We start from the raw sequence: 231,427 nt of genomic DNA, 5'->3' as shown, positions 1-231,427 counted from the left end.
CCCGGGACTTTTAATATTATGTTTACGTATTACCTATTTCTACCATTGAATATGGTGGACAAGTAGAAATTAAACAATATTTCTATTATCATGCTGATTTGTACTATGTGCCCTGGCTGTGCCTGGACTGAAGTGGATTGTGCTTGCTAAATTTTTTATATACATTTTAAAAGAAAGTGAAGCATAACATGAACACATGAAAAAACAGTTAACACATTTTTCAATTATGGGTGATTTTTCAAAATGTAATTCAGTGGTGCAATATGGAGAGAAGTGACGGTTCTGCTTTAAGAATCAAGACTTGGTGAGGTAACTGCTGCTCGTGAAGCTGATCTCAATTATATTTGGTTCTGCAATTTCTTACTTCTTACTCTGCATCTTTCAAATTTTAGGATATATTTTAGATCCTGATATGCAACTCCAAAAATGTTTCTGTATTTTGAGGCTAGTGAAGGTTCCTTTGATCTTGCTGGCATCTTTTTACAAATAACAGGATGCGTGCCAAGACAACCCTCCTCCATCTTTATGTCCACATGGAGGTTACCTGCTACATCTATGTTTTGTTCAGGATCTGCTGCACAAGTGATGCGAGATCCTCAACAGACTAATCTAAAACCTGTGATTTCTCCTTCAAACCCACAAAGGTCACTCAGTTACTCTAAACAATCAAAGACTCTGTAGACTTCAAACTGTAGTCTACCCTCCTGCTTCCATTTCAATAGGTACCATCAGTTAAATCCATGCTAACAGAAACTACATGAGTCTCCCTGACCACTGATGATGACAGTGTTTATCTGTGGAGGTCCACTTACAAATCTGTGGGTCTTTGCAAAGCACACCCAACCTACAAAAGACTCTAAAATCTAGGTGAACACATATCGTGTCCTCTTGTATATTATTTTTCAGCTGCTACTGACCTTTTTAGACAGCCACACCATTTCACATCTCCACACACTTCTAGCTCACTATGATTTTATCTGGGATGCTTGATTTAGTTGACTCCTGATTCTCAGGAGCTGCGCTCACACTTCAAACAGCACTCATGACAAGATACTGATTTGAATGTTTATTAAGTCAAGACAGGCTAGAAGATAGAATGTTACCCATGAGATCAAGACCACCCTCCATGTATATGACAATCAAGGAAGATATATCCTCTGTAGTGGAGACTTGTGCAAGAGCTGAAAATATGTTTAGAGTTCATGGAGTTCTAGAACCATCTGCTGAGATAGGGATGAATGTAGTATGCATATTGTCCAGGGTAGCTTATGATTTTTTCAGGAGGACGGACAACTGTAAAATCTCATATTTGACTTTCTATGTGTTTGGGGAATGGGGAAGATCCATATTTAAATCAGGGAGATCAGTCCTGCACATCTAGTGTGTGCCATAAATAAACTCAATGTGAGTAAAGTCTAAGGATGGGAATAGCACAATCTTATGACAACAGATTAAGCCTAACAAGTCTGGAAAACAATATGTAATATGCTAAGAGATATAGTAATGATCCTTAGGGTGGCCAGGCACAACATAAAGAAACTCTAGTGTGGCAAGGTAAAAGTAAACAAAATAATATAGTTAAAAGTAGTCAAGAGGATCTCAGAAAATCTGGGACCATAAATCAAGACCAAGGATCAAGATAACAGAAATGGTTTGGGCTAACTGGATCAAAAACACAACAAAACACTGAACACAGTGTTAATGCTGTGACGGACCACCTGGCACCCCGGAGAGAGGGCGATATGCTCCTCTCCCTGTAACACATACTGCCGCTGGGGAGTAAGACCGACCGTCTCCGATATGGGTATTCAGAAGAATATAGGATATAAGAGTGTGTGTCTGTGAGGCCCAGTGTATTAGCTATTCCAACCCAGCCCAACATTTGGGGGGAGGTTGGAGAGATGCCACTTACACGGTAAGATTTTCTCTGTTGGATATTTGCAGCATTTTAGAGTTAAGTGCCAAATAAATGATTCCACAAGATTCAGTGCAAAATTAACTCATGTGGGTGGGTTTGCTTACACAGTAAGAATCATGTTTGCAGTTTGTGAATGTATGTAGTGTGTGTGAAGCATAAATAGTAAAAGTTGGTTTTATATATTCTGCAATACAACCAAGATTGAAACACTCCATAGAACACACAAAATTACATATTTAACTACAATTAGTGAAACTGTTACATATTTTGAAATGTACATCATACACATTAGCATGCATAAAATGCAAAGAAATACAGTAAAGCAAAAGTTCCATGGTCAATCTGAGTGGTTGTTGGTAGGGCTGGTGCAAGGAATTATGCCACCCCCTCATGAGATAGTTCCATCGTGTCACAAATTTATTTTCAACAATTCACAGATTTCTTTCAACAATTTAGCAGATATAACCCCAATCAGAGGCTTCTTATTACTGTTTTCTGCAAGCCCTCCAATCAGAGGCTTCTTATTACTGTTTTGGAGTTAAAGTTGTGCACATGCACACTCAATCACAGCTTTCCTATGTTTCCCATTGAGCTCTAGTACAGCTCATGAAGCAGGTGCATGCTACTACTGCCTCTTCTGTTAGTTCTGTGTAGCTAAAGGAAGTGGAAGAAAACCTTCTTAGCTGTATGACAGTCAAGGAGGTGTTTTTAACACCAATTATAAAAGTGCCAATTTCTATTAAAATCAGCCCTTTTATACCTTTTATATCAGCAAGCTGAGATACTGTATATACTCGAGTATAAGCTGAGTTTTTCAGCACATGTTTTGTGTTGAAAAACCCCACTCGGCTTATACTCGAGTCACTGTCTGTATTATGGCAATTTACATTGCCATAATACAGACTGGGGGCTGTGTGCGGTTACTTACCTCTCCTGCAGCTCCTGTCAGCTCCCTCCTCCTCCGCGGCGGTCCGTTCAGCACCTCTGTCAGCTCCCAGTGTAAGTCTCGCGAGAGCCACGGGGTCATAGTGCGGCTCTCGCGAGACTTACAGTGTGAGCTGACAGAAGAGCTGCACGGACCGGCGCGGAGGAGGAGGGAGCTGACAGGAGCTGCAGGAGAGGTAAGTGCTCTCTGCCAGCCCCCATCTCCCCCCCACTGAACTGCCAATGCCACTGGACCACCAGGGAAGGAGAGCCCCCCTCCCTGCCATGTATCAAGCAGGGAGGGGGGACGAAAAATAAATAAATTAATAATAATAATATAATAATAAAAATAATAATACAATTAAATAAATAATAATATAACAAAAAAAAATTAAAATAATAATAAAAAAAATATTAAAAATGCCCACCACCCACCAAGGCTCTGCATCCCACTCTGCATCACACACACACACTGCCAGGGGAGGGCTGGCAGCCTTAGGCCTGGGGGGCAAAACCAGTCAAGTGGCCCATTGCGCCACCAAATCAGTTCACCATCCATGCCCACCTTTTCCTGGTTTTATAACGGATATTGATGTTATGCTAATCAGTAGCTCTTTGCCATACCCACTCCTTCACGGCTCTGACTTTCAATGTTGTCAGAGCACAGGCTGAGAATCTCTGAGCCTGTGCTCTGACTCACTAACTGAGCGCTGGAACCACGAGGGAGAGGATATGATCTGACTGCACCTGCTGCTGGTGCGCACCAGTGGACCACCAGCGAATTGTTTAAATTAAATATGCTGGTGTACCCAACTTGTGAGCTGTGTTGGCCGCCGGGTGCCTCTGTTGTCATGGCACCCTGCGTGACCGCACAGCTTGCCCACCCCAACGGCTGGCCCTGCTGACACACACTGACGTTACTACTTAGACATCCCTTAATATTAATACAGACATCAGAGTAAACACCAATAAACTGTGGAAACAGAGCTGATTTATAAAAATTTATAAAGGTTTGCTTAGAGGATTTATTGTAAGATTAAATCATGCCTCCTCCTCTCTCTCCCCCATGCGCTGCTCTGTAGGCTGGGAGGAAGTGAAGAGTAATCACAGTCTCCCAGCACAACGCCACCTGTGGCTGCATGGGGAACAGCTGTTTAATGTAATGCTTGCAGGACGGCCAGCTTCCGCAGAACCTCTTTGTTTCCGTCTCTGCAAAGGGCTCCAGGCACTGCTTGTTGTGAGTGTGAGCCACTGTAAATTAGGGGCAGAGGGCAGAGGGCACTTGCACTGCGGTCAAGACGGGTCTGGGCAGGAGGAGAGTGCAGTGCAATCAGTGAACTCCCCTCCTGTGGGTCACCAGTAGACTGGTGCACCTGCCCAGGATCAGAGCCGGTGCAAGGATTTTTGCCGCCCTAGACAAAATATAAATTTGCCGCCCCCCCATGTGACATCACAATGCCCCACCCATATGATCTGCCATATGAACTAACGCCAGTGCTGCACACAGTGTGTGTTTACATTAAAAAGCCTGCAGGGACCGGCTATAGACACCACAACCACTTCATTGAGCTATAGTGTCCCTTTAATGTAAGGTAAATTATAGATTAGTGTCACTAATAATATACTAGATTGCCTACTTACAATTAGATGAGGATGATGATGAGCTGCAGTTTGGCTCCACTGGTCTGGTGTAGAACAGGATCTCTGGAGGCTGTTTGCAACTGTGGTCACAAAATTCAATGTTCTGGGAGAATTAGAAGCAGCTCCATTTTTGGGGGGCCTCTTACACAGCTCAAGGTCTGGGCCCCAGGGCCTGACGGTGGGTATGCCCATAAGGCCCACTCATAAGTCCACTTATATGTTCCACCCACCCATGAGTTCGCTCACAGGGAGTGGAGTGTGTAGGGGATGTGTTATGAGTTATTGTAGAGGATCTAATATGTGTGCTTATGGTATGTAGTTTATAGGGATACCAGTTTGTGCAGGTGATGCAGTGTGTTTGTGTGTAGTGGAAGCAGTGTGTATTTGTGTATAAGGGATGTATTATGTGTTTCTGGTTGTGTGTAAGGGATGCATTGTGTGAATCTGTGTTTGTATGCATAAGGGATGCAAGGTGTGTGTCTGTTTGTGTGTGCATTGAGTGTAAGAGATGCATTGTGTTTCTGTGTGTATGTAAGATAAGCAGTGTGTGTGTGTTTGCATTGTCTGTTTCTGTGTATGTGTGCAAAGGATGCATTGTCTTTGTGTGGGGGTTGCATTGTGTGTGTGTGTAATGGATGCATTGTGTGTTTCTCTGTGTGTAAGGGAAGCATGTTGTGTTTCTGTGTATGTATAGGGATGCATTGTGTGTTTCTGTGTATGTATAGGGATGCATTGTGTGTGTGTGTGTGTGCGCATAGTGTGAAAGAGCTCCCTGTCTTGCCCCCTGTCCTATAGAGCTGTCCCTTCTGTCCCTTAGAGCTTCTTAACCCTCCTACTTCTTCTTACACCCCCCCTTCTTCTTACCCCCTTCTTCTTCTTCTTACTCCCCCTTCTTCTTCTTACTCCCCCTTCTTCTTCTTACTTCCCCCTCTCCTTCTTACTCCCCACTCTTCTTCTTACTCCCCCTTCTTCTTATCTCCCCTCCTTCTTACTCCCCCTCTCCCTCTTCTTACTCCCCCTCCCTTTCTCCCCTCTTTTTCTTATCTCCCCTCCTTCTTATCGCCCCTCCTTCTTACTCCCCCCTCTTCTTCTTACTCCCCCTTCTTCTTCTTACTCCCCACTCTTCTTACTCCCCCCTATTTTTCTTACTCCCCCTTCTTCTTCTTACCCCCTTCTTTTTCTTATCTCCCCTCCTTCTTATTCCCCCTCTCCCTCTTTTTACTCCCCCTCCCCTTCCCCCCTCTTTTTCTTATCTCCCCTCCTTCTTACTCCCCCCTCTTCTTACTCCCCTTCCCCCTCTTCTTCTTACTCCCCCTCCCCCTCTTCTTCTTACTTCCCCTTCTTCTTACTCACCCCCTTCTTTTTCTTATCTCCCCTCCTTCTTATTCCCCCTCCCCCTCTTCTTCCCCCTTTTTCTTATCTCCCCTCCTTCTTACTGCCCCCTCTTCTTACTCCCCCCTCGCCCTCTCCCTCTTCTTACTCCCCCTCCCTCTCTTCTTACTCCCCCTCCCTCTCTTCTTCTTACTCCCCTCTTACTCCCCCCTCCCTCTCTTCTTACCCCCCTCTCCTCTTACTCCCCCCTCCCCTCTAACTCCCCCCTCCCCTCTAACTCCCCCCTCCCCTCTTACTCCCCCCTCCCCTCTTACTCTCCCCCTCCCCTCTTCTTACTCCCCACCCCATCTTCTTACTCCCCCCTCCCCTCTTCTTACTCCCCCCTCCTTACTCCCCCTCCCTCTTACTCCCCCCTCACTCTCCCCCTCTTCTTACTCTCCCCCTCCTCTCCTCTTACTCTCCCCCCTCCCATCCTCTTACTCCCCCTCACTCTCCCCCTCTTCTTACTCCCCCCTCTTCTTATTCCCCCCTCCCCTCTTCTTATTCCCCCACCTCCCCTCTTACTCCCCCCTCCCCTCTTCTTACTCCCCCTCCCCTCTTCTTACTCCCCACCTCCCTCTCCACCTCCCCTCTAACTCCCCCCTCCCCTCTTACTCTCCCCCTCCGCTCTTCTTACTCCCCACCCCTTCTTCTTACTCCCCCTCCCCTCTTCTTACTCCCCCTCCCTCTCCTCTTCTTACTCCCCCTCCCTCTCCTTACTCCCCCTCCCTCTCCCCCTCCCCTCCTCTTACTCTCCCCCCTCCCCTCCTCTTACTCCCCCCTCACTCTCCCCCTCTTCTTACTCTCCCCCTCCCCTCTTCTTACTCCCCCCTCTTCTTATTCCCCCCTCCCCTCTTCTTATTCCCCCACCTCCCCTCTTACTCCCCCACCTCCCCTCTTACTCCCCCACCTCCCCTCTTACTCCCCCCTCCCTTCTTCTTATTCCCCCCCTCCCCTCTTCTTATTCCCCCCCTCCCTCTTCTTATTCCCCCCTCCCCTCTTCTTATTCCCCCCACCTCCCCTCTTACTCCCCCCTCCCCTCTTCTTATTCCCCCCCCCCTCTTCTTATTCCCCCCCACCCTCTTCTTACCCCCCTCCCTTCTTCTTACCCCCTCCCCTGTAGCGTGGCCGAGCTGCTTTCCGGTATGCGGTGCCCGGCCGGAGTGATAGGAAGGTGCACGCTCAGTGTGCACTTCCTGTCAGTCCGGCCGGTTACAGGAAACAGAAACTCCGCGCGGAACAGGAGTTTCTGTTTCCTGTAACCGGCCGGACTGACAGGAAGTGCACACTCAGGGTGCACCTTCCCATCACTCCGGCCAGGACCGCGGACCAGAGACCAGCTCGGCCACGCTACAGGGGAGGGGAGGGAGGAAAAAGCTGCTGCAGCCGTCTGAGCGCTCTTTACAGAGCGCTCAGGCGGCTGCAGCATTAAAAGGGCCGGCCCGCCGCGGCCGGTCCTAAAAGAATTTCGGGCGGCCTGGGGGGCAATTGCCTCCCTGCCCCCCGGCCCAGCCCGCCCCTGCACACTGCACTCATACACACACACACACTGCACTCATACACACACACACTGCATTCATACACACACACTGCACTCATACACACACACACTGCACTCATACATACACACACTGCACTCATACACACTGCACTCATACACACACTGCACTCATACACACACACTGCAGTCATACACACACACACTGCACTCATACATACACACACTGCACTCATACACACTGCACTCATACACACACTGCACTCATACACACACACTGCAGTCATACACACACACACACTGCACTCATACATACACACACTGCACTCATACACACTGCACTCATACACACACTGCACTCATACACACACACTGCAGTCATACACACTGCACTCATACACACACTGCATTCATACACACACACTGCACTCATACACACTGCATTTAAACACACACTGCACTCATACACACACACTGCACTCATACACACACACTGCACTCATACATACACACTGCACTCATACAAACACACTGCATTCATACACACACACTGCACTCATACACACACACTGCACTCATACACACACACTGCACTCATATACACACACACTGCATTCATATACACACACAATGTACATTGAAAGATATGATTATTACACACATGTAATACATGCACCAACAGACAAACTGTCTCCTCCTCGCACACTGCATAACACTCACACACTGCGTAATACACGCACACACGCACACACACACACACACACACACAAACTGCTTTATAGATAAATCTACATGTCCAAGGGACTAAAGTGGACCCATACACTTTGACCCATACAGAAACACTCTGCACACTGACACTCACTAACACTGACCCATACACACACACACTGACACTAACACTGACCCCCACACATACACTGCACACTAACACTGTCCCATACACAAACACACTGCATACTGGCACACACTGACCCATACATACACACAAATTACACATCCTCTGAAACTCACACTCAGTACAGATTACCTGCAGCAACTTTGCCCTTTATAGCGTGTTGGCTGCCGGGTATGGCGTCACACTGAACCCCAGCTGCCATGAGTCTAGAGCGCTGTGAGGAGCAGTTGGATGCTTCCGCTCTTTACACCTGCCAGTGAGCTGCAGCTAGGCCCAGTTAGAGCATCCCGGTATGCCATGCCGGAGGTACACTCCCTGCTTGGCATCAACACCCCAGAAGCAGCCCTAAAAGAAAAATCTTCCTGTCCAACGACTGGAACTGCATGTCCCAAGCATTGGGCGATATATTCCACATCCCTGATACAAACTGCGTGCTTAATACATAATTGCAATATATGATGATTACATACATGTAATACATACATACATACATGAACTTCTTACTACATACACAAACTGTCCAGTAGAGGCACACACTGCCTAATACACACACACACACAGAGTCTAACAGACATACAGACACTGCCTAATACACACACACACACACACACACAGGTACTGCCTAATACACACACAGACACTGCCTAATACACACACACACACACACACACAAACTGCCTAATACACACAGACACAGTCCAAAAGACTTACAGACACTGCCTAATACACAGACACATAGTCTTATAGAGAGAAAGGCACTGCCTAATAAACACACACACACAGCCCAATACACATACACACACAGGTATTGCCTAATACACACACAGACACTGCCTAATACACAGACACACACTGCCTAATACACACACAAACACACACACACACACACACTGCCTAATACACAAACACACAGCAAGCTGCCCTCATTCTTCTCTCACATGCTCAGGTAGGGGCTGGGGGAACTGGAAGCAGCACAGTCAGTCAGTGTTACCTGCTCTGTTGTAATGCTTCCAGTCTTCCCATGGTCACTCCTAGCAGGTACAGGACAGGAGGCAGCAGCACATGGAAGCTGCGCCCTCCCACTGCTCTCCTCTTCAAAATACTTAGTTTCTAGAGGTAGGACTTGGGAGGAGGAGGCTGAGGCAGGCTGGGGGTGGAGTTAAAATGTTTGAAGCAGGGAAAAGAGGGGTTACGTATGGGAGGGGCGACGTTAAGGATTTGTGGGCGAGCAATAATTGTATCTAGCCTAATTACAACAAGGAGGGCTGAGGCAGTGAGGGGAGGGCGCCGGTGGTTGTATCAAAGGGGAGGCGGAGTCTCCATGACTGAACACGGCCAGCATATTCTGACAGGTGATTCAGACTGCATTACAGCCCCTGCGGGCTCCCCTTCTCACAGAGCACCCTAGGCCACTGCCTAACTGGCCTAATGGAAGCGCCGGCACTGGTTGTTGGTGAAGTTTTAAGATGGTGAGATACCAGACTCATGCCCCAGAATTTGTTTCTGTCGCTACATCTTCTGACCTGTGACATCTGTCCACTGAAGGGGACATTATAGTCACCAGAACAACTACAGCTTAATGTATTTGTACTGGTGAGTATAATCATTCCCTGCAGGACATTTATTTCCTATAGGGGTGGGTCACCTTAACGGACACGGACTCCATCCACACCGGAGCTAGGTCTAATAACTGTCATACATTGAACAAAATTATAAACACAACACTTTTGTTTTGCCCCCATTTTTCATGAGCTGAACTCAAAGATCTAAGACTTTTTCTATGTACACAAAAGGCCTGTTTCTATCAAATCTTTTTCACAAATCTGTCTAAATCATTGTTAGTGAGCACTTCTCGTTTGCTGAGATAATCCATCCACCTCACAGGTGTGGCATATCAAGATGCTGATTAGACAGCATGATTATTGCACAGGTGTGCCTTAGGCTGGCCACAATAAAAGACCACTCTAAAATGTGCAGTAGTGATGTAGTGTGTGTATGGTGAATACAGTGTGTTTGTGTAGTAGATGTAGTGGATGTAGTGTGTGTGATGAATGCAGACTGCATGTTTGTGAAGTGGATGTAGTGTGTGTAGTGGATGTTTGGTGAATACATGAAAAAAAAGGAGCAGGTTAGTGCTAACTAATCAAAATGAAGGCAGTAAACCAAAAGAAGAGGATCCCTCTACCCTTCAGGAGATCAGCAAGAACAACAAAGAAAAAAGGGCTGTGCCACAAAAGTACAGGAGTGGACTCCCCCCACCGTGACAACTGGAAGGGGGGTGGGGACATGACTGCTGCCACAGGGGTTAGCATGGTAACCAAAAAGGTTACTATGTAGAAAACCTAACCTGGACCAAAGGATTCTGGGAAATGTACTGACAGACGACGTCTGGAAACTATTGAGGGAGCCTGACAGTTTCTGTTCTGTTTCTTCCCTGAATAAGTAAAATAAATATTAATATATATAAAATTATCCAGCTGCTGGATATATAGCTGCACCATTTACCTGTTTGAATATGGCTGCCAGCGATTCTAGGGAGGCCTTACTAGCGTTAAAGGAGGCCTTTCAGGAAGCACAAGGGCAGGATGCGTTGACTTCCCTGATGCAGGGCATCCAGTCTGGCTCAAAGACTGGTTCGAAGGATAGGAGGGCCCATTCTGCATTGTCCGGGCAGAGGGCCAGAGGATCCAGGCTTCCTTCTCAGCTTTTGTCGAGCCCGGTGGGGAGATCCAGTGGCGGTTCAAGACGTGCCAGTCCAGGACCAAGTGCTGATGGCTAGAGCCAAACCTGGAAGATGGAGTGCCAGGAATGAAGGTTCAGCCCCGAAGGGTCAACCAAGATGGCGGTTCAGGGTCGCAAGATGGCCAGGGCTCGGTGAGATCTTGCAGCTCTCCTTCTTTTCTGGCAAGACAGGAAGTCACGAGGCCACGTCAGGACAGCCGGGCGTTGAACCATTGCTCCGCCCCTGTGTCATCATCGCGGGGTGTGTACGTGACATCTAGGCACTCAGATGTGCTAGCGTCATAGGTCCCGAACCCAGAAGTTCGCATTGAATCTCTCAAACTTGGAGGGAGAGCAGGATTTTAACAGTGGCTTTGGGTGGAGATTGGTGCTGGTTCGAGAGAGGAAGGTGAAAGACGCCAATTGCCGCAATTCGACTACTGAACGAGTGGTGAAGCTGGTGTCGGGGAAGAGAGACAGCAGGTTTTAGAAGACCCGGGTTCTGGGCTCAGAACCCTTCTGCAAAACCGTGAGTATTCATGTGCATGTGCTAGTGCGCGGCAAGCAGTTAGTGCGCCCCCCGCGCAGATAGGCGAAAGTCAGGGCGATGTAATGCACTTGCAGCATGCTGTGTTAGAGCACTTGCCTCCTCTGTTGTCAGTTGGGTTCCCATCAGGGTCTGGGGTTTTAGCGATTGGATCCAGTGCAGGTATGGCTCCCTCCGTGGCTACGTTTCCAATGGGCCCAGCTTGTTAGGTCTCTTTGGACCTGATGCCGATCCGTTTTCAAGGAAGTGCCGCATTTGCGTTTCAGTGACGTCATTTGCGTTTCACAGACCCGGAAGTGAGCCGCGGACAGAAGATAGTGGCTCTAAGATATTGTTTTTTCGCTTATTTTGATGTTTTTCTTTTCTTTTCTCTTCTCTTCTACTCCTGGGCACTTATGGGTAAGTTACCTGGGGAGACATCTGGGTACAATTATCTACCTTCGATGTTGCCATGGGTTTTCTCTATTTATACCTCATACTATCCCTAGCTATTTATACAATTTATACAATGACATATTGATGTATGTTGTATTTGATATAATGAATTTTTCTCTGTGTTTGCTTTATAACATTTTTCTGATATATGTTTTTTAAAAATAGATTTGATTGGCACTTATGTATTATTTAATTCTGCGTAACATACCATTGGTGGTATAGTGCATGCAGGATGGGGCTATGCCCCAACACTCAGAATTAAGTCAAAGTGATAATCGTATCACAAGGCCTTAGAATGGTTCAATTTACAGTGGAAAGAATAGTCAGAAACAAGCCAAAGTCAGGGACACAGACAGGAGCATAAACAAGAAGACAAAGCCAAAGGGTCAGGGAAATCCAGATAGTCTGAACAAGCCAAGATCAAAAACCAGGATAACAATATACCAAGCGCGCTCTCGGATAACCAAAGTAGTGGAAACCACGACAGGGCACTGAAAACTAGCAGATTTGGGTTTACAGTGCCTTGCAAAAGTATTCACCACCCCCCTTGACTTTTTACCTATTGTGTTACATTACATCCTTAAGTTCAATGTTTTATTAATCTGAATTTTATGTGATGGATCAGAACAATAGTCTAAGTTGGTGAAGTGAAATGAGAAACATATATATATATAAAACTATTTTTTTAGAAAAATAAAACCCCCTTTGTTATGAAGCCCATAAAAAGCTGTGGTGCAACCAATTACCTTCAGAAGTCACATAATTAGTGAAATGATGTCCACCTGTGTGCAATCTAAGTGTCACATAATCTGTAATTACATATACACACCTTTTTTGAAAGGCCCCAGAGGCTGCAACACGTAAGCAAGAGGCACCACTAACCAAACACTGCCATGAAGACCAAGGAACTCTCCAAACAAGTAAGGGACAATGTTGTTGAGAAGTACAAGTCAGGGTTAGGTTATAAAAAAATATCCAAATCTTTGATGATCCCCAGGAGCACCATCAAATCTATCATAAACAAATGGAAAGAACATGGCACAACAGCAAACCTGCCAAGAGACGTCCGCCCACCAAAATTCACAGACCGGGAAAGGAGGGAATTAATCAGAGAGGCAGCACAGAGACCTAATGTACCCCTGGAGGAGCTGCAGAGTTCCACAGCAGAGTTAGATCCTGTAGTAAAGGGGTATGGACGGAAGTGAAGGGGGATAGGGGCTGTAGTGGGGTGGGGCAGATGCTGCAGTGTTAGGGGATTGAGTCAGGGGATTAGGGGATGGAGTCAGGGGATAAAGGGTACAGTGAAGGTGTTAGAGGTTGTATTGGGGGATATAGGGAGTGCAGGGAAAAAAAGTTATTTAAAAAACTAAAGTATATTTCCACCTTCTTAAAGTTTACAATAGACCAGGGAGGGGAAAATCCTAATCTGTATCCCCTAACCCCCTTTCCTCCCCACTACAATCCATTTATCCCCCCTGCAGCCACTATCCCCCTATCACTGCCAGTGCAGCCCCTATCCCTCCTCATTACAAACTATTTTTACTACAGCCTCTAACAACCCACTGCAGCTCCTAACCCACTCTTGCTCCACAATACCACCCCACACATATGACACAAAAACACATACAACAAGGGGTGGCGTGGCCAACTACGGAGCCGCATTGATGTGTTCTGCTGAGCTCCCTGATCTTGAATGCAGAATCTCGCTATAAACAAGGCTAAAGGCAGCGACATGGGTAGCCCCAAAAAAAGGTCTGGGTGGCCACCATGCATCAGGGAACATCCCTTACGCAAAAGGGGGATCGCTCACCAAATATTTCCGAGATTCCTTGGACCTTCATTATGATGCAGGTGATTCCAAAATGGCGCCGGAACACCCTCCAGCCCAGCAGACTTTGAGAGCTTACTATCGCAGCAAGAGCCTGACATTAGAGAGCTCTTGAAATGTTATCCAAGCTGGAATCCTCTTTCCAAAAGAAGATGTATGGACTGGGGTCAGATATCCGCCATGTTGGCGAGAGTTCCTTGGAGGACGACAGGGACGTGTTTTTCACCCAGGTGCAACAGCTACAATCAGCCATAGAAGCACAAAATATGTCCCTATTCTTCTACCAGAGTTTCCTAGATAATCTAGATAATAGGGGAAGGAGAAATATCCTGGGAATTAAGGGGTTACCAGAACAGGACAAAGAAGACCTGCATGGAATTCTCAGAGAACTATTCAACTTACTACTGGACAAGCCAGCAGACACTCCTGTGTTTTTGGACCGTCGCACCACTCTCTACGGCCCAGAAACGCATCTGCAGATGTGCCAGGAGATGTAATCTGACGCCTTCACTACTTCTCCCACAAGGAAGAGGTGATTAGACATATTCGCCAATCCACCCCACCGCTCCTATTCCATGGCAGTCCTGTGCAAATGTATCCTGACTTGTCTTGGATGACTCTTCAAGCCAGCAGAGTGCTAAAGCCCATCAATGACCAGCTGCGAGCCCGCAATATATGCTACCGCTGGGGCTTCCCCTTCACTCTTATTGTCTCGACGCCCACAAGATGTGCAACTCTTCATGCGAGCTCTGGACGTGCACATTCCTGAATGGTACTCGCCAGTTCTGCCTTCCACCGCCCAGCACCTCCCTCAGCGGCAACACTGGCAATCTGCAGCAAAGAAGAGGGGAACGGAACAACAGGAACGCTGTCCCACACCAACCTCCCTAATAGTTCCAACATCCTAAAAGCCCTCGCTGTAATAGGGGGAAGGCCACAAAGGGTCACTTTCCTATGGTCTTTCGTGACTACTATTTATTGATATTTGGACTGTGTCACCACATTTCTTTCACTTTGGATTACAACTGATAACACTCACTGGCATAATTGCAACCTTCCTGGACTGCCAATTCCCCTAGCCTAAGGATTACAATTCTGGACGACCGTGCCCTTCTACATGGTATGCACCCATATTTTCTGCTTAGAGAGGTTTGGACATACTAGGACTTCTCGCTTCCTAGACCACGCCGCCTGACTAGTCTCACGCACCATCACCCACCTCAGCAATGGGTAAATCAAAAACTGGACTCTCCACCAAGATCACAAACACAGCACTGGAAGTCCTCGATTGCTGCAGAATCGGTTTCGGACTCTCACACGATGTGTGATCATACCCGGGTTCAGGTCGTTTGTATTGTTGGCTTTCCTTAATCTCCAGATTCCATAGTTCTAGCGCCCTATGTAACCTATTGCCCGGCTGAGGGGTCTGCACACAAAACCAAAGTAACACCCCTGTAGTCTTAACCACATTCAAGCACTTAGTGAGGCTGATTTTAGGAATGCTAATGACATATATCTTCACCTAACTCACTGGGGGAACACGGGCCTTATTGGTACCCACAGTAAACCAACCCCACTGCCCCGCAAGGCGTATGATGAACAGCTACTCCCCGCATCCCTTCTTTCTTCCTATTGGGAGACCGTGATAGGGGTTATCTGGTTATACACTAGGAAGGGGAAGACACAAATCAATAACTGACTAACCATGAACTAAACAAACAAAATAAAAAATTAAACAAACTATATTTATATTTATAGTTGTTTACCTGAGCTTCTGGTTAAGGGGATGCTAACCCCTTCCCAGCTACGATGGGGTGGGCGGGCTATGCATGTTTATGTTCTGGGTGGAGAGGGAGGGGGTGCAATACAGGTTCCTGTTATGAGAGGGGACAAAAAGCAACAACAACAAAAAACTAGAAAAAGAAAAAGAAATAATAATTCACAAAACAAAAAAACTAAAAACAAAAACAAATGGGCAAGTCGTTAAGCATGGGATGTTCCAATATTCTGCACCTAACTGTCCAACTCTAAGCAAAATGCCAGTTGTGTTTATGTTATTACCATTGTTTGGTTATATTACACTGTCCATTTGTAATATGGACATGTGTTCCCATTCACAGTTTTGACCGACTAGATTCTCTTTCCCATATGTCAGGATCACATGTCACACTTCTGGTTCCCTAGGCACGAAGGGATCAAACAGGCGACTGTATAGTACATACCAAGCCATCCATGCCATCCCTATTTAGCCCACTACTATTGACGTCATCATTCCGAGATAGAGATTCTTACCGTTGAATCCTCATCTGGCTACACTATCTGATACACCCCCTTCTTTAGTACCCACGTATTGATTATTAGAATAACCAGAGCAGTATCATACCTGTGTCCCTGGTGGCATTTCATCCAATCTGGGATTGACACCAAAGCTCTCTGTGCAGAACCCACATGCTCTATACGTTCTCTACTGATAAGCATTTAATCCTTGCTTACTGATACTCACCTCCATTACCTTGTCCTCTGGTTTTCCCCTCTTCCTCTCTTTCTGGCACTCTACTATCAGGGAAGTGGAACCCACAGACCCCATATACTACACGACCCTCAATGGCAACCATTCAAGTGGTTTTCCTCAACGTTCGGGGAATGAATTCCCCTGAAAAAAAGGTCTGGCGCTGTCAGAGGTTCACAGGTTACAGGCAGAAGTGGCTTTCTTCCAAGAAACCCACTTTCGGGAAGGGGCAGCCTCAACACTACGAAACCACAGATTCCCAGAGGGATTCTTTAATAACTACACCGAATCCAAATCCAGAGGTGTTGCCATACTGCTTGCAGCACACCTACCATTCACCTTTAACCCCTTAAGGACCAAACTTCTGGAATAAAAGGGAATCATGACATGTCACACATGTCATGTGTCCTTAAGGGGTTAAAGTGCATGAATTGGATGACACGAGCTGATATATTATGGTTAAGGGTCAAGTGGGAAGGACAATGGTTACAATGGTTAACCTATATTTACCAAATAGAAAACAAGGCAAGTCCTTACGCAAATATCTCATTCGAGTGGATGAATTTGCCGAAGGGATACGAATACTAGGGGGCAACTTAAATACCACACTGGACACTGCTCTCGACTCGACCTCTACAACACATTCCTACCAATCCTCCACACGAAAGCGATTCAAAGAGATACTTGATAAGGTGCAAATTTACGATAGTTGGCGCATGCTGCACCAGTCCAAGCAAGATTATTCTTTGTATTCCCCGGCAGCAAACTCATGTATCGATATGCTATTTATGCCTCACAGATTTCTCATTTGATACAATCGAGCTCATATGGACCAATTATGTGGTCTGATCATGCACCCTGCTGTTCTCATTCCATCCCTCCCGACTAGATTGATTCAGTGGAAGCTGAATGAAACGCTCCTCAATGCCCCAGATGTCCTGAGCTCACTCAGAGACACTAGTCACCACTACTTCACAGACAACTCTACTTCCTCCACCGATCGTCTGGGGTTGCTGTGTCTCTCGTGCAGAAGGAAATTGCTGGCATTTCGGATCTGGACTGCCCGTATGGGTGGGACCAGTCTGATATGTTTCAGAGAAGTTCTCTCTGTAATGACACAGGATGAGCAAAAAACGGCTTGAGAACTGAGCGGGGACCAACCGAAGGGCAGGCTATTTCAGATGCTGCCCATTCTCAGTATTCTCTTGCGACCCATTTTTTACTCTCCACAAGCTTAAAGGGATAATCCAGACGTGGACCCCTTGCTCACGGTGCCTAGGGAGATATCAGCTATGCCTCACTGATGATTCCTAACAAGGCTGAAACGATCGTCTGGGGTTGCTGTGTCTCTCGTGCAGAGGGAACTTGCTGGCATTTCGGATCTGGACTGCCTGTATGGGTAGGACCAGTCTGATATGTTTCAGAGAAGTTCTCTCTGTAATGGCACAAGATGAGCAAAAAACAGCTTGAGAACTGAACGGGGACCAACTGAAGGGCAGGCTATTTCAGCTGCTGCCCGTTCTTAGTATTCTCTTGCGACCCATTTTTTACTCTCCACAAGTTTAAAGGGATAATCCAGATGTGGACCCCTTGCTCACGGTGCCTAGGGAGATATCAGCTATGCCTCACTGATGATGCCTAACAAGGCTGAAACGATCGTCTGGGGTTGCTGTGTCTCTCGTGCAGAGGGAACTTGCTGGCATTTCGGATCTGGACTGCCCGTATGGGTGGGACCAGTCTGATATGTTTCAGAGAAGTTCTCTCTGTAATGCCCGTTCTCAGTATTCTCTTGCGACACATTTTTTACTCTCCACAAGTTTAAAGGGATAATCCAGATGTGGACCCCTTGCTCACGGTGCCGAGGGAGATATCAACTATGCCTCACTGATGATGCCTAATAAGCTGAAACGATCGTCTGGGGTTGCTGTGTCTCTCGTGCAGAGGGAACTTGCTGGCATTTCGGATCTGGACTACCCGTATGGGTGGGACCAGTCTAATATGTTTCAGAGAAGTTCTCTCTGTAATGGCACAAGATGAGCAAAAAACTGCTTGCGAACTGAGCGGAGACCAACCGAAGGGCAGGCTATTTCAGCTGCTGCCCGTTCTCAGTATTCTCTTGCGACCCATTTTTTACTCTCCACAAGTTTAAAGGGATAATCCAGATGTGGACCCCTTGCTCACGGTGCCTAGGGAGATATCAGCTATGCCTCACTGATGATGCCTAACAAGGCTGAAACGATCGTCTGGGGTTGCTGTGTCTCTCGTGCAGAGGGAACTTGCTGGCATTTCGGATCTGGACTGCCCGTATGGGTGGGACCAGTCTGATATGTTTCAGAGAAGTTCTCTCTGTAATGGCACAAGATGAGCAAAAAACAGCTTGAGAACTGAACGGGGACCAACCGAAGGGCAGGCTATTTCAGCTGCTGCCCGTTCTCAGTATTCTCTTGCGACCCATTTTTTACTCTCCACAAGTTTAAAGGGATAATCCAGATGTGGACCCCTTGCTCACGGTGCCGAGGGAGATATCAACTATGCCTCACTGATGATGCCTAATAAGCTGAAACGATCGTCTGGGGTTGCTGTGTCTCTCGTGCAGAGGGAACTTGCTGGCATTTCGGATCTGGACTACCCGTATGGGTGGGACCAGTCTGATATGTTTCAGAGAAGTTCTCTCTGTAATGGCACAAGATGAGCAAAAAACTGCTTGAGAACTGAGCGGGGACCAACCGAAGGGCAGGCTATTTCAGTTGCTGCCCGTTCTCAGTATTCTCTTGCGACCCATTTTTTTACTCTCCACAAGTTTAAAGGGCTAATCCAGACGTGGACCCCTTGCTCACGGTGCCTAGGGAGATATCAGTTATGCCTCACTGATGATGCCTAACAAGGCTGAAATGATCGTCTGGGGTTGCTGTGTCTCTCGTGCAGAGGGAACTTGCTGGTATTTCGGATCTGGACTGCCCGTATGGGTGGGACCAGTCGGATATGTTTCAGAGAAGTTCTCTCTGTAATGGCACAAGATGAGCAAAAAACAGCTTGAGAACTGAGCGGGGACCAACCGAAGGGCAGGCTATTTCAGCTGCTGCCCGTTCTCAGTATTCTCTTGTGACCCATTTTTTACTCTTCACAAGTTTAAAGGGATAATCCAGACGTGGACCCCTTGCTCACGGTGTCTAGGGAGATATCAGCTATGCCTCGCTGATGATGCCTAACAAGGCTGAAACGATCGTCTGGGGTTGCTGTGTCTCTCGTGCAGAGGGAACTTGCTGGCATTTCGGATCTGTACTTCCCGTATGGGTGGGACCAGTCTGATATGTTTCAGAGAAGTTCTCTCTGTAATGGCACAAGATGAGCAAAAAAACAGCTTGAGAACTGAGCGGGGATCAACCGAAGGGCAGGCTATTTGAGCTGCTGCCCGTTCTCAGTATTCTCTTGCGACCCATTTTTTACTTTCCACAAGTTTAAAGGGATAATCAAGACGTGGACCCCTTGCTCACGGTGCCTAGGGAGATATCAGCTATGCCTCACTGATGATGCCTAACAAGGCTGAAACGATTGTCTGGGGTTGCTGTGTCTCTCGTGCAGAGGGAACTTGCTGGCATTTCGGATCTGGACTGCCCGTATGGGTGGGACCAGTCTGATATGTTTCAGAGAAGTTCTCTCTGTAATGGCACAAGATGAGCAAAAAACAGTTTGAGAACTGAGCGGGCACCAACCGAAGGGCAGGCTATTTCAGCTGCTGCCCGTTCTCAGTATTCTCTTGGGACCCATTTTTTACTCTCCACAAGTTTAAAGGGATAATCCAGACGTGGACCCCTTGCTCATGGTGCCTAGGGAGATATCAGCTATGCCTCACTGATGATGCCTATCAAGGCTGAAACGATCGTCTGGGGTTGCTGTGTCTCTCGTGCAGAGGAAACTTGCTGGCTTTTCGGATCTGGACTCCCTGTATGGGTGGGACCAGTCTGATATGCTTCAGAGAAGTTCTCTCTGTAATGGCACAAGATGAGCAAAAAACAGCTTGAGAACTGAGCGGGGACCAACTGAAGGACAGGCTATTTCAGCTGCTGCCGTTCTCAGTATTTTCTTGCGACCCATTTTTTACTTCCTCCACCACTCCCACCATGACCTGGGAAGTACATAAAAGAATTGTGTGGGGAGTCCTGATAGCACTAGCATCCAAGAAGAAAAAACTGAGAGAAGCTGAAGTAAAACAGCTTGTCTTGGACATCAGGGAACTAGAAAATAAACATCAAGCTACACTATCCCTTAGTGACTATAACCGTTTAATTAATGTGCGTTTCAAACTTCAAATCTTATTAAATATGCAAACTAAACAGAGAGACTACTGCTTACCAAATATAAATACTACTCCTAGGGAGGTAAATGTGTAAAACTCCTGGCTAGGGCTCTCCAACAACAGCAAAGATCAAAACTTATAGAAAAAATCAAAACGGGTTCTGGCAACCCTTCGTACTTGATCCCCGACATCATGAAAGCATTTCACGCTTTCTACACATCCCTATACAATCTGAGAGACACACCTCCTCCCTAGGAGCGCATGATTCAATATCTAGAATCTAGTATCAAGCACACAATTCCCTACAATGCTCTACAAACATTTGATGAACCACTCCATCCTAATGAACTGCACATGGCAATTAAACACCTTCCACCTGGCAAAAGTCCAGGCCGAGATGGATTTATAGCCAAGTACTATAAACTCTTCTTTTAGTTGGCTATGCTGGGTTAATATTTCTCCCGCTAAATCTCTCTGAATCATTCTTCACAGAGGCTAGAAAACTGTTCACGTCATTTATTTGGGCCTTTAAACACCTGGGACTTTCTAACCTGGAAAGCTACCAAAAGGCAGTCTTTCTTACCTGGGTTTACGAGTGGTCTGATCTTACTTAACAATGGGTGAAACTGGAGGAGTCTATGTTCCAGGAACCAATATATACCATCCCTTGCCACAAGTCGGGCACGGCTTTCGTACTCCCGCAACATATCACTCACCCAACTATTATTCCCACTCTGTGGAGCTGGTTGGGTGTGAGACACCTTCCATCGATTTCCCCCCACCCATCTCCTCTTTACTCATTAACCCAAAACCCTCAATTTCTCCCCCACTGCCTACGAGGCGTTTCATGACTCCAAATACCTAACCTTGGGTACAATGCAACGATCTACTGGGACAATTCCACTCCAGTAGCTGATACCTGAGGGTAACCCAACAACCCTGCAACCATTTAGATATACTAAATTGACACATTTCATCTCCTCCATGCCTGATCTCCAGGCTTCTCATCGAGACACTTCCCATTTTGAAACACATTGTATGTCACATAAGATCACAAACAAACACCTATCTGTCTTTACTGCACTTATTAGCCAAGAACTCCACCACGCACTCTCAATCTTAGGCCAAGGACCTAACAATAGATGTTTTCAGGGAGGAGTGGACAAAACTACTCATCCAAGTGCCCAAGACCTCTATAAACTCTAACTTTCAGGAGGCAAACTATAAAAGAATCACGAGATGGCACTACTCACCAGCTCATCTACATACCCTCTTCCCAACAACGACCGACAATTGTTGACGCTGCGATTAGACTGGGGGCACCTTAGCCCATATATGGTGGACGTGTCCGACCATTAAAAAATTCTGGGAACACATCACGAAACTGAACCACACCATCACTGCAGTCCGCATCCCACTTGACCCAATTCCACAATACCTATTCCACATACTGCCACCTAAGCACACATCAATGTTGCTTGTGCACCTCCTGATAGCAGCCAACCTTCTGATTCCACTAAACTGGAAAAAAATCTGCAGCGCCCACTGTCTGGAAATGGATTCACAAAGTAGATTCCATCCGAGTCATGGAAGAACTAGGATTCTCCACCTCTCACAAATACTCCCTATACAGGAAGATTTGGGACCCGTGGCTAGAATTCTTGCAGAGAGGAGCCAGGTCCTAATGCCCCTCTCCCCTCTCCCCCATTCCCCACCCCACTCACCCCCCTTTTTTCTTCTCACCTTGCTCCACTCCTAAGTACCCCTCACTCGTACTCAGCCTTAACCCCACATATCCTGATCCCCCATAACCTTGGAGGATAACAGAGGGCGGCCAGAGAAATGTCATGTCCCATGGGAGATGGGCTGGGGATTAAATGGAAGCAGTAGGAAGTATCGCCTTCCTGTTGAAGACTTGACGGAGGGGCACGTGTAGAGCCTTGTTATTAAGATTCTGTTATATTCCCTAGAGGTTTTAGTACATTTTACTTTTATATTTCATTACACCCTCATTTGAGACAAGCGAAAGAGCTAACTCGCATATGATTTAAAAATATTCTCAGGTGCCCACCCTAATGACCTAATGACAGAGATTCTCATACAGTACGATGAGCTGAATATAATGCAGAGATACTCATACAATAAACAAATATACCTATACATACACAATACAAATATACCTATAACATACACAGAGTTAGGTAAAATACAGAGACATGCCTCCTAACCGTCCCATTTCTGGTGGGACAGTCCACATTTTGGGTTCTGTCCCGCAATCTCGATTTATTTCCCTGGTATCCTGCTTTTGGTGGGAACCAGTGAACTGTCCCCAACAAGTATAGCGCAAGCACATAATTAGACACAGTCGCGCTATGCTCACTGAAACACTGTTCTCTGCATTTCTTGCCCCACTCAGTGGGCTGACCTAACATGATACGCAGGAAGCTTGGCATGTATTATGAAAAGAGGCATGTCTGCCCCTTTTGGGGCATCACTGGCCTGCCCCTCTGTCCCCTTCCACCAAATAACCATACCACAGACAGAGTTGAGAAAAAGTAGATATACAATACACAGAGCAGGAAACAACACATAGATACCTATAAAATACATAGAGCTGGATAGACTACAGAGATACCCATACAACAGGTCGAGGTGAATAAAATACAGAGATACCACACACAGAGTTGGGCACAACAAGTAGATAACATAACTATCCCACACAACCAAGGACAATGTTAAGGATTACACAGAGCTGCAAAATAGAGATCCCCACACAGTACAATGCCTATGAAAAATGCTCAAGGTCTCTAACTCTAGCATTGTAGCTGTCTATTAGCAGGGCCATGGCCTGGGGTTGTAAAAGAAGTAGTGGAGTGCACCCCTGGAACTCTATATCTTTGGTGGTACATCAGGAGTGCTTGAGTGAGAAGGAGAATAGCTCTTTACCCTTCTTGTCTGGCATCTATGGCAACAGGTCCTCTCCCCCACACAGACAGGCAAAGGAAATGCAGGAGAGCGCACAGGAGATGACATTAGTTCCATAACCATGCGTGTACCTTCTGTACCTCTGGCTGCATGGGAGAAAATAAATTAAGAGTTGCTTAAGCAGGGGGACAGAGGAGCGAAACAGGTATTTTATGAGTAATGAAGAAGGGAACAGGTGAGGGATTGGGAGAAAAAGAGAGGAATAGGTGAGAGAATGAGAGAATGAGAAAAAGAGGAGGAGAACAAGTGAGGAAAGAGGGAACAAGAAGAGGGGGACACATGGAGAAAGGGAGGGTTATGGGAAGAGGGCATAAATAAAGAAACACTGTGAGGGAGAGATAAAAAACAATAGGGGGGGGTAGAGAGATAAAAAGCTGCAGATGCCTACGCATACACAACAAATACCTATACACCAACACAAAAACTCCACTTAAATGTTCCACTATATTCAAACAATAGCACTCTACACAAATACACCCGACATTCACTCATTAACAATCCACACAAATATGCTCCTACATACACATTGCCATTCAGTCACTCAACCAACCATATACTTCGAACCGATCACATTGCCCTATCCACCAGGTCAAACAAGAAATAACCATCCAATCACATACACCAAGCTTCATATATATGATGGGCTGGAACAATTTGAGGAAACCGGCCTCGAGGCAGGAGAGAAGGTAAATCCGGCCTCTCTATTAGCTCTCCCTTACCTGATGTTAACTTCAGTAGTGCTCCTTCTCTTTATGACAACTTTAGCTTTCTAGTAATTGTTGTTATGACATGCCACCTGCTACTGACTCACTTTTAGCTCTCAGCATACAGTGTGCAGATGTTTAAAGCAGCAGAATACTTATTGACTCCTTATTACCTTTGCAGCTGGCAATATAATTAAGCCCTGAACGACAAAGGCTATTTTGAGATGCAACATGTTTGTGACCAAGGTCTTTTCGCAACTTGCTTTCATTTTACCACAATCTCACTCTTTCTGTTTTAGTGCATCCATACATATTATATATCATTTTTAAAGGAGAAAAATGGCTTTCTTTTGATATTCTATATGTATACATAACACACTATTAAATAATATTTTAAACCATTTAAAAATTGGACGCCGAAGTGAATGGAGGCATAACCTTCTAGCTTTGCTCCAAGCACCCAGCAAACTGCACCAACCACCCATTCTCATGTCACGAACCAGAGCACACTGAGGTAGAGACAGTGTAGGCGGAAGCCATGAGCACCAAAACCCCACAGAAGCACATGCAAAAGGTGAATGAGGGTTCTGTGGCCTCTGTTGAAGCATGGGAAACCCCTCAGACCCCTGGAAAAGAGGCGGACCTGGAGCACATTTTACACCAGATGTGAAGAGTTTCCTCTTCTGGGAAATTGCATGTGGTTCACAGGAAGTAAAGGAGGAAATTTGGGTCTGGGCCTGTGGATTGCCAAGTTTCAGACAAGAGTGGAACGTGAAGTGGTGGCACACAACCAAATAATGAATCACTCCACAGCCCTGAAGCTTCATTTGAATGAGGTAGAAACTACTTTAGAGGACATCTCAAACCTCTCCAGATGCAACAACCTGTGAATTAGGGGCCTACTAGAAAGAGTTCAGGAGAGGCAGCTACAATACATGATATTGGAGATTTTTTGGCCCATGGTGTCAGACATCCAGTCCAGCGTGCTACGTGCCTGCAGGTCAGAGGGAGAACAGCCTAGGAGCATTATAGTCCGCTTGAATTACTATCTTACTAAAGCAGCTTTCCTAAAGATGAGCAGAGATACACACATTCTATCCAAGGAAACCACATTTCGAGCATTCCAGGACTTATGCCCAGCTTTTCTACAGAGATGCTGTCTTCATAGAAGACCATCTAGAAGCCTCAACATCAGATTTACATAGGGACATCTCTTTAAACTGCTGGCATTCTGTAGAAGAAAAAACATCACTCTGCAGTTGTCTTCAGATGTTCAAGAGTTCCTTAGAGCACTGGATATCAACCCACTTGAGGAATTTGCCTCAGTGGCTCCCAAGATGCATCACCTTCCAAGGGAGTAGATGGAGGTTGTTAAGCACTACTAGACAAGGATCATTTTCACACAAAAAGTTATACTAGAGGCTGGAAATAATCCCCTCTGGCCACTTGGTCATGGTGTTGGGCTATGGAATCCTGGAAAGCCGGACACTGCCCAGGTGGCAGAAGATGCCTGATATGCCGCCCTGGGAGTGCATAGGCCAGACTCTAGATATGCTTATCCCTCACACTGTATGTCTATACCTTTTTTCTGACCTCCCTTCCACTTATCCCTGTGTTGATTTCCTGCCTATGTCAGTATACATGAACCACAGACCTGGAAACTCAGAAGCGCCAAGTCCTTTCCCTTTCAGGGGTAGCCAGAAGATCCAGGTAATAAGTGCCTGGTTGATGCTTGAGGACATTGCCTTGGGAGGCTCTCGGCCCTAGATGGTGGGTTACAGCTTAAGTGAGCACAGTAGTGTTGCCCCTCGGCACAATGCTCCTCCGAACAACCATCTTATGCTGAGGCCAAAGCCAGTACACGATCCTGCAGTTTAAGCCAGAAGGTTCTGAAGATTTCTTCCAACTCTAGCACATCATGGTATGCTCCACAGAGCTGCCACAAAGTAGGCAAGTCGGGCCCAGGGATCAGAAATGTATTTTGGAGCTAGACATGCCATTTAATGTATGTGGCCATCTAACATATGTTAATGTTTCATAAATGTTCCTCTTTAAATGTATATATTTTAATATAACATGCAACCACTAGAGGTCACTGCTTCCTTCTGTCTCTGAAAAATCAGTAATTCTGTTGAACAATCAACAGAGCAAATTCCTGTTATATGAACAGATGCAGCATTTAGTAAACCTGTTACTATATTCAATAATATATTCTCCACTAGGCCAACGAGGCATGGATCTACAGTTGCAAATGAAGAGTGCAGCAAGTGCTGGTGTTTTCTTTTATTAATACTATTTTTATCTTCAGAAAGCCATCTTTCCCTAAATAATTGGGTGAGTGGTGTCTCTGAAGCCCCAAGTGCATTGATAGCCCTACCCTACACCATTCCTTTCGCCTCCCTAGCTGTTTACACAAGTACCTGTCAGCCATGCATTGTCCAGTTCCTGACACTGGCAATTACTTGCGACTATTTCCTATCCAGTAGAAGAACCATGTCTTCTGAGGAAAGCAAATAGCTTGCTTAATGTGAGGGAGCTATCTTTTATTCTACAAAAGGACCTTTTTGCCCCCTTGTGGTCAGATGCTGTATAGGGACTAAGAAAGCTAGTTCCTATATCAATGAAAAAAATGAAGGGATGCAATTCCTGGCAGTAAAGGAATTGCAGTAAAGAAGACTTGTGGAAGGTTAAGGGAGGATATATGGCACTGGTATTAGATACAACACCCATCTTCATGCCATTGTTTTTAAATACAATTCACAGAAACACACGGAAACTTGTTAATGTTAAAAGTTTTTTTTTCTCTTTAACCAGTATCATTTTATACCTATAATTATTGTTTAGTTTATGGGTACTGGTCTCGTTTGTGTGTATCTGTGTACACTTCCATCACTCCAGGACTCATAGAGGCTAATTTTATGCTTTACAGATTAAATATGATTTTAAATTAAAAACAAACTCCTTTTCCAATTGTTCACTGTTTAAGCGGGGGTAGGCCATTTGTCCCTTATTTTGCTGTAGTGGCTTGTTGTCAGTTGGCTGTAGTTACTTGTGTTTTTTTTTTATGGTCATTTTAATACACCTGAATTAGGACGTGTTAAATGAAAACTATTTAGAATATTGTGAGAAATAATGAAAACTGGCTTATGTCATTTGACACCTTGTAACTGTGGCACTGTGATTAGATACAACTCCAACTGCTTGCCACTGTTTCAAAGGTAAGAAAAATCACAGAAACATATTTTGTTTTCTCTTACTCAGTTTCACAATATACATATGATGAATTTTTAGCTCTTGGGTACTAAAGTGGCCTTTAAATGACTCCAAAATTCTTCAGGGTTTTCATGGACTCACAGTGGCCTCTCCCTTTAAACTGTGTGGTCTGTAAATATCTGAGAAGGGGGAAAATTCAGCCGTTTTTGGATATTCTGCCTTGTTTGTAGGGCATTTAAATACACAGCTGTGGACTTGTTAACTACACAATACTCTGGTGGCAACATCTTATGCCCGGACTCCTATTTCACAAACCACAACTGCTACTATGAGGACTTAAGCTATTAGTTTAATCTACCCATGTGACTAAAAGGTTGTTGTTTAGTTGTAGCTAAGTGAGACAGACATGGTTTCCCACAGAAGAAGAAACCAGTATAAGCATTTAGTTAAACAAAACAAAACAGATTTTAATTTCAATTTCAAATTTATTAAAAGTGAACATGAATATGTTAAAAGAACACTCTAGGGTCAGGAACTCAAACATGTATTCCTGACCCTATAGAGTTAAAAAAAACAAAAAACATTTAGGTAGCTTGCTCACCCTTACTCCTTTACAAAGGGTTAAAAAGTAACTTATTTCCAGCTCTCCAAGGGTCTGCAGTTGCTGCTCCCTCAATCTGCCTATTTGGCTGACATCATCAGAAGTGATAATCTCGGCCAATTACCCTGTGGGAAAGCATTGGATTGGCTGAGATCACCAAGGAAGTGGGGCGGTGACTGGGCCAAATGTCGCCTTGGCCAATTAGCATCTCATCATAGAGATGCATTGAATCAATCAGTAGCGTACACACAACCCATGGGGCCCCGGTGCGAAAACTGATCCGTGGCCCCCCCCCCCGCACGCGCTTACTCTGCGCAGGCTGGGGCCACAACACATGGCGGCAGGCACCTGGTCGCAGGGCTGCGACCCCTGCGACCGCGGTATGTACGCCAGTGCATGCAGATACACATACACTTAAAGAACCACTACAGACACCCAGATCACATCAGCTCAATGAAGTGGTCTGGGTGCCAGGTCCCTCTAGTTTTAACCCTGCAGCTGAAAACATAGCAGTTTCAGAGAAACTGCTATGTTACACTGAGGGTTAATCCAGCCTCTAGTGGCTGTCTCATTGACAGCCGCTAGAGGAGCTTCCGCAATTCTCACTGTGAAAATCATAGTGAGAAGACGCTGGACGTCCATAGGAAAGCATTGAGTAATGCTTTCCTATGGGCGGTTTGAATGCGCGCGTGGCTCTTGCCACGCATGCGCATTCGGAGCTGAGAGGCGAATTGGGGCGGAGAGATCCCCAGCGCCAAGGGAGTCCAGCGCTGGAGAAAGGTAAGTGCTTAAGATACACACACACACTCTCACGAACAGACGCATACACACTAGCTAACAGACACACACTCTCACGAACAGACGCATACACACTAGCTAACAGGCACACACATTTACTGACAGACACACACTCAGTGACAGACATACATACACACTCACTGACAGACAGACACATACACACTCACTTACAAAACACACACTCAGTAACAGACACACACAGTAACACACACACTCTAACACTAATACACACACACTAACACACACACACACACACTCTAACACTAACACACACACTCTAACACTAACACACACACACTAACACACACACACTCTAACACACACTCTAACACACACTCTAACACACACTCTAACACACACACTCTAACACACACACTAACACACACACACACAAACAAACACACAAACACACTAACACTAACACACACACACACTCTAACACACACACACTAGCACACACACACTCTAACACACACACACACTAACACACTCTAACACACACACGTTTTTTTAAAAATTTAATCCCCCCAGCCTCCTTACCTGTGGGAGAGCTAAGGGGATTCCCTGGGGTCCAGTGGTGTCACCCGGCAGGCAGGCGGGCGCGCGAGGGAGCACTCTCCCCTGTGTGCTCCCTCTTCAGCTCCCTCGCGCGCGTGTGTGTGTGTGTTAGTGTGTGTGTGTGTTAGAGTGTGTGTGTGTTAGTGTGTGTGTATTAAGCATCCAGATAGGTTTTATCTCGTGTTGGGGTCATATGTATATCGTAAGGGTTATACCCCCCACTGATCCCTGGTGTAGCGGGTGTATGTGTCTAATTGTTGAGGCCTGGTGGGTATAGTTGCATGAGGTAAGCCTACACTCTGCTGTAGGTCTGCGGGGATATGTGTGGTGGACCTGTAAGAACGTGTGTAGTATGCATCCGTGAAGGAGGCAGCGGTCCCAGAGTTCTTGTGGCTGCCCCTTTATCGAGTCCGTCAGCCGATACCCTGCGGGGTCTTGTGGGCGTCTTGTGCTGGTGCGCACTTCTATGCCTGTGGTCTGGTATTGTGGGAGAGGAGTGTCTCTGTGCGGCTGCAGCTGTAACAGTGTAGTCGGTCTGCTGCTGTCGCCATTTTGGGCCTCGTGGGGCGCCTCATTCTTGTTCAGTTGTGTTGGCCTTTGCTCTCTTGTGCTGGGACGCTGCTGGTAAGCGAGGTGGTTTTTGGCGCTGCATTGTGGGAATCTCGTTGGTTTTCATCGCCTTTGTCTGGTTGCATCTGCTGCTAGCGTGGCTCCGGGCATCTGTTGCCAGGGTGGCCCTTCTCAGGTGCTTGCTTAGCCTGGGGTGGGAGTCTGAGTGTGCCGTGTCTCTCTTTTGGGCTTCCCGTGGCGGGCCTTGTGGTGTGCCATCAGCCAGGTTCTTTGATTCCGGGGGCCATGTGAGCATCTCCAGCTTCTCCCAGAAGGAGCAGAATATGCCGTTTAGTCGGAGCTCTGTGTCCCTCCAGGCTTTGCTTAGGACTGCGGTGTGTGTGCCGTTTGCCATTTTGTAGGCCTCACCAGCGACCTCCATACTGCCTGTTCGGTTTGTCGGATTTCCTCTTGTCAGGGGGATTGGGTGGGGTTGGTATGGATTAACCCCCGCCGGTCCAGAGGGGGGGAACGAGGGCTCTGTGGCAAATTTCCAGCCGTTCCCGGCGGTAGGAGAGCGGCCGTCTCTCCCACGCCCACCAGCTGGGAGGCCTCGCCAGGGTATTGGGTGTATGCGGGAGCAATAGCTTGGAGGGTATCTTTGTGTGAGTCCCGGTATCCCCTTTCGCCTGGTAGCCTTTATTTGCCATTTGGTTGCCGTTTTAGTCATGTAGTGCCACTTTTTCTGCCGCCTTTGGCCGGAGCTGTTGAGGCTAACATCCTCTCAGCTCCACGGTCAGGCCCCGCCCCCCGCATTAACCTCTTTTACCCAGTTTCACACTGCACTTATATATATCCCTCAGTTTTACATTTCATTTATCTATACTCTCCACTATGTTTCTTTTTTTGTTATAGCTTCTCATTCTCTGCCCCTAGTTTTCCCTTTTTCACATTATTTCTCTTCCAGCCTCTCTATCCTTAGCCCTACTTTTTTTACCCTAACTTTTGACCTCCACTTCAACAATTTCTATTTAGCCATCCTTAGCATTTTTCCAGTCTCCTCTCCAATCATCTACTACTATGTGTGATCATCATTGTATTTGCATGTACCTGAATGTGTCAATTGGTAGATGTATATTAATGTGTGATGGCATGGGAGCTGTGTGTAGTTGTGAGGGATTTGTGTGTGTTGGGAGTTGTGTATAAGTGTCTTGAATTTCCATGTGTGACGAGAGTTATGTTTAGGGCTTGCTGCACGAGTGTGATGAGAAGTGAGTGACTGCATGTCTGTGATGAAAGTTTGTTGTCAGTGTGAATAAATGTGAGCTGGGAGTTGTTTTTGTTAGTGTGTAGAGGTTGCATATGTAATGTGAGACATGTTTATCACTACAGTGTGTGATGGGAGGTGTGTTAGAGCTTCCATCTGTACACAGCATTACTAAGAGCAAATTAACATTCAATATCAATGCAGAAACAAAATGACAACAGATAAATGTTAATATTAATTGCTTAAGGCTACTCACAGAAATCTGGAGAAGATAACGATGAACAATTTGTTCCAGTAGTGATGCAAAACATTATAAGTGCAATTAATTAGTGTAGCAGACAACGAAAATTAAGCACCTAGATATCGAATGAGCACATCTACAGGAAAAAGCCATTGTGATTTATGGAAAAAACAAGGAATCATGCGTGTAAACGCAAAAGATCATGACAGGGTCCTAAAAACAAGGAATGAAACGATGAATCGAGTGTTTTCTTAAAAAGCTTTTTCATGGAATAAAGCAGACCTATGCCTATATTCCAAAACTTAATGTGACAAATGGACAAACATTCTGATTTATGATGACAACTCATCATCTGTTTTCAGCATGTTGGGTTCTGTGAATGAGATGAATCAGATTATTAATAAGCTTGGTACCCAAATGGAGAAGGTGATGGAATGATCTACAGATGAAGGAAAACATTTTTTCAAAACAACCACAAGCATGAGTTTTCTTAAAGGCGATGGAACAAAGGACGCATTACCTAGCTATGTTCAATAGCAATTAGAAATACTATACATACCTTCTATTTTAGAACACATATTGCCATTACAGGAATTTTGCATGGAAAGGATGCAGTGTCCTACGAACATGACTGGAATGCTGTAAAATGGTAATGAAGTATTTAGAAGGGATAATCCAAATTATGTTATTATTGTTAGAAACCTCAAATCCTTAGTTAACTGGATCTGTCAATGTTAATTCAACCTGTGATACCATAGGTTGCAACCATTAGCTTATAGTTGAAAGCAAGTCGCTGTTACACTTTCTTCACTTGAACTGAAATACACCGCAGCAACGCAATATTGTCAGATGGCAATTTGGATACATCAGCTCCTTGTAGATATGAGAGTGCACATCAAATCCAATTTTTTTAATTATTGAAGACATTCAAGGATTTGTAATTTTTGCACAGACTAAGAGGCTCAATCTCAGAAAACATGGTGATCTGAAGTATTATCTCCTTAGACATCTGCAAGAGCATGGATTTACTGACATTCAATATTCAAAGATGTAGTGTGTGTGTGTGTGTAGAGTGGATGCAGCATGCTTGTGTGGTGGATGCATTGGATGTGTTTGTGTAGCGGATGCAGTGTGTGTAGTGGATGGAGAGTGTGTGCCCAGGGGATGCAGAGTGTTTGGATGCAGTGTGGGTGTTTGTGTAGTGGATGCAGAGTATGTGAGTATATATGTAGGGTAGGTTAAAGGCTGCATTCTGTGGGGAAAAAAGTTGTTTTTTTATTTAATATTTTTTAATCATTCATTTATTAACTTTATTCCCCCCTCCATACCTTTTAAATTTGGCCAGGGAGAGGGGACATTATACTCCCTGGTGGTCCAGTGACATTGTGCAGGCTGACAGGTGCAGTGTAGTGAAGAGGGGGCCAAGCCAACATGTTCTTCAGCTTCTGGTAGCTCCTCTTTCCAACTCTTGTGAGTCCGATCTGCATGTCGTGTGGAGCATTGCCATGGAAACCTGTGTATATGTGTTTGTGTGAATGTTGGTGTTTGAATGCAGGCATGCATTTTTGTGTAGTGTTAACACACTGATACGCATACACACTGATACATAGACAAACAAACCTACATACATGAAAGTAGACAGACACACAGTTACACACATAGACACACAGATATACACTGATACATACACACACTGACACACAGGAGTCTCCCCACTCACCGAGACACCTATGAGTGATTTATCTCATGATGGATGTCTCGGATAGAAAGGGAAAAGCTTCGATTTTATTTTTCTGCTTGATTTTATGTGTCATTTAGTATCTTTCTTCACAATAATAGGTTGGAAGCATTAATACAGCACTAGAGATGTCCGGACCGGATGTGTAGCCATATTGGAGGTGGCATTTCACATCCGGTTCGGACCATATAAGGAAATGGGTGTGATTTTTTGCTACATGTGTAACAAATGAGATAATTAAGTATCCATGTTAAAACATATATAAATGGTACTAGGCTCATTGTAATGCTGAACATCACCTGAGGAAGACCATATGTAAATGGTTGAAAGGCGTTGTGCATTTTTAATTTTATTTTATATGTAATAAACCTTTGTTAATATATCTTCAACTCCTGACTCCTGACTCCAACTTTCCACTAAATGGTTACTGTAATAATTGGATCCATTTGAAAGGAGGAAGAGTTTTTCAATGTCCTTGAAAGTGACATAAAGGCGCTATAAGTTCTCAGCCAACTTCCAAACGGCTCAAAAAAGTGTGAGTGGTTTCAGCTCAAAAAATGTTCATATTATTGTGGATTATATACAGATTACACTATGTTCTGTTGTATGTTTATATTTTTTGTATAGGAAAACTGTACCATGTATTATTGAACATATTCTTCGTACAAAAGGAAGGAAAATCTACTATCAGTTACCAGTTATTATATCAAATTACAGGTAACTAATTTTCCACCTTTTGGTGTGCGCTTTTACCTTTTTGGAATTTCTTTCATTGTATCCTTTCACTGAGCGCCAGAGCCGCAAGGGATAGCTCACTAATGAGTGAAACAGCAAGCTCCAACCAACAGGAAGGACCTGGGAAGCAACCACAGTGCAATACACTGCTGTCAGGGGCTAATAAGCTTGTGTCAGTGAACTGAGCTTGTGTGTAGTGACCTTGTGTCTATGTGTGTCAGTGAGCTTCTGTGTAGTGGCATTGTGTGCATGGGTGTCAGTGAGCTTGTATGTAGTAACCTTGCACCTGTGTGCATGTGTGTCAGTGAGCATGTATGTATTGAGCTTGTGTGGAAGTGTGTCAGTGAGCTTGTGTGTAGTGACTTTGTGTTTCTGTGTGCATGTGTGTCAATGAACTTGTGTGTAGTAACCTTGTGTTTGTGTGTATGTGTGTCAATACTCCTGTGAGTAGTGATTTTGTGGGCATGTGTGTCAGTGAGCTTGTGTGTAGTGGTCTTGTGTTTGCCTGCATGTTTGTAGTGACCTTGTATCTGTGTGTGTATGTGAGTCAGTGAGCCTGTGCATAGTGACCTTGTGTGTATGTGTGTCAGTCAAGTTGTATGTAGTGATCTGTTCAAAATACCCATTATGCCGTATAATACCCAACTTGTCATAATACCCACCCAACAACATGGAGGGGAGGATTTAATTAATGCTTTTATTTTTTAATAATTATTACATTAATACAATTCATATACATACAATGTATCCCCTATACAAATACTGTACCCCTGTACACACATGCATTATCCCATTACACACACTATACCCCTATACACATAGTGCACTCCCTATAAACATACACTATACTCCCTAAATGCACACTGTACCCCTACACTACACCATCTACAAATACCCACACTACTACCACTCTACAAACTATACCTTATAGTAAACAAAAAATGTAGTGAAATTAAGTAAATGAATTAAATACAAAAGTAAGAAGAGCAAGCAAGAATCTATGCATGCATGGTTCCCACAGTTACACTAGATGATAGACACTCGAGCTACGTGCCCAATGCACCCAAAAGAAATCCAGACATGTTTCCAAGAAGAAGACAAGTATGATGGCAACATCATTATATGTGATGTATGACTGGTGGGTTTATTTATTGTTGGCAACACAAGGCATATGGCAATGAAATAGAGCACAGAGTGACTACTAAGGCATTTGAGTCTTTCATCCCAACTAACGAGCTGGCAGGTTTACCTGGATAGATATCTAACACACGGATTAATGCAAAAAGCAAGGAACTTCTTACTACAGTATTTATCCTCCATAAATAAAATATGAAAGGCTTTCATACTACAATTCATATACACACATGCACTCAGTACACCAACACACAAACACTACAACCCTTATAAACAAACACACTGCAGCTCTGAATAAAAGAAAACCCTCTATGCAACCACTGTACATATATACACACAGACTGGAGCCCCTGAAGTTGGAGGTTTCATATAGTGGGTGGTATTGGACGAGGGGAAGTGGTCAGGGTGTGGTGTGGCCAATCTGTGAAGATTTATAGCACAGTGTGTCTAAAGGCCTAAGGCCGGCCCTGGATATAAGTCCTGTTGTTTGTACCACTTTCACAAACGACCCTAATTATTATACATACTTTTCAAATGTTCATACTATATTTAATAAGAAACAAATAATTAGCCGTTTATATTTGACCATGTGGTAATCACCTCTTAAAACTAAGATGAAATAAGTCTTTTGTTATAAAAATTTTCATAGCACCTAGCATGAAAAACTTTGTTATTCCTCAGGAAGTGCTATGTGAGGAGAAACAGACTTGATAGAAATCATCAAACAAAATAATCCACGTGAGGAAGTTCTCAGTATGTTATAATGAACTCCGCTTTCTCAAAATTGTATTCATCACCCCAAGTGATAAGGCTTTGAAGTGTAAATTAAAAGAGAATTATGCAAACATTAGAAACATTCAATTGAATCTTAATAAGGTGTCCCAATTAGCGTAAATATAAAACAATGGGAATATGTATCCAAAATACAAATAAGGGAAACGGCAAAGTTTGAGAATCAATACAATTAATTCAAATAGAAAATGAAATATCAGTTGGTTTTTTTTCTTCATCAATAATTTCCCTTTATAATTTACCTGATTGCTTAAAAGAATTAGGACACTAGCTTTCAATGAAAGCCTTTCATATTTTATTTATGGAGGATAAATACTGTAGTAAGAAGTTCCTTGCTTTTTGCATTAATCCGTGTGTTAGATATCTATCCAGGTAAACCTGCCAGCTCGTTAGTTGGGATGAAAGACTCAAATGCCTTAGTAGTCACTCTGTGCTCTATTTCATTGCCATATGCCTTGTGTTGCCAACAATAAATAAATCCACCAGTCATACATCACATATAATGATGTTGCCATCATACTTGTCTTCTTCTTGGAAACATGTCTGGATTTCCTTTGGGTGCATTGGGCACATAGCTCGAGTGTCTATCAGCTAGTGTAACTGTGGGAACCATGCATGCATAGATTCTTGCTTGCTCTTCTTACTTTTGTATTTAATTCATTTACTGAATTTCACTAAATTTTTTGTTTACTATAAGCCGATTAATTACACATTTTTGAGCCGTTTAATAACATCAAAATTTAAGATATTAATTGGAATCTTGCAAAATCTAGCTCTCAGGGTTAAATATTACTGTTAATAGAGGCTATTAGAGATGTTTTACCAGCTACTGCTAAAATATTTTCTCATCGCCCTCCTTCCCCTCTTCTTATCCCCTTATCTTTCCCTCCCTTCATTTAGTTTTGGAGATGTTGGTTTAATATGGAGTTCTGTTAATAGCTCAACTCAACATCACAATAATTACATTGGACATTCCCTAATCTTTATGTCATATATTGTAATGTTGTCACCGTGCACTTAAGTTAGCGATGTGTTAAATAGCGAGATAGTGAGTTGATCATAACTGCTATACTCCTGTAAACATTTTAGAACTACATATTGTCAATCAATCAGTTTGAGGTCACTACATTTGGCCCACTGTGATGAGGGGAGTCAAAGGTTTCAAATAATTGCATTTCAGTGTTTGGAAGGCATTAAATGGGCAGTGTAAACACTATAACCAATTCAGCCCCTTATGATATTGGGTAGTCAAAGGTTTTAAATAATTACATTATGGTACTTGGAAGGGATGAAATTGGCACTGTCAGCACTATAACCACTACAGCTCATTGTAGGGGTTATAATGCAAAGAGTTTTTGGGTGTTGTGCTGACTTTATGTCAAACGGTTTTTGAGTAATTTAACAAAATATTCATCTTTGAGCATCTAAAGCCTGGCTCATCTGCTGCAGCACAGCTAATGTGGAAATTAAGTTCTGGATCAGAAAATTTTAGGCTAAATATTGGAGCTGTTAATGATAACATCCAATTTTTGTAATTCTCTTGTCATTTCTGCACATGTACTTTGAAATGAAAATTTGCAATTGTGTCCATATTTTTAAACAAACTTTTCCAACTTTCATCTAGTGATCCATGTACAGTACACATACTGTGATAATGATAACATCGCAAATCTTTTTTTATCTCAGTATAATGGTTGTGTTGTTATTTGTATCTGGGTATAACACCATAGGCGTGCGCAGCCTATTGCATTAGGGTGTGCACCCTAAAGCACAAACACACGCCGCATGTATATGTATGTGTGTATATATATATATATATATATATTTATTTATTTATACACACACACACACTGCTGTGTGTGTGTGTGTGTGCGTGTAAGGGCGCTGTGTGTGTGTGTGCTGTATGTGTGTGTGTGTGTGTGCTGTATGTGGGTGTGGGTGCTGTGTGTGTGCTGTGTGTGTGGGGGTGCTATATGTGTGTGTAGGTGCTGTGTGTGTGCTGTGTGTGTGTGCTGTGTGTGTGTGCTGTGTGTGTGTAGGTGCTGTGTGTGGGTGCTGTATGTGTGTGTGCGCGCTGTGTGTGGGTGCTGTATGTTTGTAGGTGCTGTGTGTGTGGGTGCTGTATGTGTGTGTTTGCGCTGTGTGTGGGTGCTGTATGTGTGTGGGTGCTGTATGTGTGTGTGGGTGCTGTATGTGTATAGGTGCTGTGTGTGTGTGTGCTGTATGTGTGTGGGTGCTGTATGTGGGTGTGGGTGCTGTGTGTGTGCTGTGTGTGTGGGGGTGCTATATGTGTGTGTAGGTGCTGTGTGTGTGCTGTGTGTGTGTGTGCTGTATGTTTGTAGGTACTGTGTGTGTGGGTGCTGTATGTGTGTGTTTGCGCTGTGTGTGGGTGCTGTATGTGTGTGGGTGCTGTATGTGTGTGTGGGTGCTGTATGTGTATAGGTGCTGTGTGTGTGGGTGCTGTATGTGTGTAGGTCCTTGTTTGCTGTGTGTGTGTAGGTGCTGTGTGTGTGGGTGCTGTATGTGTGTGCTGTGTGTGTAGGTGCTGTGTGTGTGGGTGCTGTATGTGTGTGCTGTATGTGTGTGTGTGCTGTGTGAGGGTGCTGTATGTGTGTGTGTGCTGTATGTGTGTGGTGATTGTGGGGGGTGGAGGTGGGGGTACATGACTCAATATCCCCCCTCCCTTCTTACCTTATGTAGGGAGGGGGGATTCTTGTTCCTGCTGCCTTCCCTGGTGGTCCAGTGGAGGTGAGGTGAGGTGCCGTTTAGTTAATATCCCCCCTCCCTTGTTACCTATAACTTTTGAGCGTTGCTGCGGCAACGCTCAAATCTCGCGAGAGGAACCCGGCGGAGCTGCTGGCAAGAGCTCCGCCGGTCCTCTCCTGCCTCCCTCCCTGCCTGTGGGTCGGTGGGGAGGGAGGCTGAGAGCAGAGCCGGCGCTCGGATAGCGCCGGCTCTGCATGAGCCGACAGCGGAGATCCTGAGATCTCCCCTGCCGGTCTCAATACATAGGCGTGCTGTGGGGATTAGGGTGTGCCCAGGCACACCCGGCACACCCCGTGCGCACGCCTATGTATAACACAGTGGTTCCCAAACCTTTTAGGTTAAAGACACCCCTAATATTTCATTATTTTTCCAGGGCACCCCAAGCCAAAATGTCTAGGTTGTATATCTGTACAGCGCTGCAGCATTTACTGGCGCTGTAGTGTAATGTACTATGTTGGTGTTTGAAGAGGTGCTTATATATAGTTTTAGTGTTTTAATATAGGGGTGTGTTTGTATGTAATGTTTGTGTTTGATTGCAGGGGTGTATTTTAAATTCTTTATTTTATTGTGCTGAAGGTAACAAAGATAACAATCAACTTTGCTTCGCCACGACAGCTGAAGCGAGCATTTCAATAACAAACATTTTTCATGGCAGATCCAAACAGCAAATTTTTTGTTATAAAGTGAACACGTGAAAAAAGACAGTAGTTTATATCGCAACACCTTCTATGATCGTTAAGTTATGACGTATGGCGCTACGGCTAAGAAGGTCTTAGACAGATTAATAAGATTGGTATGTAACGGTTGGAGACAGGAGTAAACTCCTAGTAATGCCCCAGGCCGGTGACCATTAGAGCTTGGGACAGTAATGCTATGCTATACAGGCTTCAGCAGAGGGGGTAACTTTGAAAGAACAGGCAGCATGTCTAAAGATACATTTACTGAGCAGCTTTATGGTAGCCTTAAGGGAACAGTTGAGTAAGCCACCCTCTCCTCTGCCTGAAACCGCACAGCAGCGTTATCCTGTATATTGGCTAAAGCATGCATGTTGACAATGAGCTGTAAATATACGTTTTTGTTAAAATTCCGATATACATGAAATATTTTAGGCACAGAGAACTGAGCATTGTATACAATATAAGGTGAGAACAGACTATGTCTACTCAATGTCGGCTATTGTTCGAGCTAAATGTCCACCTCGCTCCAGTTCCCTGCACAATAACAGCTAGGAAAAAGAGAAACAAACAGGAAATAAAAAAGAAAAAACAAGGAACCAGGAGCACAGAAGCATGGTATATAAAATAAAGTTAGTATAAATCAGAGCCAGTGATGGCTATTTAGAACTTGTTCAGTAAATCACCAGTCATCCGATTCCCATGTTTTGGAAGAGCCAGGAGCGTGTTGGTGGGTAGTGTAGCGGGTTGTCTGCTCTGGGGGTCCTGAGTCTACCTCTTTGCGTGCATGGACGCCTCCAGCCCCAAAGTCCAGTGTGCATTTTCACTTTGTCCACCGGCAAATAGTGGAGATGATCATCTGGGCTGTGGCTTTTGAGCCTTCTCAGCACTTGTGAGCCGTGCTGCCCGGTGAGACTCTCTCGGTAGGGCTGTGTGCAGGTGAATCTTCGTGCCCCTCCGAGGTACTGCACGGCAAAGCGTCGGCTGTGCGGTAAGGCGGGTTTGCGGCGATGTGGTGCCGCTTTACGTCTGGGTGTTCGGAGTGACAGCTGGTAAGTCGGGTGGCGGGGTGGGCGCTTCTCCTTGCTTGGCCCCTTCCTTATGTCGTTTCGGGGAACTGTCGTTTCTGCTTCAAGTGGCAGTGTGGCGGGTGGGTGACTCGCTTTGGGTCTGCACTCTAGTCGCCTCCAAAAGTCTTCACAGACTCTATTGAACCTGGCCTCAAAGCCTTCTCTCCAGGCCTGCAGGCTCTCCTGGGGTTGTGGCTCGGCGGCCATCTTGGTTACGGCATGCAAGCTTTGTTCCGGCCGGGTACTCCCCTGCTGCAGATCTGAGGGTTTCTCCAACTGGGACCGGGATGACCCCCACCGGTCCAGAGGGGGGGGATGCAGGGTGTTGGCAAGGTTGCTGCTCGGCTCGGGTCCCGTGTCGGGAGATCGGCGGTTTCTCCCAGCCATCAGGCCGTCTGTCATGCTAGGCCTTAGGTGTGGACAGTGGCGTACATACCGGGGTCGCAGGGGTCGCGGCTGCGACCGGGCCCGGCCCACCAGGGGGCCCGGCCGCCCTGCGACCCAGGTATGTAGGTCACTGGGCCAGCCTCTTCTGCTGGGGGGCCCAGGAGCCGGCCACCTCCGGGCCCCCCCGAGGCTGGCCCTGCTGTCACCCGGCTGGCTGGCGGGCGCGCGAGGGAGCACTGTCCCCTGGGTGCTCCCTCTTCAGCTCCCTCGCGCACCGCACTGAAACCGGAGCCGGAAGATGACGTCATCTTCCGGCTCCGGCATCAGTACGCGGCGCGCGAGGGAGCTGAAGAGGGAGCACCCAGGGGACAGTGCTCCCTCGCGCGCCCGCCAGCCAGCCGGGTGACAGCAGGGCCAGCAGCACCACTGGACCCCAGGGAATCCCCTCAGCTCTCCCACAGGTAAGGAGGCTGGGGGGATTAAAAAAAAAAAAAACTTTGAGTGTGTTAGTGTTAGTGAGTGTGTGTTAGTGAGTGTGTGTGTGTGTGTTAGTGAGTGTGTTAGTGTTAGTGAGTGTGTGTGTGTTAGTGAGTGTGTTAGTGTTAGTGAGTGTGTGTGTTAGTGAGTGTGTGTGTTAGTGTTAGTGTTAGTGTGTGTGTGTGTTAGTGAGTGTGTTAGTGTTAGTGAGTGTGTTAGTGTTAGTGTGTGTTAGTGTTAGTGAGTGTGTGTGTTAGTGAGTGTGTGTGTTAGTGTTAGAGTGTGTTAGTGTTAGTGAGTGTGTGTGTTAGTGTTAGTGAGTGAGTGTGTTAGTGTTAGTGAGTGAGTGTGTTAGTGTTAGAGTGTGTGTGTGTGTGTGTGTTAGTGTGTGTGTCTGTTACTGAGTATGTTTGTGTGCGTCTGTCACTGAGTGTGTGTCTGTCAGTAAATGTGTGCGTCTGTTCATGAGAGTGTTTGTGTGTGTGTGTCTTAAGCACTTACCTTTCTCCAGCGCCGGACTCCCTTAACGCTGGGGATCTCTCCGTCCCCATCCGCATCTCAGCTCCGAATGCACATGCGTGGCAAGAGCCACGCGCGCATTCAAACCGCCCATAGGAAAGCATTACTCAATGCTTTCCTATGGACGTTCAGCGTCTTCTCACTGTGATTTTCACAGTGAGAATCGCAGAAAATCCTCTAGCGGCTGTCAATGAGACAGCCACTAGAGGCTGGATTAACCCTCAGTGAAACATAGCAGTTTCTCTGAAACTGCTATGTTTTCAGCTGCAGGGTTAAAACTAGAGAGACCTGGCACCCAGACCACTTCATTGAGCTGATGTGATCTGGGTGTCTGTAGTGGTCCTTTAAGTGTATGTGTTTATGCATGCACTGGCATACATACCGCGGTCGCACGGGTCGCAGCCCTGCGACCAGGTGCCCGCCGCCATGTGTTGCGGCCCCAGCCTGCGCAGAGTAAGCGCTCGCGCGGGGGGAGGGGGGGGGGCCCGGATCAGTTTTCGCACCGGGGCCCCATGGGTTGTGTGTACGCCACTGGGTGTGGAGTGTGGTTGATCTCGATAGAAAGGCACTTTTTGGGTATCCACGAGCTCCCACTCGATGCAGCAATGAGCTTCAGTTATATTGGTCTATAAAAACCACGTTTATGGCGAGTTTTCGTTGCTTTTAAGCTTAGCTGTGCCAGAGCTCTCTCCAAGCACGTCTGGCCAGCTCGGCTGTCAGGCCCCGCCCCCCAGGGGTGTGTTTTAATGTTATGTTCACTTTTAAATGCGGGTGTACATTTGTGTGAAGTATTTTTGTTTGAGTGAAGGGGTGTTTTTGTATATCCTTTTGGAGTTTGAATGCAGGGGTGTGTTTGTATGTAATATTTGTGTTAGATTGCAGGAGTGTGTTTGTATGTCGTGCTGATGTATGACTGCTTGGATGTATGCACATACACTATCACATACATACATACTTACACAGATATACATACACACAAATTCATATAGACACCGACACGTACACATATTGACACATACACCCACAATGGGTATCTTTGCGGCCCAGGGCCGGACTGGCCTACCAGGATACTGGGAAATCCCTATTAGGCTGCCTGCCCTGGCCTTCATGCTGTGGTCCCGCGGGCGATCACGTGCTCTATCGTATATAGTCATATCTGCCAGCTGCGCGGCGGCAATATAGTGTGCAGAGTGGCTGGCTGCGTGCAGAGCAGAGAAGATCATGCAGGGCCTGGACTGGAAGACGGCTTAAGGTAGGAGGAAAAAGGGCTTAGGGGAACCTTCCTTTAGTGTAGTGTATTAAATTTGGGGGGCATGGTGTGGAGGCAATGTATTAAATTGGGGGGACAGTTTATTAATTTGGGGGTATGAGGTGGGGGCAGTGTATTAGAATGGTGGGAGTGGGGCAGTGTGTTAAATTCGGGGAAGGGAGGGCTGTGTATTAAATTAGAGTGGGGGCAGTGTATTAGAGTGGAGTGAGAAAGGACAGTGTAGTAGATTGGGGGGGCTGCGGGAGGCTGTGTATTAGATTGGGGGGCAAAAGTAAGTAACTTGAAGTTAAACTTTTGAGTAAATCATATATATGTACCCAGGATTACATATTATTTGTATGAGAATGATACAAGTAATTTTAGTTTGTGTTGGTCTAGGTAGAACTCTTTATTTTTTTTATATCTTTTTTGCGGCCCACATAAACTTAAATCTTGTTTATTTGGCCCGTGTTAGCCTTTGAGTTTGACACAAACAACAAGGGTAGTAGGCGCTCACTATAGCTTAAAGGGACACTATAGTCACCTGAACAACTTCAGCTTAATGAGGATGTTCAGGTGAGAACTATAGCTTCCTGCAGCCTTTCTCATGTAAACACTGTATTTTCTGAGAAAATACAGTGTTTACATTGAAAGCTAGGAACACCTCCAGTTGCAGTCACTCAGAGGGACTTCAGAGTTGATGGAGGCATAATATGCCTCCATCCACTCAGATCTGCTGTCAGCAGAGCACAGGGCAGCACTGTGCACAGCATCCTGTGATTCTGTGTCTCCTCCCTCTGCATGCAGACACTGAACTTTCCTCATAGAGATTCATTGATTCACTTCATCTCTATGAGGGGATGCTGATTGGCCAGGGCTGTGTTTGAATCATGCTGGCTCTGACCCTGATCTGCCTCTTTGTCAATCTCAGCCAATCCTATGAGGAAGAACTGTGATTGGATCAGACTACCACATGTCAGCAGACTGCTTGTTTTTCTGAGTCTAACAGCATGCAGATTTACAGCTTCAGGCTTGAACACAGTAAGATTTTTACTATATTTATGGAGGCATGAGGGGCCCAGAGAGGCTTGATGGTGGTGTTAACACTATAGGGTCAGGAATGCATGTTTGTGTTCGTGACCCTATAGTGATCCTTTAATAAGTGTGTTTGTGTGGGCTGCAGTTCACAGTACAAGGATTCCCAAACCTTGTGAATGAACAAATGGTAGAATAAATGGGGCATACCGCAACCAGAATTTAAATGTGCCACAAATATACGTACATAAATATTCAAATGGTATAATACTGTATACCTCAGAATAACAAAAAAGAATACAGTAATAGTGCAAAACAGTGTAGTAAAATACAAATTAAGATAATGGCACTATATGAGATCCACTCACATTTAATTGAGCTATCTTAGAGCTCTGCTGTGTTGCGCATGGTCGGTATAATCCCTGTCTAAGGATATGTGGTGATGTTGGCAATACAGGTACTCCAAATGCAATGCAACGTGCGTGATATATATAGAGACAAATATAGAAAGGAAAAAACTCCAATGGTGAAGTAAGTACTTGTAAGCAGAAACGAAATAAGGTAATGTACTTACATTGACTAGAGCAGGACTTTCTCTAGTTTAAACAGCATGGGCGGTATAATCCCCACCAATGGATATGTTGGTACAAGGTAGCAAAGAAAAATAAAAGGTAAATAGCTATAAAAAGCAAACTTTTGGGGGGGCGGAGCTAGCAGCCATACTGAGAGGATGCACATGCACTGAGCTCCCAAATAAGGCGAAATACAGTGGAAAAAGCCGATCTGAGAGCACTCCTGGACACAGCAAAGCCTTCTGAGAGTATGGGGCGACGCAACATAAAATCCAAGCCGGATAGACCCCCGGCTACCGCAGATATCGGTAATCTCCTGCGGAGGCCCCAAACCGCGCAGAGGCCTACAGTGGCGCTGCAGATGGAAGACAGGTACAACTTGTCTAGCGAGGCATCTGGGTCGGAGGAGGATGACTATGGCGCCCGGGCACTGACCAAATTGACCCACTTACCTGCAAAGCCACCGATTAAGGAGGAGACGCTGAGGGACATGCTTGGTGAGCTGCGCCACAATATTGCAGCTGACATCGGCACGTTCCACGAGGAAATAAGTGGAGTGTCGGCCCGACTACAAAATACAGAGCTAAACACGGCCGCACATAAAACAAGACTAGTGACAGCAAGTGCTAACCCTGCAAAAGGCCCACCAGCAACAGCAAGATCAGCTAGCAGCGCCAGAAGACAAACGGCGTTGGAAGAATGTCAAAGTCCGCGGCCTGCCTGACGCGGTGGAGACCACAGAACTACCGCACCTATTCCGCAGGCTGTTTAGCACTCTCTTCACAGCTAAGCAGGCCAAATCTATGCCACTGGATAGCTGGCATCAGATCTCCAGACCAACGACAAGCACCCCAGAGGGTGGAAAAGACATGATCATCCGCTTCAAACAAGGCAGAGATTGCCTCGCCCTCATGGCAGCCACACACAACAAATCCCCCCCTCCACTTTGAGGGCTATTCCCTGACCTTCTACCCTGATCTCACCAAAGCCACCATGGACTGGAGACGGTCCCTGCACCCCTAACCAAACAGCTCTTATCTCACAACATACCATACCGTTGGGGCATGCCCAAAAGCCTGATAATACCCAGGGACACTGGCGCCATCAAGGTACAAGAAGAAGCAGAGATTCCAGCCCCGCTGCAGAAACTGGATTGGATAAACAACTACCAGAGCAAGCCGAACCAATGACACCAACATCCTCTGTAGCCTGGAATCCAGCGACGGTGCGCCCATTCATACCGGCAGCACAACGGAAAGAAGCAGCATCCACTTTGGTGCCCTGAACTGTTGTCAAGTTGTCTCTCATGTTTATTTAAAGCTTACCATTATAATTCTCTTTGTACTGCTCATCACATGTGATAATAGTATTGAACCTTTCACTATCTCCCTCTACACACTACTCCAGTTACCCCCCCCCCCCCTTTTTTCTCACTGTAGAACTACTAACACTAAGTAAGGGGGATCCGGCCTCTCTAACATGTACCCAGTACACCAGTCTTGATATAGCTCTATGGTATTTGAGGCATCTAAAGCACCCTGCCCTGCACAAATACATAGATATTTTACATCCCCACGGCAGGAGCTGTATATTCATTAGCTACCGGTTTCACTCGTTACTTATAATAGTCATGTACTATATTAAAAATGTGCTACACTAGCAATGCCACTAACTGTTAAACTATGTTGAATGGCCGACTTGCACATGCTGTTGTGGCAATGCAAGCTCTTCTGTATTGATTATGCACTGCCAAAATAAAGATTAAAAAAAGCAAACTTTTATTTTAACCAAAATAATAAAAAACATAAAAAGGTCTAAAAATAAAATAAGGAGTCCCACTTGACGTGTTTCGCCTTTCCACAGCTTTGTCAAAAGTGTGAATCAGTCCTTACAGTGTTCCGTTTATATATGAAGATCTATATTGCAGATGGCTTTCTGGTGAGTCCAATTTCCGGTGTCGTTAAGGTGCACGCGTCATACCAGAAGTGACGCATCGGTGTTCTTACGTTGATAGTGTTGATGGGCTAATTTCTGGATTTCTGTTCTCTCATTGAAATGCACCCATCACACCAGAAGTGACGCGGCGGTGTCCCATCGTTGGTATCTCGGATAAGCTAATTGCGCATCTGATTGGAACACACGTATTGTCACAATGGCATACTTTGCATTCCAAACGCTGGTGGTGTGAGTCTCTATTGAGTCCAAAGAAAACTATGAAATCAAATGAAAGCCCCACCTCTTACAAGGATGATCATTGTATTTAGAACTTTTATTCATCTCATATATCTGTAAAGTAGTAATGGCTCGGCTATATTTCAAAAAGGTAAGAGTTTAAATATGCTCATTAAAATTATAAAGATTCTGGTCTTACTGTGTGAAAGAATCACATAATTTATTATGTTATAAATAGCGTATAAATTACTGATACTGGGGAAAAAACTATATATTCATGGGGTAGTTACATGTATATTTGCATATGTAAATTTATTTTATATATATATCTATATATTATCTACATTATTATAATATTAATTTGATATGTATTAAAGTAATGATGACGTCATTTTGGCGGGAAACTTTGAATTCTAACACAATTAAGGTATCCTATATAAAGCAATGTAAGTCAGGTTTATGTTTTTACTATACTCTACTTGAAGAAGCCTATTTTTGGCGAAACGCGTCTAGAGATTGTTTTAAATATTTTAAATCATTGTTATAATAAAGGAATTTTGGCCCTAAATATTTTAGTTGCCACTTTCCTTTTATTTAGCTACTATTATTTCTATTTTAACTTCAACCTGACTCCTTTGATTTTACCATCTGAAGAAACGCCAAAAAGAATCCTTAGGTGGGGATTATACCACCCAAACGCTATACACCGAGCAGTATAAGCCTGCTCAACATATTGTGAGTACATTTGAAACTTCCTTTTAATTTTTACTCCAGTTAAAGCAGAGAGCACTATATATTTTATCTTTTTATTTTCGGCCGGAACCAACGTTGAACCACCGTACTTCAAGCTGATACTCCATATATACTTGAGTGGGGATCATTCCACTTCACGCATTTCATACCAGAGCTGGATTTTAGCTCTGGATATTGTGAGTAATATTTATATATTCTTACATTTTTATTTATACCTACATACTGTACCATTGGATTTCCTTTCTCTCTGTTCTTCTTCCCATATGGCACCCTGAAAAATACTATCTACATTTGAGACGAATCATCGTTGTCCTACAAGAAGTTCCCATATTATGGACTATTATTCTGGACTTTATCTGTAATTATTTTTGCTTATTATTTATACATAAACCTTCTGTATTAAAGGTGCACCCTTTCTTCTTGTTTTTGCTGTTCTAGTTACAAATGGGATGATAAATATCTGATGTGTATATGAATGACCGACGACTAAATATGAGCACAAATGGCCATTTAGCATGCTATGGGTATTCTTTTTTTTTTTTTTTTTTTAATTCTTTATTTTTGCACACGACAGGTAAGGCAAGAGGAATACAACTGTGTGGCTTGCGCAGAAGCCGAAGTACAAAGAATAATAGTGCAACCATAACGATTAACATCAGCACACCTGACAAGCCACTCTATACTTCCTACATTACTTGCCTCCTATCGAGGATTTTTTAATTTTTAATTCTTCATTTTTACCCAAGATATGAGCAGCAAGATTTCAGTAATGTTTAGGCTAGCGCAGAAGCCCTTTTTGAATAGAATCTTACAGTGATATAGTGCACAAGAGTACATATAAATAAGCCTCTCTTTGGTTTCTTCGTTCTTCGCCACCTATCTAGGGTTTTATAATTATTCCAGGCTATGTAGCTGAATATGGAGCTCTAACTCTATGCGCCAGGTCTACCTTTAAGCATCCTCGTTTCTCCGTTTGTTGAAACATGCCCGGGAGACAGATAAAATAATATACAAAAAAGGAAAAATACTAAGAGGAATGAGACCTAAGAAGGAGATATACCCCTATATACTGATGGGCCGAAGCCCATATAGGCCAGATCAAGGCCTGAAATAGGACTGAATTAGGAGAAAATAGAAAAGACTAGGAGAAGAAGAATAGAGAGAGAAGGAAAAAGAGAAAAAGCAGGTGTAGCCAGGGAAAGAAAAAGGGGGGGGGGGGGGGCCTGGGGAGGGCCGGTCAAGGTAAACAGAGTCTAGGACACCGTCAGTATCCCGCGGCCCTGGCACCTAGTTATTCACTCGTTCGTATCCCTTCAGTCGCTACTGGAGCCCACCAGACTGTTATCCCATGGTTCCCAGGTCCTCTGGAAAGATATAGCCATCCCCTTCAATCTAGCGGTCAGGTCATCCATGACTCTGCTTTCCCGTATCCTGGATATAACCCCTCGGAACTCTGGTCCCTCGGGTGAGAGCCATGCCGTGGCTATCGCTCTGCGCGCACTTAGAGTGATCGTGTGTACCAGTTTCTGTTCTCTCTTCGTCCAACCCTCGATGGACCTGTTGAGTAGGTATATCCACGGGTTCATGTCCAAAGGCTTACCGAACGTTTGTTTCAGCAGACCTTCTACTGATTTCCAAAAGCCTTGTATTTTGGGGCATTCCCACCACATGTGGATGTAAGTGCCTCTTAATCCGCATCCCCTCCAACAGTCGTCTGTATCTACTTTCCGCATATTGTGTAGGGTCACCGGTGTAGAATACCATCTGAACATGGTCTTCCATGCCTGTTCTTGCATCGTAACACAGATGGAGACGTTTCTGTTTGCTTCCCATATCTCCTGCCACTCTATGCCTTCCAATGCCTCCCCTAAGTCTGCTTCCCATTTATCAATGTATTTCAATCTGCCCCATTCCTTAGTTTCAGTGCTAAGGTGAGCGTATAGGATCGTGACCATGCCCTTGGGTGTGGTGCCCTCTAGACATAATCTTTCGTAGAAAGATAGCTTACACTGGGCTGCTGCTTTAATGCAAGGTCTCCTAGCGAAGTCTCGTATCTGGATATAGCGAAAAAAGTCCGCTGGGGTCAAGTGGTTACCTTGCTGAAGTTCTTCGAATTGTATAAGTTCCCCGTTTTTATATAGTTGGTGGATACGTTGTAATCCAGCCTTTTCAATGTTTCGGAAGTTTCTAGGGGACATCCCAGGAGGGAAGTCTCTGTTCCTGAGTATCGGAGCCATAGGGGAGGGGGATGAAGTAAGCCCATATTTGACGCTGTTAGCATCCCATAGGTAAAGGGAATTAAGTATGGCCGGGCATGTTACCCTTATCATCGGCCTTTTGTCCTTCGAGACCCATAAGGTAAACTGGGGGACATCTAGACCCACCATCATGGATTCTATCTCCACCCACCTTCTTTCCCCCATTGGGGAGTGCCACATGGCCACCTGGGTTAGCTGGGCTGCCAGGTAGTAGAAGTACAGGTTCGGCAACCCTAGTCCCCCTCTATCCTTTTTCCTATATAAGACTTGTCTAGCTATCCTATGTCTCTTATTTTGCCAGACAAAATCGCCTATCGCCCTCTGTAACGGCACCAGTTGAGATTTCGTGATTCGTACTGGCAGAGCCTGAAACAGGAATAGGAGGCGGGGTAGAATGTTCATTTTCACGGAGTTAATACGCCCTATCCAGGAAATAGGGTTATCCGTCCACTTGTCTAGGTCCCCTATCAATGTCCGTAACATGGGTTCATAGTTTTCTGCGTATAGCTTTCCGGGGTCTGCCGTTAGGTTAACGCCTAGATATTTTAAGGAGTTCGATTCCATCCGGATTTGATACTTTTCCTTTATCAGGGAGATATCAGCTTCCGGTAACCCTATTGACATTGCACTGGATTTCTGGATATTCGCCCTGTACCCGGATAGTTCCCCATAGACCCGTATCTCTTCCTGTAATGCTAACAAGGACTCGATCGGGTTTGTGACTGTCAGAAGGACGTCATCGGCATAGGCGGAGACTGTGAACTCCTTATCCCCTACTCTGACCCCTCTAATATTCGGACGTTTACGTATTGCCTGTAGTAAGGGTTCTAGTGCCAGCACGAATAGTAGGGGAGAGAGAGGGCACCCCTGCCTGGTTCCGTTGTGCAGCTGAAACGGGTGTAGTGGGGCTCCCGTAATCTGTATCTGTGCCCGTACGTTGTGATACATCGCTTTGGTGACTTGTATGTATTCTTCTGGGAAGCCAAGATGTTTCAATACTGAGAACAAGAATCGCCATCTGACCCTATCAAAGGCCTTCTCAGCGTCGATGGAGACCACTAGAGAAGGAACTCCGGTGGCCACTTGTTTCCAAATAAGGTCGACGTTCCGCCTGGTGTTCTCGAACAATTGCCGTCCTGGAATGAATCCGACTTGGTCCGCATGTATAAGAGAGTTCAGAAGCGGATTCAACCTTTCCGCTTGTATCTTTGCCAATATTTTCAGGTCATGGTTTATTAACGATATGGGTCTGTAGTTTTCAGGTTGGAGCGGGTCCCTCTCAGGTTTGGGCAGTAATACAATAGTGGCTAGTGCCATCTCAGAGCCTAGATGTTCACCCTGTCTTAAGCGATTGAATAGTGCAGTCAAGTGAGGGACAAGCTCCTCTCTGAAGGTCTTGTAGTATGACCCGTCGAAGCCATCCGGTCCCGGCGCTTTGTTACCCTTCAGGCTCGAGATAGCGCTATCAACTTCTTTCTCGCTGATCTCCACCGCTAGGTTAGCTGCTGCCTCTCCGGTCAGTTTGGTCAGACCGAGGTCTTCCAGATAGCGCAAGATGTCGCCCTCCCCCTGCTCCCCCCGGGTGTTGTCATCTGGAGTATGATTGTATAGGTGTTCGTAGAATGTCTCGAAAACCTGCGCGATTTCCGCCGGATTAGTTTTAGTCGTGCCGTCCGGGTGTCTAATGGCCGTGATGTGGGGCCGGGTTTGTCTAGGCCGTAGCGTTCTAGCCAGCAGGGTGTCCATTTTGTTGGCTTTGTCGAAGAACGTGCGTTTCGACCACGCCATAGATCTGGCCGTATCGTCCAGTAGTAGGGTGCGTATGTTCCTCCTAACCGCCCCCAGCTGTTCGTATGTCGTAACATCCGGCGAGGATTGGTGTTTCTGCTCTAGATTCCTCAGTTGTTTCAGTAGAGTGTCGAGTTGATGGTGCTTCAGTTTCTTCTTCCTTGTGGCCAATTTAATGAGGTTCCCCCGAATCACTGCCTTATGCGCCGCCCATACTGTACTAACGCTCACGTCTGGGGTGGTATTTGTGACAAAGTATTCTATAATGTCCTTCCGAATCTGTTCCATTATCCCAGTGTCCCTCAATAGAGAAGCGTTTAGTCTCCAGGTCCAAGGGCTCGCTATACATAGGTTTCCAAGTATAATGGAGACATCCGCGTGGTCCGACCATGATATATTACCAACTTCCGATCGAGCTATCCTGGGCAACCCCGTTGCATTGACCAGGAACAAGTCTATCCTGGAATAGGTGCCATGGGGGGCCGAGTAGAACGTGTAATCCCGATCCATTGGGTGTTGTGCCCTCCAGACGTCTACTAATCCTGTACCTGCAATAAATTTTTTCAGTATCCGGTCTTGCCCTCCCATCCCCTGCGACCTCGGGCCTCCGTCTCTCGAGCTCCTGTCCGCAGCCGGGCATGGGGTGGCATTAAAATCCCCTCCCATGAGAATCAGTCCATGAGGCAGTGCGGCAATCTTGCCTCTAATCCCATCCCAAAAGGCGGCGTCCGGCTGGTTCGGTGCGTATATATTAATTAGATGTACGCAGTGTGAGTGCAAAGTGCCAGAAACAAAAAGATAGCGTCCCTCCGGGTCGGCATCTTGAGTTGACATCTGAAAGGGGCAAGTACGTTTAATGACGATGGCCACTCCATTACGTTTACGTCGTGATCTAGCTTCAAATGAACCCGAGAATGTATGGTCCCGAAGTCTAAAGGCGGCCTGTTTAGGGAGGTGTGTCTCTTGTAAGTAGGCTATTTCCGAGTTCATCCTCCTTAACTCCTGAAAGAGGAGGCGCCGCTTCTTGGGGGCGTTCAAGCCCTTAACATTCAACGTGGTGACCTTAAGCTCCATCATGGAGTATGTTTAGTACTACAATGCTACTGATTCTCTGCAGACGTCTGGTGAGCTGCAGCCGCGCCCCAGGGCTCTCACAAGGTACCAACCCCCCGAACGCCACCCCCGAGAGAAGGAGAATGGGAGAAAAGGAGAGAGAAAAAGATAGGGAAGGAGGAGAAGATAAAAAAGATAATGGCATCTGGACTGAGCCGGATGCAACAGTGATTCTGGACTCACTAATCGCCAGAATGTAGTGGGTAGCGCTTGCCCACGTCTCCGCCACGCTCAACGCAAGGAGGAAACTGAGGATCCCCAAAGCTCCTACTCCTACGCGCGCATCGCATACGGTTTTGACCTCTAGGCTTCAAGGAGCAAATCCCCATCCCCTCTGACGTGACTACTCTCTATTGCGACAGTTGCTTAGTAAATTCCGGGGATCCTAAGCTCATAAGCCCTACTCCCCATAGGGGGAAAGTAGGGGGATATGGAGGTGAGGCGGCTTTCCAGGCTCCACCTCCACTCCCGCGCCTCTATACTCGGTCCCACCTCACACCTATGGGGGCCCCTAGAACTCACACTAGGCAGGTGGTCTAGGGTCCTAATCTTGTGCTTCATCAGGTATAAACAGTAACAGTGACCATATGCGTGGCTTGAGTATATTCAAAACAATCCTCTGTCATTAATACAAAAATGGAAGGTATAACATAACCCGATAATCTCGGTGAAACATATATTAAAATGATTTATCACAAGGCCCCCTTTTCGTTAGAACACATATTACCCAATTCGGGGCAGTGTCCCTATACCATTTTGAGGCAGCCAAGATCAGTGCCATCTACCTTAATAGGGGTCCCAACAAATAGGATGTGCTCCAGGTTCCCAGTCCCGCTATGCTTGACCTCTGCAAGGGCTGTCGTGAGTGCGCAGGTGTCCCGCCTCCCAGTGGCCTCCCTTGGCAACCACCCCACTCGTCTGAGGGCATCCCATATCTCCCTTAATAAACCAAAGGTGCTCCCGTTCAGGGCCGGGCAATAGGGCCTCTAGCATCAGACGTTGGGATTAGGGGTATCTCGGAATCCAACTTGGAAATAATGGGTAGTGACATAAGGTTAACGCCTATATTGGGTGATATATTGTAGGTTTCAACTCCCCTTTGATCCTGTAAGTGCTACGGCTATGTGTATTTTGGAGCATGGGCAGTTCAGGGTTCTAATGCTTGGCCTATCTGGGATGTGGTGAATTGTAGTGTCAACTAGATTCGCACATGCCCGTATATCCACAATTCCGGAACAGTCGTGTGTTATCCCCCCGCCAACGTAAGGTGTTACCTGTGGGCGCCCCTCCCTCCCCCCCCTGCCAACAAAGCAACAGTATAACGTAGTGTTTGGTGTTCATATAAACAGCTTATGAAGTATAGCAGGATTGCTCCTCCCTTCCCTGTCTGCTGTACCTCTGGCAACAGTCGTAATAGCGCTGTAAATCATGTTTATTGACATTATACATCTTTTATATTTTTATGTTATTTTTATATATTTTTATGCTTTTAGAGTTTCGTAGACCGCTTTATTCGTTGATACGTATGTTTTTTTTGTTTTTTTTTTTTTTTTTTGTTTTTTTTTAACTGTTTTTGTATTATGATTGTTTTCTCCCCCCCTCACATGTTCCGTTTTTATGTGTGTTTTAAGGGTCGCCCTACAATGTCAACAAAGCTGAAAATCCCTGCGGGTATGCTAGGGTCCCAATCCACTCGGCCGTACTATTAACTAATAACTATAAGCTCCCAATCAAGGTGGGCAAAAGGTCACGTAAAGGCCATGGCTAACATACGGACCGCATCCCATGGGGGTCCCATATACAAACCCGTGTATAAGCAAAGGAAAAACACATAACAAAAAACTACATAACAATGTCAATGGTAGGCGAAAGTCCCACTTGGGGGGTCAGTCAACATGTAACCCCATGGCTCGTGTTAGAGTGTCGGTACCCAGACTGGGCGAACCAAAACTCGGGCAGTTTGAGCGGTATCCCCCCTGTCCCCCCCCCCAAATGAACACCACTCCAACGGTGCCACTGCGGCCTGAGCAAGACCCCGAATAAAGGCAGAATATTACCTTAGTCACACTGCAACCCATGAGTATAAGGAGCGGAGGCGTCCACCCAGGCCTTCATGGCCAGTAGCCCCTGTATTCGGATTGTACAAGGAGCGTTACTGAGTATAATCGAGTCGTGTAAAAGTTATGGCCCGGGGCTGGATCAGGAGCACCCCTCAACATATCCCCCTCCCCATAGGACATAGCCATCCCCCGGACACCCCTGGGCGTGATACCCCCTGGAGAGAGTGGCATCCTGGGGCCCTATAATACGATACCCTCCGCAATTAGTTGTGTCCTCTCGGTCCTGACTCGCGCCACTCCGTCTGCAGCTGGGGAAGGCCCTCCGGATACATCGCTACGTTGGGGAGGTCGGGTGGCGGCTGGACGCCTAAACCACGGAGCAGTCGATGCGGATCACCTCCCGGGGCCAGGATGTGCGCCCTGTCCCCACAGAACACCATCAATTTGAAGGGAAAGCCCCAAGCGTATTTGATGCCGGCTCCTCTCAAGGCGTCAGTGATGGGGCGCCAGTCTCTCCTTCGTTGCAGTGTGGAGGGCGCCAGATCGTGGTAAAGGGATATCACTCCCCCCGCATGTCGTATGGGTCCATCACGGCATTTCTTCATTAGGGCCTCTTTGGTCCTGTAATGCAGGAATCGGAGAATTACGTCTCTCGGGGCAGTTGTATCGTTCCTTTGGCTTCTCAGGGCCCTGTGTGCCCTTTCAATGTGCCAATGTTCCTCTGGTATATTCGGAAGTAACGGTTTGAGGATGGTGAGTACAAGCCCTTGCAGGTCGTCATCTGGGCCCTCAGGTAAGCCTCGTAGGCGGAGGTTATTTCTCCGAGAGCGGTTCGCCATGTCCTCGATGGCTAGGTCCGTCTCGACCAGGTGTGCTGTTACCCGGTTTAACCGCTCAATCACGGCATTGTGGGCCAGTGTGGTTGTCTCCATGCGGTCTTCGAGTCTGGCGGTGCGGTCACCTAATGCCCCGATCTCGGCCTGGAGAACCGCGGTGGACTTAGCGATTTCACCGGCCAGAAAGGCCTTCACCTCTGCTAGTTTCGCCAGGATGGTATCCTGGCCCCTTGGGGATTCTTCTCTGCCCGCACGAGGCGAAGACTGCGGTGACTGGTCGACGCCATCTTGGGTCCCTTGTCGGCCTAGCCTTTGCGCCGACATTAGATCGAGGACTGTCCCCCCAGATTCAGTGCCCCTCTTTGGTTGCTTCTTGGAGGGTCTCTTCTCCATGGCAGGGATTATCTTGGGGAGTTTTGCGGACAAAAAAGGTCGCTTTTGTAAGCTTTTTATGCGCGGTTAAGCGGAGCTCTAGTGAGACACGTCTAGTCTCATCGACGGTCAGACCACGCCCCGCTATGGGTATTCTATAGAAATATATGACTATAGGGAAAAAAAACAGCTCTGATAGTTAATATAATAGAGGTGTATTGGTTAGAAACCAATAATCATAGTATTGTATAACTGTATTTGTGGCATAAATTTAAGTAATATTTAGGATTATTACTCCTTCAAGCAAATGCTGGTATCAGCATCATTTGATTCCCAGACCGAGTTTTACTCTCTCTGAAAGAGGAAGCACCTCTAGTGGCCTTAGGGAGACAGCATAGTCCTAATATCCATATCTGCTTCTTGTACTTCATAGTAAACAGCTCTCCCTTTCTATTTCCACACACAGTGGCATATGTACCGGGGTGCCCTGCGACCCAGGATGCACTCCAGTGTGGTCAGCCTCAGGACCCCCCGAGGCTGGCGCTGGTGTCACTGGGCGGCCAGTCCTGCGGGTGCGCGAGGGAGCACTCTCCCCTGAGTGCTCTCTGCCCAGCTCCCTCGCGCGCCGCTTACTGATGCCGGAGAAGGAATATGACGTCATATTCCGGCTCTGGCATCAGTACGTGGTGCGCGAGGGAGCTGGGCAGAGAGTGCTCAGGGGAGAGTGCTCCCTCGCACGCCAGATAGCCAGCCGCCCGGTGACCGGCCGTCCAGCAGCACCACTGGACCCTAGGGAATCCCCTCAGCTCTCCCAAAGGTAAGGAGGCTGGGGGATTAAATTTAAAAAAAAAAACATGTGTATGTGTGTTAGTGTGTGTGTGTGTGTGTTAGTTTGTGTGTCAGTGTGTGTGTCAGTGAGTGTGTTATTGTGTGTGTCTGTTACTGAGTGTGCTTGTGTGTGTCTGTTAGTGAGTGTGTGTTTGTCAGTGAGAGTGTATGTTTTGTAAGTGAGTGTGTATGTGTGTCTGTCTGTCAGTGAGTATGTATGCATGTCGCTGAGTGTGTCTCTGTCAGTAAATGTGTGTGTCTGTTAGCTAATGTGTATGCGTCTGTTTGTAAGAGTGTGTGTGTTTAAAACCCCTTCAGAACTTACCTTTCTCCAGCACCGGACTCCCTTGGCACTGGGGATCCCTCCGCCCCGATCCGCCTCTCAGCTCCGAATGCGCATGAGCGGCTAGAGTCGCGCGCACGCGCGCTTTCAAACCACCCATAGGAAAGATTTACTCAATGCTTTCCTATGGACGTCCAGCGTCTTCTCACTGTGATTTTCACAGTGAGAATTGCGGAAGCTCCTCTAGCGGCTGTCAGTGAGACAGCCACTAGAAGCTGGATTAACCCTCAGTGAAACATAGCATTTTCTCTGACACTGCTATGTTTTCAGCTGCAGGGTTAAAACTAGAGGGACCTGGCACCCAGACCACTTCATTGAGCTGATGTGATCTGGGTGTCTGTAGTGGTTCTTTAAGTGTGTGTGTATCTGCATGCACTGGCGTACATACAGCAGTCGCAAGGGTCGCAGCCCTGCGCCCCCTGCGACCAGGTGCCAGCCGCCATGTGTTGCGGCCCTGGCCCGGGCAGAGTAAGTGCGGGGCGAATATTCTTTCTCCATATCTGATACGAGCACCTACCTATTTCCTCTTTTTCTCCCTTTCCCACTTCCTAACGTAATTTAAATATTCTATCAAGCTCATATCAGTGCCCTCTGTCTCATTGCCTCTGCATTAAAAAAAAAGCTTCTAGTCATCTCCTTATTGCAAATCAGTTTCCACCTGCACCATCAGTTTAAACTGCCTTCCTCCCCATCTCTCCAGATCTTATTTACCACATAAGGTTCTCTCTTCCTCTCTGTTGCTGGCTTCCACAACTATAAGGTAATTGATCTTTAATGATATCCTGTTTATTCGTAACCTGATACCAAGAAACGTGTTTCTCAACATCCAGCACTTAATGGGCCCTTCAGGATTAAGCGTTAATCTGTAGGGATACACTACAAGTCATAGATTTACCATCAGACTTCCTACACAATTCTTATAACCCATTGTTATAGGTTTTAGGTTTCTGTGTAACTTGGAAACTATTGACAATATTTTATTTTAAATTTAGATTCACATCTCCAGTGCAATTGAAAGCGGTTGAAATAAATACTAGGCCTTTGTTAGCTCTATGAAATGTATTTGAATATGGCTTTCCATATGTTACATGTATTATGTCTTTTTTTTCCTAATTCTTTATTTATTTTGCATACAAAATATGCCACATAACATCGCAGATTAGGTTACAATAACAATTTATGTGCTTATGAGTTACTGTCCGGCTGTACCCTGAAAATCCAATTTTATAACTAAACAATAAGGAGGGTACCCTTGGTTCTCACTAAGGTTGGGTGATCTAATGGGGTTCACTCGTGACAGCTAACCTCTCAAATCTCACTTTATAACATATGGTCCTTATTGCAATTGAAAGGGCGCATAGGAGACGGAGCCGGGGTCCCACTGTTCCTTCCGACGTTGATTGTGGCTGGGAAGTGGGCTCATGCTCCCCACACTATTCTGGCGGGCGGTAAGTCCAGAATCCTTTGGCAATGGACTCTGTCCAGATGCCACTGCTCTTCTATTTTTATTTCTCTTCTTGCCCACTTTTCTTTTTATACTTCTTTCTCCCTTCTTTTACCTTCTCCTTTACCTTACTCTGAGGGGCTCGGGGGGATGGGATCGGGGTCCCACCGAGATTACGGGCGTGCAGAGGATAGGATACCAGATGCAACTATTATTGACGCGAGCAACTACTATCTTTCGCGATGGAGATCAAGATAGTGTCTCTGAATGGGCTCAATGCCCCTAAGAAGCGCCGTCTCATGTTTAAAGAATTTAAAAGAATGAAAGCGGACATAGCGTTCATACAGGAGACCCATCTACCCAAACAGGCACGGTTTAAATTGCACGGTTTAAATTGAGAGACCAAACGTACGTTGGAACATATGAAGCTAGGGCTCACTGCAAATGTAATGGGGTGGCTGTTCTTGTCAGGCGCAGTTGCCCCTTTCAAGTGACATCCCATGAAGTCGACCCAGAGGGCCGCTATGTTACGGTTTCAGGCACCCTACACTCCCATACCGTGCACTTTTTGAACATATATGCTCCGAACAGACCTGATGCCGAGTTCTGGACAGTACTACGGGAAAAGATAACGGGACTACCGCATGGTATGGTGTTCATGGGGGGCGAATTCAACGCAGCCCCATGCCCAGCTGCAGACAGGAGCTCAAGAGACGGAGGGCCACGGTCACAGGGACGGGGCAGTCAAGACCGCCTTCTCAAAAAATTAATGGATGATACTGGTTTGATAGACGTATGGCGAGACCACCACCCGGATGATAAGGATTACTCTTTCTACTCCGCTTCTCATGGAACTTACTCCCGGATAGATTTCTTTCTGTCCAATGGGAATGGAATGGCATGCGTTGTAAAGTCGATGGTAGGCTATATCTCGTGGTCTGACCATGCCGATGTATCCATAGTCCTAGGGAACCTATGCGTAGCTTCGCCGTGGACGTGGAAACTAAACGCGTCCCTGCTACGAGACCCTCAAATCACAGAGCAGGTACGCAGGGAGATAACGGAATACTTTGCCACGAATAACACCCCAGATATGGGCCCAGGCACGGTGTGGGTGGCGCATAAGGCAGTGATAAGAGGAACCCTAATTAAACTGGCCACAAGGAAGAAAAAGCTGAAACACCAACAATTGGAAAACCTATTGGGCCAACTACGAACCCTGGAACAAAAACACCAAGCTGCACCTGGGAGAGACACATTTGAACAGCTAAGCACAGTGAGAAGGTCTATTCGTACGCTATTGCTAGACGACACGGCTAAGTCTATGACCTGGACCAGACGCACGTACTTTGAAAACGCAAACAAAATGGACACATTCCTGGCCAGAACATTACGATCTAGGCAAAACAGGCCACATATCACGGCAATTAAACACCCGGATGGCACGACCACATCCAAATTGAGCGAGATCGCCAGGGTCTTCGAGGACTTTTACAAGCGACTCTACAACCACACACCAGAAAATTATGTGAACGAGTTAGCTGAGGAACAGAACGTCCTCGCTTACCTCAATGGTCTAGAGATGAACGGACTAAATGGGGAGGCCGCATCTAGCCTAGCCGCAGACATCACGGAAGAAGAAGTGGACAAGGCCATCTCCAGCTTGAAAGGCAACAAGGCGCCGGAACCAGATGGCTTTGATGGATGGTTCCTACTACAAATCCTTTAGAGAGGAGCTAACTCCACAATTAGTACGACTCTTCGCGGACCTAAGGAAGGGAGGACACCTAAATCCTGACATGACCTTGGCCACCATATATTTATTGCTCAAGCCGAACAAGGACCCCCTAAATCCGGAGAATTTTAGGCCCATATCACTGATCAATCACGACCTGAAAATACTGGTGAGGATACAAGCAGATAGGTTAAATCCACTCATGAACTCACTTATACATGCAGACCAGGTCGGCTTCATACAGGGCAGGCAATTGTTCGAGAACACCAGGAGGAATATCGACTTGATATGGAAACAAACTACTGTCGCTGCCCCAACATTAGTGGTCTCTATTGACGCGGAAAAGGCCTTCGACAGGGTCCGGTGGCAATTCCTATTTACGGTCATGAAACACTTGGGATTCCCAGGCGATGTACCACAATGTGAGAGCCCAAATACAGATAATGGGAGCCCCACTGTCTCCTTTCAGACTCTTTAATGGGACTAGACAAGGGTGCCCTCTTTCCCCCCTACTCTTTACTTTAGCATTGGAACCTCTTCTACAAGCTATACGCCGCCACCCCGGGATCTGCGGAGTTAAAGTGGGCAATAAAGAATTTACCGTCTCGGCTTACGCGGATGATATCCTCCTGACACTTACGAACCCGGAAGACTCAATAACAGCCTTGCGGAACGTGATAACGGAATACTGGAAATCCTCAGGCTACAAAGCCAATATGCAGAAATCTAGCGCCTTACCGATAGGTCTTACGGAAGAGGAGACGAGTAGGATAAGGGAGACCCACAAGATCCGGATTGAAACAGATACCTTGACCTACTTGGGGATCCATCTGACGGCGGACCCGAGACGCCTTTACGCTGCCAATTACGCCCCCATGATACGATCTTTGATCAGCGACCTGGAAAATTGGACCGACAAACCTATATCCTGGATAGGTCGGAAAAATTCGGTAAAAATGAACATCCTCCCGCGTATACTGTTCTTGTTTCAGGCCCTACCAATCCACATCGCTAAATTTCAACTAGTTCCGTTGCAAAAATCAATAGGAGACTTCATCTGGCACAACAAGAGACATAGAATATCCAGGCAGGTGCTTTACCGACGTAAAGACAGAGGCGGACTAGGACTACCGAGCTTGTACTTCTACTACCTGTCTGCCCAACTGACACCGGTAGCGATGTGGCACTCCCCGCCCACTGAGAGGAGGTGGGTAGACATCGAGTCCATGATGGTAGGCTCAGACGTACCTCAATTCACCATGTGGGCCTCAAAAGAAAGTAGACCGATAATAAGGGCGACGTGTCCAGCCATACTTAACTCCATACAAATTTGGGACCATTGCAGAACCAGATACGGACTCGCTTCATCGCCATCCCCTCTCACCCCAATACCACGAAACCGTGACTTTCCCCCGGGAATGGCGCCTAGAGAATTTCGGCAAATCGAAAGAACCGGATTACAACGGATCCACCAGCTATACCCGAATGGAAGTATAATCCAATTCACAGATCTCCAACAAGGCACCCACTTGACCCCGGCGGATTTCTTTCAATACCTTCAAATCCGGGATTTCGCCAGACAATCACACATCAAAGAAGCAGCTCTAAAACAGATGACTTTTTTTGAGTCTATGTGCATGCACGGAGTAACCCCCAAGGGATTAATAACGCTTTTATATGCCCACCTAAGCGCGGAGAACAAAGAATGGGGAAACCTACCATACACGGATAAATGGGAATCTGACTTGGGTGAGGTGCTAGAAGGAATCGAATGGCAGGAGATATGGGAAGCGAACACCAAAGCTTCCATTTGTACCACATATCAAGAACAGTCATGGAAAACCATGCTACGTTGGTATACTACGGCCATACAACTTTACCATATGCACAAAACAGATACTGACGGTTGCTGGAGGGGTTGTGGTACGCGCGGCACTTATCTACATATGTGGTGGGAATGCCCGAAAGTACAGGTCTTTTGGACATCGGTCAAAGACATACTAACACAGATCTTCGGCAGGCCCCTACCTCTGGATCCTTGGATATATCTACTTAATAGGTCTGTAGATGGATGGACCAAAAGAGAACAGTCATTAATACACAAGGTGACCCTATGTGCTCGCAGAGCAATTGCTACCGCATGGCTATCGCCAGAGGGCCCTGATGTACAAGTTGTCGTACCCAAAATAAGGGACTGCAGAATAATGGACGACTTGACGGCAAGGGTGAAAGGCTCAGTAGAGAAGTTCCTGAAACTGTGGGAACCTTGGGACAACTGTGTCCTAGGATCGAATAGAGACGGAGGAAGATAGGCCGGTGGCCTATGACCCGGTGTGACTGAGATGGAAGCTGAGACCTTGATCAATAATCGGTAGGCCCCCCTCCTCCCTCCTCCTCCCCCCTCCACTCCTTTTTTCTTCTTCTCTGCTAACTGCGGCATCTCCCTATTCTCTCTATACTCCTCTCTTCTCTTATACCTCTGGGGGTGACCCCCCCTCTCTTTGTCCTAATTCTCTTTTCTTGTTTTTTTTTTTATTTTATTGTTCTTTCCCCTCTTCTACCTAGCCTGATTAAAGGGTTTGAAGGAACAGCAGAGCCTTTTGGCTAACCCACTAGGATGTCATAGATCACTGGCAAACCTGATATTAGGCTCATAAAGTTAAAAAATGTCCTCGATAGGGGGCAAACCATAAGAGGCCCGGGACCGGGCTAGAGTCGTGAATTCCGTTCTGTATTACTCCGAATACGTATGATTGTCTCATGATTCTGTACAACGAGGTGGCCTAACAGTTAAAGTATACTTTACGAGTACAAATAAAGAATAAAAAAAAAAAAAGAGGAGTCAGTGGGGTAGTGGTAAAGGGTCAATACATAGGGTGCCAGACTCCTGGTACAACTGGGGGTCGCCCAGATTAGTGAATCGTTTATAAATAGAGACTTGGAGTGTATGGCTCTGGTGTCTTAATAGGGCCACCTGTACTGAGCAGTCTGGTATGTGTCAGTGGTAGTGCTGAGTTTGGGTTCACCACAGTTGTACACCAGAGCTGTATGCACGGATCGTTAGTAATCAGTGGTAATACTTATGTTGAGAGGTGTAAGCCCACGTGCATGTGATTGGGGTTCACCCCAGGTGGCGTGCCGTGGTAACCCAGAGGCCACCCACCTTATATTTAATGGTCTGTGATTGACCTAGCATGCCTGTCTGGGGGTTCACCCCAGGTGGTGTGCCATGAAAAAATACCCAGAGGACACCCACATTAATTTTGTACATTCAGGTACAGTAATATAGTATGACCCTGTGCAGGGTACAACAGTGCACTCAGTCACCTTTAATGCTTGCATGCTTTATACCTCCATCATGATATGGAAAAAACAGTGAGTATACAGGAGAGTGGCAGTGCAGAGTAATATTCCAGTCTAACCAAATGGGTCTGTTTAAGCCATGTGGCGTGTCATAAATAAACAATCATCTGAAGTTTCAGGCGTCCCAGCACCTGGGAGAAACTCTTTGTTTGGGGCTCTGACACTGTAGAACGTGCCGATCGGGTGAATCCCGATCCGCAGAGCGAGCAGGGAAGGCGGCTGTCGTGTATCTCGCGAGACGTGAGATCCAAGATGGCCGCCGCTCGCGTCTGAAAGTGCGCGACGGACTCGCGGTCACGGGTCCATAGCGGGGAGAGAGACAAAAAACACTGACCAGGCCTCCCTCCACCCGTCCCCACACAGTTCCCGCAAGTATATGAGGTGGGTCCGCGTAGCGAGCGCGGCACGGGAAGCCGTGACGCCCACGGACCGCAACAGTAATCAGTCAAATATCAAGAGACTGTGAGAAGGTAAAACAAGTATAGGAAGGGAGGGAAGGGGACAGGTATAAGAGGGCCAGGATGAAATAGAGTTAAAATAAAGACAAAATAATTATCATGTAATCAATGTAAAATCTAGGTTATACCAGAGAGGCAAAATACTCTGACCTTTGTAGGCTGGAGCAGCAAAGAAAGAGGAAGTGATGTCATAGACAGGGCCTTTTATGGGCATCATAACTTTTTCTGATTGGTTGTTATGTTTCTATGCTGCTGGAGTTTTCAGTAAAGAAAGTTATGCAAATATGAAGCCTCCTGTCATGTGGTAAAATCATGAATAAGACCTTTTGACCAAAGGACTATAATTTGTGCCTACGAATGGCTCCCAACTGTTCAAGTAGGAAATTGAACAGTTGAAGATTGGCACCATACAACTCTATCTTTACAAGACCTGCGTCGAAAGGAGGAGGCATAGTGATTATGGATTATAATTATTATCGTGAGGAATTACTGATACAACTGAGTGACGTTAAAATATATCAAATCCTCCCTAAAGATCCTTATCAAGGCTTTAGTAACATCATAAAGGAGCTGAATAGGTTGCAATAGCTATATCACCTGATCTAGCCAATTTTTTATTTAAAGAATTTCCAAGCTGCCCATTATATATACGATTCCTAAAATTCACAAGAGTACCAGCTACAGACAACCTTTTGGAGCCAATTGCATAATGACCGTATTACATCTTCAAAAACCCAGTGCAAGTATTACCAACTTATGAAAGATAGACCAGGCATAATAGCTAAGATACAAAAAGTTAAGGAAAGAGACCTATTATACACAGTTAGGCACTGGGGGGGTGAATAATACACGTAGAATGCAGTGGTTGGGGGAAGAATGAGACACATGGAGGAGCTGAGGGAGGGGTGTGAGACACATGTAGGAGCTAGACGGAATGAAACACATGGCGGAGCTGAGGGGAAGAATATGACACATGGAGGGTTTGGGGGAAATTAGACATATGGAGGTGGTGGGGCAAAAATGAAACACATGAAAGTGTTGGGGGTGGAGACACACAGAGGGGCTATAGGGGATGAGACACATGGAAGAACTGGGGGGAATGAAACACATGGCAAGGCTGTGGAAATGAAATACACAGAGGAGCTGGGGAGAGAGAATGAGACACATGGAGGGGCTGGGGGGAGAATGAGAAACATAAAGGGGCAGGGGAGAATGAGACACAGAGGTGGCCCCAGGACAGTTTTCACACCGGGCCCGATGGTTTATCTCTGCTCATGGGCATTGGCAATGCCCCTCCACTTAGGAAAGGTGAGAATCATGGCAAAGAACTCCTTAAGCGTGAGATGTTTCAGATACACATCCTACAAACTTTAGCCCCAAAAGGACTTAATGACTAGAAACATCATCATTGCTACTTGGAGAAGAGACAATAAGCAGTTTAGTTATCTACCCTTATTATTTTCTGTTATTATATACCTCTTGATTGTAAGTTGACGATGTCACATATAAGATACTTCTAAGAGGTATATGGTGCACGTTAGGTACATCTTTTGATGAGGAAGTTAATTTATTTGATCTGGTATTTAGTGCATGATTAGTTCTGACTGAACAGATAGTATCTATTTTTTGTGCCTTCTTTGCATGCAAGTATCATTCCGGTTTTGGTAAGTATAACCGATATATTTACATTTATATGCTTTACTTTTTTTTATATGAGGCGAAGCACCCACAACACCTCTACACACACACATACTGCACCGCACCCCACACACTCACCACACCCCTCACACACTTGATTCACTGTAGACATTATATCCCTTATCAGTAGAAGGGGAGCAGCAACTTAGTTTTAATGTATTATATCCCATTGTACATCGCTACGGAATTTGCTGGCACTATATAAATAATAATAAAATAAATTAGAAAAGGGAAAACAAGGAATCTGTTCCCACTGCCTTTATTGGGTAACTAAAGAGCAAGAAAAGTAACAAAAACTTTGTTAATCGATAGGGGACACCTATCCAAGGTAAGCCCCAGCAATGGTTGCCTAACTAGATTAAAGTCACTAGCGGCAATCCAATGTTAAATTAAAGAGAGCAGTGTAAATCAATCAAGAAAAATAACAAATACTTTATTAATCGATAGGGGACAACTATGCAAGGTAAGCCCCAGCAATGGTTGCCTAACTAGATAAAAGTCACTAGCGGCAATCCAATGTTAAATTGAAAAAGAACGGTAAATCGGTAAATTCCCGATATTCGCGCCCCGACGCGCGTTTCACCTAGCTTCAAGGTTCATCAGGGGGAACCTTGAAGCTGATGAACCTTGAAGCTAGGTGAAACGCGCGTCGGGGCACGAATATCGGGAATTTACCGATATAATTAGGTTCTACTCGTGTGTCCTCGGACACCCCCTTGCCCTCTTGTATACTTTACCACGGGCTGGGAACTTAGGCGGCGATCTTCCACCGGTGAGACCTTCTATCTCGATCATCTCGATCAGGACATTAACTTACAATTGCTTTGTTTGACGAAAAGACCTTTATTACTTAACCCTCTAGTTAGGGATTTACTAGCATCTGCATTATTCTTCTATTTTCTTTCTACCTATCCTATATTTGAGTGCCCATGAAGGCACCCTTCCTACTTCTCCTGTATTAAGGGTTTCTACACCCTTCTGACGAATGAACAATAGGACTAGTTGTAGGTGTTAACTTTATGTCTGACGATAGTGTGAGTCTTATTTCAGCATCAGTCACAGCTCACTATCCTTTTGATATTATTTGCCCATGTTTGTACAGAAAGATTTAAGACATCGCTTTTTTGACGATACTATTTAACATGGCATGGGATTAGCTGCAATTACTTCTTACCACTATTAGACTGATGCAGTATTATATGAGACTAACATACTATGCCGATGTGATTCAAATGTAATGAGATATGGTCAAACTGATACTTTTTATCGCTATTGTTACAATAGATTGAACTTGCATTTTTGACTATACGGAAATATATTGTTAATCACCACATTGTGGCTGTCTATTACATGTCTCCTTCTGACACACTGTTACTAGTATTTCTAATGACAGTGAGCAGACTTGCCCTGTGGGATTTTTCACACTGTATCTTATTATTTTTTTGATACATATGTGTATCACGAAGAGTGTCAAACTCATCTATTGATTTATAAAGTATTTGTTATTTTTCTTGATTGATTTACACTGCTCTCTTTAATTTAACATTGGATTGCCGCTAGTGACTTTAATCTAGTTAGGCAACCATTGCTGGGGCTTACCTTGGATAGGTGTCCCCTATAGATTAACAAAGTTTTTGTTACTTTTCTTGCTCTTTAGTTACCCAATAAAGGCAGTGGGAACATATTCCTTGTTTTCCCTTTTCTAATTTGTCACTAAATCTCTGAGGGTTACCCCCTCCCTATCTGTTCCTCTAAAACCCAAGACATCTATTCAGAGGCTAATTTCTTCTTTAATAATAAAATAATAATAATATTTATATCCCTTATACACACATTGCACTACCTACACACACACACACTAGATCTCCTATGCACACACTAAATTCCCTGTAAGCAAACATACACTCTCTACAGCCTACACACACTCCGCCATCAATACGTACATACACTACAACCCCTATGCACACACTCAATGCATCCCATGGCCCGTTTGTCCTCTGGTATCCTGCTTTTGAAAACACCAGAGCAGACATCCCTAGTCTCCCGGTAGTCCCGTATTTTGAATAATGCTCCCTGACACCCGCAAGTGATAAAGAATATCCCGGAAATCACACACTCAATGTATGTAAGATTGTGTGTGATTACTGGGATATATTATATGATAAATGTTCCCCTACAGATTATCCACCTGTTAGATATTATCGATAAACAGGGTCCCGATCAGGTGCCGCAGCCTTTTAAGAGCCTGACCAGGCCCCTGTGATATCAGCCGGTTGGGAGGAAGTGACAGCTCCCTCCCTGCTTCACAGAGTATCGCACAGGAGGGAGGAGGAGCAGGAAGAGGCTGGAGGCAGCACCACCCCATGTAGCATGGAGGCAGAGGAGAGGCTGGAGTGAGCTCCTACATGCTCATTCCCATCAGCCTCAAAAGGACCCTAAGCAAGCCACCCTCCAGGACACAAAAGGTAAGCTAACAGGAGGGTGGCTGTAAATCAAGTTAATATAACGTGTCTGTGTATGTCAGTGTGTGTATCTGAGTGTATGTGTCAGTGTGTGTCTGTCTGAGTGTGTGTATGTGGGTATCTGTCTGTGTGTGTGCCAGTGTTGGTATCTGTGTGTGTATGTGTGGGTATCTGAGTGTGTGTGTATGTGCCAGTGTGAGTATCTGTGTGTGTATGTGTCTGTGGGTATCTATCTGTGTATGTGCCAGTGTGAGTATATATGTGTGTATGCAGTGGTGTATCCTGGTTTTGTGCTGCCCTAGGCAGGACAAAACTCAGGCGCCCCCCTCTCCCCCCGCGCTACCCCCACCCAACCTTTCCCCCCGCCCCGCATTCTAAATACACACACACACACTCGCTAACAGAAACACACACACACTAACAGACACACTCACACTCACTAACAGACAAACACACTCACTAACAGACACACACTCACTCACTAGCAGACACAAACTAGCAGACACACACTCACTGACATACACACACACTCACAGGCAAACACACACTAACAGACACACACAGTCACACACTAACAGACACACACACACTAACAGACACAGACACACACACACACTAACAGACACAGACACACGCACACACACTAACAGACACACACACACAAACACACTAACAGACACACACACACAAACACACTAACAGACACACACTGACACACACACACTAACAGACACAGACACAAACACTAACAGACACACACACTGACACACACTAACAGACACACACACACTAACAGACACACACACACTAACAGACACACACACACACAGACACACACTAACAGACACAAACACTGACACACACACACACACACTAACAGACACAGACACACACTAACAGACACACACACTAACAGACACAGACACACACTCACCCACCCACATTAACACATTTTTTAAATGTATTTTTAACACATTTTTTTTTATTTTTTTAACACATTTTTTTTAATTTTTTTTTAACACATTTTTTTTAAACACGTTTTTTTTTATTTATTTTTCACACATTTTTTTTAATTTATTTTTCACACATTTTTTTTTTAATTTATTTTTCACACATTTTTTTAACATTTATTTTTCACACATTTTTTTTTTATTTAACACCCCCCCCCCCCCCCCAGCCTCCTTACCTTTGGGAATGCTGGGGAGGGGGGTGTCTCTTCCTCCCTGGTGGTCCAGTGGCTGCTGGGCGATCGGGCGGCACTGCCTGGCGGGCGGCCGGCCGGCGAGGGAGCACTTCCCCTGAGCTGTCTGCTCAGCTCCCTCGCGCGCCTCAGAGTGAGGCTGGGAGCCGGAATATGACGTCATATTCCGGCTCCGCCTCCCAGCCTCACTCTGCGGCTGGCGAGGGAGCTGAGCAGACAGCTCAGGGGAAGTGCTCCCTCGCCGGCCGGCCGGCCGCCCGCCCGCCAGGCAGTGCCGCCTGATCGCCCAGCAGCCCGCCGGCATGTCTGTTAGCCGCAAGGCTAACAAGGCATTTGCCCTGGGCATTTGGGGGCGGCTTTTTTTGCCGCCCCCTGGAAAATGCCGCCCAAGGCAAATGCCTTGTTTGCCTCGCGGCTAATACACCCCTGTGTGTATGTGTCTGTGTATATCTCTGTGTAAATTTGCCAGTGTGGGTATCTGAGTGTGTGTCTGGGCAAGTGGGTGTATCTGTGTGTATGGTTTAGTGTGGGTATCTGTGTGTATCTGCCAGTGTGTGTATCTGTGTTTGTATGTATCAATTTGGGCATCTGTGTGTGTCTGTGCCTGTGTGGGTATCCGTGTGTCAAGGTGTGTATATGTCAGTGCATGTGTGTGTCAGTGTGTATGTCAGGATCCTATCCTGACAACCCAGATTATGTTTATTTTATTCTGTTTCATTACAAGTTCCAGTTTTCCACCACTAGTGGCCTCCCTAACCACTAGGACTGATCTTTCCTTCTCTCTACCACACCTGCCTGGACTGATTACTTATCCTACAAAAGGCCACACCCAGCTCAATACTGGGCCTTTACATTGAAGTTGACGGTCTTCCTGAAAGAACTTCTGATTGTGGCTCCTATCTACTTTATCTTTCCAAGCTGCTTGATACCAACCTGATTGATGCTACTAATCTACTTTACCTTACCAAACTGCTTTATACCTACCTGCTCTATGATATCAACCGTTGTTACTGATGGAGAATTAATTATTTTACCTATGCAATGCTTAGTGAATATTCCCTTAGACAAACAGAGCTATAAATATATGCATTAACCTATAGATGTATTGCATACTGAGATGTGGATTTAATAACATGTATTATCATGTATCTACAAATATCTGGACAGGTCTTCCTCGATGGTTTGTTGGTGGGAGGGGGAGAAGGCGAGAGAATAGAGGTAAAGAGCTAATGAAAGGCCCACAGGTGTAATTAGTACATTCGGAGATACCTCTCACCTACAGTACCAGAGAAAAGGGGACTTGTCATAGATACAGGTAAATAAAGGGTTAAAAAGCCTTTTTGTCTTAGTTAAGCCTTTCCACGTCTGTAGGGGTTAAAAGCAAGAATTATATTCCCTGTCTGCTATCTTGCAAGCACAACCGCCCTTTTCTCTGTCTCTCAGGTCAAGATTACCTTTGCGTAGTTTAGAGAAGACGTGCTAGACATGCGCAGTAGATTTCCTGTAATACGTAATGTTATATACATAATTATACTTTTTGCACTGCACGTCTATGATTGGTTGATTTTGTCTTTTGTTGCATACACCCTAAAAAAATACAATGCACATGCATTAACGAGTTCCTTCTTTCTTAAACTTCATCATGACTGGTCTGCATTAATTGTACACAAATATTAAGGAAAGCAGGATGTGTTAACTGCATAAGTAAGGGTTACAGACCCTGTAAAATTCTTAGAGCCTAACTGTTACTAACCTGCTTTATTACCAACTTGCTTCACACCAACTTGAACTACACACTCAACCTGCATCATACCAACCTGGACTACACTACTAACCATTATTGCATGGTGTTATTTACCTGAATTATCTGTGCTCCTTCCAAACAGGGGGCTGATTCCATACAAGTCTATGTTACTTGCAATTCTGAAACCTTACTGTTCTGTTCTGCTTTACTTATCTCTCTAATTATCCTTTACTTTCAATCTATAAGATTTCTTACTCCAATTATATCCTTATTATTATCCAATTATATCCTGTTAATAACCTGTCAAGGACATATTGCCTAAACCTCTATTTCTACTATGTCACCTTCTACCTATTGCCTATAATTTCGTTTATAGGTTTTCCTTCTACCTATTGCCTATAATTTCGTTTATAGGTTTTCCTTCTACCATTGCCTATAATTTTGTTTATAGGTTTTCCTTCTACCTATTGCCTATAATTTCGTTTATAGGTTTTCCTTCTACCATTGCCTATAATTTCGTTTATAGGTTTTCCTTCTACCATTGCCTATAATTTCGTTTATAGGTTTTCCACGTGTAGCGGCGGAATAGCACCGGCTGTTCCGTATGTCTGTCTGTATGTATTTCTCAATGCTTTCCTATGGACGTTCTGCACGCTGAATACGATTTTCACATCCAGCGTCGCAGAAGCGCCTCTAGCGGCTGTAAGGAAGACAGCCACTAGACTCTGGATTAACCCTGCAATGTAAACATAGCAGTATCCCAGAAACTGCTATGTTTACATCTGAAGGGTTAAAACCTGGGGGACCTGGCACCCAGACCACTTCATTGAGCTGACGTGGTCTGGGTGATTATAGGGTCCCTTTAATTTAATACTGTGTTCCGCAGCTTCTCAACTGTACGCACATGATGTATAATTTGACATTTCAGTATGCTAAATTATGTTTTATGTCCATGACGTATGATGGAACAGGCATATAAAGCTGGTTTATGGACGCATATGTATAAAAATGGCCTTTATCTCCCTGAATCACCTCACCTCAAGCCATCAAGCTTTGCCACAGGAATATACAAGAAAAAGGTCATAATGAAATCACACACACAAAAAAAAGAATCCTTTATATTTTGGATGTATCTGTACTTGAAGTGTGAATGCAATACCAGCGCAGGTCATTTCACATAGTTCCAGATGTATGCATGCAATGAGCCTGCAATACCACCTGTGACCATGCATAAATTATCATTTTGGTGCTCAAACAAGATCTTTGGTAGTCTTCAGGTGAATTGCATTGTCCATAAAGACCCTTTAATTTGACTCTGATACTTTAGCCCTGTGTCTGAGTGCCTAGCTTCATCTAGTTCAGGGATAGGCAACCTTCGGCACTCCAGGTGTTGTGGACTACATTCCCCATAAGGCTTTTACATCCATAATGCTGGCAAAGCAAACTGGGAGGTGTAGTCCAAAACATCTGGAGTGCCGAAGGTTGCCTATGCCTCCTGAAAGGTCCCTTGTTAATTGTGCTCCTGTTTCTATTTCCTGACTGGGACCTGTTGTTGGATTTTCTTCTTCGCTTATTCACTGCTTTAAATTTTTGACTATTCTGTATTTTTGACCTTGATCTGTTTCCGTTCACGGTCTTGATTTAATTCATTTGAATCAGCATCAACAATTATTCCAATATTTTCAAATGATTTATCTACAAACATTCCCATAGACTCGAATGGTGACTTCTGTGGATAAATCATTTGAAAAGGTTTTTTTCTCCAACAGACTGGAATCATTTCTAATGCTAAATTAAACGGAGGCCTATACTAGAGTGTTATATATTGCCAGGTATAAGTCCCCACTGTCTAGGAGTTAGCAGTCTAATATCTTGCAACTTCCTTTCTATCCCTTTCTTTCATTTTAGCTTCCCTGCCGATTGGAGTCACTTAGCCCCTTGCAGTATTGTTACGGCACTGCCTGCAGCACCTACTTGCAGTACTTACAATCTTTAACACCATACAATATTTTTAAACCAGGCTGATGTTTGATTGTAAGCATGTTTTTGTGTAGAGTATTTGTGTGCATGTAGGGATGTATGTAGTTGCCATTGGAATGCGGTGGTGTACTTGTGTGTAGTAATCATGTTTAAATGCAGGGATGTGTCTGTATGTAGTGTATGTAGACTTACACTTACAGATGGGAAAACATTGCTATGTTGAAAACCACTGTGCCTATTCTACTGTTGGTATTTGTGTAGGGAGAGTATATTGCTGTGTGTTATTTTTCTTAACCTATTAGCAAAGGGTGTGGCTGAAACAGTAAAATCCACTAATTAGAAGGATTTATTTTGATCTTTGCAGCATCCTTGAACTTTTTTCCTTTTTTTTTGCTAAATGTCTCTACCATTAAAATCAAGATGTTATCAGATAATTACTTTTTATTCATTACTGCTCACATAAAATTCATTGTACAATCAAGAAGACACCTGCTTGTTTTCTCTGATGTTCACCAATATCCAAAGGGTATTCAATGTCACATATACACTGATCAGCCACAACATTAAAACCACTTCAGGTGGAATGAATAATATTGATTACATTGTTACAATGGCACCTGTCAAGGGTGGTTTATGTAAGGGAGCAAGTGAACATTTAGTTCTTGAATTTGACATTTGGAAGCAGGAAAATGGGCAAGCAAAAAGAGCTGAATGATATTGACAAGGGCTGGTGACTGGGTAAGAGCATCTCCAAAACAGCAAGTCTTGTGAGGTGTTCCTGGTATGCAGTGGTTAGTACCTACCAAAACTGGTGCCAGCAAGGACAACCGATGAACCGGCGTCAGGGTCATGGGCGCCCAAGACCAGAGCTGTATTTACTGTGAGTAGTGATGTCGCGAACATAAAATTTTCCGTTTGCGAACACGAACTTCCGCAAATGTTCGCGAACCGGGTGAACCGCCATAGGCGAATTTTAAAACCCACAGGGACTCTTTCTGGCCACAATAGTGATGGAAAAGTTGTTTCAAGGGGACTAACACCTGGACTGTGGCATGCCGGAGGGGGATCCATGGCAAATCTCCCATGGAAAATTACATAGTTGATGCAGAGTCTGGTTTTAATCCATAAAGGGCATAAATCACCTAACATTACTAAATTGTTTGGAATAACGTGCTTTAAAACATCAAGTATGATGTTGTATCGATCAGGTAGTGTAAGGGTTTCGCCCGCTTCACAGTGACAGACCAAACTCCCCGTTTAACGCACCGCAAACAACCGCAAACAGTCCATTTGCACAACCGCAAACTCCCCATTTGCACAAGGTTGGATACCGATCGATGGTTCGATATTCTGAGCCCTCTCTGATTTACTGTACACGACTTCGATATTCCCACAAATTTTATATAGCATTTTATGTTTGTTTGAGACCACCTTAAAAATATTGGATATCGCTAAAAATCATGATCACTATATACTTTCTCTACAAACCTCTAAAACGAACCAAACTACTCATCCATCCGCTATACCACTTTATCCCACCTAGAACTAGTGCCCAGTTAAAATACTTGACTCTTACTTACCCACACTCAGTCATGCCACACACATTTCACCACTACTCTCACTGAATCCCTCTGACTACGGCTAAATTCATCTTCTACATCAGAACACTACTCCTAAGATTGGGTTGTATCCATGTCTCGGGTCTTTCATTTAGAATAGGGGCAGCTTTGGTCTCCTTCAACACTGACACTCCAGTGCATATTATTAAAAGATTGGGCAGATGGAAATCCTCAGTCTACAACCGATATATTCCTCATCCCGAGAAATAAATGAGGAAAGCTTTTAAAAGTTTGGCTTTGTAAATTTGATGCAATAAGTGTGTTTATCTTTAATACCTTTTCACCCTCTTTGCATGAACCCGATTTACATATATTACTAATATGTTTCTGAACATATTGCTGCCTACGATAAATGACTATGGGGGATAATGTATAATAAACACAGGTTACTGGCTATGGGGGGGATAATGTATAATAAACACAGGTTACTGGCTATGGGAGGATAATGTATAATAAGCACAGGTTACTGGCTATGGGGGGATAATGTATAATAAACACAGGTTACTGGCTATGGGAGGGATGATGTATAATAAACACAGGTTACTGGCTATGGGAGGATAATGTATAATAAGCACAGGTTACTGGCTATGGGGGGGATAATGTATAATAAACAGAGGTTACTGGCTATGGGGGGGATAATGTATAATAAACACAGGTTACTGGCTATGGGAGGATAATGTATAATAAACACAGGTTACTGGCTATGGGAGGATAATGTATAATAAACACAGGTTACTGGCTATGGGGGGGATAATGTATAATAAGCACAGGTTACTGGCTATGGGAGGGATAATGTATAATAAACACAGGTTACTGGCTATGGGAGGGATAATGTATAATAAGCACAGGTTACTGGCTATGGGAGGATAATGTATAATAAACACAGGTTACTGGCTATGGGGGGGATAATGTATAATAAACACAGGTTACTGGCTATGAGGGAGATAATGTATAATAAGCACAGGTTACTGGCTATGGGGGGATAATGTATAATAAACACAGGTTACTGGCTATGAGGGAGATAATGTATAATAAACACAGGTTACTGGCTATGGAGGATAATGTATAATAAACACAAACACACACAAAAAAAATGATTGCAGCTTCAGAATTAATCTAAATTGTATGCTGTCTAGGAGGTGGGAGGGTCTGGGAGGGAGAGTCTGCTGCTGATTGGCTGGAATGTGTCTGCTGACTGTGAGGTACAGGGTCAAAGTTTACTCAATGATGACGAATAGGGGGTGGACCGAACATCGCACATGTTCGCCATCCGTGGCGAACGCGAACACGCTATGTTCGCCAGGAACTATTTGCCAGCGAACCGTTCGGGACATCACTAACCGTGAGGCTAACAAGGCTAAACACCGCCCCCAGACGCCCCGGCAACTTTTGAAGATGTCTTGTTAGCCTTGTGTCATTAGGAAACACCGACATCAAGAGCTGACCGGCGGCCCATTTAGGGACCCCTGAGGCGGGTGGCTGTGCGTATTGTAGGTGGTCATTGAGAGAGCGCTGATCTCTGTTAACAGAGCAAAAAGGTGAGAGCAACCCTGCACTGTACCCCAGGGAAAAGATCCCCAATGGACCCCAGGACAGGATCCAAACAGGACCCCAGGGAAATGATCTATTTAATCTCTCCCAAAGGTAGGGAGGCTGGGTGGACTTAAATAAAAAAAAAACACTGTGTGAGTGTGTTTCAGTATCAGTATGTATGTGTCTGTCAGCGAATGTATGTATGTCTGTTAGAGTGCGTCAAATAAGGGAGGATATGTGTGTGTGTGTTCTTGTGCGTCAAATCAGTGAGTGTGTGTGACTGGCCAGCAGCGGTTGATCTAGACCATTGCTTTGCTTTCCAAACTTTCCAAGTTGGTGACACACTTTTTAGACAAGCATCATTTCGTGACACAGTAAACCAGGTTTACTAGCAAACCGGAAGCCTGTTCTAAAGAAGTATATTATGGCACTAGAAAAAGTGCAGAGGTGGGCTATAAAATTAATAAAAGGAATGGAACATATTAGCTATGAAGAAAGGTTAACAAATTGAAACCTCTTTAGTTTAGAAAAACATCGCCTCAAAGGGGATATGATAACATTATACAAATATATCCGGGGCCAATACAAACCAGTGTGGAAATCTATTCACAAACCAGAGTTTACATAGGACACGAGGTCATGCGTTTAGACTGGAAGAAAGAAGATTTTGTCTAAGGCGAAGAAAAGGTTTTTTTACTGTAAGAACAATATGGATGTGGAATTCTCCGCCTGAAGAAGTGGTTTTATCAGAGTCCATACAGATGTTCAAACAGCTACTAGATGCATACTTGCATAAACAGAATATTCAAGGATATACTTTTTCAATGTAGGGTAATAACTGCTTGATCCAAGGATAAATCTGACTGCCATTCTGGGGTCAAGAAGGATTTTTTTGTTGCAAAATTGGAAGTGCTTCAAACTGTTTTTTTGGTTTGCCTTCTTTTGAATCAACAGCAAAAAACAAATGTGAAGAAGGCTGAACTTGATGGACGCAATCTTTTCAGCCATGTAACTATGTAAGTTAGACTACTACTAACCCCTTATAAGAGATACAGACAAATAACAATAATAATAACAACAAAGTATTTAACCAGGAAAGGTACACTCAGATTACTCTGGTTTCCAAGTACATCCTGGGAATGTTACTTTTGCCCAACATCCAAGGGATGGTACTATTACACAATTTAATGGTACTCATACATAAATTGTAAAAACACATAATTTGTAATAACAAAATATATGGGGACACAAATTATATCTGGAAAACCTTTCATGTATTTTTAAAAATATACAATTTGCAAGATAACATACATAGAATGTGGTCATTTATGAGTACAATATGTAAAAATGTACAAGAATTAGGAAAAAATAATGTAATAATCTAATAACTACTTACCATTTTAATGACATGTATGAGGTTGATAGGATCACACTTACAACACTTCAAAATCTAGCAAGGCTGTTCAGCATACTGCGCGCTTTCTCATCTTCTCTCCCCACCCTGTTGTCTGGACAGAGTGCACCATGCGTCTGTGACCACGTCATGACGCCCCACTTCCACTGTCTGATGCACAGTATGATCTCTCGACCGTGGTGCATACTAATTGGCATCGAATAGTGCATTGCAAGCGCGATGGGTTCATGCAGGTTCCAATTAGTATGCACTGTATAAAACGCTCGTGTGACACACCTACATACTCCCGCCGACACACTAACGTGTTGCAACACACAGTTTAGAAAGCACTGCTCTAGACAATGTTCTGCTGGGAAACCTTGAGTCCTGGCATTCATGTAGATGTTACTCTAACACGTACCACCTACCTAGAGATTGATGGCAGTGGCCTCTTTCAGCTTTCACTGTGAAAATTGTTCAGAAATGATTTGAGGAACATGATTAAGAGTTAAAGGTGTTGTCTTGGCCTCCAAATTCATGCTGCGCTGAACATGTATTCCTACCAACCTTGGGTATTCTTGACCCAGGACTAGAGCTGGGTAGGTTAGAAATATGGACCCGAGCCTGCCACTAAGGGACCTTTCTGATGCAGTCCTGCAATCTTTGTAGGACCTACATTGGATATCTTGTGCATTAAGCATCTCTATGAGGAGATGTGCACTGATGATGATTGCTGCGCATGCACACTAACTTCCTTCAATGATTCCCTAAGGTAAAGCATTGGATTGGCTGAGATCACCTGTAATGGCGATACATCCCTCCGTTATTATGCATATATGTATGCTGAAGTGTTCATTAAAAACTGCTCTTAATGTAGATGTTGTCACTAATCACATTATCTCAAAGTTGATATGCTGACATTAAGAGGTTTATAAAACACAAAATGGCGAGGTTACCAATAGAAAAGTCACCAAGTCAATAACTTGGCACCATGTGCATCGTGGGCACTGAGGATTCTACTGTAACCCCCACACTATATATGTAAGTAGTGTTTGCTTACAATATGTAATTTTACCATTGTTGCCATTGTAAAAGGGTTACACCAGGCATCATGAGCACTTTAGTGATTATAAGTGGTCATTGCTCTGAAATGCTGCACATATAAAGATTAATCCATCTGGGGCCAAAGGTGCTCCTGGCTGTCAATTCTGTGCAAATTGTGATGCACAGATGCGTATTGATTGGCTGAGAGCAGTCAGCTGACACAAATGCCAGAAGTCGTAAATCTACCTTCAACGAAGAGTAGGAGCGCAGCTGAACCCAGGTAAGTTGGCAACCGTTCCAAAATATTTTGCGCCATTATCAGGACACCTCACCTCATAACCGCTATTGGAGGCTGCAGTGGTACTGGTTATGATGTTTGGAGTATCCCTTTACGTTTGATAATATTTGGTGTATTCCTTAGTTTGTTAAAATGTGTTGTTAATTATTTACTGAGTTCGTTTGGCTTGAAATTAAAATGTAAAAAAATGGTTAATCAGCTGAAATATATTACCCAGAGTAACTGTGATCCCTTATTGACAAATTGGCAAATGGAAAAATCATTCCATTAAAAGTTCCCTCTGTAATCCAATCGCTGCCATGTTGAAGGAAACTGAAGACATTTGTATAGGTAGTGTGGTGTCCTGGTGCTATGGAGAGCTCCTGTTTTTTTTTGTAAACCTTCTCTTAAATATTTAGGTAAATCAGGGAATTGATCTCTGAGGTAATTTGGCAACATAACCACTACACCAAGTTGTAATGGTTACCAGTGTTCTTTTAATAAAGAAACATTGTAAGATTAAAAATAAATATTAGTTTTAATTGCTCATTTTAATTTTTAAATGGGATTGTGTCATATTTGAGAAAAGAAAACGTACAAAAAGGAAAGCACTGCTTATATAAATTTTTTAAGAAATCTATACATTAGTTTAAAGACTGTATAATTCAGCCCACAGCCATATGCACAGATGTTGCTGTCTTAAAAAAACAACAAAAAAACAGATGTATCACTGCTGGTATAGCCTGTAATGCATTTATATTCACTGGTTCTAAAAAGGAAATAATTCCAGATTAGGATTGCTAGTCTGGTTTACTTGAGAAGAAAAACAATATTTCACTCATTTTAGAGCAGACAATGTAATGATCTGTGTATAATAAAAATAATAATAATAATAAATACATAAGAATATAAATACAGATTTTCATTCTAGTGATAGGATTACAGTAAAATAATTTCTCAGAATGGTAAATTGTGTATCAAAATATCTCTTTTTAATGAATAACCCCCCTGTTGAAGAAGAAGGCTAATTGTGAGTGCAGTGTGTCATTAGTATGTGCAGTAATTCTGCAGTTTGGTTTTCCCCTGTAAACCTGCCCACTAATCTGTAATCTGAATTACACCCACACCCTTCATGTTAAACTGCTAAACAGACACAGCCTTCCTTTAAAAGAAACACACAGTTATGTGTGTAATAGACACATGTTAATCTGCAATCTCTGAGCGTTGCTTTTTTTTTCATATCTTCAACCTCTAGCCTAGATTCTGTGAAACCCTCGCCAACCTTTCTAATGCTATAAATTAGCCTGTGGAAAAAAAAAATCCAGTTCCACCTATCCCCTTTCTTCTTTCTATCTTCTGTCTTTTTTTCCTCTTTCCTCCTTGAAGCTGGTTTGTTAATCCTGTATGTAAATTACAGCCAATGGATGCTGTTGTTGAGCAGGGCTGGGATTAGAGACAGGACGAATGGCTTTCAATCTTACTGGGATTATAGAACAAAGGGACTCTGCAATACACACACAAAAAGAGAGATTTTATTTTGGGAGGGGGTGGGAACATTTCTTTCCCCCTGTATCACCCCCTCTCCTCCACACAACCCTCTCTGCAGACAGCAGCCAAAGGGGCACTCATAGAAGACAGATATATACTGTATATATATATATTTACACTGCGGATCGGGGGACGATCGCTGCTCATCTGGGAAGAAATTACAACTCCCCCTTTACCCTGTACAGCAAGCCCCCTCCCCTCTATTTTCATTTTCTACGTTAATTAAAGGAAGAAGCCTCAGATCGGGGCTAAGGAGGTTGGTTTGGAGAGAAGCTCAAGCAGAAGTACTAGGACCTTTTTGGTAAGAGAAACTTTGTGTCTTGTTTAATGTTTTTTTTTTGTGTGTGTGTTTTTATGTCTTCCCAAAGTGGCCATGGAGTGTGCTGTCTACACGTGACTGAGCAGGTTCTACACACTGAATGTGTTCTTACTTGAGATTCGAATTTAAAGGGACCTGATGATGGGCCGTTCTTCTTGCCCATCTCACTGCGCTTCGGCCCCGCTTTGCTTTATTTATAAAGGCGAGAGGTGGGACAGAATTGGTATATGCGATGATATTAAGATTGAATTCCCTGCAGCCTGGGATGAGGTCAGGTTTTGGGGGTGTGTGTAGATATACGTCTGTGTGTTGGGATTTGTGTTATTAGGAAAGTAGGGTTTACTATGGACTCTTGGTGACTCCTCCCTCAGATGACAGGCACATCCCTAGGTCACTCTCTGTATCCTTGGCTTGCTGATCATGGCTTTGCTTTTGTTGTGCACAGACAGTGCATGTTTGTTGTGATGTTGATTAATGCGTTATTGTCTCTTATTTAATTAAGTATGTTGCTCCATCAACAAATAAAACACTTTATTTTATAATAAAACCTGTTGTTGCAGTTTGTCCATCTAAATCCCTGTTTAAATGAAAATGGACATGTTTACATAGTGGTGGAAACCTCACTGAGCATAGATAAGAAGGTTTCATTGACAGGAGTGGATTTGCATAGATCTTGCTCTAGGTGGAGAGGCTACAGGATGCAGTGTTCATTAGTAAAATGCATTATAATATAGGGAACAATTTAAATCTGCCCCAGGCTCTTCAAGCCAGATTAGCACTGATAACATTCTCATATCTTAATTTAGACTATAGATCTTCCCAGAAAACGTGCCCACAGCATGCAAGGGTTACTCATATCTAAAGCAGACATAGATCAAGAATAATTCTATAAGTTTTGCTTTTGGTTGTGTGTATTTGTGTGTGTTTGTTTTATAACTTTATTAAATGTGGTTTTCAGCTCATCTACAGGAATCCATTGGGGTTTTTTAATGCAAAGAATGGATAAAGACCCAGGCTTTAAAATTAATTTAAACTGCAACAGATTTGCTTTGCTTAGATTTAGTATTTTGGCTGTAAGGTATCGGAATTCGGAAAGGGGATTTTTTTGTCTCCTATTCCAGGGAGCTTAAACTCATGCATTTTTGGGTTCTAGATACCTTTTTAATATAAGAGACCTGTTCTGTTGAGTGGATTTTTAACATGAAGGAGTGGTTTCTAGGTTAATTTCCTGAATGGTAGTTTGCGAATCACACAGTCAGTCCACTGTGCTTTGCATGGTAATATTGAGTTAGATTAAATCAAATACTTCTGCATCTCAAACAACCAATGCACACTTAGAGTATACTGTCTGGTTTTACTGTACATGGAGACATTGGAATAGTCTATACATCAACTGAATGTGTTGTAATTCATATTTTGTGGACTAGAACAAAACAGACGTGTGGCATTTACATTATATGACATTGTATTATTCGACTATTCTGGAGCTTGCAATATACAAAATTAACTCAAAATTAAGTCTCAATTTGCAGACTCGGTAGTCCCCCCAAATTAGGATAACAGGGGTTCACAATGAGTGCACATTTATATCACCATTGTCCTCATGCTACAAACCTTTTATTCCACAACACTCTATATGAAATTCTTGACATTTCCATTCTGAACAAAATCCAAGTATATAAATATGTGTGTACGGTATGATACCAGTATTGCACTCAGCACTTTACAATAAACTTTGTCAAGGGAGTTTACTAACGTGACAATTCAAGGTGAATTTCAAATGTAATGGCACAGTAGCCGACTTATAAAACGTTTCCAGTTCACCTTGAATTTGCAATTCACTTTGAATTCACCTTGATTTCTCATTTTTGTAAATAACCCTGTGTGTGATGCAATATGTTTCTAGACACTAGTAGAAGGGCCAAAATGTTTAAATATCTTAAAAGAAACCAGTCATCACATAACTTTAGCTTTATGCATTGTGTATGCAGTTTTGCTAGCAAATATTTAGATTTGGATTAAAAAAACAAACCAAAAACTAGAAGAGATCCCTGCTTTGCACTTATGGCAGCGCTGGCTAGGAGTATAGAAATGTAATACCCAGCGCAGATCCAGCTAAGCAGTACAGATTCCATTTAATACTAATTTTTCCTATACGATAATATAGTAGTGTATTTAACCTGGAATGTCCTGGGTTTAGATGTTATTGCACAATTAATGGTACTTACAGAAAGAAAAGTAATATAAATATTAACTATAGCTTATTACATAGGTCCCCAACGCTGTAGAATTAGTCGCAGATTTGATTCTAGGACATATTTGGAAACTAGAAAAAAGGTAATTATATTTAATAGAAAGCTCTTATCAAAGAAGTAAAAAAAAGATCAAATTAAAGGCAAAAATTCTAGTTTAATTTGTTAGATATATGTTTCTGTAAATTGTAAAAGTGAATCAATTTTTACATATGTATTCTTTTTTCCCCCCAGCAAGCTATATCCTGCAATGTAAGAGAGCTGGGCGTGAAGCGCAATTAGCAAAATTGGTCCGCCCTCCTTCCTGACTGAAAGCAACACATGCAAATTCACATATCTGGAGCCGTGTCAAGGTATGGAGACATTTGCCCATTGATTTGTAAATGCTGTAAAATACTCTCTGTGTTCTTAGTAGCACTTTAAGGTTTTGTTACATTTGTAGTGAGCATGGTACCCTTTAATGACCAATGGCACACTTTGTATAGTCTGTCATAAAGGATTTTATCTAATGCTTTCTTATTTAGGTGGTCTGGCTGCAGTGGACCTTTAATTTTAGCCCTTCAACCTTAAACATTGCTGTTTAGTAGATGCACCATGTTTTCATTGAAGAGTTACTGTCTTCTTGACAGCCACTATAGGCTCTTGTGCTGCAATGACCGAGATTCACTTGGTCATGTGATGTTCAACATCCATAGGGACATTGAACGTCCTCAAATGCAGCTCATTAGATTCCGTGCCTCCCTATAATAACCATATGATTGGACGTGCCGTCGCCTCGCACACACATCATTGTGGAAGCAATGCCTCCAGGAAGGCGCTGCGGGATGCAGTAACAAGTGAGTCTGGCGCTGGGAAAAAGGTAAGTATAACCTTTTTCTCATTTTTTTTTGCATGGGAAGGTCTGAATCTAAATACGGGCAAGGACGCTATAGCATTAATAATACATGGTTTTATCTTTAACGCTATCCTTTAACACTGAATGTATGGACAGAGGACTCCAGGTACTATAGCCTATACAATGAAATGCCTACAGTGTCCCTGTGATAATAGCTCCCGTGTTGGTAATTCCTTCTCTTTTTATTGTAACACGTACATAATGGCTTCAGAAGATACTCATCCTTGTGCTCATGCTCTTCCGGATGGCAAGTCTCGTAAAAATGGTGCATTTTTTGTTATTACATTTAGACATAATCTGTGGGAAAATAAGTATGATTAGATTACTTTTCCATTTTGCTGCAGCTGGTGTACATGAGTGTATTTTTAGTGGTAATTATATATATATATAGGCATAGACACAAACACTTATTGTGATGTAATTGCACTTTTCCCATGGGAAAAAAACACTTTTATACAATAGCACTTATGTGTCAAAATATACCATCTGCCATTGGATTACAAATAATGGGACCCACTACGTTAATTTTTTTAAAGGAACTCTCTAACTACAGTGTGCTCTAGTGCTTATGGTGCCAGGAGTTTGAAAACCTACTTGCTTGGGCACCCATGCTGCATCTGATTTTCTCCTATAGGAAAAGAGATGTTGGAACATGTTGGTTGGTTGAGAGCGATCAGCTGATGCTCTCAGTAACTGAGCATAGTCCTGCTTGGCTAAGTTCTGTCGAGTTAGCCTGATTGTCCTGCAGGTGAACACTTTATGCAGGTGCTGTGGATGCAGTTGTCTGGCAGGAGCACAGTACTAAAAGGGTTTGAATACTTACTGTGGGATGGCACCTGGGCTCTTGTCTCCATAACCACTATAGAGGGTTGTAGTGGTTATTGTGTTTGGAGTTTCCTTTCATGTATGCCCTTGTGCTCCCTTTTAGAAATGGATATATTAGATCAATCAAATAGTAATGTATCTTAGTGCTTATATGATGCAGTGCGAGGGTACTAGAATAAAGAAATGCACTGTCTCATCAGGTCTATACATGGTATTGTAATCTTGCTTAGATGACTGATTTTATGTGGCAACCGGATTTTATGTTATTTCTTTTACTTTTGAAAGGTCATGTCTAAAATATATATGCATTCATGTATAGGAGGCAATGCAGAATCAGTAAACCATAAGAACATTTATGTTTACCTAAAGTTTACCACAACAATGATCATTAGATGTACATACCTGGGTTGGTAGTTAGTAGGAAAGTGGAAACAATGATACCATGTGGATTGAGTATCACCCGCTAGTGTGATACTGGTCAATAAAAAAAAAATAGAGTGATTTATCCCCATTGAACCCTCAGGTATAGGAAGCTCTACATTTCAATCTATGCCTGCTACTAGCCTTACACTCATTATAAGAAGGCAAAGATAATGCCAAACATGCTGTATTTCAACTCTATGCAATAAAAGCAGCTGCACAATATATTGTGCCGGGTAAAACTAATAGACCTCTAATGCATGCATCCTAACATTCAAAGCAGTTCAGCAAATATGCTTTATCCCTTGCAAATGCTGGAAGAAAACAACTGTTGCACAAAATACTTGCCTACAGAAAGAGGGGACATTATACATAAAGCACATGTACACACATCTTATGGGGCACATACAACATATAATGGATACATACATTCATTTGAAACAGTGCTACAACACAATAAACAAAACACTGTACCTACACACATACAAAATGTGTTTTTTTTGTTGCATTTAGCAGATAATTACAACACACACTCCACAACCTGCTCTATCTTTAAAACACACACACTCATAAGCTACTATTGTCTATGTGGTACTACTTCATGGTTACTGACAGGCTGATTAGACCAGTTCACAAAGCCAGTCCCCGTGAAGCAAGGTAAACTACACACATTACAGGCAGACGTCTACTACCTGTTCCTGATATTACACTATACTGTATCTATATGCTAAACCTGAATATGATCCTTGCACAATTATAGCTCAGGGGAAGGTAACACAGACTTATAATGTTTTAGGGAAGTCTTGGTTAAGGCAGCTCACTGAAAAGATTTATAAACAGATAGGCAAACTTGCATCAGAGAGATAGGGCTTATGTATGATATTTGCCTTTTTTGCTTTATTTTGTTGCTCCAGTTTTGTGTACATGAATCATTTTTAAGGTGTAAAACAGTTATTCCACCCTCTATACATTGGTGTTTTTATTGCCCTGAGTTTAATTCATTGTAGTGAACCAGCATGAACGGGCACATTTTATTACTCATAGATATTTGTTGTTTTGTTTCTGATGATTTTACTATTGATTACAATCAGAAAATAACAATATTACTAGGAAAAGGGCACTTTGGCAGCTTAATGTTTATAGTTCTGCATATACACTGGCCAGGCTGCAAACTGTGTTAATAAATATGACAGTGTTTTTTTTCCTGACTTCCAAATGTAACTGATTTGATGAGATATGCTGTTTTATTCTGGTAACTAGTAAATCGGCTATTATAGAGGTGTGATGGGACCAGGTGATAGCACCTGAGATTACACATAAGTATACATATGTTTCACTGACTGCATTGTATCAAAATGCTACCACTTTACCACTATCATTAATTCACACTTCCTATGAGTATTTGCAAAGCGGGTTTGCGTTTTAGCCCCTTATCCATACGTTGTTCTAATTTCAACAATGATTTAAATAAGGAATTAGATAATCCATGGAATACTCTGTGGTAAGGATTGTTATATAAATCTGTGTAGGTCAGAAAACGGTAATATATTTATTTTGATCCAGAGACAATAGAGCTGGCTTGACCACCTGCTCATTTTGGCCGCACACTTTTACTCTATCTTGTTCCAGTGTCTTGCTGTAGTTGTCTGCAGTGATCACTGTTCTGTTTCTTTCCTTTGCGCTCAGCTAGATTTATTAACCACTTAAGGACAGAGGCATTTGTCCAGCTACTTAATCAAAATAAAATCTAGATTTTCCAACTGTGGAATTCATAATACTTTTAGCTTTTACTGCAATAAAACACGTGTTTTGTTATATTTGTATGCCGTCCCACAAGTACAGCAATGCCCCCCATGTACAGGCTTCTTGGTGTTACATAAAGTTGCCGGGTGAAATAGGGCTTGTTCATTTCAGTTTTTACACATTGAAGTGTTCCTGATTAGTTTGCTGGGCCTATGTTGCATTTGAAACTGTGGAATGAAAATTACCCATATCATAGCACACCATTTGCAAAAATAGGGTATTTTGAAATGGGTATGTCCAGTCTTTTTTAGTAGCCACTTAGTCGCAAATACTGGCCAAAGTTAGTGTTTATTTGTGTTTTTTGCATTTCTTTCTGAAAAACTTATCTTTTACAGATAATATTGTCATTATACGTTTTACTGCTCTAAAACACTCATATTTTTGTTCAGCAATGTCTCATGAGTGTAAAGGTGCCCCCGATCCACAGGTTCTATAGTGTTTTAGAACATTAGTGTCAAATATAGGGCTTGCAGATTGCATTCTCTGGACTTTCTACCTATATAATAAATAAATAAAAATCTATAAAAATATACTTATATATCACATGACGTGAATTGGATGTAGGGGGACTGCTTGGGTTTTCAGACAGGTCCCCCGATCGCGGTTGCCAGGGAGGGTAAGTATGCTGGGCCAATCATTAGGGTCTGCTATGCCGCCCTAACGACTTTAAAGCCCTCCTTTTGTAGGACGACGTAGTACTCCCTAATGTTGGGAAAGTGTTAAAGGAACACGCTAATGACAATAAATAAATGTAATAATAAAATATACATATGTATATTTGTATAACATTATAGCATTTTTATTATTGTTTGATCTACTGCCCTCTCCTTTTCATGCCAATACTTTTTATAGAGAAGCACTGAAGACCTATGTTGGATATGCGGCAGTTGCCTCACTCTGTCAATCGGATGCTTCATCACCATGCTGGGTGTGATGACACAGAGTGTAAATACTACATTTTTAAATCTTTAGTTTTGCGTTGACAGAAAGTAAGACAGAGGTATACTCCAAGGCTTGCGCAGAAGCCAATGTTCATATGTGCATCATACATGGCATTGTACAAACTTGAAAAGATCTTTGAGTAGTTATGCATTGTAATACCAGTTGGAGTGCCGTACAGTCACAGTCTGTCAGTTTTTTAAAGTTAATATAAACAATAAAGTAATTTAGAACAAAACGGAAAAGTACAATAATGGCTCTGCGATTCTAGAGGGCTTTCGTTACGTTCTCTTAGTGGAGATATCAGGCCCTAATGCGAGTGGAGGTGCGTGTGTGTTTGGGCATCTCTCATGCGTCTAGTGCTGAATCATCGTATTGTTCCCACAGCTCTCATACCTTGGTGAAGGTGGAGACTGTGTTCCGGACCTGTGCAGTTAATTTGTCCATGAGATAGTTGGTAAATACTTCATTTTTGAGGGTCTTCATGATAAAGAACTTCATGAGACTGTCCGTCTGATGGCCTATACAGGTCTGCTCTCTTACAAATGTAAACATTTCATAGATCTCACAATGTTTTACATTGCCAGAGATAGGGTACATGGTCTGTGCACCAACAGTTCATTAAGATTAAGTGGTTTTGGTGCTTGGAGTGTATTTTTAATAAATCATCTAATACAGTAATTTGCATTGTAAAAGGAGAGAGTTAGTGTTATTGTATAATGTCTCATAGTTACATAGTAATCTAGGTTGAAAAATACTAAAGTCCATCAAGTCCAACCTTTGACACCCATTCCTTTAACCCTTAAAGGACACAGGACATGTGTGACATGTCATGATTCCCTTTTATTCCAGAAGTTTGGTCCTTAAGGGGTTAAAGGGACACTGTAGGCACCCAGACCACTTAAGCTCATTGAAGTGGTCTATGTTATTTGTCCATTTTGCACTTAATGCTGCAATGTTAAATATTGCAGTTCCAGAGAAACTAGAGGGCTTCCTGAATTGAAATGTACCTTTGGTCTGGTATCTGACGCTGGACGTCCTGCCACTCTGCATGAGGACCTCCAGCATCAGATTTTTCCCCATAGTAAAGCATTGACTCAATGCTTTCCTTGGAGAGGTCTCATGCGCATTAGAGCCCGCTCGGAGGGGGCAGAACTTCGACCCAGCGCCGAGGGACATTGGTGCTGGGATCAGGTAAGTAAATAAAGGGCAGGAGAAGAGAGTGCCAGGAATACAGCTTTGTATTCCTGGACTATAGTATCCATTTAAGCTGCTAATCTAACAGAAGGCAACCTCCCCCCATTGTAGCCCTTTACAAGAAGTGGAAAAAAATCCTTTTCGACTCCATGGCAATGGCAATCCAGTTTGTTTTTTGACAACCAACCTGTTCACATACGTATTCATTATTTTCTTGAATATATATATATATATGTTTTTTTTGCAAAACAGGCTTTTTAAAATTATCTATGTAATCTGATAAGACAACCTCTTTAGGTAGAGAATGCATCACTGTTATTGTTGTCATTAGTCTCAGTAGGTGACCTCTTATCGTATATTCTTGCTAATGAACAGGTTAGCACATAGCAGTTTGTAATGACCCTGTATATCTTTGTATAGTGCTATCATATCTCCTCTGAGGTGCCCTTTTTTTTCCTAAATAAAACAAATCCTTTTTTTTAGCATTTCTTTATAACTAATGTTTTCCATCTCCCTTACCTCTGCACTTATATAGTTCTGCAATATCCTTCTTTAAAATTGGTTACACCATCTATTCAAGATGGGATCTTACCATTGATTTAAAAAGAGGAAAAATTATATTGTGATCTGACACTGCTATACCCTATCAGTGCTATAGAGAGGAAACTCCATACACCAATCACAATAATATTATCCCAAATGCCTACATCCAAGTTGTATAAAATAATTATTATGTATAATAATATTTTTTTCAGATCAGTCAGTAATCAAGGCACCAGGGTCAGTATCTTTGCAGAAGCTATTGGCTTAAATGTGTACAGGTATTTGTCACTGTATGCATATTTGTAAATGTGTGCGTCTGTTTGTGTGTACATATGTGTCTACCTTTTAGAATTTAGGTAGGGCATTTTTCTAGATTCAACACAATCTATGCAAATAAAAAGCACATGGGCACTATTATATAGATAGCTTGTCTCAAAACGAAGCTCTGCATTTACTGCCGGGTCTCCAATTTTACGTGGAGCGGGTCTCCCTGTCTGGTTAAGTGGCTGGCTTGGAAAAAAATATTCATTAACAAGAAAGGCATGCAGCCACTAGTCTACTGTATGGAGATTGGACGTTTCAGTTCTGTTGTTGTTAAGGAATAATTTCCTCGGCAGAGAATAATGACATACCACGTAAAACATCCCAATATCATCTGTGATTCCCATAGAAATACCAGGCAGTAGCAAAGTATGCCTTGTCTGTTATGGCTAATTTGAGGACCAGTATTGTCAATATGTAAAACTATCTGAATGGGCTTTATGAGAGGATGGAAGAAGACCAGCAGTAGGTTAGTTAGGTGATCCATCTTCCTGGAGAACATCCACACTTATCATAAACTGAGTGAGGATCCTTGGAGCTGTAGTTCAGGTACAGCTGTTGAGTGTGCTTACACCGCATCTCCAATATCTCGTCACTAAGCAGAACATACTATGACTCAACATACAGTCTCCATAAATTACTGTTTAAATATTTACTTTAATTTTCTTAAACCCTCTTACTGTTTACCTACACAGTAGCTTTTGCAGAGATGAACGTAGCCTGGTGTCCTCCTGTCTGCTTTTTAGAAAAAATCCCTGGGGTTATCCACACAACATGATAGCTTGGCACCATTACTGGTTCAGATTAGCCAGTGCCTTGAAGCACAGTTTGCGGGTATATACTGAGAAAGGAATTTGCTATTCTAGGCAGCCTGGACGCAGAGTTTGGTGCTTTGATCATTGTAAACCTATCCTTGAGTATAAATAATATGAGGGTTCCTCCATCTGGTGGGAATTAAAGGCAATTAGGCATGTCCTGATCTGCACAGAACAAACCATAACCTTCCAGTTAATTCTTTCAGTACTTGTAATGACTACAATTCATTGCATTCTAGTTAAGTAGGGGTTAAAATGCATAAATTTTCTAACAAGAAAGAAAAATCCTCTTTGATTCCATTATGTGAATTTTGAAATAAACTGGTGTACAATGAATGCCAGTAATAATTGTAGTAATATAATAACAAAGTTATTCAGTAATATAATTATGAAGATGATAATAAACACACACTTCTTATTTAAATAAATGGGTGGAAAAAGGGTCTACGAAAACAATGTAAGGCAAACACAACTCTGTTAAATGCTGCCTTACGTTTATATAATCCATAGTGAACCGACTTAAATGTTGGTGGCGAGATTTACCGTGTAACTGGCGACAGGTAATGGAAAATCCGGTTACACTGAAATCCGTGTTGCCAGAATCAGGCAATTCTATATCTGTGAGATCGGTCCGATACAGGATGCATATGCTTTTTGCAGGATGCTTATTGCACATCTGTGAATATAATGCTCTATCGCAGTATGTAGTATTCATAAGAAGGAATAAAAACAAATGATTCGTTACAGTAGGAAATCTTAGTAAAATAACACAATTATATAGATTTTTCTCTTGCAAGGTGAAAATGCATGGCAATCTTGCAACACTACCTAAAAATTGTATTGAAAAAGCTAAAAGAAAATCCTCATAGCATTTACACTAATAATGATTACAATACATGCGCTGTTTCATTTAGGCAAACAACTGCTAATTAATGCAACAAGAGTATTTGTCCCCATTCACTGGACACAATCTACACACTCAATATCCAGGGAGTGACTGGCTTTGAAAAGTCTATGAAATCTGCACTCTTGGGGAACTGGGTTACACTGCCAATAATAACAACATGTTAGAGTGCTAGAGACCTTTCATGTAACCCGTGATTATCAATCCCGCGTTGATTTATCTTCTTTTGCTTTTACCAGAAATCACAAAATAAAAGTGAAATAGCAGTTATAGGAAAAATTCAACAGGAAGCTGGAAATTAGTTAAAGTGTTACTCCAAGCACCATGACCACTTCAGTGATTTGAAATGATCATGATGCTTGGAGTCTGTATGTACAGTGTTTCAATATGAATCAGATATTTAGGTGTAACTCCACCCCTGGCAGCGTCGTTAGCATGTCAGTTCTAGTCAGTTCTGAGCAAATTCTGTGCACATTGTGAGTGTCATTCAGTAGCTGGGAGTGCTCAGCTGACGGAATGAATGAAAGCCAGGATCAGCATTTGGCTACTGCAGCTCTGCAGAAGCCTGATGTGCTTCCGAGGGAGGGGACCAGGTACCTATCTGGTCCCAGGTAGGAGGGCTAACCGTTTACTCCATTATCTGGGAACAGCACCAGGTACTCCTGACATCATAACCACTACTCCAGGCTGTAGTGATATTAAGGCTTGGAGAAATAAATCTCTAACTTGTGGCTTTCTATGTTAGTGCAGTTATAGTGAAACCTTGACTTCTATTCATATCACTTAATATGCAAATGCTATTAAAATATATTTGCAAAAGGACAATTGGATAAACTGCAAGATTTGCCTGTAACATTGCACCAGTCATTTATATATTGGGCAGTGGTTATGGTCTGTTTACTCATGTCCTACTACATTACCTTGTGAAATACAAAGCTTGTTCTGAGCAGAATGCAAGGAGATTCATTTTACAAATCAAGTAATATGCTCATATCTCAAGACACTTGGAAGCAGAATAATATTATTTAACCGTAATGTGCTGATATATCCTGCAGGGATAGCAGTGGGGTGTAACGCAGTAACAATAAACATGAACATTAAGATACACTGCTACAGCAAGTATTAGGGCATTGCTCTGTGGAGATTGCAGTCCAAGGAAGACATTAAACTCTTCTATTACAGATAATCGTAATATTAAAAAATTAAATTGTAAATCAAAACTAATACAATATTTAATAACAATAGCAACAGTGTTTTGCGCCACCCCCAGCCCGTTCTAAATGCTGGCCTGTTTTATTAAACCTCCCTAGAGCTTGCTTGTCCTCAGGTCTCTTTGAGTGTTTTATAGTCGCACCATGATTAGTCCATAATTCAGATTTATGAGTCTAACTGCTCACATATACAGAGCAGGTAGGCAGAGCGTTGTTAAAATCACCATCAATGCATCACAATCATCCAAATTAGACATGCAGACAGACACACAGGAGCAGTGGCGTACACACAATCCATGGGGCCCCAGGGCAAAACTGATCCGTGGACCCCCTCCACCTTCCTCCTTCCCCCAACAGAGACACACATACAGACAGATACATACAGACACATACACACATACATTCATACATACAGACAGACACACAGACCGACACACACAGACACATACATATAGACCGACACACATGCAAACAAAGACACATACAGACAGACAGGCATACATACATACATACAAAGACACATACATACAAACAGACAGGCACACATACATACAGACAGACACACACACACACAAGACACACATACATGCAGACAGGCACACATACACACAAAGACACATACATACAAACAGACAGGCACGCACAAACACATACAGACAGGCACACATACATACAAAGACACATACATAAGACACACATACATACAAAGACACATACACACATACAGACAGACACACAGGACACATGCATACAGACAGACATGCACACATACATACAAAGACACTTACACACATACATACAGACACACGACACACATACAAACACACACAATATTTAAGTCACCCTCTTGCTTCTTACCTTTTAGGTGCAGGAGGGTGACTGGGGTCCAGTGGTGGCTCAGGTGGATGGGAGTCAAAGTTCCCACTCTGACTCCCTGTTCTTCCTCCCACGCGGCTCTCCGTGTTAGCTGGGAGGAGTGACGTGCAGTCACTTCCTCTCAGCTTGTGATGTCATCACAGGGGGCCCGGTCGCGCTGTTAAAGCGCCCAGCGCTGACTGGGCCCCCTTACAATCCATATCCATCGGGTGGCCCTGACAGCATGGGCCACCCGATGGACCCCTTGGAGGATGGCCCATGCGGTTTGCTTTGCAGGCCGGGGTCGCAAAAGATGGCGGCAGGTACCCGGTCGCGGGTGTCCGCAGGGCGGCCGGGCCCCCTGGAGTGACGGGCCCGGTCGCAGCTGCGACCCCTGCGACCGCGGTATGTACGCCGCTGCCGGTCGGGGGGACTGCCCGAGACTCCAGCAGCTCCAGCCACCTCGGCCCTTCAGGCAATAGGAGTCTATGGAGCTGCCAGCAGGGGGACTGTCTGAGTTGTCAGGTAGTCCCCCAGGCTGCTAAAAAGTAAAAATATATATATATATATATATGTATGATATATTATAAAATCATGAAAGCATTTTATAATATATGATACATATGTAACGCATATATACGATTTCATTATAAGTGTGTACTTTGATATATATACCGATATATCTTAAAATACACTTATAATAAAATCATATATATGCTTTATATATGTATAATATATTATTAAATGCTTTAATTATTTTATAATATATTATACATAAGTAAATAAAAGTGTGTGTGTGTGTGTATATATATATATATATATATACACACACACGTATAAAAAAATATATATATCTATATATGTAATATAAATTTAAAAAAATAATTTCTAATTTTTTTTTTTTTGCCACTGGCGCCCTGTGCTCTTCACAAATGAAAGCAGGTTCACACTGAGCACATGTGACAGACGTGACAGAGTCTGGAGACGCCGTGGAGAACGTTCTGCTGCGTGCAACATCCTCCAGCATGACCGGTTTGGCAGTGGGCGAATTTGCCAATCTTAGTGTTCTCTGGCAAATGCCAAACGTCCTGCACGGTGTTGGGCTGTAAGCACAAACCCCACCTGTGGATGTCGGGCCCTCATACCACCCTCATGGAGTCTGTTTCTGACCGTTTGAGCAGACACATGCACATTTGTGGCCTGCTGGAGGTCATTTTGCAGGACTCTGGCAGTGCTCCTCCTGTTCCTCCTTGCACAAAGGCGGAGGTAGCGGTCCTGCTGCTGTGTTGTTGCCCTCCTACGGCCTCCTCCTCGTCTCCTGATGTACTGGCCTGTTTCCTGGTAGCGCCTCCATGCTCTGGATACTACACTGACAGACACAGCAAACCTTCTTGCCACAGCTCGCATTGATGTGCCATCCTGGATGAGCTGCACTACCTGAGCCACTTGTGTGGGTTGTAGACTCCGTCTCATGATACCACTAGAGTGAAAGCACCGCCAGCATTCAAAAGTGACCAAAACATCAGCCAGGAAGCATAGGAACTGAGAAGTGATCTGTGGTCACCACTTGCAGAACCACTCCTTTATTGGGGGTGTCTTGCTAATTGCCTGTAATTTCCACCTGTTGTCTATCCCATTTGCACAACAACATGTGAAATTGATTGTCACTCAGTGTTGCTTCCTAAGTGGACAGTTTGATTTTACAGACGTGTGATTGACTTGGAGTTACATTGTGTTGTTTAAGTGTTCCCTTTATTTTTTTGAGCAGTGTATATATATATATATATATATATATTAATCCAATCCCTGCTGGGTCTTTGTCAAGATCAATGTATATACAAAAAACGAAGTTTAGGGAGCACTCCAGGTCTCAAAAACATGAAAAAATTGTATTTGTTGTGTTTCAATCCAATTAGCTGTGCATATTATCAAATCGTTTATTTGTAATATATATATATATATATATATATATATATATATATATATATATACACACACATTCTACACATATATTTAACTATTAACTACATAATTATTAGATTTTATTAATTATAATTTGAGGGACCTGCCTGACTACCCTGGCAGACAGTCCAGAGAATTTAATTGGCAAGCCCTATATTTAACAGCAGTACAATGTAATATACTGATAATATCCTTGATGAAATGGCAGTTTAAGTGTGAAAAATGCAAAACAACAAATTTAAACACTAATTTTGGCCAGGGCTTGTGACTAAGTGGCTACTATAAAAAGACTAGACATACACCATTTAAAATACCATGGGTTGTCTACTTTTACAAATGGTATGCCATGATGGGATTAATTTTTATTCCTGTGCTGCTATACGGTCTCAAAGGCAACATAGTGCAAGCAGACCAATCTGGCAAATTTCAATGTGCAAACATGGAAAAGGGGAAAGCCCTACATTTGACCCCTGTAAGTTTGCAAAAAAACATAAAACCTTTACATTGGGGGCACTGTTGTACTGAGGAGATGTAGATGAACACATTTTGGGGTGTTTTGTCAGTAACACAGTAACAGGAACTGAGAATCCATGCCTAAAGTACAATTTGGGAGAAAAATAACAGAAAAAAATGACTACCCAAAAGTTTGACAAAGACTGGTGGTAGAATTAGTGCATGGAAAGTGTTAAAATTCCACCATTTGAAATACTCTAGGGTGTCTACTTTTAAAAAAATATATGGGTTGATGGGGGTAAATTACATTGTCCAGCTTCAAAAAAGTCCCAAATAGGATATGGGTGCATGATGACCAGCTGTGAAAATTTCAAGTTGGAAAACTGGAATGCGCACCCTCCAAATCTCTTGGCCCCTAGAGAACCCGACACACCTATACAGGGGTGTTATCACTGTACTCGGGAGATGTTGCTGAACACATATTGAGGTGTTCTTTGGCAGTAACTCTTTTCAGTTTTCAGTACATGTATTCTTAAATTTCTATGTGTGTCAAAATCACCAATTATTATTATTATTATTTTTTTAATTTGGCATAGATTGGTGGTAAAATGGTTGCATGAAAAGAGTCACAAGTTTAATACCTTAGGTTTTCTTCTTTTAAAAAAAATATATACATGTGAAGGGTTATTCAGGGATTCCTGACCGATATCAGTGTCAAAATGTAACTTTTGTTAAATTTGAATAAAAAATGGTTTGGAAATAGCAAAGTGCTGCTTGTACATATTGCCCTATAACTTGCAAAAAAGCTAATAACATGTTAACATTAAGTTTTCTAAACTCAGGACAAAGTTTAGCAACTATTTAGTACGTTTTGTTTTTTGGGGCGGTTGGAGATGCATAACAGATGTTACTGGTCAAAGTAAGAAAAAGTGTGTGGTTTTTGTTCATATTTTTTCATCATATTTTATAATTTTTTTTATAGTAAATGGTATCTTTAGAAAGACCTTTTAATGGCGAGAAGACGGTATATAATATGTGTGGGTACAGTAAATGAGTAAGAGGAACATTACAGCTAAACACAAACAACGCAGAAATGTAAAAACAGCCCTAGTCCTTAATGGTAAGAACATTTTAAAATGGTCTGGTCACTAAGGGGTAATATTTGATAGCAAAAGTGCTTTTTGTTCTTAAAGTGCCTGTTATCTGTTAATTTACTCTCTACTCAATGGAATGTGACATAAATAGGTAAGCGACACATTAATAACCATTTTATCGGTCTTTAGTGAATTGCCCTGTACATGTTTAAATTAGAACTTGTTTTAATAAATAGCTCCTAGGGAGCTTAACTGGATTATCTATTTTTTAAGTCTCTGTTTATTATGACAAAATAATTGTAGCTGTATTCACATGAATATATTTGTGCTCTGGGATTCAATAAAACTTGTTCGGTGACATAAGAGCGTGTTCCTGAGCAGCAAATACAGAAGGAAGAGAGATAAATGCTGTGATGGTGTGTATAAAAATGTCAAGAACAGTATTTCACAGCTTCTGCAGCACAGAAAAAGTAATTACATAGACCAATGCTAAGAATTAAAGGAACTCTCCAGCAATTAAAATGGATAATTTTATTTTATCTATTTATTTATTTTGGATGATGCCATTATATATAATTTTTAAAAGAAGAAAGGGAAAAAAAATACAAGCATCTTCAACAAGGAACGAAAACTTCCTGAAACTCTCATGTCCATATTTAATTACATAGTTTTGCACATCATCAGTCTTATATGAAAGTAAAATAAACAGCATGAACGATAATGTTTCCCTAATTATCTCTATGTTATCAGGCTTTTGAAGTGAATCCCTATTTCTTTGTTAGCACCCTATAGGTTTCTTTTATACCTAGCCTGCAGTGTTCAGCCAAGCTTTTTCAAGCATCATTTGTGAAAGTCCCCAGTTCAATACAGCAAAACATGATTGCTTTCTTTTACACTTCCAGTAGGAAATTCTGATACAGCTGTTTGTTTTCCTTAAATCTCTTCATCACGCAGGATTATGGGATATTTACAGCTCTCACATCTTTCTGCTGAAAACTGTGTCTTTCCTGTGGTTTTATATAATGCATTAATTAAACTATTGTGAAAGTTAATAAAAGATACCTGTAAATCATAATAATCTGTGTAATTTCATTATCCCCCCCCCATTAATGAAACCACAACCACCAGGTCTGAGTAAATCATGCTCAGCTTTGCTAAGAGAGCTTCATATCCAATATAATTCCACAGGCAACCCATGTGAAGACCAGGATTGGGTGAAAGTTATTACCCATCTCCTGATTACTGGATGCAAAAAATCCTAGTGATTTGCAGTGCTTAAATGTTTACTACAAGCACCATGACCTCATCAGTGGTGCACATACAGAGTGTAACCCCTCTGCTTCCAGCAGTATTACTTAAAGGATTTTTTTAGGGTCAGGAACACAACATGTATTCCTGACCCTCTAGTGTTAAAAACACCATCTTGCCCCCTAAATATAGTAAAATCGTATCTTTAAATTTTATAGTAAAAGTAAAGTATAGTATAGTAACATCTTTCCAGTCTGCTACTGCTGGTTCTGCCCCTGATCTGCCTCATTGACTGACATCATCAGAAGTGGTGATCTCAGCCAATCACAATGCTTTCCCATAGGAAAGCATTGGATTGGCTGAGATTGTCAAGGAGACAGATCGGGACAGAGCCAGCACAAGCCAAACACAGCCCTGGCCAATCAGCATCTCCTCATCTAGGTGCATTGAATCAATGCATCTCTATAAGGAAAGTTCAGTGTCTCCATGCAGAGGGTGGAGACACTAAATGTGCAGCACTGCCCCATGAAGCACCTCTAGTAGCCATCTGAGGAGTGGCCACTGGAGGTGTCCCTAGCCTGTAATGTAAACACTGCCTTTTCTCTGAAAAGACTGTTTCCTGCAAAAAGCCTGAGGGACTGATTACTCACCAGAACAAATACAACGAGCTGTAGTTTTTTCTGGTGACTATAGTGTCCCTTTAACATCCAACTGGGTCCTTGAGGAATCATTAGCCAGCCCGTAACGCAAGATTTACTGGTGGATAATGTGAATTTGGTGCATATTTGACAGCTGGCATTATCACATAAAGCATGCGGTGGCAGACAGCCAATGGAGGCATGTCTACCACCTCCTCTGTGCCACCCATGTCACCCTACCTGACCTACCTCTCCTTTTGGCGAGATTGTGTGATGTCAGTCATGGAAGATCGTGTGGTGCAGATCGTTGTAACTGCTCCCATCTGGTCCGTCGCAAAGGGAATGACTTAGCATTACCATGGTATCCCTGCAGGAGTGCCGGGCCTGAGATGGAGCTGACACAAAAGGAGCAGACCACATGCTCCCTATGTACAGTAATCAGATACAGGGTCACAGAGTGAGATAATTTGACTGCTGTTAAAGAGGAAGGATTCCACCTCTGCTACTCCTTGCCCATGGCCCCGTGGGGTACGCATGCCACGAGTTGAGAAACAGGAGTGTTGGCATTTTAGAGGATCAGTGTGTTATCTATTTATATAACTAAACATAATAAATGCATATATAATGCAAAAATAGCAAACTGGGTCATAAAAGTCATCTCATTTGCTTTTTCATTATCTAATGGTTTTCATAGTAAACAACTAAAATAATTTATATTTTTATATTTTTCTTCTTTTACAAAAATAGTTTAGGCATTTTAGAATAGGTTTTCTCTACTGCAATCTTTTGAGGTTAGGAAAAATGTCTAACTCCTTTTATAGATACATAAAAATAAATGTCCATTTTACACTCTATGCAATGATTCTCTTAAATTAATCTTCAACCTTCACTGCATGTTTCTTGTTTTGTTGTTTGATATATGTATTTTTTTTCCCTGTCTTCTGCTGTTCAGAAAGCAGATCCCAAGAAAGAGTTTCAGTGTCTGGAAGATTAAATGTCCCCTTTTAACATTGTTCAAATACCACGAGATTAGTTTCCATGGAGACCAGACGGTTGCCATAGGCACTAGAGGCCCAGGAATTAGGATTGCGATCTTTTTTTTTTCCTTTTTTTTTTTTCTTAATCCAGTCACGCACACAATAGCTAAACTGTGCTAGGGCTCTGTGTTTGAATAATATTCATGCGTGTTGATACATGCAAATCAGTCATTATACCATCAATTAATACATCATTTATTGATCAGAAAATATGCATGTAGGGCATAAATTGCTGTTGTGTTAATTACAATTTATTAATATGTTTTTTTGTAATTCTCATTTTTGTTCAGGTGAGTGCACAAAATACAAGGTATGCAATACATAAACAAGTGTCAAGCAAATGGTCATAATGAAAGTGTATAAAATTGATTAAGGCACTTTTTTGTTAAGAAATAATCAGACAAATCTAAAAAGGGCATGCAACATAAAACAAAATAGACTATAATCAAAATTCACACTTGTGTCAACAAAAAGAAAAGAAAATGATCTTGAAGAGCACTGAGTGAATAGTAGTCTTAGTGGTTACGTAGATATAAGACTAAATGTAACCAATTTACCAGTAAACCCTTTTATCAGTGTTGAACTAACGGTGCTTAGTAATGAGTATTGCAAAAATGGGATAATTCATTCATTCACAATTCATAATGCAATATATAAAATTAATAGAACAGCATAAAAAGCATAAAGGAATGAAAAGCATCAGAAAAAAAGGATCACCCGTTGCCCCATTTGCCCATTATTCAAATCTCCTAGCTAACACCTGTCAACATTTCCTCAACCAACTAGATGTGCAGAACAAGTGGCTTACTTATGTAGGCTTACATCTCACGGTAACACCTGTGATTAAAAGCAACAACAACACTCTATATCTGTTGAATGCATCAAATTATGGACTCTTGATTAGTTACATGGAAAAAAATAGTAGAGTAGAGTACAGTTAGTGACTGTGTTGACTATATCATGGATCTACTGCATGGGTCACAGTAGAGACTGTTGGCTTCCCAACATGAGATCAAATGGCATGTATCTAAAAGTAAGAAATAATACCATTCAGGAAGGGTCACTTGAACTGTATGCACACTCTATGTGCAGTGGTCATCTTGTGACGGCATCACTGTTTTTTTATTATGTGCCGGTATCTGAACTTTATGAAGTCTACTATGCCATCCTGTTACTAAGCATTTCCCTCTTCAATTCCCCAGGTCCTATATACATCTAAATACTGTATTGATTCTTTCATTGTCCACCTTCTGTTACTCAGCACCTATTACTTGTGTAATACGAAAAGACATAATAAAACTTGTTTCACATTACAATATCTACTTAGGATATAACTCTTTTCATTAATCCCTGTGCAGATTCAGTTTATATTTCTGTAACTCAAAATCTGTATGTTACAACTCTGATAAGTGTTCTGATTATTACACAATACAATGCTGCACAACACAAGTTAGACTTTTTGGATCCTGAAAATTATTCATTATCTTTTCACAGTGCAACTGATCCTGTGATAAAATCCAAAAGTCTGGCTTGACGCCTTTCATGAATATTTATTTTTCATTCTGCTGGTTATACAAAGAGGAATCGGGTGTACACACCAATGTTCCAGACAAACACACATAAAATAAGATTAGTGATGACACACCACCAGGCCTCAATTCACAATTTGAAATGTTTGTTTATTTTGTCCCATGTGTCAAGGTGACACGTTACTATTCATTCTCACACCTGTCAATGTGGTCCTTTTGTAAAGAGCTGTACTCTGAGGGGAAGTAACCTAGAAACGTTAGATTTTTATCTTTATAAAACATCAACCAGTGCTTTTGTGTTTTGGCTGGAAGTCGGCAAATGAAGAAGGCATTTCAGTTGTAGTACTGGCCTGACCCCTGCTTGGATGTACAGCAGCTGTTCCTGTAATTATTATATGGGTCACTGTGTAAGTTATGTGAAACATCATGTGCTCGTAAAGACTATGTTAACTAACGATATGCAGTTTTAAAAATATCGATCATTAGTGTCCACAGAGAGTTAGCGCCAAATGAAGCATCTGGATATCACACCAGGTTCACTGTGCTTTTTCCTACAACTAGCCCACTGAGCCACTGTATTGCTGCTGGACTTTACCTAGTGTGTTTAGACTAAAATTATTCCAAGTTATTTGTATGCTGTCTTTGTAACCTACCTCATTTCTAGATTGACTATTGTGATCAACATTCCCTGTGCCTTATCCTGGATTCTTACTTTGGCCTCAATTTTAATATTTTTTGATAGGCTTTTCATATGATTTAATGTTTTTGGATAAACTTTTAAAATTATTTAATAGTTTGAAAAGTATAAATATTTTTAAAAATGTTAATTTAAAGGACCACTATAGTGCCAGGAAAACATACTCGTTTTCCTGGCACTATAGTGCCCTGAGGGGGCCCCCACCCTCAGGGTCCCCCTCCCGCCGGGCTCTGGGGAGAGGAAAGGGGTTAAAACTTACCTTACTCCAGCGCCGGGCGGGGAGCTCTTCTCCTCCTCTCCTCCTCCTCTCCTCCCATTCGGCTGAATGCGCACGCGCGGCAAGAGCTGTGCGCGCATTCAGTCGGTCTCATAGGAAAGCATTATCAATGCTTTCCTATGGACGCTTGCGTGCTCTCACTGTGATTTTCACAGTGAGAATCACGCAAGCGCCTCTAGTGGCTGTCAATGAGACAGCCACTAGAGGCTTTGAGGGCTGGATTAACCCATTTATAAACATAGCAGTTTCTCTGAGTGAATAGTAGTCTTAGTGGTTACGTAGATATAAGACTAAATGTAACCAATTGACCAGTAAACCCTTTTATCCGTGTTGAACTAACGGTGCTTAGTAATGAGTATTGCAAAAATGGGATCATTCATTCATTCATAATTCATAATGCAATATATAAAATTAATAGAACAGCATAAAAAGCATAAAGGAATGAAAAGCATCAGAGAAAAAGGATCACCCGTTGCCCCAAGAGCTGTGCGCGCATTCAGCCGGTCTCATAGGAAAGCATTACCAATGCTTTCCTATGGACGCTTGCGTGCTCTCACTGTTATTTTCACAGTGAGAATCACGCAAGCGCCTCTAGTGGCTGTCAATGAGACAGCCACTAGAGGCTTTGAGGGCTGGATTAACCCATTTATAAACATAGCAGTTTAAAAATGGGTTAACCCTAGCTGGACCTGGCACCCAGACCACTTCATTAAGCTGAAGTGGTCTGGGTGCCTAGAGTGGTCCTTTAACAGAGGTAGACATGTAGAAATACAGTGTACAAATTAGACAGAATAAGCATCAGTCTAAGATTATACACCTAACATGTTAAATTAACTATGTATCATAAAGATGATACGAAACGTTTTTTTTCTTACTGTGTTTACTATTGAGGCAATATGTACCTGTATCAAAATGTGTTGTATATATTTTTTGATGAACAGAGGTAGGAGTAAGAAAAAAAAAATAATAGAAGGAAAAGGAGAGGAAGGAAGGGAGGAAAAAGTTACCACCACGCACAATATACCCAGAGATTTAATTACAGCTATTTTAAAAATGATTGGGGGTCAATTCTTTACAGGGGAACCATACTTTAGAGAGTGCTGTGTGTTAATGGCTGATCTCTAAAGTCAGATCATCCACCACACTGTCTCCAATTTTTGTAATAAAAACTTGCAATGTCAGGGTGTCTGTTTTGAGACATCCGTGTCCAGGGACCCTATAGGCTGCTAATGTGATTTAAATGTAAAACATTTGAATATGTTTGTGAATTCCCTCAATCGGGCGAGACAAGAGGAAGGTACATGGGGAGAGATCAATCAGTCTCCGTTAAGAGCTCTGTCACTAGATTCTTTATGCTCTTCCAGAGGCCATATCATTTTTTGGCAATGCCACCATATGTATAGGTAGGTACCTCTGTGACCACAAAGTCGCCAGCAGAGGTCTATTAGATTTTTACCTATTCTATGTAACCAAACTGGGGTTGTGTGCCATCTGAGTAGAATTGTAAACATCTGTTCTTGAGATAATACACAGATCAAGATTTTTCGTGGCTGCTTCCCACTATCCCCCTTCTAGGGTCTCACCCAAATCTGTTTTCCATTCGTTGATATATCTTAGTGGTCACAATATTGAGGGTTCTTTGCTTAGATGTGTAAATTTGAGGGAGATGTGACCCTTTTTGTATTTTTCCTCATTACATCATAATAATTCAAAGAATGTGGGAAGTGATATTGCTACTTCTTTGATAGCTGTAGATTGTGCGATACCTCTTATCTGGAGGTAGCGTAAAATGACACTGGTCGTTAGGTGTCTGATCTGTCTCAAGTCTTCAAATTCTATAATTTTTACTTTCTGGCTATAGATGGATATATCTTAGGATACCTGCCTCTTTAAGATTTCTAATGTCATGTGGTCTCATGCCGGGGGTAAAATGTTTGTTGTGGAGGGTTGGAGTCATTGGAGATGGAGAATGTGCTAGTTCGAATTTGGATCTCAACCTATCCTAGATATATAAGGAATTCAGGATGGAAGAGCAAGATATATGTAAAAGCGTCCTTGAGGGCTTTTCCAGCCACATATAAAACAAAACAAGCTAGTAAATTACCGTAGGTGGACAGCGCTAAGAATTATTATTATAAAATCATACATACACAGGTAGCAGCAGATTTTGCAATTATGTGTCTTACTCTTAAAAATAAGGAAATAAAAGTACAATGATAGTGCAGTATGTTATGAATAATATGGTGATAAAGATATATTCCAAAGGGGCACTCACGTTTTCCAGAGCTTAAAAAGCTCTATTTTAAGAGCCTGGACGGAACAATCCCTGTCTAAGGATTTCTTTTTGCTGGTATCAGATTCCCAAGGTAGTGCGGTTCATCATATGAAAAAAATAAGGATGTACTGTATACCAACAGTACAGTACGTATGTAAAAGTAGGATAAGTAAATAATATTTGACCTACTTACATTTGCTAGAGCAATGACCTGCTCTAGTGTATGGAGCTTTAGGTGGAACAATCCCCACCTAGGGATATATGTAGATCCGGAACAGCAGAGTGATGGTGAGAGTATAAGGAGCCCAAGAGTGACTGGGTATTAAAACAGAATCTTTATTAATAAACATAATGAATAAAACTATGTAAAAGTGAACTATATAGTAAAAAGAACTATAAATAAAACCAGTCCTTGTAGGCAATCCTTAATCTCCACTTGGCATGTTTCGCTTACAGCTTTCACATATAAAACAAAGCTAGATCCCATAGGGCCTTACTCCACCCACCCTGATCCACCCATAGTTTGTCTCCCGGAGGGGTATGCTACATTATAATTTGGGATAGTTGTGAGGCAAAATAGTATATGAGAAGATTTAGAAGACCCAAACCACCCCAATTTCTAGGTCTGTAGAGAAGGTTTCTAGCTAGTCTATGGTGTTTCTTCATCCATATGAACTTGCTCTTTCTAAGCGGTCTAAATCCCCTTTGGTGACCCTAATAGGTAATGCTTGAAATAGAAATAGAAGTCTGGGTAGAATATTCATTTTAATACAGTGTATCCTTCCTACACAGGATATGTGTTTAGTCTGACACCACTTTAATTCCTATTTTAGGATGTCAATTAGGGGTATATACGGTAGTTATCTGAAAAAAAGGTAGAGTGAGAAGATCTAACTCAAATCCCTAGATATCATTATTATCATACAAAAAAAAAAGATACCAACCTCTGTGCCTAGTTTTGTCACTTTTCTGTCTGGTATATGGAGGGGTATTGCTCATGATTCTGAATAATGTATCTTGTATCCGAATATGGCTCCAAAATGATCTAACAGCTGAAAAAGAGCCGAGAATGATAGATTGGATTTGACAATGGATAGTAGTACATAATCTGCTTAAAAATTTAAAAATATTGAAAAACATATTTTTTAACTTGTAGTTCACTTAGTTTTTATGATAAGACATCTAGCACAAGCAAATCAGCTAAAGCCGATGTCACAGAATGTAGAAAAGGTTAGATATCATGTAATGTGGTGAAAACAGTGCAGATATGCATGGCCGCTTTACATTGTACAAAAACCCAAAAGCAAATCCCCCTTTATTATACACCCTGCATTAAATTCCCCAAGTACTACAGTGCCCCTGGTATTTGAAGTGTGTTTGACTTAAAGTCGGCAAGTGACAAAGTTGTTTTGGTGACTAGTGTCCCTTTAAGATTAGGGTTGAAATTCCAATTATGTTTATGAGTTTAAGGGAATACCATAGGCTCAGGAACATAAACATGTATTCCTGACCCTATAGTGTTGAAAAACTATGTAGCCCCACTTTTCCCCCTAAATATATAAAAATCTTACCTTTATTCCAGTCTGCTGCTGCTGGCTCTGCCCCTGATCTTCCTACTTGGCTGACATAATAAGAAATGGTGATCTCAGCCAATCACAATGCTTTCCCATTAGCATAGTGATAGAGATAACAAATGTGGAGTACATTTGTATATGCAGGATTACCCAAGCTTCTCACCACTTGCATGGTCAAAACTAACAAGTACACAGTAGAACCAGCATAGTGTGAATAAGAATTAGGGTTAGAATAAATTAATCCATTACTCTGATTAGTGAGAAATATCAGGACTTTGTAGAGGGTATTATAGGTAAGCATGTCTGGGGGCTTATTCACTAAACAAAGGCGCTATGCTAAACTGACAGACAAATTGCACATTTTAGACTAAATAGCAGAGCTGGAAAAATTCTAAAAGTCTACAAAGCTATTATTCATCTTCTCTATTTGTGGATTTAATTTGAAGTTATCTTATCATTTCTTATAAATTCTTAGTTTAGTCTATAAACATCATAATATATAGCTTATGAAGACTGTTTTCAGGATTTATTTAATGTAAGCCAAGCAAACTATATTTGATTTAAATTTACATTATGTAAAAATCTGAGTTTGGCTGTTCATTTGGTGCTCTTATGGACGGTGACATTTCACATCCTTGCAACCATTAAGCCTTTATCCCTGGAGACTGAGTATTAAACTGGCTTTGTGCTATGTTGCTAGGTCTAGTTTGGCACAGCTGTGAGACTCTGCTGCCAGTGTACGCTAGTTAGCCTTCATTTTTAAATGACTAAATCTTATTTTAATTTTCTGTGCAGTGCCTTTGAATTCTGTGGGCTGTCTGTATATCTTTAAACTCAATTTAATGTAATTAAAATCCCAGGTGAGACTATGGGATGCGTGCTTTTAGAAATAGGCATCTTTTGTAATGCAAATTAGAGTGTGGATCATAATGTTAAAAAAAAAAATCAAAACAAAAATCCCTTTTCAATAACCTTTGGGTGTTTTAATGCATGTTTTGGCAACAGAGATTAAACAATTCTTTTTAATGAATTAACTATCTCCTCAGTTGTATTCACACCATGCTCAATGATTTAATGGCTGGTTAGCACATGAGTGTGGCAATTCTCTATGGTAGCAAATTGAAAGCCACCCCATTTTGTGTTTACTTGTTTTTATTTTACGTAAATGGAATGACGAGCTAGTTTCCATTGAATAGTATAGTGGTAGCTTTGTGTTTATATTTGATAGCTTATATAGCATTTTTAGGGGCAGTGATTCTGTAACTGAAAATGTGGTAGCGTGCCCAGGGAATTACAAATTGCAATATAAAGTGTCCAACTTCATGGTAAGCTGAGATCATAGGCACAATTACTGAAATTCAAGTAAAGCATTTTTGATAGAGGAGCTAGGTCTGGTTCATTGAGAATATTCTATTCTGTTCCGTTACGTTCAATCTCTGAACTCTGCTGGCAGTTGAATCAGATGACAGCTGGATATGTAACCACTGCTACAGATGTCGGTTTACAACATGTGATAGGAAAGCCACAAGATATTCTCTTTATTTCACAGGGTGTGTTTTACTTCTTTCATTTTTTTTTTCTCAGTCTGTATTCTGACATTATTAATGTTGTAAAATCTTGTAGGTGAAATCTGATATTATGTGACATTGGATGACTGATAATTTATCTGTAACAAACACTTTTAGATGTGACGAGGTTTATTTTTAAAAGTGTGGATCTTCATGTTTATCATTCTAAGTTTGCCCTTTTGCAGTGTGGTTTGGGACACCTAACAGCATTTTGTGTCTGAAAAACCACAAAAGAAAAAAAAGATTGAAGACGGAATAATATGTTTTGTTCACTTGGCATTTACTGCTATATCATTGCTGTGCTATACCACACAGCTTCTTGTTTACTCGACGATAGACATTGAATTATGTTTAAGTGCAGGAAACTATGGGGTAAAAATGACTATGTTTTAATGCATTATAAAAAATACATTAAAAAAATTACAAGATCCTTTCTTTGATTCAATGTTTATTGGGAGCTGCAGACAGATAACTAGAAAGAAAAGTCTTATCACATAAAAAATTGCACAGTATGGAGTTTATGGGATAAGTAGTTTATGATCTCTCTCCGCCCATCTTGACTCGTGTCTCTGACTGCCTCTCTTTGATTTCCAACTGGATAGCTGCTCACTTCCTTAAACTCAACCTGTCCAAAACAGAACTTATGGTCTTTTCTCCCTCAAGTGTTACTACTCCCGTGTCTCCCTCCCTCCTAGTCAACGGCGCTACCATCCCCTCTACCTCGCAGGCTCGCTGCCTGGGTGTTCTTTTTGACTCCAACCTCTCCTTCACCCCTCATGTCCAATCAATCGTCAAATCCTGTCTCTTCCATCTCAAAAACCTAGCGTGCATCCGCCCCTATTTAACCCCAGATGCGGCTAAGGTGCTGGTCCATGCTCTTGTTCTCACTCGCCTGGACTACTGCAATACTCTTCTAAGTGGTCTTACGTGTTCCCAGATTGCACCGCTGCAATCTATAATGAATGCAGCAGCGAGGCTCATTTTCCTGTCCGCCAGCACCTCTCACGCCTCCCCGCTCTTTCAGTTCCTGCATTGGCTTCCAGTTATATATAGGGCTCAATTTAAAATTCTGGTGCTTGCTTACAAGTCCCTACAAAATGCTGCTCCAACCTACCTATCCTCCCTAATACACAAGTATGTCCCGTCGAGGCACCTACGCTCTGCCAAAGACCTACGTATATCCTCTGTCTGTACTCCCACCTCTAACGCTCGCCTCCAAGACTTTTCCAGGGCTGTACCTCTTCTGTGGAACTCCCTTCCCTTCTCCGTAAGAATTTCACCCAGTCTCCACTCATTCAAAAAAATCATTGAAAACTCACTTCTTCAAGAAAGCATATTAATTAAACTGTTAGCAGGTTTTCATCCCCCACCCTCCATGACTCCTCTCCTGCAACTGTCAAAAATCACCTACTAAGCCCTCAATGAATACTTTTCTAACAACCTACTTTGTACCCCTACTTTTACCCTTTGTGTCACTATACCCCATTCCCTCTAGAATTCATGGAGCAGGGCCCTCCACCTCCTGTACATCTAGTTGTCTGGTTACAATTACATGTCTGTTAGTCCACCCATTGTACAGCTCTACGGAATCTGATGGCGCTATATAAATAATAATAATAATAATCATCATCATTAAGAGAAGTACCGCTCATCGTATATGATTAGTGGGACTACACTATAAACTTATTGCCTTGCTTTGGCATTAAAAGCTTGCACATAGCTTGGCTCACTGTTTAGTGAGCTGCAATCCACACATGTTCAGAATGTGGCTATCCTCGGAGGAGAAAGAGCTTAAACCAGGCTGTTCGGGTGGCGTTTTGGTGTCACAGGAAAAACTTGGATAAAATTGATATAGCCAGCCTGGTAACAATGTTTCTGGCCACTGGATTGATATGAGCTGGAAATGGAGTTATATCCCGGAAAGAAAATCAATATACTTTATATCTGATCTGGCAGCTTTTCAGTGTGAAAGGCTGCACAGATCAGGTCTTTGCTCTAAAGCCATTTATTCTTAGAATAAACTTTAAAGGCTTACTTCAAGGGAAAATACAGTGTTTTAAGAAAACAATGCTTTTTGTTTAGAGTAACCCTTTCCATCCTAGATTTCATAGCGAAACATTGCACAAACAGACTAAAGGCACCATGACCATATCAAATCACTGAAGTGGTTATAGTGCATGGAGTAACCTTTTTTTAATAAAGGAAATTAGAAAAATATATATCTTACCATTACTATTTTTAAAGATGTCTAATCATTGAGATTTGTGAGATTTTGGTAAGGGGAGTATTATGGACAATGTTTACACCAACGTAAACATAGTAATTTTTTTTTATAAGTGTGTTTATGGGTGATTGTTGTTTTATTACATTTAAGATGCACTCCAGTCCCCCAGCGCTCGGGCATACCATTGCCCTCTCTGGTTGGACAGCTTTGGACATATGATGATTTGCTGAGAGACTGGAGAGTGGGTGCTTTGGGCACTGGATGGGGGGTGGGGGGGGATGGAACCTGGACACTTCTTGCACCATAGTAACTAGAATAAGCTGTATTATATAGGTTTGATAATTTCTACTTGTCTAAAAATTGCTTATATTACATAAAGATAGGAATTGTTTACATTGTGACAATGATCCAGCTTGCCAATCTTTGCACCATAAAATAAATAAGGTTATGCTACTGAACATGAATTTGATACAGCTTTCTTTCCATTTCATTTTAACCTTCACAATAAAAGTCAAAGTTCTCCTGTCCTTGTACTGTTTGGATATAGATCTTCATGGTAATGAGGTTTGCTTGACAAGCCTAGAAGTACCAGGGTCTGCAGTGAAAAACACTCTCATTGATTCTGTCTAAGCCTCAGCAGGTTTCCACAGCTATTGTCCGCATAACAAATCACGTTTCTCTACTCTCACTCCCTGGACAGATACTATGCTTTGCAGTTGGCTTTAAAATGCAGTTTGTTTTGTTCCTGAATATGTAATCTTCAACAACATCTTAAATTGTTACCATGCTAGAGGCACATAAAGTTTGACACGTTTAAAGGGGAAGTGTATTATTTATAATACCATGAATCCAGTTTTGTGTATACAATATCGGTTTTGTTATTTAATCTAGTGCATCCCATTTTTTTAAACTTATGTTTGTATAAATGTACTCTCTATATAGCCTCATGGACTTTTTTTTCATAATAATAACGTATTCTTCTCTAATTCTTGTAAATTGATTACTAACGTCAACTGTCAAGATTTTATCTTTATGAAATAGTCATTTTGGGGGAAATGATAGTGCAGCTTTAAAAAGAAGGATTACACCCTTTTCTTGTTGATTGTACATATATGCAGAAAGAAAAAAAATGAAGTATGAAAACAACATACTTTTCTTTTCAATATAAATCACTTTTATAATTTAACCTTGTTACTCCTGCCCCACTGTCGGCTTTCAATCAGACAACTTGTTGTTACTTCCTGGTTCTTTAGCTCAGTGGAGCTAATCTCAGGAGACAATAATTGCTCATAGCACCTGGCTTGCTTAGACTTCTCATTGAGCTGCAACCTGAGATTGTACATTCTCAAGAGATCTGTGAAAAAATGCATAATTAACTGCATGCATGTTTTCATTGAGGGCATCTACTAAATATTAATTTATATTTTTTTGTATTTGGGCAGTGGAGTGTCTCTTTAACCCTTTAAGGACAGAGGCAATTGTCCAATTGTGCACATATTACAGCTTAACTACAGAGGCTTGTATTCCTAACGCTATAGTGTTCCTTTAATTTAAATTAAAAAAGGGACAAGGATACTATAGGTACCCATATTCATGTCACTGAAGTGGTCTGGTTGCCTGTAGTGTCCCTTTAAAGATACACTATAGTCACCATAACAACTGCAGCTTAATATAGTTGTTCTGATGAGTAGTCAGTCCCTGCAGCCTTTTTGCTGTAAACACTGTTTACATTACAGCCTAGAGCAGGGGTAGGCAACCTTTTAGCAGCACTGTGCCGATATAGGATTGTGATGTCCCGTAGCGTGCCGATCCTCAGGCTCGTCGCTACCAGGCAAGCTAACCAAGCAATTGCTTTGGGTCCTGAGCTGGCCTGGGCCCCCAAGCAGGGCCGGTGCTTCCTATAAGGCTGCAGCCACCTGAGCGCTCTATAGAGAGCCTCAGGCGGCTGCAGCACTGCCTCTCTCGTCACCTCCCCTTCCCTGTAGCGTGGCCGAGCTCCTCTTCCTCCTGTCAGTCCGGCCGGGTACCATGCGGTACAGGAGATTCAGTTTCCTGTTCCCGGCCGGACTGACAGGAAGTGCACCCTGAGCTCGGCCACGCTACAGGGAAGGGGAGGTGAGAAGAACGGAGGGGGGGGGGGGGAGTAAAAAGAACATAGGCGGGGGAGTAAGAAGGACACGGGGGATGGGAGTAAGAAGGACACGGGGAGGGGAGTAAAAAGGACACAGGGGAGGGGAATAAGAAGGACACAGGGGGAGGGGAATAAGAAGATAAGAAGGACACAGGGAGGGTGGGAGGGGAGTAAGTAAGAAGTAGTAAGAAGAACATGGGGGGAGTAGTAAGAAGAACATGGGGGGAGTAGTAAGAAGAACATGGGGGGAGTAGTAAGAAGAACATAGGGAGGGGGGAGGAGTAAGAAGAACATGGGGGCAGAAAGAAGAACATAGGGGGGAGGAGTAAGAAGAACACGGGGGTGAGGAGATAAGGAGAACACAGGTAGGGGGAGGTGAGGAGAAGGGGAGATTAGGAGAACACAGGGAGGGGGATGGTGAGGAGAAGGGGAGATTAAGAGAACACAGGGAGGGGGTGAGGAGAAGGGGAGATGAGGAGAACACAGGGGGGTGGGGAGAAGGGGAGATGAGGAGAACACAGGGAGGGGGTGAGGAGAAGGGGAGATGAGGAGAACATGGGGGGGTGAGGAGAAGGGGAGATGAGGAGAACACAGGGAGGGGGGTGGGGAGATTAGGAGAACACAGGGAGGAGGGGTGAGGAGAACACAGGGAGGGGGGTGGGGAGAAGGGGAGATTAGGAGAACACAGGGGGGGTGAGGAGAAGGGGAGATTAGGAGAACACAGGGAGGAGGGGTGAGGAGAACATGGGGGGGTGAGGAGAAGGGGAGATTAGGAGAACACAGGGGGGGTGAGGAGAAGGGGAGATTAGGAGAACACAGGGGGGTGAGAAGAAGGGGAGATGAGGAGAACACAGGGAGGCCACCATGTCCATTTTGCTTGGGGCCCCCATATTCCTTCAAACGGCCCTGCCGATCCTATTTTTTTAAATTGAGGTGTGTGTGCTGCCGTATTCTGCTTTTGTTATTTATACTGTAATTGCTTTGTATCGTTGTATTTGTGCGTATATGAGCTATTATATTGTATATGTTCATTAGTAGTTTATGGTATCGTGTATGATACATATGAATGTGGGCTGTGTATGAGGGCTTCTTGTGGAATTGTGTGTAGATGGATATGTCACATTGTGTGTTAGGTAGTGTATGGGGGCTGTTTGGGGGTTTGCATGTGAGAGGCTGCATGTGGGATTGTGTGCATGTATGTAGATTGTTAGTGGTGTTGCGTTTGTGGGGATTGTGTGTATGTTTGTGTGTGGGCTGTTCGTATTATTTGTATGAGGGGAGGCTTATTCTGCAGGTCTGTGTATATCTAGCAGTGTGGGTGGCTTCCCTGGGTTCCAGTGGGGACCAGCCTGGGCAGGTACAGGTCAAGGACAGGAGCTGCAACATCAGTGTGGGCTGCTCTACTACAGTGTGGATTCCTATTCACAAGTGCTGGGAGGAACTGATCTGAGATCACTACCTCTATGTGCTGCAATGCATAAATTGAGGATTGTCCTTCACTACCTCTTTGTATTAGCAGATATCTGAAGTTTCACTGAGACTCCTGATAGGCCAGACCCTGTTTGGCTCTAGCAGCCTTGAGTGCCGTGGAAAGACACCTCGAGTGCCGTGCATGGCACTAGTGCCGTAGGTTGCCTACCCCTGGCCTAGAGACACCTCCAGTGGCCACTCCTCAGATGACTAGTAGAGGTGCTTCATGGGGCAATGCTGCACAGTGTTCAGCACTGGCATTCAGTGTCTCCACCCTCTGCATGGAGACACTGACATTTTTTTCATAGAGATGCATTGATTTATTCATTTGGCTCCATTCCCGGCCTGCCACCTTGGCTGAGATCATCAGAATCAACAATCTCAGCTAGTCCAATACTTTCCTATGGATAATCACTTTTGATAATGCCAGCCAAAGAGGCATATCAGAGGCAGGACCAGCACCAGCAGACTGGAATAAAGGCAATATTGTACAATATTTAGGGGGGGCTAGGGAGACCAGGGGGGCTAGATAGTGTTTTTAACAGTATAGGGTCAGGAAAACATGTTCGGTTTCTGACCCTATAGTGCTCCTTTAACTATCTTTGTAAAAGAACACATTTTATACTTGTTTTTTTAAAGGGCTAAAACACAGAAGTAAAAAGTTTTTTATCAGACTGAGCTTTTTTATCTAGGCACAGACGTGTGCAGGATAATACCTATATCAGGCTCGCTCCACAGCATACCACTATCCTGCTATAGGTTAGGCTATTATTAAACTTTTACCAGTCCACCATGAAGCATCCATTGATACTAATTCTATACACCATTTGAGGCAGCCTATTAGAGCTAGATAGTCTAGTCACATTTTGAGATTCATCTTAGTATCAATAGTGAAATTTAAGTTAATGTAATTGGTCTAATTTCATACAGGTTATATTGTTATTAAACCTTTACCAGTCTATTATGAAGCATCAATCTATTGTTACTATTTCTATATATAACACTGGAGTCAGCCTATCATAGTTCAGTTTTATATTTTGAGACTCTCAGTATCAATAGTGACATTTCAAGTTAATGTAACTGGTTTAAATACTTATCACTTTGTTCACCTTTTCTGCTCAAGCACCTAAGCACCTATATATATTTTCTTATTTTCATTAGACTCAATAAAATGTATTTATTTTTCCTTTTATTATCATCCAAGTTCCTAGTCTGGTAGCTATCCTGTTGATATCTGGTATTCGCATTAGAGTATATTCTTTCCATCCCAGTCCCTACCGGTACACTTCCCTTGTTTGTTAGTTTTCTATTTGGGGTTACCCCCTGTTCCTCAGTGTACCAAGTATTGGCTCCACCTCAGTTTTTTTTCTTTCACATTTCCTTATTACTACTCTTTTTCTCTCCTTAAGTTTAAAGGGCAATCCAGACATGGACCCCTTGCTCACGGTGCCTAGAGGGATATTGGTTATACCTCACTGATGATACCTTACAAGGCTGAAACGATCATCTGGGGTTGCTGTATCTCTCGTGCAGAGGGAACTTGCTGGCATTTCGAATCTGGACTGCCTGTACAGGTGGGACCAGTCTCATATGCTTTAGATATGTTCTCTCTGTAATGGCACAAGATGCGCTTAAACCAACCTGAGATCTGAGCGGGACACCACCGAAGGGCAGGCTAATTGAGCTGTTGTCCGTTCTCATCTCTCTTTCTACTTGTTTTTCTTTTTTTATTTCCTTATTACTAGTTCTTTACCCTTTGTGTTTCATCCAATTGGAATCTGATTTCTTTATGACCCGGTGCTGTAATATGATATATTATTAGCAAGTGTATTCACAATCAAACCTCAAATTTTGCACCTGTGGTCACTGTACATTAGTAGTTTAAAGGGACACTTTTTCCATCTAGACCACTTCAGCTTATTGAAGTGGTCTGGGTGGACTGTCCCTTTTGCACTTACTGCACTGTCTGCCCTCAGTGGCTGTCTACCAGACAGTCACTAGAGGTCTTCCTGAATTGAACTGGACCATTGGAACGCTATCTGACGCTGGACGTCCTCACGCTCTGCATGAGGACATCCAGCGTCAGATTTTCTTCATAGGAAAGCATTAATTCAATGCTTTCCTATGGGGAGGTATAATGCGTGCGCGGTATTTGCCGCACATGCCTATTAGACACCGCTCGTCTTGGGGCGGAGCATCGACCCAAGCCCAAGGGACATTAGCCCTGGAAAAAGGTAAGTAAATGAGTTTTTAACAGTTTATTTACTGGTGATGGGAGGGGGCTCGAGGGAGGGGGGAAGCAGGGATAGCGATAGTGCCAGGAATACAGCTTTGTATTCCTGGCACTATAGTATCCCTTTAATAAAATGCCTCCACATAGCATCCAATGCTCACAGTATCTCTCTTATCACAGTTTACATATTAATAGATTATCTGATTTGCATCCTGCTTCTATGCAACCCAAAAGAATCCCTGTATTTCCCTGCAAGAACTGAACCATATGAGACATTTTGAGTCCAATGAGTCTGGGCATCTCATAGGCTGTATTGTGCTATTAAGACAATGCCACTTTATCTTTTGATTTCTCATATGAAGTAAGCATTATGTATTCACAGCAGGGCTGCAATAAATTACTAATTTGCATATAGAACGTAGAGTTACCCATGAGAGCCAGTGGGAGCTGATTAGCCCAGCAGGTGTGATGTTACTCATGGTTAAAGCCAGTCTAAAAAGCAAACCATTATTAATATGTATCTACCCCTTTGAATTATGCAGTGGGGAGGTTTTATTAATGTTAAATATTAATGCAGTAAAATTATTATTGCTCTACTTCCACATTATATGAAATATATATCTGTGATCTAAGAATACATGACTCTTACCCTCTTTGGTGATATTTATTAGTAATTTGTACTAATTACTAATGCATAGTTAACAATAAAATACCTATTAACCATTTTGATTTACATTCTACTTTTTAGTTTCAGTTATTTAAACCATTAAAATGCCCTTTTTGCTTTTAAGGATTTAAATATTTCTGATTTTCTATTCTTTGTTTGTGTGTATTGTATGAGTATGTTTTACATGTAAATCAGATCAAGTAGTGTCCTATGGAGCTTGCGCGCACTCTCTCACTTCTATCTCTCTTGCAAAAATATTTTTATATATGTGATTGTTTGGTTAAAGGAACACTATAACAACTTCAGTTGTCTTGATGCCTTCGGTGCTATCCACTGTGTCCTAACACCAAAAAAAACTATAACAACTTCAGTTGTCTTGATGCCTTCAGTGCTATCCACTGTGTCCTAACACCAAAAAAAACTATAACAACTTCAGTTGTCTTGATGCCTTCAGTGCTATCCACTGTGTCCTACCACCAAAAAAAACACCTTATTTTAATAATTAGAAGGCTTGGAAGTGTGGCTTTAAGTCACGCCTCCAAGTCCTTTGGGTATATTGTAACATACGTTGATGTCATGCATGCATGTGCAGTGCCCACATGGTCTGTCTAGGAGAATCATTGTATTCATTGATTCTTTAGGGCAGAATCATAGACACATTGCAGTGAGCTCTGCCCATGTGCCTACAGTCCCCAAAGCTCCTCTATGAGCAGCACTGGATTGGACTGACTAGATGAGGAGGAGGCCATGACAGCATCAAGGCAGGAGAGAAGTTGAAAATTAATTTGTTTAATTTTTTTCTATTTTTTTTTAACACTTGCTGGGGGTTGCTGAACTGAGTAGGCACATAAAGACTGTAGCTTTAGGAATATAGATATGTATCCCCAACACTACAGTGTTCCTTTAGTACTCTGTGAAATATATTTGTGAGTTTGATAACTATGTCTGTGTAAACACCATATCAGAATTGGAAAAACAAAACATGTCACTTACCAGAAAGTTTACCTCATAAATTTAACAAATGTGTTTTTGAAGTCTGAAAAATAAAATTGTAGAAATCCACTTCTCTTATCTTGCAACTGGGATCCTCCAATGTCGATCACTGTTAATAAGCTCTGTCCTTAGCATCTGGAAGACCGCAGAGGGAAAGCATACAAAAGTGTGTATATATATATATATATATATATATATATATATATATAATTGTTTCTTTCTGACTTCTTCGCTTGCAATATTTGACTTTCTGTGCCTGGACTGAACTGGATTGTGATGTAGTTTTCTAAATCTTTGATATAAATTCCAAATGAATTGAATAAAACAGAAAATAGGAATTGGTTAACTCAAGTCATAGATCATTTTTGAACGTTTCATGTAATGGTGTACATTCCAGAGATATTATAGTTCCCCTTTAAGCAAAATGATGCCTGCAGACAACAGCAGTGCATTGCAATTGAATAAAATAGGACAGGGTATCTCAATATAAGGAGACAGGTAATCAATAAAATGACGTGTTTTCTTTGCAGACAAATATGGCACTGGGAGGAAAGCCGTATGAAGGATCCTTAAACAACTATAGACCTGATCTGTGGATTTCAGCTATTCCTGGTGGGAAGGATGAAATCATCACAAGTCTTGTATCTGCCTTAGATTCAATGGTAAGTTGCAGTTAAGACCTGTAAGTGTTAATTACTTTTTCTAACCTTTTTTTAAAATGAACCTGCAGCATTTACATCCATGACCACAGCAAATGAGGAAAGCAGCTGTCTTGCAGGGATAGTATGCAATACTAGCATGGCTTCTAAATGACAAGTAATTACCGCAGAGCCCTGACAAGGTTAAGCCGGAGTGAATAAAAAAATGGAACAGTTAATGCTCTAAGGGGCTGAGAAACCTCATCTTCCCGTGTCTTAAGAAGGATAGTATCAATATTGTGTTTGGATGGAGCTAGATAAAACTAGCCCAATGACAAGAGTAATGGCGTAGAACCTAGAGTTGGGGATAGTAAAAAATGAATCCAAGGCATTTATTGATTGCGTCCTATTGCCAAGTTGTTTTGCTCAGATGGACTACCTTGATTTAAAATCCAATTTATTACCGGAGGTGTATTTAAGAGCTGAGAATATGTCATATATATATATATTTTATAGAAAGATATAAAACACCATTGGGGCTTCATTTGGTAAGTATTATTTGGAAATAGTGGAGAATTGATTAGGGTTTGCAAATTTCAGTCCAGAATACCCAAATTTGAAGAATCTCATTCAGTAACTCTCCTTAGGTATATTTGCCTAAAATGTACAGGTATTAGATTGTTTTCAGGTATTCACTTTCAAAATACTGACTTGGAAAGGTCAAGCAATGTCAATGTTAAGTTGTGTTCTTATGACTGCAGTGCGATTAAAAAGAAAGGGCACATCTGAGAAGCCCACATCATCTTGTTGGCAAGTACCCCCTAATTGTCTTGGCTCTCCTAACCCTTAACAATAAACAACAAAACTTAAACATCTTTTGGTTTACTCTTGCTTTTTTGGGGGAGCCATCAAGTTTTTAGTACTACACAGCTAATAACATTTTGATATATACATATGTTTAAAAAAAAAAAAAAAAAAAAAAAAAACATGGATGTGTGCATCTTTCTAGAATTGCTAAGCTACTTTATTTCTCACCTGGTTTGCTTCCTAATGTGTACTTCATAATGTTCCCTCCGGGATAATATAGTTTGAAGTGCATTTCATTTTCACACTTTAATGGATGTGTTTATCAACTAAAGAAATGTTCAAGAGATGTACATTAACACAGCATTTCTTTACTGAAGGTTTATTTAACAGGATGCTATCCACCAAAGTCTGTGTTTTAAAGGAGCACTATAGGGTCAGGAACACAAACATGTATTCCTGACCCTATAGTGTTAAAACCAACCCCCTGGGCCCCTCATGCCTCCCTAAAAATAGTAAAATCTTACTTGTATTCAAGTCTGGAGCTGCAGACTTTGTCCCTGTTTCCTGTAGACCTGCCCACTGCCTGCTTAAATCAGCAGAAGTGGTAGCCTGATCCAATCACAATGCTTCCCCATAGGACTGGCCGAGACTGACAAAGAGGCAGATCAGGGGCAGAGCCAGCACAATTCAAACACAGCCCTGGCCAATCAGCATCTCCTCAAAGAGATGAATAAAATCAATGAATTTCTATGAGGAAAGTTCAGTGTCTGCATGCAGAGGGATGAGACACTGAGTGTTTGGATGCATTTTAGGCAGCCATGACCCAGGAAGGATCTCTAACAGCCATCTGAGGAGTGGCCAGTGAAGTTATCACTAGGCTGTAATGTTAACACTGCATTTTCTCTGAAAAGACAGTGCTTACAGCAAAAAGCCTGAAGGTAATGATTCCACTCACCAGAACTAATTCAATAAGCTGTAGTTGTTCTGATGACTATAGTGTCCCTTTAAGGTTTAAATAAAAATGTAAAAACTTTGTTTTGGAACACACACCATGAGGAAGGCCCATAGACGTGTTATTCACTTGTAGCTGACAGAAAAAAAATATCTACTGGTTCATTTTACAAACAGCGGCTTAGGGTGAATAATAGAAGGCAGTCTCTCTCCTGTTAAAATTCTTTGTAATTTCATAATGCGTGAGTACAAAAGTGAGATGGGTGTTATAATTCTGTAGTGTTAGGATTTATCTAATTAAAGTGGGCATATGATGTGGAACCATATTCAGTTTTATCTTTCATTTAATTCTTCCACAGAATATTATAGGTGTAACCCATAGCAATTCCACAGTAGCTAAAGGTTGCTCACACTATACTTACTGTCAACTCTGAAAACAGGCTTCATATCTCTCTAAAGATTTATATTCGGTGGTTTTGTGAATGAAAGACAAAAAGAAAATGTTTTATTTGTTGTTTAATTTTGCAACAGAATGTTTTCTCTCAAATATAGCAACCTTGAACAAATTAACCCCAGATTTGACATGCGGCATATTAAAAACGTATTACCTAATTATGAGATAATTGCGGTGAAGACACAATCCCGTGCCATGCTGGTGATCCCAAGTTAAAACAAAGTCATTATGCAACACATCTGCAATATGTATAAATATATGAATGACGGCAACATGCTTACTTTGCATAATTAGAAGACACACTAGCTTTTAAACAAGCTTAATGCACATGCTACAGCAGAGTGTTATTTAAGCTTAGAATCAATACCTGGTTATCTTCTGAATGTCACATATATTAATCAAATATTTATTATTACAATAATCAGAGTATGTTATTTTTGAATATGTTAATCGAGTGAGCAAGTTAATGAGAACAGTGATCAAATCATGATTTGATTATTTTATTAGCACAAATATTTCATTATTATGAGATAACGTATTCACAACTGAAGTCTTTAAAACATGAATTGATTTAGTGTGAAAGATTGCCTTTGTGCTATACTTGAAGCTACATATTACATGGCTGGAAAGTTCTAGTTAGAATGTTGTGTAAGAAAAAATAATAAATTACATATGCTGTATGATATATGTCCTTCAAGTGTAAGCATCCTGTGAAGCGGGATGCTGGTAGGAGAGGTAAAGGGGGGCTGTGGCATGATTCCTGTCACTGGCTCTGTCCAAAGGGGGCCAACCCACCCAGAAAGTGGGAGAACCCACCCAGAACAAAAGTTGACAGGTTTGCCTGTTGTGAATGCATTTTAACCAAAAGAACAAGTAAAATAGATGGCGCTAAAAATTATCTTACAAGAATATATTACTATTAAAAGCTGCACCTTACAAGTGTAATAGCTCGAAAAAACAGTAAATATAACATCAACAAAAAAAGGTGCACTATAACTTTAAATCTTAAAATAGTGAATAGTTCACTCCTATATAAAGTGATATACACTTATCTAATAAAGTGCCACACTGCTGTGCAATAGTGTTAATACTCCTAATATAAACCCTCGTGCCATCTGCCCAGCTCTTTTCCTTTTAGGGGTAGCCCTTCATACTTTGGTCTTCAATGATCCTTATCACAGTACCACAGTTATTTTTTTTCATTACCCGTATTTTCCATTAATACCAAAGAATTGTGAGAACTTTAAGAGCATTGCCATAGAGAAGTTCAGAGTTGTTAAAATGCGTAAAGCAGAGTTTTTCTTTCTAAAAGTAATTCAATTAGAATATAGCATACACCATACCAAAAGTGTGGTCCTATGCAAACACTAACAAGGTTATTCACTAAGAAAAAGTGAGAATTCAAACCAAATTTAACATTTTAGGCCACGGTAGACGAAATGGAAACATAGTTGACCTTGAGAATTTTCTCGCTCGGCTATTTTTAGTGAATTACCCTTTGACAGGTAGGAAGATTATGGAACGTGTAACATGTGTAAGGTTAGTGGTGTTTGTAAATATGTATCTGCAAAATACCTTGTATAAATATGATTGTAAAATTGTATATACGTACACCCATCAGTCTGTAGCTTTACACTACAAGTTCTAGTCCATTGTTTCATATTTTTTAAAACTTTTTCAAAAGCAACATATTTAGATCCTTCAGGTTTTCCTGATAGGTTTTGTCCAGTAAGCCAGACCCCATTTTCTTAGTTTGTTGCACTCTCCCAAATGTATTTATTGCCTTGTGGCAATACTGTCTCCAAAACACTTAATCTTGCTGAGCCCTAACTTGTGACACGTAAAGCCGCCTCTGTTACTTATACTTCTGCATACCCAGGACATATTTTGTGCTTTGGTAAATTGTTTAAAGGACCACTACAGTGTCAGGAAAACAAATTTGTTTTCCTGGCACTATAGTGCCCTGAGAGTGCCCCCCTGTGAAAATCACAGTGAGAAGCGCGGAAGCGCCTCTAGCTGCTGTCAATGAGACAGCCACTAGAGGCTGGATTAACCCTAATGTAAACATAGCAGTTTCTCTGAAAGTGCTATGTTTACAGCAGGCAGGGTTAATCCTAGACGGACCTGGCACCCAGACCACTTCATTAAGCTGAAGTGGTCTGGGTGCCTATAGTGATCCTTTAAGTCAAAAATAACCCCTACTTTTCTTCCCCTTGTTATTGTGAATGCAGTTTTATAAATACCATCTTATATCTTTGGATTTTTAGATCCCTGCTGCATCATTTTGCACTTTCTTACAGTAGATTGAGGAACACTATAGCGATAGAATATGTACATGTATTATAACTAGTTAGATGCAAGGCACAAATTAGGTTTGTTTGGCAACATATTTATTAAATCAGCAGTTCCTAAAAGATCAAGGATCCCTTTAAGGTACTGAATGATCTTAATATGTATTTAAACATAATGCATGCCACTGTTGTTGAGTATTGGTAACACAACGATGCAAATCATAACATAGTATATCTGTATTATTTTCTCCCATAATAAAGGCATATATAAGAATTGTTAAATAAAAAAAATCCATTAATAAAAAAATCAGTTTTTGAAATGATAGATGATGGTTCTGATACCATGTTGTGTCTTCAGTCTTCTATAAAAAAAATGTTTTTAATAGTAAATTTAAAAATCAGCTGGAGGTTAATTGGTTTCAATGTGAAATACAATAAATAAAATATTACTTGATTTTTAAATCTAGGTAGAATTGATGAATACCATTTTGAATTACGCATATGGTGATGTAACCACACATTGAATTATATTTTTGAATACAAAGGATAAGCAATAAAGAATGAAAAAGATATAGCAGAACAATGCAAATCTTGAAGGAAAAAAAAAGTGTTTTGCACTTCAAATAAATAAACGTGAAACCAGCCATGTCATTAGCAGGAAAGATAGAATGGACGTAAATAGGAGATGTAAGAGGTCAGAAAACACCAGCACAAAATTCTAGAATCTGGCCCTTAATGTGTAAGGAGACATTATGTATCTTGTAAATAACAGAACATGACTTGAGGTTTTCACTCACGAGCCATTGGTAAGTTTCATTTTTGCCTTGGCTCATGGACATTTTATGGTCAGTGTGACTGGGACTTCCCACTGTATTCAGTGCTGTTTAATAGCTGCAGCTTATTGTAACAATAGTCACATGGTAACAATTGCAGACAGATTTATAGGAGAAAGCGCCTTTGTCACCTTTTCCTTATATAGACTTGCAGGGATACATAGAAAAGATAAGAAAAACATTTCATTTCAGTGAGGTTAATGGTTTATTGGTTTTCCTCCGTCACTGTGATTAAAGGGACACTGTAGGCATTATAACTATTCAATCAAATTGAATTTGTTATAGTGACTGGAGTTCTCTGGCGCTGTCTATTCATGCAATATTAAACCATTTTTGAGTAGTTTTACACTAAATAAGGTCTCTGGCCATCCACAGCCCCTCCTCCACTGGAGGTATGGATTACACACTCCTTTCGGGCCAAATTGATTCATACCAGCAATGGGCACTGCGATAGGCTGAAAGTTGTCAACTGACACTCACAACCAATCATATCATTGTTGCTCACACTAATGCTTCCTCTTTAGCCCAACAGAGCTCCAATGGGATAGGCTGCTGGGGACTCTAGCTTTGAATTAAACCATTAAAAGTGGTTTAGCATTTTACAGAAGAATGATGTCAGGGAACTACAGACACTATAATTACTTCAGTAGGATGAAACAGTTCTAGTTGCTGCAATGTCCCTTTACCTTTTTAGTCATGTACCACATGGCTACAATTTTTTTCTATTTTCTTGTGCTGGATAAAGTGTTTGGAAATGTATTTTATGTTTTCTGACTTACTTCGTAATTTTAGCACTATAGAGTCAGAAATTCATTTTTGTGTTCCTGACATTATAGTGTTCCTTTAAAGTCTATCTGGCCCCCACCACGACCCCCTAAATATAGTAAAATCCTTCTTTTATTCCAGTCTGCTGGTGCTGGCTCTGCCCCTGATCTGCCTCCTTGGTTCCCATCATCAGAAGTTATGATCTCAGTCAATCACAATGCCTTTCCATAGGAAAGCATTGGATTGGCTGAGATTGTCAATTCGGATGATTTTAGCTAAGGAGACGGGCTGGGGGCAGAGCCAAATGCCGCCCTGGCCAATCAGCATCTCCTCATAGGGATGCATTGGATCAATGCATCTCTATGAGGAAAGTTCAGTGCCTCCATGCAGAGGGTAGAGGCACTGAAAGTCAGTGCTGCTACACTGTGTAGCACTGCCTCAGGAAGCACCTGTAGCAGCCACCTGAGGAGTGGCTACTTGAGGTATCTCTAGGCTGTAATGTAAACACTGACTTGTTTTTCCAAACAAATATTACATATATATCACTATTAATACCACCATTAATTACTCCTTTACTTCCTTAGTGCTCTGCACTCTCAAAACTTAATGCGGAAGTGGCCTGTATAGCAGTGCATGAAGAAAGTGCTTTTGTGGTTGGAACAGAGAAAGGAAGATTTTTCTTAAACTCTAGAAAAGAGCTTCGATCTGATTTTCAAAGGTTCTGCGGTAAGTTATTGCTTTTTCTGTACATACCATACCTTCCAACTGTGCAAAATCTGGTGGGGCTTTCATGACTGTGGGACCCTGCCTTATATTCCTAGATGGGTTCCCTGATATACTGCTTTCACAGAAACAGCAATGCAAGCATGTTATTACATGTGCTATAGTAACTCAAGGCTTTTGTTGCCCGTATAATAATGTACGTCAGTAGAGGTGTTTTTAGGCTGTATTGTAAACACTGCCTTCACTGTTTACAGCAAAACGCTTGCAGTGGCTGACAATACTCACCAGAACAATTACATTAAGCTGTAGTTGTGACTATAGTGTCCCATTAACACTAAAAAGGGTACCTGGCATCCCATTGCCCCGCCCCCACCCCTACTGGGTATATAGCTAAAGCAGAGTATACACATTTCCTTCTAGCAATTCCAATTCAAACCAGCAATGGGATCTACGAAAAGCTGAAAATGGTAAGCTGACACTCTCAGCCCATTGCTGCTCAGGCTAATGCTTCTTCCTGACTGCTGGTTACTCTCGTTTAACATTAAAACATTAAAAATGATTTAAATCTGAAAGGGGCACATTTTTTGCAGGTAGGTGCCCTGGTGCCCCCTCTGAGTCTTGGCCCATCCTGACATGTGGAATTCCAATGCCCAGCCACTTTAGCTGCTGTTGCAACTCTAGTAGTTTAGCCACTGCTGTGTGCACAGCCATTTAGTGTGATCTTGAGGCTGAATTAACTGTTATCGAACCTGGTCTGAAAATCTGTCTACTGCTCACAGGTCAGTGACAGGTGATTTAATCGTTCAAAATGAACACAAAAATCAAGTCTGTGGAAGGTCAGGAAGGTCAGGCATTGTCTGTGAGATCTCAGCCTCTTCCAGGTCTGGGTGTAGTTCTGATGAAGCAGAATAAATTCCTGCCAAACAAGACAGGAGTGTGTTTTAGTTTAGCATTTTAAAACCACATTTATTTTTTAATGTTATTTCTCATTAATACATTAAATATGTATTGTTAATCCACCTTGCTGGAGTCTTCTTTTCAAGAAATAAAAAAAACGTACATTGCTCCCTGGACTACTATAAAATACTGCTTTGTTTTGTAGCTTATGATTACTGTTATAGGAATATGTGTCTGCTTACAATGAGTGCGTTATGGTTTTGGTTGTGTACTGCCACTAATGAGCAATTTATGCCAGTTTAATTCTAACAAGTGGTTTAAATTGGGGAGACTTTTCTCTCTGTGGGGGCAGCGGAGGGAATTGCATCTTTTTCCCCGTATTATGCGCTTAGATAGTTTCACTGCATACGCAATAAAGAGTGTAGTTATGGTCCATACAGAATGGATTTTTTAAAAACTGTGAAAAACAATATTCATTATGTCCTAACACTTTGTTCTTCAGCCATATGGATTACTAGCTACTAAGTTAATAATTTTTAATATGGATTTAATGATGATGTTTAACCCCTTAAGGACACATGACATGTGTGACATGTCATGATTCCCTTTTATTCCAGAAGTTTGGTCCTTAAGGGGTTAACGGAACACTATAGTGTAAGGCAAGCATGTCAAACTCGTGGCCCACTGGCCACATGCTTCCCACAATCAATTTATTTGTAAACAACCCCATCAGCCTCCCCCTCCTGCTCTGTGTAGGAGTACCGGGTGTCATGTGACTACCTGGTGCTCAGTCTGACACCAATCGCGCCGTTGGAGAGTGAGAGGCCCCCCTCCCCTGCTATGTCAGGTGAAAAACCGCAGGAAGGGGGGCCTTCTATCTATAGGGCAAAGCAGAGCTGGCGCTACCATAACCTTTGGCGCCGGCTTTGTGAGGGAAACAAATGCCTGCCAGAGAAGGAGGAGTGGACCTGATTGGTGGAGATCGGAATGGAAGGAAAGATATGAATTGAAGGGTGGAGGAGGGAGATCTGGATGGGGGAGAGAGACTTGGATAGAATGGGTAAGGGGGGATAGAGACATCGAAGAAGAGATATAGAGAAATATGGAAGGGAGGGAGAGATATGGATGGGAGGGAGAGATGTGGGGGAGAGATATGGAAGGGAGGGAAAGATGTTGGGGAAGAGATATAAAAGGGAGGGAGAGATATGGATGGCAGGGAGAAATGTGGGGGGAGAGATCCGAATGGGAGGGAGAGATATGGATGGAAGGGAAAAATATGGAAGGGAGAGAGAAATGTGGGACAGAGATATGGAAGGAAGACATGGATGGGAGGGGGGGTAGAAGCGAGTGGAGTGTGCAGCTACACCTTACTTTGCCTTGAGATTGCATAGGGACGAGCGAGCAAGCGGAGCGGACAGTGCGGCTACCTACCTGATTGAGAATGCAGTTTGCAGAAGGACTGAGGGAGCAAACAGAGCAGACACTTAATACAGTGGCATTACTACTGAGATACTAAGAAACCTTAGGTGAAGCTTTTGAGTGAATTATATATATGTACCTAGGATTGCATATTGTTTGCATGAGTGTGATACAAGTAATTTTAGTTTGTGTTGGTCCAGGTCGAACTCTTTAAAAAAAAAAAACATTTTGCAGCCCACATAAACTTAAGCCTTATTTATTTGGCCTGAGTTAGCTTTTGAGTTTGACATGCTTGGTGTAAGGAATACTAAACGCCAGTGTCCTTGTCCCTAATTGTATTAAGGACACCCCGGGAAAGCGCTTCTAGGGGCTCTTAGTTTGACCGCTGCCAGAGGTCGATTTAAACCTGCCATGTTATCATTGTAGTTTCTAAAAAACCTGCAGTTTTTACATTGCAGTGTTAAGAGGACAGGATCACTGCACCCAGACCACTTCATTAAGATAAAGTGGTCTGGGTGACTATAGTCCCTTTAAATCTGACTTAAAGTAAAGAATAAACCACAGCTAACCTACGTTTTACAATATTTTTTTATTAGGTGGATAAAAGTATATTTAATCATTTGAGGTTTATATTGAACAATTTTTATTAGGTAGAAAAGGTATATTTAATCATAAGAGGTTTGTATTGAACACAAAATCTATCTTCTTTGCCAAAATAAATATGCATAAATCTAGAGTCTAATAAATGAATTAACATGGACTTTTTCCTATGCAGTGAGCCCCCAAAGAAAGGAACAAGAACCTGATGCTCACACGAGGAACAGAGAATGCCTCCAGAATGTTCCACAAATGTCCACTGGGCCACCTTCAGATATTTATCTGCTCAGGAAGATGGTGGAGGAGGTTTTTGACATGCTTTACAGTAAGACATCACTTCACAGTTAATGCACGCTAGTTTTCCAGAAAAATAATTTAAAAGATTTAAAGACTCTTTATAGATTTATCACTTTTCACATTTAGTATATAAAATAACATGCTAGAAGTAGAGTTCCACAGGTGTCACAATGTAAGGTGAAAAAATTATTTATTGGAGGCCGAAGTGTTGTATCTTTTTTTGTCCTTTTTTTTAAGGCCTCTAGGCCAAAGCAAAAATGTTTGCCTTCACCTACCTTGTGACGCTTGTGGAACTCTACTTCTTGTTGTTCCTGGTGGGCTGCGGACCCCCCTCCACAGAGCTCCTACGTAAACTTACTTTATGCATTAAAATAACATGCTATTCACCAGTGTGGCACTTTAAAGCACTATAACCACTATAGCTGTGTCTGTTTAGCCCGCATGCCACAGTGTATCATTAAAGTCCAAGTTGGACTGATACACACTGATATTGTGGAAGTGTAGCTTTGCTGCACAGGCTATGAGTGCTGGGACAGTTCTGTTTTTTGTCAAAACACTCCAAAACATGTTTGAAAGAAAACAAGGAGACGGCGCCTATAGACTCATTGCACCTTAACAACTGCAATGAGCTGTAACGTTTATAGTGCCTAGAGTGCCATTTAAAGATATTCTGATTTGAAGTCATGTTTTGCTGCCGAAAGTTATAGACAAGTTGGCAAACAGCTGAATATAGGATTTAGCTTACACAATGGACACATACCAGCCAGTGATGGCTTCCATCGCAAGTGTGCAAAGGTTTTTACTGAGAACTTGTGTTATAATATGGCTTATTGACTCCCAATAAGTTAATAACTTAATAACACGCTAATCAGTTCTTCTGAGACCTTTTTAAAATGTATTAGTTACGTACTGCCATTGATTGAAGTGTTTTGTTTTTTTCTGGCATCTTAGCAGTTTCCATTACTAAAATAAGGCATTGTGTTTCTGTAGGCGAAGCTCTAGGTAAGTCCAATATTGTTCCAGTGCCATATGACAAAATTCTAAAGGATCCTGGATCATTAATAGTGCAAGGATTTCCCGATGGGATCTCTTTACGGAAACCTGCTGAGTATGATGTGAAAAGCTTAATGCTTATTTTAGAGCACAGTCACCGCCTTAGATTCAAACTGAAAAGGTAAGCTTTTCTGCTGATGGACCAAGTGTTACTATAAATGTTTAATTCAGTAATTCATAAATATATTTAATGAGTGTTATGATTGCCTCTGATTATTTACGATATTTGATTGACTTTTATGTCTAACCCTTTAAGGACCAAACTTGTGGAATAAAAGGGAATCATGACATTAAGGGGTTAAAAATAATCCATTTATCAATAAAAAAACAAACAAGAAACAAAGTCTAAAGGATGCACGTGAACTGTTAAAACTTATTGAAAGTGACATTTAGGAATAACATTCTTTCTGTCATTTACATAATCAAATGTGAATGATCTTAACAACTCAACTTTTATAATTTCATAATTCCTTCGCCAGTGTTTACAGTATTTTAATTATAAAAGTGATAAAGATATTCTTTATTCATGTTTAGGACTACCGAGGAACCTAGCAGAGAAATTAAGTCCCCTGCAGACTTAAGCTGTCCTGCTGTTTCAACAACAAAAGTCATACCAGACTCTGGTCTAAGCCCCAAAGTTGCCAAATCATCAAATCATGACAACACTTCCAGTGTCTCAAACTTTCTATACAATGTCTCGTTACCTATCCAGCTTCCTGTGGAAGTGAAGCAAGAAGTTCATATGAGTGTGCATGGGACCAACGCAGCCAATGAACTGTTGATCCATCGAACACCAGGAGATCAGATTCAGGATCCCTCAGACTGTTCTGGTGAGTATATTATTTTTCAGTAGTGTATATATTTTCCGACATATAGATGTACATAATAATTGATTTGGATTGTGGTTGAAGAACTTAGTGTCATCGTCACCATCTCGGGACTTTGCATAATTTGCAAGGACCCCAACAGTAACATCGCTGGAGGCGGGGGCAGGCAAAGGTAACTAAAACTTACCAGATCCCATACCTCATTCTGGCTGATCATCTTCTGTTCCTCCACATGTGCCTATAGAGGATCCTGGAAGACCACAGGATCCTCCATAGACAGAGTCGATTTCCCTGCAGCCATCACTGGTGACGGGTGGGGGATTGACACTTCTTGCCTCAGGAAATATACTAAGACAAAGTAGTCCCTTCTTTGTGTTAGTATATCTTTTGATTGGGTTGGATGTTTAATGAAATTCCATCACCGTCAATATGAGTATTTCATAAATATTCTATCTTTATAAAATACGGTACTTATTTCACAGGGGGAATGACAATACTGTTTTAAATAGAAAAGCATCACCATGCTGATCAAAATATTTGTATTGCTTCTAGTAAATGTTGTTTTTTCGTACTGAAGTCACATTATAATGTCCAGGAAGATTCCAAAAGAAAGCACAGGCATATATTGGCATCACTCTCCCAGAACATAGTTCAAAAAATGCAGAGGCATTGCTTTTTTCCCACAGTTCAGTAAGTTTTTGCTGTCATAAACTACTTTCATGCAAATAGTGTCCAATGACCATTCATGGACAGGTCAGTTGTATTGTTTGGGGACTGATCACCATCCTTGGGACAGTCTACCTGACAGCATCAAGATACGGCTGTTTGAAGTTGTGGTGAGATCAACATTTCCCAAACATTTCACTGATTTAAGTACATTTTTTTTTTAATATTCTTTATTTTTATTGTGCACAAAGAGTGACAAACAGCCTTGATTCGCCACAACAGCAGAGTCAAGGTATAGATAACTACAATATGCAATACAGGTTAAGTAAATTTTTAAATATTTGGTGATGAGTCAAAGTTACTGAGACAAATTTTATGGGGGAAAAAAACAACTCTTCCAGAATACCATGAAAACTATACAAAGAGAACAAACACTATTTCATTTTTCAGATTTGCAAAACCCATATCTGCATTTTTTTCAATGCCTGACATTTATAAAATATCTTTTCATGCCATGATCTCATTCAAAGTCTATTCAACACAAGACTCCACAACCATGTCTTTTTGAGACATATTTATAAAACCTCTGTCAGGAGCCAAACTGATTAAATTACAAAGAAAATGTATGCAATGGACTGTTGTTTCCTTTGTTACTTTTTCAAAACTTATAAAATGAATGGGACAATTCAAGTGCCTTGTACTAAGGCTAGTTGTTACTGTTTGTGTCCCCTCCACTGTGGCAGTGCTGACTCAGAGCATTCTAAAGTAGGGATCAACCGATATTGGTTTTTTAGAGCCGATACCGATAATCTGTGAACTTTCAGGCCGATAGCCGATATTCTGTACATTTACCATTTTGAAAAAATAAACTATTTCTAAAGGTAAATGCGCAAAATATACATGCACATGCACTGGATGCAGTGCGTTTAGACAGTGGAGCTGTGTATATTTGTGTAGTGTATATATAATGAATGCAGGGTGCGTTTGTGTAGTGTGTATAGTTAATGCAGTGACTGTTTGTGTAGTGTGTGTAAATAATAAATGCAGAGTGTGTGTGTAAAGGGAATGCAGTGTGTAGTGTGTATAGCGAATGCAGTGTGTGTAATGTGTGTGTATAGTGAATGCAGTGTGTGTGTGTATATAATGAATACAGTGTGTAGTGTGTGTATATAATAATGTAGTGTGTGTGTATATAATGTAGTGTGTGTGTGTGTATATAATGCAGTGTGTGTGCGCATACTGCAGTGTGTATGCACATTATATACACACACTACACACTGCATTATATACACACACACACTGCATTATATAGACACACTACACTATATACACACTCTGCATTATATACAGAGTGTGTAGTGTGTGTGTGTGTGTGTATATAATGCAGTGTGTGTGTGTTTTCCGGAAGGGATGTGATTTGTGTAAAATGGGTTGGGCAAAGGCATTTTTTGTATTTTAATTTTTAATATTGATGTTTTATTATTTTTTGTTGTCCCTCCTCCCTGCTTGTTACCTGGCCAGGGAGGGGGGTATGACAGTCCCTGGTGGTCCAGTGGTATTGGCTGAGCAGTGAGGGGCGGGCCCGCAGGTAGCGTTTACTCACCTCCGAGCAGGTCCCAGTGTAAGTCTCGCGGCCTGTGTGCCGCGCGGAGCTTTGCCATGGTAACCCGTGGCAACGCTCTGACGGCCGCAGGTCTCGCAAGACTTACACTGGGGAGCTGGAGGAGCTGCTCGGAAGTGAGTAAACGCTACCTGCGGGCTCCCCCAGGACCGCCGGGCTTGTAATGAGCCTAGCGGTCCCAGGAGGTATTGTCGGCAATATCGGTATCTATATTTTCCGATACCGATATTGCCGAAAATACCGAATATCAGCCGATTATATCGGTAAAAACGATAATCGGTCAATCCCTATTCTAAAGCCTTGGCAGGAATGTTTTCCTTATAGGGGCAACACAGTTAAATAATGTATCTACACCACTCTACATGTGTGCAAAGAAATATGAAAAGGTGTGTGGCAAGGGAAAAGCTTCTGCTGGGGCTTTAGAAAGCTCTTGCTCTGCCATGCTACAAGAACACCACCAATAAGATGTTATGGATAGACACAAAGGACGATGAGATTAGAAATAAAGACGCATGTTACTGGGGACTAAGACAGACAAGTTGTTGGGAGAGGAAGACCCACAAGTATGGGGATGGTGAGAGATACAAGAGTTGGGAAGATAGGTTTAAATAATTGGGAAATGAAGCTGTGGGCTAGAGACGTGGGGAATGGGCAGTCTACAAAGAATAAAAAAAGATACATTCATAATGACACATACTGCACACAAGCTACTTAATGTTATTCCTATATTTTATTTTCTCTGCTCAGGACAAAAATCCTCACCATCAGGCAACAGCCTTAGACAGATTGCTCATGCTTCTAAGCGCGTTCTCTTTTCAATAGTGCACGACAAAACAGGTATAGTGTTTCACTTAACGCTGTGCATCATCTATAATTAATAGTGCAGCATTCACTATATTTCGCTAGGAACTTTCTGTTCCTAATCATCCAACATGTCTTGTTGCAACTACTTGTTTGTTAGTCCACCTATTGTACAGCGCTGCAATATTTGGTGGCACTTTATAAATACTTATTCACAGCTGATAATGGATATGTAAAAAAAAAAAAAAAAAAAAAAAAAAAAAAAGTAAAGTCCAATAGTGGAGTATATCTAGGTATTTGAGAGAGAATCAGGCGTGGAGAGCCCCTTACATTTAGTGGAGCTTCTGACCAGCTCTAGGTGAGTAGGCTTGGACAGTACCCACTTTGGAGTTTATAACAGATATAAGTCTTAACCAGGGCTCGTGTATGAAATATAGAGCTGAACAATCATCAGTAATATGTAAGTAGGACTTTTTTTTTTTTACATCACACAGTTTTGTCTACAGAGAGTACTTTTTTTGTTGTTGTTGGAGCCACATAAGGCTCTGTACCACGTGAGTGCATATATTATACATTTATATAACTGACATATAACTGGATTCTAGATTACTGTATTCTGTGTATAAGAAGACACCTATATACCCCAAGGCGAGGATTGTTCTGCCCAAGTCTATGCCTCTAGAGCTGGTCAAAACCTCTATTAAATGTAAGTGTCTCTCAACACCTGATTTTATCTCAAATATCGAAATATACTCCACCATTGGACTTTTCTTAGATTTTTTTACATATCCATCATCTGAAGTACAACCATCAAACCAGCTGTGAATAGCAATAATCTTCTCCAGCCAAGAAGTGAGAACCTTGGCAGGTAGTTGCTGTTATCCATTTTACAGGACTGTTCTAGAACTTAATCTTTCTGTTTTGTATTGTTTTTTTAAATAATAATAGTGATAAACTAAATGTTAGTTTACTTAGTATTGCCTAATTAAACGTAATCTGCTGCATGCTAATTACACAATATGATACTACTTTTTACACATTAAATTGTTGACACTGAACAGCCTCCTTTCCTAAGTAAAATTTCCTTATTCTTGTTTCTTAATAGAGAAATGGGACAGTTTCATTAAGGAAACTGAGGATATCAATACCCTCAGGGAATGTGTGCAGATTCTGTTTAATAGCAGATATGGTGAGTAGAAATGACATTTACTATGAGCTGCATTACACAGTATACTTTTGGTTTTCCTTTGTTTCTTGAAAAATTTCTACTGAAATAATTTTCTAAAAACACTTCCTTCCGTGGCTTGTCTACTTGCTTCTGTTTGGGTTTTCTTTGAAAGTCAGCAATTTTGAATGAACGTTGAGTTTGATTGCAGAAATTTGAAGATAATCAAATGATTGACAGCTACTGCTCTTAATGTCACATTTTTTTCTCACAGAGAATGAAACAGATCTTCACTTAAGGAATCCTTAGGGTGTTGTGAGTCTGTATTATCCGGAAGAGTTTTTACACTTCTATTACACCTCTCATTACCTCTTACCAGCTATCAATCCCCTGCGTGAATTGCATTCTTAACGATGACACTGATTGTTGAATGAACTGTAAATCTTGCTAAGTGATTTTTGACTCCTAAATATGTCATTCCACCTGCAATGCTTGATAAAGTGGTTTTATACCTAAATAAAGCACACAAGACTTCATACCCATTGCTTTTGGAGGCTTAACACTTTGCAGAACTAATTGTTCAGCCATGTCAACCCTTATAATTAATCCTAGCTTGCAGCAATACCACACAAGCAGTGGGCAGAACTAAGCTGCAATAGCCGCAAAAGGGATTGTATGTATATATCAACGGATTACAGTACAGATTGATAGGTCTGCTTAAATGTATTTGTTCAAACGGTTCTAGGTTAGGTGAGGCAGCTCATGATTTGTTGTTCTGATTAGGAATGGGTAAAGGTGTTTTAAGATTTCCAAAAAAAATATGTTTGAGAATGTGACATCCTCTTGAGTATTGCATGAACATTGAGGAACAATTGACGATTATGGTAGGTTTAGTGTACTTATAATCGTAATTTTAGTAAAGACAGGTATTTTGTTTATCTTCTTTTACTAACTAACACACATAAATAAATAACCAATCAGATAAAAGCAAAACCTATATAATTGGAGTACACAGTGGACAGGAAACACAATACAATACACAGACGTCTGAAGAAATTCAAAGTCAACAAGTAAAAATCACTGCCCACCCTGGAACTCAGTGATAGAAGAACAGAAAGTCAAGTGGATTTCCATACGAAGTATCAAACTGAAACAAACAGAAAAACAAGAACGGCAACTACAATGCTAGTATAATAATTTAATACATAAATGTATATATGCATATTATAGGCAATATTTCAAAAACAAAGAACGAAATGACTGATAATCATAAAAATTTATGTAAGAGCACTACTGTAGTAATATAATATATAATACATAGACCCAGCATAATAATGCAATAGAGAGAAGTCTTAATAAAATCATAATAACACGGCAAAACAGAAAGGGTATGGATGGGTTGGAATATACTTTAATATACTAAAATTCCAACATCTGGACGCCATGGTTGAATCTGCAATCAATAGAATGGTTGCTTGTTGGACATGGAGTTGACGAATTACCCTCGCTATCACTGCAAATGGGGGAAATGAATAAGCCCTGTGCGGTGGCCACATTTGCCTTGCTGTCCGGATACGGAAGCCAGCTGTTAAATTTCTGTACTTGAATGTTGTTGCAGGATGCAAAATGATCTATTGACCACTGAGATCAGATAGTTGGGAGAACAATTTGAGCATCAAATCGCTCGAATCCCTCCAGTGTGGAACCATTCTGCTGTGTAATTAATCTCCCTAGGTAAATACCCTTTTGTTAGGGAAATGTTGTGGGACAGACAGAAGTCTGAAACTTCTTTATACCAATTCCTTCAAACTGTGGGCCTAGGATTTCACCATGTCTAAAGTGATCCTTCTAAAGTGACCTGCTTCTGAAAAAAAAAGATTGCCAAATATAGTTTGAGGCCCCCACTATTCCTTTACGAAGGGCTCAACCCGTACCGGCCATAAAGGTAAGCATTAGCGGGTCAAATATAGGTGTCTGAGTAACTTTATCTGGTAGAACTGGTCTTGGACACTTTGCACATAGTCTACTTTGCTTCCTTTCCCCAGAGATTGAGAGGCATAGATCTTGCCAGGTGATCATGTATTGCCCTATCTGCTGAGCAGGGATGGTATATATTACGTGATAACCCTCGCTTCGCTTGTGGAACTGATTAAATACTCCCCACCAACTAGTAGACAGCAGACAGCTCCCGCATTCTGTATGCATTTGGAGCAGTTTGGAGCCGAATGTTGGTATCCACGACCGTGCAACCAAGATGGCAGCCAAACTCTTGCGGCTTTGTGAATGGCTAGTGCTGAGCGGAAATGGGAAAACGCATCTGAGAGAGGCACTAGGCTCCCAGTTTGGAGTGGAAACTCTTACTAGATGGGCCGAATGGTTCTTATCTGCCGTTACATTCTATGTTTCTATGTCTATGGAACACACATCAGAAACCCCCTGGATAGTGAGAGAATGTGGAATGAAACATGTTTCCACTGGATTGCATTTTGGGCACATTAAAGAAAAAAGGCTAATAATATAAACAGTAGATGGACAGACCAAAGAGAGTGAACCATACACGAACCATAGAATTATAATATCATTATCCAGTAAGATCTTTTCCAGGAGAGGAAAGCAGCACCCTGACCTGTGTCCTGTTGGAACAGCAAAGAAAGAGGAGGTCGCTACTCAGTACCCCCAACTGTACACATTCAGTTTTTTCTTGGTTGACTGTTTCTGTGTGTTATTTTGCTGCCATTTGGAGTTAGTTAAGGAAGATAACCTCCTGTCATGTTGTAAAATTACTTCTGTCTGAAGAATGTATCCATAAGGCAGGATTGACCTGTGAATGTCAGTAATTTACCTCTTTTACATGTCATCCCCTTGCAGGACAGGTATAGGAGGGCAGAAGGTCTGGACCCTGTAGGTGAGAAATCCGGATCTGTCTTTCAGAGGATTAGAAGATTGCATGCTCCCTCATGCAAACTCTGTTAGGTTGTCTGAGGGAGTTCTCAGATAACATTAGATGCAGGCACTTTATTGAATACTAGGTGCATCAGAATCAAAAATAGAGCAGGGAAGAGAGACCTGGGGCCCAGACCTTCTGCTACGACTACCTTGTAAAAATAGTTTACCCCTTAACCTGATACTCTGATACTCTCTTCATCTTAAACTGTACAAAGGACCTAAAACTACCAATGTTTAGTTTAATAAAGAACAGACTGTTCTATAGCAGGCATATTGTTTTATATTGTTGGCAATTATCCAAGAAGTGATCCCACTGATTCACAATAATTTTCTTCTAACGCAGCTGAAGCTTTAGGGCTTGATCACATGGTCCCTGTTCCATACCGTAAGATCGCGTGTCACCCAGAAGCAGTAGAAATCATAGGAATACCTGACAAAATTCCTTTCAAAAGGCCTTGCACCTACGGAGTTCCCAAACTTAAGAGAATCCTAGAAGAAAGACACAACATCCACTTTGTTATCAAAAGGTAACATTTTGAAAATACAAACTATTCAAATGAATACTTTATTCTTTCATCCTACTGATTTGTAATTTGAATTATAACTTTCTTTTTGCAGTATGTTTGATCAGAGAATTTTTGAAGGTAAGTGTTAACTTTTTTTATTGACAGAAATAATGTAATTTTACATATATGACAAAGACAGGTTTCCTTTACAGGAACACTATAGCATGTTTTCCTAACGCTATAGTTTTCCTGTTCCTACTCTTTTTCAGCCCTCCCTCCCCCCCACCCTTTGCCATAAGCATTTTAAAACTAAAGGTTTACTTACCGGTTTCCAGACGATGAATCATTGTCGTTGCTCGCCTCCCATACCATCACAGAGGAGGCATGGCCTTCTCCACCGATGGTCAATCCAATGCTCCTTAATACTGCTGTATTTTCTTGTTATCAACGATCAGTAAAACGGTCCTCTTGTATAAGAGTGTATACATTTTAACCAACCGTTATTCACACTAATAAATAAATACTTCTGGGGTTATTCGCTAAAGTGAAAATTTAAAGAGCAATTCTCTAAGTCAGCTATGCTTCCAGGGTCGGCTGCTTCTTACTTTAGTAAATCACTTTGTATAGCATTTCTCTGTTCTGATGACTGATCTGCAGCAGATCTTTACATAACTGTTATTAAAGGGCCGTTAATGACCCACTTTTCATCTATGTCTTCATTGGAATATAATTAGGTAATTCCTAAAACCTCAAGGACTGGTTTGATCTGCAGTAGATTTATTCTTTGTATACATCCTTAACACACCATGAAATATTATGAATCATTTTGAAATATTAGTATTTAACACTGAATTAAAAATGTGCTGTGTAACTATAATTAGGTGCTAAATTTTCTCAAGATGCCTCAAAATCAGACGCTACCCTGGGAGAGGAGCCCTCCAGTGAAACGCAGCAGGTGACACCTCTGGACATCCATGGATCTATCTCCTCATTCATTGGGGGCAGGTTGGTGTTAACTTCAAAAACAACTTTTGAGTGTTCCTTAAAAAAATTAAAATGCTTTGCTTCTTTATACAGCATAACCGTGCCTTTATAGTCATGCTGCCTCATTTCACAAAATTCTTTCTAATTGGCAGGTAGAAAGTGTAGCTCAGCCAGTGAGAGATGCTGAGCTCTTCTCCCCAACAGCCAATCACTGTACTCTTATTCTCTTAAAATATTTTCAAAGAAGATCCAAAAGGAAAGAGAAAAAATAAGATTAGTGTGATCGGCTGTGTGGATGCGTGATGTCATCTGCTCAGCTCACACTGATCTCTCATTGGCTGAGATAGTATGTACTTTCAGTACTTTTAATAGTTGAATAGCTGAGCTGAGTGCTTACTCAGAATATGCCAGATATAGAAGTTGCTTTGAAAAATGAGGGAGCGTGGCTAAAGGTAGATTTTCACTTCAGAATGCTGTCAAACTTTCTAATAAGATTGTAGGGAAAAACACAGCGTGAGTATAACACCTAAACCTATCAAATGTACTTAAGTTGTGTTGGTGCCAAGAGTGGACCTGTAGAGTGGACCTTTTTTAATTAATACGCAAGCTTTCTTTCTTTTTTCCAAATTCCACAGCCTTACACATGAAAACAGCCAGAAATAGACTTGCAAAAGCACATAGTGTGTTTCTAAAGATATTTCTGTAAATTTTTTACATCTAAATTTAAAAAAAAAAAAGTAAGAAGCTGTACAGTTAAATACAGACTGATTATTTTGTTACATGACTTCCACTAAGTTGCATAATGACAGTCTACTTTTTGGTTGCACGTTATATAAAAACTATAGTGTCAGGAGTACAAAACTATATTCCTAAAATGATAGTGCCCTCTGCCCCCTCCTCCCTATGGCAAATAACGTGTTCAAAACCCTTTTTACACTTACCCGTTTTCAGCTCCATTATCCTTCGGTGCTGGATTGCCCTCCTCTGACATCAGCTGATAGAGGGATCTAATTTGCATGTGCGGCAAGCACCACACACACATTAGGCCTTCCTCATCGGAAAGCATTGCCTCAATGCTTTCCTATGGGAATTTCAACACGTTGGACTTCCTCATGCAAAGTGTGAGGACACCCAGCTTAGTTTCACAGAGTCATTCTGTGAAACTCCAGGACGTGCCTTTAGTAGCTGTCTGGTAGACATAACAACTATTACTAGCACAAAAAATTGTGTTAAAAGAGCACATAGTGTATTTAACTTGACATAAGCCAACTTGCTAAAATAGTTTTAATTAGTTGTTATAGTTGTTTATTTATGAAACCTGAGAACAACTTTGTTTGATTAGTACTTAACGCTTAGTGCTGAAGCCAAAACAAATTTAGCAAGCATTTAACTTATTAGTGTGCTGATCTAAGAACTAATTAGTAGATTCAAATGATCTTTTCCATATTTCTATTAATATAAAATTCTGATATATTTTTTTTCTTTTGTTTTCTATATAGATCTTCAAAGAGCAGTGTTTCGGATGAATATGAACCAGGTACCCTTAAAGACATGGGTTTCTTTTTTTTTTTATAATTCTTTATTTTTGCAGGTGAAGCAGAATGACGTATTTGTTAAAACGTTTAAATGTTTAGTTTTCAGTGGTTACATTCTTTTAGCTTTGTAGACTCAGTATGATCACCTGTATTTTTGTTATATTAGACTAGGTTGCATACAATAAGAAGAATATCTCACACAACGGATTTCTATATTAGCTTGTCATCAGGTATGCAGGGCTCTTCATTGTTGCTTGCTGTCAGGTACTAGTGGCCTTTAGGGTTGTCATGAGGTGTAACTTGACCATATAGTTTATCTTGTCTCGTCCCGCAGCGTAATATTATGTCCCTTGAGGCTGTGGGTGGCGCTTTGGGAGACTTGGCGATACGGTAAGCTCCGTCGTAGGTAAATTGCTTGGCCTGTTTTGCTGGGAGTAATGAAGTCACCATTCGCCTAATAAAATGCGGTAGCTCTTCCATGGTCACTGTGTCTGAGACGCCTCTAATCTTTATATTTTTCTGGCGGGATCTTTCATCCAGTGTTTCCACTCTTAAAGTCAGGGCAGAGTGGTGCGCCTGTAGCTGCTTGACCGTGTCTCCCACTGCCAAAAGGTTGTGTTGCAGGTCTGCTATGTCAGTTTCTGTGGTCTGAACGTGAGTGGTACCTCGGTCCGCACCGAGGCTATGTTGGCTGCAAATAGCTGCTGGATTTTGACAAAGAGGTTGTCTATGTCCTGTTTTGTTGCAGGGTCCCTGTTGGCTGGGGTGTTTGTGGTTGGGTGCCTGTCTTTGGGTGACTCTGGGGCAACCTCACTCACTCCACCTGTCTCTTGAGGGTTGTGGCCTCAGTCCCGGCCTGCTCCAGCACCCTGTGCTTGGGCGTGCGTTGGAGCAGTGTGCCAATATCCTGTGACTCCTGGGTTGTGTGCACTTGAGATTTGTGGGTCTTCTTCCTCCGGCTCTTGGGGCAGTGCCTGCCGAGGAACAGGTGTAAGCTAGTCTAAGTCCCACCAGGCCACGAAAGCCTTTGGTGTTGTTCTCAGGCTGGCTGCGTGGGAGGCCTTAGGAGGCCGGCGTTTTTTGTTTCGCGCCCGGTTGCTGAAAAATGGCATCGGCGTGTGCCTCTCCTTCCCCTGCAGCCGATGCTGGTCGGAAATGCGTTAATATTAAGATTTTTGGTGCCGTGTTTACGGAGCTCCAGAAATGTTCTATTAATGTACTTGGGTTTCACCCTTACCTCACGTATCAAGTATATTTACATGGGGAGATGCTGATTGGCATAGCACAGCAATAGTCTCCTAATGCTTTCCTATTGGAAAGCATTAGACTGGTTGAGTTCATTAAGATTGAGGATCTCAGCCATGGAGGTGGGATCAGCCATGGCAAGGCCAATGTAGCATGGGAAAAAAGGTGAGTGAATTCACCTTTTTAGCGTGATCGGAGCAGGGTCGATCACTTAAACAGCCACACCAGCAATATTGTGTCAGGAATACACATTTTTATTCCTGACAACCTAGTTTTCCTTTAAAAAACGACCTTCATTTTGTTTCTGTTCCATAAGTCGTCTTTGTGTTTTGCAAGTGTGAAGTGTCTGAAATGGTTTAACAGTATAACCGTTTTTTAAGCCATAAGAAAATGGCACTTTGGCATCTCCATACAGGGTGTCACTAAAGTGAGAAATCAGTGTGAATTCAAGTTAAAAATAGCTGGAGACATACTCTAAATCAGCTATGCTTTAAGTTCGACTACTCTGGCCTTAAATCGTAAATTCACTTTAAATTCTCACTTTAGTAACCCTGATAGTTCAGAAAACTGTTCCACCAACCAAGAGACAGACACAGAAGGGGTCAAACCCACCCCTGTAGTATCACCATACGTGTGGAAATAGTAAACCACATAAAACATAAAACAATTGTGCGTCATTCGAAATCTAACTCAAATTACACAGACTCCTAATTAAAAATAAACTGTTGTAGAATAATTAGATAATGTTAGAAGTGAAAAGTAGTGCTTGCAGTCCCAGATTGTGTGGAATGCTGGAGGATAGGGGAAGTGACATCAAATACCACAATAAACACGTTATGATTTATCTGTGTTGTAAATTTAAGTAAATAGTAATGAATGGCTGCAAAATTTATCTGTCTGTTCCAACGTCTTTTGCGAGTATCCAATCCCCAAGACTACAAGTCTGCAGATGCTTTAGGAACCCTAGTGAGATGGTGAAAAATATTAAATTAAAACACCAATTCTAAGTTCTAATTTATTAAATGTGATAAATCACTCTTAAAACTACAAACTGGATTGTAGTCAAGTGAAATGTACGTTTCATTGTTCTTGTCTGCAGTAGGAGTGATCTAAGCTGACAACTTCTCCTTGTTTATCAGAGTTTCAATTACCACAGTGGTGCTATTTATCAAAGATGGCCTCCTTTTCTTTCTAAGTTAAATTGTGAGAATAAAAAAGTGTGTTTGTTTAGACGTTCAATAAATGAATAAATGGCTTTACCCCAGAAATGAAATTGAAAGCATTTGAGACAGTTGGGTCTGGATATTTTAGCTGTGTGCGTGTGTTTTTCCTGCTTCTGTTTTCATTCATTTTAATAAGAATGTGTTTATTGTCGTACAGCAGGGACTTCGGGCGAGCAGAATGGTGTAAAACATATAAAGATGGAACCTGAAGATCAAGATATAATACAGATCACTGTTCCAGGTACAGATGTCTGACAGACCATAAGAAATAAATGCCAATATTTCCCAATTAGCTTAACCATGGTTCACAAAGCCTGATCTAGTACTATTTTCAAAAACACAAGGTTCTCATTACCACAAGGACCTTACTTCACTTCGTTATTGATACGTTTCTCTGTAAATGAATATTGTATTGATTGTTGAGGTTATCAGTAAATTGTGTTACTTGTATGTGAAAAAAATAAAACATGTTTTTGTTCAAACTGAACACTTATACTAATAGAATTGTACTGGAACTTTACACGATTTTTTTTAACTGATACAAATGATTGAAAATTCAATTGAAAATGAAAAGGTTAAAGATAAAATAGTTAAAGGGATTCTATAGTGCCAGGAAATCAAAGCCGTTTTCCTGGCACTATAGAATCCTACAGTGCCCCCCTCCCGCAGCGCTGAAGGGGTTAAAACCCTTCAATCACTTACCTGAAGCGTTGTACTCAGTGCTGGGTCAGGCTCTGCCCGCACTGCTGGCGGGGCAGACATTAGTATTTCCCCTTAGGAAAGCATTAATTATTAATCAATGCTTTCCTATGGGGATTCCAATGATGCTGAAAGTCCTTGCGCATAGTTTGAGGACGTCCAGCATCATTTAGATGACCAAAAGTCTAAGTCTAAGCACCCTGAAGTCCCTCTAGTGTCTGTCTGGTAGACAGCCACCTGAGGAGGAGTTAACACTTCAAAGTAGTTATTGCAGTTTCTCAGAAACTGCAATAATTACCACTGTAGGGTTAAGGGACATGGAACATTGCACCCAGACCACTTCAATGAGCTGAAGTGGTCTGGGTGCCTACAGTGTCCCTTTAATAATGTCAACTAAACGGTGAAAGAGATGGATAATACACTTTTTTTATGAAGCAGCAATGCAAGTCAAAGCATTGAAAGCCAAAAGATATGAGTCACTACATATAAACAGCACAATAAGTATAGCAACATCACAAAAAAAGAGTTATTAATGTGGTAAAATGAAAGATGTAGTTTTGATGTGGAAGTCTCTTCAATTTTCCCTAAATATTTCTCATGATGTGCTCATTTGTAGACTAAATTCAAAGTCGTTTGTCTCATTGGAACAAAATAAAATGTTCAATATAGTCAGGGCCGTCTTTAACATTGATTGGACCCTGGGCAAGCATTTGCTTGGGCCCCCTGGATCCTGCCCCCCCCCCCTCCCACACACACACACTTTCACTCTCTGGCATGCAATCACGCCCTCCACCCCAACACAGTGGCAGAACTAATGTAGACAGGGCCCTGGTGCAAGACATTGTTTTGAGCCTCCCCTCTAGCGCAAGAGCAGAGAAAAGATAGATCCTCATCTGTTGTACAATTCCCACGATGCTATGCCAGCTGGGGATCTACCATTTGGCCATTCTTGCAGGGCTGTATTTGTGAGCAGTGTTTGTGCATTTGAATGTGAGCATGTTGTTGTATACAGTATGTGTGTGCATGTAGGGTGTAGTATTGGTGTTTAAATGTAGGGATGTGTTTCTATATACTTTTTGAGTTTGAATTCAGGGGTGTGTTTGTATGTAATGTTTGCAGGGGTGTGTTTGCATGTTGTGTTTGATTGCCGTGATGTATGACATGCATTCACAGATATACATACACATTAGCACACCGATACATGCACACATCTGCACACATGCACACACTGACAAAGACTGGCGTATACACACACAGACACATACATAAATACACATGCACACACAGGTACACATGCAGGGGTGTATTTGTGTGCAGTGTTGGCGTAGGAATGCTGGGATGTATGCATTGTCACACAGATGCACACTTACACAAACACTGAGATACACACAGATACACATGCAGTGGTGTATTTGTGTGCATTGTTAATGTTGGAATGCAGGGGTGTATTTGTGTGCATTGTTAATGTTGAAATGCAGGGGTATATTTGTGTGCAATGTTAGATGGGATGTATGCATTGCCACACGCATAGATACACACTTACACATACTGACACTCATATACACACACAGGTACAAATACACTGACACGCAGGTACACATAAAAACTGACACACAGGTACACATACACACAGATACACATAAACACTGACACAAACACAGTGAGATACACACACACACAGTGAGACACACACATACACTGAGATACACACACACACAGTGAGATACACACACATACACATTCAGATACACACACATACACAGTCAGATACACACAGTCAGATACACACACACACACACACAATCAGACACACACACAAAAAACAGATATACACACACAGTCAGATACACACACACACACACACACACACAGTGAGATACACATACACACACAGTGAGATACACACACACACAGTGAGATATACACACACACAGTCAGACACACACACACAGTCACACACAAACAGTCAGACACACACACACATACAGTCAGATACACACATACAGTCAGATACACACACACACACAGTCAGATACACACACACACAGTCAGATACACAAACACAGGCAGATACACACACACACAGTCAGATACACACACACACACAGTCAGATACACACACACACACAGTCAGATAGATACACACACACACACACACAGTCATATCAATTTACATAGTTTAGCCACCCTCCTTACCTTTACAGAAGTGTGGCTTCCCTGGAGTCCAGTGGGAGCTGGATGGCTGAGATTGATGAGAGTCTTCTTCTTCTTCTTGGTCACCTTCTCTCTTGGTCACCTTCTCTCCATGTATGCCTCCTCCTCCCCAGCGGCACTTTGTTAATTGGGAGGAAGTGACCTCACAACACTTCCTCCCAGCAGGCAGGAAGACAGAGGCCCGGTCTGGAGCTCTCTTAAAGGGCCGGGGGCCCCTGATTACCTCACCTGCTGAAGCCCACCGGAATATTTCTCAGTATCCCGGTGGGCTGTTCAGACCTGGCTGTGGGCAGGGGGCCCACAGGGCAGCTGCTTTGGGCCCCCCAGGAGCAACAGGGCCCGGGGCAGCTGCCCCGTTTGCCCCTTGTTAAAGACGGCCCTGAATATAGTGAGGCTCAGTTACTATCCTTACAGTATAGAAAATAAATAAGCATATTTTTATGCTGAACAGGAAACTGTGGAATTTTTCAGTCCACCACAACTCCCTCTATAAGTCTATAGTAAGTAAACTCAGCATTTATTTAAGTAGGAAAATAGTGATATCATTGCTAGATCTGTTTAACACACCCACATCATTAGTAGTTTCAGCAGCTCTACACTTACTGTACAGTATCCTGCTGAAACATGAACATAAAATATTAAAATGAGCTGGAGCTGCTCACTAGACATCTTTTATTAGATCTAGTTTATTTTCAATATTCCATCATTTGGCACGTAAGTAGAACTTATTCTTTTGTGAAGTTTATGATATTTAATTAAGCTTTTTCCCAAATCGATGGATGTTTTGGATTCAGATTCCTATAAATCTCATCACAAGAGATATATACAGTGGTGTATCCTGGTTTTGTGCTGCCCTAGGCAGCACAAAACTCAGGCGCCCCCCCCCCCGCGCGCCACCCCCACCCAACCTTTACCCCGCCCCGCATTCTAAATACACACACACACATTCACTGACAGATACGCATACACTAGCTAACAGAAACACACACTCGCTAACAGAAACACACACACTAACAGACAAACTCACACTCAGTAACAGACAAACACACACACTAACAGACACATACTAACAGACACACTAACAGACACACACTCACTCACTAGCAGACACAAACTAGCAGACACACACACTCACTAACATACACACACACTCACTAACATACACACACACTATAAGACACACACACACACTCACAGGCAAACACACTAACAGACACCCACACTAACAGACACCCACACTAACAGACACACACACACACACACACACACTAACAGACACACACACACACACACTAACAGACACACACACACTAACAGACACACACACACTCACTAACAGACACACACTCACTAACAGACACACACACACTAACAGACACACACACACTCACTAACAGACACACACACTCACACTCACACTCACTAACAGACACATACACACTCACACTCACTATCAGACACTCACACTCACTCACATTAACACTTTTCTTTTTTTTTCACTTTAACCCCCCCAGCCTCCTTACCTTTGGGAATGCTGGGGGGGTCATCTTTCTCCCTGGTGGTCCAGTGGCTGCTGGGCGGGCGGGCGGCGCTGCTGGGCGGGCGGCGAGGGAGCACTCCCCCTGAGCTGTCTGCTCAGCTCCCTCGCGCGCCGCACAGTGAGGCTGGGAGGCAGAGCGGGAATATGACGTCATATTCCGGCTCCCAGCCTCACTCTGCGGCGCGCGAGGGAGCTGAGCAGACAGCTCAGGGGGAGTGCTCCCTCGCCGCCCGCCCAGCAGCAGCCCAGCATGTCTGTTAGCCGCAAGGCTAACAAGACATTTGCCTTGGGCATTTGGGGGGCGGCTTTTTTTGCCGCCCCCTGGAAAATGCCGCCCAAGGCAAATGCCTTGTTTGCCTCGCGGCTAATACGCCCCTGGATATATAGATAAGAGATATTCATGGAGCATTAAATAAATACATAGTAAAGGAACACACTTGCTGAAGAGTGTGTACTCTCTTTTTCATTTTATATAGTAATGTTGTTAAACCCATCTGTCAATTGCTCAGAGCACCTACCTTGCAAAGATTTCTCATTGAGCTGCATTGGGAAGTCTGTGATTGGACATACACAGAAAGTCTGGGTGGGGTTAGAAGAGGAGGGCTTGCAAAAGCTGCAAATAAATAAATCTATAGCTTTTTCAAGCTGTTTTAGATATATCCCCAATGAAAAAAAGTAGCAATAAATGCATGGATGGTTTTATTAGGGCTTTAATCTAAAAAAATAAAGTTTTTTTTTCCATTGGAGTGTTCCTTTAAGAATGAGTATATTTTTATATATTTAGTGGGAATTGTTTTTAGGACTCCTTATTATATACCAATAACTATTTTTATATATATATACATATATGTATATATTTTAACACAGTCTCAAACCCATCCTTTTTAGAGCACACATTTCATGCAGATGAAACCAGTGAGTGTATTACGAACCACATAAAATCAGAAGAGCCAAGCTACATACTGGACTCAGGAACAGGTAATATCTGCATGGAGAGATATGTACAAACTCTTGGCAGGGCCTCATAATTACAGCTGACCATTGTTTTCAACAAACCATTTTTATACAATATTAGTTTATTCCATTATTTTTTTTAACACTCTGAACATAAAGCCAGATTTTAAATATTATATTTAGGTTGTTGTGATACCAATGTGAGACTTTAAAAAAAGCTTAGTCCCAAATATATTTATTTTAAAGGGGAATTTTTACACATTAATTTATACTGATGACTTGTGTTAAAGGAACACTCCAAGCTTCATAACTACTGTAGTGATATAAGTACAGTGATTGTGAGTTTTAATTTTAATTTCACTTTTCAGAACTCACAAACACATTTTCGTTACTTTTATTAGATTAGTAAACATAATAGGGATACAGTTACATTAAGAGCAATTGTGTATTTTGTTTGTGTGATGGCTGATTCTTCAAAGCCATCTGAAGTTTGTATAAATTAGAGATGTTTCAATTTGCATATCTTTATTCACAATATGACAGGCACTTTCATACAATCCTGATATAAAGTGCAGGTTGGCATTTTATACCGCCTTTTCAGTTATTTTACGTAAGATGTAGCAAAATACAGTTCTCATTTAATAAATCTTTGCCATCCAAGAACACAAAAAATGTTTGGCAAAAACTTTTGACAGCTGCAGTGTAATATATGGAGGTATTTTTAATTTGTAATTTTTTTGTAACAACAGACAGCGAAGTGTCTGAGACATTTTCTTGAGGCAAAACATTGGGATCTTTCAAAAACTCTTCCCTTTGAAATGTTTAAGTTTAAAGATGGCTTAAGATACAAAAACATGAAAGGGGAACTTTGCATTTTTACAACGCAATAGCTAACAAGTTTTAGTTGTGTGGTTTGGATTTGTATTATATGCAAGGATCTTAAAGCACAGGCTGGCATACAATGCAAATCATGCTCGTGCTCGCTGACAGTATCAAAGGAGAAATTCACAATTAATCGTCACCCAAAGATAGCAACCTTTTATTACTCCCCCCCCCCCCCCCCCCCCAGCTCGTCCCAACTGATTCAGTCAGTTCCCATTCTCGCAGGGGCGGACTGACAGGTCGGGCATATCGGTCACTGACCGAGGGCCCGAGTCAGTCAGGGGGCCCGGCAGCACAGCCATGCTTCTGCTGTGGAGATCAAAGATCTCCACAGTAGAAGGAAGTTAAAGAAAGTGCTGTAAGAAGGTTGCAGGGGGCCCATAATGAGTCGAAGGGCCCCTGCAACCCATCAATCTGCTAATACCTCCCCCCCATCATTCAGTGAGAGACCTGGCAGCATACCTCTCACTGCCACTCTGCCAGGTCTCCTCTATCTCTGCCTGCTCAGTGCTCAGTGTGAGGATGGGAGGGGGCAGGAAGTGACATCACCCGCTGCTTCCCTCTCACAGGGAGCACTCCCAGCATGGATGGAGGGTGAGAAGAGGAGCCTGGCCTGACAAGTGCTGCTTCAGGAGATGGAGGGAGAAAACATCAGATTTTACAGGTAAGCAGGCCCACACTGCCCCCCCCCCATACACACACTGCCCCCCCCCCCCCATACACACACTGCCCCCCCCCCCCCCATACACACACTGCCCCCCCCATACACACACTGCCCCCCCCCATACACACACTGCCCCCCCCCATACACACACACTGCCCCCCCCCATACACACACTGCCCCCCCCATACACACACTGCCCCCCCATACACACACTGCCCCCCCATACACACACTGCCCCCCCATACACACACTGCCCCCTCATACACACACTGCCCCCCCCATACACACACTGCCCCCCCCATACACACACTGCCCCCCCTACACACACTGCCCCCCCCATGCACACACTGCCCCCCCATGCACACACTGCCCCCCCCATGCACACACTGCCCCCCATGCACACACTGCCCCCCCCCCATACACACACTGCCCCCCCATACACACACTGCCCCCCCCCCATACACACACTGCCCCCCCATACACATACTGCCCCCCCATACACACACTGCCCCCCCATACACACACTGCCCCCCCCATACACAGACTGCCCCCCCATACACACACTGCCCCCCCATACACACACTGCCCCCCCATACACACACTGCCCCCCCATGCACACACTGCCCCCCCATGCACACACTGCCCCCCCATACACACACTGCCCCCCACATGCACACACTGCCCCCCCCATACACACACTGCCCCCCCATACACACACTGCCCCCCCATATACACACTGCCCCCCCATATACACACTGCCCCCCCATATACACACACTGCCCCCCCATATACACACACTGCCCTCCCATACACACACTGCCCCCCATACACACACTGCCCCCCCATACACACACTGCCCCCCCATACACACACTGCCCCCCCATACACACACTGCCCCCCCATACACACACTGCCCCCCATACACATACATTGCCCACCCATACACACACACTGCCCACCCATACACACACACTGCCCACCCATACACACACACTGCCCACCCATACACACACACTGCCCACCCATACACACACACTGCCCACCCATATACACACACTGCCCATCCATATACACACACTGCCCATCCATATACACACACTGCCCACCCATATATACATATATACTGCCCACCCATGTACATACACTGCCCACCCATGTACATACACTGCCCACCCATGTACATACACTGCCCACCCATGTACATACACTGCCCACCCATGTACATACACTGCCCACCCATATATATACACTGCCCACCCATATATATATATACACTGCCCACCCATATATATACACTGCCCACCTATATATACACTGCCCACCTATATATACACTGCCCATCCATATACATACACTGCCCACATACATACATATATATATATATATACATACATACACACACTGCCCCCCCATACACACACTGCCCCCCCCATACACACACTGCCCCCCCATACACACACTGCCCCCCCATACACACACTGCCCCCCCATACACACACTGCCCCCCTCATACACACACTGCCCCCCCATACACACACTGCCCCCCCATACACACACTGCCCCCCCTACACACACTGCCCCCCCCATGCACACACTGCCCCCCCATGCACACACTGCCCCCCCATGCACACACTGCCCCCCATGCACACACTGCCCCCCCCCATACACACACTGCCCCCCCATACACACACTGCCCCCCCCCATACACACACTGCCCCCCCCCATACACACACTGCCCCCCCATGCACACACTGCCCCCCCATGCACACACTGCCCCCCCCCATACACACACTGCCCCCCACATGCACACACTGCCCCCCCCATACACACACTGCCCCCCCATACACACACTGCCCCCCCATACACACACTGCCCCCCCGTATACACACTGCCCCCCCATATACACACTGCCCCCCCATATACACACACTGCCCTCCCATACACACACTGCCCCCCATACACACACTGCCCCCCATACACACACTGCCCCCCCATACACACACTGCCCCCCCATACACACACTGCCCCCCCCATACACACACTGCCCCCCCATACACACACTGCCCCCCATACACATACATTGCCCACCCATACACACACACTGCCCACCCATACACACACACTGCCCACCCATACACACACACTGCCCACCCATACACACACACTGCCCACCCATATACACACACTGCCCATCCATATACACACACTGCCCATCCATATACACACACTGCCCACCCATATACACACACTGCCCACCCATATATACATATATACTGCCCACCCATGTACATACACTGCCCACCCATGTACATACACTGCCCACCCATGTACATACACTGCCCACCCATGTACATACACTGCCCACCCATATATATACACTGCCCACCCATATATATATACACTGCCCACCCATATATATACACTGCCCACCTATATATACACTGCCCACCTATATATACACTGCCCATCCATATACATACACTGCCCACATACATATATATATATATATATATACATACATACACACACTGCCCACCCATATATACGCATACACTGCCCACGCATATATACACGCACACACTGCCCACCCATATATATACACACACACACTGCAGACACTGCCCACCCATTGATATACACACACTACATACACTGCCAACCAATATATATACACACACACTACATACACTGCCCACCGTTATATACACACCGACTGCATACGCTGCCCACACATATACACACACTGCATACGCTGCCCACACATATACACACACTGCATACACTACCCACCCATATATGCACATACACTGCCCACCCATATATACACACACATTGCCCACCCATATATACACACACATTGCCCACCCATATATACACATACACTGCCCACCCATATATACACATACACTGCCCACCCATATATACACATACACTGCCCACCCATATATACACATACACTGCCCACCCATATATACACATACACTGCCCACCCATATACACACACACACACTGCCCAACCATATACACACACACACACACTGCATACACTGCCCACCCATTGATATACACACACTACATACACTGCCCACCAATATATATACACACACACTACATACACTGCCCACCGTTATATACACACCGACTGCATACGCTGCCCACACATATACACACACTGCATACACTACCCACCCATATATGCACATACACTGCCCACCCATATATACACACACATTGCCCACCCATATATACACACACATTGTCCACCCATATATACACACACACTGCCCACCCATATATACACATACACTGCCCACCCATATATACACATACACTGCCCACCCATATATACACATACACTGCCCACCCATATACACACACACACTGCCCAACCATATACACACACACACTGCCCACCTATATATACACCATACACACACACGGCCCGCCCACACATACACTGCCCCCACACACACCATACACATACATACACTGCCCTCCCCATACACACACTGCCCCCACACCATACACATTCACACACTGCCCCCCATACACACATACACTGCCAAAACACACACACACCCTACACATTCACTCACTACACCCCCCCCCCCCCCCACACACACACACACACTGAACCTTTCACACACACTGCACCACTCACACACACCACTGCTCCTATGCCCTACTACAGCCTCATGTCCCAGCAGACCCCAGGTAAGTTGTCAAACTGTTCTCACACGGTTTGACTACTTACTTTAAAATTCTTTTTAACATTTACTTAGTCCTTAAAGGACCACTATAGGCACCCAGACCACTTCAGCTCAATGAAGTGGTCTGGGTGCCAGGTTCCTCTAGTTTTAACCCTGCAGCTGAAAACATAGCAGTTTCAGTGAAACTGCTATGTTTCACTAAGGGTTAATCCAGCTTCTAGTGGCGGTCTCACTGACAGTTCGTTAGAGGCGCTTCCGCGATTCTCACTGTGAAAATCACAGCGAGAAGACAAGCTGGACGTCCATAGGAAAGAATTTAGTAATGCTTTCCTATGGGCGGTTTGAATGCGTGCGCGGCTCTTGCCGCGAATGCGCATTCGAATCTGACGGCGGCAGAGGAAGGAAAATTCCCCAGAGCCGAGGGAGCCCGGCTCTACTCTAATATTATAGTGCTACTTTAATATTTTGTCTTCGAAGGGCCCTGGACCTAATTTTGTCCGGGGGCCCAGAAGACTGTCAGTCCACCCCTGCATTCTCGTATTGGGTTAATTTTGACACGCCGGAGATTTTCATAAGGGGGCTTATCGGCACAGTACTTGTTTCAATTATCCTAAGCACACCTATACTGACGTCTCGAAAACCGATTGGTTAAATGACATCAGTGGAGGTGCCGAGTCTATGTATGTAATTACCCAGTGTTTTCTTCCCAGCAGTTTACTCTTGACAAAGGCGCAGGGTAGCGCCAAAACGAGCGTTGAGTAGGACTCTATACTAAGCGATTGATTTTAGTGGGGATTTACTTGATAGCCGGTCCTGTCTCGCAGCACTTATGCAGAATAGTAGTATTTGCTTTTAGAGCTGCAGCTAGATAGATAGGGCTTTAAACTGGGTTTGCCTGCTCATTTCCTCTAGGCGGGTTATTCTCAGGGCTATGCCCTTTAAGGGAGTAGATCCTTACCTACGGATACCTCTTGATCTATCTGTTTAGGACAATACACTTTACTGAGTTGGGTATCTTAATAGGGATTTCACAGTGGTATACTGTCAACCTGATTGATGGGTAATTTTAACACGGTATTACTCAAGAATTCAGTTGCCATCAATACTTTTTCTATATTTATCCCAGATACCCTGTCCTCACTGGCTTTACTTTCTGCATCTTTTGCTGAGAACTTGTTACTGCTGTATCCAGGCTTTCTACCACCACTACCTCTATTCTTAGGGGTATACCTCCCCATAGTTTATCTGAGGTAGGGTGTTATCCTTCCTGTGTTCTACTGGGCACTACTGCCATTAACTAGGATAGGGGGCTACTATATATGTTTTTTTACCCTCCTTGCTCCTGTTATTCATGTAGCAGTATATTTAGCCCAGTATTTGTGTCTATATGAACATAGCACATATTCCCATCTTCCATCTTTCTGGATTTATGTTCCATTTGTATCTTGACTACTGAGATCATATTGTCTTTGATACTCTGTAGCTGTCAGTTGGGATTACAATTTTTTTGAACTAACTGGTTACTGTATTGTTACTATCATTACTCACAGATCGTTTAGTGATGATGCAATTGAACAGGGAATATATTTATATGAGACATATCTGGGTGGCTATCTAGTATTTCTCCTTGTTTTTTTATACATTTTTCACAATCACCCTTTTCCACCTTTTTTCACGTTTTGTTTGTGTTTAGTGAATAAAGTAATTAAAATGGTTTTTATTATCTCTATACTATTAGAGATGTTTCTATTTCTAGTGCGTTATCTGCTGAGAATGGTTACACCGACTTCTGTCTAAGTGGCCACTGCTCAGTAGTATTCCTTTTTGTAATCGTTGTAGAAATTCACAAATACTCACATATGGAAGATGGCTAACGCTAGAACTATGGCAGAGCCAGCACCTACAAATGTGAACCTTCGCTGCACCTCATTAGTGTTTACAGTGTAGAAAGGCAAACTTACAGCTTCTCTTTAAATTATGAAAGAAAATTCCATGAGCTTCAACACAAACCAACCTTTTACATGTAACTGTTTACCTTAAATGCTAGTTTGTTGGGTTTTATATCTATATTTTGTCAATTATTTATAGTTTGTGAAAATGGATCCATTGACAATTGCAGGAATGAAAATAAACATTTGGATGGTAAGATTTTTCACTTTCCTTTTTGCATCAGTCAGGAATAAAAAGCGTAAAGTCCCTGTGCGGGGAGCTACAGTGCTTTACATTGTGAAGTATGCAGGAACTAAAGTGACAGATGTCGTTGTGCAGTTGCTTGGGCCAGAGCACCGATTGGTGTTAAAAAGGGAAGTAGGACAATTTGATCATGTAGATCATGTGAATGGCCCTTTTGCTGCGCCACCTTGACACATTTTGTTGAAAGGTAGAAAACTGAGAGGGAATATTAACCCCTTAAGGACACATGACATCTGTGACATGTCATGATTCCCTTTTATTCCAGAAGTTTGGTCCTTAATGGGGTTAAAGGATCACTATAGGGTCAGGAACACAAACATATATTCCTGACCTTATAGTGTTAAAACCACCATCTAGCCCCCCGAGCCCCTCATGCCTCCATATATATATAGTTAAAATCTTACTGTATTCAAGCCTGAAGCTGTAACTGTGCATGCTGTTTGACCCAGAAAAGCAAACAGTCTGCTGACATCAGCAGAAGTGGTAGCCTGATCCAATCACAGTGCTTCACCATAGGATTGGCTGAGACTGACAAGGTGGCAGATCAGGGGCAAAGCCAGCATGATTCAAACACATCCCTGGCCAATCAGCATTTCCTCATATAGATGAATTGAATCAATGAATCTCTGTGAGGAAAGTTCAGTGTCTGCACTCAGAGGGAGGAGACACTGAATGTTTGGATGCATTTTAGGCAGCCATGACCCAGGAAGGATCTCTAACAGCCATCTGAGGAGTGGCCAGTGAAGTTATCACTAGGCTGTAATGTAAACACTGCATTTTCTCCGAAAAGACAGTGTTTACAGCAAAAAGCCTGAAGGTAATGATTCTACTCACCAGAACAAATTCAATAAGCTGTAGTTGTTCTGGTGACTATAGTGTCCCTTTAAAACCCCTAAGTAATCAGAATAGGGAATATGGAAGGCACACAATAATAAGAGCAGGGTATTATAGGGGCAAGGATAGATAAAATCTATAAAATCAATAAAAAAGGAGGAACAAATCAAAGGGATAGGGCAACACAAATAAAATACAAATAGAGTACAAATAATGAAATAAGATAAAATGTATGCAATTTATACCTACTACTACTAATAAGCTAAAAGCTCCCACCCAAAGCTGAAGAATGCAGATAAAAACACAGGAGAAAAAAAAATCTCAAGTAACGACCAGGAGTGGGTATAAGTGCATTTAAATGAAAATAATACAAAAAATACAAAATAAATAGAAGATAAAAGAAAAAAAGTCCTTAATGGAAACTGCAATATAAGGGCAAAACAGTGAATCTAGGTGACAATGTCCAGTTGTCTAAAAGTGATATGGTCCAAATATGGTGAATAACCAAGTCCAGATAAAATGAATAGATGTAAATAACAGTCAATGCAAACATTAATAAATGTAAATAACAGTCAATGCAATATAGTCCAAAAATGTATCAGCTAGAAGTGGATTGTATATAAAGGCTGCTGCTATAATGGAAGCAGGAACCCTGATATAAATAGCTGAAATTATATAGTATCAAACTGAAATATACCATGGAAATACAATTTGATACATGTAGCAAGTATGATATAATAGTTCCAAAGGAAGAAATTATCAGTATCCCATAAATCTACAATGGGAAAAAAACAGGGCCAATACGCTCTCTGTTTACACTTTATTGTAGAAGGAATAAAATCCAATAGACAATATGACAGGACAGTGGGGTTGGTGGATTGGAGTACAACTCCTATCAGCCGCAACCCCCCTCTTCTGCTCCCTCCTAGTAACTGGCTTTGGATGAAGCTTGGGGAGTGCGACAGTAGGTCTCTGCTCACTGGCTTGTGCTCCACTGCCGATCTTGTGTTCCGCTGTGCTGTCTAGAGACATAGATGAAGCCTTATGCGTTACGTGATCTTGTGATCTTCAACCGATCGTTACTAAATTTAGATCCTATAAAGAGCCGCTATGATACTTCCCGTTCCTGGCTTTTCTTTGTATGTTTTTCCGTATATGTAATCTTCTCTTAGAACCAACACATACAAAGAAAAGCCAGGAACGGCTTCTAGCTGATACATTATTGGACTATATTGCATTGGCTGTTATTTACTTCGATTTATTTTTCGGTTCATAATATTTATGTTTGTTATGCACCATATTTGGACTATATCAAGTGTAGACAACTGGACATTGTCACCTAGATCCAATGTTTAGCGGATTTGCCCTTATATTGCAGTTTCCATTAAGAACCTTTTTTTTTTTATCTTCTATTTATTTTGTATTTTTATCTTTTTTTTTTTTTTTTTTTATTATTATTATTTTTATTTAAATGCACTTATTCCCACTCCTGGTCGATACTTGAGATTTTTTCTCCTGTGTTTTTATTGACACCTTTTGTGTTACACAAGTAGGAAAAAGCTATATAATCTAGGCACTTAAGGTGAACAATCGTGATAAAGACTTCATATGAGATTGAAACATTTCTGTTGTAACTTCATGCGTTGAGTCTTCAATAAATCTGCCACCTTGTTTACTTAGGTATTATTGCTTTTTTCTACTTGTGTATTGAGGCTGACAGCCTGAGGGACAGTTTTGCACCTAGAATAATAAATCGAGAAGAGTGTAGACGCCTTCTATCTTTGAAACAACATTCTGTGTTATAAACAGCAGGTTCTGAAATGTGATGTCATATCCCGTAGACCACACCTGTAAAAGAGTAGTGTGAACAGAATAAGCACAATAAATAATGTGTTTGAATTCCACAACACAAACCTCTCACTACCTGCAGCACCAGTGTAGCAGACTTTGGATCTCTTTTCTCTTCCACCTTAACCACCCATGACAGGTACATGAGCATCAAAGGGAGGACATAGGAATAATGTAGTTATTTATAGTTTGAGTATGTGTGAGTATATTTAGTCATTGATATGTGTGAATGTGTCCTATTATGTATGTTTGTGATTTGTTATATATGTACAGTTGTTAGGCTTGTATGTATAATCATGGCTAATTAGTTGTGTACGTGCGACTGAGAGAAGTAGTGTAGCTATGAATGCATGTGTGTGAGACAGTGGCTAGTTAAAGGAACATTATAATGACAGGACACTATAGTTATGCACACTTCTTCCACACTCCGCCCCCTTGGCTGAGAGCATCAGACTTGATGAACTCAGCCAATCCAATGCTTTTCCATAGGAAAAAAACGCTGTGCTGCACCAATCCGCATCTCCTCATAGAGATGTGTTAATTCAATGCATCTCTTTGAGGAACATTTAGGGCCTCCATGCAGACCCAGGAAAAACCTCTATAGACCATCTGAGTGACTGCCACTAGAGGTTTCCCTAGGCAGTAATGTAAACACTGCCTTTTCTCTGAATAGGCAGTAATGTAAACACTGCCTTTTCTCTGAATAGGCAGTAATGTAAACACTGCCTTTTCTCTGAAAAGGCAGTGTATACATTAAACCGTCTACAGGGACAGGCAGTAGACAACAGAACAACTACATTAAGCGGTAGTTGTTCTGGTAACTATCGTGTCCCTTTAAGTTAGGAGAATGTTATTAAATAGATCTTTGTGTAACCTTGGATAGGTGTTTGTTCATGATGCAGGTTATTTTTGTGGGAATTTGGCTAGCTATTTGTGTTTGTGTGTTACATGGCTAGTTATGTGTGTGAATAAGAGAATGGTATTGCGGTTAGTTGTTTATGTAAATATGGCTACTTAGGTAATGTATGTGTGTTCCTAAAGAGATAATCCTAGCACTAGTGATTTAAAGTGGTCATGGTACCTGGATTCTGTATGTGAAGCGTTTTGCCATGAAACCTTTGGTGCTGGAGGTGTAACTCCACCCCCAGAAATGCCATTGGGGAGTCATTCGCCAGTCCAGATCAACAGTTCTGGGCTGGCTCATGTCAATTCTGTGCCATATTTCAATGCTCACACTCACCATTTGGCTGAGAACGATAAGCTGACACTCTTGGCCAATGAATGAGTGGCAGGACCGGCATCCAGTGTCTGCAGCTTTTTAGTAGCCAGATGTGGTTCAGCAATTATTATGGGACCCACAGCGCCCAGTGAAGCCCCAGGTAAGAGGGAAAACTGTTGTAAACCGGTCTGCCCCATTAGCGGAGAAATGGTCTATAGTGGTTATGATAATTGGAGTAACCTCTTATGGCTTGAACATAAACATGTTTGTAAGGACCATTGTGGTTATGAAAGTTGGAGTAAGGATATAAGGCTTGATCATAAACGTATTAATTACTCCACCAAGGGCAAAATGCATTTGAAGTAAGGGAGCCCTCCTCTGTTATGTTTATGTGTGTTTAATATATATACACATGATGCAAGATTTGGTGACAACTTATGTTGCATTGCATTATTTTGTATTTATTTGCATGGCACCCACCCTGATATTAGTGATGTCTGTGTGACATTGAACATCCCAGATCCATTTATCCCTAGTGTGAGAGTGTACTTACGAACACTTGACATTGCTTCTTCTACTGTTGCTTACAGAGGACATAATGTCTCAGTCTGCACAAACCAACATTTTTTCCTACTTGACGATAAGACCTTCACCAATTTGATGATAAGACCTGCTTCTAACATCCATTAACTGGAGATGACTTTCAAATTCGGGGACAATATTCCCTAGGGAGAACTAGCGAGAGCTCAAGAGTGAGCCAGATTTAGAAAAATGATTTGCAGTGTTCTACAGAAAACTGTTTTAATGGGGGGGAAAATGTTGCTTGGGTACAGAGACATTATGAAGATGATTTGCCTTTCCTGACATTGCAGTATCTCATAAATTCATATAAAAAATATACCTGCCAGACTTGGCATCCCCAGCATCAACCAAAATCATAGCAAGGCAGCTGAATCATAAGTGTTAAGTAGGAAAATTATAGCAAGCATTCTGTTACACTGGCTATAATACTGTGGATGTAGATACCGCTTTAGTTATTGGTAGTATGATGCCTTTTAGAGTTAACATAATAAAATAGGTTGGTGTGACATACTGTAACAGCAGATCTTGTGGTTCAGTGATATAAGTAATGCACATATAGATGCCTGTTCAGCCATGTATGCCCGTTCAGCCATCTATGCCAGTTTTTCAGATCACAGCCACCCCATTGGATAATAATTGGCTAGCACTTCTGGCTCAGACTTTAGAAAGCTCTGCAGCTTTGGACTGTGGTTACCGTGGTAACTTTACAGTCTCCTCATTAAAGAGATTTATTTTAACCTGCTAGGCTTGGATGGTTGTTCTTCTAAGAGTTTAATTTATGTTTAATTTCCAAATGAAATTGTACCCTTTGGGCAACCCTTTAAAAAAGTGAAATGCAACATAATATAGAGGCATCTTATGCAGTATTCCAAAAGGCTTATATGAAATATTAATACAGACATTGAATTATATTGTTATTCCTCATTTAACAGTCTGAGTTCTGAAACTATAAACACTTACAATCCCATGTAGAAGTCAGAAGTCTACCATTTACCCCAGTCTCATGTATGCACAGGCTGAATTAATTTAAAGACTGTGTAAGATCTCATTTGGCAGAGAAACTAAATGGCTGGTCCCTCATTTGCCTTGTTCAAATCATGTCATCTAACCCTTGCCCAAACTCAACAGAGGCATGTCCTTAATGGTGATATTTTATTTTACTGTCCGTGGCATAATTGCCACATACAGTGGTATTTATGACATTCTGAAACCAGTTTTTTTTTTTTTTCATGTTTATAATGTTCTCATGTTTTAAATGTACATCACATATTCTGATGCCAAGGTTCAGTTCTTACTTTTTTGCAGTGTGTATGTTATTGAATTGGTTAATATATATTTTTGTATTCTGAAATTGTTTATAAATGTCTCACTAAATAAAATAAACAAGTAAAAAAAAAATTTGCCATACATTCTGTTTTGAAAATTTGACAATAAAAAAAAATAATTAAATGATATCATACATGGCCTAAAATATATTTTCATTTTATTTATTTTTGGTTATTTTCCTTGGCACAAAAAGGAATTGGAGATTTAATAAGACAGCTGAGAAAACAAGTAGAAAATGCGTTCAACACAAAATACGGTAAGTAGCCATTAACCAGAGATTAACTGCATAAGTAGATCAATGTTCCTTTGATATAGGTATGATATAACAGTGTATTGTAAACATAGCTGTAATATCCAGGTGTGTCTGTTTGCTTGGAATCCTGTTAATGCTGAGATTCACTGAAACAAAGCAATGTTTGAATTTAATCTCACAGTCCATAAATTTAGTATTTGTGTCAACAGAAAAGATAACCTGTTCTGGACATCATTTCTTCATTTGTATAATGAATGTTTCTTTGGCAGTATTTACAGACATCAGTACATTTTATTAAAATAATTGGCTGACATTTCTAGTTTACAATACCATATCTGGGAATCTTCTGGAAATTATGTTTGGCTCTGATACATTCTCACCAGTCAAACAAATCAGATGCTAATCTTCAACCAGTTTTGGTTGGATGCACACTGCGTAGATGCAGTACTTCTGCCATGTAGACTGACCCACATATATTTATTGGACCAGGCATAAGAGAGATCTCCAGACCTCTCATTTGGAAATGAGTCCAAATCTGCATCAGTTATCTTTACTTGTACATAATTTTTTGTTATCACTGAATCCCTACTCATTAAATTTCTATACATGTGTGCTTCATTTAATATTTGTAGTGCTGTCAAAATATCTGTTACAAAACTGTGAAAAATACTAGTATAATAATTAAAATAAGGGTTGAGTAGATGCATGCACATTTGCGCCAGGAATGCCTTTACACACAACCCTCATGCCTACATGCATTGACGCATTTTCCATAATTTCGTGTTGCCATGCTCATTATTATCATGTTATTTTTTAACAGCAAAAGCTATTGGAGCTCCCGAGCCTGTCAAAGTGCCATACTCTAAGTTTTTGATGTACCCGGAAGACCTGTTTGTTTTGGGATTGCCTGAAGGAATTTCATTTCGACGTCCAAATTGCTTTGGAATTTCAAAACTTAGAAGGATATTGGAAAGTATCGATGACATTCAGTTTGTTGTTAAAAGGTATTACTGTAGTCACATTTCTATTCAAACAACACTTGGCACACCCATTCCCATTGATAGAGATTACCAGTAATGCTTTATGGTTGCAGTAAACGGTGACCACTGCTGCAAATCTCTGTTGCCTGTGGATTATAATGAGTGGGTATTTTGTGTGACCTAGAATTGACCAAATGAGAAAATGCATTTGTTTTGAATGGAGGATAATCATTATCTGATGGTACAATTACTATTTTATTTTTTTTTTTATTTTTTTTTACAGAAAATGGCATTCTATTGCTTCTATTGAACTAACTCTTGTTAATAACTCTTGTTATTCATTTGACTAAAATGCCATTCTGTTCCCATGCTGTTACAATAAATGGCTAACGCTGTAAAAGCTAATGTGTATAATACCTTATCTGTGGCAAGCAATGACACTTTGCACTTATTACCCAGCACTTAGTACTCACTTCAAAGATACTCTTTTGATAAATGTTAAAGAACTATCTCTATTACCTACCACTTATCAATAACTGAGCAAACAAGTGTAAGTTGTACTTAGTAAAAAAAGTACTTTAAGGAGCTGTTGACTGACCATATCATGCCGGACACTTCATTTGCTATATGTTCAGTGAATGTTTCCACGTTATATTACGCCTGCTTTGGTAAATGTTTTTTCCTTGATGATATTCTAGAATTTATGTAAATATTTTTTCACAATCTTATAGGGTTATTCGTGAAAACTGAAAGTGAATTCAAAGAGAAGTTCAAATTTAAGGGCAAAATAGCTGAACTGGAAAAATTCTCTAACTCAGCTATGCTTTCAGTTCGGCTACTCTGGCCTTAAATTTTTAATTCACTTTGAATTCTCACTTTAGTAAATACCCTGATAGTCTTTTAGTACAGAACTTTGACGTTAACATATCAGCCTGTAAAAGAGGCAGCTGAAATATGTAGTAAATTAACTTATGTTATAATTAATTTCACATCCATGTAAGCAACTTATTACATTTACTTTGCTATAAGCATTTAAGTCGATCCCTTCTTCTGTTGTAACTTCCATGGTGTTTTATACACATATTCAAGGTATTATATTGGGGCTATACCAGTGGTTCCCAAACGGGTTCAAGGCACCCTTAATATTTTACTATTTTTCCAAGGCACCCCAAGTCAAAATTTCTAGGTTGTATATCTGTACAGCGCTGCCACATTTACTGGCTCTATAGTGTAATGTACAGTGTTGGTGCTTGTATATAGTTATTGTGTTTTAATATAGGGGTGTTTTTGTATTTAATGTTTGCGTTTGATTGCAGGGGTGTATCTGAATGTAATGTTCACTTTTAAATGTGGATGTACATTTGTGTGACGTATTTGTGTTTGATTGAAGGGGTGTGTTTTTATTTTTAATTTTTTTAGTTTGAATGCAGGTGTGTGTTTGTATGTAATATTTGTGTTAGATTGCAGGAGTGTGCTTGTATGTTGTGCTGGTCTTTGACTGCATGGATGTATGCACATACACTACCACATACATACATACATACTTACACAGATAGTCATGCACATTAACACACAGATGCATATTAATACACTGACACATACACACAAATTCATATAGACATCGACACATTCACACACATAGATACACACTGACATACACACATGCACCCTGACACATACAAACATTGATACATGTCCACACCATGACACACATACACACACTGACATAAAAACACTCACCCTGACACACGCATACAAACACTCATACTCACACTCATACACACGCACACACACACTCACTCATACTCACATTCATACACACACACACACTCACACACTCACTCATACTCAAACTCATACACACACTCACACACATACAATTGATTTTTTTTTTTTAAATATCTCCAGCCACCTCCTGTTCCCTCCAGCTTACCTTATGTGCCAGGAGGGTGGCTTGGAGTCCTGCTGCTGTGGGAGTTAGGGGTCTGGAGATCTCCGTGCTCCTCTCCCCTCATGCTGCGGCTGCCTCCTCCCGCGCTGTCTCCCTGCAGGATGCTGGCAGGCTGTCACTTTTTCCCAGCCGGCCGACATTACAGGGGCCTAGTCGCGCCTGTTCAGTAGTAATGTTTCCACAGTGCTATAATCATAGCAACAGGGAAACATTCTGCAGCACCCCTGTGTGCACAGTTTGGGAACCGCTGGGCTATACAATAATATACTGTGCTACTATAAAGCAGGTACTCTTGGTGTCTTGCATGATGTCACACACACCTTGGATAGGAGTTGTGGGGAAGCAGCTATGGGACCCCAGTAAGAGTTATTGTTGTTACTATCTCTTTTAAAAGTCCATGTGTTTGGTACTATGTTTTTCTGAATTTTTCAAGTAAATAGATATCTCATTATAAGACAGTTTAGTTGTTTGTTTCAACTTGTTGTTTCATTTCATTTGTGGTTTACTTAACTGATAAAATAACTGTGTTTTTTGTTTCCAGACTGGATCTGATTTCTGATGGGCTAAAAGACTGCCTGGTAGATGGCTCTGGAACTCAAGGTATGACTAGGTAGAAGTTGAAAAAAAACAACAAGTTTTTGTACATTATAGCATGTAAGCAGTCTTTGAAACAGACCGATGCTTTTCTTGTTACTTAAAGAAACACCACACACATACGCACTTTAGTTTGTTAAGTGCTTTCTATAGAAATTGGCACTTTTATAAATTAATCTTGTACCAACCCCACAGCTGTCAGTTAGACAGCTGATCCTGTTATTTACTGTAATTTAGCTCTGTGGAGCTAAACTTAAGAGGCAGGTAATTGCCTAGAACACCTACCTAGCAAACACTTTTCTGTGATTGGACTCAAGTCTGTGATTGGACAGCAAAAGAAAGTCTGTGCTGTTGGGTAGTGCTTGCAGTAGCTGCAAATACTAGATCAGCAGCTATTGCAAGTCTTGTATCCCCAAAGAAAACACTCAAAACAAATTACATAGCAATGACAAATCAAATCAAAAATGAATGGAGTGCGTCAATATGGTTAAAAAATAACAAATTTACCCAGAAAATAAACAAGCATGCACAAAATAATAGTCCCGACTAGATTAATCAATTATCCAACCTCAGCTCTATATATTGTGAACTCAAGAAAGAACTTTGTTCAAACTAGAACTATTTCTGGATAACATCTCAGAGTAATAAGGGTAGATGGATAATATTGGAATTTTCGTAAGGCCGGAACAAGCTCCCATACTAGCAAGCAGTCCAATCCGAAATGTGACGGAGAAGCCAAATACATGAATGCTTACAAAGTTTTATTTAAAAATAAATATAAGCATATGTTTGTATGTGTATGTGTGTATATATATATACTTAAAAATAAAGCGGGCAAGGGAAAGTAGCAATATCATGCTGCATAAACACACACAATCTGTAGGCAAATACCAATATACACATGGTGCATTTTTGTACATTCATCTTGCTTCACCCGCCATGACTTGTTTTGCATGGACTGGTGCTTCTTCCGACTCCTCATATTGCATGCACCTTTGGGGGTATACCAATTAAATCATTTTTTTATTTTATTTATGTTGTTAATGGGGTGTCCCTTTAAATGAAACCTACAATACTTTGCAATCAGATTTATTTTTTTATTTTTTATTTTTCTTAGGAACTAGTAACAAAGATTGCCATGACTCTGTAATAGATGACACCAGCAAGAGGCATACCTTTCAAGGTAAGATGAGAAAAAAATATATTTTTAGCATTTTATTGTTTGAACACTAAAACAATCCAGACATTATAATCAATACAGATTACTGTAGCTGGTATGGTGCTGTTAAACTAGGCGCTCAAGTGCCAAGTTATTCAGCATTTTTTGGTTGTTGTCTTGCAGCCCACCCACATGTATTTCTGGCAGAGTTGTTTCAATGTATCATGTCTTATAAGGATCGGTATGATCAAGCCTAAATTGGAACTACAAACACTGTTATTTGCCAGGCCACATGTTGGAGAGATCGCTGTTTGTTAAGATTCAATTACCAACCATGTGTTTGAAGGCCATGTAAAAAGATTACTGTTTAAAAGTCCTGAATGAATATATTCTACAAGATGCTTTATTACCACAAGATTCTTCTCCTATAACTGTCAGCGGGCACTGTAATCAATTAATCTCTGGGCACTCATATCCCTGAAACTTAGTTACTCTTACTTTGTTGTAGACCTACCCAGTATCTTAACCCCAAGTGATCCAAATCAAATATATATATATTTTTTTCTTAGTTTGATATGCTAAAATTTGTCTATTTTTATTTTAGAAGGGGACTTCAGTACAGTGGCAGATGCTGACCTAGACACAGCTGACATTTCCGGACATATCCCGTCCACTGTGACTGACGGCGTAGGATTTCTGCAAGGTAAACGCAACTTGATTTACCCTCGGAAATTACAAAATGGGATCTACCAAGGAGTTAATTTTTTATCATGTTGCAGTGCACCAAACTGTATGTAATCTAACCATAATGTATGCATGTTTAGATGATTGCAGCCTTCCTGGTTTCAGTGTCATACCTTCTCTCGGCTAGCTCCGCACCTCCTCCTTCTGATGCTGCCGCATCCCGACATTCAGCCAAATGCATGCATGCTAGGGGGCTTGTGCACTCCTCTATGATGCAGAACACTTGATTCTGCCTGATGTTAAAGAAACCGTAAACCCAAAATATGTGTGGGCCAAACACACTTTTATAATCATTACTGATTATCCCAATCGTTTCCTAAGTCTATCACAACATAATTATGCCTACTTATGTCCTTCTCTGACATCGCTTCCTTGCCCTATTGTGGTCTTCGTAGCCATATGATGTATTCTAGCTTTCCATGTGTTTTTCTGGTTTGACTTGACTCTGTATCTTACCTGTGGGACCGCTGACCTTGGCTTTGTGTACTTGTTTATTCTACCTTCTCCTATCAGGACTATATTCTATAATCCTTCCTTTAAAGCCTGACCACTCTAAGGTCCAGTAATATGTTCTATATCATTATATTAGTTACTGTCATTTTGGTGTGGTACCTTGACACACAGGTAATCTAGCCTGTGACTTCACATTATGCTTATGTACTCACTTATTTAGAACTGTTCCCTCACCAGACTTGATATGACACGGACAGACACAGTGTTTATACCAAAATAAGAGAGTTGTAGAGGTAGGGCAGGAACCACAAGGATAGTAATGTCAAGGACAGAATGTATGTGACTTCTTGGCAGTTTGTAATGAAACATTTACTAAATATTGGCAAATATCTTTGTGGTAAATAATAGTTGTTTGTTTGTTTGTTTTTTTATAAATTTGTATTGCTTTTACATATGCTCTTCCACTTTTGTTGGATCAAAAACTGGGTACATTTTAAAATGTATCCTTTTCTCTTTACTGCTCATAAAGTTTACATATCTCTTATGTTGAACTTTTGTATTTAAATAGTTTTTTAAAATGTGAATATATATGTATAAGTGAGTGGGAACATTCTGTTATTAATATGTATTCACGGTTTGTCTGTTTTTTCTTTCATCTAGAGAACTATGATGCCAGACTCTCTAGAATTGATATTGCCAACACACTGCGAGAACAAGTGCAAGACCTATTCAATAAAAAATATGGTGAGAATTCAAGAACCTAAAATACTACAGGGTAATACAAGGACTCAAATTGTTGCTTAAATCGGGGAACCTCATCGCAAAAAGAGTCCCTGGGCCGAGTGCCTTAGTTAATGTGGACTCAACTCATTATAGTTTTATAAGGAATTGATCATCCAGACCATAATTTACTCGTAGTATTGTCCAGTAGTAGCTCAGTTAGTGAAATTAGAGATGGGGAATAAGTGTATGGTGAATGTAATTCTCAAGAAATTAAAAAAACACAATAGTTTTAAAGTACGTTGGCAAAAGAAAAATCCATGACACTTGTTTTACAATGTAGTTTTTGGAGTGATCTGAAAAGTACACATGAGAAAAGGTGTTGCAGATCTATTTAGTGTGAGTATCTATAGACATATCTCTACAAACCATTGCACTGCGAACTTGGCACCACACGGTGTTAGAAAATTTATCCAGACCTCAGTCTTACTGTGGTGTTGTGTACCTCAAGAATCCTGGTTATATTCCATAATCTTAACACATTCAGGGATGCAGTAATTTCCACTGTATTGTGTTTAGATATATATATAAATAGCCATGTGTCCTTACTATAGAGTTAAGATGTAATGATTGGTTTACATATAACACAATATTAAGAACTGCCAATATGGCTAAAAATGTATTAATGCTTTAATATTTACAACAGTAAAATTGGGGTTTTAGTATGGGGTTAAGAAGTAAATACATGCGATACCACAATCTTAACATGATCAGTCTTAAGGGTAGACTGTAGACACTGTAACTGCTTGAACTGCTAATTAATTATCATTGAAGTGGTTATAGTGCCTGGAGTTCCCAGGCACTGTCTTTCCATTCAGTGTCAAACCATTTTTAATGCTAAACAAGAGCAACGTTTCACCTCTGTGCTACTTGTACTAATGAAGAATTATTACCCTTGGCAGCAATGGTTTGGTTCTGAGTGACTGAGAGTGTCAGCTGACTACATTCAGTCTATCACAGCACCTGTTGCTGGTATGAATTGATATGGGTAGAAAGAAATGTATAATTTCTGCTTTTACCTCCAGTGAAGTTCGGGCTGTGGGTAGTCATGGACATTATTTAGTTTTAAACCGCTCGAGAATGGGTTAACTCTGAATGAAGACACAGCTCCAGAAGACTTCAGGCAACTGTTTTTTTTTTGGTTCAATTGTTAATTCTATGACTGTAATTTACTGAACATATTGGGAAGAACAAATCTTTTATAATTCACCATCATTAAAGGAACACTCCACAGTGTTAATTTAAAAAAATCACTGTTTAGTAGATATAACCCCAATGAATACATGATGTATTTTTCATGCTTATATTAATTCGAGGTAAATAGTGCTTGCAGAAGCTGCAGTTCCCCTTTCAGAGAAACCTCTGAAGCTATCTCTACATGAGTGCACTGCTCAGCGTTCACAAAGAACGCAGGTTTGATCTGAGGTCTGTGAGTAGGAATGCAGATGGTGCTAATGGAAGCAGGAAGTATACCCTCCCACGAGGGTGGTTCATTATTTAATGATAAAAGTGGCAATTTCTGAAAGACATCAGCTCCTTTACAAAGTGCCTTTAAAAAGGGTATTCCTTACCCATAAAGTAATTCAGCAAGCAAGAAGTGTTGCTATGAGTGTGGAGTGTTCCTTCAACTGCTGTGAATTAGTCTTCATTTTAAATCTTTAGATATCATTTTTTTGTTTATCTGTAGAGCGTGTTTCATCTCATTTTTATTTTTATTAATATTTGTATTTGTATTTTTACAAATTCTAGATGTTTTCTTCCTATTTAGCATCTCTGATATAGTTATTTTAGTTTCCAAACTCAAAACAAATATAACTGAAATTAGAAAATGTAAGTTGCGACTGCATGTAGCCTGTTTGATCTGTCTAATGATTAATAAAGCGACTTTGTGTGGTTTCAGGTGAAGCCCTCGGTATCAGGTATCCAGTCCAAGTACCTTACAAACGTATAAAGAACAATCCAGGCTCTGTAATTATAGAAGGTCTTCCTCCAGGAATCCCGTTTCGAAAACCATGCACTTTTGGGTCTCAAAACCTCGAAAGGATATTAGCAGTGGCTGATAAAATCAGATTCACTGTAACAAGGTATACTTACCATACTCATTAAAAAACAGGAATGTGTTGTTACAACGCTATATTGATTGTAAGGGGTGGAATGACCGCAATTTCAGTCATTTGGCAACATCAGTTTCTTGGCTTCTTAAAGTCCAATTATTTAACATTAGATGAAACCTGTGGCAAATATAACGTCTTCAATCAGGTAGACAAGCTTGTCTTCATTTGATTTTCATTTTAATTAGCAGCTGTTAAAGTATCCCCCTAAGTATCTATATTTCCACCTTTGTACTATTTTGCATGATAGCAATGTTTCTTGTGGCATGAATACTGAAATAAAGCCCAATTTGGAAACATTACATACATTTACAAAGATTTACTTTACATGCGGAATTAGCAAGACACTATTTGCGGCTTTTTAATATTTTATGTACAGTCTTCCTTTGTATGTGCTCTTGCCTTTGTTATGTTGGTATTTTAGATCATAGGTGATAGTCAGCTAATTTAAGGATTAATACTTGGTTTATTTTTTATCTCTTACATTCATGTACCCATATATCTACACACACTGTGGGTGTTTTCCTAGAGAAGCGTTTGATTCACTAGTAGAGGAAGTACTCTTTTTTTCTGGACCCTCCCCACCTTTAGCGATTTCTATTAACAAGGGTTTAAGCCCAGGATATAATCTAGTGGTATCCACCCGACATGTCGGTGCTTAGACACACATTTTTTGCTTTGGCACATGTTCATTCTCCCCCTACTTTACTCAGCTGGTTAGTCCACCCATGCTCTTAGTACCAAATCTTTCTATGTTCCCATTAAGTATGGATATTTATTATTGATATTTATTTTTAATTATACTATATTCTTCCATTTTAATAGTTATTGCTATATTTTTTTTAACCATTTAGTAATGCCATCCAAATCATCCATGTTTCACTTTGCACTGTTGTTTTTTATTTTGTTATTATTTTTATTTTATTTTTTTTTAATTCTCTTTTTTTTTCCTAGGCCTTTTCATGGACTTATTCCAAGACCCGGTAAGATCTCTCTCTCTCTTTTTTTTTTATTATTATCTTTTTGTAATTTATGCTCTCTTTATAGAGATTAAGAACCCTGGCATTTTAGATCATAGGTAATAGTCCGCTAATTTCTAATTAGCCATCGGGTTCATTAAAGGGAAATTATTAAGCTTAGTTAAGTTGTTTTGGTGTATAGATCATGTCCATGCAGGCTCACAGCTCCATTCTCTGCCATTTATTATTATTATTTTATTATTTATATAGCACCAGCAGATTCCGTAGCGCTGTACAATGGGTGGACTAACATACATGTAATTGTAACCAGACAACTGGACGTAGAGGAACAGAGGGGGTGGAGGTGCTCAACGAGCTCACATTTAGGAGTTAAATCACTTTGTTTATAAAGCGTAAACTCCTCCTCCCCTAGCAGTGACACAGCCTTCCTCTGCACTTCCTGTAAAGAGAAATCTATTTTTTAAACTTCCTTTATTGCAAAGTGTGTTTAATTAAACAAAGTGTGTTTAATTTCTGATCTTTGCTCTGTTAATAGTCTGCAGTAGCCTCCTGTGTGTGATTAAAGTTTATTTAACAAAGCAGTACATAAAAAGGTCAAAATTAAAGCAATTTTAAAGAGTTTATGTGAGTCACAGCCAAGGTTGGTGGGGCTTGGGCCGCATAAACAGAATAAAAAGTGATTTAATGCCTAAATGGTGGAGAATTGAGTTGTGAGACTCAGGGGCGTAACTAGTACATTTGGCACCCGGGTCGGACCCTGTGTTTGGCACCCCCCACCTCCCTCGCTTAAAAATGTAAAAAATACACCCACAAATTGTTTCCATGAATATTTATTGCACATAAAAAATGTGCACCCCTCGCACATACAAACCCTGCACCCACCCTACACATCAAATTCATACCCCTCTTCATATAAAAACCCTGCACCCCATCACATAAAGTTCATACACCCCCTACACATAAAAATCCCTGCACCAACTTCACGAAGTTCATACAGCCCCTACACATCAAATTCATACACCCAGCCTACACATAAAACCCCTGCACACCCGCTCTTAATTAAAAAAAAAACCTGCACACCCCCTCTTAATGAAAAAAAACCTGCACAACCCCCTTAATTAAAAAAAACCCTGCACACCCCCGTGATTAAAAAAAACCTGCACACCCCCTTAATTAAAAAAAAAAAAAAACCTGCACACCCCCCTTAATTAAAAAAAAACATGCACACACCCTTAATAAAAAAATACCTGCACACCCCCTCTTAATTAAAAAAAAAACTTGCACACCTCCTTAATAAAAAAATCCCTGCACACTCCCCTTAATAAAAAACCTGCACACCCCCCTTAATTAAAAAAAATCTGCACACCCCCTTTAATAAAAAACCCTGCACACCCCTTAATAAAAACCTGCACACCCCCTCTTAATTAAAAAAAAAAACCTGAACACCACCCTTAATTAAAAAAAAAACCTGCACACCCCCTTAATTAAAAAAAAAACCTGAACACCTCCTTAATTTAAAAAAAAACCTGCACACCCCCTTAATAAAAAAAACCTGCACACCCCCTTAATTAAAAAAAAACCTGCACAACCCCTTAATTTAAAAAAATCCTGCACACCCTCCTTAAGAAAAAAAATACAACTGCACACCCCCCTTCATTAAAAAAAACAAAAAAACTGCACTCCCCCTTTGTTTTGCAGTTTGCTTGTAGTCCAACACGCTTTTCTATTTATTGAATAAACAGTCAATTTGTTAAAAAAACACATACAGAGTTATTCACTAAACCATTAATCCTGAGAACTGACAAGGGCATTGCCAATTTTAAATCAAAATAGCAGAGTTTGAGTATGGCCAATATTATAAAATTCCCTAGACAACAATCGACAAAGCACATTTTCGTGAATACACTGCACAATGTTAAAAAAATATCCACAAGTTTATAGCATATTAAAGAAAATGGAGAATTATCTCATAGTAACATAATCACAGTTGCTTTGCTCTAATGGGCATACACTTCAACAGTTGTAGTTAATAAACTCTTCCATGTTGTGATAGGCAGATGGTTAGTAATAAAGCTCTTTGGATGTAGCAATATTAACCATGCATTGTTGTTATTTGTTTCAGATGATGAGGATGCCAACCGACTTGGAGAAAAAGTTATACTTCGAGAACGTGTTAAGGAGCTCTTTAATGAAAAATATGGTAAAGTAAAGTACTTTAGAAGGAAATTCACCATTCATATTTAGTTTTTCACCCTGTAAATCCCATGTTTGACATGTGCTGTGATATATAATTCTATTATACATACACATTGCATGCACTTATTAACACATTATTGCAAAAAATTGCCCGCAACTAGATCAAATTATCAACCTTTTTACATGATCTAGCTTTAAAGGAACACTATATGCACCAAGGCCAATTCATCTCTTTTAAGTGGTCTGGGTAAAGTGCCCCTGTCCCCTTAATCCTGCTATGTAAAATGTTACAGTTTCAGAGAAACTACAATGTTTACATTGCAGAGTTAAGACAACTTTATGTTGCTGTTTACCAGGCAGCCACTAGGGACGCTTCCTGGATTCTAGAGTTTAACTCTGTGAAACAATATTGGACGTCATAGGGTTATGCTGATATAATATTAAATGGTGCATCATGCATACAGGGAGCAGCATAGTTTATACATGACAGACGAAGGATCTATGAGTTACAAAAAAAACAAAGATCGAAAAAACCTAAATAGATAAAAATATTTCTTTACCTATACTAAGTTTTGGTGGGTTCTAACTTAATCCGTAAAGTGTTTCAGCTTGCAGATGTGCTTTAGGGATAAAGGAATAATCCACCTATTTCTTACGTTATAATCATACTGAAGATAAATTTGAACAATTTTGCAAACTACTTTGATTGAAAGCTGGGAGGCTGCTCTTTCTCACACTCTTTCAGCTCAGAGTGAATTTGAGGTTTTTTCAGGGAAGCATTTTTAAAAAAAAAATTCTCTGTGAGAAACATTGCTGGCAGATTGTGGAAATTGCAGTGCATGTATACTGCCTCTCAATGCTTCTCTATGAGCAGCATTGGATTGATTAGGGGATCGTCACTAGTAATGAACTAATAACATAAGAGGCAGAGCTGTACTGTCCTGCCAATCCGCTACTTCCCTTAGAAATGAATACTCTACAGCATGGGTGTCCAACCTTTTGACTTCCCTGGGCCGCATTTAGCGCAGAGGAATTGTCTTGGGCCACACATCAAATAAAGAAAATAGATTATAGATAAAGTATATTAATATATCTTTAAAAGCCCTTTTCTTAATTTTAATCTTTGTTTAATTGAGTCATTCAAATAAATGGTCAGAACGATAAGAAATAGAGTATCAGCAGATATACGTAGGTCACATACAAAGTCGTTGTATACAATGGCTGAGCCTCATGGAGAAATCAACCTCTTTTTAAAATTAAAAGTAAAAATAAAAAACAAGCTTGAATGACCTCAGCAGCGGAGACATACTGCCTAACTTCAGACTCTTCACATCTTTTGGGAGAGCTGATCATTTTCTTAAATGTAAAAACATAAATTTGTGATAAACAAGATTTGGTACATTTGGCCCTTTGGCCCTTTGGCCCAGTCGTTTAGACTGCAGGGTATGCAGGTGCTAGGATTAGTTTGTCGGTTGACCCTGTTGTGCTGGAGCTGGGCCCAGAACATTACTATGGCAACATCAGTGTGTGGAAACTTACACATTTATATGTATGAAACTTATGGCATTCAAGCCATGTTAGGAGCTATTGTGGGTAGCGTTTAAGTGATGGTTAGTGCTTAGGAGAGTACGCTGACGCTCGTCATAATGCGGAGATTACACAGCTCCGAGATAGTTTGCCTCATTACTTTGTGTTCTCTTTATATAATTTAGGGTTATGCCCTTTACTACCCCTGTAGCCCCTTCTGTACTCCCTGCCAGAGTTTTCCTTTGGCTGGAAGTATTTTGTATCTTAAATAGAACTTGCATAATAATTTGGAACCGGGTGTAATCACCTATACACACATACAATCACAGACCGATACGCACAACCACAAATACACACACACAAAATCAGACACACATGCAATCACATACTTATACATACAGTCACATACATACACACAATCGCATCCATACATAATCAATCACACACATACACGGATATACCCACACACAATCACAAACCTATACATACATGCACCCACAATCACATACCTATATACACAATCACATTCATACATACATACATACATACACACATACATACATACACAAACATAATCATAGATCCACACACATAAAATCGCACACCTATACACACAATCACATACATACAAACACAATCACAGACACACACATCAAATCAAAAACGTACGCACATAATCACAAACGTACACACACAATCACAGACATGTCTACAGATCCCTACCCCCCCCACACACACACAGCCAATCACCGACAAAACATACCCCAAAATCACATGCACACACATTAAATACTAAAGAGGTCTACCCAGCCTCCCTAACTTTCTCTGAGAGCGATGGAGTGGATCCTCTTCCTGGTGGCCTGTGGTTGCTGCTGGGCCGGTGCTCTTCATGCACAGGTTCCTCGCGCGCCCAGCAGAGATGCCGGGATGACGTTATGTCCCAGCGGACAGCTCACTGCTGGGCGGTGAGGAGAATGTAATGGGCTCAGGGGCGTACCTAGAGCTTTTGGCACCCCCTCCCCCAATTCAAATGTAAAAAAACACCCACTCTTTTCCCCCCTAATTTTTCTTTTTCATTGCCTACTACATCACGCTGCCCAGTCCCCCTTCTAACCACCCTTCTACTCCCTCTACAAAAACCCCAGCCCAGTCTCCCTTCTACAAAATCCCTGCCCCCCTCCACAAAAACCCTGCCCCCTCCCTCTACAAAAACCCCTGCCCAGTTATTGCATACTTCCGTATTTCTCCTCCTGCTGCCCCCTACGCCACTGATAGGGCTCCCTGCCTCCCTCTCTCCCTGGCAGGGCGGACGGCAACTGGGCCACATGCGGCCCATAGGCCGCAGGTTGGACACCCATGCTCTACAGTAAGACCCTCAAGCATGTTATCGTGTTCTTTAGATACCACTAATGAGTTACTTGCAGAGATAGGTCCTACACTCAGAAGATTAGTCATACTTTCAGTTTGGTAAAAGTGATTGTTGATTATATGTCATGGAATTTATTAGTGTGGACAAGTAATTGGTTTAATATTGCATTATGTTTTTTTGTGCAGGTGAAGCACTTGGCTTGGGTCATCCTGTGCTAGTTCCCTATAAACTAATCAGGGACTACCCAGATGCGGTTGAAGTAACTGGACTACCAAATGACATCCCTTTCAGAAATCCTAATACCTATGACATCAGCCGGTTGGAAAAAATTCTTAAAGCTCGGGAAAACATCAGAATGATTATTATAAATCAGTTACAGTACGTGTTTCTACATTTTACTAAAAAATAATAACACATGGTAAATTTTATTCTACTATTAGAATAAAGAGGAGCACACACTCTGCAGTATTGTTAGCCAGCGCTAAGTATGCATGTTAGTCTTGCAGGACAATGCTTGATGTTATACTAGCTGTGATATCTGAGACAACGTGAAATTACATTGTGTGCTATGCATTATGATATGTTTCTCTGCTTGTCCTGTCTTAGCTGTTGTGGCAACACAGAAATGTTTTTTTTAATCTTGTTATGACAAAATACAAAACTAAAAAAGGTCAAAAAAGATAGAGGCATAAAAAAAGAGTAGCACACACAAATTAATACTTTGTTATATTCATACTCATCTCAGCACAAGTGATACCAAATAAATACAAAAATATATGTACATATTACAAAAAACAAGGAGATATGACCAAAGGAAGTCATAACCTAACCAAATGTCTAACTACATAGAAGGCCTGATATATCAAAATTTGAAGCACAAAATTATTCACAAAATACATTTCATACCACAGAGAACTGCATGTCAAGTGACTGCTTGTTTGGGTGTCCCCGTTAAATGATGAGTGGCCCCCCCTTATCCTATTGCAACAAATTTGTGCCATCAGACAAGGTATATAACAGACATGGCTCAGTTGTTTTGTATTCTCCCTTGAGAAAGGCACATTTACATTGTTTTTTTTTTTTTTTCGTTTTTGGTATCCACCTATCCTTCTCCCATACTCATATAGTTGTGAGGTTGGTAAGGTTTTGACTTCATTTGGTCACATCTCATTGTTTTATGTATACACAATGTGCCTATAGTGTTATGTTATCTCATATATATATATATATATATATATACCAATAAGAGTAAGGGGCACTCAAAAGGTCTCCAAATTCTTCAAAGTTTTTTTTATTGATGTGTCATATCAAAATTAATCCTATCAACGTTTCGACCCAACAAAAGGGTCTTTTTCAAGATCAAATTCTACAGTGTAAAGTGCATATATATATAAAATATTACTTTACTAATGTGCAGAGAGAGACCGTTCACCCAGCCGTCCGAACCCGGAAGTGTCTCGGAGGACCACGTGACCGCCTGCGATGACGTCAAACAAACGTAAGCGTTGCATAGCAACGGAAGTAAACAGTGAATACCGTGCTCCCAGAGCTGTGTGCAAACAAGTGCCGGCATAGTGAATAAGTAAAACCATAAACCATTCAACCAATGGAGGATATATACTTCTAACTGTATAATGATAATAGTACATTAAGCCCACAGCATTAAGGACATGCACTGATCCCAGAGAGAGATTATAAACTCTGTGAAAACTCAGTGTTAATCATAGTGTGCCAAAAAACAATGTGGTGCAGTGAAAAAAGATTAATCCAAACTGTAGAGTTACATCTAACAAGGATCAATGACAGGTCCACTGCTACTTAAAGATCCTATATATCAATAATGCATTTAAACACAATATATCACCAAAATTATTGACATAAAATCAAACTCATGAAAAACTAATTAGAAGAAAATTAATTAATTAGAAAAAAAATAATTAATTAGAAAAAAAAATAATTTTGTACTCATCAGGTGATTACCCCTAAATATAAACACTATATAACTCATCTTAAGATACAGCAATTTGACAAGCTGAAAGAAAAAAATAATTTAAATCGACATTAATAGAAATAACAGAAATACCACACCAAGCGGTGAATTATAAGGATGGGTGAAGTAGCAAGGCATGAATGTCTTGAAGATAGTTATACCACACGACTATACTTAAATGCATATTACAAGAACATAGAATATACAATTTGCTCATTTAAGCCTCTGGGCACCACCGTATTAAGACGGTGGATCCAGTAGGCTTCCCTTTGTAACAGTAGTCTCGACCTGTCACCTCCACGGGGTAACCCTCGTGGGTTCGCTGCTTGCTGGTTCTTCTTTAGATGGTCCAGGTGGGGAGGATTAATCTTTTTTCACTGCACCACGTTGTTTTTTGGCACACTATGATTAACACTAAGTTATTACAGAGTTTATAATCTCTCTCTGGGATCAGTGCATGTCCTTAATGATGTGGGCTTAATGTACTATTATCATTATACAGTTAGAAGTATATATCCTCCATTGGTTGAATGGTTTATGGTTTTACTTATTCACTATGCCGGCACTTGTTTGCACACAGCTCTGGGAGCACGGTATTCACTGTTTACTTCCGTTGCTAGGCAACGCTTACGTTTGTTTGACGTCATCGCGGGCGGTCACGTGGTCCTCCGAGACACTTCCGGGTTCGGACGGCTGGGTGAACGGTCTCTCTCTGCACATTGGTAAAGTAATATTTGATATTTTGTAAATATATGCACTTTACACTGTAGAATTTGATCTTGTAAAAGACCCTTTTGTTTGGTCGAAACGTTGATAGGATTAATTTTGATATGACACATCAATAAAAAAAACTTTGAAGAATTTGGAGACCTTTTGAGTGCCCCTTACTCTTATTGGTATATATTCATACGCCAAGGGAGCACCAAGGCAAGATTTGATTGTTGGATGTACCTTAGAGGGTGAGTGCCAAGAGTATTTTTTGTTTTTATATATGTATATATATATAAAAAATATATTTGTATTTCTTTGGTATGACTTGTCCTGAGATATGGGATATATTTCATTTTTTTTTTTTTGCACGGGTGCTCCTCTTTATTCTAAAATGTTATAGTTGTATTAACTCTGTGGGGACTGGGATTTAGAGTGAGCCATTTATATTTATCATTATTCTTCTTTCTAACTGGTTACTGACTGTGTCTGACATGGGGTACCCACCATGCTATTTTTTTGTATTAATCTTATCAAGCTATTAGAGAGAGAACCTTTTTTATATACAAATGAGATCTACATTTCTATACTTCTATTTTGTTTTCATGTGCTTCTATCTCTGTCCTTAATGTGATTTGTCCAGATAGCTACACTACTGATTTGGTGTTAACACAGAACATTGAAACTTCCAAAACTATAGTTTGGGTGGTTATTTCTTAGGGAAGACAGGTTAGATATGTTTATATTTTCTGTTTGCAAACTATTTGAGTCTAATTATTTACCCTGTTCTTTTAACGCAGGCCATTTTCTGAACTCTGCATTGAGGCACCACAGATACGTAAGTAATAGTGCCTTGGCATTTTTTTTGTATTGTATGTGTGGTTTCTATTTATATTTTTCACAGGCTGTAATATATTTAGTGTTTGACAGCTGATAGAGACGGGGTATGCATGGCTTATAAGAGTTTGTAGGCAACTGTTGAAAAAATGTGAAAAGAAATTCACTTGAACGACCAATGTATAGACCAACATCTTTCAGTTTATACATCTGTATTATCGACCTAACTCTCTTTTAGTATACACACATGCATGTATGAAAAATATTACATAATTTATATGTACATTTTTATATGACAAGTACATGTTAAACAAATACAGCATTTGCTGGAGATTGTGTGACGGTTTTGTTATCAGTACATACAACCAATAACTTAACATAATGTAGATATGCATAAAAGGACAGGAGTTGGAAGTGATCACATACATCTAAATAGGTTATATGCTCATTCAGCACATGCTAAATATTTTGCTTTATGGACCATGTTCTCTGTTCACAAGTATATAAAAGATAAGAAGTGCTGTACTTCCATTCAAGTTGTTTTTCTTCATTTTATTTTTATTTTTTGTTATTCAGATAAAGATACAAATGTTCCTAAACGGAAGCGGAAGAGGGTCTCAGAAGGAAACTCTGTCTCTTCAACGTCATCCAGTTCTTCATCTTCGTCATCCTCTTCTTCTTCTAACGTAGAGCCCATCTCTTCAGCACATCCTATGTCCTTAGTGGTAAGATTTCTATGCCATTCTCAAATTTTCAATTTCCTTCTCCTGTATTTATCAGCATTGCACTGAAATGAAATAAAACATTTCTGCAGTAGACAGGTGTCCTATTGTTTTGCCCATTTGAAGCCCCATTGAACAGCCCAGGGTATGAGAGAGAAGGTGGACCGATACCTAGCACTCCAATTCTTAAAACTTCACCCAATTCAAATGAGTAAAATGCATTTTGAAAATCCCCTCTGGCTCTCACATGGCTAATACAGGTTCTAGAGCCTCCATTTTTATTTTTTTTAATGATTTAGTTTGTCTAAATTCGGTTAACAAAATTAAGTTTTGTTGCACAATTTGGCTAAATCCAATTGAGGTATAACCTAACTTTGGACACACTGAAATTGGAAAATGTGCTGGAATGAAGGATTCGGACAATTTGAATTTTCTTATGTATATAAGTCTATGTTATTGGTTCATTTGTCAGCTTTTTTAACTTGGGCAGCAATTTCATGCATGTGTCTTCATGACGGTAAAGCTGCCTGTGTTGATTTGAGCAGGGTTTTGTAGGATTCACAAAACTCTGTTATGGAAAATAATGGGATTGTGAGAATTGCCTTCAAGTATTTCAGCTTCTTTTTCGGTCTGGGCATTCTGCAGCAGCTGCAAATCCATATGATTTGCAGTAAACACAGGTATTTCTAATGTGTTATTTATATAAAGTTGTAATAAATGCAGTACCCTTTTAATAGAGGAAAGGTCAGAAACATTGGTGCACAACTCCTTGCTGCTGATGTGCGAAGTTGTAGAAGTAAACATATTAGGTTAGTTGCTTATATTTAGAATATATATGAATGCATTAACTGCATAGTGCATTAAAAAGGAGGTCTGCACAATTAATTGTGCGCTGTAGTCTACCTCTGCTCTTGGTTATGGATACGTACATGTAAGTGTTTATTATTCTGCATGAAGTCTTCCTTCTTTACCTGCAAATTCTAAAAAATAAAAAAGGGATCTGGAGTGTATCTCTTTAAATGTATATGCAATACATTGTGTTTGTATTTTGTATATTTTACGTTTCAATTAGAGTCTCAATTCACTGTGAATTTCTTGTATTCTGTTACAGCAATGGCCCATGTACATGTTGGACTATGGAGGTGTGAATATGCAGATTCCTGGACACATGACCTATTAGATCTCAGTTCATGCAAGCTGACGAAAAAAAATGTAATTTATGTACAAATGAAATGTATATGACAGTATGTATCAATGCCTTTTAGGTGTTTTTTTCCAATGATTTTTACAATATGTTTCTGCCATCCACAAAGGCCTTTTTTTGAATAAAAAGTGTTGCCTTGTTTTAATTTGTACTTGTGTATTATATATTTCTTTGTTTCTAACATTTTGTATTCTGCATCTCACACAAATACAGACATCTATATTTTTATATAGTTTTATTTTATATACCAGATCATGTACAAAATTAATGGATATTATTATGGGTGATAATATTTTATACCCTTAATATCGCTTATCATTCTCCCCCCTCTCCCCCCCCCCCCCTTTTACACTTCAGAATAAAAAAAAAATAGCAGTAACTAACAAGCTCAGATTTGAAAACTGACTGAAGAAAACCGTTTACAATGTTGAAAGACACACTTCATTCTGAGTTAAATGGAGGAAGAGGAGTCAGAGAAGGAATGTGGCTTTGAGGAGGAGGAGGAAGACCAACCACAACAGGCATCCCAGGGTGCTCGTTGTCACCTATCTGGTACCCGTGGTGTTGTACGTGGCTGGGGGGAAGAACATACCTTCAGTGAGATCACTGAGGACGAGGAACGGGATATGAGTAGCTCGGCATCCAACCTTGTGCAAATGGGGTCTTTCATGCTGTCGTGCCTGTTGAGGCACCCTCGTATAAAAAGGCTGAAGGAGAACGACCTGTACTGGGTGTCCACATTACTAGACCCCTGGTATAAACCGAAAGTGCCTGAAATGTTACCGAATAACCGCAAGCCGGAAAGGATGCAGCAGTTCCAAAATAAATTTAAAAGTATGCTTTACACAGCGTATAAGGGTGATGTCACAGCACAACAGGAATCTAACAGGGAAGAGGTGAAAGTAATCCTCCTCCTCCCACGACCACACTGGCAAGGACAGGACGCTTTACAGACGTGTTGTTGATGGAGGACATGCAGAGCTTTTTAAGTCCTACGCATCGCCACAGCCCTTCGGGGTCCACCCTCAGAGAATGACTCGACCGACAGGTAGCAGACTACCTCGCCTTAACTGCAGATATTGACACTCTGAGGAGCGATGAACCCCTTGACTACTGGGTGTGCAGGCTTGACCTGTGGCCTGAGCTATCCCAATTTGCGATAGAACTTCTGGCCTGCCCCGCTTCAAGTGTCCTGTCAGAAAGGACCTTCAGTGCAGCAGGAGGTATTGTCACTGAGAAGAGAAGTCGTCTAGGTCAAAAAAGTCTAGATCACCTCACCTTTATTAAGATGAATGAGGGATGGATCCCGAAGGGACTGACAGTGGGCGATACATTCGACTAAAAAAGGCCTGATGAGGGGGACGTAACGGGGATTAAACTGATAAGAATAGTACTAACATAGAAACATAGAATGTGACGGCAGATAAGAACTATTCGGCCCATCTAGTCTGCCCAATTTTCTAAATACTTTTTCATTCGTCTCTGGCCTTATCTTATAGTTAGGATAGCCTTATGCCTATCCCACGCATGCTTAAACTCCTTTACTGTGTTAACCTCTACCACTTCAGCTGGAAGGCTATTCCATGCATCCACTACCCTCTCAGTAAAGTAATACTTCCTGATATTATTTTTAAACCTTTTCTCCTCTAATTTAAGACTATGTCCTCTTGTTGTGGTAGTTTTTCTTCTTTTAAATATAGTCTCCTCCTTTACTGTGTTGATTCCCTTTATGTATTTAAATGTTTCTATCATATCCCCCCTGTTTCGTCTTTCCTCCAAGCTATACATGTTAAGATCCTTTAACCTTTCCTGGTAAGTTTTATCCTGCAATCCATGAACCAGTTTAGTAGCCCTTCTCTGAACTCTCTCTAAGGTATCAATATCCTTCTGAAGATACGGTCTCCAGTACTGCATACAGTACTCTAAGTGAGGTCTCACCAGTGTTCTGTACAATGGCATGAGCACTTCCCTCTTTCTACTGCTAATACCTCTCCCTATACAACCAAGCATTCTGCTAGCATTTCCTGCTGCTCTATTACATTGTCTGCCTACCTTTAAGTCATCAGAAATAATAACTCCTAAATCCCTTTCCTCGGATGTTGAGGTTAGGACTCTATCAAATATTCTGTACTCTGCCCTTGGGTTTTTACATCCAAGATGAATTATCTTGCACTTATCCACATTAAATGTCAGTTGCCACAGCCTTTTTCTAGTTTACCTAAATCATTTTCCATTTGGCTTATCCCTCCTGGAACATCAACCCTGTTACATATCTTAGTATCATCAGCAAAAAGACATACCTTACCATCAAGACCTTCTGCAATATCACTAATAAAAATATTAAAGAGAATGGGTCCAAGTACAGAACCCTGAGGTACCCCACTGGTGACAAGCCCAAGCTTCGAATATACTCCATTGACTACAACCCTCTGTTGTCTGTCACTCAGCCACTGCCTCACCCATTCAACAATATTGGAATCCAAACTTAAAGATTGCAGTATCTGGTGGCACATTAGATTGCACGCGCAGTGCCCCAAATTTGCAGTAGGAGGACCGACCAAGCATCTTTTCCCATCTCCCGGTTCCTAAAATCGATGCCATATACACGTCCCCTGATAGGGGATGTAACAGGGATTAAACTGATAAGAATAGTATTACTTAACACACCACTCCTATCTGGTGGCACATTAGATTACACGCGCAGTGCCCCAAATTTAAAGTAGGAGGACCGACCAAGCATCTTTTTCTATCTCACGGTTCCTAAAATCGATGCCATATACACGTCCCCTGATAGGGGACGTAACAGGGATTAAACTGATAGGAAAAGTACTACTTAACACACCTTATAATAACGCAGAGAGAGAAGTCTGAAGAAGAGGAGTCAGAGAAGGAAGGTGGCTTTGAGGAGGTGGAAGACCAAACACAGCAGGCATCCCAGGGGGCTTGTTGTCACCTTTCGGGGACCCTTGGTGTTGTACGTGGCTGGATCGAGGAAGAGACCTTCAATGACATCAGTGAGGACAAGGAACGGGACATGTCTAGCTTGGTATCCAACCTTGTGCAAATGGGGAGTTTGCGGTTGTGCAAATGGACTGTTTGCGGTGCGTTAAACGGGGAGTTTGGTCTGTCACTGTTAAGCGGGCGTAACCCTTACACTACCTGATCGATACAACATCATACCTGATGTTTTAAAGCACGTTATTACAAACAATTTAGGAATGATAGGTGATTTATGCCCTTCATGGATTAAAACCAGACTCTGCATCAACTATGTAATTTTCCATGGGAGTTTTGCCATGGATCCCCCTCCGGCATGCCACAGTCCAGGTGTTAGTCCCCTTGAAACAACTTTTCCATCACTATTGTGGCCAGAAAGAGTCCCTGTGGGTTTTAAAATTCACCTGCCTATTGAAGTCTATGGCGGTTCGCCCGTTCGCAAACATTTGCGGAAATTCGCGTTCGCCATTCGCATATCGTATCGTTCGTAGCCGATACAAAAAGCCGGCATTAGTCACTTTTTTGTCACTTTTTTATTGTTCATATTATATCTTTTTTTTCTGTAGTCCAGCTCAAAAACAAAAACAGGAACAGGGATAGAGCTACTCCAATATATTTCAGTATATTTCAATATATTTCTGTTAATTATATACAGGTAACGTCTAGATCTGCTTTACTGGACATTTTGAGGTACTTTAATTCAGTGTTTCCCAACCCAGTCCTTAAGGCACACCTACCAGTCCATGATTTAAGGATTACCCAGTTTTGTCTAAGGTGTTTTTAGAAAAAAAAGAAAAAACACCTTAGACAAAACTGGGTAATCCTTAAATCCTAGACTGGTAGGTGTGCCTTGAGGACTGGGTTGGGAAACACTGCTTTAATTGATATACAGATATCACAGATCAATCCAAGTATTCAGATGTGTTGCATCTAAATCAACTTTTCAACAACTGGGACATCTGCTGTTTTTTTTCCCCAGCGCGCTACGTTCTGCCTGGTATAAGGTTAGTATGGAAGCTTATTTTTTTCCTTTATGTACTTTATGTACTGTCCTACAGCCTTCTACTTGCCTCACTTTATAGGATGCACACTGTGCCCTCCGTACATCCACTTGTCTCACTGCTCACAGTCTTGCGCACAGTCTCGTTGTCCCAGGGCACACCTCCAATTACTTGCATCTGCTTGCAGTTTCCTACCTCCTTCCTCGATTCTTCAATGGACAGAACGTGCCACCTTCCCTGGCATGCAGTCCTCTCGCCTCTTCTCCTTTCCTCTCTTCTGCTCTCCTGCGGCATACAGGTCTTTTGCTCTCACTCTCTCTGCTCACCACGCTGCTAGTTTTCCCATCCTCGCATCCAGCTCCACCTCCCCGCTTCACGCAGCGTGAGTCATCGTGCATCTTTGTCATCACGTTATGAGGTATGTGTACCTTTACTGTTACCTTTAGGTTTGTGTGTTAGGGTAACTCTATTCCTGACACTGTGGCTGTCCAAATACAGACTTTCCAGTGCAGTTCAAGCCGAAATCTTTGCAAGGCAGGTGCTCTGGGGAATTGCTGTCTCTTGAGTTAAAGGGACACTCCAGGCACCCAGACCACTTCTGCTCATTGGAGTGGTCTGGGTGCCAACTCCCACTACCCTTAACCCTGCAACTGTAATTATTGCAGTTTTTCATAAACTGCAATATTTACATTGCAGGGTTAACTCCACCTCTAGTGGCTGTCTATTAGACAGCCACTAGAGGTCACTTCCTGGGTTCTAGCACAGGATTCCTGTGCTAGAGCGTCGCTGGACGTCCTCACGCTGTGTGAGGACCTCCAGCGTCGCTCAAAACCCCATAGGAAAGCATTGAAATGATTTTTCAATGCTTTCCTATGGGGAGACGTAATGCGCATGCGCGGAATTTCCGCGCATGCGCATTAGGTCTCCTCGGCCGGTGAGCGAGATTAGTCTCGCCCACCGGCCGACGTAATCACTAGGAGGAGCGTCGCGGAGGCGGAGACAGCGGCGAGGGACATCGCCGCTGTCCCAGGTAAGTCACTGAAGGGGTTTTCACCCCTTCAGTAACCGGGGATTGGTGGGTGGGAGGGAGAGGGACCCTCCAGTGCCAGAAAAACGGATCGTTTTTCTGGCACTGGAGTTTCCCTTTAAGCTCCACTGCGCTCATCAACCTGGAAGTAACCGGACCAGTTATCTGATTGACAGTCAGTGTGGGTGTAACAAGATTAATTTAAAAAAAAAAAAGTGCCAATTTCTATTGAAATCTGCATTTTTTGTAAAATGAAAAAAAGAAAGAAGCTAGAGTGCTTTATGGGTCTGGAGTGTCTTTTTACGTGAATAACCATCATAACTTGCTACCGGACAGATCTAACTTGCTCTTGTGGGAATGATCAGCTTAATTTGCAAATGGTATAGGTTCTCTCTGTAATAGCACAAGAGCAAACACATTTTAAGACCTGTATGTGGACTAACTGAAGGGCAAGCCACTGAGTTTCTCAAGCTTTTCGCATGTTCTCAGAGTTCTTAATGTGGATAAGTGCAAGATAATGCATCTTGGACGTAAAAACCCAAGGGCGGAGTACAGAATATTTGATAGAGTCCTAACCTCAACATCTGAGGAAAGGGATTTAGGAGTGATTATTTCTGATGACTTAAAGGTAGGCAGACAATGTAATAGAGCAGCTGGAAATGCTAGCAGAATGCTTGGTTGTATAGGGAAATGTATTAGCAGTAGAAAGAGGGAAGTGCTCATGCCATTGTACAGAACACTGGTGAGACCTCACTTAGAGTACTGTATGCAGTACCGGAGACCATATCTTCAGAAGGATATTGATACCTTAGAGAGAGTTCAAAGAAGGGCTACTAAACTGGTTCATCGATTGCAGGATAAAACTTACCAGGAAAGGTTAAAGGATCTTAACATGTATAGCTTGGAGGAAAGACGAGACAGGGGGGATATGATAGAAACATTTAAATACATAAAGGGAATCAACACAGTAAAGGAGGAGACTATATTTAAAAGAAGAAAAACTACCACAACAAGAGGACATAGTCTTAAATTAGAGGGACAAAGGTTTAAAAATAATATCAGGAAGTATTACTTTACTGAGAGGGTAGTGGATGCATGGAATAGCCTTCCAGCTGAAGTGGTAGAGTTTAACACAGTAAAGGAGTTTAAGCATGCGTGGGATAGGCATAAGGCTATCCTAACTATAAGATAAGGCCAGGGACTAATGAAAGTATTTAGAAAACTGGGCAGACTAGATGGGCCGAATGGTTCTTATCTGCCGTCACATTCTATGTTTCTATGTTTCTACAGTATTTTAGTTGTAATGCATTAACTTGGCTTTCCTTAAGTTAAAAGAGTAATCTAGACATGGACACCGTGCTCAATGTGCCTAGAGGGGTATCAGCTACACCAGTGGTTTCCAAACCACTCCTCATAGCGCACCAACAGTCCAGGCTTTATGTATTTCCCTGTTTTTTTTTTCAAATTGAGATGCTGACAAAACCTGGACTGTTAGTGGGTCTTCCGGACTGGTTCGGGAAACAATGAGCTACATCATGCAGATTGGGCCCAAATAAGGTGGAAATGGTCATCCGAGTTGCTATATTTAATGTGCATAGGAAACTTTTGGCATTTTGGATCTGAACTGCCCTTGTGGGTGGGATTAGCCTTGGAACTGGTTCTCTCTCTAATGGCATAAGTAAGCAAAAACTATTTTGAGAGCTTAGTGGGGATTTACCAAAAGGCAAGCGACTGAGTTTCTCTTCGCTTTTGTCTGTTCTCATGTTCTCTATTTTTGTTTCAATAACCATTATAACTCTGTCTGTGAAGTGCATTAACAAAGACAAAACAGTGATTTGATTGCTCAACTAGTTAAGGAATCTACCTTGAAAACAGTCTTAATATATGAATTTGTTTATAAGAGCTGAAGAGACAGTAATGCTGGGAAGTGTGTATATCCTTTCAGTATATTTCTATAGAAGCAGCAGTCAGTTAATCCAGTATGACAGGAGATAAACATTTGGGGGAAATTGGTCAAAGTATTCTGTTTTAGGAAGTCGTGCAGAAATGTAAAATGGGAGGAGTCACCTATAGAATGTGCCTGCTGGTTTCTGTGGTGATTGCCCTGCTTTTAATCCCTCACTTTACAACTGACCTGTTTAACGCCGACTCAGACTTATGATCAGCTCTCTAGCATGGGGATTCGAGGGATTCCCCACGTTGGAGAGCTGGTCTATACATAGAAAAGAACATAGACAAGTGCACCGGAGCAGGAAATCCCACAAATCTATGTTCGGGGAACATTTCTCGAACATATATTTGAGGGATTCCCTGCTCTGGTGCACTTGTCTATGTTCGGGGAAATTTCCCTAAACATAGACCTGCACTTGTGCACATGCTCTGTATCTCATGCTCACTTACCGACCAATTTGTTCTATGACCGAGTCGTAAGAACGGAATCCGGTCGGTAAGTGAGGCGTGCCTGTACTTTAGACAACTTAGAAAATAATAAGTTATTAAATCTTTCCAACAGTTTAAGAAATACATCAATTATTTGCAACATGCCGAAGCTTAGCAGATAATAGTTTTGTTAGATTTCCATAGATTTTATTCTAAATAAAGGAATTAACTCCTTCCCAGGAAGAGTACTTCAGTCCAGCAGTAACAGTTAAAGTAAGTATTAGCAGTAAGACCGTGTAAGGAATAATAGACAGGATACACTGGAAAAGGCCATTTAGCAAATAAGTCCATCAAGTCCAGTTCTGAGGTCAACAGACAATAAAAACAGGGGAACACTACAGTTTAAATTGAAAAAGAAGGGAATCTGACATATAAAGTATTACCCAAGTCAGAGGCTGGAGAGTGGAAGAGTGTCTAAGCCAGCGTTTTCCAATTGGTGTTCCACGAGAACAAAATTGGGCTTCTGTGGTGATTTGTCTAAAGGCCACCCGATGGGCATTGCTGCAAAGGGAACCGGTCAGCACCGCAGCCAAATAATTGCGTGACCGGTTCCCCGTAGTATGGGATGCTGAAAGTGACGGACGGACGGTCATTTCCTCCCAACTTCATACAGAAAACGCCGCGCTGGAGGGAGAGAGGCAGCAGCCGGCAGTGTGGATGTTATATCACAGTGTAAGTTGGGTGGTGTGTGTCCATGTGGGGTTGCTTGTGGTTTTTCATGAGAGGCCCCTTGTTAGGTAGTGTGTATGTATGTGGATTGTCAGTGGTGTTGTATTTGTGGGGACTGTGTGGGTGTGTTTGCCTTATTTGTATGAACGGTAGGCTAATTCTGCAGCTCTGTAAATATCTTGCAGTGTGGTTTGTTTTCCCTGGGTCCAGTGGGGACCAGGCTGGCTAAGTACAGGTTAAGGGCAGGAGCTGCAATAGCTGCTGTAGGCTGTTCTACTACAGTACAGATTCCTGTTCTCACGTACTTGGAGGAAGTTTTGTGAGATCACCTGCTGGAAATGCTGCAATGTGTAAATTGTGCATTTTCCTCACCACCTACAAATCACCGTCAAATTAGCAGGAACAGGCTATTCATACAAAGCAAACTATATAGGACACAATCAAATGTGTAGATGGATATAACGACTGTCTATGATGACCTTTATCGCTAGATGTTCTGCTGTAATTTGGTCAGTATTTGGCGGAGTGGGTTTCATTCTTTAGTTCCATATCCAGGACATAATTACTTTAGACCAGTAGAACAATAAAAAGACATGGCTGCCGTATTTTATACTACCAATGATTTTCGCACCACGCATGACTGTGTGTGAGCGTTGCTTGCATTTTGTGCTGTATTCGCATTAACTTTCGCTCGCAAGAAATTCTTCACTGTCACTGTGTCAGTTACGCGAGCTAATGTTCTGTGTGAACTGATAGTGATAGCTGCATCTTTCATGAATTAAATAATGTTCCTAATTGACAGAATTCCTGTCATCAGTTTCACAGGCAGCACATTGTAAATGTATCGATTAAATGGAATGTTTTAAGGTTTAAAGGTTTTGGAGCTGTAAAAACTACCTCTGAATACACACAGATGCTGTTTATGCAGCTTCATTGAAATTCTTATTTATAGAGAAATTAAACTTAATTTAGATGCCATCTGTGCTCCTAACTCTAACAACTTAGAGTGATCAATTGTTCTTGGGTTTCTAAACAGCAATGTTCACTTAAATGACTTGAACAACATAAATAAACAGCATGTTGTCATTAAGACAAATAAGTAAAACTGACTATGTGTCTAGTTAATGCATGGTTATTTTATGGATTGGTGTTTTTATAACAATCATCAATGTAGTGCTTTTCCCCAAATAGGGCAGAATTCTATTTGCAAATATACATACAGGGAGATTGGAACAAAAAGAAAGAATAAATATTATGAAAGTCGCAATACAAATTGCAAGTTCCTGACAGACAGACAGACAGACCGGCATGGGAAAGAAGGTGAGTAAAACGGTAAGTAAGACTGTAGCCGGTCACCTAAACAGACACTTGCAAACACACAGAAACACACTCAGACAAACACAAATACTCACTGGCTGACAGACACACATACTCACAGACAGACACACATTTTTATTTTTATTTAAGTCCACCCAGCCACCCTACCTTTGGAAGGGCTAGAGTAGATCCTGTTCCTGGGGTCCAGTGTCGATGCTGTCATCTTCAAGCTGTTCTGGCTCTGCACATTAACGCTGCGCTTAGTGATGCCGGTGTTCTATCAGATCTCTATACCTTGTCAGAATGGTATACCGGAAGTGACGCAGCCGCACCGGAAGTGACGAGGCCGCACCGGAATTGACGTTTCGGAGCTGGAGGAGGAGGAGCGCCTGCGCAGAAAAACAGGTAGGTGAAAATTTCACACAGATCGGGAGCGAAGGACACCTAATGCGCATGCGCGAAACCCACACTGCGCCTGCGCAAGTAGCTACAAGGGAGGGGGGATGGAGGGGATTTAACGTGCCAGTGCGCACGCGCGCCGAAGTACTCCCGCCGGGCACAGACAGCGCACCAGCGGGCAGGGAGATCGATTCAGCCGAACATTCATCCGATCTCCCTGCCCCACACTGCGCACGCGCCCACCAAGCCAGGACAGCCTCGGACACCGCGCATGCGCACTAAGGGGGTATAGAAATCTGATGGCCATATCTTCTAAGAAATCTCCTACCCCCTGAGTGCGCATGCGCGGTGTCTGCACTGTATCCTGACATCTCTCAGGTAAGCCTCGCTCACAACACTCTCAGCCATCAGGGGGGACTGTGCTGTATGGAGGGGGTGTATGTACAGTATTGGGGGGGGGGTCTGTACAGTGGTGGGGGGGGTCTGTACAGTGTGGGGGGGTCTGGACAGTATGGGGGGGTCTGGACAGTATGGGGGGGTCTGGACAGTATTGGCGGGGTCTGTACAGTATGGGGGGGACTGTACAGTATGAGGGGGGTCTGGACAGTATGGGGGGGGGGTCTGGACAGTATGGGGGGGTTCTGTACTGTATGGGGGGGGTCTGGACAGTATTGGGGGGGTCTGGACAGTATTGGGGGGTCTGGACAGTATTGGCGGGGTCTGGACAGTATTGGCGGGGTCTGTACAGTATGGGGGGGACTGTACAGTATGGGGGGGTCTGGACAGTATGGGGGGGGTCTGGACAGTATGGGGGGGTCTGGACAGTATTGGCGGGGTCTGTACAGTATGGGGGGGACTGTACAGTATGAGGGGGGTCTGGACAGTATGGGGGGGGGTCTGGACAGTATGGGGGGGTTCTGTACTGTATGGGGGGGTCTGGACAGTATTGGGGGGGTCTGGACAGTATTGGGGGGGTTCTGTACTGTATGGGGGGGTCTGGACAGTATGAGGGGGGTCTGGACAGTATGGGGGGGGTCTGGACAGTATGGGGGGGTCTGGACAGTATTGGCGGGGTCTGTACAGTATGGGGGGGACTGTACAGTATGAGGGGGGTCTGGACAGTATGGGGGGGGGGTCTGGACAGTATGGGGGGGTTCTGTACTGTATGGGGGGGTCTGGACAGTATTGGGGGGGTCTGGACAGTATTGGGGGGGTTCTGTACTGTATGGGGGGGTCTGGACAGTATGAGGGGGGTCTGGACAGTATGGGTGGGGTCTGGACAGTATTGGGGGGTCTGGACAGTATTGGCGGGGTCTGGACAGTATTGGCGGGGTCTGTACAGTATGGGGGGGGGGTCTGGACAGTATGGGGGGGTCTGGACAGTATTGGCGGGGTCTGTACAGTATGGGGGGGACTGTACAGTATGTGCAGTATTGGGCGGTCTGTGATGTATATTGGGGCGGTCTGTGCTGTGTATTAGGGGGCTGTGCGTTAGATGTGGGAGGCAGTGTATTAGGGTGCTGTGTGTTAGATGTGGGGATTGTGCGTTAGATGTGGGGGGTGGGCAGTATGTGGGGCCTGTGTGTTAGATGTGTACAGCCCTGGTTTGACTACCAAATATTTTGTTTCAGAGATCTCAGACGCCATGGCCTGCTTTTTGCTACGAAAGCCCAGCCATCTAGTCACTCACCAGGGGTGGATGAGAAACTGCACCCCAGCCAGAGGGACTGCCCCACATCTGCAACCAAATCCGTCTGTCACTGAATTCTGTAATCTCCGTGTCTTTGTGCATGTATAGTACTCCCAATTCTTATATTTAATACGGTGTGTCTCTCACAATCTTTGTGTCTGTCTGCTGTAAATATGTGGCACGCAAGTCTGCATGCACTGTGTCTGTTTTGCCATTTTACTCTAACCATTATATTTTTGTGTGTGTCACAACTCTGACAAGCATGTTCTCCTATGGGGCACGAAGTACATAAAGAGGAATGAAGAAGTCCCCGTTTGAGGCTCGCGTCCAGGGTGGATTATTGAAGTGCCATCTGACACGTGACAAGTTTCTCCTGTTTGCACGGCGACTTCAACACTGTGTACTGTGATCAGAGGTAGGTAACCTTAGACAGTTCAGATGCTGTGAATTACATCTTTGCCAGCAGGTGTAGTCCAAAACATCTGGAATACCGAATGCGTATGAATGAAAAGTATGGTGTGTGTGTGTGTGTGTGTGAATGGTCAGTAACAAGGGTTGAAGCCTTGACGTGGCGTTACTGCTCACATGTGTTTTCATGTGCCAATTCAACCAATGTGAGTCACTGTAATACTTATAAGGTAACCAAAAGTACTGTGATTGTGGAGAATTAAACGCCTGTATCACCTACACACTGCTTACACTGTGACCGTATGTCCTATACACTGCTTACACTATGACCGTATCACCTAAACACTGCTTACACTGTGACCGTATCACCGAAACACTGCTTACACTGTGACCGTATCACCTAAACACTGCTTACACTGTGACCCTATCTCCTATACACTGCTTACACTGTGACCGTATCACCTAAACACTGCTTACACTGTGACCGTATCTCCTAAACACTGCTCATACTTTAAGCACAGACATGCTTTTATTCAAAATTGAAAGCGCTCGACCATTCTTTCTATTCTACGCCTCCAATCTCCAACATTGAAATTGTCGTTTGTAATAATATAAAATAAGTATTATGCTTTCTGGTTACGATTTGGTGAGTTGTAACTATATTTTTTATTTTTACAGTTCCAGAGGGAAGGAGCAAACCGCTTTGAGGAGTCCCTGCACAAGAGACTATTGGATACTGAAGGGCTGTACTGCAGTGTCGGCTCTAGACTTGGCGAGGCCTTGGGCAAAACTCGTACATGAGACCCCACGAAGAACACCATTATTGAAGAATAAATAGCAGTTGACTTTGTGTATAAGGAGCTGTAGATATATTGATGGGGGAGCTTTCAGCACTGGATACACAGAGCTAGTCTCTGTAAACATCGTTTCATTGTCTACCTGAGTGTGTGTCTGACAGTGAGTATCCTTGTATCTGTATGTATGTTTCTCTGAGCATGTGTATGTTTGTGTACTGACTGGCCTTTGGCACTGAGTTTATGGCGAAGCTAAGTTTTATGACGGTGTGTGTATAATGATTGCCTTTGGGGGGGTGACAGGGTGAGTAAAGGGGTAACTGTGGCAGGGTGAGTGTAAAAGAGCAGGAGGGTGCCAGCGTGTTGATGGTTGACAGTGTGTATGGAGGGAGGTGCCAGAGTGTGGAGAGTGGTGCTCGTGTGTACGGGGAGTGGTGGCCGTGTGGGGAGGGTGACATAGTGTGAGGGTGATGAGATGAGGGGGGAAATGACAGAGTAAGAGGGGGGGTGATGTAATGTGAGAGTATGGGTGACAGAGTAAGGATGGGTGACATAGTGTGAGGAGGGTGACAGAGTGAGGGGGTTATGGTGAGGTGACCGTAAGAGGGGGGTGACAAGGGGTGATGAGGTGAGATGACAGGGTGTGGGGGTCTGACAGGGTGAGAGGGGGGTGACAATAACAATATCTGATATTAGGCCACATGTGCAATTATTATGTAAATAATGGACAACATACTTTTTCAATTTTGTTCAATTAGAAATTAAATATTGTTTGACTTTTTTTATATTGCCACTTTTAAAAAGATTAAAACTCTTATTTTTTAAATCTACAGTAATTTGTCTGTAATAACGTTAACCTGTTAATTATTGTGGGACAGTGGAGAGAAAACCGAAACTGGGACTCTACCAAACAATCCAGGACTGTTAGGAAATATGGCTTTGTAACAACATTTGATAATTTATGGTGCATATAGGTCCTCTTGTCACTGTGCCAATGCATAGGTTTGCTTATAAATGTGATGACTTTCAAAAGATAGCAATAAGCATAGTAAGAAGTTGCTCTTTAAAAGCCCACGTCGGGGGGCGGAGCCTGCAAGCCTGACAAGCGGACGCCATCTCTGAGAGCTCCTAAACTACAGACTGAATCCGACCAAATATCAAAGCAACTAAAGCCCATCCGACCCTCTTACCGCCACAGCTGGGTCCCCAGAGCCATAACGCATCGATAGATGCCTTTCTTTATCGCGACAAGGCACACCAAACCACGGCGCAAATCTGCGGCCTTCAACACACCCCTGAGCCTGGGACTGGAAGCACTCCTCCGCGGCAGCACCATACAACCCCCGCAGGGAACGGAGCCCATCACCTACCTGCCGCAACCGGAACACCGGACCGCAATGGGGAGACGCTCCCAAAAGCCAAACACAGTGGCTGACGGCAGAGACATTGGGGACATGCTGAGACAGCCCATGCAGCCTAAGCTGACCCCTGCTGGAGACCGGAATGAGGAGAACCGGGCGCAGGACAGACAAGAGGCTACACCGACCACCCAGGCAAGTCTCCCACACATACTTGACAACCCGGACGGGTCTGCACCCTCAACAAAGCAGGACTTGAAACTCCTGCTTAATGACATCCAACAAGTGTGGGCTGCTGACCTCAGGGCTTTGAGAACTGACATACAGGCCATAACTGACAGAGTACAAACCTCTGAAAAGGACATATGTACTGCCAGAACTGACATTGTTGCCCTTAAAGAGACAGTACAACAATTGCAAACCACTCAAGTCACACTGTCACACCAAATCTCAGCCCTGGAGGACAAACAGCGCAGGAACCACATAAAAATCCGTGGCATCCCTGCTGCGGTGACCGCAGAGGAACTCCCTCATTACGTACGTAGATTAATCACGTCCATACTGCCCCACACAACAGCCAAAAAGATGGCTCTGGACGGAGTATATCGCATATCGGGCACACCTAAAGCACCAACTGGAACAGCACGAGACGTTATCCTCCGCTGCTTATCCTCACAAGATAGGAACCAGATCATGATGGCACTGAAGAATAAAGCACCTCTGCCCTTTGAAGGCTCCTCGTTAACATTTTATCAAGATCTCACCAAAAATACCCTAGTCTGGAGGAAGTCAATGGGTACAGTTACCTCTCAACTACGATCTGCAGCCATACCCTACCGCTGGGGAGCCCCAGGAACGCTTGTAGTAACCCACAATGGACATACTCACACACTCACGTCACTAGAAGGGGCACCGGCCTTCTTCCAAGCACTGGGACTAACGGACAACCATCAGGACCCACTGGCGACCACCCCTGGGGGCACGTGGGACCCTGCCCACATCACCCCCTTCGTCCCAAGAGCCGGAAGCTCACAGGACACCGACGGCTGACAGCTAATGGGGACTGGGCCAATGATTATGGCTATGGCACCTGCCCAAAAAACAGCTGGGGCAAAACCGGCACAAGCCGTTATACCTGTTTGATCTAAGTTGCATATGTATATTTGTTTTTTGATTACTGTTTCTCTCAAACATACGTTCCAGTCCACTGCTCTACCAGAGCTGTAGAACCCGCAGAGACAAACACCTTGAGGCACACTGACGCCACAACCCCCCCCCCCCCCCCCGCCACCCCCATGGTTAGGGGCAACACATAAAGAGGAGGTCCCACATCTCACCTCAGGCACCTTGGCAGTGCGCCTAGCGACACACGGCCACATACCTAAATACGACAGACACTAGGCAAAAGACACCCCACACCTGGGGACCTCCCGCAGAATACCACGGACATACGCATGGGAGGCCACTAAGAGCCTCCACATAGAATCCCATAAGATTATCTCACCCATCACAAGGGCACACCTAAGAGCCCCCTTCTTTCCCGAGATACCCAACACCCATCACACCTCTCAGATGCGCCCACAAAAAAACATCTCCTGTTATAACGCATACAAGAGAAAATGTTGACAAGCATGTTTCATATCTTGTTATTAATCCTGTTTTAAAAAAAAAAAAAAAAAAGTGCAGCACAACATGACTATGCTATACGGAACAGTTAATATCTCTCTAAAACCCTGTACTATTGATGAATCGTATATTTACCTCTGCACTCAAAAATAAAGAATTAAAAAAAAAAAAAAAGCCCACGTCATCTCGTTTAACCCCTTAAGGACCAAACTTCTGGAATAAAAGGGAATCATGACATGTCACATATGTCAGGTGTCCTTAAGGGGTTAAATGGTTTGGGTGCAGTGTCAATGTCCCCTTAACCCTGCAATGTTAAATATTGCAGTTTCTGAGAAACCTACAATGGAACGCAGCAAGTGCTGGTATTATTTGTAGCTAAGTAACACAAATTACATGTTAAGGTGTCAGCAAAATACTTTATTTATTCAAAGTTAATATGCAGTTTACACTTTATATGTATAGTGGAAAACATAAAAAGTCAAATTTGGAAACTGGTTAAGAAAAGTCACACTGTGGTATCCAAGAAGGAGAAAGTTCAATCACATGTAAAGAAAGGCTGTATGGCATTAGGAAGGCAGTATCTTAATAATATAATGGTCTCTTTCCCTGGACGGTCCACTGGAAAATGAAGGTTACATCATGTCTGCAGCATGCGTTCCGAAGCAGCCATATGGAAGTTTTCTATAGAAGAAGGTAATCTCTTCTGTTTGAGCAGGTGGAGGTTAATGGTGGTGGGTTTGTCTCTGGAACTGGAACCATCAGTAAAGGAGTGTAAAATGGAGAGGATCACCTTGTTCTTCCCACAAATGTAAGAAAACACAGAACAGAAGATTGAGGACAGAGGTTAACAAATATATGAAACCGCAAACACTAAAACTAACTTGAAAAAATAACATTCACAGTGTAAGCAGTGTTTATGGGATACGGTCACAGTGTAAGCAGTGTATAGGAGATACAGTCACAGTGTAAGCAGTGTATAGGAGATACGGTCACAGTGTAAGCAGTGTATAGGAGATACGGTCACAGTGTAAGCAGTGTATAGGAGATACGGTCACAGTGTAAGCCGTGTTTAGGAGATAAGGTCACAGTGTAAGCGGTGTGTAGGTGATACAGGCGTTTAATTCTCCACAATCACAGTACTTTTGGTTACCTTATCAGTATTACAGTGACTCACATTGGTTGAATTGGCACATGAATACACATGTGAGCAGTAACGCCACGTCAAGGCTTCAACCCTTGTTACTGACCATTCACACACACACACACACACACCATACTTTTCATTCATACGCATTCGGTATTCCAGATGTTTTGGACTACACCTGCTGGCAAAGATGTAATTCACAGCATCTGAACTGTCTAAGGTTACCTACCTCTGATCACAGTACACAGTGTTGAAGTCGCCGTGCAAACAGGAGAAACTTGTCACGTGTCAGATGGCACTTCAATAATCCACCCTGGACGCGAGCCTCAAACGGGGACTTCTTCATTCCTCTTTATGTACTTCGTGCCCCATAGGAGAACATGCTTGTCAGAGTTGTGACACACACAAAAATATAATGGTTAGAGTAAAATGGCAAAACAGACACAGTGCATGCAGACTTGCGTGCCACATATTTACAGCAGACAGACACAAAGATTGTGAGAGACACACCGTATTAAATATAAGAATTGGGAGTACTATACATGCACAAAGACACGGAGATTACAGAATTCAGTGACAGACGGATTTGGTTGCAGATGTGGGGCAGTCCCTCTGGCTGGGGTGCAGTTTCTCATCCACCCCTGGTGAGTGACTAGATGGCTGGGCTTTCGTAGCAAAAAGCAGGCCATGGCGTCTGAGATCTCTGAAACAAAATATTTGGTAGTCAAACCAGGGCTGTACACATCTAACACACAGGCCCCACATACTGCCCACCCCCCACATCTAACGCACAATCCCCACATCTAACACACAGCACCCTAATACACTGCCTCCCACATCTAACGCACAGCCCCCTAATACACAGCACAGACCGCCCCAATATACATCACAGACCGCCCAATACTGCACATACTGTACAGTCCCCCCCATACTGTACAGACCCCGCCAATACTGTCCAGACCCCCCCATACTGTCCAGACCCCCCCCCCATACTGTACAGACCCCGCCAATACTGTCCAGACCCCGCCAATACTGTCCAGACCCCCCAATACTGTCCAGACCCCACCCATACTGTCCAGACCCCCCTCATACTGTCCAGACCCCCCCATACAGTACAGAACCCCCCCAATACTGTCCAGACCCCCCCAATACTGTCCAGACCCCCCCATACAGTACAGAACCCCCCCATACTGTCCAGACCCCCCCCCCATACTGTCCAGACCCCCCTCATACTGTACAGTCCCCCCCATACTGTACAGACCCCGCCAATACTGTCCAGACCCCCCCATACTGTCCAGACCCCCCCCATACTGTCCAGACCCCCCTCATACTGTCCAGACCCCCCCATACAGTACAGAACCCCCCCAATACTGTCCAGACCCCCCCAATACTGTCCAGACCCCCCCATACAGTACAGAACCCCCCCATACTGTCCAGACCCCCCCCCATACTGTCCAGACCCCCCTCATACTGTACAGTCCCCCCCATACTGTACAGACCCCGCCAATACTGTCCAGACCCCCCCATACTGTCCAGACCCCCCCCATACTGTCCAGACCCCCCCATACTGTACAGTCCCCCCCATACTGTACAGACCCCGCCAATACTGTCCAGACCCCGCCAATACTGTCCAGACCCCCCAATACTGTCCAGACCCCCCCAATACTGTCCAGACCCCCCCATACAGTACAGAACCCCCCCATACTGTCCAGACCCCCCCCCCATACTGTCCAGACCCCCCTCATACTGTACAGTCCCCCCCATACTGTACAGACCCCGCCAATACTGTCCAGACCCCCCCATACTGTCCAGACCCCCCCATACTGTCCAGACCCCCCCACACTGTACAGACCCCCCCCACCACTGTACAGACCCCCCCCCCAATACTGTACATACACCCCCTCCATACAGCACAGTCCCCCCTGATGGCTGAGAGTGTTGTGAGCGAGGCTTACCTGAGAGATGTCAGGATACAGTGCAGACACCGCGCATGCGCACTCAGGGGGTAGGAGATTTCTTAGAAGATATGGCCATCAGATTTCTATACCCCCTTAGTGCGCATGCGCGGTGTCCGAGGCTGTCCTGGCTTGGTGGGCGCGTGCGCAGTGTGGGGCAGGGAGATCGGATGAATGTTCGGCTGAATCGATCTCCCTGCCCGCTGGTGCGCTGTCTGTGCCCGGCGGGAGTACTTCGGCGCGCGTGCGCACTGGCACGTTAAATCCCCTCCATCCCCCCTCCCTTGTAGCTACTTGCGCAGGCGCAGTGTGGGTTTCGCGCATGCGCATTAGGTGTCCTTCGCTCCCGATCTGTGTGAAATTTTCACCTACCTGTTTTTCTGCGCAGGCGCTCCTCCTCCTCCAGCTCCGAAACGTCAATTCCGGTGCGGCCTCGTCACTTCCGGTGCGGCTGCGTCACTTCCGGTATACCATTCTGACAAGGTATAGAGATCTGATAGAACACCTGGCCTGAATGACATCATATCCAGCATTACAGCAGGGTGCACAAGGGAGCAGAGCAAGAAGAACTGAAGATTTCAGCTCCCTCACCGCCCGGCTCCATGGTCCCTCAGCCGCTCAACTCCACTCTTGCTCAGCTGGCTGTCTCCACTGTTCCTCAACCGGCTGGCTCTAATTCTCCTCAGTAAATGGGCTGACAAATCCCAGGTGCCCAGACAAAATTCCTGGTCGCCATGGTGACCTGGCGCATGGGGATCTGTGAAGCGCTGCATTAGGGGATATAGATTTATCATATGTAAGCTACCTGTTGTCACCTGAATGTATGTGACTATGCAACTTGTCACTAAAAAAAATTGACTATTAGAAAATGGACCAGAATAGGAAATAAAGGAGTATATAGTATGTATATATATATGACAGCATATCTGTGGATATTTTTGGATATTCATGTTGAAATGTAATTGTTTTAAAAGCTATGCAGAAAAGGTGACCAACTAATTTAAAACATTTTTTTAATCATTTTTCTTAAACAATGAAACATATCCTAAAAGCTACACCATGTGGTGGAGGAATTATTTTTTTTTTAATTCAAAATGTTAATTTGAAAACGCATGACTGGGGTGAATTGTATTCCACTCCACTCCCCCCACCCCACTCCCCACTCATAGCCTGTTATACAGTGGTGTATTTTGGTTTTGTGCTAATATAGGCGTGACTAAACTCAGACACTCCCCTAATCTACACTGACTCATGCACACTTCCTCACTGATTTGATATTCTCTGTACACCAACATTCACTCACAGACACACACACGCTCACAGACACACACTGACAGCTACACACGCACTCAGACACACACACTCACTGACAGACACACTCACTGATAGACACAAACACACATTCGTTGAAAGTCACACACACTCAATAATTTGACACTGACACTGACACACAATCACAGACAAATAACAATAGAGTAAGGAGCACAACCATCAATAATAATAAAACAATCTTTATTAAGTGTGTATACTCTATGAGAATATCACATAACATAAGGATCCAAAATATAGGATCATGTCAGCAATGATCAGAAAAATTCTGAATATATATGTATAAATGAAAAAAGCGTCTTGTATGAAAAACAGTCTCAATATACAGAAATAGAGAAATAAAATACCAGTCTAATCCAACCCCACAAACACAGATATAAATATACAAAAATATATAGCAATAAGCATACCAGTCCTAGTGAGAAGCAGGGACAGAGTCAGTCACAAAAACACCCCCAACGTTTCTGCAAAAATGCCTTTATCAAGGGAGCAATCACACAATCACAAACACACACATCCTCCTTGATTTGATACACTCTGACAGACACACACACTCACAGACACACACTAACAGCCGCACACTCATTGAGACACACATACTCACTGACAGACACACTCACTGACAGGACACACACACACATTCACTGACAGAAACACACTGACACACTGACACACTCACACACATGTTCTCATACACTCACAAAATGTCCCTACTTTACATAGAGCTTGAGTGGATTCTTTGCCTGGGTTCCATTTTGGATCCTGTCCCCGGAGTCCTCTGTGAATCCTGTACATGGGGTCCAGTGTTGGGTTGCTCTTATCATCTTGTTCTATTTCTGAATGCAATATTTAGTTATGCCGGTGCTGGAGTCATGTGACATTCCAGCTCCCGGCATCACCACAGGGTGCACAAGGGAGTAGAGCAAGAAGAGCACAGAGATCAGTTCTCCATCTCTTCCTACAACACGCACAGCCACCCATCTGGAGGAGGGAAGGGGGATAAAGGTGGACAGCCAGTCTAGGGCTTCCCATGACACAAGGCATTTGCTAATGTTTTTTGCCACCATCCTGGAAATGCCTTGTTAGCCTTGCGATAAATACAGCACTGCTGTTGTATCTAAGAATGATTTTAAATTGCAAAAAAACATTTTCCTGAGTTGTCTCAAGCAGTTAGTCATCAATGTATCAGAACATAATTTTTTCTTATGAATTGTGTGCTTATGCCATTTATTCTTTAATGTTCTTCTGGTGTTATCTATCCAAGCATTATGGTAGTAGGTTTAATATGACTGTTATTATATATCTCTTTTATATTGTTGAAGCAATTTACAATTTCCTATTTGACATTATTCAAGGGCTCCAAGCCAAACACTGAAAAAACTTTTCAAGTTTAGCTCACCTGAAATCCAGCACCAGGTGAAGCTCCCAGCACTGCTTGGCACTCTTCCTACTGACGTTATGGCATAGATTAATTGTTTAACCAGCTGACATTGGTGGTTTAGTGGAATTTGATGCATGTACAATGTATAGTGTTTTTTTTTTTTTTAATTTAGGATTGTACATCTAAGGAAGCATTGTTATCATTATTTTTATTATGTTATTATTTATATAGCGCCAACAAATTCCGCAGCACTTTACAGTGGGTGGACCAGCAGACATGTAGTTGTAACTAGACAAGTAGGACACACAGGAACGGAGGGGTTGAGGGCCCTGCTCAATGAGCTTACATGCTCGAGGGAGTGGGGTAAAGGGACACAAAAGGTAAGGATAGTATTAGACTAATGACAGTTGCAAGAGAGGAATCAGTCAGAAGCTATTAACAGTTTAATTGATACTCTTTTATGAAGAAGTGGGGTTTTAATGATTGTTTTAAGGAATGGAGACTGGGTGAGCATCTAACGGAGGAGGGAAGTGAGTTCCACAGGAACGGTGCAGCCCTCGAGAAGTCTTAAAGGCGAGCATCAGAGGTGGGAGTACGGACAGAAGATAGACGTAAGTTTTCAGCAGAGCGTAAGGGCTTAGACGGGACATACTTGTGTATTAGTGAGGATAGGTAGGTGGGAGCAGCATTATGTAAAGATTTGAAAGCAAGGCTTTCCTTGGGAAAATAATATAATATAATATAAAAAGCTAGGCAATTTTGGATCATTCTTATGTATTGTAAGTCAGTGTGAAAAGCTATGTTAGGTCTTCAGAAGATCTGCAGTTCACTTTTGTGTTAAATGGTTTTTATTTCGTTTACAGTATATGGACAGACATTTAACGGGTTTGCAAATTTGGCATGTCAGTGTCTATGCAGAGGCTCAGTCTGTTTCATATCAATAGTTACACATGTGCCTACACAGAGGCCAAAGTTAGATAGGCATTGTGTGATCTTGTTTCAGCGCTTAGTGTATGTATTCGGTCGTGCTTTGGTATACGAGTTTGCGTGGTATGTCGTGTAAATTGCTGGCACGTGTGAGTTGTGTGGGGGTGACAACGTGGTTTGCTGATGATATTTTCCTTCTCGTTTCCCGTGTGTAGTAGTGCAGTTCACTTTTGGAAAACTAAGCATGGGGTGTAATTCTAAAGGACATCAGTTGATAAGTAGGGCCAGAGCACCACCAAGTTAGCTGACCGAACTTGGCCCCATTTACCATCCCTATACTGAAACCCTGCTGAATGTTATACCCCATGCAGACTAGGCTGTAGTTTTCCTTTCAGTTAGAGATAAGGCATTTTACAACTGCTAGAAGGGATGAAACAAGTCATTAAGTTACACAAAAGAAGGCTTGTCTGTATGTGTATGGCTGTCTGTGTGTATAGGTGTATGGCTGTGTATGTCTATCTGTGTGTATAGGTGTATGACTGTGTATCTGTGCGTATGGCTGTCTGTATGTATGGCTGTGTGTGTGTGTGTGTATGGCGGTCTGTGTGTATTGGTGTATGGCTTTCTGTATTATGGCTGTGTATGTGTATGGCTGTGTGTGTGTGTCTGTCTGTGTGTATAGGTGTATGGCTGTCTGCGTGTATGACTATCTGCGTGTCTGGCTGTCTGTGTTTATGGCTGGCTCTCTGCTTGTCTGGCTGTTTGTGTGCATGGCTGTCTGTGTGTGTGTTTGGCTGTTTGTGTGTGTGTCTGTCAGTGTGTGAGTCTGTCTGTCAGTCTGTGTGTGTCTGTCATGAGGCAACGTTTTTCTAAACTAAAGGTTTAAATTTGTTAACCTTTCTTCATAGCATATATGTTCCATTCCTTTTATTAATTTTGTAGCCCGCCCCTGCACTCTTTCTAGTGCCATAATATCCTTCTTTAGAACAAGTGCCTAAAATTGCACAGCATATTCAAGATGTGGCTTTACCAGCGATTTATAAAGAGGCACAATTATATTCTCATCCCGAGAATAAATGCCCTTTTTCCTGCATGACAATACCTTACTGGCCTTAGCCACTGCTGATTGACACTGCACATTGTTCCATAGTTTGTTGTTTATAACAATTCCCAAGTCCTTCTTGTGTGTTGTTATCCCTAATTTACTTCCCTTTAGGGTATAAGTTGCTTGTGTATTCTTGATGCAGAAGTGCATAACTTTGCATTTTTCTACATTAAATTTCATCTGCCATTTGAATGCCCAGTATCCCAGTCTATCTGAATCCCTTTGCAGCAAAATAATATCTTGCTCACATTGTATTACTTTACAAAGTTTTGTGTCATCTGCAAACACTGAAACATGACTTTGAATGCTTTTTTTCAAGCTCATTTATAAACATGTTAAATAGAAGGGGTCCCAAAATGGAACCCTGAGAGATACCACTTGCCACCTCTGTCCAGCTTAAAAATGTACTATTAACCCCTTAGTGACCGCCAATGTACCAGGTACGTCTGACAAAAATTGGTTGTTAACGACCTTGGACGTACCTCTAACGGTATTTCAGAGATGCTTCGATGTTGAGGCATCCTGCAATACCTCCCCTGACTGCCGAGCCGCCAGATAAAAGCTCCCCTGGAGCGATCACTTCCGGGTTGCCCCACGTGTCGCTCGGCAGAGTAGCAGAGCATCGAAAGCCATCAGGCATGCTTCCAATGCTCTGCCTGTGTGCCACAAGCCCCTGACGAAGTCTTCTAGACGAAACGCGTAGGGTGGCAAGCTTTATTTCACTTTTAATTATTTTACTGTGGACCCTTTTTCATCCAATTTTGTCTTTTAATCCTGGCGGTTTCATCTGTACCTGGTAGCTGACAGTGGATGTATATATTGATGGGCCTTTTTAACTTCTTGATTTTTACCTATCTTCATACACAAGAAGAAAAGAAGCACTTGAAGAAGACTGTTTTATAGTGTTTTATAGTTCCCCTTTTTATGTTTTTTAGCGCTTTTTTGTCTGCACTATTGGTCTCCCTTTGTATTTTTAGGTCGTGCTATTTATGGTTTTATGTATAAGATATTGAAGACGTTGAAGACGTTGAGGAGTCTTCGCACTTCCTATTTCTGGGTATTTATATAAATTTTATATTTTACCTTAGTAATAGCCACAGAGGGTTTTTTTGTTTTGCATTTGAGAGTGCAAATCATTTTTTTCTGTGTGCTGAGTGCCTTGAGGGGTTGAGGCACTCAGTAAGAATAAAATAGTAAAAACAAACGTAAAAAAAAAAAAAAATATATATATATATATAAAGGTAATAACCCCCCAGGACCTTGGATGTACCTAGTTAGTACGTCCGAGGTATTCCTAATTACTTACCCAATTGCCGCTGTTCCCCTGCCAGCGATGGTCTTCCTCTCCATCTGGGGGGACTGTCTGACAGCCTAGACAATTCCCCCTTGGTAAATTAGGACCCCACGGGCCATGTGACCGGTCTGAAAGAGCGGTCACATGACCGCAATAGGCGTCCATAGTGTTGCCTGCAGGGGGATTGCCTGAACTAACAGGCAGTCCCCCTGCTGGTGAAAAAAAGTAAAAAAAAAAAACTTTAAAAATAAAAATAATTAAGTTAATAAATAAAAAAAAATATATATATATATACATATAAATATATATATTATGTCTCATGTATAAAATAATATATATATATATATATATATATTTTATATAATGTCATACAAAGTGTATTTTTATTAATATATACATAAAATTACACACGTGTATATATATATATAATAAAAAATAAATAATAATTCATTAAAAGTAAATACATTTTTTTTAAAATAATGAAAAAAAAATAAAAAAATATATATGTAATTTTATTCTAACTGTATTTTGATAGGAATATATATTTAGATCAAAATACACTTATAATTTAAATATATATATATATATATATATATATATATATGTATATATAAATAAATACAATTAATACGAATTATACATATGTCCATATACATAATTACATAAATCATTTCATAAATATACATGTAGACTTCAAATATATAAATATGTATATACTGTATATTTAAATTCTATGTGCATATTTATGAAATATTTTTACATAATTAAGTAATTTTATTGATTGCAATTCGGGGGACCTGCCTGACAACCCAGGCAGAAAGTCCAGAGAATTTAATTCCCTATCTCTATATTTAACCCTGTAACTTTCCAAGACACCCTAATACCTGTACATGGGGGGTACTGTTTTACTCGGTAGACTTTGCTGAATACAAATATTAGTGTTTCAAAACAGTAAACCATATCACAGCGATGATATTGTCAGGGAAAGTGATTGTTTTTTGGCATTTTTTCTCACACAAACGGCGCTATAATTGATGATATAATTGATGATATCATTGAAACACTAATATTTGTGTTCAGCAAAGTCTCCCGAGTATAACAGTACCCCCCATGTACAGGTTGTACAGTGTTTTTGAAAGTTACAGGGTCAAATATAAGGCTTGATTTTCCTTTTTTTCACATTTACATTTTCTAGATGTTGCCTTTGAGAGTGTATGGTAGCACAGGAATGAGAATTACCCCCATGATGGCATACCATTTGCAAAATAAGACAACCCAAGGTATTGCAAATGGGGTATGTTCAGTCTTTTTTAGTAGCCACTTAGTCACAACCACTAAAGTTAGAGTTCATAATTGTTTTTTGCATTTTTAACACACAAACAAATATAAAGGCTAACTTTGGCCAGTGTTTGTGACTAAGTGGATATTAAAAAAGACTGGTCAAACCCCATATTGCATAACCTGGGTAGGCTACCGTATATACTCGAGTATAAGATGAGTTTTTCAGCACATTTTGTCTGCTGAAAACCCCCAACTCGTCTTATACTCGAGTCAATGTCTGTATTATGGCAATTTACATTGCCATAATACAGACAATGGGGCTGTGGGGGCTGCAGAGAGCGTTTACTTACCTCTCCTGCAGCTCCTGTCAGCTCCCTTCTCCTCCGCGCCGGTCCGGTCAGCTCCCCTGTCAGCTCCCAGTGTAAGTCTCGCGAGAGCCGCGGGGTCATAGTGCGGCTCTTGCGAGACTTACACTGTGAGCTGACAGGGGAGCTGTGTCAGGATCGGGACAGGGATCCAACACGCAGAGTACAAACAGGTGGTAGGTACGTATACCGGACCTTAGAATGGCCGGACTTAACGTAAGGAGTAAGTAGGGAATGGTCTAAGAACAAGCCGAGGTCGAGGGAACGAGAGGACAGGTAAGCGAGAGACAAGCCGAGTCAAAGGGTAACAGAGGTAAGCAGGGTAGTACAAACAAGCCGGGTCAGAACCAAAGAGACAACTAGAATACAAGAGCACTGAGTGACTAGACAGGCTAGAACCACGACAGGGCAATGAGCAGATGCCGAAAGCCTTACTTTATACCTTGATTCTAAAGGGTAATCACGCCCCCGACGAGTCCTGATTAGTGCTCGGGACTTGACTGACAGGTCGACCCGGGTTGGCGTCATGACGTCGACTACTGGGCGTCGCGTCATATAAGGAAGTGGATCCCTCGCGGTCGGCTTGTAAATGGCCGAGAGGGCCGCGAGGAACGGAAGAAACAACCCCTCTGGGAGGATAAACGTCTAAGTCTCTCACCTCCTCTGAGGTAGAGACTACAGGTACCCTGACAGTACCCCCCCTCTCAGAAACGCCCACCGGGCGGAAGGAACTGGGACGAGATGGAAAACGGGAGTGAAAAGCCCTGCGGAGGCGAGGAGCATGTACATCCTCCTGAGGTACCCAAGTCCTCTCCTCAGGACCATATCCCTTCCAGTCAATAAGATATTGTAACTTCCCCCGGGAGATTCGAGAATCGATGATGGAGTTGATTTCATACTCCTCCTGACCCTCAACCTGAACAGAGCGAGGAGAGGATATAGTGGAGGAAAATCTGTTACAGACTAACGGTTTCAGTAAGGAAACATGAAAGGAGTTAGGAATGCGTAAGGCAGCTGGAAGAGCTAGGCGATACGCAACTGGGTTAATTTGAGTTCGAACCGTGTAAGGACCAATGTAACGATGAGCGAATTTCATAGAAGGAACCTTTAAACGAATGTTTCTTGTACTCAACCATACCCTATCACCTGGAACAAAAACCGGAGCCGCCCTTCTGTGCTTATCAGCGTGTTTCTTGAACAACATGGAATTATGTAGGAGAATTTGTCGAGTCTGGTCCCACAACTTCCTCAAATTGGCAACATGAACATCAACCGACGGTACCCCTTGGGAAGGAGAAACCGAGGGAAGAATGGAAGGATGAAAGCCATAATTCATGAAGAAGGGGCTGGAACGAGTAGAATCACAAACGAGATTATTGTGTGCAAACTCCGCCCAAGGAATCAAACCGACCCAATCGTCCTGGTGTTCAGAAACAAAACAACGCAAATATTGTTCAATCTTTTGATTAGTACGTTCAGCAGCTCCGTTAGACTGAGGGTGATAGGCAGAAGAAAAATTCAATTTGATGCCTAGTTGAGAACAGAAGGATCTCCAAAAACGTGAAACAAATTGGGAACCTCTATCGGAAACAATTTCGGAAGGTATCCCATGTAAGCGAAAAATCTCTCTCGCGAATATCTCCGCCAATTCAGGAGAAGTCGGGAGTTTAGTTAAGGGCACGAAATGAGCCATCTTGGTAAACCTATCAACCACCGTGAGGATCACAGTCTGCTTTTTAGAAGACCAAATCTACAATGAAGTCCATAGCCAAACAGGACCATGGTCTCTCTGGAATGTTCAAGGGCTGTAACAAACCACATGGAAGCGTATGAGGTTGCTTAGTCTTCATACAGACCTCACATGCGCCGATGAAATCCCTAATATCCTTCCGTAAAGAAGGCCACCAGAAATCTTTAGAGATCAAGGAACATGTCTTGCGAATACCCGGATGCCCAGCCGCCTTACTGTTGTGAAAACACTGTAAGAGTTCCAGTTGGAGTTCAGGAGGAACGAAATGCCTTGCCCCAGGAGTCTGTCTAGGCGCCAGATGCTGCAACTTCATGATCTGACCAAGCAACGGAGAGTGAATCTTAAGACTCGTGTTGGCGATAATATTGCACCTGGGTACTATAGAAGACAAAACCGGCTCCGATATCGCAGAAGGTTCATATTGTCGAGACAAAGCATCGACTTTAGAATTCTTAGAACCAGGTCTATAAGTGAGCACGTAATTGAAATGCGTGAGGAATAAAGACCAACGAGCTTGCCTGGAGGACAAGCGCTTGGCCTCCCCAATATAGGACAGGTTCTTGTGGTCTGTCAAAATAGTAACAGGATGTAAGGTGCCCTCCAATAAATGTCTCCACTCCTTTAAAGCCATGATAACTGCTAGTAGTTCCCTGTCACCAATGTCATATCTGCTCTCAGGACCTGATAGTTTCTTGGAAAAAAAAAAACACATGGATGTAAGGGCTTATCCACACCTAACCTTTGGGACAGGATAGCACCTATACCTGTCTCTGAGGCGTCTACCTCGAGTAGGAAAGGCAGAGTCGTATCAGGGTGAACTAAAATTGGTGCAGAAGCAAACAGTTCCTTGAGTGTTTTGAAGGCAAGAAGGGCTTCAGTAGACCAGTTCTTAGTGTCAGACCCCTGTCTGGTCATATTGGTAATAGGAGCTATAATTGAAGAGTAACCCTTAATGAAGCGCCTATAATAGTTGGAGAATCCAATAAACCTCTGAATGGCCTTGAGACCCCTGGGTAAAAGCCAATCCAAAATGGACTGGAGCTTATCCGGGTCCATCTTAAACCCTTCCCCAGAAATCACATAACCAAGAAAGTTTATCTGGGATTGGTCAAAGCTGCATTTCTCCAATTTGCAGTACAAGCCATGTTGAAGAAGCTTGCGCAATACCCTTCTGACTTGTCTGTGGTGAGTCTCAATCTCTCTAGAGTGTATAAGTATATCATCCAGATATACAATAACGCAGTCATGTTGAAATTCCCTAAGAACTTCATTGATCAGGTCCTGAAATACTGCCGGTGCATTACAGAGACCAAAAGGCATTACTGTGTATTCATAGTGCCCATAACGGGTATTGAACGCCGTCATCCACTCGTGTCCCTGCTGAATTCTCACCAAGTTATACGCCCCTCTGAGATCTAACTTGGTGAAAATCTTGGAGCCTTTTAGACGATCAAAGAGCTCGGTAATCAAAGGAATTGGGTAGGCATTTCTAATGGTTATTTTGTTCAAACCTCGATAATCAATGCAAGGTCTTAATGTACCATCCTTCTTTTTAACAAAAAAAAACCCAGCCCCGGCAGGAGAGGAGGATCTCCTAATGAATCCTTTTTCAAGGTTCTCACGAATATACTCCTCTAAGACTAAGTTCTCTTTAGTGGACAAAGGATATACATTACCCCTGGGGGGCATAGTACCAGGTAGTAGATTAATCTTACAATCAAAAGACCTGTGTGGAGGTAAAGTATCAGCATTCTTTTTGTCAAATACTGCCTTTAAATCCAGGTACAGGGGCGGTATTTGTGCCTCTGTAGAGTAGGTAGAATTAATCGGTGTGTTAACTGCGCAAAGCGGTGACACTGTCCGTAAGCACCTGTCCTGACAACCCTGACCCCATGAGATTATCTCCCCTAATTCCCAATCAATAATAGGGTTATGTTTTTTTAACCAAGGATACCCCAGGACTATGGGAACAGAAGGAGAAGAAATAAGCAATAAAGATATGTCTTCCTCGTGTAAGATACCAACAGTTAATTTAACGGGTATGGTTTCACGGAAAATAACAGGCTCAACTAAAGGTCTACCATCTATGGCCTCAACGGCCAAGGGTCTCTCCCTTAACTGGGATGGGATAGCGTGTTTGGTAACAAAAACTTGGTCGATAAAGCTCTCAGCAGCTCCGGAATCAATCAATGCCATAGTTTCTAGTACTCCCTTCTCCCAAGTTAAAGAAACGGGTAGCAAAAGCCTGTGATCTTTATAATTAAGATTAGAGGACAAAATAGAAACACCCAAGGCCTGTCCTCTAGAGAAACTTAGGTGCGAGCGTTTCCCGAGCGATTAGGACAATTTAGGCGTAAATGACCTCTGACTCCACAGTACATACACAACCCCTCCCTTCTCCTGTACTGTCTCTCCTCTTCTGAGAGGCGAGTATTGCCTATCTGCATAGGTTCTGGAAAAAGTGAGGTTGTGGATTCAGAACTTTGAAATGAAGGAGCTAGTTTAAGGGAAGGTCTACGGTTTCTCTCTCGAGTGTTCTGCCTCTCTCTTAAACGTTCGTCAATGCGAGAAATAAAAGAAATTAAATCCTCCAAATTTTCAGGAAGCTCTCTAGTAGCAACCTCGTCAAGGATTAAGTCTGATAACCCGTTTAAAAATACATCTATATAAGCCTGTTCATTCCACTTAACCTCTGCCGCCAAGGACCTGAACTCTAGTGCATAATCCACAAGTGTTCGGTTATCTTGTCTAAGGCGCAACAGTAATCTAGCTGCATTGACCTTTCTACCTGGAGGGTCAAAAGTTCTTCTGAAAGCAGCTACAAAGGCATTATAATTATATACTAACGGATTATCATTTTCCCACAATGGATTGGCCCATCTCAAAGCTTTCTCAACAAGTAATGTGATAATAAATCCAACCTTCGCCCTATCTGTAGGATAGGAGCGGGGTTGTAATTCGAAATGGATACCTATTTGGTTTAAGAAACCACGACACTTCTCTGGAGAACCACCATAACGTACAGGTGGAGTGATACGGGCAGAAGCACCTACAGTGGCTACCTCTAGACCTGAACTCACAGGAGAGATAGAAGTATTACGCATCTCCTCTGGTTGATTACTAGAACGAGATAGTAACGCCTGTAGTGCTAGAGCCATCTGGTCCATTCTGTGATCCATGGCGTCGAACCTAGAGTCAGAAGGACCAACCTGAGTGTTTGTACCTGCAGGATCCATTGGCCCTGTCGTAATGTCAGGATCGGGACAGGGATCCAACACGCAGAGTACAAACAGGTGGTAGGTACGTATACCGGACCTTAGAATGGCCGGACTTAACGTAAGGAGTAAGTAGAGAATGGTCTAAGAACAAGCCGAGGTCGAGGGAACGAGAGGACAGGTAAGCGAGAGACAAGCCGAGTCAAAGGGTAACAGAGGTAAGCAGGGTAGTACAAATAAGCCGGGTCAGAACCAAAGAGACAACTAGAATACAAGAGCACTGAGTGACTAGACAGGCTAGAACCACGACAGGGCAATGAGCAGATGGCGAAAGCCTTACTTTATACCTTGATTCTAAAGGGTAATCACGCCCCCGACGAGTCCTGATTAGTGCTCGAGACTTGACTGACAGGTCGACCCGGGTTGGCGTCATGACGTCGACTACTGGGCGTCGCGTCATATAAGGAAGTGGATCCCTCGCGGTCGGCTTGTAAATGGCCGAGAGGACCGCGAGGAACGGAAGAAACAACCCCTCTGGGAGGATAAACGTCTAAGTCTCTCACCTCCTCTGAGGTAGAGACTACAGGTACCCTGACAAGCTGACCGGACCGGCGCGGAGGAGGAGGGAGCTGACAGGAGCTGCAGGAGAGGTAAGTGCTTCCTGCCAGCCCACCTCCACCGAACTGCCAATGCCACTGGACCACCAGGGAGTGAGAGCCCCCCTCCCTGCCATGTATCAAGCAGGAAGAGGGGACGAAGAAAAAAAATATATATAAATAATAATAATAATAATAATAATAATAAAATAATATTAGAAAAACTTATAATAAAATAAAAATGAATAATAAAAAATTAATAAAACAAAAAAATAATAATTTAACAACAAAAAAATTATTAAAATAATAATTAAACAAATAATAATAAAAATGCCCACCCCCCACCAAGGCTCTGCAACACACACACAAACACACACTGCATCACACACACACACACGCTGCACTCATACACACACGCTGCACTCATACACACACACTGCATTCATACACACACTGCACTCATACACACACACTGCACTCATACACACACTGCACTCATACACACACTGCACTCATATACACACACTGCACTCATACACACACTGCACTCATACACACACTGCACTCATACACACACTGCATTCATACACACACACACTGCATTCATTATATACACACACTGTAAATAAATATTCAATTAATAGAATGTTTTTAGGATCTAATTTTATTTAGAAATTTACCAGTAGCTGCTGCATTTCCCACCCTAGTCTTATACTCGAGTCAATAAGTTTTCTCAGTTTTTTTTATTATTATTTATTTATTTATTTTCATTCCGGTGATCCAAACTCCCACAGGATTCGGTAAACATTGCAGTCAAACAGTAAAACAGCAGTATGCTTTGGTACAGTAGTTGCATATATACAGTGCACTGTCATTGCATTACCTTTTGGATAAACAAATGTTATATGCATTTTCGGTATTTTCTGTATATTGTGAACTAGCCCAACCTGTGTGTGGTTAAGATACTACTTTGTTGGTGGTTAATTCCACAGCCTACGTGCCGTTCTATGTAGGTATGTTCCCTGAAGACTACTATGGAGCTGCGTTTTGGGTGCTTTAACCCATTGTGTAGTGCTGCCTGTGTGGACACCGGGTTTTCCGGGAAATTCCAGCTCTGGGCTGGATGTTAGGACTCCTATAGAGAGGAGAAAGAGAGAGGGTAGGAGAGAAAGAGTATAGGGAGGAGGGTTTACTCAAGACAGGTGTAATGCCGCTGTGGGTCTTGTTGGTTGGGGTGGGGGTAGGTGGTGTTGTAGAGTGTCCCTGTGGGTTTTGCTCATTTCAGGCTGTGGTGGAAGGTTTCCATTGTGACTACAGATCCCCTTTGTCATGGGGTTGATACGTCGGGGGCTGCAGTATTTGTATACGCAATCCACTCCAACCATTCATTCCATTTGCCCCAGGCATCCATTTTTTTGTTGTGTCTATCAGAACTCTCGTGAGCCATCTTTTCATACTGGCCGTTAAGTGATACCTGTTGGATCACCTCCCCTATAAGGGGGGGCTATAGTGGATTTCCACCTCCTAGCTAAGAGCAAGTTCGCTGCTATCAGTATGTGGAATGTCAGGGTCCCTTGTTGTTGTGTGAGAATTCTGCTGATTTCTGAATTGGTTTGTGTAATACTTCCCCTATTAGCTTGGCTATTCCCTCCCAGAAGGGTTTGATTATCGAGCATTCCCACCAGATATGTAACATTGTTCCTTTATCAGTGGTGCATCGCCAACATCTGTCAGAGGTATTTGGTAACATATGTGCTAACCTCGCTGGTGTTAAGTACCATCTGGTGGCTATTTTCCTTATCAATTCTATGTGGGAATTGCATCTCGTGTATTTTTTATGTACCTTGAAGGCCCCATTCCATGCAGCGTCAGGTATCGTATGACCGAGGTCTCTTCCCCAGTCCGTGGTATATTTAGGCATAGGGAGTTTGCCATCCCTTAGAATTGCGTCATAACATGTCGCTATTACTTTCTTTTTTGGTATCAATCTTGAGCACATTTTCTCCATAATGGACATGGTTTGTATTGTTGGCGGGTTGAGAGACGCTGCTTGGTTAGTGGTTTTCAGCAGAGATTTCAGCTGTAAATATGGTAGCCAGCCTGTGTGGGGTAGGTCCGGTGATGGACTGATTTGGGGGAAGGGGGTCAGGCCCTCCCCACTCCATATTTGGTGGAGAAACTGTAATCCCCTGCTTTCCCATCCCCTGCTGTCGAAGGTGGGAATGTAGTATTTGAAGCATTTAAGTGGTGTAGCCAACGAGATCGGACTCCAGGGCGAGAACCTATCTTTTTTGCCATCCCATGTCCTTAGCATCAGGGCCGTGGTGGGCAATATGTTTAGCAATTGTGGTCGCAGGGGTTTTGGTGTCCAAAATAGGCAAAAGAACCCCTCTGCCAGGGACCAGTGAGACTTAATTTCTACCCACGGTGGTTGGTTCTGTGTGTCTTGAGCTGCAATGGCGTGACTGAGCAGTGTGGCTGTGTAGTATGCTAGGATGTCTGGTCTACCCATTCCCCCGTCTCCTAGCTTCCTAGTGACTGTGGCCTTTGGAATGCGGGATTTGCGGCGGCCAGTGATAAACCTGTTGATATGTCTTTGTAATTGTGTAAAGTACGGCCTTGGGACCTCCACTGGTAGGGAGCGGAACAGAAATTGTAGCTTTAGCAGCAGCATCATTTTAAAGGCCGCTATTCGACCCAGCCAGGAGAGGAATTTGTCTTTCCATTTATCCATACTTGAGCAGATGTCGGAGGCCACCCTGAGGTAGTTGGCTTTGACTAAGTTGTGTGGGCTCTTTGTCAGCTTTATGCCCAGGTATGTTATATGGTCGTCTCTCCAGTCGAAGTCGTAGTGTGATTTGAGGCTATGTGTCATCTAGTGGTTCAGGTTAATTGTCATGGCCTGTGTTTTGGTCGTATTTAATTTGTAGTATGAGAACTTGCTGTATTCTGCCAGAACGTCCGTGAGTGTCGTGAGGGAGATGTTAGGTTGTGTGATGGTGAGGAGGACGTCCTCTGCAAATAGACTGAGTTTGTGTTCAGTTTGTCTTATGTGTATTCCCTGTATGCCAGGGTGGGCACGAATTTGGGTCGCCAGTGGCTCGAGGGCTAAGACGTACAGGAGGGGGGACAACGGGCAACCTTGCCTTGTCCCATTGGTGATGGCGAAGGATTCGGAGAGGAAACCTCCATAAAGCACCCTTGCCGTGGGTACGTTGTATAGCGCTCGTACCGCGGACAGGAATTCATCTGGGAATCCGTATTTTTTCAACACTGCCTCAAGGAAGTTCCAGCTAAGGCAGGGATAGGCAACCTTTCGGCTCTCCAGATGTTGTGGACTACATCCCCCATAATGCTTTTACACATATAATGCTGGCAAAGCATCATGGGAGGTGTAGTCCAAAACATCTGGAGAGCCGAAGGTTCCCCACCCCTGAGCTAAGGCGAATGCCTTTTCGGCGTCAAGGGACACTATTATCCCTTTTGTTCCTTGTTTGTGCATGGAATACATGATGTCGAGCACCTTCCTGGTGTTGTCTGTTCCCTGTCTACCCTTTACAAATCCAGATTGGTCTGGGTGGATAAGCTTCGTGAGTGCGTTTGACATTCTGTTAGCTATGATTTTGACGAATATTTTGGCATCCGAGTTAAGTAAGGATATGGGGCTGAAGTTTTTGCAATGTGTAGGGTTTTTTCCCGGTTTTGGTAGGGTGATCACCGTCACGGCTATCATGTTCTGGGGTAGTTTATTTTTTTTTATAAATTCTTTATTTATGTCAAGGAAGAACATTACAATAATTGCATATCAAAACGAGCCGATACAGGATATTGTTACATTATATATGCATGGTTCACATCGTATTTGGAATGACCTTAAACTATCCCTCCTAGTAAACCTTCACTTCACCAACGTATCCTGGAATGCGGCTATCAGCTTTTAACCAGTCTTTCCCAGTTTTTTATTTTTAAAATTTTTAAACTTATAACATAGATGAGAGATAAGCAAAGGCAGTAATAAGACAAAAACAGAAACCAATAAGGCAGGTCAAACAGCACCATATATGTCATACTAGTATGTTCGCATGTTAAATATGTTTAGGACATGCCCTATTTTCCATCCTGTGTTTCCATGATAATCTAACAACTCGTTTGCTGTTTTATATTTTTTGTCAAACTCTTACAAAGTTCTATCCAATTGCACCAGTAAGCCCATGTCCCAATCCTTTCGTGGTACTAGTTATTTACAGTCTGCCTGGCTTTCGTGAAATAATTAAGAAGATCTCACAAGAAAGAAGGAAAGGAACAGAGAGATGAAAGTAGATATCAGAGTGTGAAAAAAGGAAAAACTAGGGGAAAGAAAAAAAAAAAAAGGGGGGGGGGAGGAGGGTGACGTCAGGAGGGTCCGGCCATCCCATGTCGTGTGAGCTAAACTCACGTATTGGCTGCGCTGGCCTCCCAAGGGCCCCAAATTTTTTCAAACTTTTTCGTCGTACCCCTAACTCGAGCTGTGAGGTCATCCATGAGGTAATTATCTTTAATTTTCCTGATCACCATATCAATCCCTGGGGCCTCCTGTTTCAACCATCCCTGTGCCAGAGCTCTCCTAGCTGCCAGAGTCACCTTATTCAATAGGGTTAGTTGCGCTTTGGTCCAGTTATCTATAGGTCTGGCTAACAGGAACACCCATGGGTCTAGTTTAACCTCCCTCTCAAATATGTCTTGTAGCAATTGCGCAATTTGTCGCCAAAACACTTGTGCTATTGGGCATTCCCACCACATGTGGACATATGTGCCCTTGAGACCACATCCTCGCCAGCATAGGTCTGTAGTAATTTGATTCATACGGCTCAACTTTACCGGTGTGGTATACCACCTAAATAGCGTCTTATAGGACTGTTCCTGCAGGGAGACACACATAGAAGACTGCGCGGCCGCCTCCCACATCTCCTGCCACTCCACTCCCTCTAATGTCTCTCCTAATTCCGCTTCCCATTGGGCTATGTATGTTAGTCCTCCCCATTCTGAAGTGTTGTGGCATAAATGTAAGTAGATAAGTGAAATCATTTTTCCTGGGAATCGTTCTTTTGCGCACATTCTCTCAAAGAACGTCATCTGTGCCTCTGCGGCTTGTTTAACCTGGATGTTACGGGCATAATCCCTGATCTGAAGGTACCTGAAATAGTCAAAGGGTCGCAGAGGTGTTTTATTTTGCAGATTGTCAAAAGTCACGATCGAGCCCCCCTCGTATAGCTGAAATAACCTTTGCAGTCCTGCCCTTTCCATGCCTCTAAACTCCCGGGCCGACATCCCTGGTAAGAATGCTTTGTTCCTCAATAGAGGGGTCATCGGTGAGGGGGAGGACGCCAAGCCATACTTAGGTGCAGCCGTGTCCCATATTTTCAGCGAGTTAGAGATCGCTGGACAAGTCACTGTTATGTTCGGTCTGTGCTCCTTCGGGGTCCACATATAGAACTGAGGCATATCCATCCCCATAAGGGATGCTTCCAGGTCAACCCATCTTCTTTCCTCAGGCGGGGAGTGCCACAGCGCCACCTGTGCCAGTTGGGCGGCAATGTAATAAAAGTGTAAATGTGGAAGGCCAAGTCCTCCTCTGCCCTTAGCTCGATAAAGAATGTTGCGTGATACCCTGTGTTTCCTGTTTTGCCATATAAATTTGCCTATGGCTTGCTGTAGCGGTCCTAGGTCTGATCTGGATACCCTTATCGGAAGTGCCTGGAACAAAAACAATATTCTGGGTAGCACATTCATCTTTACGGAGTGTATCCTGCCGATCCAAGAAATTGCCTTTTCCATCCATTTCTCCATATCCGTCATCAAGGTCTTAATCAGCGGAGTGTAATTCTGTTGGAATAATTTAGATGGATCCGCTGTCAATCGTATGCCTAGATATTTTATGTGATCTCTCGATATTCTTAACTTGTAGGTTCTCCCTATGTAGTCTGTGTCCAGCTCCGGCATCCCTATGGGTAACACACTGGATTTATCCATATTCACCTTGTATCCGGCCAATTCTCCAAATTCTCCCAAAACGTCTGCCAGTGCCGCCATAGATCCCCTCGGTTCAGTTAGCGTCAGTAACACGTCGTCGGCAAATGCCGACACCACGTATCGTTTCCCTCCGACATCTACCCCTTTGATATTCGGGGCTGCGCGTATTGCCTGAAGGAGCGGCTCTAAAGACAGGGCGAATAATAAAGGCGACAATGGGCATCCTTGTCTCGTGCCATTGCTAAGACCAAACGGTTTTATCTTTGCACCCGAAATGCGGATTTGGGCTCTGACGTTGGTATACATTGCTCGAACCGCAGTCGTGAACTGAACCGGGAATCCAAGGTGATCCAGCATTGTAAATAAGTAAGGCCATTGAACCCTGTCGAAAGCCTTTTCGGCATCCAACGATAGTAATATCGTCGGTATCTTCCTCGTGGTTTGTCTCCATATGAGGTCCACGTTACGTCGAGTATTCTCGAATAGTTGTCTAGTTGGTATAAACCCCACCTGGTCAGGGTGAATCAGCCGAGGTAGGATCAGATTTATCCTGGTAGCCAGGATCTTCGCTAGTATTTTTGAGTCGTGATTGATAAGGGAAATCGGGCGAAAGTTTTCTGGGGTCGACAAATCTCTGCCTGGTTTCGGCAGTAAAACGATGTCTGCTAGTGACATATCCCTATCAGGCGTTCCTCCATCTAATAATTCGTTAAGCCAATCAACCAGGTGTGGAACCAGTTCTTCCCTAAAGGTTTTATAATAAGAGCCATCGAATCCATCCGGTCCCGGAGCCTTATTACTTTTCAGAGTATAGATTGCCACTTCTACTTCCCCCTCTGTAATCGGTTTCCTCAAGGACTCCACTTCCGCCCCATTTAGTTTTGGTAAATCCAGCCCGGCAAGGAAGGCTTGTATCTTGTCCCTTTCGTCGCTGATTCTGGCGGGGTCTGTTGTGGAGTGGTTGTATAGTTTAGCGAAGAATTCCGTAAATACTGTAGCTATATCTGTGGGGTCTGTGCGGTATTGACCTAAGGCATCTCTGATTTTAGTAATGTGGGGTCGATGCTGTCGTGGCCGTAACGTTCTCGCCAGTAGGGTATCCATCTTGTTGCCCTTTTCAAAATAGGTCCGTTTAGATCTTACGATAGCCCGTGCTGTTTCGTCTATCATCGTTCCTTTAATCGAGGCTCTCAGTTCCCGCACCACCTGCAAGTTAGCAGGTGTAGCGTCGATCTTATGTTTCAGTTCGGCCTCACGCAAGGACTCCAGAAGGGAAGATAGCAGTTGGGTTTTGCGTTTTTTCTTCAGCGTTGCTGCACGAATCAAAACGCCCCTGATCACCGTTTTATGAGCCGACCACACCGTCACCTTTGATAAATCCGTGCCAGTTTCTCTAGCGAAGTAGTCAAGCAATTCCTTCCTAACCTCCTCAACTATTGCCGGATCACGCAGCAAAGAAGTGTTCAATTTCCATGACCATGGGGACATAGCACTTAGTTTATCCAATGTTATGGAAATGTCAGCGTGATCAGACCAGGTTATGGATCCTACAGTCGATATCGATACTTTGGGCACTGAGTGAGTATTAACCAAAAACAAGTCAATTCTCGAGTAAGTATCATGGGGTGCAGAGTAGAATGTAAAATCGTTGTCGTCCGGGTGTTGCGCCCTCCAGATATCTACTAAGCCTGTGTCCTGCATGAAGATATGTAATAATTTGTCCTGTCCGCCCCTATTATGCGATCTAGGAATACCTTTACCTGATCCCCTATCTCTCGCCGGGCATGGCGCTGCATTGAAATCGCCTCCTACTATTATCATGCCATGTGGTAGAGTGTTAATCATCAGTGTCAATTCCGCCCAAAACTCCTTAGAGGGGTCATTGGGGCCATAAAGATTCATAATATGTATGCTATGGGAGTACAACGTTCCTGACAGGAGCACAAAGCGGCCCCCCGAGTCCGCATGTACCCTAGTAACATTAAGCGGGCATCTGTGGTGTACCAGGATTGCAACGCCATTCCTCTTATTGAGCGCTCTCGACTCATACGTGGTTCGGTACGTACGGTCTCTGAGTGCAAATTTCACCGAGGCCTGAATGTGTGTCTCCTGCAGGAAAGCTATATCGGGGTTCAAACGGTTGAGATCCCTAAACATGAGGCGCCTTTTTTTGGGTGCATTAAGACCTTTAACATTCATGGACAATATCTTCACCGGCATGGGTCTATCCCGTGTGAATCGCTATGATAAAACCCATTGTGAAGCCTGCGCACTAAATGTATTTCGTCTAACTTTCTCTCGGTAGGAATAGATAATCTTCGCCGGCGCGATCTAGCTTGCATAGTAAGCGCTGCTCCTGTCATTGAAGTCTCACCAGTTACGTTCCGGCCGTTCCTAAGGTGTATTCCCCCAACGTCACCCTCCAGGGCTGGGTAAGGGAAGGTATAAGAAGGGATAGAAAGGGGACAAAATAAAGAGGAAAAAAAAAGAACAGTAAGTAGAAAACATATTATGTACAGTAAATGCCTGGTCTTATCTAAAGCCAGGCTCTTGTGGGGTATGAGTCCCTGTCCCTCCAGTGATCCTAAAAGGCTCAACAGGGCCAGGGATTCAGACCAACCTAAAAATAATTAAAACCGCAGCCGAATAGAAACGATTGGTGGCGGTCATTACAAATACATTCACCTAGGTAGGACGCCCCACCCCAGGCTCCCCTTGGGTATCATACCCGTACTCCTTCTCGGGCATCCCTTGCAACTCGACTTTACTCTCGCCCTGTGATCCCCTCGCTGCTCCCTGCATCCTATGGGTGGAAAGAGCTTGCCTTGCGTGTTATTTAAATCAAATGGGAAGACATTTATATAGGCCCGACCGGGGTATCCAGGGTTCGTGCGACTAAATATGGGCTATAGCCCTGGGGATATCCCACAGCTAATGGAGCGTGAGCCGGAGGCGGGAAGAAATAAGGCCTAAACCGACGTCCCCCCTCCCCCGTAAAGAACAAGCAGTATGCCCTTTGCCTCAATTGTTGGGGACCCCCCTCATCCCTAGCTCCCCGAGTCAGCCGGAGTGGAGCATACGGGTGCCAAAAATTGGTCTTGGTAGATTTCAACTATCCACCTCTATGCAGCCCAACATGTGGCCGCATCTAATACCTGGTTGTGGGTACTCGAGAGTGAAAGAGGAAGCATAAATACATAGAGGGGGGTACGAAGAAAAAACTAAAAACTGTTTAAACATGCCTATAACCGAACAATAGGTGTGCATAGTACAAATACAAATAACCCCTCCGTCGGTGCCTACCCCACCGTCCACCCCGCTCCCGCCGGACATATTAAAAGTCAGAGTCCAGACCTCACAACAATAGCGAAACTGGGGTAGTTTAGATTGGAGAACCGCATCGTTAAATAGGCTAAGTAGGTGGGGGGCCAGAGTTTTACAAAAAAATTTACAATAAATGTTAGACAGTCCATCTGGGCCCGGCGTTTTATTGGCTGGGAGATTTTTTATGACAGTCTCAACTTCTTCTAAGGTTATTGGTTTAGTCAGTGATTCCCTTTGGTCCGCTTACAGCGTGGTAGTGTTAATGTGGGCTAAATAGGTAGAGGACTCCCTAATTGTAGCGTGATGTTGATCCTGATTGCTCTGTATGTTGCATAATTGTTTGTAAAAGGAGGCAAATTCGTTACTTATAGCCTCTGGGGAGAGTTTCTTTTCGTTTGTGTCTGAGTTTATATATGGGATCCTGGCTTTAGTTTGCAATTCCTTTAGTGCAGAAGCAATTTTTTTCCCCGCCCTGTTACCTTGAGTATAGTTGGATAGTTTCAGTTTTTTCTGCATGAAACTTGTGCGGTTCAGGTGTACCTCTTGAATGTTTGATTGGGTCTGCATTATTTGTTTCCTAAGGTGTTTGGAGGATTGTATTTGGTTTTGGTTGTTGAGCAGTTTCTCACTCCATTCCTGGAGTTTGGACTGGGAGGTTCTCTTGATGTGAGCAGCCTGTTTTATGAACAGGCCGCACACAACTGCTTTGTGGGCCTGCCATATTGTGTCCGTGGACATCATGGGTGTGGCATTTTCAGTGAAGTATTGGTCTATATATTTCTGCATGCTTTCAGTGAATTGGGGATTTTGGAGGAGCGATTCGTTAAGTCGCCATGGGGGTTTGTTTTTGAAGGCGAATTTATCTGCGATCATAAGGATGACTGGTGCGTGGTCTGACCACTCAATGTCTCCCGTCCTGCAGTCCAAGACCTGTGGTAAGTGTGTGCCTTTGACGTAGCATCTATCTATTCTAGTGTAGCAGTTGTGTACAGATGAGTAGTAAGTGTATGTCCTGTCTGATGGGTTTTTAGTCCTCCATAGAGATTGGAAGATTGGAAGAGGGCGGCTAATTGTCTGGCTAATTTTGACATTGTTTTGAGTCTCGTGGGTGTTTTGTCAGAGGTAGAGTCTAGTATTGGATCCTGGATGCAGTTAAAATCCCCCCTAAGATAAGCCTTGATGTATACCGTCTATCTTGGCTAGAACTTTATTTAAAAAGTCTCTTTGGTGGTCGTTCGTGGCGTATATGTTGGCTATTGTGTATATGACGTCATTAATCCGAGCTATAATTATTAAGAAGCGTCCTCTGGAGTCCGCCACTTTCTTGATTAAGGAAAAAGATACCTGACCGCTGATGAGCGTGGACACCCCCTTGGATTTAGTGTCCGAGGTAGCATGAAATTGATGCGGAAATTGTTTGATGCCAAAGCGGCATGAGTCTGATGTGCGGAAGTGCGTCTCCTGTAAACAAATAATGTCGCCTTGGAGCTTCCTTATTTCTTTGTATAGAGCATGTCGTTTTGAGGGGGTATTCAACCCTTTTACATTATATGACACTATACGCATGATGTGTGTTCGGTGTGATGTGGTAACATACCCATATTGCCATGTGACTCCCACCCCTCCTCACCCACCGTTCCTCCTACAAAGAAAAGGGAAAAGAAGAAAGAAGATGAAAAGATAGAAAGTGAAGTGTAACCTGCCGAGTGTTGAATAGGTGAACACTCAGGGCTGACTCAGGGCTGTCCCCCATTGAGTCAGTCTAATTCGCCCTCCGGCGAACAGGATTAGATCCGACTGTACTGAGTCTGTCGTCCAGTTCCCTTAGGGGGTCAATGTATAAAGTGTGGGTAAAGGTATCCACACTCCGTACAGGCAGATTTATGCACATGTAAACATTGGCAACGGATCCCAACTCGACATATTATGCATTAACACAGTTGTGAGGTACTCCTTGTAACACAGTGGTACCTCTAATGACGACGAAATAAACATAAACAAATTAACATAAACAGTAAAAGTCTACATTGTGTTGAAACTAAATCTCTATTTGTTTCTCCATTGTTTAAGTCTATAGGACAGGCTTTGGACTTGTCTTGGGACAGTACATTTAACTCTCCCTCCCATCCCCACTGCTCCGTCCCTGTATGAGGGCCATTACACCTTAGCAGCGTTAATTCAGTTTTGTGGGGGTATATTGTTGTCTGGAGGGGACCTCACGGGGTTATCCCAGTATGGTCAGTTGCGTGGTTCCCTGGAGGGAAACGAGACCTTTCGTCTCAGTTTGTTGGGGGGTTTAGATAGGAATCCCACTTATATGGTCGTAATGGGAGTGTGACGCCTGGATCTGGTATGCCTACCCTATCTCCAGCTATCCTATTTCCCACAGCCCTGTTTTACACTGTCATCCCATTGTGGTCCCTGGACTAGAGTAAGAAATAAAACCTGAGGTTAAGTCTTGTAGGTGTCTTGGAGAGGGTGCTTCCCTGCATATAGTCCCTGGCATAGCCAATGTCTTTGTGTGGAGGCTTATGTGGAGGAATGTGTGAATCCACTGTTGCTCGGAGGCATCTCTAGTAAGGTTCAGGAAGTCCAGTATCGGGTGATGGAAGGGCCCATCTTTGCGTTGTGCGGTCAGGTGTTCATACCGTGCTGGAGGTATAAGGTAGCCGTTTTTGGCAGCCCGTGGCCTGGAGTGCTTGACCATCTGGAGAAGCTCTCGGCGAAGAAACAAAGTCCGTAGAGATCATTGGAACTTGAGAGGTATAGCCAACAGTAACTTTAGGAGGTGTGTTGCGCGCGATGGTTAGCGTCTCGCGCGTTTCCACTCCTGAGGTAGGGCACTGATAGCCTGGGGTGCATTTGTTAGTTGTATATCCCATTTTCTCAGAAGTTGTATGCCATCATCTGGACTGAGTACCGTAGTGGTTTGCCCATTGCAAGTGACTATCAGCTTGGTGGGAAATCCCCATCTATATTGGATTTGATGTTGTCTCAGGGCGGTTGTCACTGGGGCATAGAGTCGCCGTGTGGATAGCGTTGCTGGAGATAAGTCAGCGAATATTTGGATATCTTTGTAAGCATCAGCTAGAGATTTAGTTGTTCTACTAGCCCTGAGTATCTCCTCCTTGATGTGGTGGTAGTGTGCGCGGAGTAGCACGTAGCACGTCTCTGGGAGCAGATGTTGGAGCTGCCCTCGCTTTGGCCACCCTGTGGATGCGATCAAGGAGGAGCATCTGGACAGGTAAGTCAGGGCAAAGACTTTGAAACAGGTCTGTAGCGAATGACTGTAGGTCCCCCACCGCCACGGATTCTGGTATTCCTCGTAGCCTCAGGTTGTTACGGCGGGACCGGTCTTGAAGGTCTGCCGGTTTGGTATCATGGGAGGATAGGTGTGCCTCTAGTTGTTGTATTCTGGTGACCATTGTGTTGTGTGCGGCTGCATGGGTTTCCATTTTATTTTCTAGGTGTTCTGTCCTGTCTCCAATGCCTTGGATTTCTTTTTTCAGGTCAGATATGGATGTGTGTAAATGGGCCATGAGCTTGTGAGATTGGGCATCCAGCATTTTTTGCAGGATAGATTGTGTGACCCTCCCCTCTCCCTCTTGTGTAGGGGGGAGCTGGAATCCTGACTTTTTTTTCCCAGAGTCATGGTCACCATCTTGGAGGCCTATCTGACCGGCCACCAGCTTCTGCTGGGTCTTTGTGGCGAAAAAAGATGAGCGGTCGCCTTTCCCCTTTCCCTTGTGGTGTGACATCGCTCTGGTTAGTACCCGGTTGTGCGTGGTGTGTGGCCGAGCTGGGCTGGCTATTGTATCCGCCGAGCACGGAGCCCCGGTCTCACGCAGCCATCTTGATCGGCGTTTGGCTCCGCCCCTAGTTTTCTCAGTTTTTTTGGGTAAAATTAGGGGCCTCGGCTTATATTCGGGTCGGCTTATACTCGAGTATATACGGTACTTTAAAAAAATATATACATGTGAGGTGTGATTCAGAGCTTTATGACAGATAACAGTGTTACAATGTCACTTGATACATTTAAAAAAATATATATTTTGAAACAGCAATGTCCTACTTGTACTTATAGCTCCATAACTTGCAAAAAAAAAGCTAAGAACATGTTAACATTGGGTATTTCTAAACTCAGGACAAAATTTAGAAATGATTTAGCCCGTGTGTTTTTTGGCGGTTGTAGATGTGTAACAGATTCTGGGGATTAAAGTTAGAAAAAGTGGCTTTTAAAAAAAATGTCATCATATTTTATAATTTTTTTATTGTAGATTATATGACATGATGAAAATAATGGTATCTTTAGTAAGAACATTTAATGGCGAGTAAAACGGTATATAATATGTGTGGGTACAGTAAATGAGTAAGAGGACAATTACAACTAAACACAAACAACACAAAAATGTAAAAACAGCCCTGGTTCTTAACGGTAAGAAATTGAAAAACAGCCTTGTCACTAAGGGGTTAATGACAGCTCTCTGTACTCTATTTTTAAGCCAATGTTGTACCCAAGAACAAGAATTTTCATCTAGACCGATTTCTTTGAGTTTGAACACTAATCTATTGTGTGGAACTGTATCAAACTGTATCAAACGCCTTATCTATGCTGCAGGCTGACAGGTTACCTGTATTCTATGTTTGGTGGTACCTGTTAATGTTTTCTAGTTAAAGGATCACTATAGTGTCAGTAAAACAAATTAGTTTTCTTAACACTATATACTCCTTAGGACCCACCTCCCCACCCACAGGGCCCCCCTCCCTTGGCGCTGAAGGGGTTAAAACCCCTTCAGTTACTTACTTTAACCCCTTAGCGACCGAGGATGGTTCAGGACCGTCATCGGCATTTTTGCATTGCCGACCGATGACGGTCCTGAACCGTCCTAACGGTGCAATGTACTTACCCGATCACCGTCGTTCCCCCGGCGGCGATCGGCGGCGCTCCCGGTGTGGGGAGACTGCCTGCAGCCCAGACAGTCTCCCCATGGCAGATTAGGACCCCTGGGGCCATGTGATCGCTCAACAGGGCGATCACATGTCCACAATAGGTGTCCATGTGTCTGCCTGCAGGGGGACTGTCTGTGCTGAGTGTAAAATCAGAAAAAATAAATTAAGGTACATGTTAATAAAAATAAAAATTATTATATATGTGTGTATATATATGATATATAGACATATATTATATTTACATAATATATGTCTATATATTAAATATATAATGTCATACTAAGTGTATTTTTATATTAATATGTACATATATTAACCCCTTAACACCGCAGCCAAATGTACAAGTTGTGAACGAAACAAAATGTAAACAAAACCTGGCATTTGCGCTATATGTCTGTCCAACCGTAATTCACCTCTTTCATATTAAATGCACCCCCCCTTATTATATATCATTTTATTCAGGGGAAACAGGGCTTTCATTTAAAGGGACACTCCAGGCACCCAGACCACTTCTGCTCATTGGAGTGGTCTGGGTGCCAACTCCCACTACCCTTAACCCTGCAAGTGTAATTATTGCAGTTTTTTTAAAACTGCAATAATTACCTTGCAGGGTTAAGTCCTCCCCTAGTGGCTGTCTATTAGACAGCCACTAGAGGACACTTCCTGCTTCATAGCACAGGTTTTCTGTGCTATAGCGTCGCTGGACGTCCTCACGCTGTGTGAGGACCTCCAGCGTCGCTCTATTCCCCATAGGGAAGCATTGAAATTAATTTTCAATGCTTTCCTATGGGGTGCGCTAATGCGCATGCGCGGCATTGCCGCGCATGCGCATTAGGTCTCCTCGGCCGGCGGGCGATATCAGTCTCGCCCACCGGCCGACGTAACCAGAAGGAGGAGCGGCGGGGGAGGAGGAAGCAGCGACGTGGGACCTGTCGCTGCCCCTGGTAAGTGACTGAAGGGGTTTTCACCCCTTCAGCAACTGGGGATTGGGGGGTGGGAGGCAGAGGGAGCCTCCAGTGCCAGGAAAACGGATCGTTTTCCTGGCACTGGAGTTTCCCTTTAATATCAAATATTTAGCTATGAAACATAATTTAATATGAAAAACATGGGAGAAAATACGATTTTTTTTATTTTTTTAGTTCTACATGACATTTTAACTGTCAATGTCATAATACTGTTTGCTTTTACTGCAATAAAATACACATATTTGTATTCAGCAAAGTCTCACGTGCAGGGGCGGACTGACCGGGGCCCGCCATCAGGGGGCCGAGGGCCCGGCCGGGAGGGGGGCCCGCCATCAGGGGGCCCGGCCGCCCCTTTAAATGCTGCAGCCGCCTGAGCGCTCTCTTAAGAGCCTCAGGCGGCTGCAGCTTCTCACCTCCCCTCCCCTGTAGCGTGGCCGAGCTGCACTCCGGTCCGCGGTGCCCGGCCGGAGTGATAGGAAGGTGCACACTGAGTGTGCACCTTCCTGTCAGTCCGGCCGGGTACAGGAAACAGAAACTCCTGTTCCGCGGACCAGGAGTTTCTGTTTCCTGTACCCAGCCGGACTGACAGGAAGGTGCACACTCAGTGTGCACCTTCCTATCACTCCGGCCGGGCACCGCGGACCGCACAGCAGCTCGGCCACGCTACAGGTGTGGGGGGGGGGGGTGCAAAAAGAGAAAGGGAGGGGAGGGGTGGGCAAAAAGAGAAAGGGAGGGGAGGGGTGGGCAAAAAGAGAAAGGGAGGGGAGGGGGCAAAAAGAGAAAGGGAGGGGAGGGGGGCAAAAAGAGAAAGGGAGGGGGGCAAAAAGAGAAAGGGAGGGGAGGGGGGCAAAAAGAGAAAGGGAGGGGAGGGGAGGGGAAAAAAGAGAAAGGGAGGGGAGGGGGGCAAAAAGAGAAAGGGAGGGGAGGGGGAAAAAAGAGAAAAGGAGGGGAGGGGGGGCAAAAAGAGAAAAGGGAGGGGAGGAGGGGGCAAAAAGAGAAGGGGAGGGGGGCAAAAAGAGAAAGGGGGGGCAAAAAGAGAAAGGGAGGGGTGGGGGGCAAAAAATAAAAGGGAGGGGAGGGGGGGCAAAAAGAAAAAGGGAGGGGAGGGGGGGCAAAAAGAGAAAGGGAGGGGAGGGGGTAAAAAGAAAGGGGGGGTAAAAAGAGAGAGGGGTAAGAAGAGGGAGGGGGTAAGAAGAGAGAGGGGGGTAAGAAGAGAGAGGGAGGGGGTAAGAAGAGGGGGGTAAGGAGAGAGAGGGGGGTAAGAAGAGAGGAGGGGGGAGTAAGAAGAGAGGGGGAGTAAGAAGGGGGTAAGAAGAGGGGAGGGGGAGTAAGAAGAGGGGGGAGGGAAGAGTAAGAAGGGGGGAGGGAAGAGTAAGAAGGGGGAGGGGGGTAAGAAGAGGGGAGGAGGGTAAGAAGAGGGGGGAGGGGGGTAAGAAGAGGGGGGGTGGGAGTAAGAAGGGGGTAAGAAGAGGGGGAGGGGGAGTAAGAAGAGGGGGAGGGGGTAAGAAGAGGGGGAAGTAAGAAGAGGGAGGAGTAAGAAGAGGTGGGAGTAAGAAGAGGGCGAGGGGGGGTAAGAAGAGGGGTAGGGGGAGTAAGAGGAGGGCAAT

The 231,427-nt window shown here is 42.5% G+C and overlaps 1 protein-coding gene across 7 annotated transcripts; it reads left to right on the top strand.

The window, feature by feature from the left end:
- The first annotated feature begins 80,523 nt into the window (after positions 1 to 80,523).
- Positions 80,524 to 182,646, top strand: GTF2IRD1 (GTF2I repeat domain containing 1). Of its 7 annotated transcripts, none has more exons than XM_063457409.1 (29): positions 80,524 to 80,971; positions 83,476 to 83,594; positions 118,570 to 118,701; positions 125,363 to 125,504; positions 128,593 to 128,739; positions 129,702 to 129,885; positions 130,299 to 130,594; positions 133,626 to 133,715; positions 134,785 to 134,868; positions 138,134 to 138,317; positions 138,409 to 138,434; positions 139,196 to 139,301; positions 140,780 to 140,817; positions 143,441 to 143,524; positions 148,625 to 148,714; positions 156,034 to 156,087; positions 162,141 to 162,203; positions 163,021 to 163,204; positions 165,673 to 165,731; positions 166,843 to 166,908; positions 167,489 to 167,587; positions 168,742 to 168,825; positions 170,762 to 170,945; positions 171,927 to 171,955; positions 174,075 to 174,152; positions 177,230 to 177,422; positions 180,543 to 180,580; positions 181,156 to 181,304; positions 182,413 to 182,646. In XM_063457409.1, exons 3-29 carry the CDS (start codon positions 118,576 to 118,578, stop codon positions 182,479 to 182,481), a joined length of 2,946 nt encoding a protein of 981 aa, XP_063313479.1. In that variant the 5' UTR covers positions 80,524 to 80,971; positions 83,476 to 83,594; positions 118,570 to 118,575; the 3' UTR covers positions 182,482 to 182,646. The 7 variants fall into 7 exon arrangements, with proteins under 7 accessions (XP_063313479.1, XP_063313477.1, XP_063313481.1 ...); XM_063457407.1 differs by having other exon boundaries at positions 139,178 to 139,301; XM_063457408.1 differs by lacking the exon at positions 80,524 to 80,971 and adding an exon at positions 81,128 to 81,259 and having other exon boundaries at positions 139,178 to 139,301.
- Positions 182,647 to 231,427: the final 48,781 nt, after the last annotated feature.

This window comes from Pelobates fuscus, chromosome 1, assembly GCF_036172605.1.
Source record: "Pelobates fuscus isolate aPelFus1 chromosome 1, aPelFus1.pri, whole genome shotgun sequence".
Lineage (NCBI taxonomy): Eukaryota > Metazoa > Chordata > Amphibia > Anura > Pelobatidae > Pelobates > Pelobates fuscus.
This window is presented reverse-complemented; position numbering and strand designations above follow the sequence as displayed.

What these genes read in the sequence shown, in the direction of transcription:
- GTF2IRD1 (XM_063457407.1), top strand. Translation starts at nt 118,576, where the DNA reads ATGGCACTGGGAGGAAAGCCGTATGAAGGATCCTTAAACAACTATAGA. An exon ending in AATACAGATCACTGTTCCAG is followed by an intron (nt 143,525 to 148,624) that starts GTACAGATGTCT and finishes CATCCTTTTTAG; the next exon opens with AGCACACATTTCATGCAGAT. An exon ending in CGGCGTAGGATTTCTGCAAG is followed by an intron (nt 167,588 to 168,741) that starts GTAAACGCAACT and finishes TCTTTCATCTAG; the next exon opens with AGAACTATGATGCCAGACTC.